The sequence below is a fragment of the Stegodyphus dumicola genome, chromosome 10 (assembly GCF_044657685.1).
Source record: "Stegodyphus dumicola isolate Sdum_Otavi_A_Nest chromosome 10, ASM4465768v1".
Lineage (NCBI taxonomy): Eukaryota > Metazoa > Arthropoda > Arachnida > Araneae > Eresidae > Stegodyphus > Stegodyphus dumicola.
Window position 1 is genome coordinate 72589281 of NC_140777.1, and position 288358 is coordinate 72877638.

At 32.3% G+C, this 288358-nt stretch overlaps 4 protein-coding genes across 4 annotated transcripts; 1 reads left to right on the forward strand and 3 right to left on the reverse strand.

Annotated features, from left to right (window-relative positions):
• Positions 1–25343: 25343 nt before the first annotated feature.
• On the reverse strand, positions 25344–47357 carry LOC118184375 (mitochondrial genome maintenance exonuclease 1-like). Its single transcript, XM_035354039.2, has 4 exons — positions 46572–47357; positions 38527–38743; positions 27915–28047; positions 25344–25508 (listed from the first exon to the last, which is right to left on the reverse strand). Exons 1-4 carry the CDS (start codon positions 47227–47229, stop codon positions 25359–25361), a joined length of 1158 nt encoding a protein of 385 aa, XP_035209930.1. The 5' UTR covers positions 47230–47357; the 3' UTR covers positions 25344–25358.
• Positions 47358–80232: 32875 nt separating this feature from the next.
• Positions 80233–154815, reverse strand: Prp3 (pre-mRNA processing factor 3). The gene is made up of 20 exons (XM_035368494.2): positions 154662–154815; positions 152474–152617; positions 142056–142168; positions 134129–134227; positions 126760–126810; positions 124787–124980; positions 119253–119279; positions 119075–119165; positions 114553–114650; positions 114306–114393; positions 114117–114218; positions 103353–103411; positions 100150–100229; positions 92227–92370; positions 91957–92056; positions 88481–88594; positions 85551–85669; positions 85387–85467; positions 84240–84286; positions 80233–80493 (listed from the first exon to the last, which is right to left on the reverse strand). The coding sequence occupies exons 2-20, from the start codon at positions 152610–152612 to the stop codon at positions 80341–80343; spliced, it is 1899 nt and encodes a 632-aa protein (XP_035224385.1). The 5' UTR covers positions 152613–152617; positions 154662–154815; the 3' UTR covers positions 80233–80340.
• Positions 154816–155165: 350 nt separating this feature from the next.
• LOC118197027 (protein KTI12 homolog) lies at positions 155166–174338 on the forward strand. The gene is made up of 8 exons (XM_035368495.2): positions 155166–155388; positions 161895–161946; positions 162066–162118; positions 165908–165963; positions 166158–166237; positions 166917–167076; positions 168824–168952; positions 174187–174338. Exons 1-8 carry the CDS (start codon positions 155235–155237, stop codon positions 174331–174333), a joined length of 831 nt encoding a protein of 276 aa, XP_035224386.1. The 5' UTR covers positions 155166–155234; the 3' UTR covers positions 174334–174338.
• A 2045-nt stretch (positions 174339–176383) lies between these two features.
• On the reverse strand, positions 176384–207365 carry Rrp46 (exosome complex component Rrp46). The gene is made up of 5 exons (XM_085825078.1): positions 207193–207365; positions 196449–196562; positions 193572–193693; positions 188022–188159; positions 176384–176717 (listed from the first exon to the last, which is right to left on the reverse strand). The coding sequence occupies exons 1-5, from the start codon at positions 207251–207253 to the stop codon at positions 176529–176531; spliced, it is 624 nt and encodes a 207-aa protein (XP_085681204.1). The 5' UTR covers positions 207254–207365; the 3' UTR covers positions 176384–176528.
• Positions 207366–288358: the final 80993 nt, after the last annotated feature.

Here is a 288358-nt window from a genome sequence, read left to right on the forward strand (position 1 = left end):
GTGTTTACAAAACGCCGAATAATCAGCTTACTTTACCTAATCTTACATAACTTACGAATAACCCATAGATTTTAACGCAAAGCATAAGGATTGTGCAATTCGACTAATTTTAATCGGGCTGCTATACAGTGTACAGTCATTGAGTTTTTTTTTTTTTTTTTTTTAAATAGGAGTCATGAAAAATGTGCATTGCTCTCAGTGGAATTAAAACACCGAATCTCCCAATTGCCAGCTGAATGGGCTTCCAATAACAACACGAAAGGCACGCAGTAAGCAGAGAGTTAATACCTTACAATATCTGTTTATTACTCATCTTCTCTTTATGTTGGAAGTGCGTGCTTACCTTCTTTTCCACAGTCTAACCGTATAAGGTTAGATGTACGTATCCAAATGATCAGAAGGTTGTTGATGCTTGTTCCTTGATCTATTGCACCAAGATATTTTACTGTACATTTATTTACAATTTATTTACAAGTCGTATGCCACCTGGCATATTTACAAGCGTTATGCCTCCTGGCATGTACATGATAGACATATTCTGCCACCTGGCATGTGAATTGATACATCATACTAGTTTTCTGCCACCTGACAGATACGATGCAATTACCTCAATTAGCGGTAATACGCCCGACATTTTGGCGTGTCCGCTTCCCTTACGTTCTGTAACGCAACTAACTTTTTGTGCGGTGCGCCCTCTGGGCACAAATCACCGCAATCACCGAGGAGGCCAAAACATCCTCCCCCCCCCGATGAATTACATTCATCTTAATACAATCTTCAATATATGCAAACAAGTAAATGAAAAATATATAAACTGAAAACATACAAAAACCTTAAGACATCCTTCTCCTTCCCTGATCTCTCTACCACAGGTTTTACTTGGAATCACTCTACTTTTCTTCGTCCATTCTTCATCTCCACAAATCAAGTCCGGTGTCACCAAAAAAAAAAAAAAAAAAATGTACGTATCCAAATGATCAGAAGGTTGTTGATGCTTGTTCCTTGATCTATTGCACCAAGATATTTTACTGTACATTTATTTACAATTTATTTACAAGTCGTATGCCACCTGGCATATTTACAAGCGTTATGCCTCCTGGCATGTACATGATAGACATATTCTGCCACCTGGCATGTGAATTGATACATCATACTAGTTTTCTGCCACCTGACAGATACGATGCAATTACCTCAATTAGCGGTAATACGCCCGACATTTTGGCGTGTCCGCTTCCCTTACGTTCTGTAACTCAACTAACTTTTTGTGCGGTGCGCCCTCTGGGCACAAATCACCGCAATCACCGAGGAGGCCAAAACATTAGACATTCTGAACATTTTCATATCTGCAATCAGATTTTCTGTGGCTCTGAAAGTTGAGGATTCTCTCACAACTGATTACGTCCTTGCTGTTTTGCTTGGAATTTTCAATCCGATAACTGCGCATAAAAGAAACTGGTGACAGGAGACTTTATTATAGCCTGTTAGACCCCTCACTTTAGTAATTTGAACTCTAATGATTACACTAGGTAATTAATAAGTAGACCAGCAAGCTACAGAATGTATTGAATATTACTATCAGAACTGTAAATAGTGACCAAGATACCGGTTCTTTGCCACAAAACATCAGAGGAAACATAATATTGATTGACTGAAACAGATAATAATAGACTCAGGAAAAGATACAACAGGCATTGGAATTTAAGTATAAAACCTCAAATGAGTTCCCTGAACCAAAGCATTAAATAAATAGAGACATTAGGATTGTTTTGGAAGCAAGAGATGTGAAAAATGAGCAACGCCTTCTCCGGGAATCGAACCACAGACCTCTGGAATACGCACCCAGCGTGCAGACCACCACGCTACGAAGGCATGCTAAGAAGGCGGGATAAATAGCTTATAGCTTCTTCAAAGCGAAAATGAAACTCCAAAGTAAACAAAATCTCAACGATATTATTTCTTCTGGTCCTTCGTTAGGAGATTAAAAAGCAACAAACATGTTAACATGCCCAATCCTATTAGGTCAGGTTGGTCTTCACGATATAAGAGTAGAAGCATTCGAGAATCTGGAACAACAATTCCTCCCAGATTCTGAGCCTTCTGATTCAGTTACAGAAGAAATAGTCGTGGAGGAGTATAGTTCTAGCTATCAGCCCGTATAGTTAATAACTGTTCCAGATTTGACACACCGGAAGAGATCAGAAACGTCATAATGAAACTGGGTAAAACAAACACCCTGGATATAGATACTGTCAATAACAACTCCCTTACCGAAATTTGCAGCATCTTTGACGCGTGAAGCATCAAATTATGTGTCCCATTATTTGCTTTTGAAAGTCAAAAACATCTTTCTCTTCCTCGAAGCAGACAGGAACCTTGCATTACCAGGTGGTTATAGAGCAATTATATTATTCTCTCGTTTTGAAAAGCTTTTAAAGGACGTCGTTCTGAATAAATTAAACACCCTGTAGAGTTCCTCACTTTGGAATTCTAAGTTAATGTTGGAAGTGAAGAATCTAAGAACTGATAAGCGAATAATCGCTTGAGTTCCGTGACAAGAAACAACAAGATAGAAGGGTAACTAACCCTTTATTATTCCAATAAGATTTAACAAAACTCCGCCTGGGAGTGTACAAGCAAAGCCCACACTTGGACTTGAACTTAAAAGACTAAGAATTAAACTAAAACTAAGATTAACTAAAGAAGTGTAGCCGAAGCTATCAAGGTTCAAATTGAGTTGGTCCCTTAACTTATTTGACTACGAAGCTTAGCAAGGGCCTGAGTACGGTCGAGCTTTATAACAGCTTTGAGAGAGAGAGTGGCCAAAAAGGCAGACGCGCGTAAATCAGAAACTCTGATTCTCTCTCACTCAGTAAGTAGCTTCGTGGTTTAAATACCGCTCCTCCTCATTAAATATTCAGCAAGATTCCAAAACTACGTTCTGGCCGGAAGTAGTAAGTTGAAGTTAAGAATTTGACAGGAAAGGAACTTTAACTTAAGATTTAACTGTTAATAAAATTAACATAATCCTTACAACCCATTTCAAACAAACTGTGGTCTTCCTCTATTGATTCAAGAAATTACTTTCCACCGAAACTCAATTGCACAGAATCATTAAATTATCATATTAATTTCATTAAATTATCATATTAATGAAAGTATTCACTCATTATGACTGACGTCACCAAAGCTTTTGATCGCGTCTGATATAAGGAAATCATTTACACAGTTATTAAGCTGAATATTGAGATAAAAAATATTGAGAAAAGAATTTCATCCGTTTCCGAAAAAGGATTGTTTCAAGTTAAGCATGCGGTCCGTCAGGGCATTAGAACTCATATTATATCCTCGGTGAACGAGCTTTATAGACTTTAGATAAGACAGACACTACCGACTGCTTGTTACACCGATGTTCCCGCCATCAAGACCAAGTCCAAGAACCCTAACTATGTTATAACAGGATTGAGGGAAAAATTACTCTTATGCAGGACTGTTATAGAAGATGAAAAATATACATCGATACATATAAATTATAGCTTTTTGTTATTCTTGCAGCCCAGCAATTATTCCTGAAGTAAGAGCAAGTCATTATTTATAACAAGTTACCCTTTTTGGAGGTCTAGTACCACTCGTAAACAAGTCAAATTATCTGGGATTAATCATCAAAGAAATTTTCTTAAACGAGCGTGTCAACAATGTGAAAAGCAAAGAGTTTGGAGTTATTATTAAGCCACTGACTGCTAGATGACAGTTCATAACTTGACATGTACACAGCTGTAATTCACCTGGTTATCACATATGCATCCTCAGCTTGTATTTCTATTTCCAGCATAAAGCTATGTCTTTTGCAAGCACTGGAAGATAAATTCATGAGAACAATTACAAGCGCTTTTTATTTATAAGAAGCTCTGCACTCCAGAGAGACTTAAGACTGGAATACCTCAATAATATCTTTTACAGAATCAACGAACAGTTTTGTCAAAAAGCAGAGAACTAAAATAAGCTTATTAACTCGCAGATTTTCGATTAGGAAGCTATACTTGAAGATTAACTTTCACTTCCATGTGCTAGACACCTTCTCAGAGGTCTCAAAATTGTGTGGTCTCCAACAATTGCGGTATAGTTCACTTTGTGATCACTCTGATCAACCAAGATAAGCTTTCAAGAATAATGAATGATGATCTCAACAAAACTAATGCGGCTTTGATAAGTCGGACTGCATTATTAGGAAGAAATTCAATCCTTGCAATCGGTCCCAAAATTCTGCTATACAAAACAGTCATAAGGCCTGTCTTCATATATACAGCAGCAGTTTGGGCAACCTCGCGAGATCCATTGCAAATGGTTTCAGATATTCAAAAGGAAATGCTATGTACGAGAATGATCACTAAAACGCTTTGATCTGCGGAAATTTCTGATCCTCATAGCGACTTTAAAAAAAATTCATATAACTTCACTATCTCTCTCAATATCTTTTCCAAAATGAAGAACTCTGATTTCAAAGAAATTCAAGGTATCCTTAATTATGACAAATTTAAGGATCAGCTTATTAAGAGCCGAAAGACTATCTTTCATAGTTCTCATCAGTAACTTATAATTGTTGCTTCCTCTTGTTTTAAGTGCTTGTTAATCAGCTCCATCCTTCTTATCATCAGTAAGGCACATATTTAAGTTTCCTGTGCTTTGGGTTTCACTGCTGAACTAACGTTACCATCTTAAGGCACTCACACAATGAAGAGTAATAACAGTATTACTGAATCCTTTGTTATATTTCGATCTCTGATGTCTGCTAAAGCTCTTTTGTAAATTGAATACCTTCAATAATTAAGTAATAAGAAGCTTTTATAATATAATTAATATTCACAAGTGACCGAGGAAACTTATTTCCAAATGCTACCATATGCTCCTTGTTGTGTTTTGACGTATCTCAGTTGTCTCACAGAAACATCAGAATAAGCCCACGAAATTCATTGTGGCAAGAAATACAGGACTGAACTTGTCGTTGGCAACAGCCTTGAGCACCATTGAGGGAGAGCCCCCCGCGGAAGAAGGGCTCCGAAGGTCTTCCACCCCTTCTTTCCCAACAACCAACATCTACAGAGGACTTAGAGTGTGACTAGTAACTAGGACGCATAATTAGAGTGGCCCAATGCCGCACGGACACTATACATTTATAAACTTCCATTCATTCTCCGAAATTCGAACCCAAACCCTTCGGTACGGCAGTCAGCGTCGCTAACTACAATTTCAGTTGGATGACGCCATTTGCTTAATGCAGATAATGAAAAGAATGTTTTCACTACAGAAGTACTTAATATGATGATAAAAAAAAACTGATGTGTACACCACATAACTTCCTTGCACGGAATATTAAATTATACGCATTTCTTCCTGCATTTCATTTAAACTTATTGATTTGAATTAAATCTACTTCTTCGATAGCGCATAAACCACAATAGAATAAAGTACTAGTCTTTAGAATTCACTCTATTTATTTACCATAGCGACACTCTGGCGCTAGGTTCACTTAGCAGCATTACATCTCATTTATTTTATAACTCAGAATGCGCAAAAATTATATCAACTGAAGAATTATCTAATCATTGCCACATGTTCTATTCAAGTACTATAATAAATCTAAAACGATATATAAAAGAAATTAGACAAATAAAAAAGCTGCAGTTTCTAATTCAGAAGTTAAACAACAAAAATCAGCGTTATATTTCAAATTCTCACAGGACTAGTTTCGACGGTTTTATCGAACCACCATCGTCAGTTGCAAAAGTGCAAATGAACGAGATAGGATATAATGATCAGATCAGAGAAGAAAGCCTGGACAGAAAATAAGCTAGTGGCGCCATCTGTTGGTGAAACCAGAACTAAAACATAATTTCTTTAAAGGCCGAAGGCAAAGATGGATTGGAATTAGGATCGTTAACTAGAACAGAAAGATTCTTTTGAATATTAAATGCCTCTAGAAAATCCAGTTCTCCAATGGAAGATGTTTTTTGAATAATTTTGGCACCAGAAAAATTGAAAGTATGATTTTCGGACCAAGAATGTTGGGCAACAGAAGACTTCTATGTTTTCTTTTTTCTAACATATGCCTCATGTTCCTTGACGCGAAATTTTAAGGCTCTCTTAGTTTGGCCAATGTAAATTAAACCACACTGGCATGGAATCCTATAAATACCCCAGGAAGATACAGTTGTTGTTGCGAAGCTTAGTTTCTTTAGATTGGCAACAAATCCAGTATTCTGCTAAGTTTCAAATGTAAACAAATATGGCTGCTATGGTAAGAAAATTAGGCTTAGCCGCACTTAAACAACTTTTAAATTGTTGATAATTCTACAAATATTTCATGCATATTAACTAAAGGCATAAAAAGCTTAATCAGAAGATAAGAACAACATAATTCAATCCTTTTTAAAGCAAAAAATACACAATTTACCATTAAATAAGAATAAAAACCTGACCTCACATACGACCTCGTATGCGACATACATACGCACGTACGTACGTACGTACGTACAGACGCTACGAAAAAATCTCTTCTGAATCCATTTTAAATCAGTTTTATAATTTTTTGAGGGGAAAAATATAAGTCCTTCATTCTGTCCATATGTACAGATGTCACGCAAAAATGTCAAATTGCATTCGATAGCTGTCAAAATGGATATTTTTTTTTTTTTTTTTTGAAATACGGTACCTGGAATTTTTCGTGATTACAATACTTCCTTTACTTCGTACATGGGAGTAAAAAGGGCAATTAAAGCCATAGCCAATTAACAACAATTAGAAACAATGTGAAGCTCGCTTAGAAATATAGGTTATAGGTTTATTAAGCGTCAGAACTCTTTTTAGAGCACTGGAATTCTTTTTTAGAATAATCCCTGAAAATTCAGTGAATGAGTTATAGCTGTAAATTAGTGGAAAATGGCATTTATTTTCTCAAAACTTTATCAACAATTTTAAGCGTTTCATTGCTGACCAAATAGTTAAGCTTCAGAAAGGACAGCAAGCAATAACACGATAACAAGAACAGAAGTTGATACACTGTTAGCGAAATACCTGAAATGCGTTAGTCTCTTAACCCAGTCAGTAGCAAAAACAAACGTAATTCTTATGTATGGATTCTGCAACAGGAACTTCTCATCATCAACTTATTCACGAAAAGATCTCTTATCCTACACTTAATCCTTCTCAAACCACTACACGAAATCCTCATCGAAGAGGACGAGTTCAGAGCACATAAATGAATAAGTGTATTAATTTAGAAGTCAAACAACAAAAATCAGCGTTCAATTTTCAAATTTCAGCTTTCTTATCTTATCTTTTCTAATCATTATATCTTATCTCGTTCATTTGCGCTTTTGCAGCTGAGGATGATGGTTCGGTAAACACCATCGAAACTAGTCCTATGAAAATTTGAAAATATAACGCTGATATTTGTTGTTTGACTTCTAAATTAATATTTGTTCGGCGTGTTATTGTATCTGAATAAGTGCATGTTTTTAAGTAAACGCTGAGAATATTCACAAACTTATTTTTCGGTCTAGGGGAATAAAAAGAGGGATTTGGGGAATTTTAAATATAACAAGTTTTAGTTAGAATTGTACGCGATTAGTAGACGAATCCATTTAATTTCCAGCTTAGTGCTGTAAAACCTTCTATTAAATTACACAAGAACATGTCAAAATTTCTCCAAATAACTCGATAAAAATTGCATAGAATAAGATTCGGAAGCACTAAATAACTCTAATTTGTTCCTAACAAACCAACTTTTGGCCATATGACGATAATATTATCAGGAAAATTGGTAAAAACGTTAATGACTATCTGCCATATATTAGACCAAAAAATTCTCCAGTTATTGCAACTCGAGCTAAAATCTTCATCATCTCTCAATCATCAAAAAGGCTATAGAATAGAAAAGCATCATCATCAAATGGAATAAGAAACAAGCCGCTTAAACATCTGCCACCTAATGCCACCATCAAAATGACTAAAAATATTTGATAGGATACCACATGATATCCTTGTACGTTCTATTAAATTATGCACATTTTTTGCTGCATTTCATTTAAGCTTATTTCACTGAATTTCATTAAAGACATATTTCTCATTCAATAAATTTAGTTCTCACTTCGCGGCAAGGAAAAAGTACATAAAATCTCAAAACATATTCATTAAAAATTGTCAAATACAGAAAAACCTAAAACACCAAATAGAATTAAAACCGTTAATTCTTTTTACAATTAAAATGAGAGTTTAAATTAATAAAAATTAAAGGCAGATCTTTTGGTGCACCAAACTTTAGGCGCCACTCGCTAAAAAGGCACTGATGTTGGTTCAGAAACTGACTTAATTCACTATACTATGTTTCAAATGTAAACATATGGCAGCGTCGTTAGGCTTAGTGAAACTTATATATTGTTGATAATTCTACAACTATTGCATGCTAATCTGCAGGCATAAAAATAATAAAGGCATGAAAAGCTTAACAGAAACATAAGAACAATATGATTCAATCCCTTTTAAAGCAAAAAATGCCCAATTTACAAACATATGAGAATAAAGAAACTGAGCTCACCGAATAACTCTAATTCACCGAGCCGGGTAACAGAGTGGGTATATATACAGATATATTTATATACTTTTGATGCGGCTGACTGCAACCAAAACGGGAGGTGCAAATCTACATGTGGTAGAAGTCCGATATATAAAATTCCAACGTTCTGAGGCTACTCGTTTTTGAGTTATGAGAGACACATACATACATACGTACGTACAGAAATCTCTTCTGAATCCATTTTAAACCCATTTCACAATCCGTTTTGGGTAAAAGAGTTCTTTCTTCTCTGTCCGTATATACAGATGTAACGCTGGAATCGACAGCGGTCAAAATGGATATTTTAACTGAAATACGATACTCGAAATTTTTCGCGATTACAATACTTCCTTTATTTCGTATAAGGAAGTAGTTAGTACTTCATGCTTACAACATAGCTATTTCCCTGAAAAGTAAAAGACTTCCATAAATATCCCCTTTCCAATATCAAATAAAAATACCCGGTTCCCCAGAACTACAGACCTATCAAGTCGGTTGTCGTCTTGTCTAAAGTCACAAAAAGATCCCTCGGCAACATATTGCTTTACAGCTGCAAAGTCGTTAATTATTTCCAAACAGAACCACTCGGGTTAACTAACCAATAATCCATGCATCAGCTCTTTCGTATAATTCATGCAGCTATCTAAGGTTATATATAACTCTAAAATGCTTACAGGCGCAGTGTTTTTAGATATAACAAAGACGTTTGACCAGGTGTGACATAGTGACCTCATCTACAAGCTCGTAGAACTCAAGATCCTGTAATCCAAATTCCATCATTCGCTTCGTTCTCTTTTTCCAAAATAATGCTAAATTCTGCCTTTGTGTAATGTCTGAAGGCTCTACCTAAGCAAGGCAAATCCACAGGTTTCCAAGACAGCGTATTGTGTCAAGTACTTTTCAATCTACAGCTCCAAAAACTTAATTAGCTCTATTAGTCGAAGATACTGTCGTTCTAACATAAGCAGCTAACGTAATATAGCAACGTAAATACAGTTAGATACCAGCTTCAAAACTAGCTAAAGCAACTAGTAAAAGGGTACACAGAACGCGTATCTCAATGAATATCCAAAATTAATGCATGTATCTTTCGAAGAGGAACATTTAACAGATAATTCGTCGAATTTCTCTTTGAACATTTAATTTCATGGGAAAACTGAATTTCGTGGGAAAACAAAACTTTATGTAAAGCATAATTTTATGGAGAGGCCGTATACCTCGGAACCATCCATGACAGCAAGTTGACATTCCACGAAATTCTGCTTGGATACAATACATGGATAAATATTGTGAAAAACGGTATAGTAACACGAAATGTTTCCTAAAAGCTTATATAGTAATAAACAGTAGTCGTGATAAATTTAAGAAAGTTCGTAGCACATTATATTTTTGCTACCTATCTACGAATTCATAAAACAGCGAAAAAATAATTTATCATGTTCGCTTGGTTATGGTATATTCCATTACCGTTCAAAACCTTTTTGCTCTTGAGTTGTAATACCTCTGAGCTTGAATCTTCAAAAAAAAACGAAATCACTATGATTTGTGAAATTCCGCCTAAGTATAGAATACAGTCAGCAAAGCGTAAAATTTTAAAATAAATAATGTGTTATAGATAAAAATAACATTAAAAGAACTTCATTATTTTTCATGCACAGTGCATGAACTTGGTTAAGGTTCTTATCTCTGACTTATCTCATTCAGAATATAAACAAAAAAACAATTTTTTTTTGTTCATGTTTTGCATACTCAGATGCTTAAATTTTGCTGTAAATGTGACATTTTCTTATTCCATTTTATATTTCACTATTACTGTTTGGCTTGAAGAAAAAGTCTTTTTCAATGGATATCGCATACTTATATACGTCTAGGACTGTTCTAACAATGTACATTAGAAGCTAGTGGGGATAAAATCTTTAGTTACATAGAAATTTTCTTAAATGTTTGCTTAATCATAAATGATACATGCAGAATAGCATGTGCAGAATAGAGAAAGTTCGCCAATGCCGTCCACTAATGCTTTTCTCGAAGTCCCTTGCATGCTTTGCTGTATTTATCAATTAAATTCATTCTTTTCCTATCTTTCCTGTAATTTGGGAAGTATTCCTGTTTGAATTTTTTTAGCTGACTTACGTAAGTGCATACGTATTTTGATCAATGCACGGGAAAATGAGGAACACTATCACTGAGTGGTTCTTAACTTTCATAATCATCTTTCATAATGCATTTTCTAATCTTCTTCTTAAGAACGCAGCCAGTTAAAAGATAAAAATATGTTTCACACTTCATAAAATGTATTTTATTTACTTATCATGTGTGATGGTCGTGATAAATGATAGGTCACAGTGTATGTTCGTATAACTATTTGGCTCAAGTGTTTAATTAATGCTTCCTCGAAAATGTGGCCTTTTTGGATTAAATAATACTAAAATGTGTTAAAAGTTCATTTTAGTATTATTTAATCCAAAAAGGCCACATTTTCGAGGAAGCATTAATTAAACACTTGAGCCAAATAGTTATACGAACATACACTGTGACTAATCATTTATCAAGTTCGTTTAGCTACCTATTATATGGATCATTATATGGAGTTCATGTCAATATAACCTGTTATGTATGATATTTATGCACGGTTTTATTTTGCTGTGGATGATATCCATGATAAATGTCAGATGTCCTCAAACAGCTGCAAGAGTTCTGTGTTAAATTTAAGTAATGTCTTTGCGTATCATAAGTTAGAATGAATATATTAAAATTGTTAATTAATGCTATACTGTATTATTATTTGAAATTCATGTCAATGTTACCTGTTTTGTATAATGCTGATGTATGATTTTATTTGCTAAGTATGATAAATTAAATGTCAAATATTCTCAAAAGTCAGTGTTAAATAAAATAACGTCTATTTGAAATGCGTTAGTTTAAATTAGAATGGATATGTTAAAAAGCTTTGGTATTTATACCCCCCCCCCCCAAAGGGATGATTATACCGATTGAAAAACGTATTCCAAGTTGGGGAAAGAAGACAAGCTTTCATTTTTGTAGCTAGATATTAATTCTACTTGTATTTTAGACTTTATTTTTAGTTTTCAATTATCTGTCACGGATCTGGCTATAATTCGAATTTAAATAATACATTATAGTGCGGATATTCTTCTCCATAATTACAATTTGACTTCCATGTACCTTGTTAAGAAAGCCAAGGCCGTGTTAAGCTCAAATATGGCAATTGTTATAAGGTTCCGAGTTTTAGATGGTGGAATGCTGTTATAAATCCACTTGAAGCTTTCACATGACGAAAATAAAGTTTTAGCTTATGTTTAGTGGCTTAAAGTATTGGAAACTTGAATTAATTCTCGCTGTTGACGGAAAGAAGGCAATAGTACTGCAGCACAGCAGACAGCGAAACGAGACACATTTAACAGTAGAAATATTAAGCTTTCAGATCTGTGTGTGATTCTCGAGTAGAGTAAAAACAACATACAGAAAGACCCCGCTTAACGCTGTTTCGGTTTAGCGCTCTTTTATTTCAACCCGGGGATTCCACGAAATCGCTCGCAGCATACGGGGATTCCCCGAAATATTATGCAGCGATAGGTTTCAAATACATATCCGAAAGAGTGTACTTGTATTTCTTGTTTGGTGCGGTATTGTACATACATATTTTGAAGGGGTAAATGTGGAAGATGTCGAAGAAATAATTCAAGAAGCAGCGGCTAGTCTTTCTAATGATGAGCTCAAGGAATTAACTGAACAAGAAGAAAACAAAAATGTTGACAGCAGTGATTCAGAAGAAGAGCAAAAAGAACTTTCGATGGCGTTTGTAAAAAGGAGTTTGTCTACCATAACTGAAATAATGGATCAATTCATTGAAAATGATCCGAATTTTGACAGGAGCTCAAAAGTAAGGCGTGGTGTTAGAGATGCTCTATCCGTTTATGAAGAACTTTTAAGAGAACAACGCAAAAGAAAAAGGCAAACAACATTAGATGCTTTTGTCACAAAAAGGCAGAACACTGAAAACGCGGAAGGCTAACTAAATATGACTGACTGAGAATTTTATTTGTTTTTTTTTTTTAAGAATATTCGTTTTGTTATTTATATTTTGTTTTTAGTTTTGCAAGAAATAATAATGTGGTATTAATTTCGGCTTTAAGAAATAAATGTTTGGTTTTATTTTTATTAAAAAATCATACTTTTTAAATTTAATACCTAGCCAATTTCCTAGCCATCTTCCCCTAACCCCAATATTTACATGTAAAGATAGCCTCGTTTAGCGCTGTTTCGCATTACGCTCTACTTTGATGGAACGTATCCCCCGCGTTAAGCGGGGTCTTACTGTACCTATTTAGTGCCTTGAACATGTCGATTTTTGAGCCTATAAAACAGCATTTGCGGAAAGTGTTACTCTTCTGCTTTCATCTTAAAAATTTTGCTGTGGAAAATCATCGTTTCTTACCAGAAGCGTAAGGAGAACATGGCTCTATCGGAAACATCATGCAGAGATTTGTTTCGAAGATTCAAAAATTTAAAATAAATAATGTGTTATAGATAAAAATAAGATTAAAAGAACTTCCAGGATTTTGAGGTGAGTACAAAATGTATCCTGGTCAGAAGAAATCGTTCGACAATGGACAGTTAGAAGCATTAATGGCAGAAGATTCAAGCGTTTAAAAGCCATGGGTATGACTCAGAAACTGATAAATTCGATAACACATTAATTGACAGAAAGAGACGTTGCGAAACCATTTGTGAGATAAAAACGGAAGTAACTTTCGCATGAAACCATGGCAGCATCACAGCAAGCTATCAATATCAACCTCAAAACAGGATATTCATCGCATGAAAATTATGCTCTGCAATCAGTGGAAAGATAAAGTCGGTGTAGTGTGCCATGAGCTGCTGCAACCGGGTCAAACGGCGAATGCTGAAGGCTACGAGGCGTAGTTACTCAAGCTCGCAATATGCTCTGAGACATAACAAAGTAATTCTGCTTCATGACAATGACAAACAACATGTTGCAAACCGAGTGAAGAAAATCTTGAAGGTCTTTGATGGGATCCCATCCACCATATCCATCAGACATCTTTCCATCTGACTGCCATTTGTTTCTGTCTATGCAGCATGGCCTTTCTGAACTACTTTAACATACGTCACATACTTTAACGATCTCTAAAACTGGCTCCATGAGAGGATCACCTTAAAAGAACCTTGTTTTTTTTTTTTTATCTCGGAATCCATTTCTTACCCGAAAAGTGGGAAAATGTTGTAGCTGCAGAAGGACACTACTTTTAGCAAATTATCTTATACCGTTCTTTTAAAATCAATATGTGTTTTCTGTATAACAGATATAAGCATTAAGATGCTGTTACGAAATGCGGTGAGATAGCTTCCCCGCAAAGCAGTTTTAGGGTTGCCATAAAATAGCAAGGGAAGGCAGGGTTGCCACATTTGGCGACAAGTCGCCCATTTGCGACAAAATTGGACAAAATGCCATGGACGGATGGAGAACCTTCTGGAACGAATTCTAACCGGTTTAGCCCAGAATGTTCTCGAACACAAGCCGAAAGCTATATAAACCCTGCGGGCCGCAGTCAGTCAGTGTGTGCTTCATCGAGAGGGCGAGTCAGAGTGCCTCATCTGGAAAGCGAGAGAGTTAGTATCGAGTTGGTGTCTCGTCTAGCGAGTCAATCCCTGCGGAGTCGATCGAGTTGACAGCCGGGCAGCGAGTGAACCGAAAGAGTCTCGTAGTGTATCGCGGTTAGTGCATCGTCGAGAGAGCGTGTTAAGCTCCGGGAACGACTGAACCGAAGAGTCGGGAGCTGTGCTCTGTGTGTCTTCGAGTGCATCGCGAGTTGCAGCGTGGAGAGTCTCGAGAGTACATAGAGTTAAGAGAACGACCAAGCAGAGTCGGGAGCTGTACTCTAGTGCTTTGCCGTGAAGCTGTCTCCACCGAGATTGCCTGATAAACCTGGAGGCTGTGTTGCTGATCGTGTCAGCGTGTTTACAGTAGTTCATCGACGACTTTAAAAACGTGTTTTTGAGCTGTCCTGACAATATTGGCGAAATAAAGTGTGTTTCGATACTTCATTATCAAGTGTCGTCATTATTCACTCCAAATCCTCACAAACCCCGTACGATTGTGAAAGAAGAAAATAACCTAACAACTGGTGTCAGGAGAAAAACGCAACAACTAGTTGTCACGTTTTCTCTTCCTTCACGTTCATACGAGGTTCGTAGATTTGGAGTGAATAACGACTACACTTGATGAAGTATCGAAACACACTTTATTCAGCCAATATGAATCAGGATAGCTCCAATAACACTTTTTGCAGTCGTCGAAGATCTACTATAAACACGCTGGAACAATCAGCGACACAGCCTTTCCACTGCCAAGCAATAACGGTAGAGACAGCTTCACTCAAAGCACCAGAGTACAGCTCCCGACTCTGCTCGGTCGTTCTCGGAACTCCACGTACTCTCAAGACTCTCCACGCTACAACTCGCGATGCACTCGATGACACACAGAGCACGGCTCTCGACTCTTCGGTTCAGTCGTTTCCAGAGCTCAACCCGCTTTCTCGACGATGCACTAAGAGACTCTTTCGGTGCACTCGGCACTCGCTGCCCGGCTGTCAACTCGATCGATTCCGCAGGGATTGACTCGCTAGACGAGACACCAACTCGATACTATCTCGCAGCCTATGCGAGGCACGCACTCTTGCACTCTCGAAGACACTCCATGACTGCGGACCAGCAGGGTTAGCTTTCGGCTTGTGTTCAAGAACATTCTGGGCTAAACCGGTAAGAATTCGTTCCAGAAGGTTCACCATCCGTCCATGCTATATCGCCAATTTTGGCACCAAATGTCGCTAAATGGGCGATTTCTCGCCAAATGTGGCAACCCTGCCTTCCCTTGCCATTTTATGGCATCCCTAAAAGTGCTTTGCGGGGAAGCCATCTAACCGCGCCTGTACATTTCGTAATTCTGCCCCCTCCTAAGGACTGCACGCCCCGGGCTGTACAACCCTTGGTCAAAAGCATAATTCGATACAAACAAAACGTAATAAAACAAACAAATAACATAACTAAAAAAAACAAATATTTACACTAAGTACAAGTTATATACACAAATTAAACACATAACAATTTTAAATTATACAAATTAAAGTTCATAATGAATTTCAGTCTCAGTCTTTTCATTAAGAATCAGTCTTTTCATAAGACCCGGGTCAAACACTTTTCCACTGCAATTCTCAGGTGTATTCCTGTTTTGCATATCACAATCTGAAGATATAGTACTTTCAGACTTGTCATCTACAGGAAGATGTGAAACAGTTTGTTCACCACTCTGTAGTTCTTTCGCAGCATGCATACAGTTCACCTCGGTATTTTTACCAATTGGTACATGCTTATTTACCTCTATTTCCTAAAAACCAGTTCCGATGTTTGCATTAGAGTCGCGAACGGAACCCGATTCTTCACAAGCAGAAATATCGGAGTTTAGAATCAAGTCCTTGTCTGCACAACCTACACTATGAGACGCACATATAGTTTGCGAAGTGGGTGAATTTTCTTGCAATAATGGAGAACACTGCGTAAGCTGTACATCAGCTTTTTCCACCTCAGCGTCACATGAATTTTCAGATGGTTCAACACTTGTTAACTGCTACTTTGTACGATCACATTATCACTTTTTACGATCTTGATAATCGCATTTTCACTTTCATTTATCTCTACTTCAGGCACATGAGAATCAAAAACTTCTTTTCCGTCTTTTATTTCTTCACCTTTTCGATCTTTGTTTTTAATCTCGTTACATATTTCATCCTTCATTTCTGGATCTCTATCAGACAGTTTATTAGCTACTTCCTCCATTTCTTCATCCCTTGATCTTCAGATGCCACTTGTCTCATTTCCCATCAACTTTTGTCTCCAGTTGCTTCTGTAAGCTCCATTTTCACCTGTTGGAGTTGCTCTCGCACCTTTTCTTGGCCGCTATTTATTTCTTCTCGTCGGGCTTTCTTCTCTTCCAGCCCGGCTTTGATCTCAGCTGTCATCTATTTATTTTATCTCAACATATCCGGCTTTTATCTCAGCCAGTCCGGCTTTTATTTCAGCCAGTCCGGCTTTTATTTCAGCCCTCAATGTAACATATCCGGCTTTTATCTCGGCTAAAATGTCCATCAAAGTCTTCATTTCTTCTGCTATGGCTTTCCTCTGCAGGCGGGTCACTGGCATTTACTCGCAAGTCCCACTTCTGAATAAATAACAGCAAAAACTAATTCCCAAATAGCAAATTTATGCTTCCTACTTCACTAGCACTTCAACGTAGAATGAATTTCGCCATCATAGACTTCCCAGGTATTTAAAGCCAGATTACGGGGCTAAACGTCCAGGAATGTTCCTTCCAGGAGAGTCTTGATGTCACAAGGACTGGCGTGCCTATTTCATTGTGCGCGAGTGCGTGCACAGGATAAGGGGATTTTTCGCATCTGGAGAGAACTGTTCGCCTCGTAGAAACGATATCCTGATGAGATGACAGTAAGTTAATTGTTTCTTTTAAGATTTTGATTGTTAATAGTATTTTGTTTTGTTGGCATTTTAGTCTAGAATACGTTTTATGTCTTTACCTTCGCACACCTCACTTTCATGATAGTCTGTGTTATTGCAGTATACTTCAGTGGGAATATTTCATTCATTTATAAGATATTTCTCCCGCCTTCTTGGCATGCCTTCGTAGTGTAGTGGTCAGCACGTGGGGCGCGTACTCCAGAGGTCCGTGGTTCGATTCTCGGCGAGGGCGTTGCTCATTTTTCATCTTCATTGCTTCGAAAAAAAACCTAGTGTTTCTACAGTGGCTCCCGAACTAAAAGGGTGGTGTATGATGATTCGCTCCACCAGGATCTGGTGATTGGGTGCCCTAATCCCCACTCGGCCTTTAAAAGGGGGGATTATATAAGATATTTCTCCCGCCTTCTTGGCATGCCTTCATGGCGTGGTGCAGTGGTCAGCACGCTGGGCGCTTTTCCAGAGGTACGTGGCTCGGTTCCCGGCGACAGCGTTGCTCATTTTTCATTTCTCACACTTCCTAATGTCTCTATTATATATTATTCCTAATGTCTCTATTATCTAAAAAAACCTAATGTCTCTATTATATACAATCTAATTAGTATATGTAACCTAATGTCTATAATGTTTATTATTATTATTCCGTCTGCTTCACCAAGGGCACTACCGGTCAGTCATATCATCCTGATCGTTGCACCAGCAACCTTTTTTGGTTGTTTATCTTTTCAAGCTTATTATTTATAAACAGATTTAAGATTAGTGTATTACTTTTGTTGGGTGCTCTAACTTGAAATGTTTTCGGTATATCAGTACAAAATTAGCAAAAAGGGTTAGTTTAGAGATATTTACATATAAACATGAATGAAGACTTGCTGCCTTTACATTTGGTCAGATGCCTAGACCTGGTTATCTGCTATGATTATGTTTCTCTTGGAGTAGACGTACTCTGCGATGGTTCTGACGCCCCACTGTCCGTAGTAATCCTAAAGAAGGTCTTTGAGGCTATGTGATCCTTGAAGCTGAGGAAGAGAGGCTCTGATGTGAGAAAAGAATGTACAGTCGTGGATATAATATGAGACGTCTGCCGAAGAAGCTGAGGCACAGCAGACGCATTTGACGTTTTGATGGTAGAACCTGTTGAGGTAGGTGGGAAACCTTCCGTGATTTGTGAAAACTTGTTATAGATAGAAGTCTGTTTTGAGCCTGTTGATGGAGACCATGGGAAAGATGGAGTAGGTGACTCGATCGGTGTCTGAGTCATTCTAGCGAGTTTGCCAGATGGACATGAAGGCGCAGATCTTGTGTTTGGCAGCGCTATGGAGAATGGAATCTCACAGTCGATGAAAGGGCAACTTGTGGCTTGTAGATGAGTCAGTTCTTTCGTTACCTTGGGTGCCTTGATGACTACATACCCAGCATAGAGACACTTGTCTGGAAGAAGACAGGGTAATAATCACTTCTTTTAATGAGGTGTGGAAGGCTTGCGTGATTTTCTTGTTTGGGGCCTGTAAGACGCTCATGCTGTCCGTGTAGAATCTGATGGATGAAAAATTCGTGTTGCCTGCCCAAAGAGCTGCCTTCTTTAATGTAAAGGACTCAGCCTGGAAAAGCGTGGCGTGGTCGCTAAGTCTGAACCGTGCTGAGTGAATTTCTGTATTGTTGTGGAACGCGACATAAGCTGTGCCTACTTGCTGTGAAACTTTGAAGCCATCAGAAAAGATTTTTAAGGTCCTTTTGGTAGATGTTTAAGACATTTTAGATCTTTTGTGAGAGCTGGGTGGACGGATGTATAGTGACATCATTGTTCTAAGAAGCGCTGGTCTATGAACGAGGGGTCCTCGAGCTGTAAGGAGTCCTTAAAATGAACTAACCTGTAAGTGCCGCATTCAGTTTCTGCTTTGAGATCCAAGGGAAGAACCCCTGCTAGGATTTGAAGAGCTGCTATGGATGAGGTAGTGAAACACTTAGTGATCTTGAGAAGGGAGAAGGCTTCTGACGAACCCATACCGTGGCAATCATGCAGATGGGAGAACTGTAAAGGATCATCCTTTCAATGCCAGGCAGATAAGAGTTCTTTCAAAAATTTCCCTTTTAGATTCCATTTATTTGTGACGATGCGATTTAAGCTATTGATAAGTCTGCAGGTTTTATTTCATATCATCGTTAAGTGTGGTACCCAGATGAGTTTTCTATCAAGTAAGAATCCTAGGTACATATTTTAAAGTATCTTCATTTTATAGTGCTCGGTCCTGCCATTTTATACGGGTAGGATTATTTATTTTATTACCCTTTGGAAAGGTGATCATTTTTGTCTTATTGATGCTGAATTTAAGCTTGAGTTTGAGGCTCCAGTTAGTGATAAGATGTAATGCCTTTTTCACTTCGTTTTCGATTTCGGTGCGATTACGTCCTTGAATGATTAGGATAAAGTCGTCAGCATAAGCCTGGCTTTGTGCGTTTCCTTCAAAATCTAGATCTAGTGCAGTATTCGCAATGAGATTCCACAATATTGGACCCTTGGTGGTAAGCCTCTGTGGTAGTCGTGGGTGACATTGACCCCGTCTAGCTGGTAAGTGACTTTACAATTGTGAAGATAACTGCGTATGATCCGAAAGAGATACTTAGGTCACTGAAGATGTTTCAGTTGGTCCCTGAGGGTTGGACTCCAGAATTGGTTGAAGGCTGAGGTCACGTCTAAGAAGATAACACACGTGTGGAGATCTCGCTGCTTGTTATGGTGTATTTGCTGTCGCTTTATATCAATGGGATAATAATAATATTGCGGGGATATGTCAGTGGGATGGGCAATATACTTCAAATATTACCCATTGCTGAATGTAACAAAAAAATATGATATAGATTGAAGTAACTAGAAGATTTTCAACGCAATGCTCGCTATACAATACACTGGGTCTTTTCGCAATACTTGCACATATTGTTTATAAGTAATAAACAAATAAACAGACACTGAATTCAGAAAGCTTTCAGCTATCGAACTGTTACATGTTCAAATTGCTATGTGAAAAAAAGATGGCACTACTGTTAACACACAATAATTTACATATGTTTAACAAAAACACAGTTTAACCAATAACATATATGAGAATAACTTATGATTCTGTGTTGCAATGGTTTGTAACCACTGACTTAAATTTATGGAAATATCAAATAACAGTCAAATTCTAACATGACAAGCAACATTTAGTTTTTTTTTTTTTTTTTTTTTTTTTCAGTTTAAACTAGGAAATGCTAATAAAATCTATTAAAAAATAACTGACTATGTTTGACGAACTTTATATATATTTATTACATCCTGATTTTTTTGTTTGCAAATTTTAATATAAAATTTTTTCTTGTGCTTGAATTGTATTGGAAGTTTTCACCGTTTGCATTAATGAATATTTTACATAACGTGCTGAATTAATGGTAGATCAAAAAAGCATGAAATTTTTATATTATTATGAATTTGATTTTATTTCAAATATATAAATAAAAACATAAATATTTATCAATTTATATACAAATCATTACATAAATAGTTTACAATTATTTACAAAAGATAACCATAATTAAAACAATTTATCGATAAATTTGAAAGAAAAAGAATAATATTCCCAAATGAATATATTTCCCAAATGATACCTGGAAGTGAATTGTTTCAAAATTCCACTGGAATGAGAAAAAATAAAGACATAACAATGTAAATTTCTTACAGCATAGTTATATTTCCCACTGACACCACCTATTCAAAATTCTATAAGCAGGTGCTTTTCTTTCACAACCATATATATAAATAGTTAGCATAGGATGGCATCTTTTGGCATGGAGCAGAAATTTCGTCATAAAATGCAATGTTTCATCAATATCAGCATTTTCTTGGGGTAATGCCATAATTTGTTCTCTTTTTTGTGTGTGTGTGTATTCTGTGCAATAAAATTTCAGTATCACTTGTGCAATGGCTTATAAGTTACATTTTCAACATTAATAGCTTCGTATGTTTCGGAACTTTGTTCACTTGACAATTAAAAATTTGTACATCTTGCTCTTCATGAGGAGTGAAGGTCAGTTCTTACGATTTCCAGTTTTCAAATTTCTGTAGTGAGAGGATTGATAGCACTTTGGAGAGGTGGACGAAAAAGCAAAGACATCAACAAACGTGCCTGAACATACAAACTCTTTGTCCCATCTGAGATTCGAGAACATAAAGCAGTGCAAATGCAGCATATGGAATATCTTTGCAATGTGATTTATGAAATATAAAAGCTAAACCCAATTGCACAAACTGCCAGTGCAGAGTTTGCAATGTTGGATTCTGCCTGAATGATAAGAAGAACTGTTTTCAACAGTATCATCCAAAAAAATCAAGACATATAGTCCTAGTGGTATTATACTATAACCACCATATTCCTTATAAAAAAATTCAACAATATTAATTATTGCCAATACGATAACCAGGTGACAAGCAAATAAACTTTTTAGTGATTACTTTTTAGGCAGAACCAAAGGGTTAAAGTTGGCTCACCAGCACCTCAGCAGTAGTTTTTAAACACAGATAATTCGATCCGCAGTTCAAATCCCAGCGAATGGGCTCGCTTCATGGGAGTTTTCATGGTTTTTCCCAAGGGTAATGTGGATAAGGGCCAGTTTGCCTTCAAAAGGCAGTCCTTTCTTTGGCGGATACCACTCTGTGAAATGCTGTAATGAATTTTTAAAAAAAGGTTGATTAGAGTAAAAGCTATAAGTGAATGTTTATATATTCAACTAAGAAATGATGCTTGAAAATTTGTAGTCACTGGATCAATGTAAATTATACGTTTTAAAAGATATCTTCTCATGCGAACGACAGTTTGAAAATAGATGCATGAGATCTTTGGATGGCCATTGCAAAGATGTCTTAATAAACTTTTGATAATTAGTTGAAAAGTTTAACACTCCTCATAATTTATTCCCAAGACTACAACAAATATAATGTCAATTTAATGTAATAGTGATGTCCTAATTTGTTTGCAGAAGATGACTACAGATTTGCTTCCTTAATTGCTGATTCTGGGCATATACTTCTAATTACACTTTTCACTTGATAAGAAAATTTTATGAGAACAGTTTCAGTGCTGGAAAAAGAAGAATTTTGAAAACATAAAATTTAACTTTTCATGCGGACATTGAATAGCAAAAAGGCCATCTATAAAAATGTTTTGTAACCATGTTGTATACAATCTAATGCTTTTCAGTTGAATACATATTTTTTAGATAGTGGAAGTAAAATTGATCATTGTTTTAAAAAATCTCTCTTTCAGGCCATGTTATCGCATGTTCAGATTTCAGAATAGAGTTTCAGTAGTGCCATCTATGAAATCAATAACTAACTAAAAGCATTAGATTGCACATTACATGATTAACAAATATTTGCTATTATTTTAAAAGCTCCATAGCTTTAAGTGCAAAATTTGTGAACACATTAAAATATAAGCTTACAGTAATATATTAAAATAAATTAAGTGAATTAAGTTTGCTGTAATATATTAAAATATAAGTTTACTTTGACCAAGATATATAATTTCTTCAAATTTCATTTACATTTTAGGAAGCAGTTACAAAATAAAAATTGTCCATTTAGTAAATAATAATTCCACACTGGATAAAATAGCACTATTTATGAACTTTGCAGCTGTCACCGAGATGAAATATGAATATTTCATGAAATTTTGCCTGTACAACACTTCTTGCATATAATTATTTAAAGTATAATAATTTTCTAACTGGCTTTATATCTTCTAAAAGAACCATGCCTGATACTCTGCAATGTCAAAACCATTTTACTTTAAGTGCTGAAAATTGAGCTCATAAAATTTACTGCCACACTAGAAAAAGTCTGCAATAGGAAGTATATGCACTGGGTATGTATGTAAAAAAGTAAGGATAAAGTGCAGAAATTAACATAACAATGAAAAAAAAAAAAAAAACAGAACCGGCTGAAATATTATCAAGAGAAAACTAAAATCAAATAGAGCATGGCTTGTGCATATGCACAGCTTGCCAAAGTGTGGGTGTATAGGAAAGGTATACAGCATAAGGTACGGTATTTTTTCAGCATTTCAGTGGAAGCTATTGCACACTTTGAATAACAGTGGGCTAATGCTACAGTGTGATACATACAACAGCATCTGGTCAGCTCAACTTACAACTGAATGACTGGTAAGGTGGGGAAAAAGTCAAAGGATTACTAGTGCAGCTGATGAGTTTTGAATTGTATACACCATCATATTATAAGCTCAGGCGACATTTTGAATGACATGAAAAACTGAACATGTGCCATTGATGCCTATTCATCAGAGATAGTGTTTTCTGTGATATTAGAAATGTAAGAATTAGGTAGCTGCACTAAGAGATCAAGCACTCACTGATTCTGGATTTTGAACATTTATAGAGAGCAAAAATACACAGTCATTCCTCCAACATTACCAAAAGACACCAGTTTCAGATGGTAAGTTCTTGTGCTAGGAAACACGCTGATCAGTAGCTCTATAGAGATCCACACTTTTTAAGGAAGTTTAATAATTAGTAACTGCTATAGTACTGAATTCTCTTGAGTTCTTCTCCATGTCTCATTGTATAAGTCACTGAAGTATAGGAGTAAAAAAATATTCATTGCACAGTCATCAAATCTAAATACAATCAAGCATGCATGAGATATATTTAGGAAGTGCCAGGCAACACATTGCCAGCTACCAGCAACAATGTTTTAAATGCAGCTGATGCTGCAAAAGAAATGAACATTCAAGATTTCATTGACAACCTCACATGAACAGACACTGCCCATCCACATTACAAACCCTACCAATAAATACACTTTCCTTGCTTATCATGTGTCAAGCAAACATTTTTGTCCTTTGTCCTGCTACACACGGAACTCACTTTTAGAATTAAAGTTCCTAGCATCCTTTGGATTACTTTCTTGGTCAGTGTGTTCTATCTTTTCCATAGCCATATAGCTTGATGATATTATGGAAAGTTTATAGTAATTTGAAACACTGCAGAGTGACGTTCCATAGGAAAACTTGTTCCATCCTTAATTTACGCATACCTGTGCATGTGCCTTATATTAATGAAAAAGCTTTCACCATCTTACATAAATATCCTGCATAAATCACAAACCATCACAATGCAATATCATATAAAACACCATTCTTTATGATATGTGCATAACCCTCTCAATTTTAAACATTATATTGCTTCATTTAAACAATGTGTGCTCCAAGGAAATTTAATTAAATTAGGAAAATTCAAAGCAGTATAATAGTTTCATCAAATGAACAAAGCACCTGAATAAAATTTGACACAGTAAAAATAATACTACAAATTAAATTTTGATATCAGCTTTTATAAAAGGATTGACTAAAATAAATGCAATAAGAAGAAATTATCCAACTAAGGATAAAAGATTGATATTCTATGAATTCCCATTTTAAGCATCAAAACTGTGATAAAAAATTAAAACTGCAGTTTTAATTTAAGGCAAAAATTGAAGACAGTGAAGTTATAACATTATGTATAACTATGTATATCATCCCTCCAACTAACATTATGTAAGTTATTATTAAGGAAATTATTATTATTAAGGAAAAAATATAAGAATATTTACATGCTACTGACTAATGGCATTCATACTTGGTAGTTATCATTTAATAATTAAAAATAACCTTCATTGTTTCTGAAAGCAAGATAGAGTTTTGAAAACTGAATGTCTGGATAAAGATAAAAAAACACACTGAAGCACTGCATTTAAATATCTTTGCTTAAAGCTGTTTTAATATTCATATATCAGTTTCATTCATATTAATGGCAACAAACCAGAAATGAACTACAAGGTTCTTAATACTTATTTATTATAAGGCTTGAAAGGAATAAATACTGATTAACCCTAAAATTTTATAAAAGAAGCAGACTGTTGTTGTTGAAAATTTATCTTCATATGATCAAAAGTATTACAGCGAGCATGTACATAGGAATATTATCTCATATTTTAAAAAAAAAAAAAAAAAAAAACCTTTTCTTTTCTTTTTTTCCAGACGTATCTGCTTTAAGTACAGGATTTAACTTAAATTTTCTTATTTACAAAGAATTACTAAAATTGTAATAATTATTATAAATCTTGAAAACATAATGTGACAGGTTTGTTTTATTCAGGATCAATAGTGATACTTTCCCAATACAGTTTAACACGTTTAAGCCATTCTTTCCAGTATTGTTGCATTGCATTTTCATCAATAAAAAAACGTCCTGCTTTCATTCCATTTTCATATGCAATAACAATTAAACCTTTATTTGCCTGAAAAGACCATAAAAATTATTTATGTATTGTATTGTAAATAACATTTTATATCACAATAACAGGAATTTAATTCATTAAAAAAATACAACAGAATTTTGATAAATCGAAATTTTCAAAAAGTTGAACTTTGTCAGTAATGAAAAGTGTTAAAATGAATGTTATTTTTAAAAAGCGATTTATGATATTTAGTTTGCCAACAGATGACATCTGAAAGATTCTGCTATTGAAAGAGATAAAAATTAAGTGAAAACAAAATATAAACTTAAAATTACACAAAAGCGTGACCTTATTATTAATTATGTCTAATATGCTCCATGCCCGATGATTCAGTATCCCTAGTTTCAGTTAGTTACCCATAGTTCCACAAATGTGGAGCAAAGAAATAGAGATTAAATGAATTAAAAAAAATACATAGTCTGTAAGTTAAAAAAATGCGAGCTAAGTAACAACACATCATAATATAACTGAAACACTGCCTTCTCATGCACCTGCATAATCATTTAAAACTGAGTATAGGGAATGGAAAAAATCATTGTGTACTTCAAATTCAAAGAAGATTGTTCAAGCTTTGGAAATATATCTCAGCTTGTAATCATAAATATGTTGGCTGACAAATTGCAGTTATTAGTGGTAAGAGAGTATTTGATTTACCTTTATTTCCATATTCAAATTTCTGAGTTTCAAATCAATTTTCAAACAAATTTCTGAGTTTCAAATCAATTTTTCGATTTGCTCTAATCTTGCATCTTGCACTTTTTCATTTTCATAAGTGTTGTGTCATCAAAGCTCTCCTGCTTCAAAAGTTCTTATTTGTAGTAATAAAGCTCCCAACCCAAAATGAAAAATAATGATATTACTAGTATTTAGAAACTATTATGCTATTAGTGCAAGGGAAAAAATTATTCTTATGCATAAATAAATAATGCATATGTTCTTGCACTGCATTTGGGAAAGTATGTTCTTAATGAAACAAACATTTTAAACTTATTTCATTGCATTGAATTTTCTTTTTAGGCACAACCAAGTCATTTCTTCAGATTTTCCTACCACAAATTATTTTAATTATTAACTGATATTAATAGCAATGAAAGAAAAAGCTGCATCTATGATAAAGCAAAAAGGTTTTTGATTTGCTAAAAAATAACACAAGTTTTTGGTAAAATTAATAATTGATTTCAATTCAGTCTTAATTCTAAAACAAGCAAGATGAGAGAGAATGTTCTGTGAAAAATGTGCAATTCAATGCATGAAAATTATTTAAAATACGCTGCCAATTTAGTCAGGTTTTTGCAACAAAAGTAATGGTTTAATTTTCTTTTACATTCAATGTAATAACCAATATACGAATATAAGAGCTAAAACAAAATCATTAAATTAATTCATTAAACATAAATAAATCTTTAGGCACACTTTATATTTCTTTTAATGAAAGTTACAACTAAGCATATTCATAGGGCCATTCAATATAATTAAGTGCACATCAATAACACATCGTGTTAGACATGTATTTCATTTTAACCAGTCCCAATAACTTTTTATATGTTTTAACAACAGTATAACCACAGTAATAAATTGCTAAAACAGATAAGATTTCAAAATTGTCTAAAATTAATATAATTTTAAAAATGAAAATAGTAACTAGTAAAAACTTTATCACAGCATAATTTCTATTTCATGCTGAAATTATATTTAAAAAAAAAAACTACTGCTCACATTGATGCAAGTTGCATTTAAGGAGCAAAGAATTATAGTTTGTTATGCTGATCAATTAGGTTAAAATATCAGAATTCCTTACTTTTACAGGTACAAGAGAAAGTATACTCCACTGAACACAATATTTTGCATTAATTTTAGGCAGTAGTGTACAAACTGCTTTATAGTTATCTTATTTAATGCTGTTGTCTCAGTTTGGAAAAATTATCACTGTAACTATGTACATTAGATGAATATTCCATTCTACATAAGTTTCACTATCATCAACTAGTAAATCATGGATCATGTTATTCCTTGTTACCGCAGCACTACTGTGTACATTTTTATAGCATTTACAAGGAATTGATCTAGCAACAACAAATGCAAAATGTCTTAACATAAATATTTATGCAGTTATAATGAAGATAACTATTTCCAAAATACAGATTTGAAAATGCTTCAAAATGATAGCTTGTTACGAGTAAAAATAAATAAATAGGACAGTACTTTCCTCTGATTTACTAGTATATATCCATGAAAACTGGACTATGATTAACAAAATCTTAAAAGCATGTGAACTTATTTTAAAATTAAATAACTTTTAATAAATCACTAGGTTGCTCTAAATTAATTTCATAAAAAGTTCTATATATATGCAACAAATCTAAATAGCCATGTACACAAATTAAACTACATTATTCAGAAGCTTACCAGATACTGGAATTTAGGATCAAAATTCAAGGCACCAACATATGCAGCTATTTGAAGAGGGTTATCATATGTATTATTAATTGTTGATTTGACCTTTTTTGAAGTTTTCCAATCAATAACTACTAAATGATCCCTGAAATGAAAGAATTTTATCATAATTTCTATAAAAACAGTGGAAAGCACAAAATTAATGAAGCCTGATTATTTATTCAGATGTTTTCAATACGCTATCTATATGCTTTACACCAAGCCTGGGCAAACTACAGACTGCTGCATATTTTTATCTGGCCTGCGAACAATAACCATTTTCTTAAAATAACTTATTTTTTCTCATTTGATGTCCTTTAAGCTTAAGTTAGTACAAATTTATAGTAACACATTTTTCAACCTTTAAACTGTTTTATAGCTTCGATTGTTGTTCAAATCAAGACAGAATTTTTTAAATCAAAATAGAATTTTAATCATCTTTCATTAAGTAGTATTATGCCTCAAAAGGACTTTTGTTTGCATATCATCGAGTAGTCCCTTGAAGCATTCATGATTAAAATAATACAATTCCTGCCTAGTATTTTGGATCAAATGTTTAGTTTTAAATCACCTTGCAACAACAACTTAAAGCTTAATAGCAGGCCTGTTCTCGTCACGAGGATACAGAGTGTAGAGAGAGTCTTAAATGGGGGTTATTTTATGAAAAGAGAAGAAGAAACGAGCCCTAATCAAGGAAAAAAAATGTGGTTATCATTGTAATATGGTGTGATTTGGGATTATGCAGAATTTGAAAATGAAACGTATGTGTAAGCCAGTAAGTGTAAAAATAAGTAAGTCATATGAGTCATAAATATAAATTACTCCCATTGTATGATGGTGCATACAATACATCACAATAGAATGGGTATGGTACAGAAGGGGAATGAGTATGGCTCTAAGCTCATATTATTGGTGTTAGCCTTCAGTTTGTTTCTTCACTCTGGTGATTTCAGTGATCATTTTAAATTTAGTAAAAATAAATATGTATAATTTTTATGTCTTTTAAAAATGAATAAAAAATGAAAAATCAAGCAGGTGAATCATGTATGAAATGTAATGTGGAGCACAAAGTATTATTTTGCTAACATGAATAATGTGGCAATTGCAAAAAGAATGCATCAATGTTTAAAGTATGCAATGCTTCACTGCTAAATATTCTGAATATGGTATTAATTTAGTCATGAAAGCAAAGGGAAAAAACAGTTTATGGATCAACTCAAAATCTATGCCAAATACAAGGTTGTTTCTTTATTAATTTTAGGTTTTGCGTTGACGTGTTTCTCTTCTAATTTGAAAACAAGCGTTATTTTACAAAATCTACCATGTTTCCCAAATGACTAGAAATCTAATTGGTGTATTTAATTATGGCAAAGCACACTAGGGCTATCTGCCTAAGGGGAGGGATGCCTTTGTGGAGTACTTTCTAAGGGAAACTGGCTCATATACACGTTACACATGGGGAAAACCATGAAAACGCCCATGTAGCCAGCCCGTTCGTGGGATTCGAACCTCGGACCGAATTACCAGTGTTCAGCGACTTTACTGCTCGGCCGCTGGTGGGCCCAACTAGAAATCTTAAATAATGAATTAAAAATCAGATTTATGGACTATTTCAAACTGCTAGGACCTCTGTTCTTTTGTTACAAATTTCCCTTTAATATGATGTATGATCCTTTCTGACAGAAATGCAGACTTCATGTAGTACTTCACTATATCTACCAAACTGTTGACCATGTCTTGTGGAACGGCATAACACTCTTCTGATAGCACACTTTTCACATGTAGGGGGCACCTGGAGAAGCATCCGATGACCTACAATTTGCCACCTTAAAATGAGCATTGTCATCCATTAACAAAAAAAGTCTAAGCCAACAGCCCTCCTAGACAGCCTCAAAATGCAATACCAAGACCTTCTTCATATATCTGTGACTGGTTACAAAACTCCCATCACACATATGTAGCTCAGTACAGCCATTTTTGATTATTTCACCCCATACCATGAAACATCTTCTGTGGAAACAGGACCTTTCTTGAACAAGGCAAACAAAGGCAAGTCATGCATTTCTTTCTACCACTAGATTAAGATTTGTCCAGAATCATGGTATAGGCTATATTTAGACTCATCATTAAACAGTACGTGGTTCCATCGTTAGCTTCCACTTAATATGAAAACAACAGCACTCTCAATGCATGGTAATGCTTAGAAGCATTTCATGATCTCTTTTTATTACTCTGTGTGAATGTAATGAGGCTATCCCCAAAGGAAGATTTTGAATGTGAAACCTTAAAAGCTGGGACACAGAAGTTGTATTTTCACCTAAATAGAAGCTAGCATTCAAAAAGGAACCATCACTCATTTACAGTAGCTCTTGAGGTGGTTTTTTTTATATATTTATTTATTTTATTTATTTTTTTTACATTAAGATAAGAAAACTTTGCCCTTCTAAAATCCAGTGAGAACAAAGAACTCTGAAAACAGTGTCACACTGGTGCAAAAGCCCAGGAGGGTAGAAAATTTTCTGTCAAACTTGTTATATTGAAGTATGAACTTCAATATAACAAGTACTACTTACTGTATACCTGAATGATAAAGGCACGATGCACAATACGTTCGATGAATGCACTATGAAAGGCTTTGATAGGTACAAGTAAAATATTCTGGTTCTGAAGAATCAATCTTCAACCACACGGAATTTAATAAGCAGAGGAGATAAGTTTAATAAACAGAAGTTTCTCTATTGATCAATATGTATTTGTTTTGTTTCTCAGAATTTTGAATATAATAAACAACTCAGTTTATTTACCAAAGAGTTCAATAATATGCTGCTTTTTACTGTTAGGCAATATATGAATATTTTACTGTTAGGCAATATAGAATTAAAAAAAAAATATGAATGCCCAACACATTTTTTCAGAATTTAGATCTGAAGAAATATGTAAATTGCACAGCATCATGACACTTACTCTGTGTTCTATCAGTTCAACAATATATCATGATTCTGGAGCATTTGACCAGTTCTGTAGAAACCCATCTATTAAATGAAGTAATTTTTTTAACTGCAAATATCAATCAGTAATATATTGTAATATTAAAATTTATTAAAAATCAAAACACAAGTATACTTGTTTCTGTGTGCAATTTTTACTCATTATTTGCTTTAACCCTTTGCAACACGCATATTTAAAATATATTTTAATCTTTAAAAAAATGCCTTAGAATAAGTCAGATGGACTTACTTAAGTGCCTTTAAGGCTTGGAAAAAATTCTGCGCTTTTATTTTTTACGGTGGAAGGTGGGATACCGTTTGTCCCACCATGCAACTAGCACATGTCTTGTAGCATATTGGTGTATAGCAGGAAAAAAAAATTATATGTGGAATGAATAAACAAAATAAAGCGTGCATTCTAAAATATTCATAATAAACACACTAAAATGCATTTTGTACTTATTGCATATATGCATGACTTGTAAAATTTTGCATATGCACATTTTGCATGTAGTATATATTTAATATTTTTAAATTTTAGGAACAAAAGAAAATATTTTCTTGAATATTAATTTAAGATTAAAATTTGATACTCGTACATATGATACTAAATAAAATATTAAAATTGGCACTTGATTCAAAAACATTTATACATGACTAAAATTGAAAAAAAGTCACTTTCATGAAACTGAACGTGTTTGAAAAACATGTTTGAACATGAAACATGTTTGAAAAACATGTTGTTTCATTCTTTTGTAAGCATAGAGGCACTTCACATGTTTCACACATGCCAAATGTTCGTCGTTCTTCTTCGATATGCTGCAATATGCACATCTTCTCCTGCTCGTTCTCTTTGGCGTTTTACTTACATTTTTTAGTGTCTTTTCTGGTTGTACGAACGGGTTTTTAGTTTTATTTGAACTAGGGATTTCAGTTTTCTTTTCAGCTCTTTCTTGCCTGCAAGTGCCATTAGACCTTCTGTAACTGAGAGAAGAAAATCTTTCATTGTTTTTACATCATGATCGGGTTCGCGAACAAACTTGAATAAATGTGTTTACTATACTCGCATCTAAAAAGTAAAAAAAAAAAAAAAACATGTGCCACCATTTCTTGCTTTTGCGGTCTATTTCATATAGTCCTTTCAGTTGATCAATCAGTCGACATATCCCATATTCTTATTGTATGAAATAATGCTGTTTGGGCACAGTACTTTTTTTTTTTTGTCTTTCCATCTCGTTCCTTTCTATTAATTTCTTTCATTTCAGTTGCCTTTTCCAAGCAAGACAGGATAGAAACGGATCTTTTATCCTTCCATTTTATGCAATAAATTGAATCATCGCTAACTGAAAAGTCTATATTCTCTTGACATAAATTTGTCTTTTAAATTTTTGGGTAGATACTTCCGATCCATATTTACAGTGCCACATGCATAGATGGGTCTGTGTCTTTAAAAAGCGAAACAAATTATGACTACTTCCCTTTCTTCTTCAGAAATAACTTCAACCTCAGTTATTCTCTCCTGGATTTCAATTTCATCTGAAGCATTTGAGTCGCAATCGGATGGCAATTCAGCAAAAAGATCCAAAGCTTCCTGAGTTGTTAATTTTTTCCTACACATTTTAGCACATCAGAGATACAACGGATGTAAAAGCGCGCGCAATCACAAAAAAAGTAGATGCAAAAAAGAAAAGGAAAAATAATCGTGAGTGCTGCACTCTATTGAGCGGAAATTCAAGTGTGTGGTGGGACAAATTTTAACCCACTTATTTCAACTGTAAAATTAATGTTATAAAATATTGAATACAATTAAGATTTTTGAAAATAAAGTACTTTTGAATATTAAAAAGTATCATAAATTGTATACCAAAATTTTTAAAATATTGAAAAATGCGAGATACAGGGATATCACTCTTGTGATCCTATTTTGAATATTTTTTGCTTATAAACTTAAGCCCTGGTATAGTAGTAATATCTACTGAGAAAAATAATAACTAAAATAGATTATTTTTAAAAGATTAGAAAATTTCTAACGGAAATTGCTAACTGAGAAAATAAATATTAATTAGGTGGGACATATATTGAGCCACCATGCCGCAAAGGGTTAAGTAACTGAAGGCATACACATGGGTTATAAGTACAAAAAAAAAAAAAAAAAAAAAAAAAGATATTAAATTGTTTCTAAGAACATTGTGTCATTAAAAGAATTCTGTTATTCAGGCAGGCATAAGGTATCCAGTTTAAAATTGCAACATTTCTGTCATATATGCAAGAGAAATTAGAGAAATATATGAAAGAGAGGTTTAACATTATTCTGAATACAGAATTTTTTAGTTTATAGCAGCAAGTTTTATCTGCTAAAAAGGGCACCCAATTTTGGTCACTAGATACAGAATATGAACAGTATTTATCATCTAGTTGCTTAATATGAACTTATAGTGAAGTAAGCTTTTACAGTTCCTAGAAATACTGAATTCAAGTTAACAAAAATTGTGGAAATGGAATATTTTATAGCATAACTTTCATTAAGGTGTATAACATTTCATTAAATTGCATTCATATTGCATAACTTTCATTAAAACATTTCTGATAAATTAAAGAGAAATATTTTAGATTGGTAGTTTGTTAGAAGTGAATCCAATTAACCTGAGAAGTGATATATAGTTAGAAAGAAAGTAAGGAATTTAATTCATTGTATATTAAATATTTCTCATTGAATAATAATTATCTTTTGAAAATATGCATGGTACTTTTCTGTTATTGGAACTGGATTCAGAAATGCACATATGTAAGAGTGTATGTGTGTACACACACATGACCTTTTGCCTGGAAACACCTGCAACAGGTTGTACCAAACGTCTCACTCAGCGGCCATGCAAAGTCAAGGAGCTGCTGCTCCATGATATACCAAAACGTTCTATCAGGTTAAGATCTGATGAGTTAGCTGGCCAGGACTTTAACTGGAATAAATCCTTATGCTTCTTGAACCATTCCAACAGAATTGTAACATGGGGTGTTGTCTTTCTGGAAGATTCCATTTCCAGTTGGGAAGGCAGACAATGGGTGCAATTGATTTGCAGTTATGCTCAGATAGTCCACAGCTTTCATAGTCTGTTCTACCACAACTAAAGGTCCCAGAACTACCTATGAGAACACTTCCCTCAAAGAATAACACCGCAACCATCAGCCAGTGTATGACATGCTATATGGGGGGTAGCAATTGTATGCCTAGAAGATGGCATACCCCAACAAGACCATCGACATAATCAATGAAATATCATGATTCATCTGACCAGGCAACTGTCTTCCACTTATACATGATCTAGTCTCAATGCTCCTGTGCCCACTGTAGGTGTAGTTCACAATGACACTTAGTCAAAGGCACATGAGTCGGCACACACAGTTCAGCAGATACTGTTGGATATGGGCTCCGCAGCCAATTTCCAACAGTATCTGCTGAACTGTGTGTTTCAAAAATCTTGCACTTTGACCTGCACTGTATTAGATTGTCAGATGAACCAATGTATGGTGTCGATTTTGTTGTGCCAATTGGGAGACTCTCCAACGTCCTTTTTCTTTGAAGATGCATGGGCGTCCAACACCTTGGCATCTACTGCTGGTTTCAATGTCATTTCAGACTGTCAACCACCTACCAGTTGTACAGTTTCAGAGATACTTGTTCTGAGTCTTTAGGTCATTACAATCTGCCCTCTATTTAATTCGCTCAGATCAGCAGCCTTTCCCATCACTCACAAAAGTAATGGCAAGAATAATTCCTTACCTTCTCCAGCAGCAGTTAAATACCATTTCCACTTAATCACGTGCCCTCCATGTCATTCAGATGAGTTCATTGAAAAATGCAGGGATCATCATAATGTTTTGGCTCGTCAGTGTATATGCATTGCATAATTGTTTTGGCAGGAGGATAACCCTTTCCTCATAGAAGTTTTTGAACATTTGTTAATCTAGAGTTAATTTTTAGTGCATTTTGCATCATATATTTACTAGATTTTCTGAGAAATGAAGCAAAGATGGTTGTTATATCCTCATGTGAGATATTTGACAACAAATAATGAGATTCTGAATGTTATGCAATGAAACTATACCACAAAAGATACATGATGAAAATTAATATGTTAAAAACAGCCAGCAAATTATTAGAGTGAGAAATAGAAATTGGGGCTAATCTTTGGAATATGGTAACAGGCAGTTTGGCGACATTTTGGTAGGCGATAAAGGTTACTACCTAGGACTTTGGCAATAATGTGAGAAGTATCCAGTTCCAATTACGGATTATTTTGTCTCAGAGAAATGAGAGATCATGAGATATGTCATGTGACATATATGGAAGAATCACAGTTCTTTAATCGGAAAAGGGGGGAAATCTGGAAAAATATCTGCAGTATTTTATAGCATTTTGTATTTAGCTTCATTCTGTGTTGTGTGAAACAGTGTTGATTAATTTTTGGATCCCATGGCCCTATGAAAAGTGAATTTGAAATGGGTATTTAGTGGGATTGAAAGGGGTAGTAATAAGTGTTTTTTTAAGGTTCTGCGAGATAGAAGTAAAGATTGCTTTTTAAGTTTTATTAAGCAGTATATTCTACCAGTACAATAATAATATCTGATTGCTGGAAGTCATATGTCTGTTTGGAGGATGAAGGTTTTCAACTGCTGTTAACCATAAGTAGCATTTTAAAGATCTTGAAACAGGTGCACATAAGAATACGATTGAGATTCTGAAGAAGATCAGGTAAGTTAGTATTTTTATCATTTGAGGATAGTATTTTTACGCATTGTTCTAAATATAAGGAATAAATAAATTAATATGCTATTATTGGAAAATTGTTATTAGCAATGAATTAGTTTAAAATAATTAAGATTTTAAGCTAATTTTTATTAATTTAATGTATGTGTTTATTTATATTTTAAGAAGTGTTTTTTAATTTAATTATATTTTAATTAAATGATAGTGATTTTGTAAATTATATGTTTGTAGTATTTTGGAATACGTTTCGGTAGAAGTAAACATGCATGGCAACAATTTAAATATTTGACACTAAGTATTTGCAACCATTTTTAATGTTTGCGTTATAAATTCGCAGGTGACGTTTATAATAGATAATTTAGAGGGAAAAGTATTTGGATATTTTATTTATTTTATACGTGCAAATGTTCATGCTTGGAAACGGTATATACTTTTTCGCGATAAGATAATTTCATATATGTCCTTTTTACCGACTTTAAAGATTCACAAAATTTTCCTGCATTTTCGTGCAAATTTTTCTAATTTATGATAAAACAAGCAGTGTACATGGTCAAGAGTGTGCACAATGCCATTTTTGTGCAATTCTAGGATGTTTTTTTAAGTAAAAATAGGTCGACGTGCACATGGTTACTGTGTATGTGCCATTCTGAAAATGCGGCAAGGAGTTTACAATTCTGCACTTTCTCCCAATTTTGCAGTTAATATTCGTCATGATTAAGCACTTTTGTTCCATAAAATTTCTAGCATAAGCGTAATTTGGCTAGCAGATTGTTGGAAAAAATGTTGAGTAAATAAAAAAGAAAGAAACCTGTCTTTACTTCGTGAAGACAAAATGGTGGCGAAAAAAAAAGTAGAAGGTTGCTGTAGCAGGGTTGCTTGCCAAATTTTTGCCAAAAATCGCCAAGTTACCATAATCCAAAGATTAACCGAAACTGGTTTGATAAAAAGTCACCATCTTATTTAGCAGAGTTTACATGCAGGCAGATACATATATTTTCTTGCCAAAGGGCACTAATAAATTTTTCGTAGCATACTTACAGGTATTGTCTCCCATTTTTCTGACATTATTAAAGTCTGTTAACGTATGGCAACATACTTGATGCAAAACATTTTAACTGTTTCACATCAGGCAACAGAATGAGAGCTCTCTTGGTTGGTAAAAAGTTTTTAATAGATGTATTATTCTTTTAAATCTTAGGAAATCTTTCATTAAATATATAATAACGCATAACTATAAAATGTTAAAGTGATGTTAAATTGGACATTCAATAGCTTTTATGTTATTAAATTTAATAAATAAATAATCTGTAATATGATACACTTTAATTGCTACAAAAGGTATAATGAGTTTTCTTGTACTTCCATAAATCACCACTGATTAGAGTATAAGCTGCAAGATTTAAAATTAAGTCACATCACAAATGTATTAATTTATTGTTATTAATAGTCACATACAGGGGTTGGACAAAAATATGGAAACACCTTTAAAAAAACATGTTTCTTTGCTTAATATGGTGTAGGAAACCCGTTGGCATCCAAAACAGCTTGCAGTCTTCTCGGAATGGATAAATACAGTTCCTGTATGTTTGCCAAGGGAATATTATATCATTCTTCCTGCAAAACGGTGGCAAGTTCAGATAAAGATGTTGGTGGTGGATAACGAGAACGCACTTTCCGTTCCAATGTAGACCACGAAGGTTCGATAATATTCAGGTCTGGTGACTGTGGTGGCCAGGGGAGATGGGAAAACTCATCCTCGTGCTCAGAAAACCAGTCCTGGACAATGTGAGCTGTGTGAACAGGGGCTTTGTCATCTTGAAAGACACCATCACCATCGGGGAACAAAGTTTGTGCCATGGGATGAACTTGATCGGCCAAAATGTTCACATAAGTCTTGGCAGTCATGCGCCCTGAAACATTTATCATGGGGCTAGCAGAGAACCACGATATGGCTGCCCAAACCATAACAGAACCCCCGCCATATTTCACTCTTGGCAACAAGCAGTCTGTATTATAGGCTTGAGATGGCGTTCTCCAGACGTAAACTCGGCCAGAAGTGGGAAACAATGTGAAAGAAGACTCGTCAGACCATATTACTCGCTTCCACTGCTCTATAGTCATGCTTTATGACTTAAACACCACCTTTTCCTGTTACGGGCATTAGCATCACTGACGAGTGGCTTCTCAATTGCAGCACGGCCAGCAATTCCCTGTTTATGAAGTTCCCTTCTAATTGTTTTGGTACTCACAGGGTTCGGTAATACAACATTCATTTCAGCAGTAACTTTTGCAGCTGTGGTCTTCTTATTTTTCGTCACAATTGCCCTTAATGATCGTCTGTCACGATCACTCAGGACACACTTTCGTCCGCGCTGTGATTTAGCAGATGATGTTTTTCCGCTTTTCAAATATGCGGATTAAATCTTCGATACAGTACCTCTTGAAACACTAAACACCTCGGCTACCTTGCTTACGGAAGCACCTACCATACGTACTCCAACAATTTGCCCACGTTCGATGTCTGTTAACTCTGTTATAGTGCAATGACAACCTCACATAACAGTACTCCGACAACAACTGAACTGTTTAGCACATTTACGAAGTTGTATAGGTGGCGTCAGTAGTCAAAAACGCCAGCGCCACCTACATATTTCATTAAAATCAATCTTTCTTTTCAAACATGCATTTCACAAGGTGTTTCCATATTTTTGTCCATCCACTGTACCTCAAAAATGTATTTTTCAAAATTTAGCATATACTTAAAATTACCATACACGTTATCATTACTTTCTCAAAATAAATATTATTTATAAAAATATTAAAAAAGACTCACTTATATCTTGCAAAACAATCAACAACACCCTTATATTGCAAAAATGGGTGAAAAACTTGCTCTTCTAAAAGCTTAACTTCTCTGATCTCTGGCAAGATTGCTTTCATACTTTTCCAGTGACCAAGATTCGCTTCCTCAATTTGAAGTTCTGCTTCTGGAGTTGAAGTCAAATAACTGTTTATACATTTATGTAAAGAAGAGCCACTTGACAAAATTCCTTAAAGAAGGAAAAGAATAAAATATTTTATTATTAATGGGCATTTTTCTGGTGTTCCAGCACAAATCTACTCAGATTACTGATGGATAATTATTAGGTTTAAAGCTAAAATTTATTTCATGGTAACAAAATAAAATAACTCAAATCACATATCAAACAAGATTTCAAACAAACAAAAATGAAGCAATGATTACAAATATCTTAAAAGTATGCAAAATAATCAAAATTTATACTACTTATAATGTTGAAAATATGTAAAACTAAAATACCTGCAAAAACTATAAAACTATTAAAAATAATAGGGAAGAAATTGCATTATAAGAATCATATTAATTAAAATAAATGTTAAAGGTGTGTTATAGCCATAGCAGACTTTGCATTGCTGTCCTTTGGATATGCTCATGAGATACTCTTGAGTGAGCTATCCATAAATGTGTTAAAAGAATTTTCTGCTCATAATTTTTACTCATTCTCCAGTTATAAAATCTTAGTCTCACTCGCATAACTTACTGATAACTTGTATATATCCTAAACTGCAGCTATCCGATTCCTGCTTGAGAACATTTAAACATTCATGAAGAGCATACCTTGCTAAGACCTTGCTTTAATCTATCCATGAAGAATACAATTTTGCATTTTCAAATTTAATGTCCCAACACACACAAAATTTCAGTCTTTTCCCCCCATCTCTAACTTTAGGAAGACTATTCTTGGTATGAAAATATTTCATAACAAGAATTCCAAAAAAATTATGAGTTCTTACCTGGCTTACCAGTGAAATCAATGTACACTTTTCTCCATGCATATACAAAAATCTGCTTCTTCTACAATCTATCATATGCAGAAGAGTTACTAATGATTTAACATACAGGTGCTTCTTTGCATAATCCACATCATCAGGAACAAAACAGCCTTGTCTTCAAAGTTCGAGTTTGGCATGGCAGAATTTGTTGAAAGTTTCTCTTTGAGCAGCTTATGAAGTAACAATTGATAATTTATTGCTACTACCCTTAATAATAGCAAATCCTTGTTTATAATATTTACTATTTATTTTCTTCTACTGACCTATTTCTCATCTTTATTCCAATATAAAAACCCAGATATTATAAATATTTTTAACATTCCAAAATTTTCCACTTTGTATAACTGAGAGATGATCTCTATTAATCTCTTCACTTTTGCTATAAGTCAAAAGACTGATGAAAATGTTCCATTATTTTCTTCCATTGCATTCATTTCCTTAAATTCACAGTTTCTTCTCATTTAAGGGTGTTTTTTAAAAGTTTTATAAATAATATAGAAAGTTTAACTGCCTGTATAGTGATCTCAAGGACAACTTTGACTGCACCATCAAAATACATACTCTCTTTTTTATTATCTTTTCACTAATCAAGCCTCGTCGGTGGCCGAGTGGTTAAGACTATCGAATACTGGTAGTTCAACCTGGCTTGGGCTCAATCCCAGGCGAAGGGGCTGGCTGCATGGCTGGTTTTCATGCTTTTTCCCATGTATAACGTGAATAAAATCCAGTTCCTCTTAGAAAGTTCTCTATGAAGGCATCCCTCCTCTTAAGAAGATAGCTCTTAAGGTTTTGCCATATTCATATAATCTAAACACTTCATTAATTACATCTAATGATGAAAACACTCACTAGTCCGAACAACCAAAAATGATATAAGGGGCCCAGACAAAGGAGAAATAACCTAGACAGGAAAGAAAAATTAAGAAACTGTTACTATTTAAAAATGTATTCTTAACTGAACCAGTATGATAGAAGAAACAAAAAGCCAGATGTATTGTCAGTGCTAGATTAAAATTCTAGCAAGTCCTAACAAATTTAAATTGGAACTTCATTTATATAAATTACTTCTAATGAAATCTTAAATAATGTCATTTGTTACAAACACTAACATAGTGATAACTGCACAGTAAGAAGAGTTCTAGTCCAATGAAAAATAAATATATAATTATAGGCATTATAAGCCTCTAAAAATTTCTTATTTTTTATTTTAGAAAACTGAATAATATTACTTTTGTAATCTAGCTGCTTCAGAGCATCTTTTCTAAAGCACACATTGTTAAAGACCCTAGCTTTACCTATCACACTGAATTTTTTAAATAACTTATAATACATTTTAAAACAGATGAAAATTTATCAGCATAACTTAAAGGTTTAGTAAATTCTTAACAATACTTTGACAACAAGAAAAGACACAATGTTGTTATTTTTTTATGAACTGGTATTTATCATTCGGGATTTGTATTTGTTTTCTCAACACTAAAATAAACGGGTAGAGTAGACTTTGAGGTACCCCTTGTATTATGGCGAAGTTTTCTTTGATTTATCGCGAAGTTGTTGTTTCATTTATGGTAGCCTGAGTAGTTGAATGTTATGGAAAACCTATAGTGAAGTAATCGGGTGCATGATTCTGGGAAATTTCGAATCATGGGATGTTTTGTAAGCGTTTTTGTGGTGTGCGTTGGTTTGATTCTTTAGACGGTAGAATGGCCGAATGTAGTAAGATTAATTTGAATTTTCTGTACGATTTGGAGCGAAAGGGAAAAAGAGCTTTAATTGACTCGTGTGTAAATGAAGGTTTACTTAGTAACCATTATAAGTGTCTTGTATGTAGGAAGGATATGTGTCTAGTCGAACATAAAAACCGTTTAGATGGATTTGAATGAGGTAGGAAGAAAGGTTTAGATGGTCACTATGTGAAGCATTACCTGGTTTGAAAAAAAGTCATTTGAGTATGACTGATATTTTTATTTTTACGTGGCTTTGGGTGTACGAAGCGAATTCGAAAATCATGGTAAGTGAATATTTGCTTTCGGTAGTGCTTAAATGTAAAACATGTTTTTCTTTTTTATGTTATTTTATTGTTTGGTTTAAAATTTATTTTATTGAGATTATGTATTTTTTGTTTGCCTATATTTTAGAATTTGGTGCTCCTTTGATTTTTTAAGTGAAAATACATCTATGTGTCTGTTGAGAAAGTAAAGGGAGTGCGCAATGCAAGTTTGTGCAATTTTGTGATTTTTTTTTAAGTGAAAATAGGTCGACGTGTACATGGATAAAGTCAAAGGAGTGCGCAATTCGGAGATTTTTTTTAAGTGAAACTAGGTCGACGTGTACATGGATAAAGTCAAAGGAGTGCGCAATTCAGGGAATTTTTTTAAGTGAAAATAAGTCGATCTGTACATGGATACCGAGTTTGTGCAATTGTTTGTCTTGTTTTGCCTTTGTGTAACGGCGATGTTTGGCGCAAAAATCGCCGCTTCGCAAGCCAAAATAACGAGTCAAAGAATTGCACAAAATCAGTATCCATGTACCGCCAAAAATCGCCAAGTTTTGTCAAGGCTTACCCTAAACTATACTTTTACCGAATAAACTATTAGTTCTTATATATAAATATTGCCAAAGTAAATCTTTTTACTTCATTCCTATAATCCAATACACTCTTTAAATCCTGAAATTCTGAAAAATACACTTGGCATGCTTTGTTAATTTATTAATATGTTTGTATTTCATATTAATTTTGCTACAAATTTTATCACAGATAACACAGAATATTTTAAAATCTGCTTGACCAATTAAATTAATACAGTACAAAGTCCGAAATCCGGACTCGTCGGGACTTCAGTGATTCCGGATTTTTCCGGATATTAGATCATCAGTTTAAATCCAGTAAGACAGCATGTAGAGATTATAAAATTAAAAATATGAAATCATAATTTATGAAATAATGAAGTATTTATAATCTACCGGGTATCAAAATTTACAAAAAAAAAAAGCTTAATATTGATTTGTTTACCATATTAAACATTTCTTTCAATGTAAGTTGCTTAAATTGCTTCATTTTTTGTGCTAATACTTTCTCTTTAATTCTGTAGACAGACATAATCTCTTGTTCAGCTATATTGTTGAAGTCCTGTAACTGTCGTTTCAAGAATTCTGACTAACTTGTCAATCTAAATTTTTCTCATTTTCAGTAACTTCTCTGTCACTTTCTTCACTATCAGTAGGGGTATTTTCTGGATCTAGAACCATACTACAGATTTTGCCATTCATTAATTGATTGATGATTGAGAAGCATTGTCATCACAATGAAAAATTCCTTTTATATTATCTTCATTTATTACCACTACTCCATTTTTCATTTCACTATCCTATTTTCATTTCACTTTGAGGCATAATTTTGTACATGAGATGCTAAAAATTAATTTACTTCAGCTAGAAAGTAGAAGAATACAATGCAGTTTCCATTAGATCCAGCTAATAATCTAAAATAATTATTATCAGTATGAAATGCAAAGGAATGTTTCCTTGTAAGTTTTTGGCTCGATTGTGTGTTGTATTGCAACTCTTTTGATGTTAAAAACTCTTCGATGGTTTGAGTCGTGCATGTTTTGAAATGGCCTATGTTGCAACGAGAGACGTGGTTGCAAGAGGGTCTGGAAGATTATTTTTAGTGGCTGTGCATGATAGAAATAAAGAAATGCTGATGCAGTGCTTTAAAGAGTGGATTGAGCCTTGTACAACTATTTTTTTGAATGGCTAGAAATCTTACAAGGATTTAGGAAAAGAAGGTTTTGAACATTTATTTGTGAACCATAGTATGAATTTTGTGGATAGCGAGTCTGGCTGTCATATAAATACCATAGAGAGTACATGGCGGCATGTTAAAGCTATGTTCTGCTGTCCGAAGAAACATCTACAGTACAAAGGCCGTAATCTGGACTCGTCGGGACTTCGACGATTCCGGATTAAAAATCATCAATTTAAATCTGGAAAGATGGCATGCAGAAATTATACAATTAAAAATATGAAACTGTAATTTATGAAATAAAGAGCTATCATGATCTAAAAGGTATCAAAATTTGCACAAAAAAAAAAAAAAAAAAAAAAAAAAGCTTAATATTTATTTTACTTTATTAAACATTTCTTTCAATGTAAGTTGTTTAAGTTGCTTTGCTTTTTGTGCTAAACGCGCATGCGTAAACATTAAATGTGCAAGCATAAACGCATTACGCGCATGCGTAAAAAAAAAAAAAAAGTTTGTGGCTTTGAGATCCAGATTATAGATCATTCCGGATAATGGACATCCAGATTACAGACTTTGTATTGTATTACATATGGTAATTTGTACTGTATTATATATGGTATATATGGTAAGTGCATTTTATTTTATTGTTTTCATGTCGTAGAATGCTATGTTCATTGATTTTTTACTATGAATTTCTGTTGGTATTGCTGTTTTTTGAATTATTTGTAATTTATTTCAGTTATTTTAGTTTATTTTGTTGATTTGTGCGCAATGCCTAGATTGTGCAATTTGTAGATTTTTTTAAGTTTAAAGAGAATGCTGTGTACATGCTATTTTTTGAAATTTATTGTTGTTATGTTAGTTTATTAAAGCGAGGTGTGCGTAGTTTGTAGATTCCTTCGCTGCCAATATTGTGCAATTCGTAGATGTTTATTTAAGTTAAAACATATCGCTGTGTACAAGGATTCTTGTCAAATATTTTTGGTTAGAAACTTTACGGTTTTGCTATCTAAATTTTTTGTCTTTGTTTTGGATTTTAAGCTTAAATTAAGTGTGTGGTTTTTGCATGTGCGAAAACCGCGATTTTGGAGACATTTTAGGCTTAAAGTTTGAAATGTAGACAAAAAATTTAGATAGTAATATGGCACTGTGGAGTTTCTTGCCAAAAATGTTTGGCGAGAAATTTGGCGGAGCATATAAGAGTAATTCCGAAAGGGCTAAATTAGCATCCACCTGAAGTCGTGAAAAATAAAATTAAATACTATTGAGGAAGTTATATGGAGAAGCTATGGGAAAAATTGACAAAAAGAAAAGACCTTCACATTTAAAACTTTACTGATCCAAAAGCTAACGCTCATAATAATGAAACCAAACTAGAAACTGCAAAGTGGAAAACTAGAAAATAATGTAGTATGGCTTGCCAACATCTTGAGCTCTATCTAGGGTTACCAAATGCAAAAAGAGGACATTTATTTTGAAACAGAATAAAATTAACTTTACATCAATATTTAATGTAAGAAAAATATAATTTCAACATTAAAATAATTTTTAGAACATAGTGCTCGTGCTATAGAGCTGTTACCTGTTTTAATCTCCTCATTTCTTAATAAATAATTATAAAAACAGGAGCATTGCCACATATGAACTTAATTAGTTGTAATTAGGGTTACCATATAGTATCCAAAAGGAGGAATTTCAAAAAGAACCTTAATAAGTTCTTCTTTTTTTATTAAATGACTGTGCAATATACAAGTATTGTTTCACTATATGAACATTTATTTCTACAGTCATACTATTTTTACAGAGTTTTACAACTTATAATCATATTGTTTGAGCATTATCACCTTCATTAATTTCCCATTTAATATGTTTCATTCTTCAGTCTATTGAGAGCTTATCACTGAAAAACCACTTCTGGGGTTTGCATTATAAGCAGAAATGCATAAAACAATTTATAAATTTTCAGTAATTTCAAAAAGTAATCAATATTCATTCAGATTATAAATTTTGATAGACTTAATCCCTTTGTGTAAGATTTCAGGAATGATGTCATGTTGTAAAATTGGCTGTGTAGTTTTCCACAAATCTGAACAACTCATGACAACTCGAACATAAAAATAATACGACTGTAAAAATAAATGTTCATATAGTGAAACAATACTTGTATATTGCACATTCATTTAATAAAAATGGAGAACATATTAAGGTTCTTTTGGAATTCCTCCTTTTGGATACTGTATGGTAATTACAACTAATTAAGTTCATATGTGGCAATATAAAGGTTGTGATAATATGGTGATGCCAAATTTGCTGTTATTCATAATTTATGGCATTTAAAAATAAATTATAACATTTTTAGCAAGGACTTATAATTTGAAAACAAATTGAAGTTCTTCCTTCAGAGTTTTTCCTTGGTAGTTTGGTATCCAGCGAAATCTAGGAGTACCAATGACAAATCTCATTTCTGCTACTTTACAAGAAAACTTATTTTGAGTATTTTTAAAATCCTTTCAAATAAAAATGTTTACTACTTCTACATCCTTATTACATTTTATATTTCCAACCTTAAATACTTGTTCAAATGCACATCAGAGATTATATTATTACAAGTTAAAATCTAATACCAAATTCAATGATATTCACTTTAATACAAATTACAAATATCACAACTCAGTACACTGAATAATAATTTGGTAAAATCCTAGTATACGGTGCAGCCTTGGCGCGACTTTGAAAATTATCGCCAACACCAAAAATGATCCAAAGAACGTCTATATATATATATATATACTATATACACATAGTATATGTATATACACACATAATATATATACTATTATGTTTAACTGTATATATTTTCTTTGAATGACCCGTTAACTACTCATCGTATATGTCCCGTTTTTACTGCTCATCATAAAGTCGCCAAAAGTAGCCAAATCCCGTGTGCACCGGATAATAGGATTAAACCCATAATTTTACTTCTACTAATCTTAACAACATTATAAGGGGTAAAGTGCAGAATCATCCACTTATTTGTTTGGCACTTTTTAACCAGAGTAAGAAGAATTGGATTTTGTCAATTTTCTTTAACTTTTTTAGTGAAAATAGGTCGATGTGTACATGGATAAAGTCAAGGGAGTGTGCAATGCCATTTTTGTGCAATTCTGGGATGTTTTTTTAAGTGAAAATAGGTCGATGTGTACATGGATACGGAGTATATGCAATTCTTAAAAACGCGCCAAGCAGTGGGTGATTTTGCACTTTCCCCCATTATAACATACTTGCATAATACTTTTCAAATCCTTCTTGTCCTAACTGTGCGATCATGCTACGTCTCCAACGCTGCAAAATTTCTACCCTATTTTTAGGCATAGTTTTTTCTAAAATAAGAGTAACAGTAGGAGCAGAAGATTTATTACTCATGGATTCCAAATATTTTCTCAAATAATTCATTTCCAAAATCGTACTCTTCACTTCAGGATCACTTTTATTCATTAATGGAAATTTCAACAAAATATTCATATCAGGTGCAGACGGCCTATTATGTAATGATTCTCTACTTAGCCCAATGTCGGCATTAGGCTCAATAACAGGTATCTGTGTTTTATGTTGAATTATTTCATTAGATGCCTGGATCTTATTATCATTATAAGAATTCCTTTCACCAGACTGCACCGGTCCAAATAGATATTTATTTTCCCAATTTAACCGCTTAATTACAGATGAAGCACGCTTCCATTCTAAGACAACAGGAGAATTTTCACCAGAAGCAGGAAATCGTCTCTTAATAACAGTGGCCTTCTGTTTGAAAATTTTAGTACATTTCACTTCTTTTTCTAAGATACAAGAACTACACATGAACAATCTTTGAAATGCTAACAAAAGCTTTTGATTTCTTAAACCGAAACTACACAAAACTGAATATTTAATAGCAAACATTTAATAGAAGTCGAGTAATCTACAAATAAAAAGAAAAATTCCACTAATCCTATAAGTGTTCAGTAGATAGCGTATTTCAAGAAAACACTGTAATGATAGTCACACACCGAAACTATTGACGCAAAAGCACTTACATAAACATTGCGGGGTTTAAATTTCTGACTACAGCAACAGTAGAAGTACCTTATCGGTTGAAATTATTAAAAAAAAAAAAAAAAAAAAAAAAAAAAAGCTTTCATTACATGGAAGCTAAATTTAGACATTTTAAAAAAGGATTTCTGTCAAAAATTTTCGTGAAGCATTTATAAAATGGTATTCTTTCATATAATCTGTGCGACACAATACGATGGATCATATACATTTTCGTATACTTGGATTTAAATGTACTCGCTCCCCAAAAGGCTTGTAGTTTTAATGCCATTTCAGTTCTTCAGGCAGTTTGGATAGTACTCATTTGTTTTTGAAAACGTTTTCGCTTGTCTTTGATGCTACGGGTGTCTTTTCATGAAGACAGTGTTCATCGTTCCGTATCATCAAAATCAAATGAATGCATTTTTTATTAATCTGTCCGCAGGGTATCATTTTCATAGCTATCCCTCAGTCACTGTCTTTCAATGAGAGCATGCTACATTCAGTTCGCATATACCCATCAAAGATATTGAATTCTGCTTACCTTGTGAACAGCAAAAAGCATAAAATTTAACAATTATCACTTTTATAATTGGGTTTTCGGTTGTTAAGTTCCATCCCTATTTGGATTTCTCATTTGTTTAACTCTAAAATTTCCATTTGTTATTCATCTCAATTTTGATGAAAAACCTCCAGGAAGAACAGACTCTAGTGTCTCTTACCCCTCTTCCCTCACCATTAAAACCGTGAGAGGACTTTCTTCTCATCGGTATTTCAAGTGCCCTTCATTGCAAAGATAACCAGAAACATCCATGCGTTCTCCGAGATTCGAATCCTGTCCCAAAGCAATGGCAGCCGATTTTAATACAATCATGACAACAAAGCAGCAACCATGAATACGGATCTTAAATGCCAAAGTCAAATCAAGCTGAACGTTGAAATAACAACATCTAATCAAAATAGTAATGGTAAACAAAGTTGATTATTGTTTACATGGTATTTTATCGATAAATCACATTTGAATAAACTTTCACTATTAATGTTAGGGGGCTTTCAAGTGCATTTTTGCCAGAAATAATTATTCCAAATGAAGACCTGGAGAGAAAACTATTTATCTCTATTTTCATGGAAGCTGAAATAATAATGACATCTACTCGGCAGCAGGAACAACTACTACATTGTGCATCTAAAAGCATTCATGTCTGTGTTTGTAACCCAGAAAAGATTTTGAGTACTAGAAAAAATAATTTTTGTCTACGCGCCAAGAGGGAAGAAACATTTATCTCTAACTTCGTTTAATAGGGTTTCCATATTCCTTTTTGTATCTGATAACAAAGATTTGTTGGTTTCGTCCATCAGTTTTTCCGTAGTGCGTGTGAACATGGCAAGTAAGATTTCAATCCAGGTTCCGATTCAGTGGCAGAGTTTTCTGCAAAGAAGAGAAAGAAAACAGGGAAAATCAGTGTTGTTAGCACGGAGTATAATGACTTTATATTTGAATTTTATATTTGAAACCAATTTTGAAAACAAAATTGACAAGAATTTTTTCTTGTCAATTTTGTTTTCAAAATTGATTCAAGACCTGAAAAATAAAATGACGGAAAAGAACGTTATTTAAGTAATAACCAATTATGACAGCAGAGATTTGTGTCCCTAAAATTAACAGAAAATTATGTAAGAGAATTTAAATATCTAAATAAAAACCAAAATTCAATTCTTTCTTAATTTGTGTATGTGCCTGTATATATAAAAATACGCGCACAAAATACATGCATATATACAGGGTGTCTTAGTACCACGTTTCAGAACTTCTAGGAGAAGTAGGGTGCACCTAACGACTCGGAAATGTATAGCAATGTAGGATCTGAAATGCTTTTCTGACACGGTAGATGGCGTTGGGCGGAAGTTCCGAGAGTTCTTGCAGGAAATTGTCACTTCGCACACGAACCCAGAGTTAGTTTGATAATTATACGAAGAAAGATATAAGATGAATAATTATACGAACGCGGAGTTAGCTGATATGAATTTGGCATATGGGTCTGCAGATTGTAGTGGGCCAGCCGCATACTGCTTGTACGCGGAACGATATCGTATGAGGCGTACACTTAGCCATAATTTCTTTGCAAGGCTGCACCCGAGGTTAACTGAAACAGATTCCTTTCAAACAGCTGCCATAAATCGGACACAATTAGCATAGACTCGGGACTTCGAAGAGAATGTGCTACATCTGGTACTTCAAGTTTGAGTCCACAGTTGTGGTTTCCTATTCCAGCAGCGTATCCAGGCATTTGTAACAGGGCGATTAAGCTCGTCGTATTGCTTTTGCACAATGGCATCTTGAAAAGTGTGCTACATATTGTCGTTCCCTGCTAATGTGTTGTTCACCGATGAGGAATCTTTCACAAGGGAAGGAATATTCAAAGTCCTTAACGCCCATCTCTGTGCTGCAACACGACGTCGTGCAGCACAGAGTCGGTTTTTGATTGTTTGGGCCGGCTTTGTGTATGTCACCTTATTGTATCTTACCTGGTGCCTTTTCGTCCTACTAATTGTAAGTACTTGATCCTTCTGCAGAAATAGCAGAAATGTAATTACTTGATCCTTTTGCAGTCATGAAACAACATTTAAATGACGAACAGATTTCTGCATCGACGTGACAGACAATGTGGTTCCAACACGATGGGTCCCTTGCCCGTTTTAGCCAAAACGCACACTTCCTTCCACCCTACTCTTTCTCCTCCCGCCTGATTCTTATCAGAAGTCGAGTAAAAAGATGTTTCTACACCTTGACACTCAGGAATAAAATACGATCTGTGTGTGTGTTCGTATCCACCTAGACGCCAGATTTGGCTAACAATGGATCGGACATGTAGTCCGGTGCATTGGCCTTTCGATCACCAAACCTATCATTTCTTAATTTCTTTTTATGGGAGCATATGGAAGACACTAGTTTATGACGCCGAGGAGCTGGTTGCCCGAATTGCAGTAGCTTCTGTGGAAATTCGAGATATGCCTGGAATACTCAGAATTCTATGTGAGGCGTGCACTGAAGTCGGTGGATGAAACTTCGAACACTATCTTTCACTTTTACTCATGCAAATTTATTGTTAAAACGATATTTTTACCTAGTGTCTTTTAATTTCTGATGTATTTGTGTAAACCAGCACGTGAGCAAAGCATTTCCGACCTGCATTGCTATATGATTCCTAATCACCCTACCTCTGCTAGAAGTTCTGAAACGTGGTACTGAGACACAATGTATATATAAAGGCCATGAAAAGGACAACGTAAAACAAAATAAGCAATGCAAAAAACTTATATACAAAGGAATTAGACATTTAACTAATATGAAAAGTTAAAGCTTTTCTTGGTCTTAATTTTTTCCCATTTTATGCACTATTATTATAAATATGTCCCATTATAGCGTCAGGTAAATGAGTCATCCTTAAATGCATATTTAAACTTTAAATTATCTTACTTTTTTGTTTTTCGATATACCAAAAATAATTTATTAGTTTGAACAGTAGAGTCTTGAAAACTTGGTACTCGATAACCCGGCAGTCTGGATAACTCGGCCACACCCTGGTAATCCGAAAATACCCCACGCGCAGACTCATTCAAAGTCATTGCCCGGCTGCTTATGTTCCCTTCTTCCTGCGTTCCACCACATGACTGGGCCGGCGCGCGTTCAGCTGTTTAGTCCAAGAGAAATATTTCCTAGCCGTTAAAAGTGAATAACGCTATATTTGGAGTTCTTGAAAGTGTTGATCTGATCAGCGGAATAAATGCCCATTGGATATTATATTTTATATTTTTCGAAAGCCCTTTAAGAGAGGATTCCAAAGATATCGCATTCGAGAGGGTACGGCCAGCAACCTGCGAACTGTCATCAAAAGAAAATACAAAATTTGTAAGTCCTAAAGCAATGGAAATTTAACAATGCCTATATATATGACTAACATCAAGGTATATGGTTTTGAGTTAAAGATTGAAGCAGAATTGATTTAACTTATATGACAAAATTATAGTGGATTTATGAAGGAAAAAATTATTCTACAATATGATATAGAATTTGTCCTATAAGTTTCAGTGGTATTCAAATTATAAGTTACATTAGAACTATTTAATATTGTAATTTCAATGTAGAACCTTCAAAATAACATTGTTTATATAGTTACATTTATCATTAATTGCTATAGTTTGTACCTTTCTTTTAGATTTAAAGGAGTATCTTATCCAAATTACTTACTTTATAAGACTATTAATTTTTAATAGTCTTATAAAGAAATTTTTTTATCTTTAATTTGATATAAGTTTCATTTGAAAATATATTACATTAGTTGAATTATAGCCAAATCTCTAATATTTTCATATTTAATTTAAATTTGAAATCTATAGAAACTTCATTTTTACAAAGCTCATGCAATAACTTCAGATCACACATTTTAAAAATTATTGAAAAATAAACTAAATAAATTTTTAAAATAAGATTCATATTTTGCAACTGATACTACTATACTCAACATCTGGCAATTACCACAATATCAATTTTAAGATTACGTCTCAAAATATTTACGTAAATCTACATTACAACAATGACTTATAATTTAATAAAGATTTCAAAGGACAACAATTAAAATTAAGGTCTCCAAATTTTAAAATATTAGCTAAATAGTGTTGCAACAATATAAAAGGACATCAAATTTCTTTTTTTTATAATAATCTGAATAGAACTTTCAGCATATTATTCTGCATATAATAACGATTCCATAGAGTGGTCATACTATCTGTATATATTTATTAGAGACTAGTATTAGATAAAGTTCTTTATTGATTATGATTATTATGATTTTAAAGTTATTATATTATTAATATAATATTTAGTATTTGTATATTATTTGTGATAATATAAATATTATCATAAATTGGATAATAATATTATTATATCAAATACTAAGAGGATATACTGTCGTATTATGAATGGGATAGTGAACGAAATCTTTTTAAGTGCTACAAACATCACAGAACTGCTATCCTCAAATTTACTCACCTGTGAAGAGAAATTAAACACAATCATCAAGGAGTGTGTATCTATTGCCAAGAAGAGGAAATCAAATAGATTCCTTCTGCCAACAGGCGAAAGAGAACAGTTACTTGCGGCATTTGCTGCCATCGAAACATTGACTCTATGAGGTCTCTATCAAACAGTATCAACAACAACCCAATGAGCAGAGACTAACACTCTATTGCGTAAATTCAATAGAGAATATTAATCAACGCGTAATGCATTCCAACAGTAGGTAAGAAAAATAGCACTTACCTGAATCACCGGGTTCGTCATGCAGGTATATCCAAAAAATACGCACAGGTTCAGCTTTTTAAAATTTTAATCTGTACACAAGTTATAAAAGAGAGGTTATTACAAGAGATCAAAAACTACGCATCCATTTCCTAAGGCATTCATTAAACCCTTAGCCTGTCGAGTGATTTTCTGCGAATCCCTTTAAAACTGTCGCTAGTTTTGGACCGAACTTCCCGTAAAATGTCGCGAAAATAACCCTAAACATCTGAAAATTGTCAAGCAGTTCTTTTGTTATTTCCCATCCCTCCCAGAATTTTACTTCAATGATTCCGCTAAGTGAGATTGATTACACTAGATATTGTTCGGTAGATGTGAGAGAGAATTGCAATCTCAAGAGAATTGCAAAAGGCTAGACTCTCCGTGATGACCGTCTTAAGGGTCAGGGTACAGCTGCGAAAAGTTTCCTTCCCTTAAACAATCTTATCTCTACATATCTTCTCTACATATAATAAAAGAAAGAGTCTGTCTGTGTGTGTGCCTTTCGTTCGCGCTGCGCGTAAGATAATAGACCCACGGCTACGAAATTTGGTACATAGGTACATCTACACAAGAGCCAGTGCACTTCGAAGCGATTTTTTCGAAATTCGAATTCGAATTTTTTTTATTTCATGTTTTGTGACGAAATCGTGTCATTTTGAAACATAATGGGCTATAGGAAAGCGAGATTTTACTCTACACACTCCATTTTTACATCGTCATGAAACGTAGGCACTTAGCTATTTTACGAACTTAAAATAAATTTCGTGTTTCAATAAATCGATTAAATACGAATTTATTTAACAAAGGGAGCTTAACACGTTTTCAATGGGATTTTTTCTAAAAAGGTTTATTTTTAAAACTGTACAGTTTATTTTTCTTTGATTTTTGGACACGTTAAACTTTCATCCTTGCGAATGCTTTTACAAAAAGAATTTTGGAAAAATGATAATATTTTGTATTTTTAAAAGATTTTTTAAATGAAGCTTCCGAGTACACTTCTCACATCTCACATCTTTAAAAATGTGATTTTGGCAGCAATTTTCCTGTCTTATTGTTGTTGATAGATTTTTGATGAAATCGCATCATTTTGAATAGTTTCATTCTTTTAGAAATATGGGTTTGGCAACAATTTTTCATCGTATTTCTTATGTCACTGTTTTTAAGAGATTGGTATATTTCATTTTCATTTTTATATAAATATAATATATTTTTATTGTTTTCTTTTTTTTGATAAAGTTGCTCTGCAGAGTAAAATTCTGCGCGGAATTTTAGGTTTTTTGAGTTGCTTTCATGTTATTTTTTGCTTATTTCCCTGTTTATAAGATATTGAAAAGTTATGCATGATTTTTGTTTTACGAAAAGTTGGTTAATTTTTTAATTAGGATAATTAATATTTGTATTAAGAGATATAGCTTATTTCATTGTAATTTTTTCCCTTGAAAACATAAGATAAAATATCATTAATTATACTTTTCTTTTCAGAATTTTTTGTTTTTTGCATTCCTTTATTTTATTTATTGCTCATTTCACTGTTTTTAAGATATTGAAAAGTTTTGACTGATTTTTTTAGGAAACAACGTTCTTAACCTCCTTTATACCATTTGAGTTCTTAAGATTTTGCAAAGGGAATTTGGTTAATTTATTTATTAGGATAATTAATATTTGTATTAAGGGATATTGCTTATTTCATTGTAATTTTGTTATACGTAATAACTTTTTTTTATGAAGTTGTTCTGCAGAGTAAAATCCTACGCAGTTTTTAAATTTAACGTTTGGAGTTCCCTTCAGCCATTTTTCCGGTACATTTAAAAGCCAGACGAAGGCTCGCAGCGAAGCTGCTAGTTTTCAAATAAATTGGTTTTAAAATTTACCCGGTTATATTTTAAATTATTACGCATTTTTAACCTAAGTAACTTAAATCTGTATGTCACTGATTATCACCGGAATTTCAATGCAGACTGATTAAACTGCTATCACTAAAATTATGTTCTGACAAATATCTGGTGCAACTTTCATTCCTTTTGAGATATTGCTGAAACATTTCGTATTATTTCCGATTTTCTGTATTTTTAAAAATCTTTAAAACCTTCAGCATTTTCCTATATTCTTCAACTGCATGCAACTAATAATTATTTTAAATAATTTCTTTTTTCCTTAATTATTACGTAGTTTTAAGAGAGTAATAAGCGAAACATTTAGGTGTTTTTTAAGGGTGATAATATTAATATTAAATTTGCATTTTACTTTTTCATATACATTCAAGATATTCAGAAAGGGAATTATAACTTGAAACCGTTTTCAGTGTATCATAAATTTATTGATTCAAATTAAAAATTCTTGCTTTCCTGTCCAAGAAAATTTGATCTGAAATAGGAAAGATGAGACATAATATACAAACAAAGCAATTAATTTGGAAGTCAAAGAACAAAAATCAGCGTTATATTTTCAAATTTTCACAGGACTAGTTTCGATGGTTTTACCGAACCATAATCTTCAGCTGCAAAAGCGCAAATGAAGGAGATAAGATATAATGCAAATTAGATTGTGAAAATTTGAAAATATAACGCTGATTTTGTTGTTTGACTTCCAATTTAATGTTTGTTCGGCTTGTTATTGTATCTTAATTAAACAAAGCAATGTTGTTACTTATTAGCTTGCAATATAATTTATTCAATATGATATTTTTGTAAAGAAAGAGTGTTGCTGTACATTTGGTAAAGTAAAAATAAGCATTTCATTTAATAATTATAAAAGTTATTAATTATTTAATAATTAATCATAAGAATATGAATAATTAAATATTTTTTCGGAGATATATTTTCCGGCGATATTTTTTTTCTAGGGATCCCAGCATACATTTTTGAAGCATTATGCTCTAAATAAATGTCTTGTTTGAACATAGCATTTATTGTTGACAAATCTCCAACCAAAGGAAATACCTTACTAGGGAGGATATTCAAACAAAAATTTTTATTAGAATAAATATTTTCCTTATTTTAATACTACTAATAATATACAAACATTAGTTTAAGTTCACTATAGTTGAGTGAATAAGATTGCTGGATGTTGGTAGTTTGTTGTTGGCAACCGAACAGTTTAGCTGCTTGTGGTCTTTATGATTTTCCCGATGCGTAACGTGAATTCAAGCTAATTTTATTTAGAAAATTGTACACGAAGGTGTTCTCTTAAAGCAGATAACCCATGACTTCTTAAAAACTGTAAAATATAATCTGTGGATATTTTCCGTTATACGATAACACGAAGAAAAAGATTTCCTATACGAAATATATGATCAGCGCTGTTATTGCGCGCCGTTTAATTAAATGCATCTATCTTATTCCTTACAATTAATTTTTCTTTTTCAAAGAAAGTTTGATTTCAGTAAAATGTACTATTTACAATGTATTTTGCTCGTTTTTTATCCAAATATTCAAATTCAGATAGATACTGCGTAAGTTCAGAAAGCCAACTAGTCTCCAAGCGGTAAGATAGCTGAGCACCGGTAAATTCTAGCGGCTGCATGGGAGGCTTAGGGGTTTTTCATAAGTACAATTGATTGTGAATTAACAGTTTGTTTCCCACAAAAAAATCTACCCTGAAGACTTCCTTTCCCTTAGACAAATAGGTCCTGTGTGCTTTACCATAATCCAAAATCTTAAGCGTATAAATCTTTTATCATATCCGATGATGACGATAAAATATTTTCTATCTGATGTGTCAAGTTAGCATAATTGTATATTTCTAACGAAAATTGTTTGGCTCATGTTACCCTATAATGAAAAAAAGATTCAAATCGGTTTTTAGCTTAAACAGTAATTTCATTATTAATTATATCACGAATTTTATCAATAGTATTCTTAGTATTAATTGCAAGCATGTATTCAAGAATATAATATACACAAAGCTGTGTCTAATGATTACGGCGAATTTTTATATAAAATTTTATAGTATAAAAATTTAAGTTCATAGGTCAGCCATATTTGAAAAAGTACTTGTGTATTTTAAGAAAAGAGAGAGAGAGAAATTTAAGAATCAAAAAATTTACCACGAAGTAATATAAAAATGCAATTAGAATACAAAAGAGTACAATACTATTTCATGTTTTGTGGATATACTTGAAGACAGAAATATGTTTCAGCTGTATTCGTTCATCGGAGAAAAACTTTTCATATGAAGCTATTTTTTTCAAATCTTTCACTATACAAGTAATACAAAAGCAGTATAGGAATTTCTTTTCTTAATACCCAACCGAAGAGCTGAGGGGACGTACAATGATTAACATACAATGGGTGCCTTGAATTATTTTGCTTTACATGCAGTTTCCTTATATATGTAAAACAAAATAAACTTTCACCCATTCCAAGATTTCAAGAACTCACAGAGAGAGACAGAGAAATATCTATAACAAATTTTATTGCTGTCTGATTGATTGCTTCGGGAACGTCTTCCAACTCAAGCTTTCAAGCTTCAAGCTATTCAAATTCGAACGCTTCTCAGAAAAGCCATTTGGACCGCATTTGCTTTGTTAAAGAAAACCTTTTGGGGGTAAAATCATCCACTTCATCGGGTTTTTCAAACAAAGCAGTCAGTGGTCCTGTTACTACCTACTGACCTAGAGAAATTTCTCAGTGTGTGTGTGATTATGACAAAACCTCGAGGGCTATCTGCCTAAGAGGAGGGATGCCTTCGTGGAGGACTTTCTAAGGGAAACTGGCTCGTATACACGTTACACATGGGGAAAACCACGAAAACACCCATGCAGCCAGCCCGTTCGCGGGATTCGAACCTCGGACCGAACTACCAGTGTTCAGCGACTTTACCGCTCGGCCGCTGGTGGGCAGAAATTTCTCAGAAACTTTTGTTCGTAAAAAACGAGTTTTATATTTTTAAGAATTTCCATTCTGACAGCAAGATTTTGTTATTTTTCATATATAGATGAAAAGAATATAATTTGTTTTTAATAAAGAAGAAAAAAATTAATAAGCTTATTTAAATTTTTTACACAGCACTGTGTAAGGAGACGAAATTTAATTTTCTTTATAAATATTTTTCTCAGACAATACTTTAGTGTTTTTCAAATTACGAGAATAGTGCGTTAGTGCATGCATTTTCAAATCAGATTTATTTAATTAATATATATGGATATGCCGAACAAGCACACTTTCGCACACATACACTGTATATTAGTACATACATAAAAATGAAATAAAATTTGAAAACAAGCAATTTAAAAACTACTGTATTGAAAAATTATTGAAAATTTGTTTTTATCTCATTTTTTTTTTTCGTTATATACACGAATATTACATTTATTCGTTATATATATAAACTATTTAGTATTCAACGATTTTACCGCTACTTCGTTGGCGGCCTTTTGTAGTATCTATAAGAAAAGTAATCACAAAGACACAATCATTGCGTACCGACGGATGAATTAAGTTACTTCAGTTTTTTACATTTACTTCAGTTTTTTTATATGCATTTACTTAATTTTATTTTCTTATATGCATCTACTTAATTTTATTTTGTTATATGCATCTGTTAGTCTTTTTGAAAAATTTTTAGATTTTTTGAGTATGGCAAAGGAAACGAGACCTATCAGCCGAAGGCAATGAATGTCTCCATGGACGACTTTCTAAGTAAAACGTACTCATGTTCATGTTACACATAGGGGAAATCACAAAATTCAACCAGTTCGTTTGTTTGGGTTCGAATATGAGTCGAAATAGCGATAATCAGATATCTTAGCCAGGAGGCCATTGATTGGGTTTGACAAATTTGGAAACCTAATAAATAGTATTTAATAAATATATTATTAAACGAATCGGATTTATATAAACCAAATAAAATTCTTATATCGAACACAACTAAAACTCGATATAACTTACACTGATAAACTGATGTGTAATAACACTGATAAATTAAAATACTAAACGGAATATACATTAATTCTACATAGATAATTTTTTGTAATGTATTTCGCTGGGAATGTCTGGCCGCAAAATCTTGATTATATATACCCTTATTTTAAGGTTGTCACATATCTGATGGTTTGACTTTTACCTCAAAACGCAAAGAATCCACAAAATTCAATAATATTAATAACTTTATTTCCCTGTTGAAAATTCTCTGAATCTTTTCAAATATAAAAGCACACGCGCCAAGCAGTTTGCTTTAAATAAATATATGTAGCAACGAGAAGATGCGCTTTTGACAGCAACTCGTTTCGAAAATCGAAAATTTTTCTAAATGTAAGAGATTTGTCGCTTAAATTAATTTTTCATTAAACAAAAAAACAAAATAGAATCGCATATTATTAAAAGAATTTTATTGATAATTCAGATTCTGAAAACAAGAACATTGTTGTTATAAAAAACAAAGAAAAAATAAACAACATACTTCATTCAACGGGGGCCAACTTCGGCGCATAAACTTTTCAACATAAAAATATTTGAAGCATATTATGGATAAAGGTTTATTTGATTATGGCAAAGTACTCGATGGTTATTTGCCTAAGGTGAAGGATGCCTTCGTTCGAGGCATCCTTCACCTTAGGCAAATAATTGAACGGAAATTGGCTTGCATACATGTTACACATATGGAAAACTAAGAATATCATCCTGGCAACCAGCCCATTTGCCGGGATTCGAACCCCGGACAGAACCATCAGTTGTTTCGTTAGACTCCGCTCAGTCGCTGGTGGGCTGTCCGATAACGGAAAAGTTCAAAATTTCATATTAGAGGAAAAGTGGTAGCAAAGTATAATTCGAAGTTATTGCCATTTCAGTAATGTGAAGAGATTTCAAGAATGTTTAATTATTTTATTTAGCTTATGACAAACTAAATAAAATAATTAAACATTCTTGAAATCGCTTCTCTTAACATACTGGTAGTTTGACCTGCATTCAAACCCCCGTGAACAAGCTGATTGCATGGGCGTTTTTATGGTTTTAACTTTTTGTAGTGCGAGATTGTTTCCCTTAGAAAATCTGTCACGAAAGCATACCTTCCCTTAGACAGATCGCCTTCACGTGCTTCATAATCTAACAAGCCAAACCAAACACAACCCGAGCGAGGACTCGTAGTCAAGGCACGTCATCATGAAAAGCTAACTAAAATTGGCTCATATTCACATTAAACATGGGCAGCAAAAATTTGCTAAAACTGGTATGCAGGCAATCCATTCGTCAGGATTTGAACCCGCTTCAAACTATTTAGTATTCAACGATTTTACCGCTACTTCGTTGGCGGCCTTTTGTAGTATCTATACGAAAAGTAATCGCAAAGACACAATCATTGCGTACCGACGGATGAATTAAGTTCGAAATTTAAAGAATAACTTGCATTCGTGCTATCGCTGTTAGCATTGACATTTGGACAGATGTTAATTTATTTTAAATTCTTTTAATGTAATTAATTCATATCTTTAAATAATTGATTTTCTGACTGTAATTTTTTGTGCGGAGTATATCTAACCCTTCCGTACACTAACTGTTTTAATTCATTTCACTCCATTAATTTTAAGAGATTTTATATCGATAGATTTCTTTCCAAAAATGTTTCAAGGATTACATATTTTTTCTTTAGATTTCAAACATTTTGGATTTAAAATCTTAATAATACAATTTTTAAAACAAATATTTCTAGAAATTCCTTCGGCGTATTCATTTATTCCATTTAGTTGAAGTTTCGAGTAGAATATCTTCCTTTCAACATTCATATAATTTTTATAGGTCAGTTCGCCATTTCTACGGAGCATAGAGCCACACATACGAGTACAAAACTCAGGCATGCTGAAAGCACAGTTTTAACATTTAAGAATGTAAAAAGAAGAATATACAATTATAATAACGCGCATTTGAAATACGAAGGCAAACAAGAAAGCTGGTTGCAACATTTTATATTTTTCCTGACGAATCAGAAATTGTAATCATTTTTCAATACAAAAATAAAATATTTGATTCTATAACATATAGGCATAAAGGCGTCCTCCGTTACAATTCTTATTTTTTCTTGTTTCCACTAAAATTCGGCAATGTACTATAAGAACGTCGGATCCTGTTTGACTTTCATTTGTATAAAGTACCACAAGGCAAACAGTTGTAAAACGATTTATCTTCTTTCGCAAACTTTTAGTCGGCACACAGATAATACATACCTGCTGTCTGACAAAGATACTTCACTCTAAGGACTTTTTCCTAAAGTGCTCTTTTCAAAGAGACTTCACACCCTATTAAGACCTTTGTGTCAACTGACAGCCGCCTGCAGAAAGGTAGGGGAAGGAAGACCAGATCGCGTCGTCTAAACACGTCTTAAGCAATCTTCGCGAAATTCGGGCTTCGTGTATACACGTCTTAAGCATTTTTCGTGCGATTTGAAATTCGTGTAAAGACGTCTTAAGCATTTTTAAAGAATTCCAAAAACGTTTAAACACGTCTTAAGTAGTTAAAGGGTTAACAAACTAAACTAAAAATAGAACACTGATTACATCATAAATCGTTGAGCGCGCGGTTAAAACTTACGTAATCAGTTCAAACCTTTATGCGCGCGCACAAGGCGGAAGTATCACATATCCAACACAATAAAAGAGTACAAAAGAAGTGGAGACAAATACACAGCATACGAAAATAACAGACGTGACAATAAATACACAGCAAACGACTACTTTGTAGAGTCACTAGGTTAATTGGAAGCAGAAAAGGTGAAAAATATGAAACCGCCTTCGCCGGGAATCGAACCACGGACTTCTGGAATACCGGCCCAGCGTGCTACCGTTACACCACGAAGGCACGCTAGGAAAGTGGGAGAAATACCTTATAACTTCAGATGTTGCAATAAATACCGCTTTAGAAGTGAAACAACAAACAGAACGTCCTCTAGTTAGCCACTTGCCAAAAACATTTGCTGACGTAGTTCGAGTTCCAGAGAAGCCAAGTATTATTATACAACAAACGGTAATATTACAACTGTTCCTTTGCGATAGGAACTTCAAGTCAAGGTTCCAATTACAAAACTACAGGTTGGTGTTGAAAAAATTATCAACAATCGTAGAGGAGGACTCGAGGTCTTTTGCAAAACTGTGGAAGATGTTCAAAAACTAAAAGAGCACATTCAGAAAGCCGTAGTTCAAGGAGAAATCAGAAGACTAATAAGACGAAAGCCAAGATGCTCAATCCACAACGCTCCTGAGTCCACTGACTCAAACGAAATCCTGGAGGAACTCTGCGCAGTTCCAAACTCGGCCAAAAGTAGCTTCACTGCACTCTTCAGACTTAAAGAGTGAAGGTCAAAACATGTCCAATGGATTGTTGAATGCGAGCCAACCAGCTTCGAAACAGCAATCAGAGCTCGAAGACTATTCCTTGGATGGCAAGTGCATTCCATCATAGAATATATTGCCATCAAGAGATGCTATGGATGTTAACAATTTGGACACACGCAGGATAAAAGTCAAAGCACAAAGCCTTATTGCTCAAGGTCTCACAGTATCCGAGAATGTCAAAACGATCAAGCAAAATGTATTAACTGCGGTGACAGAAACCACCGATACGGAGCACAGTACGATTTCAAGCATCCTGCCTACTACTACAACGAATGTCCATCATACCAGCGGACAGTGCGCTATGTCCGCAGTATCACTTAATATTAGTCACCATTTCCAAACGTCAGATCTCTCGTTCCAGCGAGATCAAGTCGGTAAAAATACTAATATCAATATTACTCAACTACATCGTTCTCAGGCAATTAACTGCCTACAAATAAATTTAAAGAAAGCGAAAGGTGCAATTGCGCATGCAATAGATATAAGATGCATCACAGAACAAGAGATAGTTTCATATTTACTCAAGAACCATATACACGGAATGGTAAAGCCGTAGTCTTCTTACTTAAATGGAATGTCTTTCAAAAGGAGAACAAAGATTTCCCTCCTCGAGCCATCTTAATTTGCATCTACTCAGAATGATCACCTAATATCATCTCATTGGAACGAAACCATATTGCTGTCCTATTAGAAAGACATAATCTGACGATTATTCTCTTCAATATAGACCCCACTCACATCAGAAATAAATGCAGCTACAATATTCACGGACAGTTTACTAAAGTATTACAAATAGATAACATCTTCTTACAGGTGACTTCAACGATCGTAATATAAATTGGGGATATGCCAACACAGACTCCAAGGGTCATAACCTTGAAGAGTTTCTCGCTGCAAATAACTTAATTATAATTAATACAGCAGATGATCTAACTTTTAATAATAATAACTTTTAATAACTTTAATAATGAGCAAGGTTGATCATACATTACCTTTGCGATATCACCCTGACCACACTTATACAAGATTGGGCGGTGGTCGAAGAAACTAGCTTATCGGACCATATTTACATCACCTACAAATTCGATAGAACTTTCACTATGACTTTTATCAAAAGATATTACTTTCCAGGAAGAAAGATTAGATCATTTACAAGAATATTAAAACTACGACTTCCCACATTCCACAGACACCTAACTAATATAAAATCTACAGCAGACATACAGCATTATATGGATGATATCATGACTTCTCTATATGAAGGATGTGAGGAACACCTTTCCGTAACAACTACTGAACAAGCTGCATTGGTAGAAAAGTGAGCTGCGCAATATAACAGAAAAACTGCCGTGCGCTGAGAAGATGTTGAAACAAGAAAGAACGAATAGTATTGAGTCTAACACTCTCATCATTTTTCAGAATTAAACGGCTTTATACAAACGGATGAGTATCGAAGCAAAAATAAATTCATGGAAAAACTTTTGTCTAGATCGCACCGTTACATATGGTTTTTACCACAAGATTGTAATGGATAAGCTGTAGAAACCTTTGCATTATTTTTAATCGGCGACTTTTGTGAGGGGGTCATGTGGCTCCTCATCCTTCCGCATAACATCTTGGGGTACTCTAGAAAAGGGGGACGCGATGCTATACCAATTAACCGCTATGGTAGAGGGGTGGTGCTCGCGTTCTCCGTCACGTCCAAAGCAAGTTCTTTCCTACACCTTTAAGTCGTAAGACGTGCTTTTATGGCTCTCTTAAATGATTACTTTGAACTGCGTAAAAAGTGACATTAAGTGGATAATTTTATATTAATTGAAAGTTCTCGAGGAGACAAGTCGTTTAGTTATAAGTTCGAAAACTGTGGGACAAGGCACTCAAATATTATTTACATTTGAATTCTGGTATTTGTACGTTTAGATTTTCTAACAATACTTTACCGTATAATAACATATAACTGTCAGTACTCTAACTTATATATTATTATATATTGTTTTAATTTATATTGTAATATAATAATTTTTATATAAATCAAAAGCCCTAAGCTTTCTCCTTCCAAACATATAAGTTTTACATAAAAATAATTTGAATTCTGTTAGTTACAAATTAAAATATTGAATTTTGTTGAATATTTATTTAAAAAAATATTTAAAAGCCATTGTTGTTCAAATGATAACATGAATTAGTAAAATGCGCATGCAAAAACCATTTTATAATAAATTGACTAAATAATACCTTACTTTATATATTTAACAAGTATTACTAAATAATATTAAAATAGAGAAGGAAGAAAACAACTAAATTTAAATCCTTATCATAATTTTTATGATACTTCAATTCGTTACCATTTTTACATTCACACTTATATTACGATGATATGTCGAGATCGTCCAGTCTCTCATCATTATATAACTATAGTACGAATGTCTCTTATCAAATTAATCCGACTGCTCAATTAAATCCATTACCATCACCTGCATCTTCGATATCTACAGAACAACGTAATATTCTCATAATAGCAGATAAAATTGACGAAAGATAAATGAGTATCCAAGATGCTTACGACAAATGCATAACACTGTTAAAGAGTGACGATAAGCACAAGAGATATCTATTAAAAGAACGGTGCTACTTTGGTAGACGGTTGAACGGATTTTTGGCGATTTAATTTGGCGCAATTGTTGGCGCGGTTTTTACAATCGTCAGCCATCTTGAAAAACGCTGTTTTTACGTTATTTTACGCACAGTAAAGTATTCGAAACTTTAAAAAAATAAATATCGTTAAAAATAATGGATTCAGTTTTGTTGAAAACGTTGTTTTTTAAGATGGCAGGCAAATGTAAATAAATACATTTACTACGAGTATAAAACACTAAAGTAAGGTTAAATTATTGCTTTCATATAGCACAGAAATAGAATAAAAAAAACTGCTATAAAACATTGCGCCAAAACGTTTAAATGGGCTAAAGTGCAGAATCGCCCACTTATTTGGCGCGTTGTGTTTGGCGCTTTTTACGAAATTGATAAGTGTGCCAAATGTGCTACCAAAGTCGATTTTGCCGTTCTGGAAGGCGAATTTCAGAGCGTAGTACAGTCAAAAGTCTTTAATCCGGACGTCCATAATCCGGAATGATCTATAATCTGGACCTCAAAGCTACAAACTTTCTGCGCATGCGTTATGCGTTTACGCATGCGCATATTACGTTTACGCATGCGCGTTTAACGTATAACGGATGGTGTAAGCTAAGCTAAAATTATCTAATTATCTATTTTAGTTAATGTAGCAGATCGCGTTGTTCCTTAATCTTCTAGTTAGATCCTGCTTATTATTTTTTGCAGACTTTCTTTACTTCTGAGAGTGGGGGAGGGAGAATGGGAGGGAGAGGGAATTTTTTTCCTCGCGTCAGCGTTAACACGGAGAAAAGTTTTGCGATTGTGAATGAACTTGGTCGCGTTAAAGAGATGTTGGTTGATACCGGTGTTTATTTGTAATGTCAGAAATGTAAGTGCTTATGTGTGTGTATTCAGAGAACTAACTCGTAGCAAAAAAACACCTCCCTAAGACGACCGCCTCTGAAAGAGACCATTATTTCTGAAAATATAAGTATATTTTTGTATTGAACATTCCCTCTGTAAGGTGACCATTCACAAAGAAAATTGTGCAAGTGTGGCTAATCGCCTTGGAGATTCACTTCGTAGATGCAATCTCCCTAAGACGACCACCTCTAAAAGATAACGTATTTCTGAGAACGTGAGTATATATTGGTATTGAGCATCACCTCTCTAAGGCGACCACTTGCAAAGATACATTTTTACTTGCGGCTGGTCGCCTTAGAGAGGTATCGTTGTGTGTGATGTATATGATTACTGTTATAGTTTCCGAAAAAAATTTAATCAAATAAATAAGCATATTTAGTAAAAACCTTTTCTAAAACGACCACCTGCGTTTCCAGGTTACTCTGATGGTCTTAAAGAGATCATATTTTCATTCTGTTAATTTTATTGTTTACAAGAAGTCTTAGCATAAACCCATATAAACCAACAACCAACAGAAGATTTATTATTATATTGATACTAGTAAGAAAACCAGTAAAAGTGAATATAAACCAATACAAACCAGTAAAAAGTTCGGACATTGAATGTTGGTTGTGTGGGTGTCAACTGATATCAGTAAGAAAAACCCACCGAGATCAATAGAAACCAGTAAAAGTCAGTAGAGACCATCAAAAATTCTATAGGTATCAGTAGAACGTTTTACTGGTTTCTATGAGTCATTTTAAAACCAGAAAGAAAAACCCACAGAGACCAACAGAAACCAGTAAAAGTCAATAAAAACCCATAAAATCTTATGGGTACAACGTTTTACTGGTTTCTATGAGGCATTTTTAGCAGGGAACGCTTCGTACACTAGAGCTAAAATGACAGCAATTAGTTTATTGCCGGTAAAAAAGGAGGCATGTCTAATACTTTTTTTTACCGTTACAGCGGTTATTTCTTCCACCGTAACCACAATACCATAATATACGGCCGTCCTCAGAATCGGCTCTTCTAACGATCTTCATCTGTGATCCACATTTCTCGCACTTCACTGAAGAAGCAATTAGCGAGGTTTCTCCAAAAAATTAAAATAAATTTCCTCTGACCCTTGTAGCAACTTATAAATAAATCTTTGATTAGGAAAGCCAGGTTGGTCAAAATAAGGTCACAAAGGACAATTTTTTTTTATTCCGATAACAATAATTCTTGGTACTTACCAATAATAACATTAATCTTTGAAAGGGACATATCCGTTTCCTATGAAATCTAAGGAATTCGGAGAGATGAATAATAAAATTTTAAAATGGCGCGGTAATGCAAAAATATTCAGTAACCAATCAGGGAGCTGATCACAGCTCGTTAATGCACAAATATTCTGTAACCAATCAGGGAGCTGATTACATCACGCCTACAATTAAAATTATTTAAATAATCAATCATAATATAATCATTTAAAAATGCAAAATTAAATTGTATTTTAATATTTAACAGCCATAAATAATGTTTAAAACATTAGATTAAATTTATAGATATTAAAACCAATTACTCTTAAAGCAAGGTGACGTCATTGATTACATCATCCACAACATAAAATTATATAAAATATAATAAACAATATAATTTTATTTCAAATAAAAATGTAAAATTAAATTGATTTTTAATATTTAGAAGCCATAAATAATATTTAAAACACGGAATTTATGCATAATAAAACGCATTATTTTTTAAATAAAATGACAACAATGTATCGGTTACCATAAATAACTTGTCCAGCAATGGGTTTACCATATGTTGCATCGCTCGCCAAAAAAAAATCGCCAAAATCCGTGCAACCGTCTGCCAAAGTAGCACCAAAAGAACTTTACAACAAAATTAAATCAATCGTTGAATTCCTAAAAGACTGTGGTTTAGACGTTTGCTCAAACAAACCAACAGTATGAGCACCCAATCTTCAAGATACTGCAATCGAACCAGCAGCTAACTGAAGGATGCTTCAGCATCACCTATAAATCTTTAACCTCTGCAGTTAAATCATCAGCACCCTGATATCATCTATTTCAAAGACCATACACGAATAATTGCTCAATCAGACCCTCAAGACTACAACCAATCATACTGATACTGCAAATGAACAGATTTCACCCATATTTAATGAAGCTTCAACATCACCTATCAATTCATCAATCAAACGGTCAAATTGCCATCCCCCTGATGCTTACAAAAACAACAAGAATCAGCACCATCTACCAACAAGGCTTCATATGCACAAGTCTTACAGCAAAAGAAAAAGTAACCGGTCCTCTTAATTTTTGCAAACGATGACAGAAATGTCTCAAAACTTCAAGAAAAGTTACAAGACATCTTGCCTATTGAAAATGTTCAGATCCAAAGAAAGAAAATTGTATTGATTAAACAAGGTCGGCTTAGCAGTATACTGCAACTCAAAGAATGATATAAATGAATTGAACAGCAAGCTTAACAATACAGAGCTGGCCAGCAACCTAATTCACACAAGAATACCAAAACTAAGGACCCCTAAATGCACAATTCATGAACTTCCACAAAACACAACAGCAGAAATGGTATCTGCTACATTAGCCAAAGCAACGAACAGCGACATCACCAATTTTCGACCTCTATTTTCAAATTTAAAGATAAATTTAACACGATTAAATGGATCATAGAATGTCAATCTGAACTCTTTCATAAATGCATGAATCTACGTACCTTTCACATAGGAAGGCATACTAGTTCCATCTCAGAATTCATTAGTGCACATAGATGTTACAACTGCCAAGATTTTAACCATCGTTCCAAAGACTGTACCTTTTACTCACACTGTGCACATTGTGGGGGCACACATCGACAGAATGAATGTCCATTTAACAGTCCTCATTGCATAAATGTGAACTCAGCAACAAACAAAATGGAATACACTATCCATGTGATCATCCTGCTTATGTAAACTATTGTCCAACGTACACAGATGAAGTCAAGAGAATAAAAAATCGAACGCAATACAGTGAGTAGTAGTCCAGACAATGAAACACTCTACCACTCTAATTGTAATAGCATTATCCAATTATTGCATAACAATTTCAAGCGCTCAAAAACTGCAACAGGTAATTTAATTAACATATCTCAAAATACTATCATGATATTGTATTTGTACAGTAATCAAAGTTGCCCTCGTAATCTGCCGCTTTCATGGAATGTCATCTCCTGAAAAGACCCCCAACCATCAACAATGTCCCAGAGCAGCTATTGTTATATTCAAGAAATCATGGAGGACAATAGTTATAAAATCTCACTGCGACGTTGTTACCATCTCAGTCACCACTACAAATGCTCAACTATACCCAACTAGCGCCTATGCCTCACCTTCTGAAGACCTTAGTGACACTCTTCCAAGTAATTCAATAAATCCTCCACAACTCTAATACCCCCACATAATAAATGGAGATTTCAATGCACAAAGCAGCACTTGGGGCTATCCATATACGACTCCAAGAGGCGCGGAGATGGATGACTTCATCTTTTCAAATAACCTCATTCTCCCCAATGACCCAGAAGACCCCCACTTATTGCACGGCTGGCAGACCTCACCCTAAGTACGCATCATCTCAACCAAAATATCATCGGACCTGAAAATAAATCATATATAAAATAAATGTCAGAAACCGAAAAATCACTGCAGATGAATCAATATCAGATCATCAACACACCACCTTTGAAACTAATATGCAGATGAAAACCACACATATCAAACGTTTTCGGATCAACAGCAATGGAGAGAAAAAATTCAAAAAATCTCTTGAATCTAAAACTCGTTCCCTCTTAGACACCATTACCCAGATAAACACCAAAAAAGATGTCAATAAATGTGCAGTATTTTTTTATCACTCAAACTATTCAAAACTGCTGTCATACCTCACTAAAACTAAAAACTCTTACCAATGCCACAAATATCAACTGGTGAACCAAGGATCTAAGGACCAAAAGACCAGGGCTTTACGAAGAAGACTAAAGACGCGCACAAAGGATGACAACAGAATAATTGCTTGGACTGAATATAATAGACAAAGGGCACTATACAAAAAGCAAACCCTAGAGGCCAAACTAAAATCATGGAATGCATATTGCACCCGCAATACTGACGCATACGGCACACCTTTATAAATTGGCAACTTCTAAGATCTTTCACGCCCCAGTCAATGCTCAGTCGTCTTACGATAATAACATCACCATTAATACCATCATGGGCCATGTCTTTCTTCCGGACCACACCGATCATCACACAACAGGAAATAAGAATGTCAACTGAAAATCTTAACTCAAACGAAGATGTACCTTTCACAAAGAATGAACTGCTACATATAGTCAAAGCACTGGACAATAAAAAGGCAACAGGCCCAGATGGTATTCTCAACAAAATACTAAAACTCATATGCCAAGTTAATCCTTCTCTATCCTTCTGAACCCTTGTAATAAATGTCTTAACCTCCACTGTTTCCCGAATTTTCATAAACAAGGACAGATTAACCTCTTTTCAAAAAAGAACAAAAATCCAGAGGACCCTCGTTCGTACCGACCCATAAACCTATTACCAGTCATGGAAAAACTCTTGGAAAGATTGCTGATCAATAGAATCAAACATCACGTGTACAAAGACAACAAAATGAATATGCATCAATATGGCTTTAAGCCTAAGAGCTCTACTATCCACGCACTCGATGCTGCACAGCGATGCACGCGATGGTGCACAGTATTCACGCACTCTCCCAAATTCACAGCGACGAAAGCAACCAAATTCATTCAGCCTTCTTCTGCCTGGATTTAAAGAATGTATTGACTCTCTCTGGTGGCCAGCTGTACGGCAAGCCCTCAGGGAAATGCAATGCCCAATAAATCTATACCTCTTGAAAACCGACTACCTACAAAATAAATTCAGCTAATTGTTCATAACAACACTGTAATTTCCAGAAAGCAAGCAAGATGATGTTGTCAGAAGTCGTGTATGAACGCAGACCTCTGGAACCCCATTACCTTCAATAGTATCATTGATCACAACTGGCCAAGCCACACCAGAAATGTCGCCTTTGCTGACGATGTAGCGTTCATTGTACAAGGGAGCACATGGGACCAGCTCCAAGATAACTGCAACATCACACTCCGCTTATTTAATGACCTCTGCAATAGTTTAAAGCTAAAAATTTCTCACATCAAATCCCAAGCACTAATTTTTCACAAACCTGGATAAACATTACCAAGGAAACCTATCCTGCGAAATGGCCAAAATAGATTAAATGCGTCAAAACTATCAAGTATCTTGGTTTAATTATCCCCTGGTGAAAAAAAATGAAGAGAAGTTGCATATTTGATCTACGATTTCCAGAACTAGTACTGGACAGATTTTAATAAAATTTGGTGTGAACTTCGGTTCATATAATACAAACAAAACAAACATTCAACAGTTATAATAGATACACATCTTCGTGTGTAATGCTCATGGGAGTCTGAAGGTCTGAAATAGCGGTTGCAGAAGATACAAAAGAAATGGGTTAATAGGGGGTATGGTCCCCCTCTTACAGCCATACAGGTCTCGCGGCGTGATGTCATACTGGAAATAAGGCAGTTATGAGTGCCTGCGGCAATTGATCCCACTTATTCAGCAACGCAGTTTTCAGTTCCTGGATGGTTCTCGGAGGGAGTATGCGAGTTGCAATTGCCCTCCCCAGAGCGTCCGACACATGCTCTATAGGGTTGAGGTTTGAAGACCTGGCTGGCCAATCCATACGGCGAATATCCTCACTTTAGAGAAATTCGTCGAGCAGAAGAGAACTATGTGCCCTCGTTACACGGGTTTCTGTGGCTGCATACAGGTCTCGAGAGAGCTGAGAAGCTGTAGCCCCTCTGTTACGCCTCGCTAAAATGGACAAATAGTGATCTTCTCTGGCCGTCGTGGCTCTTGGACGACCTGGCCCAGGCTTTCTCTCGATGGATCCAGTATCTTGGAATTGTTTCCACACGACGCTGGGGTTAAATTGAACTCTCTGCATATTTGGACTTGCGACTGGCCTGGCTCTAGCCTCCCCACAATTCGCCACCTCATTAAATCATCTAAACGTTGGTGGTTACTCATGTTTCTTGTTCCGATGTGAAATTAACTTAATGCTGCAGGATAACACCAAGAAATTCGCCGAGGTGTGCTAGCGAACGCAATTCGTCTTACCCTGCACGCGCTCATAAAGTATGTTTTTCTGCTGGCTCCACCTACACACAAGTGTACACTTACGCATTTGTGGTACAAAATTCGCATTTTATATAGAAGCAATGGTTTTTCCTTCAGTTCAGTTCTTTTCATGCAATTCGATAAAATATGCAAATTCTCTTAATTTATTTCACCAGTGTAGATCAAAAATTTATCTGGATACCTCCTCTCCACGATAAAAAATTAACAACCCTCAAAATAGCACAAGCACTAAGGCCAATGAGAGGTTATTCCTGGGGCCTCAACTCCCACATTATGAAAATGCTGTTGACAATCGTAAATAAGATCACGTATGGGGCTGCCATCCGGGCCCTGCCAATGACGGTGAGAAAACTTCGCACTCTCAATGCCATCCAGTGTCCATTCTTAACATCCATCACCCGCGAATTTAAAATGACCTCCACCAACGCCCTAAAGTTCTGGCAGGTGTGACTCATTTGCCACTTCAGGCTGAAATTGAAGCACTGTCCTCCAAAACTCTTCAGCTGAAGAAATCTGCAAACTACGATGATATCATCTTCAATTCTTAAGACTACGAGGATACACCACGGACGTACATTAGGTATCCGAGTAACTTTCTTCATAACTTGCACTGCAACTTCAACAACCCTCCACCATCTACTAAATTCATAGCATATACTGATAGATCGAAGATAGAGGACAAAGTAGGCTGCGGAGTCGTTATAAACTTCACTGAATGGCAAGGTGTCCTCAGACACGAAAACAGCGTATTCCAAGCTGAGCATCATGGACTAGAGGTCACAGCGCTTGTGCAGGAAATGAACGCGCTGACCTCTTGGCAAAAGACTCAGCTATCCACCAAATAGGCACTCCAATCTCTATCCCGTAGCCAATGTCAGCATTGAAATGCAAGCTGAAAAAAACTTGCAACCGCACAATAGCAACATCAATGGGACCACGGACAACAAGGAAGACGAAGGTATGAGTTCCTCCCTAAAAGTAGATGAAAACGTCACTTTTTCATCCTACTTCCTTTTCCAGTACATCTCGGGCCACGGCCCATTTCCACTCTTCTTATACAATAGACACAAAGCCTCCTCTGACAGATGTATTTTCGGAAGCAACGGGGACCCAGAGCACTACATCTTCAACTGTCCAATGACGTCTGTTCACCATATCCGTCATCCAAGCAACCCAGGTCTAGAATTCAGGCGATTTCTAATCACGCACTGAAAAACATTCAGTCAGATAAAGAACATTGTCGACTACCTCCACAGACAAGGACTCAATATGTAACACCTTTAATTTTCATTCTGCAATAATTTCAGTTTGCCAGTGCTATCTCCATCAAACACACACTTCTAATGTGCCTTCAGTCTTCATTCATATCCGTGTCTTACCTCAATACCAGGTAACAGACCTGACTCCAATCGAGTGCGATGCACTGAACTGACATGAACTATCTGGACTTATGGTTCAATTATCAAGTGTATCATATTGACATCAATAACATCTATATGACTTAATTCTCAATAAATACGGAAAGGTAGTACACCGGGGGCAATACTATTTTTGCTCATAGCGATGATATGGTGCCCATTGTACTTGTTCTTGTCCTGTTTAGTCCAAAGAATATATATTGTTACATAGACGTTCTTTGGTTCAGTCTATCTGCAGCCTTTGCCAGGGTTAGTCGATTTCTTAGCTGTATTGCGTAATTTGATGCGAGTGACTGTACTGTATTATTCAGAGCTGTTTCAAAGTTTATTGGTGTTGGACTGTACTCTGCAATGGCATCTTTCATTAAAAGAAAACAAATGAACTTGTCTATGGAGCAAAAGTTAGGGGCATTAAAGAGACTGGATAAGGAAGAAAGTGTCAGTGTAGTGGCTAAGGACGTGGGAGTTGGCAAAAGTACGATTGGAGACTGGAAGAAATGGACGGAAACTGAATTGTGGTGTGTTAAGAGAATGTGTGCAGAAACATTGAAAGAAAAGAAAAGTATGAAAGAAAGTTGAGTTTAATGAGGTAAATGAAGCGCTTTAAATTTGGCTTCGCCAAACAAGAGAGAAGGGCACGCCAATTAGTGGATCAATCTTGCAAGAGAAAGGCGTAAAATTTTATGAAGAATTAAAAAAAAGACAACGATCCTAAATTTGTCGCAAGCACCGGATGGCTTGATCGCTGAAAGAAACGATATGGAGTGCAACAGCTTAGTATTTGTGGGGGGGGGAGGGAAAACTATCTGGGGACACGAAGGGTTTTGGTTTAAGGAACTTTCAGAAATTTATCGAATTTGAAGGTTTGACCCAGGTGCAATCGTACAATTGTGCTGAAACAGGGTTAAATTATAACTGTTACTAAAGAAAAGTCTTGCTTTTAAGGAAGAACAGTCAATCCCTGGTTTTAAAAGGAGCAAGGAGAGGGTAACAATCTTAGTATGCAATAATGTGACTCGTGAAAACAAATTAAAATTTGGTGTCATAGGAAAATCAAAGAACCACGTGTGTTTAAAGCACATTAAAATGGATAAACTTCCCGTTTGGTATCTAAACCAGTCAATTGCCTGGATGAGCTGAGCAACTTTTAAAAAATGGTTCCATGAAGTATTTGTTCTATCAGTTGAGTGGTTTTTAAAATCTAAAAACTTGCCAAGGAAGGCTATTCTGATTTTGAATAACTTGGAACTCTTGGTACCCAGACATTGAAGAATTAAAAAACGGGCTCATATAAGCAATGTTTTTACCACCCAATATCACAGCATTATGCCAGCCAATGGACCAAGGAGTTTCAGTTAGTCTCAAGAGAAGATATAGGTGCAAGCTGTTATCCTCTCCTCTTTCTGCAAACAATGATGGTCAAAATCTTGTAGAGAACTAAAAAAAAAAAAAAAAAAAAAAAAAAAAAAAAAAAAAAAAACCTACCTATTATTTGGTTGGGTGATGGATGCCTGGAATGAGTTAGTCATTCACACTAGTTCGTTCCTAGTGAAAACTCCTTGATTACGAGGGAAATGAGTGCTGAACATGATGATGCAGAAAATGTAAACTTACTTGACCTCCTGCAAAGAGTTCCTGGATGTGTAGAAGCTGATGAAAATGACGCCGAACTGTGGTTCCAGAATGGAACCAAGCAAGACATTATGCCCGATGCAGAAATTATTCCTGCTATCACAGTTACTGAAGAAATACTGGAAAATGATAAAGACATTGACTTTGAAGACTCCACCGTACAGGCCCTTAAAATATCACATAGTGTGGGACTAAAGGCTGTCAAAACCTTTTTGAACAAGGTAAGTCGGTAATAAGCTTACTGTTCCTTTGTAATTAAGCAGCAAAACGCAAAGTTCAATGTGGAAGACAACCCAATATTAAACATTCCTTTTTAAAAAAGTACTGTTTTTTGCAAAGTCGGCTACTTAGTTTTCATAATAGACAGCTTTATGCCTTCATAAAGTATTTTTCTGAGATCTGTCTTATCAGATAAATTACTTATAGTATGTATTCATTAATTTTCATTAGTAAAGGCTGTATACCTTCATAAAGTATGTACTTTTCCTTTGTTTAAGAGTATTTTTATTCAAGTTACAATATTGAATTCTTTTTAAACTGTTGTATTCTTGAGCAACCAATGCATACAAGTACTGTACTTTCCGAGTTACTCGTACTTATACAACTTAAAACATTTCCCGATAACACGGCATTTTCATAACCTAAGCAGCTCTTCGGTCCATATTAGGCCACTTTTGGGACTTTACTGTATTCACGGATTGATTGTGATGAAACCCGTTATCCCCCAAATTATTGTGCCTCTGCTAAAGAGAAACTATTTCCCGCTGAAAAATTCAATTCTCCCCTTTGGCAAATAAATAATAATTATATTTTTTCCTTCTGTTTCTATAATTTTTTTTAAAAATCTGCTTCATTTGTATAATCTTATAATGTATCATTCATATGTTCATACAAACTTTAATGGCATTTTTTAATAGTTACTATTCATCAATCCAATTTAACTTTTATATGTCACATTCTAAATTAGTTGAGTTGTATATTAATTTAATTTAAGTTACAATAATACTGAATTTCTGTTCTTAGGAGTTAATAATTAAATTCTAATAGTAAATATAAATATATAATCTTAGCAGCAATAGAACAGGATTCTTAATTTAAAGTCCTTATTTCATTGTTTTTTAATATGTATGTATGCATGGATGGATATACGTACGTAAATAAATAAATGCAAAGTAAAATCAGTTCAAAACCTAATTCAATTACACGGTGATAGCAGCAACTAGTGGTGGTAATTATGCAAAATAAAATTTAAATGCAAGGAATAAGGGAACAAAACAAAAACAAAATGAAATTTGCATCTTTCGCTGCATCATCTTCACGGAGTTGGTGCAATGGAAGAAGTAAATGAATAAAATAGCCTGTTCCTGAACGCGGAAAGACACAAGGTTAAAAATTTCGAATTAAAAATTTATCTTTGAAAAATAATCAGAGTAATATGTGTCTTTATCAGTCCAATCCCTACAGGCCAATATGTCGAAAATTCAAAATAATTATAGCATCAAAAATATAGACAATTTAAAAAAAAATGCAAATTTATAGACAAATTTAAAAAATATTTTATGGAGATCAACATCGAATAAACAAAACTTGCAAAAATAATCTCTTACTTGAAAAAGAAAACTAATGCAAATTTTTTAATCCAAAACTAGAAATAACCAACCATATGAAAATTTGTTATACAGGTCGGATAAAAAAATAATATATTAAATCATAAAAATAATATTATAAACATAGATCATAAACAAGCAAAAAAAAAAAAAAAAAAAAAAAAAAAAAAAAAAAAAAAAATAAACCATCAAAATTACAAAATTTTTTCATCATCAATGGATCAAGTCGAAAACATGTAAAACATAAACCAGCATATGCAAAAATAAAAGAAATAAAGGAAAATTTGATCTAAAATATAGAAAATATAGAGTAGTATGTTCTTAAAATCTGTAGCACAAGAGCAACAAAAGTTTCAAAATGAAAAAATATATATATATATATATATATGCCTGTATATATGCTGATCCTATGAACTGAGTAATGAATTTAGGTAAACTATGAATTTTAAGCTAATTAAACTCAATAAAAATAATTAGAGAAACTTTTATTGTAACATAAAAAAATAAAAATAAAAGATGGAAGTAAAAATGTATAATTTAAAAAAAGGAAAAAAAGAAACATCGAAATACCTGGATTATGAATTCTAAAAAAGTGCCAATTTGAGATCAAGTGAAGATTTAATTTACTTCTTTTCAATGAATGGAAAAACTTATAGTGCTTAGTTCAACAAAAGAAATATGATGTAGCGTAAACTATGAATTTTAAACACATTAATAAAAATAATTAGAAAAAACTTCTGTTGTAACATGAAATATGTAGCAATAAAAATGAATAATTTGAAAAGGAAAAAGCATCGAAAAATGTCGCCCAGCGGGATAATGGTTAGTGACCCTTTACTGAAGGGTGCGGGTTCGAATCCTGGAGAAGGCATGGATATTTGTAAATGTATAGTGCCTTTGAGGAAGGGAAGCACTCTAAATATATGGTTAGCTGGAAGTCCACTCATGTGATTTGGTAGTAGGGGAAGAGGGGTGATACATCCTCAGACCCTTCTACCGAGTGCTGTGTCTTAAAGTGTGTGTATGTGTGTGTGTGTGGGGGGGGACTGGGCAAAATTGTACTGTCACCTATATTGTGCAGAAGTATGTTGCCAATGAGAGGCATAGTCCGAGGTCCATCCACTTTGTACATACATTTGTCATCTCCAAATCACAATTGCCTGCAATGTTCCTTGCCTCTTCCTGCATGTTGTTGAACGTTATGCGTCTGTTCGCCATGGTCAAATCCGACACAGCTGACAAATTTGTTGCTGTATGCGATGTTGCTGGTCATCCCGCGCTAACACCTTTGGCTGCGATCTCCACTCAACTGCAGAACTTGGCCAACCAACAGGATACGGTACCCTTGAGGGTGCTTTGTTCCTGTACACTGACATTATACGATGATGGATCTCGCTACCCTGTATCCCTCCCTTCCATAAAAACAACTGTGTCCAATGCTGACCGCGATAACCACCTTCCATTATTGCTGTCCACGCTCTCATTGAGACGACGGAACGAAGGGGGCTGACTTGAAACCGTTCACTTGCGGCCAGCTCCATCTATGCATTCTGAGTAGCTCATGCTCTTTTGTGTCTATTTTGCTTGATTTTCCTGAGCATAGTGCAATAGTTTCATTGTGTCAATCATTTCTGTATGATCCAAGAACTCCTTGCACAATAAATTTCGTGGGCTTGTTCTGATGAAGTCGGACAAGTGAGATTAATTACAACATTGAAAAGTCAAACAACAAAAATCAGAATATTATTTGCAAATTTTCACAGGACTAGTTTCAACGGTTTTACCGAACCATCATCCTCATCTGCCAAAGTGCAAAAAAAATGCTATTTTACCTTAACAAAAAATTTTTTATTTTACTTTAACATTAAATAATTCAATACATCAAGCCATACATACTGATCAAGCAACTAATCATAGTTCTCTACATTTGCATTTGCTCTCAGCATGGTTCCCCCCCTCATTTATTTCATCAGCTTTTACATTATGAAAACATATTCAAAATTTAGAGCACTTTGTTTCCGTTTCTTACTGTTCAGTCCATCAACTAAAACCAGCTTTGTAAAGTGATTCAGAAAAGTTTAGGGTAATTATTGATTTTTAGTTCTGTGAATGATATGATGAACATACGAAATATTTTTGGAGGTAGTTTTTCAAGTCTAAGTATGTGACAACTTGGAATTTACCCAGAATCAGTCAGAATAAATGTCAATTATTGTTCACAAAGTCCCTATAGTACAACTTGCTTTAAGGATCCTCAATTTACTGCACACTTTCCTTTTGTGGAGAAAGGCATAGTCATGAGAAATTTAGGCTCCTCTGAAACATGGGCTGAAATTTGGACATAATAGGCTAATCAGTAATCAGACCCTGTTTGATTTTTTTTAGCAAACAATTTTAAAACACATGCATATTTCTTGTGAATAATTATTCAAAACTCAAGTCATAACATAGTCCTGAACTTAATAATTTTGGAACAGATTTAAATAATTTATGTGGTTGAAACCATTATAATGAGGTTAATATACATGGGAAAAAATAATAGAGTACAAAGGTGTTTACTGAATTTAATCCACACTCATAGCCCTTTTTGAAATTAATAGTAAGTAAGAAATGAAACTAAATGTAACAAAATAACTTTCCCCCTCTTTTCTTCCTCCATTTTGTGTATTATAGAAACTGTGTAATTTTGTAAAGTAAAAATGTCTAATTGCCAATCTCTTTAAATTACCACACTTTATGCAAGAGAAAAGTGTGAAAACAACCTTCATAATATTTTAAAGCAATACATCTGATATAATTAACAGTAATTTAAATTTTTGAGCAATTTAGATGCCCATCGTTTAAAATTATATTCTGCTAAAATCGATGGATGAAATCTTTTGCTTCAGGAATCCATCACTGTTAAGAAGAATGTGATAATAAAAAAAATAAATGATTTTTTATAAATCGCCAACATAATTACTTTAGAATATCAGTCTCCAAAATGACACTTGCAAACTGACACCTGGAGATATGCAAAAGAAGTACACTCATGATCACTTGTGAGTGTATGATCCTATTACGGGTTTTTTAAAAAGGGATCATTAAAAATATTTCCATCATTGTGTGATTTTACTCCTGAAAATGAAGTAAATGTGAAATAAAACCAATTTACAGATCTTCCTAGTATTAAAACACTTTTAACGGGCTTAACACTTTAGACTCTGATAAAGTCTGTAGCCTTGGAGAGAAATTACTGGAAATTATCTGCATCTTGGATTGTAGATACCGACAGATCAATCGGGGTCTCTTCTTCAACTTTGAAAAAATAGTTGTTCACTTATAAATGTATTTCCAAATAAAACTATTATTTTTAGTGCAAAATCTATATCTTGAAATCTTTGAATAAGATTTATATCACATTATAAATTTTCTGGAACATTGTCCACATTCATTTTTAATGAAAATGGAAATAATAAAAACTCAAACTTCAAATAACTAAAATCTTGAAATCTTTGTAACAACATGACTACAGGCCATCAGTTTGACACACTTATTTTATACCATTTTGAATTTTAAAAGGTTTTACAGAAATATTAGACTTTCAAAATGCAGAGGTAAGCCTGTGTTTGTAATGCAATAAAAAAAATTAATATTGAAGCCAAAATATTTTCCATATTTTTAACAATATTAAATTAATGAAGAGAAAAAGGTCTGTCTCCTTTACTTAGCTCAAATAGAAATATACAAGAAACAAAATGAAGGTATGACACATAAATGCTTAATAAAAGTTGGCAATTTCAGATATATTTATTGTTACAAGATCTGTACAAGAGTTTTACATTTTTTTTTTTCATTATTCACAAATTAAACTAAGATGTCCTATATGCATTTTAGGAATCCTCAGTAGCTTCAAGTATTGATGTTCCATACACTAAGTCCCAATAATGTTCAACACCACGTTTCTTGAAAAATTCCCGTGCAAAAGACTCTGTAGGGCACAATTTGAACATTATATCTCCAAAGGAACGCTGTGTTACAGTTCCCTTTAAAGAGAGGGTAAATATATTAAATAAATAATTTTTGTTTTTGTTTGTTTGTTTACAAACGAATAGTTACAATAAATCAATCCATAATATGACAGCCAATTTGAATTAATATCTTAAGAGTGGAAACAAAAACTGGAAATGAAGGAAAATTTTTAATATAATGTTAAGTTTTCCAATTCGACCATTTCTGTAATTATGCATGAAAATATTTCATATTCCTATGATGCTCCTGCCAAATAAGAGCTTCATGCTTTTAATATATTTGTTCAAGTTGAAAACCAAACTGCAGCTAAAATTCATCATTGACAAATTTACAAGACAAATGCTTAATTAATAGAATTGTGCATGAGTGATAATGAAAAATGCTCAGTTAACAAAGCTATATATGAATGGTATCAAAAGCTTGGTGAATTTTAGATGCAAGTAGATACAGGCAGAATAAATTTAGCAGCATATTTGAATCTTGCAATTCAGCAAGACATCTCTGCATGCATATTGCATGAACAAGAATGGATGGATTGAACAAGTGTTACAAAAAATAACACATTACGTATCAATTTTTTTTTTTTCTTTTCCATTTTATTTCCAAAGTCTACAAAATCACCCCCCCCCCCAAAAGTACGTTTTAGAAATGAAACATTAAATTAATTATTTAAAAATATATATTAAGAACCTAAAAATTAAATATGAAACAATAATTTCTAAAATTAGTTTTATAAAATAATAATAATGAGGGGGAAAAACACAAATTAAAATAATTCTGCAATTTAAAGGAACTGTCTTTCAGAAAGAGGAATAATTGTGATTAATAATTATCACTACGAAAATTAACAGAATAAGATACAATGTATTTAATGGAAACTAAACTAAGGCAATGGCACTTTCAAAAGTATTAAAGGTTGTAAAAGTTTTAATATTATTTTTGAAAATATAAAATTTCTTTTTAAATGCAATTAACAAAACTCTTAATTTAAATTAATTATAAAAATTTTACTTAACCCTCTGACCGGTGCATGGTTTCACTAAGAAAGCCACAATTTTCAATAACTGCCATGATAAAGAGGCATTTTCTTGATTTTAATGCCAAAATGCCTCTGATACTTAGATTTATGAATTTTTAACATATTGTCTTAATTTCTTTGACATATTTCAGGATGCAAGCTATATATATGTATATGTACAAAACTCATAAAAAATATTCTAGGCTGCATACATACAGCCTTGCCGATCAGAGGGTTAATACTGATGAAGTTCAGAAAATTCAACATTATGCATACTCTTACCACAGCACAAGACATCAATATATCCTTGTAAAATGACAATAGAAAATTTACCTGTAAGATATTCTTTACATAAATTTCCTTTGTCATAAAAAAAGTAAAACTTAACCTTTTATTTCTTAATAAAATGCCTGCTGACATTTCTCTTAAATAGAGAATAGTCAATTAATTACCATCTCTCTATATAAAAAAGAAAGTCTGTGTGTGTGTGTTTGTTCGCTAATAACTCAGTTATTACTACAGCTATTGCCACCAAACATTTAATGATTCTTTTCTGGGTCCTGAAAAAGGTTGATGTCCACTTAAAAAAAAAAAAAAAAAAAAAAAAGATATATATATATATATATATAGACAAAAACGCTTAAAATGCTAATTTTCGACCTCATTTTTTCCGAGTGGCAACAGTGCTGATATAATTAGAGAAAAATAGTTTATTTTTTTTTCTACCAAAATTTTTATGTGGGCTTCATATCACTCAATTCATTTTGCTCAAAATAATGATGTATTTTTTTTTTTTTTTTTTTCTCCTGACCCAAATGGCAATCACATATGTCATATGGGTATTATTACAGAGTGAATTGTGGTACATGTATTGAATACTAGCAGCTTCACTGCCAGCCTTCATCTGGCTTTTAAATGTACCAGAAAAATGGCTGAAGGGAACAACAAATGTTAAATTTAAAAACTATGTAGAATTTTACTCTGCAGAACTTCATAAAAAAGTTATTAAGTATAACAAAATTACAATGAAATAAGCAATATCCCTTAATACAAATATTAATTATCCTAATAAATAAATTAACCAACTTCCCTTTGCAAAATCTTAAGAACTCAAATGGTATAAAGGAGGTTAAGAACTTTGTTTCCTAAAAAAATCACACAAAACTTTTCAGTATTTTAAAAACAGTGAAATGAGCAATAAATAACATAAAAGAATACAAAAAACAAAAAATTCTGAAAAGCAAAGTATAATTAATGATATTTTATCTTATATTTTCAAGACAAAAAAATTACAATGAAATAAGCTATATCCCTTAATACAAATATTAATTATCCTAATAAAAAAATTATCCAACAGTGAAATAAGCAAAAAATAACAGGAAAAAAACTCAAAAAACAAAAAATTCCGCGCACAATTTTCCTAAAAAAATCACACAAAACTTTTCAGTATTTTAAAAACAGTGAAATGAGCAATAAATAACATAAAAGAATACAAAAAACAAAAAATTCTGAAAAGCAAAGTATAATTAATGATATTTTATCTTATATTTTCAAGACAAAAAAATTACAATGAAATAAGCTATATCCCTTAATACAAATATTAATTATCCTAATAAAAAAATTATCCAACAGTGAAATAAGCAAAAAATAACAGGAAAAAAACTCAAAAAACAAAAAATTCCGCGCACAATTTTACTCTGCAGAACAACTTTATCAAAAAAAAAAAAAAAAAAAAAGAGTATTATATATATAAACAAATGACAATGAAATATGCCAATCTCTTAAAAAGTGACATAAGAAATATGATGAAAAATTGTTGCCAAACCCATATTTCTAAAAGAATGAAAATATTCATAAATGATGCGATTTTGTCAAAAATCTATCAACAAGACAGGAAAATTGTTGCCAAAATCACATTTTTAAAGATGTAAGATGTGAGAAGTGTACTTGGAAGCTTCATTTAAAAATACAAAATATTATCATTTTTCCAAAATTCTTTTTGTAAAAGCAGCTGCAAGGATGAAAGTTTAATGTGTCCAAAAATCAAAGAAAAATAAACTGTACATTTTTTAAAAATAAAATTTTTTAGAAAAAATCCTGTTGAAAAAGTGTTAAGCTCCCTTTGTTAAATAAATTCGTATTTAAACGATTTATTGAAACACGAAATTTATTTTAAGTTCATAAAATAGCTAAGTGCCTACTTTTCATGACGATGTGAAAATGGAGTGTGTAGAGTAAAATCTCGCTTTCCTAGAGCCCATTATGTCTCAAAATGATGTGATTTCATCACAAAACATAAAATAAAAAAAATTCAAATTCGAATTTTGAAAAAAATCGCTTTGATGTGCACTGGCTCTTGTCGAGATGCACCTATGTACGAAATTTCATAGCCGTGGGTCTATTAGCTTACGCGCAGCGTGAACGAAAGACACACACACGTAGACAGACTCTTTCTTTTATTATATGTAGAGATTACTTTGTTTCTTTGGCATTTTTATTCGTTACAATGACGCATCATATTCTTTACGACATGTAATATGCTATTATTCGAATGTCACGAGTCATACAAGTGATGTCAAGAGTAAAACAATACATCACTCTCAATCTAACTTCAACTGGCATCGGGTACTTCTGCTAGTATTATATATTTTTATTACACAAATACGAAAGACTTACAGACAATATGCTTTAAAATTTTTATAACATTATAAGCAATAATAATAGTTCTTTCTAAATACTTACTTCCCAAACAAGAATGCAACGATTTTCTATTTTTTCGCCCTGTTCAGCTGAAATTTCAGGTAAGAATTGAGTACAAAAAATGAAACTTTACATTTACTTATTTACTACATGCTACATTTTATTACATTCTGGAAAAGATTACATATCAGATGAAACAAAATTTTAGAAATCATAAATATCATAATAGATAATCTTATTTTTTTTAACTTGGAAGGATATATTTAATACAGAGGATTTATTAAGAGGAAACTAGCTTACATATTTACGTTAAATATCAGGCATATCACAAATATTCCCCATTTTTAAAAGCATATGAGTCAGTGTTTATTCTACTAATAGTTGGAGAAAAATATTTATTTGATTGCACCTAAGCTTGAAAAACAGCAAGTAGCTTTAAGCAGTTTCGATTACTTAACAGAACTCCACAGCAGAAAAAAAGGCAGGGAATTAGTGGATATACCAAAAGTAAGATTACATACACAATGAAATCAAAATGCCATTTTCAATACACGTTACAGAAAATATTTATAGCTTTCAATTTTAAGGAATAAAATGCAATATAATGGGGAGAAATATCATAGATTGCACACAGCTAGCTCTAGACGATGTTATATTAAATTTTACTACTTTTAGTCTCATGAAATTTTAAGAATGAATTTTATAAGCCAGCTATGAAGCTATACACAAGTTGTAATCCCAGACTGTCTAATATGGGGTAGGAGGAATTTATTCAAATTACGTATCATTCAAATGAGATTTTCAAAACATTTTGATTGAATAAAAACAAATATTTTTTAATAACAGAAGAATGTTTTTTTTACACATTAATTTTTTCAGAATACTTGAAACATAAAGAAATTAAAAATTAAAATTAATTTAGCAGAACAAGTTAATATTCAATTAAAAATATCAAAAACATCAATTTTATATATTTAAAATAACTAGAGTTTTAATTTTATAAGCTTCCAGTTGTGTTAAATTAATAAATTAGATATGAATACAGTGTTTTTAACTATATTTCACAAATATTAAAACACATTTTTTTCTATATCACTATTAAGAATGCAAACATTTACAAAGTAGCATACTTAATCAAGTAATGAAAACAAATAATAATTAGCGCCAATATTTGGAATCAGAGTCTTACTTCCATCTTTAGTAGCTTGCTCCTCATTCCACTTGATCCTATGTAACATCAGACGTTTGAATTTCTTTTGTTGGTTAGGTCCTATACACAAAAAAATTTCCCAAATTACTTCAATGACTTAAAAACCCACACTGTAATTCATAGAAAGTAGCTAAATTGTTTACCTCCTTCTACTACAACAATGTTGATATTTCGATACAATATAACACAACCCGTCATGAAAAGCTGCTTAGCATTCATTTCAACTTTAAATTTTTTGGCGGGATTGCTGAGATTAAGAACCCTGAAAATAAATTATTTTTATTTATTAGTTTTGAATAAAATTAATATTTTTAATACACTTCAACAAAAAAATACAAATATGCTGAAATATATATGTTCAGTTCTATAGTAAGAGTAAAACTCATTTCATTGTTAGAAATAACTTTCACCCAATTATGTTTGTCAAAGAGCTATTTTCATTTCTTTTTAAGAAACTGGCAAATAATGAGAGAATAAAGACATTTTCCTCTTGCATTTTCAGTCTTTTGATTTGATGTTCAAACAAACGGAAATTTCTTAGAAATAATAAATCTCTGAAAATATGAAATAGCTGATATCTTTCTTGAGATCATCCACTCTTCAATTCTATTTTTTTGACTGTTAGTGCAACATCATGAAAAAATTATTCGTAATATACATAGAGTACTGTTCTGTTATCAGGAACAGATCCAGATATGTATGTGTTCATAATGCATGTAAGAATGAATATATGTGTGTGTATAGATACACACATATGTGTACATACATACACATGCACATACATTTCTGAATCCAATCAAGATAACAGAACAGTACCATACATTACACTACAAAATATTAAAAAAAATTAAAGGAAGAAAAATTATACTAAGTATCAAACTCTATAAATAATAACATGTCACATATGAAATTGACTACATTTATTTCAGTAGGTTTCCTATTTAAATACAAATCTATTATTTTTAACTATTACTATGCAAATAACAAGATTAATGAAAACTAAGTAATAAAAGAAATTATTAAAAAAATGGGACGAAAGGAATCAAATATTAAGTTTTTATGCTTTCACTGAGCTTACTAATTACCGAGCTTACTAATTACCAATCTGCTCTTGGAATCATGCCTACTAACACAATTTAAAAAAAAAACAACTTTATTATTAAAAATTGCTTTCTTCATTTACACCACATAAAATTCAACAATAAAATCACAAAATTTTTAACAGCATCATTTTTTAAGAATTCCCAACAGAGTGTTAAGTGCTGCCATTAATTTTATTCCTTTTTCTTTCTTTCTTTCTTTTTTTTCTTTTTCCCAATTCATCATATCGATATTTAGTTTTGTTTACAAGATGATCTACATAACTTTTGTCTTTTAACTCTAATAGCCAACTGCATGGCCAACTGTCTAAAATAGTTATCATAAAAAAGAAAATACATAATGAGCTAGTGGATTTCACAAAAAATATTTCAATTTCTAATTAGCTATCTCATGATTTAAATACATTTTTATTTAAATCAATCAGATTAAAAATATTAAGAACTGCATTTATTGCTTTTAAATCTTTTAGTTTATTAAGTAACATACATATTAAACTTATGTTAAATGTCTTATGCTTTACTGAATATGTTGCTCATTTTTTATCAGGCAGTGGTAACATGCTTCTTTTAAATAGCCGAGTTTGTTGGTTAAAACTGAAAGGTAAATATTTTACATTTTGCCAAATGGCAGCAGTCTTGTATGCTGGAGATAAATATGTTTTTTTTTTCGAACAGCTGCTCACTTTCACCGAGTTTGTTAATAAAAAAATAAATCAAAAACAAGTTTAAAATTCAAAATTCTATGAAAAGCTTTGAGGTGCACATGCTCAGGCGAAGGGCAATGTCTGTTTAAAAACAATCGCTCTGGCGGCAGTAGATTTTCCATATTGCAACAAATACACATACATACAAATATACAGATTCATTATTTAATAGTACAGATTATTAAAGATTAATTTCTTCACACTTAACATCATAAAATTCAAAAACAAAATTACAAAAATTTTTAAAAACAGCATATGTTTAGAATTCTAAATAGAGAGTGAAGTGTGGCTATTAATTTTTGTCAGTCTTTTCTCCGTTCATATCAATGTTCCATTTTCTTAGTAAGATGACTACATAACTTTTTTTTTATCTTTTTAACTTTAAATAAAGTTTTTGTATAACGTAAGTGATGTTTAATAGTCTTTGCACTCATGCCATATAACATTCAATAACAAAATCACAAAATATTTAAAAACAGTATATCTTTAGAATTCTGGACAGAGTGTTAAGTTTTTGCATACATTTTTTTTACATTTGCTATTTTATTATTTCTTTAAAAATAATACATAGCAATAACATTTGGTGGCAACTTCCTTTTATTTGTGCTTCCACTTTTTTAAATATTCCTTATATTATTTTTTACAATACGATACAATGAAATAACATTTGGTGGCAACATACTTTTATTTGAAAAGTGAATGATGCAAAAGGGAATAAACAAAAATGTGAGGACTGAGACTAATAGCACCTCTGGTACTTTAAAATATTTAAATTAATACACAAGAAAGATAAACCTTAGTAGTATATGCCCAGCTTAATATTTTTCTTACTGCTCATCTACAATTTAGATTCACTAATAATAGATTACTGAAAATTAGTATGTTAAGGATGCTTTCAAGAGTATTATTTCCTTATGTATGTAATTTATAATTACATTTATCTAGGTAATAAAAAGGGCACTTTATATTAGGGTTTGAAGTTAAGGTGAAGCTACCAATATTAAATATTTCAGTACTTCCTTATTAAAATGGTCATCATATAAGCTTTTAGCAAAATTTGAAACCTGCATTTACAGATTGGGTAATTAAACTTGCCAATTCAGGAATTATTTATAGGCGGCATTTTAATGAGGAAGTATCATTTTTTTAAATGTTTAGCACATTTACAGGTCAATTATATGATGGAATATACAAAATAAATGATAGAAATATATCTGAGGAGTATTTATTTCACCAAATTAGTGTATTTTATGCATATCATGATTTTACCTATATAAAGCAACTTGTACACCTGTACTTGTATCCTCTTTCAATTTTCTCATCTTTTTCTCTCTTTTCTGCTCAACAGTTAATTTACGAGCTGCATTTGCCTCTTCGTGAGCTCTAAAAAATGTTTCAATATGTATACATGAATGTATGTGCACACATATGTGCATTAATACATAAATACACACATGCATAAAATTTATAATTTACTGAAATCATAAATCTCTGAATTTATAAATACTTATTGCAATATCATTTTAAGAGCACTATCTGAAAGTGAAAGAATGATTCAAGACTATCAAATTTAAAGCCAATTAATTTACAGATGATTAACCCACTGAGTGGCATGGGTTTTTGGATCTACTTATGAGGTATTGTATTTAAATAACATTTGTTTGTTAAATTTGCATAACTAATTATTTTTGTCACTGTTATCTTAAAACTTTCATTCATTATTATGATACTGAAGTTATTAATGGAAAAAAGCTTTAATAAATAATAATATACATCAAATAACAACAAAAAAAAAAAAAAAAAAAAAAAAAAACTCAAGACCTGACTGATAAAGGCTGTTATGCCACTTAGGGGTACATTATGCCATTCATTGTTAGTACATAATTGTTATGATAATGTGTTTCAATGTTAGTTGATGCTAATTATCAGGCTATACAGCACAAAGTCCTCAAGAAATTCCTTCTGCAGCATTTTATACTACTATGTGGTGATATAGGCCTGGTTGGCACACTTTGTGATTTCTTCCTTTGGAAACAAACAGAAGTAGAAGTCCTCAAAAAGTTATAATAAATTAATGGACACAACCATGGAAGAAAAAATCTCCAGGGAGGGGAAGGAAAAAAAAATGAAGAGGGCTCTGTGATTCTTCAGTACTAAGCTTCAAAAAATTACGTAGCTGAAAGCAAGAATCTGGATGCTATTTCCAGATTCTTGCTAGTCTGATTGAAGTTAAGTAAATACAGTCCTCATATTATAAGAGAAGATCTTGCACTGATATGTTTTTGGTCAAATATAATAGTAATAAACCATTCTACACAGACAGTATCATATAACACACAAGCTCCTTCTGTACAGATACAGTGTAAAAATGTACACTGTATCTTTGTTGCCTTCACTGTTTCCACTTTGTAGTAGATAGTTTTATCCGTCAGACACTAAATCTGTTAGCAGAACCAACCCCTATCAATTCACTACCATCTCTGGAACAATTTGATTCTTCTTCTTTGGCATGATAACTGCCATTAGATAGACAAGCATCTCTGAGTCTGGTTCTTTTGCTTAACAATTCTAAGGCATTTTCTAACAACATAACGTTAATGTTTACTTGAAAAGTCACTATTTTTCACAACCTTTGCAGATTCTATTTTACTAATTATTATGTCATACAGTGCATTTTAATTATTTTTTACATTTTTGCTTAGTGGTGAGCCCTTATTCAGAATGAGGAATATAATACATTTATCAGAACAAACAAAAAAAAAAAAAAAAAAAAAAAAGGTGGGGGGCAGAAATTTGAATCAAATTTTAAATTTACCATCAATAGAACTTCTTTAAAAATTGCCTCACAACTTAGGAACTTTACAACATTTTAGAAAAATGCTGTTAAAATTATATTTATACACAGAAATTTAATGAGATGGCTTATAAAATTGATATTAATTGCATTAAAAGAAAAAAAAAAGGAACGTATACAATGCACTGATTAAAAATTTCTTTAAAGTCTTTTAGAAATGCAAATGATTCTAATAATGATTTATTAATAACTACCAATACTGAAATTGGAAAAAATGGGAAATTCACTCAGCACGGTGACGCAATTTCACAAGAACTCCAAAGTGACCTCAATTCACTTAATAGTGCATGATTTTGGCTATAGAATTACAATGTGATTTTAAAGTAAAATACATTAAAATTTAATTAGACAGTTTAAATTTTAGGCTTTTTTTTTGTTTAATTTCATTTCCTTCATAATTTTCTTAATCTTTTGAACAAAACCCTGAGTAGAGTTTTATTTATAAGAATACTTTTGAACATGATGAAAATAAAACAATAATAATAATAATAATAAAAAGATCTGAAACCTTTCAGATTGATTTTACATTATGCCCAAAGGAACTTTTTTTAAACCTTTTGCATGTTACCTTTATTTATTAAACATCATGTTCTTTGCACTTAAACGGTAACATTCAATTAAACAGCAAAATCACAAAATTTTAAAATCAGCATATCTTTAGAATTTCTGATACACAGCCTCGCACGTTGGATATAAATTTTTTTTTTTTCCCCCATAAAGTTTTTTTGCCATTGCCCACTTTGAAATCATTGGGTTTAATAATCAAAAATTCGTTGAACTGCTACAAAACATGAAATTGATAATAAAACAAATTCCAAATTAGGGCTTTTAGGTGCCCATATTTAGTGGAAGATTACGTTAATCAAAATTTGATGGTTTTAGATACTGTTGTTTTATTACAATGCGTGAAACGAGATTCTTCATTACTTAATTTCTTTAAATATAACACAGGGCTCTAATATTTGGCAGCAACAATTTGAATAGTGACTTGACATTTAAAGTTTTCAACACAAAATGCCAAAATGAAATTACCAACATTTAAAGTTTTCAATGCAAAATGCCAAAATGAAATTAATAGCCCTTTGAACTTAAAAAAAAGTGTATATACAACTGTGTTGATAAATTTAGTAATAAAATAAATAATGTACCATTTATCAGCATAAAACAAAATTAAATACAAATACTAACTGTTAAACATTGGCTGAATCTTCATAGAACTTCTATAAATGTCTACAGCAGATTGAAACAATTGAGATCTATCAAAAATTAATTAGAATAATTATGCTGAAAATCACTACAACAGGAGTATGTAATTTGCATAAGTTTCATTAAGAGATGACAATATTGCTGCCACAGATTTTTTTTAAGAATATCATAATTTTCTTCATAACATTTATCCTCTGACACTTCATTACTACCAATTTCTTAACAGCTGCATTTGAAAAAAGATAATCCAAATTAAGTGCTTATTTTCCTCCCCTGACTTCCATTCACATTTTAATCATTATTGTAAGAAATACTTAAACTGATAATGCGATATAAGAAAAGCCCTCAACATATCCTTTTACTCCTGACATTTAAAATCAAAACTCACTGCCTATCAGTGCATTTCTCTTGTACAATTTCATTAGGGAGATCTTCAGTTTGCAAGTCACAAAATTCTGTTTACAGTTTATCAGTGGCACTATCTATAATTTGCTTTTCAGCTTTATATAATGTCTGTAGTTTATTTCATGGGTGCTGGCAATACAAAAATAAGAGGCTAAAATTAAAAAAGCATGATATATTGTGATCTACCAGCAAATGTGATGAAAAAACATAAGAATTGGTTGCTACGCAGTAATTAAGAATTCAAAATATTTTAGAATTTAATGAAAAGATATATAGTTACTTTTGGCGTTTAGCCATCTGTTCTCTAACATGTGCTTCAACTTTAGTTGGATCTTGAACAGCTTGGTTTCCCAGTACTCTCATCAGATTTGACATACGAACTAAAATAATTATTTCATGCGTTAGATTTTATACACCAAAATATAACTGCAAGTTCTGATAACTGGAATTTCTTTAAATTTATTCAAAAAATTCTTATAATAATAATAAAAAAAAATACACAAGGTGGGAGAGAAAAGAGTTAAGAATAATACCTGTTACATATTCCTACCTTTTGGTTCAGGGGGAGGTTCTAAACCTAATCGAATTTTTTCTTGCTTTTCTTTCCAAGCTTCTCTTCTATTTTGTCTTCTCAATTTTTTTCTCTCTTTTTTGGTCAAATATAAAGGTATAAATACAGGGTGAGAAGAATCACCTATCAAAGAACATACTTTTAAAACATGCATAACATAAATTATTATTTAATATTTTGCAAAATCTCAGGAAAGTACAAAATACAACTTTCTTGAGATATAAACTGTGATACAAAACACAAATAAAGAGGATAGCACAACATGGCTATTATGAAGAGCAATAACATAGACTTAAATGTGTTTAGTATCAAATGGTAATCGCTTCAGTAGATTTTAAACAGTTATTAGTAGTTCACTACATGGAACTGCTTCTCACAATCTAAGTTTAATGATGACAAATCCAATTATGAACGCTACAGATATTAAGCAATCTTTTAATAATACATTAATACAGGCACACTGCACTAACTCAAAGATACAATCTCTTAACAGTATTACTCAGCAAAATCAGACCAGAATGGGCATATTAGCAAAAGCAAATAAATTACATACCATCTCAGTTTTTCATAGATTTGAAATAAAATGTTTTACATTTACAGAAAGACAACAGTTATGAAAGCAAAACAGATTATTATTATACATTTTTTGTTTTACTATAATGAAACCTGAAAATGAATCTGCAATATTTATATGCTTGGTTATAAGGCACATTTATGTATAGAAGTTACAAAATTTATTTTTTAATCAGCTTATTATTTTTAGTTATTTCATATAAATGTAGAATGTTTCATTTTCTTCTCCTTCAATGGCCAGACAGCCCAGGATGGGTCCTTGCCTTCCTCAGAATCGAATTCCAAGCTCTTCTATCCCTGGCCATGGACATCCAATTGGTTATTTTTAAAATTCTTAAGTCTGTTTCCAAATAGTCGAGCCACCTACGTTTAGGTCTCCCTCTTTTTCGGGTGCCAAATGGTCTGGCCGAGAAGATCTTTTTAGTTACTCGATTTTCGTCTATTCTGCACAGGTGGCCTGCCCATTTAATACTCTGAATCCTTATATATTTTACTATATCTATTTTTTTTAAAGGATTTATAGAGTTCAGAGTTAGTTCTTCTTCTCCAGATATTGCTACATTTTATGCCACCAAAAATACTTCCCAAAATTTTTCTTTCAAAGACAGAAATGATACTTTTAGCTTTTTCTGTCATTGCCCAGGTCTCAGCAGAATATGTAAGAATGGGTCTGATTAAGCTTTTGTAAATTAAAATCTCCGTTTTTCTGCTAGTGAAGTTAAACTTCAAATATTTTTTGAGACACACACAAAAAAAAAAAAAAAGTTAGCATCTCTGACTCTACTATAGATCTCGGGCATTAAATCATTGAGAGTATTAACTTCTGATCCTAAATATTGTTAACAGTTTCAAATTTGTAATTCCCAATTTCAAAATAGGGGCTGCAGTTATCACCACATGGCATGTATTTAGTTTTATTTTGGTTGATTGCTAGATGCATTTTGGTGGCTGCAGCCTCTAGAGATGTAAAAGCCTCTTTAAGTGACTTGAGAGTGTGTGCGACTATGTCAATATCGTCAGCAAATGCAAAAATCTGATCAGACTTGTTAAAGATAGTTCCACGAGTATTAATGTTGGAGTCTTTTATGATGTTTTGGAGGGCAAGGTTAAAAAGCAAGCAGGTCAGTGCATCACACTGTCTGAGCCCATTTGAAACAACAATAGGCTCAGAAAGGTTAACCTAAGTATTTTAACCTTAAGTTTTGTCTCAGTAAGAGTAATGGTGACGAAAGTTTTTCAGATATTGCAAATTCTCTCATAGCTTCAATTAAATATTTTCTGTTTACTGAATCGTAAGCAGTCTTAAAATCAAATGTTTCATATTTAATATATGTTTAAAAACCCTGTTAATAAAAATGATTTCAATTCACTGCAAAATTTATTGGCTATAACAAAGCCTTTATTCACTAAAAAAAAAAAAAAAAAAAAAAAAAAAAACTACATGATTCAAAGGTGGCCCCATTAAAAATTGCAATCCCTATAAATAATCAAACTAGCACTGTTTGACAGAAAAATAAAAAAAGAATACCCGATATGGACACCACATGACTTCCTTGTATAGCCTATTAAATTATACACACTTTTTGCTGCATTTCGTTTAAACTTATTTCCTCAAATTTCATTACAGATATATTTCTCATTCAATTAACTCAGTTCTCACTTCATAGCAAGGCAAAAATACATAATTCAAAACATCTCCATTAAAAATTGTAAAATACCAAATACAGTTAATTTTTACAATTCAAACTAAGAGTTTTTAAGCAAAAACTAGCAATTTATCCAGTTGGAACACCAAATTTTCGGTGCACAAAACTGAAAGTTCAATTTTGGTCCCGATTGGCAAAATGACATTGCACTTGGTGCGTAAACTGCAGTTAATCCACTATTCTACTACGAGTTTCAAATGTAAACAAATGGCAGCCTCATTAGGCTTAAAAACACTTTTAAATTGTTGGTAATTCTACAAATATTGTATGCAGATTAAGTAAAGGCATAAAAAAAATTAACCAGAACATAAGAACAACATATTTATCCCATTCTACAGCGCAATATGTGATAAAACGTTTTAAAGAAGAAAATGGGATCAAAAATGAAGTAAGACGAATTTGTCCGGCAAAGTTAATTCAACGCGATCAGAGATTTATAGTTAGAAAATTTGTGAAAAATTCACACTTGAAGTCTGTAAAGATTTCTACAGAATTTACTGAAAAATTTTCTACTTCAATTTCCCCTGAAACTGTTCACAAGTACTCAGATCAGCTGGATTATATAGGCGCTATGCTCAAAGAAAATTTTCTGCGAGCGGGAAAAATAGAAAGCGTATTCTTTCCTTTGCAAAATCAATCACAAATAAGCCGAAGCATACTGGAACCACATCTTATTTGCAGATGAAAGTAAACACATTTTTGGTTCTGATGGGCATATAATTTTATGGAGATATAAAAATGAGGAACTTAATCCGATGACATTGGTTGGTACAGTTAAAGCATGGCAGTGTCCTTGTGCAGGGATGCATGTCAGCATCCCAATTATTAAATTTAGTATTTATTGATGACATAAAGAACCTTTATTTAAATATTTTAAAATTATCCTCCCAAAATTTGGGTATTGGAAACAATAAAAAAAATCAGGATAATGGTCCAAAGCACATGGCCCTCAACGTTTGCCTTTGGTGTTTGTATCCACAAGTTCTAAACACGCCACTTCAATCATTAGATTAAAATTCAATAAAAAGCATTAGGAGAGAATTACAGGTTAGAGCAGCATTTCCCAAAGTGTGTGTCAAAGAAAAATTCAGCTGGAGTGTGGCACAAATTATAAAAACGCAAAAAATCTATAACATTTTGCTCTTAATTTAATATATTTTTCGAAACTTTTTCAAATACTGCAGGTGGCAACCCTTTACCACCGTTTCCTACCGGACCATTTAAATTCGGATGCTCCGATGGGTTGATTTCGATTCGTCATTCAGTGCCTTCTCCGGTACATGCACTGTAAACTCACGTGTATCAAAACAAAGTTATGTTTGAATTTTTGTTACCTATTTTATTTGACAATAGTTAATATTACCTATTATTAATAACAACTTCATATTGGTAAAAAATAAAATACTTTTTCTTATAAATCATTAATAAACAAATTATTTTCATTAAAGTAAATTATTATTATCCCTTTTTAAAATGGATTAAATGGTTAATCAAGAAAACCACAGATTTAAATGATGATGATCAACCAAGCACGAGCAAAGCCGAACATCATGATCGTGAAGAAACTGTGCCTGAAGTACCTAAATATACAGTGCCAAATAACAAGCGTAAAGGCCCTACACGTAGTGATTTTCTCAGCTGACAATACCTGAGATAGCTTGCCTGTCCACATGGAACGATTTTCTCGTTAGTACAGGAATTCACTCAGCCAATCACCGTGAAAGGTAGTGTTCCCATCCTCTACAGCGGCACATTGTCTATGATTTGTAAACAAAGCTTACGGTGTTGTCAAATAGTCAAAATAATGGATGACTATTTTAAATTGCTACAATAGATACAGCTATGATTTTTAACTTCGCTACTGCTACAAAAGAAAAAAAAAAAAAAAAAAAAAAAAAAGAAAATGCATTTGGACCAGAAATTGGCTCAAACGACGAGAAATTCAAAGTGGCTTCATAATACCCTGCTCCGGGAGTTGCGTATTGAAGACACGGTACAACTTGGAAAGTATTTACAGATGACGCTGCGTGATTTTGATTTTTTGCTAAATTTAGTTTGCAGCAAAATTAAAAAAAATATATGCTTTTCCTTTGTGTACTGAGTGCACAGATTACTCCTTTTTTATTTTATTTATTTATTTTTAAATTTCATTTTATGGCAGTCCTATTTGTGCACTTAAATCTTGAAATAATAAAATAACCATGTTTCAGAAAAAATAAATAACTAACTACTGAGCTTTAACTCGAAACCTTTATTAATGAATAAATAGACAATAATGTCATGAATATCAAACCAGTATGAGTAAAAATTAATAATAAAGAATAAAGATTACTACAGTACAAAGCAACAGTGTAGTTTCAGTGCAAAAATTAAAAATAAGAAATATCATAAAGGTGCAAAGTCTTAAGTAGTATATTTATTGAACATTAAAAAACTAATATCAGCATAATTAAATAACCAATACAGTCTGAAAACTATGATCATATGACTCTATCAGTTAATTAGCTAATAAAATTTAGCAATATTGTATTAAATTGGGCTGTAATTTGTTTTTGCAAAACTCAATTAACACAAAACTGAGTTTGTGACTTCCTTTTGAACAGCAGATCTAAAACACGTGCCAACGGCCATTCAAAAAATAAAAAGAAAGGTGTTAAAATTCAATAAACACCACACCCATAGGCAGAAAAATAAAAAGTGACTTTTAAGTCATGCAGTTCGAATTTAGCGATAGAGAAACAAAATTAAAAAGTTCTTGCAGGCGCAGAAAGTCCAAAATTAAGGTGGGGGATCAAACCCATGATCTCGATGTACAGGGAAACCTGCTCCGCTCTTTACCACTGGGCTATGATCGCTCAAGTAAAAGGTGTCAGAAAAGCTATGTACTTCGTCACCTGATTAACTCCCATATTTGGCGAAGTCAATAAGTCTCTGCACTGCTTTAAATCGGCCCATAATTTCTTGACTGAAGATTTTGCTTTCTGAATTTTTTCAATAAGTGTGATCACAGTTAAGTAGTTTCTGAATATTTTCATCTAGTACCCATGACATGGCATCCTTAATAATTTTTGGAACTTTTCTTGGAGGAGTTAGAATAATTTTTACCCCAAATAGAAAATATTTGAATATATAAAGTAATGGGGAAGACAAAGCTTACCAAAATAAGAGAATCCCTTAATTTTTTATTTTTAAAATGTACATTACTCGTGTCCCACAACACAACATTTTCTCTATAGAAGCCTATTAGTTGAAAAATTTGAGTTTCGCTTTAACGAAATGCAGCCATGTTTATTATTCCAAATGAGGAGAAAAGCACATGATAACTTAAAGCAATATTATTGGCTAGAGACTCCCGATTTTATCGTACGCTAGTGAGCAGTGAACAACAGTTCTGAAATTGCGCCAGATTTTTGGCGTATGTGCAGATCCTTAAAATTGTTGCTCGACAAGAAAGTTGGCCGAGAAAATCGCTTCGTGTAGATGGGCCTTAAAACTACTTGGACTCGCAACTATTGTGACAAATGTTTACGCTTTGGGTTCATTGCCGGCAGTAGTCAAAACAATTTGCCGCTATGTGTTATTTGCAATGAGCAACTTTCAAATGAAAGTATGAAACCGTCTAAGTTGAAACGGCATTTAAACACACTCCATTCTGAGTACTCTTATAAGCCAATTAACTTTTTTATTGATAAGAAAAATAGAAAAATGAATTGATTGCTGCTAAAAAAAATTACACTCTTACCTCACCAGTCAAATAAATACCTCACTTTGACATCTTTTGAAATTTCCAAATTAATAGCTGAAACTAGGTATCCTCATAGTGCTGGAGAAAAATTAATACTTTCCGCTTTGAAAATTGTCACAAATAATTTATGCAGAATAAAGGAAAAATGTTTATTTTCGGTGATATCATTATCAAATAATACAGTTAAATGGAGAACTGATGAATGCGCTACACATTTAGAACTAGTTGCTTAAGTAAAAAAGAGCAAGTTTTTTTCCTTGCAAATAGATGAAAGTACAGATATCGAGGATATAATTATTTTGCAATTTTTGTGTATGAAATAAACAAATAACTTGAATTTTTATTTTTATTAAAAAATAAAATTTGTTTTGTAAATAAATTTTTTTTATAAGATGGGTCGCGAAAAAATTAAAAATCTTGTACCTGGCCGCGGTCAAAAAAGTTTGGGAACCGCTGGGTTAGAGTAAGAAAGCACAACATAAAAATGTAAACCAAACTAAAAACAGGAATGATGGAAGAATGGGTGAATGGCAGGTATTGTAAAAAAAAAAAAAAAAAAAAAAAAATGGTGAACTGTGTTTGAAACTGCTCAGATGTTTGAAAGCTGTCGTAAGTGCTGCAGAATATTCTACAATATACTAACAAACAGAAATAAAATCCAAATAAATTTAATGAACTCCGCACGAAGATTTTCCATATTGAGCAAAGCACCCATATAGTCATTTAACACATAAGAATCCTCGTTTTGTAAGTTCTGCCAGTTGTCTTCCAAGCAAGATCGGGTACCCATAAGAACAAATGTCCTCATGGACGAGCCACGTGGGGAAGAGCAACCGTGAATTAACTGGTAATGGAGAAGAATCGTTTCCTTCCATGACCTTCAAAGCACAATTGCACAATAGAATTTTTTATACAAAGACTAAAAGCCTACCAGCAGCCTGCTACACTAAGCTGCTTTGCATTTTCTTTAAGCAACCTTAACTTCTCCTTTTGGCAAGTTTTCATTTTAGAAAAAATAACGAACTCCTGGAAAGGGAAACAGTATAGCTTCAGGATTTGCTTACGACAAATTCCTCAATGCATATACACTTCTAGCAATCACTATCAAATTTTCACCCAGAATTGGCAGACAAAGCAATAAATGAAGCATTTAATGGTCATAAGTAATAAAAAGCAAAGTGATAGGAGGGGAAGCACCAAAAGCTGAAGAAAATGGCATTAAGGATGCTATGTTTGTATCCAGGAAACCCCCCCCAAAAAAACTGAAATATTTCAGCTTTTAAATTATGTCCAAAGGGGCGTTTTTTTAACATTTTGTGTGTTATATTTATTTATTAAATATCTCGTTCTTCACACTTAAACCATATAATTCAGTTCAGGAGCAATATCGCAAAATAATTTCAAATCTAGCATATCTTTAGAATTTCCAATACAGATACTCACCCTGCAGCTATAAATGTTTTTTCTTGCTTTGAAATTGCTTAGATTTTTAAATCAAAAATTCGTTAAAATTTTACAAAATAGGAAATTGATAATAAAACAAATTCCAAATTTCAAATTTGGTCTTCCATATGCCCATATTCATAGGAGGATTACGTCATTCAAAATTCGATGGCTCTATGTACTGTAGTTTTATCACAACGAGAGAAATATACATACATTTATGCAGATTTTTCATTATTTAATTTCTTTAAATAACACACAAATAACACCGGGCGATAATACTTTGTGGCAACTGTTTGAAAAGTGATTCGCCGTTTGTAGTGAATCGACGCAAAATCGCAAAACGAAAATAATAGTCCTTCAGGGACAAAGCCCCTTTGGACTAAAAATCATGTTACGTGTTTCAACAGAAAAATAACTTCACAGCATACTTACAGGGAGATTTCATTTGTATAGGATGTTCTACTAGAGCTGTCACACCTTCAAGCTTGGATTCTTCTGTATACTTATCATAGCTTAAAAAAAAAAAAAAAAAAAAAAAAAAAAAAAAGTGAAAGCAATAGCAAAAATATTATTAACGAAACCTTAAAGATCTAGAAATATAAACAGCTATTCCGATATAGTTATTTCTCCACATGTTTAAACAAAGCCGACAAAATGGCATAAACACAAGATTGAGAAAAGAAGAAAACTTAAGCAGAGTGAATTAAGATTTCTTAAATGAAATGCAACATAGTAAATTAATATTCTACCACAACATTTAGACCCATCCAGCACAGGCATTGCATAAAAATGCACATCAAAGAAAATACAAAAACTGATTAATTTAATGAGGTTGTAAGGTTTCATTATTTTTCTAAGAGTTAAAATCTTTTGGTTTATTCCTGTTTGTGTTCATGGTTGTGATACGATAGCACCATCAAGACTGAAAAACAGATTAATTATCTAATCAATATTATTTCAATTTACTTCCAAAGAAAAGAATGCGCACATAACACTAAATACGTATGCCATACTAATGTAACAGTGAATCACATATTTATTACTGCACAGCATAATCTAACAGCAAAAGCTAATTTCAAATCTAATCACTTTCTACTGCCACTGATTCCATTTTTCTTTCTCATGTTATAGTCTCAAAAAACTTATGTTTTACCTTTTATTGATTTATATAGGATTAGTTTAGGTTATTTGAATATGCCAGAGCCCACAAGAGCTATCTGCCAAAGGGGAGAGACATCTTTAAGCAAGACATATAAAGGAAAACTGCCTCATATTTAGGCCCCACATGATAAGAAGCATGAAAATTGCCATCAGCCAACTTTTTTTGCATGGGTTCGAACAACCAATATTCAGCGGTTTTAACAACTCAGCTACTGATAGGGGTTGATTCCAACAGGAAGCTGAATTTTTTACTCAAACAAGGATAATATAAACATTTCCTTGTAAAGGCATAAAATACATTGTATGAGCAATTTATGAATTTACCTCAATCCTAAAAAATATGCCCTGGAATAAATTAAAAAAAAAACAAACAAAAAAAACTGTCTAGGAAGGCTTATTTTTTGTAACACGTGTAATATTCTTTCAGCATAACATCCAAGCACATGCGTGGTACCCCAGCCATGATATCATACTCCATTCATTACATTATTATTGTCAAAAAATGAAAAGGCAGTAATATCATATGTAAACAACATCAAGAGCATAACTGTTCCAAAATAAATGGCAGCAAGCTTGTCCAAAGAATATATTAAGTGTATATATAATTCTTGTGTTTTCACTTAAGTTCGTCATCTTGTGCTTCATTTATGATTTCTATAATAATGGATAAAATATTCAGTCTAAAAGTCATCCTAACAAAGTGTTTGACAAAGTAACACAAATAATTTAATCACCTATCTGTAATGCCCTTTTTGAATGACGCAGCATCTTTAATGGTTATTGGTACTTTCTGATTACCTACACTGCCAATACGTATTAATGACTTTGTGAATTGACAAATTTTTTAAAATTTTACTATAGTGTTCCACTGTTCAATTCATAAGTAACAATAAATAACAATAAAAAACAAACATTCTACAAGGGAAAAAATTACCAAGAAAGAAGAATATATATATTTTTGAAATTTACATTTTTACAGGTGCTGGATGCTGTTTAGTGAAATATGGCTAAATAGAAAGCTTGTAAATCCACATGTATGTTAGAGCATGCATGAATCAGCTGTTGTCAGTATACTCAAATATACGCTAAAAGCATGGCACTTTTGCCAAATGTTGGAACCGAAGATGCAGCTAATCAGAAAGTACCTAATTATCATATCTCAAATATATTACTATAAATGGAAGTTCAATAAATACACAACTGTAAACGGCTCAACAGCAGCAGAGTGGTGACCTTCCTAACACTGAAAGTTTGACCCTGATTCAAATCCTGGCAAATAGACTGGCTGCATGGGAAGTTTTGTGGTTTTCCCCACGTCTAATGTGGATATGCCAGTTTTCCTTAAAAAAACTCCATGATGGCATTTTCTCTCATACACAGATAGCCTGCAAGCTGTTTTGCCTTAATCTATTAATTAAATTCAACTGCAGATTATTTCTAAAAAGTTATACTTTTTGTGAGATGCTTCTTTTATAGAATGATATAATGAGTTGATTTTGTAATGCATTTCAAATTTCCTATTCATTTAGTATTGAATTATTATGACAAAATAACCTAGGTTTATTAACAGATTCAGATCTTGAAGCTATAAGGCAAAATATAATGGCAGCTTACAGTGAATGAACAGAGATGAATGATCATGACTTGAATCACTGGATGGTGCTTGAATCAGAAATGTTAATTTAAGGGTCAAGACTAAGTAGGAATCTATATTTTATTTAAATCAGTAGCTGTAATACTCTACAATCAGTTTCAGAATATGGCATGTGAATGCAAAGATGAAAACTGAAATGTGCGTAAATAAAAAAAAACATAGTGACATATTATCTGACTATAAATTATATAATTTTGGTGTCAGCACTTCACCAGAATACTTCAACCTATTCAGCACAGATATTAACTATTAAAGTACGTATCTGAAAGTGTGAAATCTGGTAACACATTAGAAATTAGAGTAAACTTTCTACAGCTTCTATTTCTGTTCATCAAGTTATACAAAAAAATACAGGTTATCCTCTAATGTTCAATTTCCTGAACATTCTTAGAGAAAACATAAAAGTCACTTTGAACAGATCATTTCTATTTAACAAGTCATATAAACATTTTTGTACTTATGGTCAGACAGTAATAACTCTTTGAGATAACACAGGAAAGCAGTGTTTTAAAATAGGAGCTGCATCCCATCCTCGGTTATCCATGTAGCAGTCGGTGACAAGTGGGCAGATTTACACTTATGGCACCAAGAACCCAGAGAAATCCTTTCCAACAAGGCTTTCATGTGTTACAAATTTAATGTTTATATGATTAAAACTAAGTTTTGAAACTAAGCAAGGAATATGTTTTTAGGTGCGTGCATGTATTAAATTTAAATGAATATGTAAAATTCCTCCATGAAACAATATTTGAAAAATGAGCAATTTTATATAGGAATAAGTTTATAAAAAATTCATGCTATTTTATTAAAAAGTACTCACCTATCACTCTGTAATATATAGGAATCCCACCATTCAACATCAGGGACTTCGCCTTCTTTCTGAAAGCAAATAAGAACATTTCAAATAAAATAGTTTTATAAGAAAATCTCTAAAAATATCAATCCAAATGCTGACATATTCAAAATTTAATTAATTATACTACAACATATTCTTCAAAAGTAATACAGCAGAAAGAATATATAAATAATAAATGTATACACGTGTATGAAATGGCCTGCTCTAAATTTTTGTGAGATATAAGACAGCATAAATGGAAATGCTTCCAAAACAATTTGCCTTAAAATAAAAAAAGTCAGTTTTCATGAAATTAATCAGATTTTATATGACATCAAAATTTTAACTTATAAATTAATAGCAATCAGCAATATAAATTACGATGAATATCCTTTCAAGATTATTATTATTTTTTTTTTGTAATAAATGTACATTATACAATTTCAGAATGGGAATTACTAATCAGATGAGTTCTCCAAGGCTTGAAATTAAAGCTGAATAGCTAATAATTTCAAAAATTTAGGATTCATGCCCTTACCATCTGATTCACCACTGCAATTTTAAAATTACTGACATAATATGAAAAATCGAAAAATAATTAATATTTGCTTTTTTTAATCGTTTTAAAACTCTCATACCTAATATTATAATAAGCTTGTGATACCTTTATGTATCTTTTTTTTCAGCGACTGATGATCAGTGAACCACTCTGCAAAAAGGTAAAAGTATTAAACAGCATATGCAACGAAGGATTTATAACAGCATTTAAGCAACTTAAAGTTGAGCTGATGCTGATGTTATTTACTTCCTCTACCTAGAGTAGAGGAAAGTAAAGTAATCAAAAGTATTTAAAATTTTGAAAGAAACATAATATTTTGACCACCTAATATTTCACTATTTTTTAATGTCCACACACAAATATATATATGCTTAAATGAACATATGTGAGGTAATATACAGAAAACATTACATATTTCCCAGTTTCAGTTAAATTTTAAACACCACAAATGGATTTTAAAATAAAATATCCTAATTTTCTGCCATAAAATAAATGTGGCAATCAATAAAGCATTTAAATGAAAATCTAGAATTAAATTTACTGTTACAGGATATCTTCAGTAACAGAATCACGTTGGACACTTGATTTAATATGTTATTTTATATTGGGAACTTTAAACTCCAGTTTCTAATCAGATCATTATATTTATATCCACCTTGTGAATTAAAGTTGTTATTTATTATCCTTATTTTTGGGGAGAAACTAACCTTATTTTGTGGCCTTTTTTATTTTTTAGCTTATACTTTGTATTTTACAAATGTTATATGAAAATATTAGATACTAACATTTTCTTATTTCTCTATAGCAAGATAAATAAACGAAATATAATGTATTTGGCTACATTAGATTGCTACTTTTTATACACTGATGGGTTGAAACATTATGACCACCTGCCTAATATACTGACAATAGGTATTAAACAATAACCTTTGTCTTAGAAGCACTTGTGATTTCATCTAATTGTCGGACTAGTTTCTTATCTGGAGAAAGTGAGGCCTAAGAAATCATTAATACACAAATACACATTTTATGGAGTATTTATAGCAGAGTGCATCGACTTCCTGAAACACATCATCTGCATTGCAGACTACCTTAAGGGATGTATCAATTCAAAATAATTAAATATATGGTATGCATTACATTAAATTCACATAAATACCCAGACTTACTTTCGACCTGAACAAATTCGCGGAATTAGGAGTCAAAGTGATAAGTTTCCAGACATATGTATGTTATTGACTTAAAAAGGGATAAAATATATTTACTGTCATATATTGTAACAGGGTTCGTACACATTTCTGCACACGGAAATTGAGTACTTTTAAAGACTTTTAAGGACCATTAATGAAAAAAATTAAGGACCTATGAGCAAATGGGAACTGAATAAATTCAATTAAAAATATTATTCTATGCCTGAATTTTACTTTTGTAATACCATCCTAAAAATAAAATAGATCCCTAAGTAGTATACATTATTACTAAACATGAATTAATTAACATAATATTAATAAGTTTGAGAATAAAATAAACTTCATGCAGTTTATCAAGTAGCATTAAATATTTTACACTTATAATTGGTTGGACATATTTGAAAGAAGATAAGTGACATTTACATTTCACTAATAATTAACTTTATGTTGATTTTTTTTAATGTCTCATTTTGTCACATACTTGGTTAGTCTAGAGCAGAGGTTCTCAACTGGTGGTATGCAAGAAAAAAATAGGTGCTACACAAAGACTACTTTTACTATTTAGACAAAGTAATTTTAACTATTTATTTTAAAAATTAAAACCCCAACATCCTGATTGAGTTTTTTCTCTCACTTGTAAATATATGCGATCTGAGCTTTGTTCAAGAGTGGTGCTGGTAATAGTACTTTGAAGTGGTGGTACTAAAGGTTTTCATAATCAAAAGGTTGAGAACTACTGCTCTAGAGGTTTAGTAAATAGCAGGTAGATTTTATGTCAAACAGCATAGGTTAAAATGAGATGTAAGCTAATTATCAGCATGATTCATAACAAAAGACTGAATGCTATCACCGCTGCTGCTTGTCCAGAGAGACATGCTGATTCGAACAAACCTGAAAGGCCAGATGTAGGCACGGTTAAGCAAGTGTTGAAAGTTAGTCAAGCTCTGTTTGATGCAGTTAGTGTCATAGCTTTGTGTAGAGTTCTAGAGGTTGTAACCCAGTTAACATACTTTCAGGTTCCAATAAGCCATTAAAGTACCAGAGGTGATAAGTTGTTTTGTATTATAAGTCTCTCTAGATGCAAAGAATAAGTTTTACTTGAATTTCTACATCTTTGTGTTTTATCTTGTGACCACAGTGAGTATTAATGAAAGGCAATAACTCACTTTAATACGCAGAGATAATTTTTAAGGGTAAGCAGTGAGTTATAAATAATTAAATTAAATAAATAGATAACCTTAGTCATTATGGATTTACATGGCCACTATTAAATTTTATTTTTTAGAGAAATTTGTTAAAAAAGCACTATTAAAATCAAAATCTAATAAAATTTCACAGTTTAAAATACATGTAATTTATGACACTGATTCTTAAATGATATTAGAATAATTACACATTAAAAGCTACAAAACATTTATGTTTTGTAACAACAACACTCGACAAAACATTTATTCGTCATTTTAATTTGAAGCCTTCCCAAACATTTTGGCTAGTTTACATCGATTTCCTTCTCTTTAAGCATCTTTTCTAACAATAATTAGAGATTTGTTTCAATATGCAAAACTGTGCTCTCGCTAGTTTCTGCGTGCTTTATCTCCTAACTTGTTAAGCTCTCCAAAATGTAGCTATGAGGGTTTACTTGATCTGGTAAAAGTTAAATAGTCCAAAACCCCCAATAGATGTGAAGCAAATTATCACTATGTCTGAAACTAACTACAATATCAGACAAAAGTTTAAATAATCCTCTTATTTAAAAAGAACTTAGAACAAACATAAAGGCATGTTCTGATGCTAACAAAGTCAATTACATCTTACGGTGACGTTATTAAACAAGAACAGTCAAATTCAAACTAAAAATGTGGACTAGGGGTCAAAGATTATACAATTTAATTTAAATTTAATCTGGCTCAGTAACTCTATCATATGAGGAAATAGAAATGGAAAATTATAGTAAAGGCTGAATTCATTAATTTAAATAATAATAACTGCACATATCTTTGAAGAATAATTTTCTTTAAGTATTCAATTTCTTTCTTCAGCATGTTCCTTTTCATTTTAGAATTTTTGAATTTAATTAAGGATTTCTGTTTTTCTAAAATACACTAAATGCATTTAGAATGTATAGAAAAAGTGACTAATTTAATTTCTTTAATAATATGAAATTCAGAAGAAATATGAAATATATAAAGGCCGGTTACAGAGCTGGTGTGGCAGAATTTTTAGAATTTAGTGACACACCAAACAACAAAATCTAGAAATGGTAAAACTTTTAGAATTTAGAGCAGGCATTGGAAGCAGAATTTAGAAAGGATTCTCCACTGTGTAATTCTAAGTTACAGTGAAAAGTGAATAAACTTGGATAGGGTTAAAAAACCCTTTATTATTCAAATAAGATTTAACAGAACTCCATCTTGGAGTTGTACAATAAAGCCGACACTTGGATTTGAACTTAAGAGACTAAAAATTAAACTAAACTAATCTTAACTAAAGAGATATAGCCAAAACTATCAAAATTTTAAGAGTTGGCCCCTTAATGCTAATTGGCTGCGAAGCTATCAAGGGCCTAAGGTACAGCCGAGCGTAATAATAGCTTATGAGAGAGTAGCCTAAAAAGGCGGACACGTGCTAGCCAGAATATCTGGTATCTCACTCACTAAGACAGTAGAACTTTGCAGTTAAATACCGCTCTTCCTCATTAGCATTCAGACGTGATTCTAAAACTACGTTCTGGCTGGAAGTGGTAAGTTGAAATTAAGAAGCGATAGGAAGGGGAGTTTAACTCAAAATGTAACTGTTAATAAAATTAACATAATCCTTATAAGGCACTATGCAGTCGAATTTAGAATCCACAGAGGTTTTTCATCAGATGGGAAAATGCCTAGTGCCAGCTCTGTGTATGACGCATTAAGACATATTAGATGGATCTTTTAAATTTCAGTTTTCAATTTCTTTATTAATAAAAAAATCCCTTTCCATAATGCCTGCCCAAGTGATAAGATTTGAAACATTTTTGATATTTTCCATGCTTGTGTCTAGTGAAAAGTAGAGAAAATAAAGGGAAGATGAACATGTTAAGAAAAGGATTGTAGTATCAGGAATAAAAACATTCAAATATTATGTCTTCATTGTTCTTCCAGACATTCTCCAAAAAGTAGGAAATTCAACGCAAACTTCCTATAAAATACATTCATTATGCATTGATACCATGGAGACATTTTTCATTTTGTCACTTATTTCTCGAATCTTCTAGAATCGTAGGTCTATAAATCTTGCTTTCAAATCCTTCTAAACTTTCCAAGCTGAAATGTCAAAAATACTAAAGAAAAATTATCCCAACCAATTCTGTAACAGCAAAAAGCCAGAAATATTTTGGAAAAAAGAAAGGAGGAAAAAAGTGTAAAATTAATTTTAAAGAGAAAACTGATGCATATTCTGTGAATTTTTAATATTTTGAGACAAGTACATGGGAAAAACGCTTACTATGAAAAAATTAAAAAGAAGACATTTTTAATTAATTACATAGCTATTGCTTTTGCTAAGAGCTGTTTTATAAATTATGCTCTATAGCGTTATACCTTGTTTATCTTTCAGATTCAAAATATCATATAATAAAAGTTGCCAAAATGAAACTTTATATTACAGCGAAAAATAAAAATGTTTTATTTTAATGTTATTTTTTAAATATAATTCCAATACATTACCATTCTTTTAATGAAATTTATCAATGTTATGATATTTAAAAAAAAAATCATCGAAAAATTCTCAGATTTCGGAATTAAAAATCTTCTATAGAAACTGACCTCGAAATCGGCAAAATGTTGACAAGTCGCCAAATTTAAGTTTAATAAAAGAATTCACATCCCCAAAAGCAAAAATTGTTTAAGAGCTCTTTATTACAAAAAATGAATTTTGAAATGCCTATGTTTCACTTCTTGCTTAGAAACTCAAGTATCCCATCATTTATATTAGAAATAGAAACAAATTATAACCCATGAACCCATTCAAAAGATAACCACATAGTCAGTGAATCGCCAAAAATATTCCTCAAAATGTTAATTCACACTCAAAATGACTGTTGTGAAAACAGACAGAAATTTCAGATGATTAAAATTAAGGACCTTCTGCTTATTTGGGCTAAAATTAAGGACTTTTAAGGACCAAAAATCAATTCCAAAAAACTTAAGGACTCTTAAGGACCGTATGAACCCTGTGTAAATACTGATGAAACTCCATTAATGTTTGATATGATAGGAAATAAAACAATTGATGTGAAAAGAAACAGCAAGTACTGTTCACATATTTACTGTTTTAATGTTCTGTTTTACAGAACAGTAAAAAAAGTTCTCTTTTACAGTACCCAGGTACTGTTTTACTGGGTAAAATATATTTACTGTTTTACTGTTCACATAAAAACAGCAAGTCATGAAAATTCTCACCTCATCGTACTGCTTCGTAGACAGTACAAAATTATGGTTATTTTTAAAAGAAAGACTATGCCCAAAACGTAATTTTCCAAATGATGTTTTCAATCAGGTTAATGAGAAAGGATGGATGGATGGATGAAAACTATAAAATTGTTGATGACAGTACAAAATTATGGTTATTTTTAAAAGAAAGACTATGCCCAAAACGTAATTTTCCAAATGATGTTTTCAATCAGGTTAATGAGAAAGGATGGATGGATGGATGAAAACTATAAAATTGTTGATAAAGAAATGTTTGGCAAAAGTGTCCTGTCAAAGAACCCTGAAAGTCTTTTGGTTTGGGATATGTTCACACCTCATCTAAACAAATAATATGAAGAAACTATTGAAAGAGTATAACACAAACATGGAAGTTATTGCAGGCGGATAAACACCATTAGTTCAGTTTTTAGATGTGTGTATCAATAAACCGTTCAAGAAAATCTGAAACAACAGTAGAATGAATGGATGTTACAAGGTTAAAAATATTTACAGAAGGAAAGGCCAAATGCATTATGCCAGTCTACAAATATTGTGTGAATGGATAGTGAAAGCATGGAATTAAATTAAACCTGACAAATTCAAAAGTCATTTAAAAATGTAGTACATTTAAAAATCAACTTCACGCTGCTCTGCGGGGAGGGGGGAGGACGATGTGCGCAATGAACTGGAAGTTGATCTGTCAGCACTATCCTCATCTTCAGGGCAGATGTTTTTATTTTATTCAGCTTATAATTCCTTACTAAATGTAGTGTTTCATCTTGATGTACTTCAATATGATTTAAATCAATTTCATCGTCATTATAAATATCACGAATACACATCAAATAGTTTTCTGGTTGCAATTTTCTAATTTTGACTATGCGTAATGTATGCTTTACGCGTGTGCGCGTTGAAAGAAATGTTTAATAAAGTAAACAAATAAATATTAAGTTTTTTTTTTTTTTTTTGGTAAATTTTGATACAATATTTGTAGACTGGCATAACGCATTTGGCCTTTCCTTCTGTAAATATTTTTAACCTTGTAACATCCATTCATTCTACTGTTGTTTCAGATTTTCTTGAACGGTTTACTGATACACACATCTAAAGACTGAACTAATGGTGTTTATCTGCCTGCAATAACTTCCATGTTTGTGTTATACTCTTTCAATAGTTTCTTCACATTATCATAATTGCTCTTTATTTCATAAATTACGATTTCATATTTTTAATTTTATAATTTCTGCATGCCATCTTACCAGATTTAAACTGATGATCTATAATCCGGAATCGAAGTCCCGACGAGTCCAGATTAAAGACTTTTGACTGTATTATATACTGGAATATACGGTAAATCAAAATTCTGACTTTAATTTGCAACTAAATGGAACTTTAACTGTCCATTTTAATCTGGGTATTTTCCCTTTTCATTCTATTGCCTAGAATAAAGCTCTCTAAACCCCATCAATTCCAAATTACTCCATCATAGAATTCTTACATATTTTTAACAATGCAGATAATTCAGCAAATTGAAACAAAATAACCAGTCAATATGGAATAAAAATCAGTCTTTAACAAACTTTTCAGTGAAACATGTCATGGTCTTGCCTGCATAATTGATTGCCAACATGGGTAAAAAAGGGATACTCTCTGATTATCCATACCTCCATAAAAACGTTATGAAAAAGAATTCATGAGGCAAAGCAGTTATGTTTCCAAAACAATTATGTGGCAATCCATGACGTTGCCCAAAAGTATTTATGTAGCAATGCAATTATGCATATAACACATCTGTTTTGGTTGATGTACAATGCCAAGTTTATGCAATTTTATGATATTTTTTAAAGGGGGAAAAAAAGATATCTGCATACATGGGAAGAACAGCAGTGCAAAAAAGAAACTTAGGTATGTGTGCAGCATGTCTGTTTTAGCTGTGAAATTCTTTTGTTTTTTAAAGTGAAATCCAATCACTGTGTGCATGGGAATAACCAATATCGTAAAAAGAAAAATTTCTCTAAAAAAGGTAAGTGTTTTTATTACTGATGTCTTTTAATTCTTTAATTTTATTGATTGACTGCTCTTATATTAAATTCTTAGTTCATCACCATTCTGAACATAGTTGATGACTTTTGCTAATCAGCCTGGTGAAAAATTAGTTGTTAATGAGTACATGACCTTTCGGTGTGTGTTGGGGGAATATCACAAGGTACCCCCTAAAAAAAAACTACAATTACACAGAAAATATACTGAATATATTCTGTATGCAGGATTATGTTATATAAAAGTAAATGGGCAATGAAGGAAAATTAATGTTTAACAATAAGAGAAACCTAAAATAATCCTGGTATTTTGTTATGGCTTCTTTTAACTAATTTTTACTGATAGATTCAGGAATATATCAGTTGTTCTACAGGTAATAGAACTTAGTACACTATTTATTTGGCATGACATTATCTTACAAGTAGTCTGGCATTATTCTCAACATCATTCAGAGTTTGTGCCACAATCGTTTCACATTGATCTGTTCTAGACAAAATAGCCTTTATTTACATCTTGTATAACTGAGTCTTGGTCGCTAATATCACGGCAATAGATAATTGCAATAGACTGAAACTCTTCTTTTCAGACAAGCAGCAGTTAAGTATTCACGGTTGACAGTGAGTAATATTTTTGGTTAGGAAATGCTTTGATGCAGTCATCTGGCTATAATAATGGTTTTAAGCTCTAGTGAAATCTTTAAAATTCAATACAATGATTATGAGTACTTAGTGCTAGCTCATTATGCAATTAATACATAGATAACCATGATAGCATTGATATGATATAGTAGTCAGCTTCATTAAATGTGCACGAAGTGGTCATAATGTTTTGGCTCAATAGCGTATAATTAAACACAGACATTAATGAATTTACAAAACAAAACTGATCACAGCTTAAAAAAATAACAACACTTTTTAAAATAATATTTATTCATTTATAATTTGCAGTTAAATTTATTGTTTTCTAAAGGAATTGTGAACACAGTAAATTGTGTAATAATTAAAAAAAAAAAAAAAAAAAAAAACACTGGAATTTATGATGGTAACAAAATAAGTTTTCTAAATGTAATCAATCAATTTCTTTATCTTTTTGTTTCAAATCAGCATCAAAGCACAGTAAGATGTTCAAAATATATACTTCGAAATTTGAGAAATGAATCATTAGTCTATTGCATTCTTTCAAAATGCAATAATTAGCCAATTTCTTTAACAATACAATCTTTAACAAACTTAAGTGACTCATTTACTTATATATTTTTACAAGTGAAGTTTAAAGAAATAAGTAAGATTAATATAAATTTAAAGTATAAAGTCTGATCAAAAAGCGCCCATCTTATTTTCTGTTTCAAGACATTGAAATGTCAATGGAAACAATTTTACTACAGTTAAATGGTTGCTTGGTAGGCATTCTAAGGCCATGAATTAGCACGCGAGTAAGAGAATTTAATGGAGGAAAACTGGTATTTAACAAACTGAAAATTACATGGCCATGGTTATTAGGGTTTGAAAGGAAGCAATTACTCACAATTAATCTTGAATGCATGAAAATGAAACTGAAACAAAAAGTTAGTCGTTGTAATAGAAATCATCTTACCACCAAAGCTAAGAAAAGCAAGATTCTGAGCAAAATGAAAATAAAACTGAAGCTATTTAGTTTTAAGCACCTAGGCTGCAATTACATTGCAGAAAACCAAAACAGCACTATTTTGTAGTTTTACCATAATTTCAGAAGGTAATGCATTGCAATGACTTACATAGTGGAAAGCAGAAGACTGGAAACTAGCTCACAATGCACTGCAGATTTTTTGACCAAATATAATACATACCAAGACAGCAAATCCCTCAGAATTTTATTACTTACAGATGTTGCCAAAACTCTTAATGCAGCAAAAGACTTCCAGATTTGAGAATATATTTGAGGAAATGGCAATATAAGAAAGTATCTCTGAACAATTCTAAACATTCAGAAATGCTTCTAATCAATAATGAAAAATTAATGAGCAAAGTGCACTGAAGCTTAAAATTCCCAAAACATTGAAGTATGTAAGTAAACTAGGATCTTTCCATTTCCAACTAAAGGCAAGATATGTTTTGATCAAACTTCATATATTACAGTAATATCTTATTTTTATGTTAATTTTGTTTAACTATATGATTTTCCTCTTGTTGTCCCAGCTACAAATTTAAGATACATAATTATTTACATATCTGAAATTATTTTTTGAATTCTTTTATTCACCAGATTATTTTTACCATTTTAATGTTATACTATGCACTTTTATCCCAATTTTAATCATTTCTTGGAATAATATTTTTGAAGATTTTTTGGGTTAGTGAGACTTGACGAAAAATTTAAATTCTTAATATTTTTATGGAGTTTAAACTTTTAAAATAAAATAATTTTAACATCATGATGTTTAAATGCATTTTCTAAGATAAAAAACATGGATATATAAAATAAGAAATCCATCATAAAACATACATTTAAGCAAAAATCTCTGATAAAGTGTACTTACATATTCTTTTCTAGGAACAATTAAAGCAAGTTTTGTTGCAGAAGATATTCCAGTTTTTTTAGCAGCTTGAGCAATTTCTTCTTGCAGTTTTTCCAGCTGAGCCTATAAGTATAAAAAATTATATATATATAAAAGTATGATTTAAACAATATTTAACTTAAAAACAAATTTTAATCCAATATCACTTACTTTAGTCCTTAGCCTTTGTGCCAATTGTTCAAATTTACCTCTTTCATGAAATTTAAATCCCTTTTTTGGCCTCTGAAATGTTTTTGCACTAGAAAATAAATTAACAATAATTACTACATATAAATATTAATAATGAAATGTGAATTTTTAACAAGAGCTAGATTAAAATAACAGTAAGCCTTTAATTATTCAAATAACATATATCTGAAAATTCTTAACACTAAAGTAAGTATAAATGTTAACTTACCTAACACGAGGATCAAAGAATTTTTGTTCATAAAGCTCTTCCATCACTTTTTCTTGACTCATTTTAAATTGTGCTCTCTTCTGAGCTCTAATATTTGCCTGGCAGATCAAAAACAAATATGTTATTTTCAATTTCATTAAAAATTCTAAACTTTAAAATTATTGTCAGCATTATTCAAGAGTGAAGCCTGAATTTTCATTGATGGCATGCTGCCAAACACCAAATTAAAAAAAACAAAATAAATTAATAAATAAATGAAATAAAAATAGAAGTACTTTTCTGTTATGGACCCAACGATAGTACCATCTGGGGACTGTGTGTGTCAGAGAGTTAGAATAATTAAACATACATATACATATTACAACAGTACCGCCAAAATGCATGGCAGGTGCGTGACAGAAAATTACCAAAAATTATGATAATGAGTGGACGTTAGAATTACATGTATTCAAAAGTTAGCTATAGCATTTGTGTAATAACAAACTGTTAAATATTGCTTACTATGTAGAATATAGTAAAAATTTAAAATTCTTATATTTAAGGTCTGAGTTTTTCATTTGGTATCTAGTACTATCATCACTTTTACTAAAAAAAATAAAATGTGGCATTAATAGCTTTTGTTAACATCGCAATTCAATTAATTTGTCTTATGAAGCTCTAGTTCACTTGGACTAGAACTATCATTTCACTCAAAATATTGAGAAGTACTGGAACCAGAATCAAACCTTAATCAAAGCTAAATTTTTTGTTTTAATTAGATACTAATAACACACTGAAATTGTAATATTCATAACTTACAATTGGACATGGAGGAAGAAAAACCTTTCTCAAACATCATACACTGTTAACTAGCTAGTTTTCTTGCATTATGTAGTTTAACTATGTCTTATGTTTTTACCTTTATATTTATTGCATATACATGGCACATCTTATTATTTTGAAATAACTTTTATTTTTCAGATGATAATCAAAATCTAACTATCAATTGAATTAAGCCCTTTCGAAGCTACAATTTCATTTTCACTCATGCTTCAAATTTCTAAGAAGCTTCACTTAATATATAATCTTATGGGACTTTGAAAGAAAATCATAAATAAGAATAGCCAGCTTTAACTAAATGTGCAGTACTATTAAGCTTACAAACACTTACTTCTTCCAGCTGGATGTGATAAGAATACAACATGCAGATATAGACAAATTTGAACACTTTCTTACACTGTGGAAGGAAAGATGGAAAGAGGTTTTCCCCTCTGTCTGTGCAAAATACATTATTTTGTTAATGATGCTGTTATTTGAACAGCATGAAGAGACAAAATTAGAGAAGACACGATAACACACGATTTGTTTTGTTTTAAATTTGCGATTCTAAATAAAATACATGATTCAATGCAAAGATATAAATTTAAACTAATTAATGAGGATTTTATTATATGAATGAATTAAAAAACAGTAATTCCTTTTTTGCAATTTTAAATTTATAGACATGTGCCGCATGCCTTAAGATAATGCCTCTGGTATTATTTAACTTTGAAGTGCTAAATGGAAATTGTTTTATTTAAAATGCATCCGTTTATGGCAAAATCAAAATTTTCACTAAAAGCAAATCTGTTATTTTTAATTAAAACAAAAATTAAAATTTAAAAGTGGAATCTGTATAATACTGGTTAACTTTTAAATGCATCAAGAAAATATTGAGTTAAAATTAGTAACTAATTTATCTCTTTTCTCTCAATATAAAATTATTTTAAAACCAAATGATTATATGAAATTTATCATCAATTTGAAATGCATTTCTGCAATACAGCACACTTTAGTTACAACATTACACTTTTAAACGGCATTTTGTTTCTTCAGAGCAACTTTTCGTTTTTTGTTACGCTTGAAAGTATGCCAATATTATTTTGTCAAGTGATCAGTATGTAAATTATGTATCTGATAAAAGTATCTTAAGTGAGCAAAAATTATTATTTTTATTGATAATTGGAAAAAAAATACTAGTATCCTAGCAAATACATATGAATTGAATACAACTATTTTACAAAATTAACTTAATTTTTATATTCAAGGATATTTTTTCTCAAGGGAAATAAGATTATTTTATGAGTTTGATCATTTCGAATTTTCATAAACTCCCTAAAAATGAAGGAAGGAATTACTTTTTTTATTAATAAGATGAACTCAGTAAGGAAAAATGGTACTTCATAAAATATAGTTTTAGGTTTATAAATATTTTTGTCAGTTAAAATAATCTATGGAAATATAATATGGAAATTATTATAGTCTAATAAATATATTCAGGATGGTTAGAAGACAGTGTCTACTTGAACAAAAATTAAACTGCCAATGAACGTAGATGAAAATTATGCATTTCTGATACATTACTGAATGCCAATTTTTTTTTTTTTATTTTCCCAATAACTATGGTTATCTTGGTCTTTGAAACTTTCACATATAAAAATATTTACTGTAGTTATCTCATAGGATCAAATCTATAAATCAACAATTATAAGAGTTCTAAATTAATATCACCATTTAGAAACTATCTATTACAGTCTCCAAAAATATAGTGCTACATTCTAGAACTATTGTATTTGACGGCATATAAGACGCACTTTTTTCCTTAAATTTGGTCTCAAAAAAGTTACCTGTGTCTCATATGTGAAGGACACAGGTTAACTTTCAATACTGAATGCTATTTTTAGCCCGGATAAAGATCTCGACACACATAACTTTTACTACAGCTGCCATAATTATTTTGCATATGCGTGAAATATCAGTTGCCAAAAAGTGCCAAAGCTCGAAGCTGATGTTGAAGTTCGAACAGGTTCGACGATCATATTACGTCTATGGAGCCTTTCCTTCTTTACATAGACTTTCTTTGACTCAGCCGACACACGTGTACTCTGTATAAACGTGTCGGTATCGGTGCTTAAAACTATTTGTTTAAAAAAAATACCCTGAAAAATACAAGTACAGGAAACAAGAGATTAAGCTATTCAATTCAGTATAAACTAGGAGTGTTAAACTACGCCAAAGTGCATAGAAACAGAGCAGCAGCAAGGCATTTCGGTCCACCACCTACCAAAGAAAGGATACGTACTTGGCGACTGCAAAAAGATCAATTAAAAAACAAAAACATAACCTTCGATGCCCAGCTCCATCTTGGCCTGAACTTGAAAATGCCGTAAAAATGTGAGTCATAGATAAGAGGAAATCTGGGATAAGTGTTTCAACCAAAATGATAATCAATGAGGCGAAAGGATTTGCAGAAAAACATGGGAATCAGAACTTTTCAGGGTCTGAGGGCTGGTGCTACAAGTTCGTGAAAAGGCAAAACTTATCAATGCGCACAAAAACAACTATTTCACAGCAAATGCCAGCAGAAAAAAAAAAAAATACTAGCATTTCATAGGTTTGTTATAAATGCATGCAAGAAAACTTCTTTTGAGCTCGGTCAAATAGGAAATATAGATGAAATTCCATTCACATTTGATGTACTATCCAACAAGACTGTGAGTATTAAAGGGTCTAAATCAATAACCATAAAAACCACAGGTCATGAAAAAACCCGATATACGGTAGCTCTATTATGTTGTGCTGATGGCACAAAACTACCGCCGTTTCTAATATTCAAAAGAAAAACTTCCAACGGGTGTAATTGTTCATGTTTATCCGAAAGGCTGGATGGACGAAGCTGGAATGAAACTGTGATTACAGAACGTATGGGCGAGGCGATCTGGTGGACTTTTAAGAAAACCCTCTCTTTTGGTTTTGGATCAGTTTAGCGCCCATAGAACTGAAACTATAAAGAATAAAGCGAGAGAATTAAAAACCCAGATGGCTGTCATTCCTGGTGGACTGACTAGCCAATTGCAGCCGTTAGATGTATCAGTGAATAAACCATTTAAGGAAAAAGTGCAAGAACGAATGGAACAAGTGGATAGGAGAGCCACATCACACCCTCACACCCTATTGTTAAGTCCTTTAAGAAGTGCAGAATCAGTAATGCTCTTGACGGAAACAGTAGGGATGACGACATTCTCGTTTTCGATGATGATGATAGTGAAAAGGATTTTTATGGTTTTGAAAGTGATTAAAGTCTAATTTCATGATAGGCAATGTTTTCCTTGAATCTGTGTTTTTTGTTGTTTCTGCTTTATTTTTTATTATGTTTGATTGCTTGCCGTTCATTCATTTATTCATTATTGAAATTTACATATCATATTCAAAATAGCTTGCCGTTTGTTAATTTTCTTAAATAAAAATATGATTGGTAATTGCACTGAATGATTGTTTATTTGGCTTTTATGAAACATGAGAACTGAAAGAAACCACATTTTAAGTTATTGTGGTACCGCGCTATCGTGCGGACTATTGAAACTTTTTTCCTTACGTGTGGCCTTCTAAATAAGGGTGCGCCTTATATGCCAGTGTGTCTTATATGCCGTCAAATACAGTATTTGCTATACTGTCCATCTAATTTAAAAAAAAAAAAAAAAAAAAAATGTAGAAAGGAGTTTACTTTAAGTGTTGGCATATGATGCGTCAGATGAACTTCTTTACCAGTCATATCCAGAGTTCGACCTTCTGAGTCTAATATAAGAGGTGCTGGCCTGTAAAATAAATTTATGACTATAAGGTTCATATTTAAATTACTTATGAACTTTTAAATAAAAGTTCTGCAAAAAACTGAGACTTACTTATGTTGCTTGGAATCATCTGGTTTCCTAACATAGAAGAGAACAAAAAGAAATTAAGAAAAGCAGCTTTAATAACAAATGAAATATAGATATAAAACTTCGACACATTTATTTCTTAAAAATTATTTAATATATTTTTTAAAAAAAGTTTAGACGCAGAGTTTTAAAAAAAAAAGGCAGCTATTGTAGGCTGTCAATAACACAAATATATTCGATGAATTACTTCACATAAGTAATAAAAATAATTACCATATTTGCTGGCACATAAGACCCATTTTCTTCTTTGAAAATAGGTCTAAAAAGCGGGGTGTGTCTTATACGTCGCTACTCAGTTTATTATATTCATTTCTGAAAATTTCCTCTATTCGTAGTTATGCTGATTTTTTTTTCTAGTTTCCTTGCAGAGTGTGGGAATATTACAGTTAGGTAGAGCTCAGTGAATGCACATGCACTGTCATCGACAACCATAGCTGGGTTCGTTAAACTTTCCATTTTTGTGAACGACTTTTAAGTGTGTGAAATTTCTACTGTTCAGCCTTTTTCTTAAATTTGTTGACAAGTTATGGCTCAAAAACAATGTCAGTATTGCTATAACATAGCATACAAGCTACGTGTGATTGTGTATGCTATAGGACACAGAAATAGGGCTACAGAGAGGCATTTCGGCACCCCCGACTGAGAAAATGATAAGAACTTGGCAGAATTATAATGATCAGTAATAAAGTTTTATCCTTCAAAAATGTGTGTTAAAAAGGGGGGTGTCTTATAGGCCGGCAAATCTGGTAATTACTTTGATTTCATGGCAAGCTAGATTAATATTTAATGAAATTATAGCAGCACATTTACATAAGTTTCATACATTAATAGATTATGTCATATATTTTTGTAAAGTTGAGTGATATTAGTGACGGGTTAAACAGGCAGTCTTAGACTCAAATTGCATGCGAGCCAAATGCACGATCTGAAAGCAGCTGATGTGCTACAAATTTTTTTAAACAAAATAAGAGTAGAGCAAACATATGTACAATTCATTTGCGGCCATTTAAATTACTTCAGAAGCCACCAGTTTGAGAGCACTGGGATAAACTGTATTATTATTAAAAAATGCATTTCCAACTAGAACAGCGAAGTATCTATGTTCCACATTTCATTCAACAGCCATTAAAATCTGAAACTTTACAAAGGTTAAGCTTTTAAAATAAAAATAAGGAGACTCTTTCTCTCTTTTTACAGCTCTAAAATATCACAACTCCAGATATAAATACAATTTTGATACACATTTTCCTAAATTTGCTGAATAATCTTGTTATTATTTTGATTAAATTAATCTGAGTACTGAACTTTGGACTGAATGATTGACATTTGAAATGATATGGACATTACAATATTTACAACAGTTCGTAGATGTTTTTCTGTATCTATCTTTTCATTTATATACTTTAAATCTACAATAATTAGATAATTAATCAGCTGCTAAGTCTTGATGCTAATCTTTTTGAGCATTTTATCTCCAAGATACTACTATTTAAAATGACTTCTAAACTAATTAAAGATAGCTAAAATTCTGGGCACTCAAGAATATGTCTATTAATACAATTATCTAAACATAATGGTTTAAATTTAAAAGGATTATTTTTTCTTACTCTATCCCCTTTAAAAAAAAAAAAAAAAAAAAAAAAAAAAAGTTTTCATAGCTTATAGTAACACCAGTATTAAGTTTTGAATATACCGTAATTTCGCGCGTATAGTCCGCGGACTATCTGTGTTTAAAATGCGAATTTTTGAAGCTGCGGACTATCCACCAGTGCGGATAATACGCTGGTTGTTCACGGTTAAAATTGTTGAGATTTAAAAAACATGTTGTCGTGAACTGCCGATGATCAAATATAAAAAAAGCGTGAGATTCCAAGTATCCTTCGCACTGCTTTAGCACAACTGCTGGGAGGGGGGAAAAGTAGTTGATGCATCAACTCAGTTTTTAGGAGCCATAGTAGCAAGTACCTGGAGTACGAAAAAAAGCGTGATTCGTTTACTTATAGCGTGGTTTGGCAACACCGAGTGAGTGGGGTCTAAGGTCACATTTCATTACCACTTATCACGAGGATAGCACGTTGCACAGTATTTTGTTTTCGTATTTTGTCTTTCATCTTCGCTAACGTTGATGAAACATCCCCGGAGATTTACTGCTGAGTGGTAGTTGAGAAAACTGAAAAAGATGGAAATAGAGAAGTGGGCCGTTATTGGTTTAATCCTAGTATCCAGTGCATACGGGATTTGACTACTTTTGGTGACTTTATGATGAGCAGTAAAAACGGGACATATACGATGAGTAGTTAACGGGTCATTCAAAGAAAATATATAGTTAAACATAGTATATACTATGTATATAGTATATATACTATGCGTGTATAGTATATATATAGACGTTCTTTGGATCATTTTTGGTGTTGGCGATAATTTTCAAAGTCGCGCCAAGGCTGCACCGTATACTAGGATTTTACTCCGTTATTTTGAAGTGGTCAAGAAAGCGGTGAGAAATTTGCGCAAACAAAAGGATGTGTTAAAAAAGCATGGGAATATTGCCGTATTAAAAAAACGTAATTTCGGACGTATAGTCCGCGGACTATCCGGTGGTGCGGACTATCTGACAATTTTTAAATTTTTTTTTATATAAAATCGTGTCTGCGGACTATACGATGGTGCAGACTATACGTGCGAAATTACGGTACTTATTTTATAAACACAGCATTTTCTTTTTAAATATATCTCATACCATTATTAACTGCACATATTCACAGATTTTATTTACTTGTCACTATTTTTCACTTTTATTCATACACAAACTAAATTGCTTATCTCTTCTAAAGAAAGACAAGTAAAGTTTTAAACTGCTTTTAAATCTATCATACTAATTTAAAATCTATTGTACTTATTCAAAATATAAATATTTTTATACATAATATAATGCTTATTGTTAATATGCAACGTTCTGACTCTATATGCTTCTGAAATAAACTTGGAACTCCTATACAGCATATTTTTGCTCTTTGCTCCAAATAAAAAAGTTTTTGTTAATGTTGTGTTAAGTTTTTTTTAACCCTCTCGCTGCGTATCTCGTGATTTCCATGGGCAACATAGAAGTAGCAAAATTTGCGCAACCCGTGACTTCCGCGGGGATGCATATTTTCTGTTTATTTAACTGTGTAACCCGCTCCTTTCCCGTTCATGGTTGCATTTCGGCTTTTCTGTGATGCTTAATTATTTATTCAGATCTGGGTTAACAGATGGCATTAGTTGTCCATATTTTTGCAAAATATACAAACATGTTTTACACCATTTTGCACGCTCTTTTGAAAGCTCAAAGATGTCTATAGTTCAACTCTCAATCACATGAGACTAACTGATCAACATTTTGATAGATATATATCCCCCAATTACATCAAGAAAGAAACTTGTAAACATTAAGCTGTTTGTTTCTAAAAAAAGACTGAAACTGGCAAAAAAATTCTCAAAAAAACGCGTATTCGGTGCAAAGACGGCGAGATAGGATGCCTCGAGCGTTGTTTCGAAGTTTATCAAATTAGACTTCATTTCTAATAAATGTTTTATAAATATTTTGCATATTTTCATTAATATATACGTTTTACCATTATATTTTGTAAAATAAATCATAATTTAACGAAGATTAATTTTCAAATTTTTCTTTTATACGATTATTCTTCAGTTTAAACTTTCCAACAACCTTTTTTTTATGAGCTAATTCTATACTGAAGGTAAAAAAAAAAAAAAAAAACTCTTTTACAAAAACTTTTTGTATAATTTAACTCTAAAATATATGTAGATTTAAATTTACGTAATTAAAAAATTATGCAACTTTCGAACCTATTTTGATAAAAAAATTATGCAGCGAGAGGGTTAATGTTCCTATATGCATATGGCAAGCTGAGTTTTCAATTTGATACTAACCATAATTAGTCATTCGCAGAAATTATTTTTTTTTGTCAGCATATTAATTCTATTATTACTATATACTCATATTAATTCTATTATTAACGAAACCGTATAGTTTGAAAATTAAAAAAGGTCTTGCTAAAATGTATTATGAATTTCAGTTCTTAATAGGAATATGAGACGTCAACAAAAATTATTATTCAGAAAATTCAATTTCAGCTAATTTGTTTCAGTAATGTGTTAAACAGCTAAAAAAAAAAAAAAAAAAAAAAAAAAAAAAAAAAAAAAAACAACTTGCAACATAAGGATGGGAAAAAATAAGTTTGCATTGTGAAAAACAAATAAAAAAACTGTTGTTGCATATTACAATAGAATATTATTATTGGTTTTATGAGTAAAATATAAATTAACACACCTAACTGACACATTTTATGAAAATATTCATGTCAAAAACATTAAGCACAATTTTCTTTAAAACTTAAAATCCGTATAATTTTTTGCTAAAAGTAAAATGACCTGTCACCATCATTCAATATTGTGCAAATTTTTTTTGGAATAATTTTACGTAAATAAAATAAAATACTCATATTAAGTACTAGGAAACATTTAATATACAGTAGAATTCCAGAAATCCGCAAAGCTTGGGACCAGAGGCTATGCGGATTTGAGGACAGAAAAGATAAAGCATAATATTCGGACTAAAAGTGCAAAATGAATAATTCGTATTAGATACATTTAATTAAATTATTATATACATTATTGCAATAATTTATTATATGCATTAAATTATTATTACATATATAAATTGATTATATTATTCATTGTATTATATGTACACAGCATCGAGGTTTGCCGATTTCGCCTCATGCAAAGATTTCCGGTTTCGGATTCCGGTGTTAGAATCACTGTTGCTGTAAAATTTCAACAGCTTTTCTTTATTTTTTTGTATATCATACACAATCGTGTCGCAATTCCATACCATTCTGCTATAAATCGAGGAGTAGCACCTGCTTCCATCTTTTGCAGAATTTGCACTTTTTGCGTTACCTTCAATGCAACGTATTTACGTTTTGCAACGTTGCAAGCAGTAAAATCACGAGTGAGTTTCTTATCTGTCATTGTATTAAAAAGGGCTGAAATTAAAAATATTCTTAATTTATCCACAAAATATCTGGATTAAAAAAAAAAGGCAGCACCAAACAATCTCATGAAATGAAATAACAAAGCTCAGAAAATACAACAACATGAATCGTGAACTTGAACAAAGAGTTGAGTGAATCATCTGCTTTTTTACCTCGATGTAAATTAGAGGGGAAGAAATTTATCTTATTTTTTTAACGTTTTCATGTCAATAATCGTTTTGACTCATTATTATTCGGTAATTATGACGTCATTATTCGGTAAGTATTTTTTTCTTCGATATTTCGTACTCAATGTTGCCTATAAACTGAATGTTTATATCCCGAGAGGCGAAGCGGATTTCAGGAGTTGGCGGATTTTCGGTATTTGACTGTATCAGTACATGATCAAAGTTCATACAAGCAAGAATTCTGCAATATAATAAAGTAAAATAAAAATATTACCAATTTGTTAATAGTGTTGGCTTAGAACTAAGTCGTGCTTGAATCATAGCAGTTAATTGTGCAATCCTGGCTTTATTCTCAGACAAAGTTGGAGAAGCATCTGTTAAGGCAGATCCAGCAGGTACAGCACCTCCTGAAGCATATGCATTCACTGATACTTGGGACTGACTTAAAGCTCCAGTTAATTGCATTTGCTAAAAGTACATGAAGTCTTATAAAGAAAGCTTTTCAAACATAATAATTTAAAAATGTATAAAATAATAATTCAAATGCATATTTCTCTTCATATATATCACCATGTATAGCAAAAAGATATAAAATAGCATTATGGACTATTTTTAGTAGTTAAAAAGAAAAACAGTCAAAAGTCGTTAATTCGGACACCCATAATCCGGAATGATCTATAATCCGAACTTCAAACCTACAAACTTTCTGCGCATGCACCGCGTTTACGTATGCCCGTAAGACCTTCACAGCTGCGCATATGCATGCGCATAATACATTTACGCATGCGCGTTTAATGTATAACGGACGGTATAAGCTAAAATTATCTAATTATCTATTTCAGTTAATGTTGCAGATTGCGTTGTTCCTTAATCTTCGAATTGGATCCGGCTTATTATTTTTTGCAGACTGTTAGAGCAATTTTATAAAAGTAAGCTTGAACTTTCGATTATGTCAAATAGAATTTCCGATGCTGGAGCTCCCAAAGGATCTACAAAGTGAAAGTATGTTTCGATGTCCATCAAACAAAAAATGGAATTTCTGCAAAAAATGGATAAAGGGATATCCTTGGGTTCTCTAACCATTCCATTCCAAAATCTGTTTATCAATTTCATATCTGCTCTGCGGTGGCCGGGGACACAATGAATTGGAAGTTGATCTGTCAGCACTATCCTTACCTTCAGGGCAGATCTTTTTATTCTATTTGGCTTATAATTCCTTACTAAATGTAGTATTTCATCTTGATGTACTCCGTCTTTAATATGATTTAAATCAAATTCCTCATCATTATAATTCGCTTCCGATCGTGAAGAAAGTGACACAGAGGTTATTGAAAACTAAAAAATTTTGACTGACAAATTAATCGGTATTCTCGACATAGCAATTATAGGACTTGAACAGCGGAACTTTGTAACCGAACAAGAAATTATGTCTGTTTATAGAATTAAGTATTATCACATAAAATGAAGCAACTTAAAACAATTTACTTTGAAAGAAATGTTTAATAAAGTAAACAAATAAATATTAAGCTTTTTTTTTTTTTTTTTTTTTTTTTTTGTAAATTTTAATACCCTTTAGATCATTATTGTTCTTTATTTCATAAATTACGGTTTCATATTTTTAATTTTATAATTTCTGCATGCCATCTTACCAGATTTAAACTGATGATCTATAATCTGAAAAAATCGATAATCCGGAATCGCCAAAGTCCCGAAAAGTTAGGATTAACGACTTTTGACCGTATTGCCAACCACAGTTTGTAACATTCACTATGCTCAGTATTAAAAAAATAAATGAAATTTTGAGCAGAAAATGCAGCATTTCTCTTTAAAATTTAATTTTCTCTTTTATTATAACCTGAATTTAAAAAAAAAATATTGAATTATTATCATGCTACTTTTCATTGCAAAGAAAGATCATTTCATAAATTTTTTAAGTACACAGATCAAAGGCACTCATTTTAAAATGTAAAAATTTGAAATGAGGTAATTTTTAATGTACTTAGCCAAATTAGACTATATTCAAAATTATTATTTTTTTATTTATAATCATTTATTTTGCACAATAAAATTTTTTTTTTACTTAAATTTATATACAGAAGATTTATGCTGCAATAAAATTTATAATTATTAGCTTCCCCATAAAATTTGCTTATAATTAAAACATTCCTCAGTGTTAAATCCTAAAATTGTACTTAATGATGCATATAAAGAAGAAATTAAAAAATAAAGAAAAGGTTACTAAAATACCCGTTTTCTTTCTTCAATCATTTTTTGAGCATTTGCCATCATTTCCTGAATCTGTAAATGCAGAAATTCTATTTAGTAAATATACATAACACTGATAAAACACACTGTTCATAAATTTCTTAATCACAATTAAACATTCTTATCTGAGTTTTTACCTCATTTTCAGTCTTTCATTTTGAAATGAACCTACAAGAATAAACATCCAAACTATAAAAATTATGAAAATATAAAACTATACTTTGCGACAAGCTAACCTGATAACACATACAAGGCTAGAAAAACCTTTTCACAGGTTTTCACCCTGTTCTTCAAGTTACGCAGCAAACTGCCCGCGAATATACACAGGGTTCGTACACATTTCCTTACATGAAAATTAAGGACTTTTAAGGACCATCAAAGAAAAAATTAAGGACCTATCAGCAAACAAAAAAAAATGAATAGAATAAAGCAATTATCCATACAACCGACTTCATGCTTGTAATTTCACTTTAAGAAACTAACAGAAGTGTGTATTATGCACTATCATTAAATTCAATTTAATACTTACCACAAAACAATTTTGAAAATTAAACTAGCTCTCTACAAGTTATGAAGTAGATAATATTAAATTAGGAACGTAATTTCTTGAAAAAATGTATAAGTGTATTTTACACTAACAACAAACAGTCACTATTTTAGAGATTTACATGATTATTATTTAACTTATTTGATATTTATTTAAACACAGTCAACTACTATTATAATCACAATGTAAGAATATTTTGCACATTAAAATAACTGATTTGTAAACATACAATTTATTTCCTTGGTGTTTTGAAAGATACTAGAATAATAAACTGTACAATAAAAGATACAAAACATTTGTGCTTTTTTTAAATCTGAAATCTTTTCAGCTATTTTAACATCTAATTTATTTATGTCTATTTCCTTTTCTTTAACTATTCTTCTAAGTTCATTTGCTTTGATAAACAAATCAATGTTCCTACTGGTCTCAGCTTCATCTGCTAAAGCATCTACTTCTTCATTAATATCTTTAATGTCCCTTTGAAGAAATTTTTTCTTCTGCTTCATATAATCAATTTCTTCCTGAATAATATTTCTTTTCCTCTTTGAATTTTCAGATTTAGTTAAAGAATTTTGTTCTTCTAAATACAGAACTTCTAAATAACGAACTTCACTTCTTGCAGAAGCTGCTGCTGATCTCATTTCTTTATTAATTTCGATATTAAGAACACCTCTAGAAAATTTTATGTAATCAAATACTGTGCATTGAAAAATGTATGATGAGTCACTTAAATTTTCAATTTCAATTGCTTTATTTACAGAGAAGCCCCTTTCCACAGAGGCCTGTTCATGTGACAGGATAAGAATACTTGTCACAGTGAATACTTGAATAGTGAAATTATACATTTTTTACTATATATATATATATATATATATATATAATTTATTTCCTAAACAATATTGATTAATTGATTTTATTATCTCCTAAGTTTAATTAAAGTAGAATTATTTTAAAAGAGTGAATCCATACTGGTAAGTTACATTTTGAAAGATATATATATATATATATATATATAGTACAAAGTTCGAGATCCGGACATCCAATATCTGGAATGATCTAAAATCCGGACCTCAAAGCCACCACCAACCAATTTTTTAGGGCTTTTTTGAAGGGAAGGGGTATGCTTTATGCACGTGCATTAGATTTTTTTCCTCATCATAAAAAAACATGTCGGAAATCCCGATTCTTAATTTCAGTTTGGCGCTAAATAAAATATATCATTATTGAAGAAATAATTATTTTAGCATAAATTTGTGTGATTAGTAACTTGACTCCATAGCTGCATATCTGCTTGGCATAATCTCAAACTGAAACATTTGTTAATTTTACACCAACTAATATTTTATATCCTTGATGCCGAAACTACGAATCATTATTTATTGTATTTTACTTTCATCACCGCATGTTTATCAATGGATCACAACTTGAGTGATGAATCACGCAGCGACGCCAAATAACAGAGTATTATCCGATTACAGATTTAAGTTTAATGCGCTAAAATGTTAACAAGGGGAGTTTTGCAGAAATTTCTTTCCTTATGTTAAAAATAGATTTTGTTAATGATACTCATAGGATAAATGATTATATTTAGTGCTATTTGAATTAAGAATAATTGATTTGTTATTCACATAAAGCCAGAACCAACGCCAGAGCTTGCATGGCCGCACCAGGCGGCAGAATTTAGCGAAGTTAAACAGAAGTTTTTCATTGCGATGACAATGCCCCATCATCAATCAATTAACGGAGGGTGAAATCTGTAGTATGGTTCTAAATCCAGAAATTACAGCTACAGATAGTGAAGAAAGTAACAGAGAGGTTACTTACTTACTACAGTTAAAAAATTTTGATTAACAAGTTATTCGGAATTCTCGACACAGCAATTACAGGACTTGAACAATGGAACTTAATAATAACTGAACAAGAAATTATATGTCTATAGTATTAGTCTAAAGTATTAGCAGAGAAAACAAATCAAACAACTCACATTGAAAGAAATGTTTAATAAAGTAAACATATAAATATTAAGCTCTTTTCTTTTGTAAATTTTGATACCCTTTAAATCATAAATGCTTCATTATTTCATAAATCACGATTTAATATTTTCAATTTTATAATTTCTACGTGCCATCTTAGTAGATTTAAAATGATTTAATATACGGAAAAATCTCAAATCTGGGATCGCCGAAGTCCCAACGAGTCCAGACCTCGGACTTTGTACTGTATAAATATATGTATAGATATATATAATACAGAATGTATATTTTCAGTTAAACTTCTACCCAATAACTTTAGTAATTCATGAAAGTTAATTTTGCGTCTAGTTAATTCAGGAAAATTAGTTTCAATTAGTTGTTTTCAGCTTTAAAAATATTAAAAAATTTTTAATTAGTTAGTTATTTTCAACTAATAATTGTATCACCATTAGCAAAAATTATGCATTTCTATCAACAACATAGGTTTAAACCAAATACTTAATTGTCTATTGAAGCTTCAAAACGTATTTCTGAACTTTACTTTTTCTCGGCTAGTGGTACCAAATTTGCCCTTGGCGACCTAAAATCGAAATGGAGCCAAGAGATTTCCCGCGAAATCGATAACAGACTCTCTGCAGAAATAAACTCATAATCCCGATATCCCATACATATAGTATGTGCAAAAGATAATAAACTCCGTAGAAGGTGATAAAAAATTAATTTATGGCTTAATTGAAACAAACACAGAAATTAAGCTAAGCAAAACCATGTAAAAACAAATTGAAATGATAAAACGAAACTTAATTTTCATGTGAATTTTCAGCGCTGACTCTCCCATTCTAGAAATTTCAATTTGTTTCAGACAAAGACTACACTTAAGGATTGCCATCCATCAATATCCAGTCTTTGTAGTCAGCTTGATGAAGCCACAGTTTATTGAAAATGCACTTTCCAGGCATCTTGTTCCTATTGGCGTCAGAAGAGTTGTGGCCTTCCAGGTTGGGATTGCTCTAATTATGGCAAATATTTTCATATCCCCCCTTTTTTTTCCTCGAGCACCTTCATCATCACTTTCGCCTCTTAAAGAACTTCCGGCTTCACGCTTTCGTCACAATCTGCCTAAATTTATGGATAACACCTGTTTCGAAAGATTGGGTGAATAGCCAATCAGACACCGATACTTTCGTTCGGGTAGCTAATTGTTTTTTTTTTTTTTTATCGTTTGCAACGCAAATCCGCCAACAGATTGGTTAAGAGCTGTGTAATTTTAATTCCATATACATGAGAAATCATAATTCACACTTAGAATGGCAATCATTAGAAATGATAAGAAATGTCAAATGAGCAAAATTAAGAACCGTTTATTCATTTTGGCAAAAATTAAGGACTTTTAAGGACCAAAAATCATTTTTGAAAAAAATTAAGGACTTTTAAGGACCGTACGAACCCTGTCAGAAGCACTTTTGATATTTTCCATGCTTCTGTCTAGTGAAAAGTAGAGAAAATAAAGAGAAGATAAACATGTTAAGATTCTAGTATCAGAAGTAATACATTCAAATATTATGTTTTCATTGTTCTTCCATACATTCTCCAAAAATTAAGAAATTCATTGCAAACTTCCTGTAAAATACATCCATTACATGTTGACACTATGGAGACATTTTCGTTTTGTCCCATATTTCTCGAATCTTCTAGAATCGTAGGTCTATAAATCTTGCCTTCAAATCCTTCTAAACTTTCCAAGCTGTAATGTCCAAAATCCCAAAGAAAAATTATCCCTACGAATTCTGTAACAACAAAAAGCCAGAAATATTTTGGAAACAAAAAAGGAGGGAAAAAGTGTAAAATTAATTTTATAGAGAAAACTCATGCATATTTTGAATACTTTTTGACTGAGACAATTACATGGGAAAAACTCTTAATTTGAAACATATTAAAAAGAAGACTTTTTAATTAATTACATAGCTAATTTTGCTTTTGCTAAGAGCTGTTTCGTAAATTGTGCTTTATAGCATTATACCTCGTTTATTTTTCAGATTTAAAATATTGTATAAGTTGCCAAAATGAAGCTTTATAATATGACAGTGAAAAATAAAAATGCTTTATTTTAATGCTATTTTCTAAATATAACTTCAATATATTACCATTATTTTAATGAAATTTATCAATGTTACAATGTTTAAAAAAAAAAAAAATCGTCGAAAAATTCTCAGATTTTGGAATTGGAAAGTTTTTATGGAAACTAATCTTAAAATTGGCAAAACGTTGAAAAGTCGCCAAATTTAGAACCGCTTATTAAAAGAATTCACATCCCCAAAAGCGAAAAGTTGTTTAAAAGCTCTTTACTAGAAAAAATGAATTTCGAAATGCTTATGTTTCATTTCTTGCTTAGAAACTCGAATATCCCTTCATTTATATTAGAAATAGAAACAAATTAGAACTCATGAACCCATTCAAAAGACATGGCAGTGAACCGCCAAAAATATTTCTCAAAATGCTAATACACACTCAAAATGACTGTCGTAAAAACAGACAGAAATTTCAGATGATTAAAATAAAAGACCTTCTGCTGATTTTGGCCAAAATTAAAGACTTTTAAGGACCAAAAATCGATTCCAAAAAATCTAAGGACTTTTAAGGACCGTACGAAGCCCGTCAAACTTATTGCATCACTTGACGCACAGTATCAAATTGTTAAGACCTGATGTCTGTGAACTATTATTACTACAATATTATCATATTTCTAAATTCAACCTCAAATGATCTTGAAATGCCTAAGAAGAGACCCAAAAGTGGGGGAGTGTTTGCAGTAACTATGCCTAGTAAAATGTCATTCTCATTTTATCAAATGATATTAAACATACACTGAACTCGGGGATATTATCCAGATTGTATGATGATGTCACAGAAACTTTGTGAAACAAATTGTAACATTCAAGTTTTTTAACATAGATACCCACATGTATTGTAAAAATGTATTTAAATCAAAGTGTTTAAAATAAACTGGTGTGCAAAACTTAAGCAACAATGTAAAAATTTAGCAGATAGCCATGAAATTGCAGAAAAGGAGGTCTGGAGATCAGTACAATGAACACGTAAGTCAGTAGAAACGTCATGCGCATGCAAATATCAGAAATGAAATGTCAGAGGCGGCATGAGCGTACACAAAGCGCGTGATGTCGGCGCGTGCAGCTCAACAGTAGAATAAAATGAAAGACGGAGACGCAATTCAACATATTCGCTGCAAGTGCCAGTGAGTGAGTTCGTGAAATATGGCTAGAAGAAATCACATGGACGACTTCACACGTGGAAGAATGATCGGAAAGCTGGAGGAGGGGCATACTGTTATCAGTGTAGCTGCAGAGCTCGGAATCAACAAAAGTGTCGTTTCGCGCTCTTGGAAAGTGGCTGCCTGAGAATGACAACTGCAGGGGATGACCGATATATCGTCCTGCAGGCGAAAGGGGATGACCGATATATCGTCCTGCAGGCGAAAGTGGATGACAGCAGTCAGCAATCACCATTGCTCAGCAACTATGTACAGCAACGGGGGCGACACGTGTCGTGGTTTACTGTGGCAACTATGTACAGCAACGGGGCGACATGTGTCGTGATTTACTGTGGCCAGACGCCTTCACAATGGGGCCTATTCATCTGCCATCCTGAACGCTGCCTCCCGTTGAAAGTTGGCCACCGTTTACAGTGGTGCAGAGAGCACAAAAACTGGACAACTGATCAATGGAGTTGTGTCCTTTTTACGGATGAGAGTCGGTTCAGTACCAGAAGCGATTCTCAACGTGTTTTGATTTGGAGAGAGGTCGGGACCCGGTTTTACCCCAATAACATCAAGGACAGACACCGTAACGGTGGTCGTGGAGTTCTTGTCTGGGAAGGCATTATGCTGAACGGGCGAACTGAGCTCCACGTTTTCAACAGAGGGTGTGTACCGGGGGATCGCTATTGTGAGGAGGTACTCCTTCCCCATGTGCGTCTGTTCCGAGGTGCCATTGGCCCAGACTTAATTTTTATGGATGACAATGCACAGCCACATCGGACTCTTGCTGTTGAGGAGCTACTGGAAAGTGAAGATATCACTCGAATGGATTGACCCCAGATTTAAATCCCATCGAACATGTGTGGGATGCTTTAGGGAGACGCATTGCAGCACGCTTACATCCTCCAGAGAACACCCAACAACTCAAACAGATGATGATTGAGGAATGGGCACTACCGCAAGAAATGTTGCACCAGCTGGTTCTCAGTATGCAGAGACGGTGTGAAGCAACTATTACAGTGAGGGGAGGGGATATCCCATATTGGGGAACATCTGCTTGTTGTTCTTCCTCTTGGAGAGACAATCATGAGTCACGATACTATGCGTTTAATAAAGCTTGCTTTTGTTCGATTCCATACCGTATGCATTGTATTCCTTTTTCAGCTCCGATACTTTCGTCATCCTTTACGCATATAATAATATATACTCCTTCATTTCTGCATTTCATGTCTCTCAATTGATTTCTCGTGGAGTTATGGCAAAAAACCCTGCTGTTGCTTAAGTTTTGCATACCAGTGTAGACACCTACATTATTTCATTGCACTAAAAACATTTAAATTTTACCATACGTAAACCCAATTTTTATCTAAAATCAATTTCTCCATTTACAATGAAATTTTAATTTCACTTAATAAAGAATTACATTTAGAACAATACTTTTTTTTAAACATTTATATTTTACAGAAATGCAAAAGAAGTTTACAAAATTCATATGTTAAAATAACATCAATGAATTTAAAAAAGCAATCGTAACACATTTTTAAAACACACACACACCTGTATTGTTGTTAACTGGCCTGGGCTTGGCTGGCCAGCTAAAGGCAAGTTTGGATGTTCTTCAACTTTCATTTTTTTGCTTTCACTTATATCATCATCCTACAGAAATGAAAAGATATCAGTACAGATTATTAAATATTGGATAATCTCATTTCATATTAATTTTTTCTTAAAATATAACATACAGTCAAATTCTGCTACAGTGAGCTTCAAGGGGTCAAAAGTTTAGTTCGTTATATATGAGCTCATAAGAAAAATCAATTATGTCATAAAAATGTGCAAAAATTGAATGAAGAACAAAGAAACTGAAACATCGGCTGATCTTTGGAATATGGTAACAGGTAGTTTGGCGACATTTTGGAGGCGATGAAGGTTACTACCTAGGACTTTGGTAATAATGTGAGAAGTACTCAGTTCCAATTACGCATTATTTTGTGCAAGGGAAATGAGAGATCATGAGATATGTCATGTGACATTAATGGACGAATTACAGTTCTTTAATCGGAAAAGGGGGTAAATTTGGAAAAAATATGTGTAGTACTATATTATTTTGTATTAAGCTTCATTGTGTGTTGTCTGAAATAGTGTTGATTAATTTTCGGATTGCATGGCGCTATGTAAAGTGAATTCTAAATTTTTAATGCGTTTATCTGATAATAATAATAAGTCGAGATTGTGTGAAAGGAAGGATATTACAGATAAGTTTGAATGGCGGTGCAAGAAATCTGGTGAAAATGGACATTTTATGAAACGGAGTGTAAGGAAGGGTACGTGGTTTGCTGAAAGTAGTTTGAGTATGGGTGAAATTTTATTAATTTCTTATTACTGGGTAAATAGACTGCCAGTTGAATACTGGATTTCGGATTTAGAAATTAGCAGTAGCACTGCAGCCGATTGGAACTCTTTCTGTAGGGAAGTGTGCGTGCCACGTAACGAAGATTCTGAAGAAGATTAGGTAAGTTAGTATTTTTAATCATTTGAGGATATTATTTTTATGCATTGTTCTAAATGTAAGGAGTAAATAAATTAATATGGTATTATTGGAAAATTGTTATTAGCAATGATTTAGTTTAAAGTAATTAGGATTGTAATCTAATTTTTATTAATTTAATGTATGTGCTTATTTATATTTTAAGTAGTGTTTTTGAATTTAATTATATTTTAATTTAATGATCGTGATTTCATGAGTTATATGTTTGTAGTATTTTGGAATAGGTTTGAGTAGTATACGTTGAGTATTTTCATGCATTTTCGTGAAATTTTTCTAATTTATGAGAAAAAAGCAGTGTACATGGATATAGTGAAGAGTGTGCGCAATGCCATTTTTGTGCACTTCTGGGATGTTTTTTTAAGTAAAAATAAGTCGACATGTACATGGTTTAGTTATATTTTAATTAAATGATAGTTATTTTGTGAATTTTATGTTTGTAGCAATTTGGTATACGTTTCAGTTGAAGTAAACGTGCATGGAAATAATTTAAATATTTGACACTAAGTATTTGTAATCATTTTTAATGTTTGCGGTAGAAATTCGTTGGTGACGTTTATAATATAATAGATAATTTAGAGGTAAAAGTTTTTGGATATTTTATTTATTTTATACGTGGAAATGTTCATCCTTGGAAAGGGTATATACTTTTTCGCTATCAGGTAATTTCATATACAGTCAAAAGTCGTTAATTCGGACACCCATAATCCGGACCTCAAAGCTAAAATCTTTCTGTGCATGCGCCGCATTGAAGCACGCGCAGAATACGTTTTCATGTGCGCGTTTAATGTATAACGGACGGTATAAGCTAAAATTATCTAATTATCTATTTCAGTTAATGTTGATGATTGCGTTGTTCCTTAATCTTCGAATTGGATCCGGCTTATTATTTTTTGCAGACTGTAAGAGCAATTTTATAAAAGTAAGCTTGAACTTTCGATTATGTCAAATAGAATTTCCGATGCTGGAGCTCTCAAAGGATCTACAAAACGAAAGTATGTTTCGATGTCCATCAAACAAAAAGTGGAATTGCTACAAAAAATGGATAAAGACATATCCTTTGTTTATCTAACCGTTCCGAAATCTGTTTATCAATTTCACGCTGCTCTGCGTGGGGGGGAAGGGGGGGGCGTCGTGGCACGCAATGAACTGCAAGTTGATCTGTCAACACTATCGTTATCTTCAGGGCAGATGTTTTTATTTTATTCGGCTTCTAATTCCTTACTAAATGTAGTATTTTATCTCGATATACTACGTCTTTGATATTATTTAAATCAAATTCCTTGTCATTATAAATATCACGAATACAAATCAAATAGTTTTCTGGTTGCAATTTTCTAATTTCGGCTATGCGTAATGTATGCTTTACGCATGCGCGCGTTGAAAGAAATGTTTAATAAAGTAAACAAATAAATATTAAGCTTCTTTTTTTGTTAATTTTGATACCTTTTAGATCATAATTACTCATTATTTTATAAATTACGGTTTCATATTTTGAATTTTATAATTTCTGCATGCCATCTTACCAGATTTAAACTGATGATCTATAATCCGGAATCGCCGAAGTCCCGACAAGTCTGGATTAAAGACTTTTGACTGTATGTTCTTTTTACCGGGTTTAAAGATTCACAAAATTTTCATGCATTTTTGTGAAATTTTTCTAATTTATGACAAAAAAGCAGTGTACATGGATATAGTGAAGGGTGTGCACAATGCCATTTTTGTGCAATTCTGGGATTTTTTTTAAGTAAAAATAAGTCGACTGTACATGGTTTAGTGATATTTTAATTAAATGATAGTTATTTTGTGAATTTTATGTTTGTAGCAATTTGGTATATGTTTCAGTTGAAGTAAACATGCATGGAAATAATTTAAATATTTGACACTAAGTATTTGTAACCATTTTTAAGGTTTGCGGTAGAAATTCGTTGGTGACGTTTACAATATAATAGATAATTCAGAGGTAAAAGTTTTTGGATATTTTATTTATTTTATACGTGGAAATGTTCATATTTGGGAAGGGAATATACTTTTTCCCGATCAGGTAATTTCACATATGTGCTTTTTACCGAGTTTAAAGATTCAAAAAATTTTCCTGCATTTTCGTGCAAATTTTTGTAATTTATGAGAAAATAGCAGCGTAGATGGATAAAGTTAAGAGTGTGCGCAATGCCATTTTTGTGCAATTCTGGGATGTTTTTTTAAGTAAAAATAAGTCGACGTGTAAATGGTTTATGTGTATGTGCTATTCTGAAAAACGCGCTAGGAGTTTGCGATTGTGCACTTTTTCCCAATTTTGCAGTTAATATTTGTCATGATTACGCAGTTTTGTTACATAAAATTTCTAGCATAAGTGTAATTCGGCTAGTAGTTTGTTGGAAAAAATGTTGAGTAAATAATAAGAAAAGAAACATGTCTTTACTTCGTGAAGACAAAATGGCGGCAAAAAAAAAAAAAAAAAAAGAGGGTTGCTCTAGCAGAGTTGGTCGCCCAATTTTCGCCAAAAAATCGCCAAGTTACCATAACCCAAAGATCAACCGAAACATCTAGCAAAAGAAGTAAATAATATATCCAATTTAAAAAAATTATAACATTTAATTACAATTATTATTAAGCACAGTTATTAAATATACTTGTGCATACAAGCCAGTTTCCCTTAAAAAAATCTTTCAAGAAGACGTCTCTTTCTTAGGCAGATAGCCTTCGAGTGCTTTGCCATAATCAAACAAAACAAACCAACCAATTAAATTTATTGTCAGTTCTTTTCCAATCTCTCTGAAGTGTCTGGCAAATTTACTGGCCGTGGTCTAGGTAATAGCACATTACGACTTTTTCAAATGGCGAATCATCTCGGCAACGCAAAATCCCTATGCTTCATACTTCTCAATATTTTCCTTTTATCTAAATTTTTCCATCTGCAGAAATTATACAATTTTAATTTTTCTTTAAAATATGGTACAAACTGTTGATTGGGATAAATTGTATTTCTGGCAGATATAGACTTGGCTGCATCCATTTTCTACTTTTCCAAGTAATGTTCCAATCATCTTCAGTGCAGAAGCTTAATGTTTACAGCTTCCCATGCGAATGAATTTTCAGACACAGAAACAGATGGTAGAGCATTTAGTCAAAGAATATGCAAAAGTCTTGCTTTTTTGACGAGATGAAAAAGAAAGCTAATTTCATCAACTACATGTTTTCTCCAATGCTCAGTGAGAACACAATCATATGGTTCCAACATAAAGATCTAATAAGTTTCACAAAGATTACCACCTGGTACTTTACCATCATTTACATGCCATACATTTCAACAGTACTACTGTAATAACAGGTGTATGTTTAATGATTCTTGTTTATACAAATAGTTTAAGATGGTGCTTTTGTTGGGTCTCCACATACATTGGCTTCTTTCACAAATGAAAAAAATCTGATGTGTACACAACATGACTTCCTTGTACGGAATATTTAATTATAAGCATTTTTTCTTGCATTTCATTTAAATATATTGGATTGAATTAAATCTACTTTGCCAACAGCACATAAACCACAATTGAATAAATGCATTCTTTAAAATTCACTCTAGTATTTGTTTACCACAGCGACACTCTGGCATTAGATTCACTTAACAGTATTAATAATTATATAACAGTTAACCTATATAATAATTATATAATGGAAACTAAGTTTGTTATATAATCCAATAATTATATAACAGTTAACTTATAAATTTCATTCATATTGTAACTCATAATGAAAAAAATTTATATCATTTAAAGAATAGAATTATCTAATCGTTGCCACAAGTTCTATTCAAATACTATAATAAAGCTAGAGTGATGTATAAAAGAAATTAAGCAAACAAAACAAAAAAGAAACAGTTTTTCACAGACGATTGAGTATTTATCATTTAATTAATTCAGTTCTCACTTCGCGAGAAGGCAAAAATACATAAAAACTCAAAATATCTACATTAAAAATGACGAAGTAAATCTTAAACACTTATTTCCTTGAAAAAATTTCAGAAAGAATTAAGCACGATTTAATTGGCAATAATAAATGAATGCGTTATCTTTGTTGTTGCGAAGCTAAGTTTCTCTAGATTGGCAACAAATTCACTAGTCTCCTGTTTCAAATGTAAACATCAATGGCCACCATAAAAAAATGGCTTAGGGGCACTTACTCAACTTTAAAATTGTTGATAATTCTAAAAATACTGCATACAGATTTACTAAAGACATAAAAACCTTAACCGGAAGATAAAAACAACATAATACAATCATTTTTAAAGCAAAAAATGTACAATTTACAAACATATAAGAGTAAAGAAACTGAGATCACTGAGCAGGGTAACAGAGTGGTGCGAGAGTATATGTTTGGTGCGGCCGATTGCAATGAAAATACGAGGTGCACATCTACATGTTATAGCAGTCCTATATACAAAATTTCAACGTTCTGAGCCTACTCGTTTTTGAGTTATGCGAGATACGTATGTACGTACGTTCGTACAGATGCCACGAAAAATTTTCTTCAGAATTAATTTTAAAGCAGTTTTATAATTTTTTTGAAGCAAAAGAGTATTTTATTCTGCCCTTACGTACAGATATCATGCAAAAACATCGTTAAATTGCATTCGATAGCGGCCAAAATGGATATTTTCGTTGAAATATGCTGCCTGAAACTTTTCGCGATTACAATACTTCCTTTTTACTTCGTACAAGGAAGTAAAAAAATCATGGCAAGACCACAGCAGAAAAGTACCTATGTCTTTCAAAATCCTACGGAATTAAATACACAAAAGAATACAAAACCTCTATTCGCAAATTAGAACTTAGACAGTATTTATACTTAAAAAAAAAAAAAAAAAAAAGAAAATCCATTAAAGAAGAATCAACTGTAAAGCAAACTGATAACACTGATTACTTCTTTTGGTTAGAGTAGATTTAAGGGCAACCCTTGGATTATCGCTACATTGTTGTTTCATTTATGGTAACCTGAGTAGGTGAATGCTATAGAAATCCTACTATGACGTAACTGTTTGAGTGATTGCGGTGAAATTGAATGATGGAAAAAGATTTGGAAGATTTTACTTGTGTCGGATTTTCGATAAGAAGTACATTGTTATTTTGCAGTTTACACAGTAAAATGGCTGAATGTGGTAAGATTAATTTGAAGCTTCTGTATGATTTGAAGCGAAAGGGAAAATGCATTAATTAACTGGTGTGTAAGGAAAGGTTTACCCAGTAGCCATTTTAAGTGTCCAGTTTGTAGGAAGGAAATGAGTATGGTCAAACGTCGGAGGATACCAGTACTACGGAGGATATTTTTAACTCTTATTTTTATGAATTTATGTGATGATGTTAGTATACAGATTCTAGTTCAGATAATTTTAGCATGTTTTTGCATGCTGTTAAGGAATTTTGTTTCTCTGAAGACACAGAAATTTGCAAATAAGGTACGTAGATATTTCCTCTGTGTAGTGCTAAGATAAATTTCTTTTTTTATGTTATTTCATTGTTCGATTTAAAATGTAGTTTACTGTGATTATATATTTTTTATTGGCTGCTCCTTTGACTTTTTAAGTGAAAATGGATCGATGTGTACATGGACATAGTCAAGGGAGTGCGCAATGCCAAGTTTGTACAATTTTCCGATTTTTTTTTAAAGTGGAAATAGGTCGATGTGTACATGGATACTGAGTTTGCACCATTCTTTGACTTGTTTTTTAGGATATCAGTAGCGTCGATTTTTGGTGCAAAAATCGCTGCTACGCAGAGGCAAAATAACAAGAATTACACAAACTTGGTGACCCCTCCAAAATTCGCCAAGGGGCACCTGTAAAAATATTTTTACCCTTCTTTTTTCCTGAATAGCAAAATTTTCAGAATTACCATCACAGCATCAGCTCTGAATAAAGTTCTGTCTGGTAATGTAATGATTAATGAAATAATTTGAATGGAATCGGAGAACCCATTCACATTTTTTGAATTAATGGCCATGGATACCATATGTTGTCCTAAGATAGGCTTATTGTATCCTTGCTTTCCTAGATTTCAGTGTCACATCTGTATTGTATAGCCTTTGTTCAGAACAAAGATAAAAGAGGGGCTGAAGATAAAAGAAAAATAACACACTGACCCCTGTGGGTGAAATGTGGATCCTAATATCCTATATGTGGATGATTTTAATAGTTGGTAATTTTTTTTTTTTTTTTGTTAAAAATTGAAAAAATTCTTGAGAGAATATGAAAAATCAGAAAGATTAAATTGAAGATATCTATGCAGTTTGTTATATCCAATTTTCATACTCTTGGAGGCCTGTTAAAACAGTATAAAATTCATTAAGTATAAAGGAAACTTGTAGGGACCAAAAGGTTTCTTCATTACATTCAGTTTGTTTAGGCAGGATTTGACTGTATATGTTATAATATTTGAATTTTAATTTGCAATAGCCTCTGAAGTCTTTTTTATTCAATAATTTTCCCTTTTTATCTTAAAAATCAAATATTTAAAATACTGCTTACAATTAAGTTTTCCTTGAAAAAAATTAAAACTTCTTTATCTAGCATTATTTGCACGTAAGTTTTTAATACCTAATAATATATTACAACAATATTATGTCCTTTTGCAGAAAAATAAAATAACTTATGCATTTTAAATGTATCCCTCTATTATACTTTACTTCAAAAATGCAGATTTTATGTTCCAGATGATTAAAAGATGGGTGCTTGTTTACCGATTTATTTTTCTTGCCACTCATTTTGCAGCCCTCTCACCAACTACTCTTATTTTGAGTGTAAATCTATTCCCTGGAATTTAGGAGTTAATACATAAAACAAAAAGATACCCCCCCCAAAAAATACTAAACATTCGATGCAATTATAAAATCTTATTTTACATTTAGTTTTTCTAATAAATATATAATGATCTATATTATATTTACCCTATATCTTTTCTTTGACTTTCTTCTGGCCTCAGCATCATTACCAAAAGTTTTAAAAAGTTGTTCTGCTAATTTTTCAGCTTTTGAATCATCTAAGTATGATGACAGTTTATCTTGGGGGAAAAAAAAAAACAGTTGCTTCAATAAACAGTTAAAGAAATCAAAATTCAAGAAGAACCTTCAAAGCAATAAAAATAATAAATATAACACGAAAGATCACCATAAGAACTAAATTCAAAGCAAAACAAATTAAACTGTACTTTACCATTATCAACAAGCTATTAATGCAAATGTACATTGCACAAAAAAAAAAAAAAAAAAAAGAGACCATTCTACTAGGCCAATTGACGAAATTTAAATTGCATTTTTCATGTCTCAAAAGCATGACTTATATGAATTAATCAATACAAAATCAGATGTTTTCTGAAATGACATGCCAATTTTTGCCCATATTTTGATTCTACGATTCAAATTATGCTTAATATTAATTTTTTAAAAATATTTTGCAAAATTTTTGGAGGAATTCAAAAATTTATCTTTATTTATTAGTTTTCGCCAAGAATAACTTACTTGGCAAACTTCTTAATTTACAGCAACATATTTTCCTTTTCTTTTTTTCATTGTAGATGAGCAGGGGAAAAAGTTATTGTTTATATTTTTAAATAATTTTAACAAAGTAAGCTACATTTAGCGTTATTATCGCTTTAAAAAAAAAGGGGGGGGCAAATTTCAAAACGTTCCAATATGTTAATTTGGATTAAGCCTAAATTTCCAATTTTGGAAGAAGGAATCAAGTAAGTTTAATAATAATAAAAAAAAAGATATTAATAAATTTATATCAAATTCAATTAACACTGAGGAACTAAAATTTTGAGAGCTAATTTTTAAAAAACTATTTGTGCGATTTTTTACAAAACTTGGCAGTTTGGCATAATTTGAGTCGTAGAATTAAAATATAGAAAAAAAAAAAAAAAAAAAAAAAAAAAAAAAAAAAAGAGCATGTTATTTCAGAAAAAGTCAAATTTTTGCATCAAAATACAATTAGAACAACCCTATATATAAATCTAATACATATCCTAAGTTGCGCTTTTGAGACATAAAAAATGCAAGTTGAATTTCGTCAATCAGCCCAGTAGAATGGAAGATATAGAACTGTCCCTTTTTTTTGTGCAGTGTACACACAACAGAAAATGAAGGTTTTAATGTTCTAGCATTTGGTCAACATACTGAACTGCCTCAATGCTAGAAGTAATCACATTTTCATAATTAAAAAAACATTACTTATAAACAGCTAAAACTGTAGTATCCTAAGTAAAGAAAAATAATTTTATACTAAGAGCTTTTATCATTATTTAACACTCAAGATGGTCACAGATTTGAGCTCCAAAAGGCCATGATAAATGGTATTTTTTTTATTGTAATTCCATGACCATGCTGTTTTATACTTTGACTTTTTTCTTCCACTCTATCTGAACTAGCTTAATCGTATGGACTTATTTCAAGTGTCTGTGTACAGTAAGACCCCGCTTAACGCGGGGGATACGTTCCATCAAAGTAGAGCGTAATGCTAAACAGCGCTAAACGAGGCTATCTTTACATGTAAATATTGGGGTTAGAAGATGATGGCTAGGAAATTGGTTAGGTATTAAATTTAAAAAGTATGTTTTTTTAATAAAAATGAAACCAAACATTTATTTCTTAAAGCCCAAATTAATACCACATTATTATTTCTTGCAAAAATAATAATTAAAAAAATATAAATAACAAAACGAATATTCTTAAAAAAAAAACAAATAAAATTCTCAGTCATATTTAGTTAGCCTTCCGCGTTTTCAGTGTTCTGCCTTTTTGTGACAAAAGCATCTAATGTTGTTTGCCTTTTTCTTTTGCGTTGTTCTCTTAAAAGTTCTTCATAAACGGATAGAGCATCTCTAACACCACACCTTACTTTTGAGCTCCTGTCAAAATTCGGATCATTTTCAATGAATTGATCCATTATTTCAGTTATGGTAGACAAACTCCTTTTTACAAACGCCATCGAAAGTTCTTTTTGTTCTTCTTCTGAATCACTGCTGTCAACATTTTTGTTTTCTTCTTGTTCAGTTAATTCCTTGAGCTCATCATTAGAAAGACTTCTTGAATTATTACATCTTCCACATTTACCCCTTCAAAATATGTCTGTACAATACCGCGCCAAACAAGAAATACAAGTACACTCTTTCGGATATGTACTTGAAACCTATCGCTGCATAATATTTCGGGGAATCCCCGTATGCTGCGAGCGATTTTGTGGAATCCCCGGGTTGAAATAAAAGAGCGCTAAACCGAAACAGCGTTAAGCGGGGTCTTACTGTTCTTTGGTTGTTATGTATTATTCCATTGATTATGAAAGTTGGCAAAGCTCCTAGCAAAATTGCTCCAGTCATTCCCGAAAAATTCTGAATGAACTGATGTTGCTTTATCTAATAAACAATCAGTATTTGACTCACTACGTAAAAATATTTTCATTTATTTCTATTATTTTGTTAGGCCCTCTGATTTTACCAGATGCTCTGCTCATAACTCTTTGAGGATAAATTTCCTGCAGGTGACTGTTCCAATCTATAATTGTTTTGTCAGCCATATTCCAATGAACATATCATATGGATTAACACATCTATTTTGACCTTTTGGTAACTTTGAAAATAATCTACTACTTGCTGTTCGGTAGAAAGCAGGTCCAAAATTTAAATAATTTTTTTTTCTTTTCCAAATGGAAGAAAAAATACAGCAATAACAATTTATATTCTTGTTCATAAAATGATTAAGAATCAGTTCGGGTTACATAAAATGAAAGAGAAAACGTCAGTGTGTTACGATGTCCTGTTTATTCACAATTGGCACTAAATCCTACTGCCTGGTAACAATTTCACAGTCAACAGAATAATATGTAACTACCAAAGTATCATAATATATTTTAATGTATATTGGAGAAAAAGTCACGGATATTGTTTTGAATGTATACTAAAGGCTTGGAGGGAAAATTGTGAAAAAATGTTCCAGAAGAAAAATAAAATTATATGGCAATCCACAATACTGCCAAAACTTATTTATGTGGCAACCCAACACATGTATACGTGTAGGTCATGTCCGTTTTGACCAGAGCACAACACAGAAGTGTATGGAACCAAGTTTAATTCTCTGATGTTTTTTGAAGTGAAAACAGATTGCTATATACATAAATAGAACAGCAAAAAGAAAATCAACAACGAATGATTGTTGCTTTTTCAACTGATCCCTCTTCATGAAATATTTAGTATGACATTGTTTTGAAAATGGTTGTTGCCTTTTGTGCATTAGCTTAATTATAAATTAGTGACCAACGAGTTCACAACACTTTTTTTTTTTTTTTTTTTGCAGGGATAATTACAATATACCTTTAATTTCTAATATATAAAATACTTATTTTGTTATTACATTTTATTCTCCACTAAAAAATGCCTTTTCACAAAGACTTAAGCACTTACTACAATTTTTTACTAGTGTAATTATGGCATCCTCTATGTTTCCTCTTCATCTTATCTTTTAACGTCTGTACATTTTAATTTTCGTAAAATGGCATTACAAGAAAGATAAACATTCACTGGGATTTTGTTTTAAAAAAGTCTGATAATTGTTCCAATCCTGTTTTCTAATTAATAAAATTGTTTAAAGAAGATCATTCTTTATAGTGTATTAATAATGCTTTAGATTTTATGCAACGCAATTCACTGTTGACTATTGGACACATTACTCAAGAATCGAAAATGAAAAATGAAGGCAAGAGTTACGTAAGTTAAAGAAGTGTTAAACATTTTGAACTTGTAACTGAAATAGAGATATGAAAAATTAAGCAAATTTATGAAAATTTTCAAAGTTATACTAATTATTTCAAAGTTAGATAATAAGCTTCTTCTGATGTTGTTTAAAGAATGATATCTAACTGACTATATCACACAATTTTAATCGTAGACATATGTTTGCAATATGTGTGACACATTTTTAATCACATCTAATGACCGATGCAAAAATCTCTTTATTCTGATTAATTCCCTGCAATTTTTGTAAGTTTGTACTGGCTCTTAAGCGACACTTTGACATTGATTGCTAGAGTTAGCAATAAAGTCCCAGCATTTTGAAAACCAGACCCAAAGAAATGGTTTCTCCAACAGGAAGTTCAATTTTGAAATGCTGCAATTACGACAGATCAAACGAAATACAAATATGTCGCAAGTTCCATTGCCGCTGAAATACTATCACAAGTGTCGGACATTTTGATCAATCCCCCAAGGGACGACAAGTACGTGGCTATTAAAGACAGACCAATTTCCATCTTTACCAAAACCAAAATGCAAAAGACCCAAAAATTATTAACTGAGGTGGAATTGGGTGATAGAAAACCTTCACAGCTGTTCTGCAAAATGAAGAATTTAGCTTCAGATAGGAAAGCTTTCATTAAAACTCTTTGGCTTCAAAGATTACAAACGTCAATCTCGAGCATTTTATCCACCAGTGGCGAAGATTTAGCCAAACTGCCGACAATGAACGATAAAAAGTGGGAAACAAAATCTGCATCACATCAGAATATCGCTGTAGCTTGCACTAGAGATGACAATGTTTTAGTTAAATTACATGAGCCGATTTCAGAGTTACCCCTACAAGTTAGGGAACTGAATAAGACATTATTCTAGAGATTTCAACAATCCAGATCTTGCTATAGAAGTAATTTTATTAATAGGCGTAGTAGCAGAAATGAAAGTTTATGTTATTATTGCTCAAGGTTTGGAGATAAGGCTTTCAAATGCAATAATCCTTGCAATTGCCCTAACAAAACCAATGTTCATCCGCAGGACAACTAAATCCCCGACTCCCGAAGACAACAGAGGTCCAAGGGGTAGAGATGTGTCATCTTTTTATTCATGACAAGGAGAGCGCCACCCAATTTTTAAACGATACTGGCGCCGAAATTTCCACAATTCCACCATTATTGAAATGGAACCAAAATTAAGACTTATGGGCAAAAATTGCTAAAATTGAATTTTGCACAGAAGAGCATTTGATTGGTCTTTTGTCATAGCTGATGTTAATAAACAAATTATAGGTATTGATTTTTTATCTCACTTTCACCTTTTGGTTGACAGCAAAAATCATAAATTAATTGATGGCATCACTTCATTGTCTTCTATTAGAGACCCCTCCTATGATGCTGTTTCACCAATGGTTCATGCAGTACACAATCAGTACGAAGTAATGCTATCGTACAATATACAAATATTTATCTCAAATGTAACAGGACTGCAGATGATCTCCAAAACATCTCAACAAGAAGCATGTATCATACTAATAGAGCAGAAATTTTAGCCTTTTTAGGAATTTTATCTTATTAGGGTGCAAAAAAATGTCAAAACTCAATTCGGAGGAAGCATGGGCAAAAGACGGTACTGGTATTGAAATTTTGCAAGGAGTCATGGGTCTCAAGCGATTCAGAAACCTGTGTGCTGTTATTAGATTCAACGATAAAGGCACAAGGTATGTGCAAAAAAAAACTGACAAGCTTGCTGCACTAAGAGAATTATTTGAATCTTTCAATCAGAACTGTCAAAGCTTTTATACACCAGGTGACGAACTCACAATCGGCGAGAAGTTGGAACCCTTTCGTGGGAGATGCTCTTTTATTCAATTCATCCCCAACAAGCCCGCAAAGTACGGTCTGAAAATTTTTGCAGTTGTTGACTCACGAACGTTTTATACATTGAAGCTTGAAATTTACTGTGGCAATCAATGCCCAGGACCTTACGAGGCTTCTAATTCAAGTATTGACATTGTCAAAAGGCTAATTGGTGCGTACGAAGGTTCCAACCGTAACCTGACGACCGATAATTGGTATACGAGCTACCCGCTAGCTCAATATCTTCTTACCAAAGTATAACACTTGTGGGCACACTTAACAAAAATAAAAAGGAAATTCCAAATGAATTCCAGCCATCAAAAACAAGAGAAATCAGCAGTTGACTGTTTGGTTTTCAAAAGGATACGACAATTGTTTCATATGCAACGAAAAAAATTAAGTGAGTAATACTGCTCAGTACTTTACACGATGATGACAAAATTGACCAGGAAACGAATAAACCTCAAATAAACCTGGATCATAACAAACGTAAAGGCGGAGTTGATACCGTAGACCAACTTTGTAGTAATTTCACTGTCGCCCAAAAAACCAAGAGGTGGACAATGGCAATATTTTTTGCACTGCTAAAATCTAGCTACATCTTTGATGAAATCACATCTTCAGAATTGTCTGAAAATGCCATTTCTCCTGTCACATTCCAAAGCTATTATTAAAAGGTTGGTAACCACAAAGGCGGACAAGACGGCCGAAAGGGACGAGGAACCACCTGCAAAAAAGATCAAAGGACGCTGCGCTGAGTGCGGTAGAATAAAGAATAATTACACTATCATAAAACGTTCTGAATGTTCTAAGTTTACCTGCAAAAATCATCTGGGTAAGACAGTACAAATTTGCAAACCCTGCTGCAGTGAACAGAGACAATCCGAAGAGGATTAAAGTAGCAAAATGTTTTCAATTTTTTCATTTGTGAAATTTATTACTTACCGAACTTGTCTGTACGGAATATTTATAATTTGTAAATTTCATTTATGATCTTGTAATTTTCATACAGAAAATAATGCAAAATACTATTTAACTTTAAATTACATTTCCAGTTCATTCCATTTTTTGAATTAATTAAAAATTCGTAGTTTCCCTCTTTACTGCTTTTTTTAGTACTATTCGGTTTCGAGGGCCGTAAAAATATTGCAGCGAAAATGTATGCGCAAGCGCCAAATCTAGCAAACGCGCCCATTCAACAGCGCGCCAAATCTAGCGTACGCGTTGATTTCAGATTGCAAGTTTATATAGTTCTATATTTCTTAAGACGCCATTGAATACTAGCCTAATTTTTAAATCCTTTTTTTATTTTAAATCCTTTTTTGATATCCTATGGATTTAACAATTTGGGAATTGCCCATGACGAAAAGTCGGCAATAGAATTTTGGGTAAAGTGCAGAATCACCCACTGCTTGACGCGTTTTTAAGAATTGCACATACTCGGTATCCATGTGCACATCGACCTGTTTTCACTTAAAAAAAAAAATCCTAGAATTGCACAAAAATGGCACTGCGCACACCTTTGACTTTATCTATGTACACATCAACCTATTTTCACTTAAAAAGTACAAGAAAATTGACAAAAATCCAATTGTTTTTACCCTTGTAAAAAGCGGCAAACAAATAAGTGAGCGATTCTGCACTTTAACAAGAATATTTTCAAGGAAAAGGCATCATTCATTATAGAAAATTACGTTTGAACAACCAACTAGATGAAATTATGCTTTAGCGATAAGTCAGCGAAATAGCGATGCAGGCATCCATTCAGTTATGTTTAGCAATTTTTATATAAATTATAATAATGATCTGAAATAGTTATTTACTCTTATGCTTCCATTCAGTATGTTTAGCCTTCATATAAATTATAATAATAAAAAAGTATTATATGAAATGAACCTTTCATCTAAATTAAAACATCAATCTTAGATAGTTATTTACTATTATACTTCCTTTCTTGCAGCAATTATTAGGGTTGCCGCAATTACTTTTGGCAGCATTGGCATCAACAATAGTTTTGCGATTTTTTACAGCCCTCGAAACTGAATAGTACCCTTTTTTTCTGTTATTCTTTTTCTTATATCATTTTTACTATGACAAATCACCTTATTAATGCCATGTATAAGATTAAATAGTTTCAAACATGAAGCAGAGGCTCGAAAAATGACTGGTGTACTTCATACGCCGCCTCTCTAAAATTGTACCATACGCCAGCCCAGAAGGATTATGCCTTTTAATTACTTTCACTAGGAAAGGAGTAAGTAGCGCCCTCTATGTTTCCTCTTCATCTTATCTTTAACCAAGGCCAACTTATACTCAAGGCCTAACAGACTGAACGAAATTCCGGTTCCCAGTTTTCAGTGGCTTTCGCGAAATTCATCACTAGGTGGCGCTTGCATTCTGCTACAATTTTGTTTTACGCTCACTATTTGTAACGTGGCTCGTTATTAACAAAAAGGGTATTTTATGTCTAGCTGCTGTGTTTTTAAGGGCTGTACTTAACAAGCTTGGTTTTTTTGCGTAACTTTATATGCATATAGGTTTAAAATTGTGTATATACCTCATTGAACTGAGTTCTGAAATTCCTCATTCTGCTTATTTAATTCTGAAATCTTTGTGCATCTAATGCTGTTATTTTCAAAACTTTGTTTGTAACTTTCTTCTGATTAATCTGGAATGGAATGGGAATGGTACTCATGGATTTATGTCAGGTAGTTACATGTAGGTAATGTATCAAGATGGCACTCATGTATATGTGTGCTTAATAGTGATAATATTGTTTTGTGAAATTCAGTAATTTTATTTCGTGTATACATTATTCTTGATAATGAACTATATCAATATCTCACGCTGCCAGCCATAAAATTTTGTACACATGTCATTCTGATAAATGTTGTATGTGTGTAAAAATGTCTACCTGCTGTATATTTAAGTGATGCATTTAATAAGCTTGTTTTTTGCCTAACTTTAAATGCATATGTATCTAAAATTGTGTATATACCTCATTCTACTCAGCATTGTGGGCATGTGTGACGGATATATAATTTATATTCAGGCATTGCAAGTTTTCAAATTTTATCCTTGATATACAGAACTGAACGTTTTCTTAAATATATATTGTGATTATGAGAGTTATTATTTTTTTGTGTGCTGTTAAAATATATTTTATGATGTCTGTGTCTCTTTTATTTATAACAAACAGATTGATTTGATCAATAGCTTTATCAAAAATTTCATTATTTTCATTTGAAAAATTGAAGTTTCTAATGTAATTGCTGCAATGCACTTAATTCAATTACTAGTTTCTTAATGTTAACATCAATGAAATTTAGAATACAAATGAAAGTGAAGAGAAACACACCTGTGTAATATTAAAATTAGTCAAAAAAAGCAACTTTGGGTTTGAGTTTCATTCAAAATCTATGCCACAGTAAAACTTTTTTTTTTCTTTTTTGCCTAATTATTTTAGAATGTCTTTGAATATCTGCAATGCAAATACTGCACAGAGATCAAAATCTGCATTATTTAAAGTTTTATTGTTTAAGATTTCCTAAAAACAGTTATTTAATAATTAAAAAAAATTCTTCAGTATGTAAAATTTAATCTCTTTAAGTAATATTTTTACTCCAATGCCGTGGAAACAAATATACAAATTTTAGATCACGGTGTATTAATATGTTAATTACATCTTTGATAGGGAATACTAAATTATTTTTTGGCCCAGTACAGCCGACAGAAATATTTTGAAAATTTTTCACTGAAATAGTGCATGATCTGCTTACTATATAAATAATTAAAAAATAAGGTGTATACTCTGAATTACCTTTAAATTAGAAAAAATAGTTGTAATGCGTACAATTCAGAATAGCGCATGTCTAGATGAAAGCAGGAATTAAAATCGAGATGAAATAGCTGGTGTTTATGTGTGAAAAAAAAAAAAAAAAAGGTGAGATAGCTTAAAATTCCATGCTTTCCTTCTAATTACTAATAAGAAATCAACAATTTCTGACTACTATGGATTAATCGTTTTTAAACTTATATAACAAAACAGAATTCGTTTTTGGTACTTTCCGATTTCTGTAAACATCGCAAAGTGTAGCAGAATTGTAGCGCCATCTCGCGGTCAGTAGGAATATCACGCAGGCAACCGAAAACACAAAAGAATATTTTCACACTGGCAGGCCTTGAGTATAAGTTGGCCTTGCTTTAACGTCTGTACGTTTTAATTTTTGTAAAATGGCATCACAAAAAGACCATTCAAAAAATAAACATTCACTGAAATTTCGTTTTAAAAAGATCACTTAGTATTTGTTCCAATCCTGTTTTCTTGTTAATAAAATTGTTTAAAGAAGTTAGTTTCTTATAGTGTATTAATAATACTTTAGATTTCATGCAACACAACCTCATAATTTATGGTTTTTAATTTTTTTTTAAACTACTCATCAGATACAGAAAATCTTAACTCGCATTTGGACAAATATTTATGAAGTATAAGATTTGTTTTCCTCCATTTCACAATCATTGTAAAGGCGGAGAAATACGATTAAATATATTTATTTTTTCCTGATTATTTCTAATTTGCATTTTTAAATACATTCTAGCATTGTGTAACAGTAATATAATTTTACATTCACAATATAAGTGAATCTCATATTATTAAAAATTTTAAAACGTGTAATTTCTTTTGCATATTAATTGTTTGCAGAAAGAGAAAAACAAATAAATAACAATTTACCTTTTGTTTTTCTTTGATCATAACCTTTAACTAAGCATCGCACAGCAACCGAAACCAAAGAGGGTTCATTAAATCCCAAAAACTTCTGAACTGTTTTATCAACTTGAGGTTTTAATTCTTCTTTAGTCAAAGACATCATACAACCTATAATTAGTGAAGAATATTACATAAATATATATAACAATAAGTAAGATATAATTAAAACAAATGAAGAATAGACTTAAAAAACTTATTCCTGATTTGTTTATCAATGATAAAAAAATAAGGGGGCAATTATTAACCATTTATTCACTCAACTGTGAAGTTTTAATGCTTTATCATTTATACAGTTTAGATGCATATATTTAAAAAAAAAAGCATTTCCATACCAAGACAAAGAAGCCATAATTTTTCTAGTAAGTATTTAGATTTAAAATAGAGATAACTGATTTTAAGAAAGTCATTTATCAATACAATTTTTAAAGAAATTACTTTCCTATTGGTTGATTTACTTTCCTATTGGTTGATTTTATTCAATTAGGGATGTTCTTAGATTTTGCTTTCACTAAATATTTGGCTATAATAACGGCAGAAAGAAAAACATCAACATATGAGAAAGGATCACAAGAAAAATGAAAGCTAAAAATAATTCTCCCATTCATATATTTTCATCCATATTAAAAAAAACTGTTTAACTGTTTCAGTCAGCAAATAAATATTAATAGCTCACATATTATGCATTTGCAGATTATCTGATGATAAGAAATTATGTGGAGGTAATAATTAATCATTTAGTTACTCAACTATAAAGATTTAAAGCAATACTTATTTATAAAATTTATTAGTGTTGCATTATTATTTATACAATTTAGAAGCTAAATTACTTGAGAAAACAAGTGCAATTTTTAAATTCCTAGTAATAATAATACATAATTTCCTTTCCTGGAAGTGATACCGTTTTTAATATATTCCTTATTTTCTTATAGAGCAACACAGTTCAACTCAGTGTTGGGTTAAACATAGCAAAGCACACAAAGGCTATCTCTGCCTTTAGTGAAGGACTTTCTAAGGGATTAATTATATTTTTATAATTCATAACATCAATATACAAGCTAGTTTTTAGTCTATGATACGAATTGCAAATTTTGTAGATAACTTGAGGTTTTGTTTTTCTTGACAATACAGCCAAATATTATAATAAAATGATAGTAATGCTCAAGTGTAGATCAATAAGCAGTACTGATGGAGAATTAGTATCAGAGTTGGATTAACCATTAACCAAAATAAGCACATGTTTAGAGTATTAAGGTAGAGGGGCACCAGAAAAAGTTACTAAGGAACTGAAGGAAAGAATCATTTTTCCATTACTGATTTTACTATGGAATGTATGGTGTAGCTACACTAAAACTAAGACAGAAGGAATGAGGGAAGAAAAGGTGTAAATGTATGTGGAGACACCAAAATCAAGTGCTTAAGGCTTTTAAGTCTTAATCCAAAAAGAGGACAAAGTTTATTTTGAATGTAACATTTTTCAATATCTAAATTAATGATTCCCTTTTAACGTCATTGAAATACTGAATATTAAAAAATATGATTTTACATAAAAATTTTTGATGTTTTTTAACTTTGTTGACCTCTTTAGCATTTCATGACTACTGATTGAAAATTATGCTAATAAACGTGAATATTGCATGAATTTCAATTAGTAACTCAAATGCATTTTTAAATGAGAATAATTATATGTAAAATATCAACAAGTAACAATTGATTGCATCTACAAAAAGTTTACAATAATGAAAACTAACTGACTTCACTGAAGAAAAACATTGTTTAATATCCATATATCACACAAAACACATTCCATAAACGAGCGCTTTTACAGAAATACAGAACGGAAGAAATATTGGATTTGATATACTCAGAAGAGCATTGGTTTTCATGTAACACGAAAATTTCCACTTGTTTTTGAAACGGAATGTTTTTTTTTTTGGTAATTTGAATAATTTTTCAGTGGAAATGTAAAAGTTAAAATGTTAACATATTCACTGAATTCATGCCGAAATATTAAGAATACAATTACGAGACAAAAATTTAATTTCTCTTGCTTTTAACTGAATTATGAGCATTTGTTCCATGCATGAATTTAAAAACATTAATTTCTGAGGCAGCAATTATAAGCACATTTTAAGGCTTCTTTTAACGTACTTACTTTAATTTCTAAAACTTGAGAGAAAAAGTACAAAAATCTGTAAACGAACAAAAGACAGACAGACAGACAAAATAGACAGATGTCTTGTTTTTCACGCGCTAAGTCTTTCTGCTCCGATGGGCGAAAAATCAAGCTTAGGTACGAAAGAAAGGTATATAGAAAGGGCGGCGATTTCGGTTTCCAGAGGAGAGTTAAAGGAACTTTGTATTGTTTTATACGAGTTCAAAAGGCCTGGAACAAAATAAAAATACATAAAAAACACAGTTAAAGTTAAAAATAATCTAGAAGTCTTTTAGATGATAAGTTTATTTTTTGAATAAGCTCAAGTGGGAAAGAAAAAAATACAGGAATATTTCTTTTATAAACTTTATAAAGAAACTGAATTCAATGACTTGTCTCATCTCTTAATTAAACCGGAATTTTGGTTCAATTCCCTGATAATTAAAAAGATAAAAATAAATCAAGCCATTTCAAAATTCAAACTTAATTGAATGGCAACTTACCGTCTCTTCAATTGTATACAGAGAATACACATCATGCCAGAGAATATGTATACATAGACATTCTTTGATCATGCCTTTAGTTATTATATGCGGTATTCCATGTAGTGGGAAATCTGAGACTGCAAAAAAACTTAATGAATTTTTACAGTTATCGAATCGGAAGTCAATTATTATTAGAGATGACGATATTGCAACTGGATTTCAAAGAAATGAAGTTTATGCAGGTTCGAGTGGATGATATGTTTAATATCATGAATTTTTTCCATGTATTTTATTATTTAACCGTCAATATTTTTATTTTTGATTACAATTAAAAAAGTATCTTAGCAGAAGTGCAATGAATTTATGCTTTTGTCAAACTGGACGTATCATTTTATAAGTGCTGTGTGAGTACTAATATTATATTGAATTACTACTACTCAGAATTCAGTTCTTTTCTTGAACAACTGATACATAAACAGAGATTGAAAATGTAAGCTTCAGTTCTTATGTATATTTTATTTATGTCATTTGATATTTATGTGATTCAGTAGTAAGTGAGCTAGACAGAGTTTATCAGAGGATTTTACTTTACTTAATCATATAATAAATGATATTGAAAAATTCACCGGTCCTCAAAATGTAAATATTACTTTATTTCGATATTTCATGATGAGGGTTTATTTAAATTTGCTAAGTAGTCAGTTGGAAATGAAATCACAGTTAATCACAACAAAACCATGCTTCAGCTTTTCACAGTGTGTACGGAAAGCCAGCCAAGTCTTTAGTATAAAAGTCGACTTTTTGTCGAATACGGAAAATTTCACTTGAGGATCATTTCAGACAATAAACTTAATTAGGAAAATGAAGTTAAAAAACAAGAGTTTATGCTTTAAAAAGAATGAAGTTGCTGAAGAGATTTGTTGGGAGTTTCACAGAAAATTTTGATCATTGCTTAACAAGAGTTGTAACTCTTCCTTTATGTTGGTTATGAATTTAAACTTTTGTTTACAGCTTTTCACATTAAATTGGAAAATACTAAAATATGTTTTTGATTAAATTTCCAAACTTAAAAAGATACTTTCTGTAGAATATCAGTCTAGATTTTACATATTCATAGCTTCAGTTTCTTAATGGCATTCATTGCTCTACTAAAAAACTGTTATATAATTTACATTTAAATGTTGGATTCTGTTTTAATCATACCGGTATTTATGCAGTTATTTATTTGGTTATACAGTATTTATGCAGTAATTGATTTAATCATACCATTATTTATGCAATTATTTATTTACCATATATTCTGACATATAATATGCACTTCTAATACAAAAAATAAGATTGAAATTTGCTGGTGCGCATTATATGCCTGATGTAAAAATGATAGATTATAAATAAGGAAAAAATTAGATTTTTACATAAACGTGCTATTTATTTTAAAAAAGATATACATTATGAACTAACAAAATTCCATTATCGGATAACATGAAAAGTTCGTCTTCTATTATATCTTCAGGCACATCATCAAATTCTGTTTTATTTTCACCATCATTGTTACCCTGAGATCCACAAATAAATCATCCATTCCAGCATCCTTGCTACAACACGATTTCCATTTTGTCCAGGATTTAGTTGTTTCATTTGGCAGGTGCCAAATTAACTACTAAAAGGAAAACTAGATCAACTCCATTTTAACTAAAGCAAATGCAATTTACTAAAGCCTTCAATGTTTACAGAAAAGAAAACATCCGACTCTTAATTCCATGAATTTATTCAGATCTGTGCATTCTTACCCCAGATTTTTGTCTTTTTCCTCGAAACCCTGGAATAACATTTTTCTGTGTATCTGAATACAACCCACTCTCTTTGCAGAATTATTTTTTCTATCAAGCATTTCTTTTCAGAGACGTATTGTTTCCCTTATAACATGTCAATTCAATACCATTGTTTGAACACATGACTTAAAGAGATAGAGCATGGTACACTGTGCAAAAAAAAAAAAGGGGGGGGCAGTTCTATATTTCCCGTTCTACTGGGCCAATTGACGAAATTCAAATTGCGTTCTTCATGTCTTGAAAGCGTGGCGTAGGATATATGGAACTACTTTTATATGTGCCCTCAGGTTGCTAAATTTCTCGCCAAACATTTTTGGTGAGAAACTCCATGCCGCCATATTACTACCTAATTTTTTCTCTACATTTCAAATTTTAAGCCTAAAATGTCTTCAAAAATGCGATTTTCTCACATACAAAAACCACGTTTTGAAGACACAATTCAAGCTAAAAATCCGAAACAAAAAAAAATTTAGATAGCAAAAACGTAAAAGTATTTGACAAGAATCCATGTACACAGCGATACGTTTTAACTTAAAAAAACATCTAGGAATTGCACATTCTAGGCAGTGAAGGAATCTATGAACTATGCACACCTCGCTTCAATAAATGAACACAACAGTAAATTTCAAAGAATATCACGTACACAGCATTCTGTTTAAACTTTAAAAAAACATGTACAAATTGCACAATCTAGGCATTGCGCACAAATCAACTAAACTAAATTACGAACAATTCAAAAAACAACAATAACAACAGAAATTTATATTGAAAAATCAATGAACATAACATTCCACAAAATAAAAACAGTAAAATAAAATGCACTTACCATAATACATTCCTGAATAAAATTTTGCCAGTCACACAACGTCTCTGAACAAAAGTGCCACAATTTTGCTATATCACATGTTTTTCTGAGATTCAAAATTTCAAAAGTTACAATAAAATCTTCCTCCAAAGTTAACATACTACACGAAAACCACAATTCAAATCTTAAACTTTGCTGACAGCCACATACTTTACCAGCAACCATTTGACTGCAAATCAACACAAAAACTATCAGAAACGACCTTCTTCGTCCGAGTTCTCACAGCAGCTCTGCATTTCGGACTCCGTTTTAAAACTCCAACAGAAATTCCAAAAATACATTTCTATCCTCATAAACACACCCGTGAACAAAACACTCATTAACAACTCCAACATTGTACATTTTAATACTAAACTTACTTTCCATATAATCTAAAATACGCGACTGAAATCTTGCCACCACGTCTATCATTGCAACATAGGCCATTTCAAAACACACATGACATGAACCAACAAGCAATTAAACCAGCCCAGCAAAAGATTTTTCAACTTCAACAGAGTTGCCATACAACACGCAGTCGTGCCAAAACCAATGTAGAACACATATCGTCACATTTGGTGATATTAGGGCCCATATAAGAGCCGGATATATATATATATATATTAGATTTATATATAGCATTGTACTAACATAGGTATTTTGTCACAAAATTGGACTTCTTCTGAAATAACATACCAATTTTTTTTTTCATATTTCAATTCTACGACTCAAATTATGCGTAGATATTAAATTTAATAAAATTTGGTGCGAAATTTATGGAGAAATTAAAAAATTTATCTTGGCACAATTTTTTCAATTTGCGCCAAGAATAATTAACTCGGTGAACTTATTAATATATGGCAACCAATTTTTCTTTTGCCTCCATTATGCCAGAGCGGAAAAAAAGTCGCATAGTTCCTACTGTCAGATAATTTTAGCAGTGTCTAAACCACACGTGATGTTTTATCGCTTTCAACAAATATGCCGAATTTCAAAATGCGCCAATATATAAATTCACATATATTTTCAGAAATTTTGAATAAAAAACTGTCATTTTTTTGAAGATATGCTTAGAAATATGTCTACTTTAAGATGAAAGATGATAGTAAAATTTTTAAAGATTATAATTCAAATTTTTTTTTGAAAAATTGATAAAAATTATTTAAAAATACAAATTTTAAAAATAAATCTCATAAAAAATGAGTGAATTTTATTTGAAATGAACCTGAATTTCAAATTGTGAAATGAATAATCAAATAAGTTTAATAAAAAAAAAAGAGTGATTAATCAATATATACCAAACTCAATTAACATTGAGGAGCTAAAATTTTGGAGAGCTATTTTTTAAAAACTACTCATGCAATTTTTACATAATTTAGCACTATGGCATAATTTGAGCCATAGAATTGAAATATGGAAAAAATTGGCATTTCATTTCAGAAAAAGTCCAATTTTGTGTCAAAATACCTATAATACAACAATGCTATATATAAATTTAATACATATCCTAAGTCGCATTTTCGAGACATGAAAAATGCAAGTTGAATTTTGTTAATCAGCCCAGTAGAACAGGAGATACAGAACTGTCCCCCCACCCTTTTTTTTTTTTTTTTTTGCGTAGTGTACATGTATCTTTCAGATTCCTTCATAAAGAAAAAGGTGTCTATTAAATAGTGAATATACCTAAAAATTAATAAATGTAATAATTAATAAATATAATTGAAATTATGGTTTATATTTACTCTATGGTTCCACTTGGCAAATCATTGATTTATTAACGCCAAGGTTGGCGTTACGAAGGTGCCGATCCTTCCACCCTTTACATAAAATCAAAATAAGAAATCAAACACTTCCACAAACTCAGTGTCCATGTACACGTCGGCCTATTTTAACTTGGGAAAAAAAAAATCAGAGAATTGCACAAACTAGGCATTGCTCACTAGTTGAACTTTATCCATGTATACATCGACCTATTTTACCTTATCACAACTCATTTGGCAATTTTCACAATTTTCCCCAAGAGTAGTTTCACCAAAATGAGGGTTACCAAAAAACCTATTTCATGCAGCAGGCTTCCAGATTTCACAAACAATCAATACCACTTGCTGATTTTTTTCAGACAGAAACCAAGCAGAACCATACAGTAAATTTCAACCGAAATTAAAGGTGCACATTATATGCCAGAATATATGATTTTTTTTTGGAGGGGTCCAGTCATTTTTATTTAGGAACTTGTATTCATTTGATACAATGGCATTTTCCCATTTGCATCTATCAGCTAAAAATCATACGTTTAATAGTAACTCCATTTAGTTTGCCTCGTTCTTTTAAAAAAACATATATTTTATAATGAATAAATATTACTGATTTTTCTAATAGAAATGCTAAATGTATAAACTTTGTCCCAGACATGAAGTAATGTGATCTAGATTACACATAATTGTATTTGATAAATTATCTAATTGTTCTGAAAAGGTCACTGCATAAATCTAAGTGGTCACAATGTTTAATTATATGCTTATTGTTTTGTACTTTTAACAAACTTGAATTCTCATAATAATGTAATGCTTTTCTGTTTCCTGCAGTGCATAATAAAAATCTGTTCTCGAATTTTAGTAGCCTATGAACTTAAGTTTAAATAACTATCTCTTATATAGCTGAAAATGAGCGTCTAAAATAACTATCTCTTATATAGCTGAAAATGAGCGTCTAAAATAACTATCTCTTATATAGCTGAAAATGAGCGTCTAAAATAATTAAGTCTAACAGTTTCATTAGTTAAGATGTTCATTTTCAGCTATATAAAAGAGTCTTTTATTTTATTTGCATTTAGTATTCCTATTTAGTACAAATGTTAAATTGTTAATTACAAGTACCGTATTTGACGGCATATAAGATGCACTTTTTTTCCTAAATTTGGTCTAAAAAAAGTTACCTGCATCTTATACAGGAAAAACACAGGTTAACTTTCAATACTGAATGCTATTTTTAGCTCAGATAAAGGTCTAGACACACATAACTTTTTCTACATCTACATGTGTGTGTGGCTTCCTAAATAAGGGTGTGTCTTATATGCCGTCTAGGACAACAATGCTCGTTTCAGCACTCTTTTAGAAGCTCTATTCAATCAATGTGCCCACTTTGGGCACATCCACAGAATTAAAAGATAAGTGCTATCTTCACAAAATTTTACTTGTGTATTCCTCTAGGCCTAGGTAATTGATGATAATATTAGTATTAAAATATCATCAAAACAAACGGATAGGTATATCCTCCTTTTCCATAGAGAGTGTATGCCATTTCACTTTCATTAGTATATACTATTAGAATAGGTTTTTCACTAATTGAAAGAAATCAGGCTAAGTATTCCCCCTCCCCCCCAAAAAAATAAATGTTTGTAGTTTGTTGTTGTTGAAGAAATTACTAATTTACAGAGGTGTTCAAAATTTTAATAATGTTTTTTCTCGAGTATGGATATTTTAGGATAAAATCAGTGAATTTTTTTAGCACTACATCTCCATAACAGACATACTGAAGAATGAATGCAATTTATTTTCAGTATTCTGAATATTTTTGTTGATCAAGTTCTGTACTTTTATTTCTTCTTATCAAATTTTTATCTGCCATATAATTTAGAAAACCTTAGTAATACTGTAGTTAATTTTTCAAAATCAGCCTTGGGTTAGTTTTCATAAAGTATCATAATCCTACTTCTATCACTCCGGTCTCTAGTAAGATAACCTAATAGATCATTATCACAAGTATATGTGACATTTTATTTTTCTGTTAAGAATTTTGTTCCTTTTTAGGTATAAGAGGAAATTTGCATTTAAACATGTTAGTAATATATTGGTAAATTAAGGATATTAATTCTTTAATCAATACCCTGAATTTATCAATATATTACTATCAGTTTTTTGTATTATAAACATTTTTTAAATTTCTTTTTTACACATGAAAATGACTTAAGCTTTGTAAAATAAACATCATTCACAAGTTACTCTTTTATTAAATAAAATAAGTCATATTTTCTTGAAACAGTTGGAGTATAAATTCTGATATTTTGTTTCAGATGCGCGTAAGGAAAAAGAATTCCGTGCCTCTCTTAAATCAGAAGTGGAAAGGTGAATAAAAAGTTTTTTTTTGCACCTTTATGTTTAGTTTGTATTTGGAAATTAAATTTTTAAAAATATTGTCTCAAATATATTTTCACATAATTATTATGATCATTATTTTTAACTAGGCATTTGTCAAAGGATACAGTTGTGATCCTAGATTCAAGTAACTACATAAAAGGTAAGATAAGAAAAACTTTTCCCTTCTTTTATATAATTATATACATATATGTGATAAATTTCTAAATGACTTGAGAATTTAGAGATAGCGTAGGTACATCAGATGATACAGTAGATGAGAAAAAGCTTTCAAGACATTGTAGATAACAAGACACAGTTCTATTTCTTGATGACTAATTCCAAGCACACATATTTTTGTTTATACATCGTTATTGATTTTCAGACAATGGCTTATATAGAGAACAGAGCAATACAGCAGCACATCTGAACAAGAGGAAAGCAGGCAAAAAGTTACAGGGGCAGCGTTAAGAGCTAGAAATGGTTTTCTGATACCTTGCATGTAATATTTCTTCTATTTCTTTTTTAATTTCAGTATTATTTTTAATCGATACCCTATATGGTGTACAGTATAAAGTCTTTAATCCGGACCTCAAAGCTACAAACTTTCTGCGCATAATACCTTTACGCATGCACATTTAAATGTTTAACGGACTGTATAAGGTAGGCTAAAATTATCTATTTCAGTTAATGTTGCGTTGTTCCTTAATCTTCTAATTGGATCCGGCTTATTATTTTTTGCAGACTGTTAGAGCAATTTTATAAAAAGTTAGCTTGAACTTTCGATTATGTCAAAAAGAGTTTCCGATTTTGGAGCTGCCAAAGGATCTACAAAGCGAAAGTCCTCCCTTTCTAACTATATTTTACTTCTCAGGTTAATTAGATTCATTTCTAAAAAACTGTCAGTCAAAAAAATATCTGTCTAATTTATCAGAAATGTTTTAATGAAAATTATGCAATATGCATAAAATATTCCATTTCCACATTTTTCATTACCTTAAATTCAGTATTTCAAGAAAAGGTAAAAAATTACTTCACTATAAGTTCACATTAACACCTATAAATACACATTGGTCAATCAAAATCGCAATAACAACCCTGTATTTAGCGTACATATATTAAAACACTCAATCGATTTCGAGGGCAGCTAAAGGTGTCTCCTCATCAGGAGAACGATATTACTAGAAAGCGGAAAAAAGAAGAAAAATAAAGCATCGGCAAAGGAGTCTCAGAAACACATGGTTTTTATCAGCATTGCACGTGGTTGTAACCAGATTTTGAATCAGAGTTACACTGGCCACCTACTTTTACTGAGCCAGGCTATCTAATCAAACATATAACACATAGACTAAAATGGGGAAAAAAAATCAGCGAAGTCTAAAAATAGGGAGCGAGAGGCAACTGCACCTTCACGCACCAAGCCTGAACTTTGAACTTTTATTTGAAGTTCAGACTTGGTGCGTAAAGGTGCAGTTGCCTCTCGCTCCCTATTTTTAGACTTCGCTGATTTTTCCCCCCATTTTAGTCTATGTGTTATATGTTTGATCAGATAGCCTGGCTCAGTAAAAGTAGGTGGCCAGTGTAACTCTGATTCAATACGGTTACAACCACGTGCAGTGCTCATAATGACCACGCGTTTCTGAGACTCCTTTGCGGATGCTTTTTCTTCTTTTTTCCCCTTTCTAGTAATTTCGTTCTCCTGATGAGGAGGGACCTTTAGCTACCCTCGAAATCGATTGAGTGTTTTAATATATGTATGCTAAATACAAAGTTGTTATTGTGATTTTGATTCTCACATTGGCATGTTTTTATTCTACACATCGGTCAATTTGACCAATGGGCATTTTTACATTCTCATATTGGCAACACTGGTTGATTGTAACTGAGAGAGTTCTTGAACTTTGCATTTACACCAGTATATAATATCCGGTTGTAACAAAAGTTTCTGCCAAAAAGCGTTCTTAATAAAGTTAGAAAAAAATTTCCTGTCCTTATACAGTACCAAAGTCATTAATCCGGACTCGCCGGGACTTCGGCGATTTCGGATTATAAATCATCAATTTAAATCTGGTAAGATGGCATGCAGAAATTATAAAATAAAAAATATGAAACTGTAATTTATGAAATAAAGAGCAATTATGATCTAAAGGGTATCAAAATTTACAAAAAAAAAAAAAAAAAAAAAAAAAAAAAAAAAAAAAAAAGCAGCTTAATATTTGTTTACTTTATTAAACATTTCTTTCAATGTAAGTTGCTTTGTTTTATGTGCTAATACTTTCTCTTTAAGTCTATAAACAGACATAATTTCTTGTTCAGTTACAAAGTTCCGCTGTTTAAGTCCTGCAATTGCTGTACTGAGAATGCCGACTAATTTGTCAATCAAAATTATTTCGTTTTCACTAACCTCTCTGTCACTTTCTTCATGCCTTTATCCATTTTTTGCAGCAATTTTATTTTTTATTTGATGGACATCAAAACATGCTTTCGCTTTGCAGATCCTTTGGCAGCTCCAGAATCAGAAACTCTTTTTATTGTCTCTGAATTTATTGTTTGTTAAATATTTCTCTTTAAATAATAATTATCTTTTGAAGATATGCATGGTAATTTTCTATTATTGGAACTGGATTCAGAAACATACATATTTAAGTGTGTACGCATGTGTATATATACAAACACACATATATACATACCTACCTACCTACATTTCTGAATACTATCCTGTTGTTTTCCTCAATACAAATACAAAACCGTTTCCTTTAGAAAGTCATCTTTCCTTCATATGGGCAGAAGTCTTAATCAGTTAACCAAATGACTAATCATTTATGAACATTAGAAGCTGCACTTACTTATATGGTTTAATTATAAATTGGGTATTGATGTAGCACGCGATCTACTGCCTTTGTGACCATTAACTCTAAACCAACAAAAGAACTTTGATTGTCTTGCAGATGGTACTAGTACTCAAACAACTGAATCGAATTGGTGGATTTTGAAACTAAAGATTCTACACAACACGCCAAGTACCATATTAAAAATATTTCCATCTTATAGAAGCATATTAATAAAAGTGATGATGACTTTTTGCCATGCTGCACAAGTATGTGGCTGTGTTTCATAATAATGACACTTTCTAGAGCCACTCATGCTTTTGTTTTGTGAAACTGCAAGCAGTTTAAATTTAATGGAATTCCAAAATTTCATAAATATTTTCATTCATGTATTAATTATTAGCCCAAAGAGGCATTAGACCCAAAGGGTTATTAGTCTCAAAATGACATTTTACATCTTTTCACTTTTCAGACTGTTGCAACAAAATATTATCACCATGTCTTATATTTAAAGAAACTAAATTATGAAGAATCTGCCTAAATGCATGAACGTTTTTTGCATTGTGAAAAAACAATGATACCTAGAGTCATCAAATTTTGAAAAACATAATCTTCCGACCGAACATGGGCATTTGGAAGCTCGAATTTTAAATTGTGAATTTGTTTTATTATCTATTTAAAATTTTGTAAAATTTAACCAATTTTTGATTAACAAAATGATTTCAAAGCAAGCAATGGCAATACTGTACAAGAAGAAACATTTTTATCTCCAGTGCTGTGTATCGACTGTGTATCGGAAATTCTAAAGATATTCAGTCTGTTGAATTTAATTTTATGCGGTTTAAGTGCGAAGAACATATTTAATAAATAAAAGTAACACACAAAACGTTAAAAAGATGCTCTTTTAGGCATAATATAAAATTTGAAAGCCTTCAGATTTTCTTTTTTTTTAATAATTTTATTTCTATTTATTTTCATATTTAAAAATAGCCTTTTAGAGGCACTATCTAAGAAATAAATAGTTAAATAAAAGCAGTAGATTGCTTACTACATCAGTACCATAAATTGTTTTTGAGAAATTATTTATTTCAGAGTTTAACCTTTTGTTGTTTGTTTATTTCTAGGTTGTCGTTATGAATTATACTGCTTAAGTAAAGCATGTCAAACAACTCAATGTGTTGTAAGTTTCTAGAACTTCATAGTCTATTTTTAATAATTTGATAAGAATTATTTATTTTGAAGAAAACTCTAAAATACCAAACTGTGTTAAAGAAAAGAAATGCACAATAATTACAGAATTATTCATTCATTCACATTAGAATCCAAATAAAAATTATTGCAAAATTTATTCATTTTAGTTTTGATTCTATTTAGATACTTTGTGACTTGCTTCCATCTGACTGCTGGTCATATAATGAAGAACGTGAACCTCACACACAGTATGAAAAAGCTATGTATGTATTTGCTGTTTTAATGCATTTATATGATATAGTAATTGACATTAATTAGTAATTTTGAATTTTTTTAAAGAAAAGAAGTTGCTACTTCATATGGATAATGGTATCTTGCAGAAATATGCTTTTTATATTTACTGCATGTAAATATGGAACATATTAGAAAATATAGTATTATGAAAATTATTTTCCCTGTATGCATTAAGGAAAAAGGTTTATTATAAATAAGCATATCGTGAAAATTACTTGCTTTTTCAATGTTTTTATTGATCGTTTTTGTATGGAATTCTTAGTCTGCTGCTATTTTAAAAACAGCTGTAACCTTTTGTGCATTAGCTTCACAAAAACAATTGTTAGCAGCAAATTTGCAAATGTTCTCCAAAAAGTCTCCACAGAGTTTCCGACTTTTCGGTGCACGTGTGGATAATCGTAAAGTATTAAAAAAAAAAAAAAAAAAAAAAAAGTTCAGCACTTTGTATGTAACTTCGAGACTTAATCTTGCATTGAGCTTGACACAGTGATTTCAAAATTTCATGCAAGTTTCTTTTAAATTAATTATGTGTGTATTTTTGGCCAGATTAATTTATAATTAATTATTTAATATTTGTATAAATGCACTACATTCCACATACAGGAAGAAGTAATAATTTTATGTAAACATTACTTTGTCTTGGTTTAGATTTGATGCTCTTGTCCAGAGGTTTGAAACTCCTGATTCTAGGAATAGATGGGATTCCCCTCTTTTTATAGTCCATAAAAATGAAGAACTGCCTTTAAGTGATATAGAAAATGCATTATTTGCACGAAAAGGATTGTCACGAAATTTATCAACACAGTGTGTAAGTTTTACTTAATATTTTAATGCTAGTAGATGATGATGCTAATTTTATTTGGGAGAGGACAGAGAATAAAAGTAAATAAATGAATAAAAGGTTTGGGAGCTTCTTCTCTCCTCCCCAAAAGTTAATTTGCATGCCATAAGTTTTTTATATTTATATCTCAAATTGCCTTGTGTACAATGAAAGTAGCCTCAATGCAACTAATGGTATTACAAGATATGTGGATGCAAAATGCAGTGTGAAATTTTTCTGAGAAATGCATTTCTCCCAGAATTAGTTTGAATGGAAAGTTTCTTCCCACATCTTCGGAGAGAATATTGTGTTTAGTGACCTCTTTCATATGCATATCTGTAATATTTTATAACAGCAGGGTAAATAATTGGAAGATCTGTTTTGCATAAACCAACCAGACAGAGGAAGGTTCTGCATCTGAACAGTATACACTTCTAGGAGGAATACATTACTTGAAGAGGTTTCTTATATTATTTTGTGTCTATATGTCTGATAAGGGTGTAATCATGAGTAGCAAGGATATGCAAGGAAAAACATCATGCAACTGTTAAAAATATTAAACATAATTAAAACATTTTTAATGCAAGGTTATTCACTGATTGTAGCAATTAGATTCATTTTCATAATGGATGCTGGCTATTTTAATAAAAAATATGTAATAAAAAACATATTTTTTATTAAAATAGCCAGCATCCATTATGAAAATGGACTGATTATGACTACTAACTGGTAGTTAAAAAAAAAAAAAAAAAAAGAGAAAGGACAATTTTTAAATTACACCGAAATAAAAATTAGTAAGTGAAAAAAGGAAACTATTGATTAAGGAGCACAAACTTCATATATTGGTATAGTCATTATTTTTTTAAGATATAATTCAAATTAGCATTTCTAGCAAGCATAGATTTAAATGAGAATATCAAGTTTCATGTACCAAGTAATGTTTGGTATGGAAAGAAATTTCTTCTATAATTAACTAACTAATAAATTTAATATAAAGTTGTATCAGCCTGAGATATTTAATGTCAAATTGCATCATTAGTCCAAAAATTCTTAAACTATTTAAATCTGTAATTTTAAAATTTATCAACTTTTGTTGCTAAACATTTTTGATTCTGAATTTAATAATCTTAAAAAGCTGCTGTAAATTTTGGAAGTCTGCAGATAGTCTTAATTATAATTTTTTGGAATAAATTGATCTTTTACCATCTAATCAATATTTAAGCTCTAGACTTTTAATGCTTATACTATGCTACTGCCAACGCGCAAACGTAATTTTGTCATCTAATTTTCAATTTACTTAAAAAATATTTATAATATATTTAAAATGTGATCTTTAAAAAAAAAAAATATATATATATATATATATATATATATATTCTTTTCTTTTCTAATTTTATGCGAAGAAAAACATTCTGCGCTTTACATTCCTCATGTTTTCAATACATCAGTAATTTTTAAATGCAATTTCTTGTTGTAATGAATCATTGAAACTATTTTTCAAGAGTGAAAAATCTAAATGCAACATTTATTTTAATTAAATAATAATTAAAAAAAATAATTCTCCCCTTCTTTTTAAGCACAGATGACAGAGATCATATGCTATATAATATTAGAAAAAAGCTTTTCTTTTCCGAATCTTGCACTGCTTTTAAAATAATTTTCTGATACATTTATATTTGTACGTTAATAAAGATGAAGTAATTTTTATTTAAAAAATTTTATTCTCCATTTGTAGCAACCTTTAGAATCAACAAATTTTTTATATGATCTGGATAAAAATACAACTAGTATAGTAAAAGCAATTCTTGAAGCTCAAAAGATGCATGGAGCAGGAGATATTATTGTACCAGGAACAAAACAAAAGGTATCTTTTAAAAGTACTTACAGCTTCATTTTATAAATTATAATGTGGATAATATATAATTTGTTATGAGATAACTAATTGTTCTTTGCATATACTTAATTACTATTTTTTTTTAAAGAAATAATTTGTTTTTAGGTTTTAATTTCTTAATCATTAGATATTATGAACTCTGTACACCATGACTTAATGCACATTAATTTGATGTCTGTTATATCTTGTTTTTCTAATTTTATAAAATTTTTAGATAGTATTATTTTATAAATGTTTGATTCTTTCTCTCTCAGCTGTATGTTTTGGAGTAAGACATCAGGAATGGTGAAAATTTCATTTACCTTTTGATTTTCATTAATTCATGACCATAATTACTACATTTACCAACACTGTAGCATTAATAAATTTACAATATAACTATTTATATTTCTTTCTGTATATCTCTTTTTATTTGAAGTTCCTTTTCTTAAACTATTTCATCATCACCAGTTCCTTGTTTATACCATAGCACACTTCCATTTGTATAATACATTTTTAATATATGCACTTCTTTACTTTAGTCAAAATATTCCCCTTCAAATTCTGAAACTTTAATGCTCTTGGACGTTATTTCAATTTTTACACATACCTTACTCTTTAACTGTCTGTGCCATATCAGAAATATTCAACTAAACATTACAAAAATTTGCTGTTCCTCAAATTTCTACTACAGTATAAAGTCTTTAATTCGGACTCGTCTGGACTTCGGTGATTCCGGATTACAGATCATCAATTTAAATCTGGTAAGATGGCATGCAGAAATTATACAATTAAAAATATGAAACCGTAATTTATGAAATAAAGAGAAATTATGATCTAAAGGGCATCAAAATTTACAAAAAAAAAGCTTAATATTTATTTGTTTACTGTACTAAACATTTCTTTCAATGCGCGCATGCATAAAGCATACATTATGCATAGTCGAAATTAGAAAATTGCAACCAGAAAACTATTTGATGTGTATTTATGATATATATAATGACGAGGAAATTGATTTAAATCACATCGGAGTACATCAAGATGAAACACTACATTTAGTAAGGAATTATAAGCTGAATAAAATAAAAACATCTGCCCTGAAGATGAAGATAGTGCTGACAGATCAACTTCCAGTTTATTGCGCGTCGCATCGTCCCAAACCTCCCTTCCCCGCAGAGCAGCGTGAAATTGATAAACAGATTTCGGAATGGTTAGAGAAACAAATCACCTCTCTGTCACTTTCTTCATGCCTTTATCCATTTTTTGCAGCAATTCCACTTTTTGTTTAATGGACATCGAAGCATGCTTTTGCTATGTAGATCCTTTGGCAGCTCCAGAATTGGAAACTCTTTTTGACATAATCAAAAGTTCAAGCTTACTTTTATAATGCGTTTACGCATGGGCAGCAAGTTTGTAGCTTTGAGGTCCGGATTATAGATCATTCCGGATTAAAGACTTTATACTGTATAAAGTCCTGTGTTTTTATGTTTAGTTGAATTTAAGAAAGATTACGCTTTCCTGTCTGAAATTTAATCAAAGGTCTTATCTCTCCTGGCGTGGTGCCAATAAGTAAAGAAGGGAGATTTTTCACCGTATTAGCTATTTGTCATTGATCGCTTCTCAACTTTTTTTTCTCCGCTGTGTAAAATTTTTGTTTCATTTATTGATGCACATGTAAATTTTTAGTTTCATTTATTGAAATATTTTTTATTTATGTACACAAGAGAATTTCACTATGAAATTTCTCGATATAAATAGTGATATTATACAATTAGAAGAAGATGTCCGGAATGCATTTAGGTGGAATTGGATTGAACGGAGAGATGGTAATGGGGATACCATTGGCACATGGTGCAAGAAAATAAATGTTGCTGGACAAGCATATTGTGTTTTTTGTAACTCACTACTGAAGTATGGTGGGGAAGGATTCAAGGCTTTCACAAATCATTCTAAAACTGTGACGCACATAAAATATTCAAAGTGCATTAGACATTCAATGACTTTAAGTAATTATACTAATTCAAAAAATACTGATGACTTACTGGAGACCGATGCTTGGTCATTGGATATAGTGACAAGAAAAGCATGCCAAGAGGTATTAATAACTTCGTTTATCACTGAGAATTCTCTTTCTTTCAATGTAGCTCTCAATTTAATTGAACTCTGCAAACAGTTGAGCCGCGATCAGACAGCACTAAACTCGTTGGAAATGTCCAGGACTACTGCATGTTATAAGATGAAATATGGGCTCGCAAAAACTATTAAGGAAAATATCATTAAAACTTAAAAGGAGACTCCATTTTCTCTAAATTTGGATGAAAGTACTAGCAATGCTCAAGAAAGTATACTGGCAATATTGGTGCAGTTTTATGACAACAATCAAAATGAAGTTGTAGTTCATCATTTTGCATCTCTAAAGATGGAATCTTGCAATTCAGAAGCTGTTTTTAAAGCAGTTGTTAATACTATTGAAGATAATAATATTCCATGGGCAAACTTAATTAGTGTATTAATGGAGTCATGTAACACCATGAGTGGAAAAAAAAAAAAGGGTGTTGAAACCAGACTACGATCAAACAAACACCCCACTTATTAGATATTGATGGTGACACATGTCACACAGCTAATAACTGTGCAAAAAAATTTGCTTCATGTTTAGATAGATACTTAGAAGATTTGTTTGATGACATCTATTTTGATATGAAAAGCTGCAGTAAAAGAGAAAATCTTTTCAAAATCTGTGAATCCCTTGCCATTAAAAAACGTAAGCCCTTGAAGAGACCAGACCATAGGTGGGTGTACATTTTATGTGTTTTAGAAAGAATCAAAGATCTGTGGGATGCTCTTATTGCATTTTATTTTCACTACTTGGATAAAACTGATAAAGGGGATTATTTTTTTGTTGAAACTGTATACAATAAAAGAAATATTTCTGCAGCTCAGAAAAAAATTGTTGAAGGGGTGTATTCTTGCTTGCATTCCCAACAACTCACAAAGGATGCTTTAGCTTGAAAAAAAAGAATACTAAATGGGTTATTTGTTATGCAAAACAAAACTTTAATGCATATGGCATTATATTCAGCAGTATTACCAGAGTTCAACACATATATTAAATTATTTGAAACAAAAAAACCAATGCTTCATTCAATACATTCCAGTATTTATAAATTGATGGCAAAATTTTTCTCTTTTTTTTATGAAGCCAGAAAATATAGAGTGCACATCTTATAATGATTTATTAAAGGTTGATGTCACAAATCCAGAATTCCATCTACCTAGCAAAGTAATATTTACTGGTGCAGAAGCTTCCACTCTCCTGAAGAAATTATCAAAAAATCATCCAATAGCAAAAGAATTCCAAATTTCTCTGATGAAAGCTTATACTAATACAGCACAGCATATGAAACAGAAATTACCCCTTAAAAATTCATATCTAATTAGTTTTACAGCATTAAATCCAGAGCTAAGAGGTAAAACCAGTACAATATTAGCTTTTGAAAAATTATCATCTTTTATGTCCCATATTTTTAGTGATAATGAAAAGTCAAAAGTAGAAGGCTGAAATAAGGTTATACCAGAGTGATATTGATATCACCAAAGAAATGCTCTACACATCTGATGAAAGTGGAAATCAAGTCGAGTGTACAATTGATAAATATTGGTCTAAAGTTTTTAATTTAAAAGATGATTTCACAAATGATTATAAGTATCCTACATTGGCTAAATTGGTCAAAGCCTGCCTTAGCTGCTTCCATGGCCCATTAGTGGAAAGTGCATTCAACTTAATGGATACACTTGTCACTGAGTATAGAACCTCTTTTAAGATTGATTCCCTAGATGCAGTGCAGACTATTAAATATGATTTAATGGCTTCTAAAGAAACCTCATGTGAAAAATATGGCTAAAAAAATCCAATGACTGATCCAATTCACAAAGATCTCTTACTGAATATGAACAGAAGTTGGAAGACATATCAAGAGGACTTAAAAAACATGTATTTCAGATGAGTCACCTATAAAAGTCTCTGAAAAACCTTCTACATTAGCAGAAAAGCAAACTGCTTCTACCTCTGCATGTGCAGTTCTCGAGGAAATTTCTTCAACTGTAAATGAGGAAAATAAAAGTCAACCTTCCTGCAATTATGAAGTTCACCACAAAAGAAAGACAAGCCCACAAACATCAGAAAATAAAAAAAAAGCAGCAGAAATTAGATAATTTTTTTTAAAGAATTAATTCAGGTAATTTAAAATATTTACATAAAATGTAGTAGTTTATATGTTTGAAAATTTATGGTTATTAATTTTGAAAAAAAAAAAAAAAAAAAAAAAAAAAAAGTAATTCATTGAACTTTTATAATTAGGTTATTCAATACTTCAGAATTGTAATTTTTCATTTCTCTCTTTTTATTTTATTAATGAATTGTGTTTTTGTTTGGATAGTTATTCCAGACGGGTTACAGTTTAAATGTAGCAAAATGCATGCAGTATATACAAAGACGTGTATTCATGCTATGGGTGAGCATGATTTTGATTTAATGTGGTAACTTGCACGTTTTTACCAGTGCAATTATATAGACATAAAGTTCTTCATCTTTATATAAAGTTATTTAAGAGTGCAATTGGTTACAATTTCCTTCAAATGGACAATAATACTTGTCCCTATTGCAATGCATCAAAGACCAATTATCTTAAGGGCAAAGGGCAGTCTGATAGAATATGAGTGCTAGGATGCTTACATTACTGCAACTCCCACCAGCACTCTCTAGAAGCTTCAATGAACTATTCATTATGAATCACTTTGTTACTGCATGAAATCCTAGACAATCTGATACACAACATGGAAAACTGTTATAAAGCTTTCATTCATTCAGGGATGACATCACAGAGTATTAATTATTAATATTATCGCTAACATATTTTATACCAACTTTTCTGTACCTCAAGTTGTAAAAATTTTGTGCAAGTTCCATGTTGGCATCTGTGAAATCATTGAAATTACATTATTTGTTCTTTTATTATTTCCTCTTGACATATTGTCCATTATCTCAAATTTGAATTATCATGCTTTTTTGCCCATGTATAGTTTACCTTAAGAAATAATGTGAAAATTGTACAAGTTCATGTTTTTTTTTCTTTAATTCATATTTTGACTAAATAGTACCATTGATTCTTTTATTTTATAAGTATATTATTAAAAGTATATATGAAATATCTTATTTTATGCAGGTCTCAGTTGTAAATCCAATGACAACTGGTGAATTGACAAGAATTCGCCGCCAGTTTGTATCTTACACTAAAAGTCATCCAGTAAAAGACAGCAGCAAAATTCCAGATATGTTTGTACAATATATCAATAAAAGTATTCAAACTTAAAATTATTCTTTTGTTGCAGTATATATTTAAAATTTCTATTTTAGTCTAGTTATTTCTTGCAAAAGCATTTTGAATAGATATTGAAACTTGATCGTTGATGTAGTTTATAAATAACTTGATTTTTACCAACATTGTACAGATATCTTTGAATATGTTAAAGTACTTTATTAGAATTATTAATAGAATTCCTGTGAATAAAAATTATTCTTAATATGCAAGTCATCAGCAATTATAAAACTTGCAGTCTACATGCGAAGCCTTTTTATACTAGTAAATTTGCACAAAATCTGAAAAAGGATTTCATAACACTATCCTAATGATTAATACAAGTAATATGATGCATCATAATAATTCATATAAATATTAACCATCTAGGTGGTTAAGCCTGACTGTGATATCGAAAGGCCCGGGTTCAAATTCTGGTGAAGGCATGTATGTAAAAAATTGACTGTCCCTTCATAAGAGGTAACAGTGGCCGCCTATTAGGTGCCTTCACAAAAAAATGGCCACCACATCTTAAGGGTGGTCAATGCCATTATAGGCAAGTGCTCAACCATTGGAAAAACAAAATATCAAAACATTACGACCAGCTATCCAATTACATGTTGCACAACCTTTGGCCAGCAAAACAGCTGCAACTCGCCTTGGCATGGACGTCACAAGTTCTTGGTAGATGACTGGAGATTTGTATCAGTGTCAAAGCAGCAGTCGCGCAAATTCAAGATATTCCGACGTGATAGTGTTTGAGCTCTGAGCTGCCACTCCATGACATTCCAAATTTAATAGGGCACATTTGTGTGCCCAAATGTGCTCTATCACGTTAAGATCTGGCAAGTTAGGTGGCCAGGACATTAATTGAAATTCATGCTTATGTTCCTTGAACCACTCGCACACAATTCGAGCCTTGTGACATGGACAGTTGTTCTGCTGGAAGATTTTATTTCTAGTAGGGAAGACAGATGACATGTATAGGTGCAAGTGATCTGCAATTATGTTCTGACAGTCTGCAGATTTTGTGGTCTGTTTTACTACAACGAAGGGCCCGAAAGCCACCCATGAGAACATCCCCAAAACATAACGTCACCACCAGTCTGTGTATGACTTGCTGTAGGAGGGGGAGGGTCCAACTGTCCACCGGGAAGACAGCATGCCCTGACACAACCACTGCTGCGATGAATGACAAACTGTGATTCATCCGACCAGGCAACTGTCTTCCATTTATCCATGGTCCAGACTTAATGTTCATAGCCCATTGCAGGCATAGATCACAATGACACTTGGTCAACAGAGGCACACGAGTGGGACATCTACTGTGCAATCCCATATTGAGCAGTGTCTACTGAACTGTGTGTTCTAAAATGCTTGCACTTGGACCTGCACTGTATTGGGCTGTCAGTTTTGCTGTACCAAGTGGGACAATCTCTGATGTCTTTTTTCTTTGATGGCATGTGGATGTCCAACACCTTGGCATCTACTGCTGGTTTAGTCATTTATCCACTTTGCATAAATATTAACAATAGCAGAAGGTGAACATTTTGCCAGTTGTGTAGTTTCAGAAATACTTGTTCAGAGTCCTCAGGCCACTACATTCTGCCCTTTATCAAATCAGCAGCCTTTCCCATTATTTGTAAAAGTGCAAGAATGATTCCTTACCTTCTCCAGGAGCAATTAAATAAAATTCCCATTTAATCAGTTGCCCACCATGTCATCCAGACAAGTTCATTGAAAAATGTGCGGATGGTCATAACGTTTTGACTTAATGCTAATAGTTAATTAACAGAATCTTTTTGGTATTTCTAGTTTGGAGTACAGTATAAAATAAACCAACATGTATCCATAGTAACAGTATAAAATGCTAAACCTTACATGTCTGCCTAATTCAATACAGTGATATTTTCTAAATAAAATTATTTGAAGTCATTCTGCTTGATTAATTATGAATGATAAACTCAATATTCCAGTTGCAGTTTACTCCTTTCCAAAATGATTTGTATCTTTTGGTTCAAAATTATCTTGTATTTGTATCATTGGAAATAACTAGAAAAGCAGAAATTTTTATAAAGATATATTTCTTAATTTTTTTCAAAAATAAAATATGTTGTGCAGTATATGTTTTTGGTGGCTATACAGAATTAAAAATTTATTTCCAATATCATAAGAAAAAAAAAAGCTAAAAATAACATTTATACAATGTTTTAAGTTTTTATTCTGTGTTGATACCTTTTTTTTGCTGAAGTTCTATAAAACTGAAATATATCATCTGCACTTTTTCTTGCAATTTCTAGACTTTTCTGTAGTTCATCTGTTGACATAAAAGCAGTACTTTGTATTGCAACACTTTTGCTGATGCTGTTGCAACATATCGTTGTAAATGCTTTAGCTACCTATTAAACAAATTAAAAAAAATCTTAGTGCAAATGAAATAAAACATTATCTGAAACTACATCCTAAACTTCAAAAAATTATATCTCAAATTTTAATCATTTTATCATTTTCTGTGATTTAAATTAAATTGCATCCATGACATTTTAAATTTGCTTATATTTAGAACAAGGATAGTTAATGGACGTATTAAAAGTAATAATCTTAGACAAAGAGATAAAATGCTTGCAAGATATTATTGTAGTTTTTTATGAATTATTATAACAAAAAGTATCATTTAAGAAATTAAAAATACATATTTTCTATTTTGAGTCTTTGATTCAAATTTCAATTTTTATTTTAACACAGAAATGTTTCTTCATCATATAGATAATCCGTGCAGCCATTGAGCATACATATTTTTTTGCATATATGAACAGCAAAATTTCAGTACTTTGCCTGTTTGGGACTTGACTGATGCCAATTCATCAGTTCCTTATTTTATTTTATACATTTACTAGCGACCCGCTCCGGCTTCGCACGGGTATAAAATATATAGCCTATGTCACTCACTGAAAAACGTATAAGGTACGTATTCTATTAAGTTCTACGTATAAAGTCACAACAAAAGATACGTATTCTATTAAGTTCTTTTTCTGAACTAGTGTAGCGTATTCGGAAACTAAGTACCGTTTCATTCTAGCGCTGTGGTAGGCGTCCCGCGCATGCGCACTAGTCTTTCTTGTTCACTGACTTTCAGTTGTCGCCATTTTGGTTGCTATATGCTGTGTTTTCAGTTTGCTGTGCACATTCAAAATGTTTAAGACAATTAGTTTTCCTGCTGATTGTGAGATCCGTGCCGTGATTAAATTTTTGAAAGCGAGGAATTTTAAAGCGGCCGAAATTTATCGTCAAGTGACAGAAGTTTATGGTGAATACGCGATAAGTGATGGAATGGTGAGAAAGTGGGAAAGAATGTTTAATGCAGGTCGAACAAATGTCCACGCCGAGGCTCGGAGTGGTCGGCCTTCTGTTGTCACCAATGATTTGGTAAGGAAAGTTGATGAAGCAATTCATGAGAACAGACACTTCACAATGACAACTCTTTCAGAGGCATTTCCACAAATTTCACGTACTGTTTTGTTCGAAATTGCGTCTGACCGCTTGAATTATCGCAAACTGTGTTCCCGATGGGTTCCAAAAATGCTCACTGATGTTCACAAAACAAAGCAACTTGGTAGTGCCCTGACATTTCTCACGCGGTACAGTGATGAGGGAGAAAACTTTTTAAACCAAATTGTGACAGGTCATGAAACTTCGGTGTGTCATTTCACACCAGAATCGAAACAACAATCGATGGAGTGGAGACACACTCATTCTCCGAAAAAACAAAAGTTCAAAGTAACTATGTCATCACAAAAAATCATGTGCACTGTCTTCTGGGATAGGAAAGGCGTTTTGCTTACTGAATTTCTTCCCAGAGGTGAAATCATTAATGCGGCATGATATTGTGAGACTTTAACAAAACTAAGGCGTGCCATTCAAAAAAAACAAAGAGGAATGCTCAGTAAAGGAATTGTGTTGCTCCATGATAATGCTTGGCCCCATACTGCTGGTGTCACTCAATCGTTAATTCGACAGTTTCATTGGGAGCAGTTCGATCACCCGCCGTACATCCCGGACTTGGCACCGTCCGACTATCACTTGTTCCTGCACATGAAGCACGAGCTTGGTGGCAAGCGCTTTGGATCTGATGATGACACGAAAAATGCTGTGGAGTCGTGGTTATCGAAACTGGCGGGAAGTTTCTTTGACGACAGTATACAAAACCTGGTCACCCGCTATGACAAGTGTTTGATCATTGGCGGAAACTATGTTGAAAAATAGTTTAAGACATGTATTTTCATGTAAAAATAAAATTGGATTCGAAAAAATTGTTTTACTATTTTTTTTTTCAAAACGGTACTTAGTTTCCGAATACGCCTCGTACATACCTCACCTTAAATTACGATTTTTGAAAATAATTTCCCTAATATTAAATTGATTTAACTCTAAATTTTAACCAAGATCTTAATAGAAAATTTCAATCCATAAATTATGGTTTTATTTAATCTAATCTTATCTAACCTTATGTACTTATAATTACTATAAGTGCGATTTAAAAATTAACCTTAGAATAGAATATCATTTATATTTTAAAACTACTATCATACAATTATTTATCGTAACTTACTTATAATAACTGATACGTTGTCGCGCTGAAAAGCACGACGACGTATTAAGTATATTGTTATTTTCCTCGCTAGAGAGCTCCGATAATAAACGCGTCCGATCGCTGCTAAATTCAAAGTGCTATAGGGAAAACCGCGGCCTCCGACGCGCTATTTATAGGCACGCACCTTCCGCCCCGGTCAGCCGCAAAAGCTATGTCCCGCAATTTTTAAATCTGTAGACCTTTTCAATGTGTACAATACTTAGTACATTGTTTTGATAAATCTCGTAGGGTTCAGCCTGCGTTTGCAATGTGAGCAGAAAAAATGTAATTATTTACGACATCACATTAGAAACCTCAAAAGTAACAGTATTTCTCCACTATTTAATGGATGTTATTATACATATAAACCTTCCTCTTCAATCACTCTATTAAAAAAAAAACGCATCAAAATCCGTTGCGTAGTTTTAAAGATTTAAGCATACATAGGGATATAGGGACAGAGAAAGCGACTTTGTTTTATACTATGTAGTGATGCTTATAATAATATGCATTAAAATGATCATACACAAAACAAGATCTACCTATATATTACAGCTAGCTTTAAAGAAATAATATACACCAAAAATAAATATTGTAAAACTTCACATCCCTCTTCAAAAATTGCAGTTAAGTTATAATTGACTTCACAGACAATGAAATTGTTCTCTTTATATAAATAGTGCACTTTTTTATTCTTTAGGGGAAAAAAAGAGTAAAGAGTGGCCTTTTTAAAAAATTTTCTCCTTTATAATTATGAACTGAATTGTCAAAAGAAGGCACTGACATTAAAATAACTCCATTTTTATGTAGCACATACATTTTAATATGGTTTTGTATTGAGATGAATGAAAAATATAATTTTTATGGCTTGAGTGATGCTTATAATAATATGCATTAAAATGATCATACACAAAACAAGATCTACCTATATATTACAGCTAGCTTTAAAGAAATGATATACACCAAAGGATATGATAAATATTGTAAAACTTCACATCCCTCTTCAAAAATCCCTATGTATGCTATATAAATAGTGCACTTTTTTATTCTTTAGGGGAAAAAAAAGAGTAAAGGGTGGCCCTTTTTAAAAATTTTTCTCCTTTATAATTATGAACTGAATTGTCAAAAGAAGGCTCTGACATTAAAATAACTCCATTTTTATGTAGCACACATATTTTAATACGGTTTTGTATTCAGATGAATGAAAAATATAATTTTTATGGCTTCTCTTCCATATAAGTATTTTTCAGCCCTTTCCCATTTTTACTTCCTTGTACGAAATAAAAAGGAAGTATTGTAATCAGGAAAAGTTTCAGGCAGCATATTTCAAAGAAAATATCCATTTTGACCACTTACGAATGCAATTTAACGATGTTTTTGTGCAATATCTGTATGTAAGGACAGAATAAAAAGACTCTTTTCCTCCAAAAAAATTAAAGAACTGCTTTAAAATGAACTCTGAAGAGAATTTTTCGTGGCATCTGTACGAACGCATGCATCTCACATAACTCAAAAACGAGTAGCCTCAGAATGTTGAAATTTTGTATAAAGGACTGCTATAACATGTAGATGTGCACCTCGTATTTTGGTTGCAATCGGCTGTGCCAAACGTATATAAATATATTTATATATATAACTCTGTTACCCGGCTCAGTGATCTCAGTTTCTTTACTCTTATATGTTTGTAAATTGTACATTTTTTTCCTGTTTTTATCTTCCGGTTAAGTTTTTTATGCCTTTAGTAAATCTCTATGCAATATTTTTAGAATTATCAGCAATTTTAAAGTTGTTTAAGTGCCGCTAAGCCTAATAATTTTTTTGGATGGACGCCATTGCTTGTTTACATTTGAAACAGCAGAGTAGTGGATTTGTTGCCAATCTAGAGAAACTTAGCTTCGCAACAACAAAGATAATGCCTTAATTTATTATTGTGAATTAAATCATGTTTAATCTTTTCTGGAATTTTTTCGAGGAAATAAGTGTTTAAGATTTACTTCATAATTTTTAATACAGATATTTTGAGTTTTTATGTATTTTTTCCTTGTCGCGAAGTGAGAACTGAATTAATTGAATGAGAAATACTCAATCGTCTGTGAAAAACTGTTTCTTTTTTGTTTTGTTTGCTTAATTTCTTTTATACATCGTTCTAGCTTTATTACAGTATTTGAATAGAACATGTGGCTACGATTAGATAATTCTTTAAATGTATAAATTTTGTGCATTCTGAATTATAATATGAACAAAATATAATACTGTTAAGTGAACCTAGCACGAGAATGTTGCTATGGTAAACAAATAGAGTGAATTTTAAAGAATACATTTATTCTATTGTGGTTTATGCGCTGTCGGCGAAGTAGATTTAATTCAATCCAAAGAAAAAATGCGTATAATTTAATATTCCATACAAGGAAGTCATGAGGTGTACACATCAGATTTTTAACTAAAACAGAATTAAATTTCCCCCTCCCAACTTACACATTTTTCATCAGTCCCACCTTTTGCATAACTTCAGGGTATTGCACTGTGCAAGAATATTGAATTCAGGTTGTATAAAGTGACAATTCCCCCAGTGTTAAAAAAATTGAGAAATGAAAAAGAATTGCATAAAGTTGGGATGGAGAATTGCATGTTGGGGGAATACATCTTCTAAAGTAGGCATCCTGTTTAATTGTGTTCTTAGTAAACAACTTAAATTTAAAAGATTATTTACTAATTTATTTTGTTTATGAAAATTCTTTTGGCTTAACTGGACTAATGTCTTTACTTTGTTTGGGTATTCAGGACTTATGATTTGGCTCTTGCAGAAATATATAATTTGATGCTTACTTAGAAGATGAAACACTCTCACTTAATTTAGTTATTGTTAACCCTCTGGCTGCTCGTCTCGCAATTTCCACGGGAAACTCAAATGTAGCAAAATCTGCTAATCCCGCGATTTCTGCGGGCATGTGTTTTTTTCCCTTTATTGAGGAGCGCATTACATTCCCCCCCTCCCCATTTAAGCACTGAAATAAATTGTATACAGTATTAGATGTTTAGTTTACGCTTTGACCGACAGATATCGTTAATTGTTCACTAAATTGCAGCGTTTGAAGGCACGTGGTATTTCCACTCATACTCCACTTTTTGCCGCTTTTTTTCTTACAGAAATGGCTGCTAGACAACATTCAGTGATTATCTTGATTATTTGATTAAATTATTGATTTATTAATTAGATTTACTGATTAGATCCATAATTAATTAGATTTATTGAATCTGGTTCAGAGACTGTGAAGTTGGACTTTGCTTTGAACCCAGTTTTGAACTCTATCATACTAAACGGCATTTCTTAGATGATTTTCCCTCAGTGCTTTATATTTTCTTAAATTTTCTATATTTTCCTTTTTACTTCCTTGTACGAAGTAAAAAGGAAGTATTCTAATTGTGAAAAGTTTCAGGCAGCACATTTCAACGAAAATTTCCCATTTTGACCTCTTTCAAATGCAATTTAACGATGTATTTCCGTGATATCTGTATGTAAGGACAGAATAAAACACTCTTTTCCTCCAAAAAAATTATAAAACTAATTTAAAATAAATTCTGAAGAGAATTTTTCGTGGCATCTGTACGAACGTATCTCGCATAACTCAAAAACGAATAGCCTCAGAACGTTGAAATTTTGTATATAGGACTGCTATAACATGCAGATGTGCATCTCGTATTTTGGTTGCAATCAGCCGCACCAATAAAGGTCTAGTTAATGCTAATTTAAATACTGAATAAAAATTTAATAATTCTCATTTTAATTGAAATTCTGTTCCTTGGAGATGGTATATAAAAGTTTTCTAATTATAACTTATTATATGCATATAATTTATGAATAAAAAACAATTTTAAAATTATTATTTAGTTGTGATTATGGTTTACGTTTGTTACATTGTTTGGTGAAAACGACACCAAACTTGACAATTAATTTCTTGTTGCCAGTAAAACTGATAAGTTATGATAGGAATATCAGAAAAAAGAATGCCAGATTATCATGTGTTCTGAACACCAGATGATGGTAAAGTTACTTGAAAATGTCAAAGTACACAAGGGCTTATACGTCTAAGAGATGAGATGCTTTTGTGGAGGATTTTTCTAAAGAAAATTGGATCATGTTAATGCGGGAATCAAGACAAAAATCAACTATGAAGCCAGCTTATTTCCTTTATTTTATTATAAAGGTTGAAAGTACCAGCATTTGAGTCTTAGATACTCAGCCACTAATGGGACTCACTGGATGTGTAACATGGATTATCAGACTTTAGTATGGATATAACATGTCTTTTATATTAATTAACTGTATCATTGTTTATAAAAATTAAATAATAACATGTACATGATGAAGGAGGATTACTAGAATGATTTTTGAAAAGCATGTGCAAGGATATACGACATCAAAATTCAGATGATAACAGATCTTAATTCATGGCAAAATATTTTAGATATGACATACTTCGTATTCTATTTAAAAAGAATTTTTTTTTTTTTTTACTCCATAAATATAATTTGCAATAAAGACACAATTATTTCTTTCTATTAATTAAATATTGAATTTAAATTAGATTACTTAGAATTGTCACTGTACTTCTTTATAATTTTTGCAACTGTTAACTAATCATTGATAATTTAATATGCTAACACTTTTTAATTTAATAAAGGGGCATTAGCCCAGAAGAGCTATTATGCTGGAAACGTCATTTTGCGTCAAATCAATAAAACAGCTGTACACTTTTCAAATTATTGCTACTAAATATTATCACCCTGTATTATATTTAAAGACATTAAATAATGAAAAAAAAAAAAATCTGAAATGTTTCAGATTTTAAATTATGTCCAAAGGGGCGTTTTTTAACATTTTGTGTGTTACCTTTCTTTATTAAATATCATGTTCCTCGCACTTAAACCATAAGATCCAGTGCAACAGCAATATCGCAAAATAGTTTTAAAACGAGCATATCTTTAGAATTTCCGATACAGAGACTCACGCGCTGGAGATAAAAATGTTTTTTCTGCACAACGTTGCCATTGCTCGCTTTGAAATCCTTGAGTTTGTTAATCAAAAATTCGTCAAAGTTTTAAAAAATAGGAAATCGATCATAAAACAAATTTCAAATTTGGTCTTCCACATGCTCATATTCGTTGGAGGATTACGTTATTCAAAATTCGATGACTCTATGTACCATTGTTTTATCACAATACGAGAAATATACATACATTTACGCAGATTTTCATTATTTAATTTCTTCAAATATAATGCAGGACTCTAACATTTTATGGCAACAGTTTGAAAAGTGAACCGACATTTATCCGTCCGACGCAAAATGCCAAAACGAAACTAATAGTCCTTCGGGATTCAAATCCCTTTGGACTAAAAATCTGTATGTATGTATGTAGGTTTCTTGCACTGGAAAAAACAACGGTACAATCTGATTTTTTTAAGAAATCAAGAGAATTTCCTGAACAACAAAAAGATAGTTGGAAGAAAATATATTGTTAATAATAAAATAACTTTAAATAGTAACTTAATTAATATCTGAAAGTTCAGTTATTATTTCTTAAATGGAAAAATACTTACATATATATATATATAAAGAGTTTTATTACTTGTACCTTCCAATAACAGAAAAATACTCTAATCAGCTTTCCTAATCATTAAATAATATTTTAACCAGATCACTGATTGCAAAACATGTATTTACTGTATTTCTGTGCTGTAAAACTGTGTTAAAAACATAGAATGATGACAAAATGGAGCATACAAAAAAGCAAAAAGCTTTGTTAAGGTGTAAAGACAAAAACATAAATCTTCGTTCTTCACAAGATAAACTTAACAATAATCAGAAAATATGCCCCTTGTCAAACAATTATTATTATTATTTTTTTATTTTGGGAGAACTTTGTTTTGGGATAGCTTTATGCTTATATTTTGTAGTATTATTTTAGAATTGCCAATTAAAATGTCTGCAGATTAACTTTTCTCACACCTATTTTTAACAGTGGAAGAAATAATTGCATCTCTGTTTACTTAAGGTATTTTATTATTTTCAACAAAGCCTTTTATCTTAACTCTAGAAGCATTTACTTCTTCCTTAAAAAAATGTGAGAAGTGGGTTCCACTGGTCAAGGATTCTAGATAAACATTTCTGTAAAGTTAAGCAGCATGTACATACATATTTCAGTATCATGAAGCTATTGTAATTGTTTAAATTTTACCTTCCTTGGCAATCTTTCCAAGATAATAATAAATGTCAATAATGTGTTCATCTACACTTACTGGCAAAGAAGCTGACCAAAGAAGCTTTGTCACTGCTAAATTTAAGAGGTGACAGGTGCATCTCATATTTTGCAATTATTAGTCCAAAGAGGCTTTGTCCCTGAAGGACTATTGTTTTCGTTTTGCGTTGAATCACTATAAATGTTCGTTTCACTTTTCAAACTGTTGCCACCAAATGTTAGAGTCCTGCGTTATATTTGAAGACATTAAATAATGAAAAATTTGCATAAATGTATGTATATTTCTCGCATTGTGGTAAAACAATGGTACATTGAATTCTGAATGACATAATCCTACTGCGAATATGTGGAAGTCCAAATTTGAAATTTGTATTATTGTTGATTTCATATTTTGTAAAACTTTAATGAATTTTCGAGTAACAAACTCAACAATTTGAAAGCGAGCAATGGCAATCAATAATCTACCAGAGGGGGGGACATTTTTATCTCCAGTGCGCGGAACTGTGTATCAGAAATTCTAAAGATAAACTCATTTTAAAATTATCTTGCGACATTGCTATTGGACTGAAATTTATGGTTTAAGTGCGAAGAACATGATATTTAATAAATAAAGGTGTTACCTTTATTTACTAAATATCATGCCCCTTTGGACGCTATTTAAAATCTGAAACCTTTCAGATTTTTTTTTCAGATGCTTGCAACATCGATCTTCAAGCCTGCAATTCCTGGTGCATTGTGAGCACTAATTGCTATGGAATTATCCTGAAAAATTGCACTTTCTAGTAAAGTTTCAATAATTAGCTGTTGAATCTCCTTCTAAAGTGAGGACAGAAAATAAATTACACTTAATTTCTGAAGATTCTATATTAAAAAATAAGACAACATTGGATACAGTTTTGCATTGGTATTATTGCTTCCATCCATGCAGCGGCAGAATAGAACTATTTTAATGCAATCAGTAAGTGAAAATATATTTTTCCATACCAATTTCTACATTTGCAGCCATTTTTGTCCCTGCACTTGAGTATTTCTTAGCAGTTTTACTGCCAGGAAACGCTTTTATAAAAAAGCTACAGCATGATCTGATGCATTCAGTGGCAGGTTGTGCTCCAGTAAAAAGGCAGAGAACAGGAATTCTGCATTAATATCTTTTTGGTCCTTTGTATCCACAGAAAAATTAAATTCCCCCCCCCCCCCCCCAGTATAACTCACAATGTCCTTGTGCACATGTTTAAGAACACTGGCCCTTCCATCATTTGAAATCAGAAAATCACACTGACAAACATACTCCTTGATGAAATAATAGAAGGAAAGCCACCCGTGTACGATGTTTGAAAAGTACATGAATATATTACATTTTTTGTACACATAACTAAGACAAAAAATCAGTTTCTTTAAATGTTTCTAGGAAGCACTTGAAACTTAACGCTGCTCACTGGCAAGATGAACGAAATATAAAAACCTCAATTTTGCTTTGTACTCAATGGCTCACTACATGCCAGAAGACTCACAATGGTGCCTGGTTCTCATTGGAGAACTGGAACATGACATTTTCAGAAATGTGTTTCAGACTCTCACATACAAAGCAGAAATGTGTCATATCTCAGTATGAAATGACTTCAGCATTTTTATGTGCATCTAGAGAAAAACGAGTGCTTTCAGATGCCCAAAATCTCTTTTTTGTGTGCAAATAACGAAGTATTAAGCCAGGGAGAGTTGGCAGCTCTCCTAGAGCCATCAAATTCTGAATAACGTAGTCCTCCACCTGAATATGAACACTGGAAGCCCGAATTCGGAATTTCAAATTTGTTTTATTGTTTAATTCATACTGTAAAACTTTAGTGAATTTTTTATTAACAAACAGGACAATTTCAAAGTGAGCAATGCCAACACTCTATGAAAAAAAATAATTTTTATCTCCAACATGCGAGACTGTCTGTTGGAAATTCTAAAAATATGCTGTTTTTAAATATTTTTAGCCCAAATAATCTCGAAATGTGTATGTAAATGGCAGGGGGGGAACCTTTGGGCATAATATAAAATGTGAAGGCTTTCAGATTTAAAAAAAAATTTCTGTTGCTCATATTATTCTTGCATCTCAATAAGTGTGAATAACATGTTGTATTTATTGTTAATGTTAAAATTCATCAGTGTTTCCAGAAGCAGTGGTCTTTGGATATTCTTTGAGGTTTTAGGAATGTATGGATGCCAATACAGTCAAATACCGACAGAATGGTATGGAATTGCGACACGATTGTGTATGATATACGGAAAAATAAAGAAAAGCTGTTGAAATTTTACAGCAACAGTGATTCTAACACCGGAATCAGAAACCGGAAATCTGCATGAGGTGAAATTGGCAAACCTTGATACTGTGTACACATAATACAATGAATAATATAATCAATTTATATATGTAATAATAATTTAATGCATATAATAAATTAGTGCAATAATGTACATAATAGTTTAATTAAATGTATCTAATATGCATTATTCATTTTGCACTTTTAGTCCGAATATTATGCTTTATCTTTTCTGTCCTGAAATCCGCACAACCTGTGGTCCGAAGCTTTGCGGATTTCTGGAATTCTACTGTAGTATTTTTTTTCCAGAGTAAAATATTCACATCAAATTTATATTTGTGTCGAAAAATACGGAACTCTTTGTCTAATAGTTGAGTTTTTTGGGCTATATATATTTTGAAATGATATACACGAAGAAATCATATTTATAAAGATTTCTTAATAATCTTTGTTATAAAGATAATTTTTATATACACAAAGATTTTTTATTCATAAATATTTGAGCTTACTTTTATTTCTTTCGCAGATGGAAATGGGATTAACTTGTCTTCCATGCTTGCAATACAAACTGCAGCAACAACTCCTTTCAGTGCAATTCCAGCATCTAATAATGCCATGCATGCAGCATTTATACTACATGCTAACATCTGAAAAAAAAAAAAATTACTATCATATATATAATATATGCAACAATGGTAAAAAATGAATATTTAAAAAATTAAATATACCCCACCAAAGCAAACTGTAATGGTATAACATAGAGGGGGGGGAATACAAATAATTATGAATATTCAAAATTGAGAGAAAACCCAATACAAATATAGTAGCTCCATCAACATATTTGAATGCCAATCGTCCAAATCTGGTTATGGAGACCTAAATTTTGCTTTACTTCTTTCTACCTTCAGTATTTTACTTCTTATCTGCTCATATATTATATGCACTTTAGATTTTTATTGGTATAATTATGATTAGGGAAAAAAAAAAAAAACTTGGAATCAAGGGTTCATTAATGCTCAGAGCTTAATATCTGGTTGTAACGGAATTTTTTTTTTTTGCAAAAACGTTCTTCATAAAGTAGTTGGAGGTGGGGAACATGAAAATAGTACCTTTAGTGTGGGTAGTAATAACCACACCAATCTATGCTTTCCTTCTAATGTTTTGGTAATTTTTGAAAGCCATCGGCCCAGAAATTGGTGGCCACAAGTCCAAAAACAGATGAACCTCATTTCAGATGTCCTGTGTAGAATGTAAGACAGCAACAGCAAGATGTAGCTGCAGGTGTGAAAAACGGCAGAAGGGTGAAAGTCATTTAGTAACAGAGCGGACAATCATGGAAGCAGTGAAATATGTAAATATCTGGTTGTCTAGGAATTCTTTGCACGAGGCAAAATTGGCAAACCTCGATGCTGTGTACATATAATACAATGAATAATATAATCAATTTATATATGTAATAATAATTTAATGCATATAATAAATTATTGCAATAATGTATATAATAATTTAATTAAATGCATCTAATACGCTTTATTTATTTTGCACTTTTAGTCTGAATATTATGATTTATCTTTTCTGTCCTCGAATCCTGAAATCCACACAACCTCTGGTCCCAAGCTTTGCGGATTTCTGAACTTCTACTGTAATCACCACCCAAATCTAGGAATTTCTGCCAACATTTTGGTAGTTTTTCAAAGCTTTCGGCCCAGAAATGTTGTGGCCACAAGTCCAAAAACAGACCAACCTCATTTCGGACATCCTGTCCAGAATGGAAAATAGCACCAACAAGATGTAGCTAGAGGTGTGAAAAAGGGTAGAAGTCCGGATACTCTTTGTGGATAATACCATGGCAATGCTACTAGATACAAAGCATGATCTTTTTGTTAGTCAAATTGCGCGTTGCGAACAGGCTCAACGGGTGCAGACCAACCCTTTTTTGGCCTGTGTTGTTGAAGTAAATCCACTTGTCATGACAAGTGATAATCTGGTCCATAATTTTCTCCTTGTGTTGATATTTGAGCAGATTAGTGCAGGCCCGAACACTTTTATTCTTATAAGCTTGAGCCGGATCATGCAACACTCAGCGATTGAACTTGTATATCAGGTTTATGCGATGCATAGTGCGACTAATGGACATGGCACTAACATCTAACTCCTTAGCAAGCTCTCGAATGGTGCTATACTGATCTTCTACTGTTTCTCGCAGGTGGGCCTCATCAACATCGGTAGGCAGACAGAGTGATCTGCTTTTTGAATGTCATAGTGCTTGCTTTTGGATTTTTGGTACCAAACTCTCACAGTGTCATATGATACAACATTAGTACCTAATGCTCTACACATGTTTTGGTGACATTCTGTAGCTGACTTTTTTTAACGAAACTGGAAGTAGATGGTTCTAACCTCATAGCGTGATAATTCCATTTCAGACAGCTTGTACTTAATGATAACTGTATTTTTCACAACACAGTATTTTAAAGTGAATCTCTCTCTTTCAAACGCCAAAGCTCGTTTGATAAAATATGATTAAACATGTTAATATGAACTGTCTGCACAGATAATATTTGCATTGGCAGGAAACTTTTGTTAAAGCCCAATATTTCTAGATAAATAGTCTCTACAAAATGAAATGATTTCAGAACTCTAGAATTGTTGCAAGAGGTCTGAACAAGGTCACAAAGAATAATAACTGCTTCTTAAGAGTGATAGCCCACCAGCGGCCGAGTGGTAAAGATGCTGAACACTGGTAGTAACGTGTATATGAGCCAGTTTCTCTTAGAAAGTCCTTCACTGAGGCATCCCTCCCTTCAGGCAGATAGCCTTCGTGTGCTTTGCCATAATGGAATAATCCAATCTAATCCAATCCAATCTTAAGAGTGATATCTAGGCTAACTACCTATCATAACAGAAAATCTATTGTGCAGTTAAGTTGAGAGCTTGCAGCTGTCACTGGAGGTGTTGTATTATGGCAAACTGTATACAGAAGGGCTTACTAAAAAAGGCCTTTATGCCTGAAAGTCAAATGTATGTGTTTCATTGTCTTCAGAGAAGAGAGATTGCTTTCATTGATGAAGAACACTAAAACTGTAGTGAACACCAGTGGTCCCATGATCTCTTTTCTGGTAAGTCATGGTTTAGTTTATCTGATTCAAAATGCGTTTACATCTGAAGGAAGTCAAGAATGCAAAATCTTCTTTCAAGCATTATAGAATGTGATGATTTTGGTAATGCAGGTATGATGGTATGGGATAATAATGATCGATGGATGTATGCCCCAATACATTTTTAACAGTGGATTTCTGTGACCAACCAGAGGTATCGGGATGACATCACAGAACCTTATGTAAGACTTTTCACGGGTGCATATGGATCTGACCTTTTTATTTATGGACAATAACACTTGTTCACATTGGGCAAACTTTGATGAAATCCTTTAAAGTGAAGACAGTGAGCAAATACAGTAAGTAGCCTGCAAAATCTTCTCATCTTAATTCGATACAGAACTTAAAGACTCCCTTGGAAAAGTGGTTGTACAGAAGCATCTTCCTCCTAGAAATGTAATTACCTTGAAGATCATATTGCTAGAGGTGTGGCACTTCTCAAATTGCGGTTAACAACATCACTGGTAGCATAGGAACACACTGTAATATACGTGTACAAGTCAGGGCAGCTCATATTTCGTGTTAAATTCATAGACCTTCATATTTTCCTGAGTGATTCTTTTTTCTTCCTGAATTCTCCTTGTAATATATTATTTCCATTTTTATTATCTCATGCTACAGTTTTATATCATATGCAGTGTTCTTAATTTTTTCCCCTTTGTACTAATGTGTTATATATCATTCTGTTAATTCATGCATGTTATGATTATTTTGGTTATGATTACATATTACATTATATTATATTAAGTTTATGTTTCAGCTATTTAACTAAATGAGAGCTATCTGTATGTGTAATGAGATGTCTTCATACAGCATTTTCTAAGGAAAATTAACTTACACGGAAATAAGCAAGGAAAGTTTTTCTCAGTTGGTGACTAGTATCAAGTCAAATTGCCTGCATTCCATATTTTACCATGCCTACATATTGGCACCCCTTAATCATTGATTCTTTTAATTACATTGTAAAAGCATTAGCAGTATGATTTTTATATTCATTATATCATGGTATCATTACAAACAAACAATATATTTATATATTATAACTTATAATAACTATTCATTCTTCAGATCTAAAATACTTGCAAATAAATTAAATTAATGTAAGTAATTATGTTTAATTTTTTTAAGAAAAAGAAATAAACAATGAAACTTGAAAATAATAAAAATTAATTTCTCTTAGTTCTAAAACATTTTAAAAGAAATTGGTTTGCCTTTAATTACAATTCATTAAAAAAAAAAATGCATAAATAAAAGTAGTATAATAAAAAAAATCTGAAAGGCTTCAGATTTTAAATTACATCCAAAGGGGCATTTTTTTTTAATGTTTCGTGTGTTACCTTTATTTATTAAATATGTTCTTTGCACTTAAACCATAAAATTCAGTTCAACAGCAATATTGAAAAATAATTTTTAAATGAGTACATCTTTAGAATTTCCGATACACAGTTCCGCACGCTAGAGATAAAAATGTTAGTAGCAGTTTACGGTGACACAGCACCTTCTTAATCCATCAGAAAGTGGGCTGCTATGTTTGGAAGGAAAGAGTGTTACTCAAATTCCAGACCAGATTGCATGTGACCACTGAAAAAATACATACTGAAATCGAGAAATATATATAAGCGATAGTTTTTCAAAATGCCACAGAAATGGGTATCAATCCTGAATCAACGAGAAGAAAATATTGCATGAAAAGCTCGAGCCGTCAAAGGTCTGTACTAGATAGGTACCCAGAATTTTGATGCCAGAAATGAAGAAACAGTGAATGTTCTACAGAACCATTTTCCATGATAAATGCTGATAAAAATTTTTATAGATAGTTAATATCAAAAGACGAAAACATGACTTTTTCATCACTGTCACCCAATTTCTAAATAATGACATAGAAACACAATGGATCTGCAAAAGCCCACTAGTTGAGAAGACAGAAATCTCAAATGAAAAATTTAGGTGCAATTTTTTGGGATGAAGAGGACCACTTCTTACTGATTATATGCCACATACTATGATGATAACAGTGTTTATTCTGCTAATCTGATGATAAAAGTTCAACTAGCCATGAAGGTAAAATACCTAGAAAACTCGAAAGAAAAGTGTTGCTTTTGAATGATAACGCTTCAGCACACAAAGTGAAAATTTCTGAGACTGCTATTCAGCAGTACGAATTTCAGATTTTCTTCCATTCACCATATTTGGCTTCAAGTGATTTGTTTAAGAAATAAGCAGCATTTGTGTTATTCTCATTACAGCACTAATAATGATTTGAAAGCTGGCATTCAGAAATGTTTTGAAGATGTAAAAAAAATTCTTTTTTTCTTCTCCTACAGGAATTTTACTCTACATGGATCATTGTGTTATGTGAATTGAAATCAAGAAGAACTATGAAGGAAACTAGAAAAATAATTCTAGAAATTTATCTTATATAAGTGTATTAGGTTTAATACTATCTGAATGCTATTTTAACCTAATTTTAAGGTAAAGCTCACTAATTAAGCAAAATTTAATCTAAATCGATGTTAATAGGAAAATACTTTATGAATTAATATATATATATATTTTCCTATTTTTTATTATTTCCCATAGATACAGAGATTCTCCTTATTACACACACTATAAAATGCTTCTGCTAATTTCATTTTGGACCTGATGTCTTGAATACATCCAGGCATCATACTGTTTTCTGATACAATTCTTTATTGTGTTACAATATTTAAATTTATATTAGAACTTTATTTCGCTAATGTCTACCAGTTTTAAAATATATACAAATTTGGAGAATTTTATTACACTTAATTATAAAAGAGGTTACTTTTATTTTTATTTTTTAAGATTACTGAATTTAAATTTGATACCTAAATCAAAACTACAAAAAGACACAACAAAAATATTACTAAAAATAATTACATTTCCAGCATCTTGTATTTCTTGAATGATGATATTTATAGATGTACGAGGATGTAAAGCAGTCAATATAACAGGCTCCACAGCATTTCTAATAAATGCTTCCATCACTCTTTCTTCACTATCTAAAATTTAAATATGTCAAATCATATTACATGAAAAAGCACATTCCAGATTTAAATTGAAAACATTGCTTTTTTTCTCTTAATAGCAATTATATGTCGAGTTTAATCTCAATTTAACTTAAATAAAAGAAAACCATTTCCAAATCAATATTTGCAACATGCAATCAATGCAAATTAGAGACTATACAGTCAAAAGTCATTAATCCAGACCTCAAAGCTACAAACTTTCTGCGCATGCGTCAACGCATTAATATGTTGAGGCATGAGTGTTAATGCCTTTACGCATGTGCATATGCGTATACGCATTTAATGTATAACGGATGGTATAAGCTAAGCTAAAATTATCTAATATCTATTTCATTTAATGTTGCAGATTGTGTTGTTCCTTAATCTTTGAATTGGATCCGTCTTATTATTTTTTGCAGACTGTTAGAGCAATTTTATAAAAGTAAGTTGGAACTTTCCATTATGTCAAATAGAATTTCTGATGCTGGAGCTGCCAAAGGATCTACAAAGGGAAAGCATGTTTCAATGTCCATCAAACAAAAATTGGAATTGCTGTAAAAAATGGATAAAGGCTCCTTTGTTTCTTTAACCATTCCGAAATCTGTTTATCAATTTCACGCTGCTCTGAAAGCAAAATGCAAGAAGCAAAATGTGCAAACAGCTCTCCAGACTAGGTGGTGGAGAGTTACAAATGTTCTTGTTTAATATCCAATAGAGCAGGGGTTCTCAACCAGTGGTATGCAAAGAAGCAAAGTGTTTAACTATTAAATTCAAAAATTAAAACTCCAACATTCTGATTGAGTTTTTTCTCTAACACTCACACATAAATTTATGCGATCTAAGCTTTGTTCAAGAGTGGTGGTGGTACTAAAGGTTTTCAATTTTTGTTTAGATGGTAAGCACTATTCAAAAGTTGAGAACCGCTGCACTAAAGGATGCATGGATAAGATTATGTAGCACAGATCATATGAGCCCTGTTTCAAATTCTGTAAAATTCTTGCCTGTATATGGTTTTCCCCATCTGTGACTGAATTTGAACTAGTTTGTCTTAGGATTACTTTGATGAAGGCATTCCTCTATTTAAGCAGATAGCCCTTTTGCACTTTGCTTTTAACTGAATTTCACATTGTGACTATCATAGTAGTTTTGAAATCACATATCTATTTTGAGCAACCCAAACAAGAGAAATTTACAGCACAGAATGAAGACAAGGTGATTTCCTAACATTTAAATGCTATGCGTATTATTAAATATGGTTGAAAATAACAGGAAAAAGCGTACAGAATTATAGTCAATTGAACAATAACCATATATAGAAAATACAAACTAAACATCCTCAGAACATGTGAAATTTCACACACTTCTTTTAAAAATGATTCTATACGACAGATTGCGCTTGCATTGCATTTTTGGAACATTTTATAACTTACAAAATTACATTTGGATTTTTATGTAACATGATGAAATGTGTTACTTGGTTGCAGAATAAGGTACAAATTAAGTTTCATGCTGATTTTTCAATATTTTTCCTTCTGGCAGGGAATGGGTTCAGCTAAAGTATCTGGCATTATAAAAAAGGAAAATAGCTTGACTTAAGGGGGGGGGAATAATATGGTACTCTTCTGTTATTGGAAATGTATGTATGTATTATCAGGTTCAATGTTCCGTCTTACTTTCTTTGGGAACATGCACAGACCTGACTCGGAACAGGGAGCTTACTAAAGCTATGTTCAATAACTGTGGGAAGTAGACAAGATACACAGGAAGGGTATACAAAACCCTTTATTTTTCACTCTTTACAATAATTTCCGTACTTCAGAATACAGAGACCAACTACTTGTGGTCTGAACGTAAGAATATAAAAATATAACTAAACTCTAACTTAAATTTGGAATAATCAACAAGGGCCTGCGTGTAAGATTGGCCGGATATTAACAGGAAGCCGTATGTAGTACAGAGAACTGTTAACACTACAATACGTTTAAAATTATCACGAGGATTAAACCTCTGGCCTGGAAGGCAAACAGCAACCGAGTAAAACTTCTAAGGCAAGCGGCCTGCTTCGACTAACTCCTTCCTCTCTCTCGCTTGGCAAAAAGCCACAACTTAAGTACTTGGCGTTCGCCAGACAAATTTTGCATAAATAAGTTAACGCTTTTAATTCTGGCCGGAAGTAGAAAATAAGAAGTGATAGTAAAGATTTAAAATAAAATAAACGTTAGTAAAACTTAGGATCCTTACAGTATGAATGGATATATGTTTTCACGTATGCATATCTATATGTATTTGTATACACACATACATTTCTAAATCTGATTCCGATAACAGAAGAGTACCAAAAATATTAAGCATTATCTTAATACAGGGTTTCTCACCCAGGGGGGGGGCAGTCAATCTTTTAATTAGCTGTTAAGTATTAATTTTGTTTACGAATATAAACTACTTTTTATTTAAGTTTTGGTAGTTCACAACATTTTCTATACTTTTCGATATTTAATTTATAACACGTTAAAAAATAATCTAAATAAATGTATTTTACAAATTTTGGAAAAGGGGGAGGAATTGATCTCCCCCTTTTCAAAAAAAAAAAAAAAAAAGCAATGGTAAGAGGTGTACATATGAATGAAACCATTTTATTGTGAATAAATAATTTTAAAAGAAAGAAAACATTCCACTATACTTCACAAAACTGAACTGATAAAATTTTAAGTTGACAATTTTTCTCATACAAGGAGTAAAAAACATTTACCTGACTGACCAACTTTAGGTTTGAAATTAACCTCTATTACTGCTTTATCACATAACTCTTTACTGACTTTAATTTCTGTTGGACCATAAACAGCAGCCTGTACAACAGTATCACCTAGAAAATATATTAAACTTTTTATTTTAAATAGAATGAAAAATGGGACAAAAGTTGCAATAAATAATGAAAATTTTAGTTTTGCATAAAATTATGTAATTATTTCATAATGATGATATAGACTTAATGCTTTTTCATAATTCAACTATCATAAAATAATGTTGTGTAGTTAATGTATATTAAATAGTTAATTGAGCAAACTGGCTCTTTAAAACTAACCCTCAATTACATAAATAGTTACTACTGAGAGAGTGTGGCTTAAGTTTTGAATATGATTATTTAATTTAATCCCCAATAGTAACTGTTTATTTAAACCATTAAATTAACTACAAAACAATATTATTAATCAAAGACCTTAGAGAACACAAAGATTTCCTTAACAGTATGTCCTGTATTAGAGGATATACAGTTAAAAAATCTGTAATGACCTCTAATACAGTATTAAGAGGATATAAGGATTTCTTAAGACTAGAGGGGGAAAAAAAAAACAAAAACCCTCATTGTACAAAAATCTTTCACAACCTTTTTTTTCCGGGGGGGGGTAAATTTCAAAGATTTAAAATAAATTTTATGACTTAACTTGGACTGCTATTTTGTGTCTACATGTGCTCAGAGTCTTTCTCAGCATGCTGTTGACACTTTAAGATATTCAACTAAATATTTTCATCTAATGAAACTGACACTATCAGGCATTCAACCAATATTGCTGAAATAGTGCTACAGGTACTTTTTATCTATTAAGTACTTTTAATTTACTATTACAATTATTTTTTTCATGAAAATGTAACTGGAAAATTAAAGTTGAGCATTCCCCACCAGTCGCAATACACTACTCAGTCACAGCAAAGAGGTTAAAAACCAGTGAGTCTAAAATAAATATCAAAAGCTAGCACAATGTATGAAGCCCAAATATTGATAAAATATAAAATTCATGGAAATCCAACTATTCAACTTGAATGTGAAACCTAAATTAAAATAAAAAAGCAATATTGAAAAGTTTAGGAATAACCTATCATACAGGTAATGACCAAAAAGTGAAACACTTTTAATAACTACTGTACATACAGTGGCAGGCCCACAGCCACCAAGGCTCAGGGTGAAAATCTCAGTGCTGCCCTCCCATACTGGAACAATCACCACAGAAAATGTCAATAGAAATACATAATTCACATTTATTTACCTAAATAATTAAAATTATTTGGAAAACAAAAACATCCAGGACTAAATGATAAACTTACATCTAGCAGACACATATACTTTAAAAAGCTTATTAATCTGCCATTTTTGATATTTTAAAAAGTATTTTTAAATTTTCTGCCAACAAAGGGGTCTAGCTATGAAATGAAATAGCATCCCATACCATAATTCCTGGCTGTCAGGCTGTGTGGCGTACAAGGAAGTGTTACAGTCACCTTACAGTCAGGTGAATATCCCACCACTATTCTGCTTCACTGATCATAAAGGATAAATTCGAAACAGAACTTATTACTAAAAACAATTCTACTTCAGTCTCTGAGATCCCAGGTTGAATGTGTTTGGCATCACTGCAAACGTGCTTGGTGATGAGCAATGGCCTCTGTGACCTTAGCTCCTATTCGCAGAGTCACCTTTCAATGGTCATTGATAAGGATGCATCAGGGGCTGTAAGGAAAAACTGGACGATCCTTGTGTTCTGGGCCGATCGCTACCTTCTTGACACTCTTTATGATCATGTGTCACCCATTCCTGTCAGTATCGTCAAATGGAATTGAGAGGACTACTTGTTTGGATATTTTTATATCTGTTTCAATGATATATCTAGTATTACCTACTTTTTATATTCTTTTTTTTCCATGTACAAGAAGCAAACCGTTCTCTCTCTCTTATTTTTCTCTGTGCTGTCCTCTGGCCCCAATATACACAGCAATTTGTTTTAGTTTAGGAAAACAACTCAGCACTATGTCCAATATCAACATCATGCTCACCCTCAGCAACCAAAATACTAAAATGAGAAGGAAAAAAAAAGAGGTGCTTGATGATTTTAAGCAAGCTACATTAAGCTCTATGCATGCCAAAAGCTACGTCGAAGATTTTACCCAAGACGATGAGAAGTTGTCCACTGCTATGTTAAAATGCTGAAATTCCTACAGAAGGGATTATAATTTGCATTTATGCTAGCGAAAATGTCCTGAGAAGTGGAAAGTCATGTGGGGAAATGCTATGTACAATGTATACACCTGAGTTGCCACATAAATACCTTTTGGCAACATTGTGGGTTGACACATAAACAATTTTGGATACTTTTTCTGTTATTGGGTCCAGATTCAGAAATGTATGTATGCATATATGGTTAATCTTTGGATTATGGTAACTTGGTGATTTTTTGGCGAAAATTTGGCGACCAATCCTGCTACAGCAATCTGCTAGTTTTTTTTTTTTTTTTTTTTGGACGCCATTTTGTTTTTATGAAGTAAAGGCTTTTTTTTTTTTTTTTTTTAACTCAAACATTTTTTTCCAACAATCTGCTAGCCGAATTACGCTTCTGCTAGAACTTTTATGGAACAAAAGTGCTTAATCATGATGAAGATTAGGTGCGAAATTGGGAGAAAGTGCAGAATCGCCTACAGTTTGCCGCGTTTTTACGAATTGCACATGCATGGTATCATCCATGTACACGTCGACCTATTTTCACTTTAAAAAAATCATCCCAGAATTGCACAAAAATAGCACTGCACACTCTTGACTTTATCCATGTACAATGCTAAAGTCCTAGCTAGTAACCTTTATCGCCTTACCAAAATGTCGCCAAACTACCTGTTACCATATTCCAAAGATTAGCTGCATATATATGTACAATGCAAAAAAAAAAAAAAAAAAAAAAAAAAAAGGGACAGTTCTTTTTCTTCCATTCTACTAGGCTGATTGACGAAATTCCACTTGCATTCCATGTCTCGAAAGCACAACTTACGATATGTATCAGATATATATATAGCATTGTTCTAATATAGGTATTTTGACACAAAATTGGACTTTTTCTGAAATGATATGCTATTTTTATTCCATATTTTAATTCTACGACTCAAAGTATCCCAAACTGCCAAGTTCTGTAAAAATTGCACAAGTAGTTTTTTAAAAATTAGCTCTCAAAATTTTAGCTCCTCCATATTAATTGAATCTTGCATATATTTATTAATCTCTCTTTTTTATTAAATTTATTTGATTTTTCGTTTCACATTTCGAAATTTACGTTCATTCTAAATAAAATTCAACCATTTTTTTATGATTTGTATTTTTAAATAATTTTTATAAATTATTTGAAAAAAATTTTTGAATTATAACCTATAAAATTTTTACCATCATCTTAATGCAGAAGTATTTCTAAGCATACTGGCAAGAAATTAGAGTTTTTTTTGTGCTACTTTGGTAGACAGTTGCATGGATTTTTGGCGATTCACTTTGGCGTAATTGTCGGCGTGGATTTTACAATCATCAGCCATCTTGCAAAACGCTGTTTTTACGTATTTTACGCATAGTAAAAAATTCAAAACTTTAAAAAAATAAATATTGCTAAAAATAATGGATGAATTTTTGTTGAAAACATTGTTTAAGATGGCAGGCAAATGTAAATAAATACATTTACTACGAGTATAAAATACTAAAGTAAGGTTAAATTATTACTTTCATACGAAATAGAATAAAAACATTGCACCAACTTTTAACTGGATTAAAATATTACTTAAATTGAATATCAAATTAAAAAACATCATACCAATGTTTAAAAGAATTAAAATATTACTTTAAAATAAGTAAATAAGTACACTTCGTACACTAGAGCTAAAATGACAGCAATTAAAAGTTTACTGCCGGTAAAAAAGGAGAAATGTCTAATACTTTTGTTTACCGTTACAGCGGCTTTTGACCACAATAACATATACGGCCGTCCTCGGAATGTTGTGGATCTTCATCTGTGATCCACAAAGCCAGGTTGGCCAAAATAAGGTCTCAAATGCCAATTTTTTTATTCCGATACCAATAAGTCTTGGTACTTACCAATAACAACATTAATCTTCGAAAAGGACATATCCATTCGCTATGAAATCTAATGAATTCGAAGAAATGAATAATAAAATTTTAAAATGGCGCGGTAATGCACAAATATTCAGTAATCAATCAGGGAACTGATTACAGTTCGTTAATGCACAAATATTCTGCAACAAATCAGGGAGATGATTACATCATGCAAAGAATTAAAATTATTTAAATAATCATACATAATAAAATCAGTTTAAAAAAATGCAAAATTAAATTGTATTTTAATATTTAACAGCCATAAATAATGTTTAAAACATTAGATTAAATTTATAGATATTAAAACCAATTATTTTTAAAGCAAGGTGACGCCATTGATTACATCATCCACAACATAAAATTATATAAAATATCATAAACAATAAAATTTTATTTCAAATACAAATACAAAATTAAATTGATTTGTAATATTTAGAAGCCATAAATAATATTTAAAACACAGAATTTATGCATAATAAAACACCTTATTTTTTTAAATAAAATGACAACAAAGTATAGATTACCATAAATAACTTGTCCAGCAATGGGTTTACCATAAATCGGATCGCTCGGCGGCAAAAAAAAAAAAAAAAACCAAAAAATCCATACAACCGTGTACCAAAGTAGCACCATTTTTTTATTCAAAATTTCTTAACATATACTTGAATTTACATATTGGCATGTTTTGAAATTTGGCATATTTGTTATGAGTGATAATAACACCAAAAGTTGTTTATGCATTTTGTTAAAAAATTATTTGAAAGTATGAACGATGGGTTTTTTTCCGCTTGTCTACTATGAAAAACAGGAAAGGAAAATAGGTTGCTTTAAATTACGAAATTCGCCAAGTGAATTATTCTTGGCACAAACTGAAAGGCATAACTTGGCTGATAACTTTTAAATTTCCCTATAAATTTCACAAAACTTAATATTTAGGCATAATTTGAGTAGTAGAATCAAAATATAGGAAACAATTGTTGATCTTTACATTATGGTAACTTGGTGGTTTTTTGGCGAAAATTTGGCAACCAACTCTCCTACAGCAACCCTCTATTTTTTTTCCCCGCCGCCATTTTGTCTTCACGAAGTAAAGACATGTTTCTTTTCTTTTTATCTACTGAACACTTCTTCCAACAATCTACTAGCCGAATTACACTTATGCTAGAAATTTTATCAAACAAAACTGCTTAATCATGACAAATATTCACTGCAAAATTGGGAAAAAGTGCACAATACCATACTCCTTACGTGTTTTTCAAAATAACACATACACATAAACCATGTACACGCCGACTTATTTTTACTTAAAAAAACATCCCAGAATTGCACAAAAATGGCATTGCGCACACTCTTCACTATATCCATGTACACTGCTTTTTTCTCATAAATTAGAAAAATTTCACGAAAATACGTGACAATTTTCTGAATCTTTAAACCCGGTAAAAAGAACATATATGAAATTACCTGATCGCGAAAAAGTATTTACCCTTTACAAATATGAACATTTCCACATATAAAATAAATAAAATATCCAAGAACTTTTACCTCCAAATCATCTATTATATTATAAACGTCACCAACGAATTCATACCGCAACCATTACAAATACTTAGTGTCAGATATTTAAATTATTTCCATGCACGTTTACTTCAACTAAAACGTATACCAAATTCCTACAAACATAAAATTCACAAAATAACTATCATTTCATTAAAATATAATTAAATTCAAAAACACTACTTAAAATATAAATGAGCACATACATTAAATTAATAAAAATTACCTTACAATCCTAATTACTTTAAACTAAATCATTGCTAATAACAATTTTCCCAATAATACCAAATTCCTTTCCACCTTACATTTAGAACAATGCATAAAAATAATATCCTTAAATAATTAAAAATACTAACTTACCTAATCTTCTTCAGAATCTTTATTACGTGGCGGATACACTTTTCTAATTCATTCAATAAAATTATTGAAAGATTTTTTCTGCGAATTTTTCTTCCATACTTCCTCCGCTAAATAAAAAGCAAACTTCTCTTTATCACAATGCATAAATACCCATTTCGAATTCACTTTAGTCAGGGCCATGGGATCCAAAAATTAAACAACACTGTTTCACACAACACAGAATAAAGCTAAATACAAAATTTCCAAATTTTTTTCCCGATTTCCCCCCTTTTCCGATTAAAGAACCGTAATTCGTCCATTAATATCACATGACATATCCCATGATCTCTCATTTCCCTCACGCAAAATAATGCGTAATCGGAACTGAGTACTGCTCACATTATTACCAAAGTCCCAGGTAGTAACCTTTATCGCCTCCAAAATGTCGCCAAACTACCAGTTACCATATTGTAAAGATCAACCAAAACAATTTGCATGTCTTTTCAGAAAGAATCCGATTTTGTGTCAAAGTACCTATGTTAGAACAATGCTATATATAAATTGGTAAATTTCTGTTTCGCCGGTACAAATCTCACCAAGCACACTTTATTGGCGACAACATACAGTATGCACATAAAAATTTTTAACAAATGTTAGTTCTAAGAATTTTTTTATTTTGAAGGCATAAAGATTTTAATATCATTTAAAATTTTGTAAAAGCCAATAAATTTGTAAAAAGACTTAATTTAAGAATTTACTATGCTTTCATGGTTCAGCATCCTGACTCGCCGGTTCATATCACGTGACCCCAAGTGATCTCATCTCAAGTAAACTACGCTAAAAAAAATATAATTCACTTGATAATTATCTACATTAACCCTCTCGGCGTTATGACCGCTTTATCCGGTCATCAGAAGTTTTGCTACTTGGTATATATTAGCTTATAATTTAAGATATTTTGCTTTCTTACTTTTTTTAATATTGTAAATATCTTCTTAATGAATGTAAGTTTATGAAAATGCAGACTAAAATAAGTAATTATACAAACTAAATTAATAAATGCTGTTTAAATACTGGTCTTCATGATGGATCTAAAATCTTGTGCCACTGAGAGGGTTAATTTCAAATTAAATCTTAATTTGAAATACAAGTTTAAACGCAAGAATTCGTTTAATTTGTATGAATAGCTTACTGAGAAATTATGTAAATTTTTCAGTGAATTTCTTCGCTAGTGCATTCTCATTAGAATTAATGAATTTAACCCTTGACTTTACCTTTTCTATATTTTCGGCTTCCGGTAAGCAGTGTGATTGCATTCTAATTGACTTAATTACCACGAATGGCCTTAGGGCATAAAATTGAACTATCTGGTAAACATTTTATGTAGTTTTATGCCAGTATTGAAAGAAACAATCAATCTGAAGAGAAATGGCTGTGACTTGTTTTGAAAATGAGGCATAAAAGGTTACCATTGTGAATATTCCGTTTGGCATCAGTTGCACCATTATCAGCGACTTTATTGCCTGCGCCAGCAAAACGGAAAAGTACCTATAAATCTAATACATATCCTAAGCTTTCAAGACATGGAAAACGCAATTTGAATTTCATCAATCATGGCAGTACAACAGGAGATATAGAACTGTCCCCCCTTTTTGGTGCAGTGTATATATGTATATGTCTATGCACACACATGCATTTATAAATCCAATCCTGATAAAAGAAAAGTACCTCATTTTGTCTCATCAATATAATTCTAACCTTTTATAGAGATAATCAGAAAGTACCACAAAATTACAGATGGAATTTCTGAAGAAGGTGTTTTAATTTTTAGTGAAATGAATGAAAAAACAAATAGACAGCGGTAGATGAATTATTGTAATTAATACAAAGATACCCAAACATTTCTCTCCAGATCTGGAAATGAGTTCTCGACTTTATAGTGCGAGATCAGATAATCAGAAAATACTTTAGATGCTACGAAGAACCCTAATTATAGCATAAAAATAAATAAAAAAACAGAATAAAATTTATTAAAAAAAAAAGAAAAAAGTTAAAAAACTTCTTTATAAGTTTATTTGGTACAACTCTAATATACACCCTAATTTCACCAAATGTGGCGATATGTGTTCTGTGCTGGTTTTTGGCACGATTGCATGTTCTATGGCAACCCTGTTGACGTTGAAAAATCTTTCGCTGGAGCTCGTTGGTTTGCCTCTGTGTTTGAGAAGATGAGAGGGAAAGATAAAATGGTAGTTGTTGAATTGAAGTTCGGCAAAAGGAAATATGATTGTGGCTATCCTGTTGAGGGGTAGTGGGTATTTGGAAGTGTGGAAAGAGGGTCTGGGAGATTATTTTTAATGGCAGTGCATAATAGAAGTAGGGATTTGTGATTTTATTTATTTGTGAACCAACCATAGTATAAATTTTCTGGATAGTGTGTCTGACTGTCATGTAAATACGATAGTGATTTTGTGGTGGCATGTTAAAGGCGGTATGAAATTTATATTTCTGCTATTCGAAAACGCATTAATTCATGGTAAGTGCATTTTATTTTATCCTTGTTCTTATTTTGTAGAATGTTATGTTCATTGGTTCTTTAGTATGAATTTCTGTCGTTATTGTTGTTTTTTTCAATTGTTTGAAATTTATTTTAGTTTATTTTGTTGTTTAGTGTCTAGACTGTACAATTCGTAGATGTTTTTTAAAGTTGAAACAGAACGCTGTGTACATGGTATTATTTGAAATTTATTGTTGTTATGTTATTTTATTAAAGCGAGGAGTGCATAGATCGTACATTCCTTCCTTGCCTAAATTGTGCAATTCGTAGAATTTTTTTTAAAGTTTAAACAGGATGCTGTGTACATGGTATTCTTTAAAATTTACTGTTGTTATGTTAATTTATTAAAGCGAGGTGTGCATAGTTTGTAGATTCGTTCGTTGCCTACATTGTGCAATTCGTAGATGTTTTTTTAAGTTAAAACATGTCGCTGTGTACATGGATTCTTGTCAAATATTTTTAGTTAGAAACTTTACGTTTTTGCTATCTAAATTTTTTGTTTCAAATTTTTAGCTAAATTGTGTGTTCAAAGCGTAGTTTTGCATGTGCGAAAATCGCGTTTTTGGAGACATTTTAGGCTTAAAGTTCAAAATGTAGACAAAAAATCTAGACAGTGAAGTGAAGTTTCTCGCCAAAATATTTGGCAAGAAATTTGGCAACTTGAGGGCGCATATCAGAGTAGTTCCGTTTATTTATATAAAGTTTGAATACTGTTAATGATGGGTATGCAACTGAGGCTATTTTACATCCCTCACAAAAAATTTCTCAAAAGTTAATAGGTTTTTTCGTTTTAATAATGAATTAAACCTGTTGTAATTGATTCAATAGTAAAAGTCATGAAGGGAAAAAAATCACAGTGAAAATTAATTTCCAACGATTTTAAACATTCCCTGTGCAGTGTTGGCCAAATATACTTTTTCACCAGCGGCAGAAGGTATCTTAATACCTCCTAGAAGTCCATGTAACTACCCATTCAATCTGAACCTTAAAACTGCCCTACTTCTACACTTTCACATTAGCATTTCATTCCAGCACAATTAATAGAATGAAAGAAATGTGCGATGGTTATGAAGACGATCTCTGGAAATTTTTGCTTATATAATTTTAAACAGATGATTAATTGTATTGAAATAATTAGCAGAATCACTGACAGAATTCACAAAATTTTTAAAAGGAGCTAAACTTTGACTACTAAGGATCAAGGAAACTCTAGCTATTATGCAGACAATTCTCATTCTTCATTTTATCAAACAGTGCTGCCATTTTTATATGCATTCCTTTTTTGTATTCAAGTTCCAAAGGCTTCTAAAGACAAATCAACGTATATTTTGTCTTAAAAATCAATTTTAAAATAAGCAATTATGAGATTTATTTGTGATATAAAAAAATTGCAGATACACTTCTGTTATCAGGATAGGATTCAGAAATGTATGCACGTATGATTTGTGTAAGTATGATGTGTGTAAGCAATTCATATATACATGCATATATGAATCCATCCATCTATACTTACATTTCTGAATCCAGTCCTGATAACTGAAGTGTACTGTACCCTTCTGTTATCAAGACAAGATTCAGGAATGTATGGACTTGTGTCTGAATGAATGTGACTACATGTGCATATACATTTCTGAATACAGTCCCAATAACAGAGTACCAAAATTTTTAGAGGAATACAGTATTTTTCCACAAAACTGCTGATGCGAACAAGAGCTTAGAATCTATTTTAAAAGTGATTACCATGAAACTTTCACCTGAAGAAAAGAAACAGAAACTCACTTGTAAACAGGTTTTTGATTGTATTTCCAGGTAAATACTTAAGAATAAAATATGTATCTATGTATGTAAAAAAGATTTTAACTTCGGGTATTTCTATGATTCTCTTAAAACCTGATGAGCGATAGGAAAAAATGAATGTCATGTTTGGATTTAATGATGTGAAGACTATTGAATCCAAACAAGAACACAAGATTTCTATAGGGAAAAAAAAAAAATAAATAAATAAAAATTCACATCATTACCAGCAGCAATTACATATGTTGCATTACAGCATACTTGTAAGTAACATTTATTAGCATACTGATACAAACATGAAAATTCAATTTTAAGAAAATACGCAAAAATTATTACCAACGGCTAGAAGAGCAGATCCGTCACTACGGGACAAATTACTGAATTGAACAGATAGCATATTGATATGCACTATTCGATAACAATGAATACAATTAGTATTTTCAATACACTCCGAATTTTCTCAGCGTAAGCAACAATACCTGTTTTAAAAATGCGAACTACAAATATAGGATATTTTGCACCTTGTCTAAATCTTTTTGCCTCCAGACGAAAATCAAAATATTAGGAAGGAAATAGGCAAACTAGCAAAGTTATCCAACATTTCTTCCAGTCTAAATAGATGGTGAACTTCCAATAAATTATTGTTATATATTCGTTTCAAAAGAAATGCTCTCAGTTTCAAAATAACAAGTGGAACAGTGTTTTTTGACAAAATTACGATTTTGGTTGAGCAGATAATAGGGCGTTATATAGAGATCATTCACAAATCGATACTAAGGGGGATACCGAAGGAAATAGATGTCGGAAAACTAGTCGGAATTCTCTTTTCAGTCGACAGCAAGCGAGAAGGCGAGTCTGACTTAAGGTTCCTAGCTCCTATACACCAGAGGAGCCTTAGTCTGACCCTTTCAAATTCCGTCGGTGGAAAATGATGTGGAAATTCCGCTCGGAAGTGACGTTTATTGCATAGCAACCAGTCTGTCTCAACAAAGAATCTATAGGGAATCTACCTATAGATTCTTCGGTCTCACCTCCACATTGCTCGAGGCTCAGGGAAAGTTGATAGTTTGTTGTCAAAAGTGCTGTTTCGCACCTGCTTATCACTAAGGACGGAGGTAACCAAAAAAAAAAAAAAGTTACCATTTCGAGTAAATGGTGAAATTTTTCGAAAACATCCGCAGCTGTTAAGAGGTAAACTTGATAGCACATTTAGTAAAGAGCACAGAAAAAAGAAATGGGAAGATTTCATGGATATTTTAAACGCAGAAAGAAATGGCCTTCCCAAAACTGCAGATATGTGAAGAAACGTTAGCATAATTTCACGTATGATCTTTTACAAAATGAAAATTTTCTAAAAGGTTACATGTTTGTAAACTATGTGTTAGCAGGAATTTTATTATTAAAATATTTTTTTGTCTTAAAAATTTATACAAGGTCATAACAACAACATTTAGGCATTCTCTGCTCAGTGAAACTGATCACACTACAGGTCCCCTCACTCATGGAACCAGGACGCCTATTCTATGATCATTGGATCTGTCTACAACTTGAGCGAACAATATCGACTAAAAAAAACCGGTATAGACGGCCATCACAACTTATCGGTGAAAGCCATTCTGTAGTCCTCAGTTGGTGGGCAGGTGAGTCCATTTAACTTTACTGAAAGGGGACAAGGTTTCAAGGAGCTTTAGACCAATCGCAGTACAGACGAGTGACGAAATTTATAGCGCGCGCTGGCTGAAGTTCTAGGAATATTCTCCTATTATTTCACACGCTGCATTTGTAGTTCGAAAAAAATTGTACAAAACAGTATTATGACCAACACGCAGCAGAATATGCTGCTGTGTTATGTGAAGGAAAATCCCGTTTTTTAAGGGGAAAATTAACGCAGGAATATTTAGAGCAAAGAAATAAAGAGTGATATGGGATACCACGAAAGCAATGGTAAATAGATAAGAGTAAATGAATTAAGCTTACTTCAGATCCTTTTAGAAATAAACAATTTTAATCATTTAAATTTATAATATGATTAATTTGCAATACAATGTAATAGCAAACTAAGTTTTTTTTTTTTTTTTTTTCCATGCTTACCTTTAAATAAGAAATTAGAAAGAAAATATTTCTTTCTTATTATTTCTTCCCTTTTTTTACTTTCTTTTTCTATGAAAATTATTTCTTTCAGGAAAAGAAATAAAATTCATTCGCTATTACAGTATGGCTGATTGCTGCTGCATTCATCTATCACACACGCATCAAAATGCTTTATTTTAAACAATTTATTCTATAATTAACATGAAAGAAAATATTTTTTCAATATAAAATATATAACCAAAACTTAACTAATCTATCCTGTATGTGTGATTAATTCGTTTTGCAATTTTTGTCACACAATTACTAATACCTTTATTTTTAATATTACATTGCTATTATTTGAATTTTTTATATATATAAGAACTGCTCAGTTTAAATACTCTTCCTTCTCAAAAGATTTTATTCTGTGAAAACAATTAAAAGATAGTAATATTTTCACAACGCAAGTACTAAAGTAAAAATAATCAGTGTAGGTCTCCTGCAGTTGAAGTCCTTGTCAAACCAGCGTTTCGACACATTTTAAATAGAAAACTAATAATAATCAATATCTCTTTTACAATATAAAAATGAGAATGCTATGAACAGTATTTTTTTTTTTAAATTTGCAAAGAAACAATGATTTTTTAATACTATATTAAGTTACAAAAGTTCCATGAACAAACCCTCAGTCTTATAGCGTTGTTACTTTATAGCATAATACAATAATAATGCAGTATAATTCTGCTAACAAGCTCACCAGCCGCCGAGCGGTAGAGTCGCTGAACGCAGGTAGTTTGGTCCGAGGTTCGAATCCCGCGAACGAGGTGGCCGGCGTTTTCGTGGCTTTCCCCGTGTGTAACTTGTATACGAGCCAGTTTCGCTTAGAAAGTCCTCACTTAGAAACCAGTTTTAAAACGTAATAAAATTACACACACACACACACAAATCTGAAAGCCTTCAGAATTTATATTACTCCCAAAGCGCCATTTTTTTAACGTTTTGCTTGTTACCTTTATTTATTAAATATCATGTTTTTCGCACTTAAACCATAAAATTCAATTCAACAGCAATATCATATAATTTAAAAAAAGCATATCTTTAGAATTTCCGATACACAGTCTCGCGCGCTAGAGATGAAAAAAATTTTTTTTTTCTTTCAATGTTGCCATTGCTCGCTTTGAAATCGTTGGGTTTCTTAATCAAAAACTCATAAATGCTTTACAAAATATGAAATAGATAATAAGACAAATTCCCAGTTCCAAATTTGGGCCTCCAGATGCCTATATTAGGATAGAGGATTACGTTATTCAGAATTTCATGGTTCAAGGTACCATTGTTTTATCACAGTGCGAGAAACATTCATACATTCTGAATATTCCTCATTATTTAATTTCTTTAAATATAATAGAGTGCGATAATACTTGGTGGCAACGATTTGAAAAGTGAAACGCCACAAAATGGCAAAACGAAATTAATAGCCCCTCTGAGCTAACACTTATTTTTAAAAATATCACACTAGTAGTAGTACAGCTACTGAAAAAAATATTATAAAGTTAGTTTAAAGTTTTATATATATATATATATATATTCTTTTTTTTTTTTTTTATTTTACGGTAGTGTGAATTTCGTGTAATAATGAACGACATTCCTTTTTGTGTACACAGTATTATTCGTAAGGTATTCAATTGTTAGATTTTAAAGTAAACGTAATTCTTGCTGTACATAAATCGAGTAGAAGCTTATCGGATGTCTACATTTGTATTAAATCAAGAAGGTTAATGTGCTTGATAAACTTATTATCGTCTGCATTTTTAAAGCATACAATTACAATTTATATTTATAATTTCAGGAATAGTATAACCTTTCTTTCAGTAGAAATTGCGTTCTTGTTTTCTGAATGTGGCTCCAAATACTCTCTCAGTTCATCGCAGATTAAAATAACTATAAATTTTGGCAATCTGAAATACGCAATGAAAACATCTTTTGGCAGAGCAAAAGCATCAACATATTTCCTATAAATTCGTCATCGATTCAGAGATCTACGACAGTATTCTTCGCTTAAATATGAAAAAATCAGCGGCGAAAACGCATACAAAGTCATTGTCTACTTAGTACGTCAACTGCACAACCCTGATTGACGACGCGGCAACACTTTTTCACGCGCTTTCGACAACTTCCGTACTCCGAGAATATAGGATGTCGAGCAGACCTGTTTTTTACTAGCAGCGACATCTGGCGGCGCACAACTTGCTGTCGACTCTCGTAGCGTAGAATAACCGTCCAGACACGGAGGTTCAACCTCCGCTCTGGCTCCAGAGAGAGAATACAAGGTCATAAATCAAATCATTGAATCGCTTACGCGTGTTTTGAATTTGAATAAAAAATTTTTAATTTTTAGCAAATGATGATTATATCAATAATTTTATTTATTCATGAATTATACCTGTCATAAAACTACAGATACACTATGTATCGTAGACATCAATAAGCATTAAACTTTGATGCATTAAAAACGATTTACTAGTGTGTAAAAATATAATAAATTTGTAACAAAACTAATAGAAAAGAAAATAAAAAAAATTATATAACTATAAGTTAAATCACAAAACGTATCATCTTGTATATAAATGTACACACACGCACAAACATATATATATATATATATATATATATATATATGTATTATACAAAATAGAATGAAAAATTACATAACAACTGCATAATAATAGAATGGTAGGATTTTCTTTTTATATAAATGAACTTTGGAATTCTTCCGTGTCATTAGATGCAAATGTAGATACGCGGGTTCAATCTACAGCGCCGATGACACCAGGAAATCCAAACTTAACTTTAGATCAAATTCTAATTTGAATATTTTTTTTTTGAAAACCATTTACTGTAAAATTTTATCCATTTGAGGAAAATACTAGAACAAATAACATCTGTAACTTCTCAAATACACCAACTGACATATTTCTGGCTCAGCACTATATATCTGTTATTATCAACATATCTCTGATAACTTCCCAGAAGTATAAAGTTTTAAGGCACACAAAATCGGTTTTAAATAAATAAATAACTATATATATAACTGTAGTATAAATCTATTAACATATGCAGTGAAAGAAATTGCAGAACATATTCGTATTTATACCCCTTTTTAAATCGATCCTACCAGCGGCCGAGAGGTAAAATCGCTGAACGCTGGTAGTTCAGTCCGAGGTTCGAATCCCGTGAACGGGCTGGCTGTATACTCTGGTAGTTCGGTCCGAGGTTCGAAGGGCTGGCTGCATGGGCGTTTCCGTGGTTTACCACATGTGCAACGTGTATACGAGCTAGTTTCTCTTAGAAAGTCGTCCACGAAAGCAACCCTCACCTTAGGCAGATAGCCCTTGAGGCTTTGCCATAATCACACTTAAAAAAAACCAAACACTTTTTAAATGTGAATAAAAATGCACAAAACTGATGTAATATCTAAAAGCAGACCACATAAAAATTCTTATCATATTTAAATATAATATCTTATCATAAATAATGCATTAAAATATTTACAAGAATTTAATTGAATTGAAAATTATACAGGAATTTAAATTGAAATATACAGGAGATTCTAAAAACTACTGGAAATTGACATTCATATCGGTACCATTAAAACTACTTAAATAATTTTTTTAACTCAAAGCAATTTAGTATGAATGTTGAATTTAGGATGTGCATAATTTGAATATCTATTGCATATTCTTTAATGCCTTTTTAATGTATTACATTTATATACACTACAAGTTAAAATAAAAGTGGAGGGGAATACATTATAATTTAAAACATAAAATTTTAAAATTTATAAATTACTCATCTAAACATGAAATTAAGTACATTAATATAGACTTTAGTTTAAAACTTACAATTTTAAATTAAAAATATGCACTCCTTTATATGTGAATAAGGAAAAATCCATATATATATTGTTTTCACTAAAATTGAATTAAGGAATAGCTTATCTGATAGATTAATAGCCAGAAGCTTATCTGATAGATTAATAGCTTTAAAACATCATACAGATATGAAATCAAGCGATTTATTCCTTACCTTTAATTCAGGAGCTATTGCTGTCTTTTATGTGGATGCTCAGGTAAAGTATGGCCTTAATTTATTGATAAGGGTCCATGCTATAGGTTTAGTAAGTAGAAATACTCCAATAAAAGTAGAATCGTCAGCATCAAATGCGTTATTTCTAACACGAAACACTCGAGTTTTTGCGTAAATTTTTAAGAAATTAAAATATTCATTACGTACACTTCCAAAAACTATCCGTGACCTCCGCCGTCTTCAGTTTAGCTCTAAAACGGCAGTCAGAAACTTAAACAGCAGCTACCCAGCTGACGGAAAAATTTCCGACACGTCGATCTGTGTAATGATCGATATGTTAGACATTAGGCGCCCCCGTCCTCCGTCACCTGTGTAATGATCGAGACGATGACACCTGTCTCTGTCGAGTAGATCGAAAAAAACGACCCTTTTTTCCACCTCGACGGTGTTCAGACTAGGGCCCTAAATTTTACCTCTTTGCAGAACCCTTTTTTTACGATCATTATTTAATGGTAATGATGTGGGGATAAAGGCATTAAGCCTATGAGCCTCGTAATTGAACACTTCCTTGATCACTGAGGTTATTCAAAAGTCAAGACGCACTTTTATTTTATTAAAAACCAGTTTCCCAAACCATATAATTTCATAAGATTTTATTTTTGAAAAGGTTTTTTAGCATAACGGTTAATAGTTCCAGTTGTTCTTAGAAGCCCATTGTAGCAGCAGCTTTTTTCAGCTCAAACCTTATTCCATTCCTGAATTAATTTTGCATCCACGTGGCAAACAGACCTTAAAACATCGTTACTTTTAGTTACAACAGTTCTCGAACCGTAATAAAACTGAAAAAAAAAAAAAAAAAAAAAAAAAAAAAGGTCTAGCTCAGTAACTTCTAAGTTACTTATTACAGCTCAAAGCTCCTAACACATCCAGCAACATGTTGATACAGTGCGTAAATGTCACTTCTAGAGGAAAATTTCGAATATTTATCTTTTGATTAACTTAACTTGAAAAATATTTAGGGAAGTAAAAGTAGAATTCTTTTTCTCTCTAAACTAGTCTTTTTCTATGTAGATAAATTTATATTTTTTCGTAATTATTCCAGTGAAACTTATGTTAGCCACAAATAGTGATTTTTCTTATTCCATGCCTAACGTGGTTATAGTAAAACAAAAAGGCAATTTAATTCATGTTATGCTCTGTTTCAAAAACATTTAATGTCCTAAGTAAATTAAAATACATATAAATTTAAGCGGCTGACCCTCATTTACAATGTTTCCTTGAATGAAATTATTACCTTAATTCCTCAAAATTTCCATTTCCCAATCCAGTCATATATCTCAATAAAATATAAAATTAAATACCTGGGAACCAATTTTATTCAATAATGTACTGCCTATTTTACGGCGCCTGTTTGTTGAGTTTAAGCGTTATTGCAAATACAAATATTATTCAAATTTTACGAACACTACTAGAACTGAATTTTCCTAAGAGAAAGTAGAAACACCTGGTTGAAAAGTATAGTCTCAATCATTAGTTCACAATTGTTAAAATGCAGTTCTCTTTCATTTTTAATGCTTCCTTTTGCATATCACATTTTGTATCAGCAGGCTCAGTGTTAGGCTTTTTCTAATTTCTTTAACCAATGCATTCTCAGCGGCTACTAAATTCTAATATTTTGCTTCCAGCTGTAACTGGTTGCACCGATTTCAGGAGCAATTCAAATTCACCTTCGACAAGCTGTCTTTTCTTAACGTTCTTGTTCGGAAAGTTCAGAGTTGTGTATTTATTTATTTAATATTTTTGACAACTTTGATGAGCATTATAGCTCTTCATTAGTTGTAGAAGAAAATACTCTTTTGTTTATGACTTCCTTCTTTAAAGAATTCAAATTAATTCTTTACGGATATAACCTGAAATCCCATTGTCAAGATGGGATGTTTTACCTTTTCTTTTCTTCATTTATATTAGCTTTTACTGCTCATCATTTGTGATTTTAATACGATTTTTCCGTATGCGTGTAGTTCAGTGACCTCAGTTCGTTGAATTCAGTATTCTCTTCAAGAGAGGAAAAGGGAGAATTTTTGCTCCTTGAAATTAGGAATACGTACGAAGTGGAACGATACTTATTTATTTATTTCTTGTATAAAAGTTTCAGTATTTAGATTTAAAAAGTTTATCTCCTTTGCAGGGAATATTGTTTGCCCCGTAGAAAATTTGTACCGTTGAAGTTTTTAAGTGTGCCGTGGAAGTGTTTAAGATGATTTGTCTTGATCATATCATGACAATTTTATTTTTTATTGTTACTTCTAGGTAGCAATCGTTGTGTGTTTAAAGGTTCCGCTTTTTAGGATTATGTAAATGTTTCATAACGTTTCGTGATTTACTCCAAACATTTAATACTTTTATTTGAAGCTTCACTTTGTGCTCTAGGTTACTGCTATTTACTTTAAACGCATCTGTGTATGGATATGCTTTGTTTTTTCTTTGATTAGAAATAAATGCTCAGGAGTGCTCAATTCCTGGAATGAAGAATTCCCCATGTCTTTTTTTTTTTATTTTATTAAATTTAGACAAGGCTAGTATTTTCAACACCTCACTTATACTTACAACAGCACATTAACCTTCATGATTAGGTGATAGGTCACATGGACTTCTCGAATATTTGACACCTTGTTCATTGCATTTTAGGACACATTCATGATTAAGTTTCACCACGCTTCTCTTTCAGTTCTCTATTTTACTTGGGCCCATAATTATTTTTATCGCTATTTTTATGTAATCTGGGTCTTTTTTAACCCACTTTTTAACCTGGCTTTAAAAATTTCGTATCAAACGTTACGAAATTCTTTTTTTCTCAAACAAAATTGCCTTCTTTCTAATTGTCTTTCCTTTACAACTAAGTTTGATTTTTGGACCTTCGGACAGAAGGAATTAGCGAGTGCGCAAAACGAGACATCTGTCTTTTTTGTCTGTGTCTCATCTTCGACACTGAACTGAGATTTGTGTGTGCTGTGTTAACTTTTCCGAAAGAGTTCTACCATAATGGGAAAACGACTACAAATTTCAACAAACTGAGAAAATACTTTTTGTCACTGTATTTCATATATATTTCACGTATTAAATTTTTCTATACAGATATCGAGTGTAATATTTAACACAGCAAAGCATCATTTGACAGTACTAAAATTTTATCTGATATTTTTTAATGATATATATCACATCCCTGAATATGATTTAATTCGGAATATGCGAATAATTCCTTCTCAGCCTCAGAAAGCACTCTGACTGTTACTCTCAAGAGAATGACTACGAAACTTTTTTTATATATCTCTTTGGAAACTCGCATAAATTTATTGACTAGATGAGTTAATAATACAATATTACTTTAAAACTGATATTAATATCTCCCGTACTTTCAATAAACTGAATTTCCAGACACTGAATTATACAGCGTGTTTATAGTAGTTCTTCGATGACTGTAAACGTGATTTTGGATACTGACCAAATATTGCCGTGAATAATACTGGCCAATAAAGTGTGTTTTGATACTTCACCCAGTGTCGTCGTTATTTACTCCAAATTTGCACGAACCCCGTACGTAACGTAAACGAAGAGAAGAAAAAAAGGTAACAATATTAATGTAAAGTTAAGTTACATATATTCGAAATTTGGTTTTAGTATTTGCATACTAATATATTGTTAAACATCGCATAATATGTAAAATAATAAAATGCAAAAATTTCACCAAATTTAAATTTCTGATTCTAATTAAAACTGATGTTTCAACGAAAAGCTGTATATTTAAAGTGATCAATAAGGATTTTACTGTATGACTGAGTAATTCTTTTTTACACAGTTTCAAATTTATAGGCGTGCTTTACATTTCATGTCCTAAGACCACGCCCCTGATAGCAAATAGAATCAATAAGAGTGAAATACTTAGAACACACGCATATTCCTGATGAAACTATTTGTGTAATCCGTAGTACTTTAATCCCTTCGTCTCTTCGACTAACAAGAACGTTAGATCCAAAGGAAAAAATTCTTAACCTACAATTTAAATTCGAAAATTTATGGAAACTTAGTTCGAGATTTTTGGAATCGTTTGAAGCAGACTGAGGTACAAAACAATTAGTGTTATCATTTCCTTTATTCTGAAAAATTCCCTTTTACGCTAAACGAAAGCAGGTTATGAGCACTTGCATCTACATTTTTCAAATTGTTTTATCAATAGTAAGCCCACTGCGCTGCTAATACCAGCTGTGTTTTTTTTTTTCTATTCACTTTGCTGCTAGACAGTGAATCGTTAGAATTGCCGACCTTGTATGTATAGACTTAAAGTGACGGATAATTCGAAAAACATAATTTTTTTCTCTTTTCTTATACTCTTTTCCATCCTAGTGTATTTATTATTTTTAATAGTACTTCCAGTTTTATTTGTATCCAGTTCTTCTATAAGTTGATATCTTTCTTAATTATAACAACTTTCGTATTTACTTTTTATACGTATGTTATTTCTAATCTTCAAATAACGATTCTTTTTTCCCACTTTTAATACGAAAATAACTAGAATACACAATTAATGTTTTCTTCTATTCTCTTTTAGTGATTACCACTAGTAAAGAATTCTTAGCATTATTCATGGTTTTTTTTTATATTCCAGTGCTTTAAATGCTTAAAATCATGCTTTGTTTTGTGAAATGTCATTTAATATTCTATCAGGCATCTCTGCGCCAATTAAATACTTTCCTAGAAACGCTGTTTTATTGAAGCACTTGGAAGCTTGGATTAATTTGCATAATATTTAATTTAAAGATATAAAATATGACTCAAAACGATGCGTTAACGTGTTATTGTTCTATTTCTAGCCAAATTTGAAAATTTCTTGAGTAATCTAAAATAAGGGATTGTTAAATTTCCATAAAATATTCTATAAAAAGATTTTAAATTCATTTCAGTGTTTTCTTTTATAAATAAAATTATAATTTGGGAGAATCACTAGAAGATGAAATACAGATGAATTTTATTAAGTAATATGTACATTATTTCGAGATTGCTTCATTTGATGTGCTGATAAACTTGAAAGGTAAATTAAAGCCCTTACTGTGCGTGGAATGTCAATAGCTTTCAGCGTTACAGTTTCCCAAGCCACATGGATGGCTACTAACTTGGTATGAATATAAAAATAAAAGAAATCATCATTGTAAATATCTAAGGATTTATAGCACATTTATTATATTTGATACCTGGTGTTATATTTAATTACTTAATTTTGAATTTCCGCTACTTTCGCTTCGCTACTTCTCTTCGCTTTCCGCTACTTCGCTGCATATAATCATTATTTAAGTCTTGCACATAATAATCATATTTATTTATATATGGTTATTATGTGTCTTTTGCTTTTCTATTGACTAATTACACCCGATAAATAATTCAAGATATTATCTGTAATACATAATGTGATGCATAGCAAACTGATGACATCGAACATAGAAGTTTCATTGGGGAGTTTTAAACATAAAAATCTAAAGCGGAAATTACGGCATTGGATATCTTATTGAAAATTAAATTTTTACTTCCTTGTACGAAGCATAGAAAGTATTGTAATCGCGAAAATTTTTGAGTTTTATATTTTAACGTGAATTTCTATTTTGACCGCTGTCGAATCCATTTGAACGATTATTTTGCATGACAGCTGTACCTACGGATATAATAAGGACCTTTTTTCCAAAATGAATTTAAAATGGATTCAGAACAGACTTTTTTGATGACGTCTGTAAGTACGTGCATATACATCAAGCATAACTCAAAACTGAGTAGCGGCAGAACGCTGAAATTTTGTATATAGCAATGCTATAACATATAGTGTGTGCATCTTCTCTTTTCATTGCAATCCGCCGCACCATACCCACTTTATTACCCGTCTCGGTGAGCCCAGTTTCTTTATTCTTATATGTTGGCAAGTTGTGCATTTTCTGCTTTAAAAGTGACTGAATTATGTTGTTCTTATATTCCGGTTAAGGATTTTATGCCTTTTTGCCATGCAATAGTTGCAGAATTATCAATAATTTAATAAGTGCCGCTAAGCTTAACGAGACCTCCATTTATTTATATTAGAAACTCTTAATAGAAGAATGAATTACTTAGTAGAAGAATGAATTCAGTTGGTGCACCAAATGCAGTGTCTTTTTGCCCAGTGTGACCGAAAGTTAATTTTCAACTTTTTGCACCCCAAATTTTGTTTGTCTGCATGCTGGCCGAATTGCTTGTTTTTTCTTAGAAACTCTGATTTTAATTTCAAAAATTGTTCTTTTAAAACTGTTTTTAGCTGTATTTAGTGTTTTAGGTCTTTCTGTATTTTACAATTTTCATTGAATTTTTATGTATTTTTGTCTTGCTGCGAAGTGAGAACTGAATTAATTGAATTAGAAATATATCTCTAATTATATTTGAGGAAATAAGTTTTAGTGAAGTGCAGCAAAAAAGGTATACAATTTAATAGGTCGTACAATCAAGTCATGTGCTGGCCATATCAAATATTTTATTTCATTATGCTACTTTCAGTATTTCATTTCTTCTCTTTATTTATTTTTATTTTGCAACAATAGCAAGATTATCACCTGTTTATTTAAATAACCACTCTGAATAAAATCAGATTGATGATATAATGCTATCAATAATGCTATCATGGTATGCTATCAATAATACATTGAAAAAGAGACTAAAATTTCGAAATATATGGAGTTTAATTAACAAGAGCAGAAGAAACCCCGAAGTCTTTACAATATGTTGATGTTAACATTATTGATTAAGTCTAGAATCGTAAAATCGTACCTAGCGAAAAAGAATTTGGTTTTATTGAAGATAATATGAGTGCGTAGAGAAACTTCAGTATGAAGTATCAGAATTACACGTTTTGGTAGTGGGCACCATAAAGATGCAAAAGATGGCTGATCATAATGTGCAGATTTATTTAACTCTACACCATTGAACTATTCTTAAAGTATGTTTACCTAATGTTACTCCTTCACTGTAAGCAGATTACCTCCGCGACGGCAATTAATGTGTTCACAACATTAAGGCTTCATTTTTTGAGTAGCAGAACTTTATTTTGAGAATCATGCGACCTCCCCCTAGTACTCTCTCTTTCCAAACAAACTAGGGGTAATTCTCTTCACACAGCATGCGTTGCAGTTAATTTAACTAGTTTTTAAATTCTCTTTTGCTCTTGCAAAATTTCTGTTATTTTTATTTTAAGAAACAGCATAACTTCTAAGCTAATTTTAAAGGTATTTTTCTGTTGATTAAAATATTACATTCGCAAAGACTAGGAATAATAACGCTTCTTGATATTTTGCAATTTTGATTGATTTTTTACTTTCTTGTACGAAGTAGAGGAAGTATTGTATTGGCGAAAATTTCGGGTATCATATTTGAATGAAAATATCCATTTTGACCGCTATCAAAGGCAATTTAACCATGTTTTTGCGTGACATCTGTAGGTAAGGACAGAATAACGGACTCTTTTTCGTGAAACGGGTTGCAAAAGGGATACAGAAGAGATTTTTTTCTTGACGTTTGCACATACGTACGTGTGTATGTATGTATCTCGCATAATTCAAAAACGAGTAGTCTCAGAACGTTGAAATTTTGTATATAGGACTGCTGTAACATGCAGTTGTGCACCTCCCTTTTTAGTTGCAATTTGTAGCAGGAAACTTGTATATATATGTGAGTAACAGGAGTGTGACAACGCAACACGTCTAACGGTATCGCAGTGAGACGAATGATGGACGATGTAAGTGAAAGAGAATAGTCATGTTTTCGACTAAGACGTATTAATAGACGACGAAGCTGTTAACTTCTCAATTATAAGTCTTTTTCCATTTGTAAATGGTCATCAATGTATCTCCATCAATAACTAAAAAAATACTTAGTCACCTAAATGTGTGTCGTCAGCCTAGAAATCCCATAGATACTGAATTCCCACATATGAATGAAAACACATAAATGACATAATAATGAAGTCCACATAAATGAAGTGCAAGTATGTAAAAATATGATAAAATATTTAATAATTGAAAAATTAGTCCTTATAATTTTTTAAAAAGAATTTTTTAAGACTAAATTGATTGCACAAAGTGAATAATTTCTGAACACGCAGGAGACAGATCTTTTCAAGGGGAAGTTGCCTCCAAACCTAACTCTCAAATTATTCAATTCGTGTTTCGTCATTTATATAGGCATGTGTAAATTATTCAAAACCAAAAGTAGTGAATTGCTTAAATAAGAAATTTAACTAAAAAAGAATTTTGAGAAATTTAGTAAGCAAATCGACAAGGAAACAAATTTTTTTAATTAAAAGTACATTTCTAATGTAATTAAGAGTATAAATCCAAAGTAATTTAGAAACCGTTTGCCTATTCTGGAACTTCCTCGACACGAATTATGCATGTAAACCAAAATAAACTAAATACCACCTGTAAGAATACAAAAATAATTAAAAAATAATACTAAAAAGGCAAGTAAATAGTAGGTTTTAATTTATCTTACCTTGTAACTACATATTTTGTACGCCGGAGAGTGGAGCAAAGAGTATTTTGTACGCCGGAGAGTGGAGCATTTGATAAACAAAGTGAGGTTGAGCAGTTGTTTCTGCTAACTGTGAAAATAGAGCGAGCTAATACTATGTAAAGTTGAGTGTTAAGCTGATATTTGTTTAATTTATATATGCTTTCTGAATTTAAATGATATTGAAAATTAGCAATAATTAATCTTTTACTTCCATACAATTGAATTTACATAGTTTAAAATTTAAATTAGCTTTATATAATAGAGAATATTTCTTAAATTCAACATATACATATACCCACTCTATTATTCAGCTTGGTAAGCTTAGTTTTTTTTTTTTTTTTTTTTTTAATTCTTATACGTTCGTAAACACTGCATTTTTTGCTTTAAAAATGATTGAATTAAGTTGTTCTTATCTTTCGGTTAAGGTTTAATTAATCTGCATGCAGTAGTTGTAGAATGATTAATAATGTAAATGTTGTTAAGTGCGTCTAAGCTTAACTTAGCAGACTAGTGAGTTAAGTCAGTTTCTGCACTTTCAGTGTCTTTTTGCCGAGTGGAACCAAAGTAAAATTTTTGTTTTATTCTCCAAAAAATCTGCATTCTTGCCCTCTGGCTAAATTGCTTGTTTTTGCGTAGGAACTCTAATTTTAATTGTCAAATTTTTTTAATTGTTTCAACTGTATTTGGTGTTTTATATTTTTCTATATTTTTCAATTTTTTATAAAGATATTTTGAGGTTTTTACGTATTTTTGCCTTACTTCGAAGTGAGAATTGACATTATTGAATGAGAAATATTTCTGTAATGAAATTCGAGGAACTAAGTTTAAATGAAATGCAGCAAAATATACGTATAATTTAATATTCCGTACAAGTCATGTGGTGTGCACATCAGATTTTTTTTAGTTGTAATGATAAGAAACCAACTGCAATCAGAAGCTGGCCAGTTTTAATATATACTCTGTAGCCTGTAAGAATTTCATAGTTTTGAAATTCACGTGCAACGTACTGTACCTAAATACGAGTATATTTAATACTGTATAAGTCGTATTAATACTTTATAAAAAATTTCCTTGAGAAAACGTGAAGTTGATAAAAACCTATTCTTTTCACACGCATTCTGATCGCCTTTCCTTTCTGCTTAATTTTTTATTTATTATTAAGTGAGATTACATAAACTTTTTTTGAATTCAAATTAAATTAAAAATGAATCTTCATTTTCCTTTTTTTGAAGCTGTTTAACTAAAGCACAGTATTACTTTTGCTTGAAAAACTGCTTTTATAAATGTGTGTAAGAAAAAAATTAATTAAGAGATTTAATATTTCAATCGTTATTAAGATTTTATAAATTTCCAGAGATATTTATTTACTTAGTGCAGTGAATTCCTGTTAATGCGAATTCGAATAATTTCCAAACTTCAATTAAATAAACTTGTGTTTCGAAAATCTCAATAAAGAAGAAACGATTTTTTGAGTATTTTCAACAATTCAGCTTCTAATAATTCAAGAATTTTATTCATCCATAAGACTTAACAGAGTCCACTGTATTTTAAGAAAATATTAAAAGAAATTAAAACACGTCTTCGATACATATTATAATATTCAAAAAGTAAAAAGAGACACTACAGAATAATAAAATTTAGAAGTTAACTTTTTGTGCAAGTGTTCTATAGTTCATCTTATAACTATATTAGAATTGAATTTTTAGTCCAAATGGGCGTTAGCCTAGAAGGGCTGTTAGTTTCGAAACGACATTTTGAGTCGAATCACTTTAAATGTTCCGAATTACTTTTTGTTACCACCAAATATTATCGCTCTGTATTAAAGAAACTAAATAATGAAGAATTTACATGAATGTATGCATGTCTCTCGCACTGTAAAGAGAACTACGGTACCTAGAGTAATCAAATTTTGAATAATATAGTCCTCCATCCAAACACGGTAGAAGCCCTTATTTGGAATTTATTTATTGTCTATTTCATATTTTGTAAAACGTTTTTTTGATTAAAAAACTGAACCATTTCTGAGCGAGCAGTGGCAACACTGTAAGGAATAAAACACTTATTTCCAGCGCACGAGACTGTCTATCGGAAATTTTAGAGATATGCTGTTTTTAAATCTTTTTAGGTCAATGTGGTGTTAGCACAAATGCTCTTCAAAGAAAGCTGTAAAATGTATCAAAACTGATAATATATTTTCCGATTCGTAGAAATTTACAAGTAATTTTCAGCCTAAATTACTAAAATAGATTTCTCTGATACCTATTAAACATTTTCTTCTGTTTATAAGCAAGTCATTGGGCTATTTTGACGACATTTAGCTTGATTTTGGAAGCGTAGGGGTTAACAGGTAGAATCTTCAATACAGTAGTTGTTCCAAATGGTCGGACACTTTTAAGGTCGGACTTTTAAGCATTCTTAGTGAATAACCAATGCATACTGACCATTTAGCTGTCTCATCATCGAGAACGTTCCTCAAGATACACCACAGGGTAAATCCTCAACGTAGATAACATATTCATCACCTAAGTCGCTCCTTAATTGAATTTTATAATGGCAGAAGAAGAACAAACAGATACATGGAGAAAGTAGTTTCTAGCAAGGGTAAAGTTTAATTTTTCGTATAAAAAAATCAGGAATGAAGGATCTATTTCATTTCCTGTCCCATAATTTTTCTTCTCAGGAAAAAAACCAGAACAAACCGATATCTCGAAAGACAATGCATTTATTAAAAACCGGAACTATCCCCAAACCAGGCCGCCTGAAAACTCTCTACGGGGCCCAAACAATTTATTGCAGGCATTTTCTCTTTTCCCTCTCCATTTACACGATTTCAATGAGTTATCGTTTCACATGCGGACATGCGAAATATTTATTTGAACCCCATATGAAAATGCAGCTTTATGTTGAACTCACATATTAAAAGATGCAGTTTAACTTGTTATAAGTATCTTTTAGGTTTGCAAACTAAAATGAACAAAAAGGACTCAACCCTAAGTTAAAATAAGTAGATATTTCAGAGCAAATCACGTTAGTAACGATGCTCAATGTAGTAATAATACCTGCAAGTGTTAGTAAGAGCAAACGTGATAAAATTTGAAAATAAATAAAGAAAAGAGAAAAAAAACGGAAAGAAAGATTTTAAAAACTTTTTATATATACCAGTAAAATAAAAAAATGGAGAGCAGAAATAAAATGTTTTTAATAACTATTAAATGATTTGATAGCAAAATAATAATGTTCTAATGATGCAATGTTAAGAGAAAACATGTTAACCTTTTTATTTTTAATCATACCCATAATTAAAAAAATCAGTAAGTTAAAAATACTGCATTGTAAAAAAAGGGTTACATCAGAAGTAGCAAATTTTTACAACTTTTTCTATCAAATTCGTTATCTTGCGTACGACAATGAAGTGGCGCCATCTCTTACCAAGGTTTAGAAGGAAATATTCAAACTGAAGTAATAATAAAATACAATTTTGAATAGAACAAACATATTACATTGCTGCAACATTTCGAGTAATTTGCAGTAATTTATTGTTGATCTTGAAATTCAGCTTAATTACATCTAATGCATTTTCTTCCTTTTTTTTTTTAAGCTAATAAAAGAGAACTAAACACAATAAATATATGTCGTGAAAAAGATGATATGAGACTTTGGGATAGCGAAATCTAACGTCGCAAAAGAAGGTAAAAATCCAGACTTTCATTTAAATACCATTCAATATTTTGTTACAAAACAATCACTATTTATTTTATTTTATTTACTACGTGCTGTGCAATTAGGCACTACATGGAAAGGGAGAGATGCCACCTGAGGACTTTTTAGGGGAAACTGAGTCGTGTCCAAGTTAGAAATGGGGAAAACTACGAAAGCGACCATGTAGCTAGAGTGTTCGCCAGGACTCGAAACTCGGACTTCAGACCGAACTACCAGTATTCAGTGGCTTTTATCGCTCGGCCGCTCGTGGGTATAGAATAATAACAATGCTTCAAAAAAATTTCAGGGTTGCTCTCTGTGTTTCCAGAATCACTGCGATACATGGAGATTGTTATCCTCATTGCTCAACCAGGAAGGAAAAGCAAATGATTAATCGATAAACCGTGTTTATGAAACATATAATCATCGTCTAGCGTTTTAATGAGAGACAGAGGGAACGTTCATGCGAATGATTCTCACTAACAATTCAGATGACACTTGCAGACATCGTTATATTACATTACCTGTGTTAAATTGATGCAATGTTTTGTCTATGCTGAATAACCAGTGTCTGTGACAGCTAATTAAAAATTATTAAAGCCAATTAAAGTCATACCCCAGACTCTGAGTCTTCTTCTCCACGGGCAATGATTTACCAACTGAGATATTTGGGCAAGCAGCTTTTGATGATTTGCACTTAACCATAAAAGTAGCATCATTTAGCATGTATTAATTAATTCGACCGTCATATGAGAAGGCGCACTCACAGTTAGGTTGAAAAGCAGTAATTTAGAAAGCTAATTGCAGTTGACGCTGATTAAGGTGAAAATTTTTCAATTTTGTTAAAAATCTTTCATGATTAGGATAAGCGAGTTCTAGGATGACTGCTGTGTTGCAACTGATGCAAGTTTTAAGTTGTAATAAATTAATTTTTTAATACCATAGCTTGAAAGCATTTTCATGAATCTATATATTACAGATTATAAATTACGTCACTTATAAAAGATATGCAAACATTTATTTTTGCTTAAGCATTGTCGTCTGATGCAGTATTTTTCAAATGAATACTTTAATTGTTAACAGAGAATCAATCAAATGAAGAACGGGGAAAAAAAAAATCTGAAATTTTTCAGATTTTAAATTACGTCCAAAGGGGCGTTTTTTTAACGTTTTGAGTGTTACCTTTATTTATTAAATATCATGTTCTTTGCACTTAAACCATAAAATTCAGTTCAAGAGCAATATCGCAAAATAATGTTAAATTAAGCATATCTTTAGAATTTCCGATATACACAGTCTCGCGAGCTGGAGATAAAAGTATTTTTTTTCTATATAACGTTGCCATTTCTCGCTTTTAAAGCATTGAGTTTGTAAATCAAAAATTCGTTAAAGTTTTACAAAATATAAAATCTATAATAAAACAAATTCCAAATTTGGGATTTCAGATACCCTTATTCGCAGTAGGATTTCGTCATTCAAAATTCGATGGCTCTATGTACCATTGTTTTATCACAATGCGAGAAATAGACAATCATTTATGCAGATTTTTCATTATTTAATTTCTTCAAATATAATGCAGGACTCTAACATTTTGTGGCAACAGTTTGAAAAGTGAACCGACGTTTATAGGAGTCCGACGCAAAATCGCAAAACGAAAACAATAGTCCTTCAGGGACAAAGCCCCTTTGGACTCTAAAAAAAAAAAAAAAAAAAAAAAAAAAAAAAAAAAAAAAGTTCGATAATTTATTTTAGTTTTATCAATATTGTTTTAATTAAAAATGTTATTGATTACATGAAAGTGAAATAGATAAATACATAGAAAAAACTTATAATTAGTTCAAATTTTTTTTAAAGTGAGCTGTAAAATTTCAATTCTTCTGAAGAGTTGCCTCTTGGTCGAATGGTGTAATGTTTACCATTTACGTACAGTGTCTCACAAAAGTGTTCGCACACTTTCAGAATTTGCAGAAAAAGCGCTGTAAACCGGAACTGAATTCGAATATAAAGGCCAATATTTTTCATATTATCTCTATGTGACTATGCATAAAACCATAGTTCTTAATTTTTAATACTGGCTTTTTTTATTTTTCTAAAATTGATAACGTAAGGAGGGCATAGATAAAACATGTCACAAAAGTGATCGTACAGCGAAACATTTTCGTAAAATTTCATAAATAAAATTATTGTTTACCACTTTTTTTTTTTTATTTTTGCATTTTGATGACGTTTAAAAAGTTGTTTGGCTTTATTCTTTGCTTGCTTACTTCGTTACATTTTATTTAATATTTAAACATGGCTTGTATTCCTAAGGAAACAATGAGCAGCATTAAAAAATTATCATAAGGCTGGAAATTCGATTCGCGATATCGTTAAATTAGTAAATTTATCCCATTTTATGATGCAGTATGTGATAGTATGCTTTAAAGAAGAAAATCGAATCCAAAATAAAGTAAGAATAGCTTGTTCGGCAAAGAAGACTCAACGTCATCAGAGATTTATAGTTAGAAAATCTGTGAAAAATCCACGTTTGAGTCTTGTAAAGATTTGTATAGGATTTACTGAAAAATTTTCTACTTCAGTTTCACTTAAAACTGTTTGACGAATACTCAGATCAGCTGGATTACATAGAGCTCTGCTCAAAGAAAATTTCTTGGAAGTGTGAAAAATAGAAAGCTTAGGCTTTTCTTCTCAAAATCAGAAGTAAATAAGCCCGAAGTGTATTTATTTGAAAATGAAATCGAATTTAACACATTTTTGATTCCGATGAGTTTATAATTACACTCAGAAAAAATAAATTGAGGAGCTTAACCCAAGACCTTGCTTGGTACAATAAAGCATGGCAGTGGATGTGTTCCTGCGTTAGGGTGCATGTTAGTATCAGAATTAAATAATTATTGATCGCGCAATGAACCATACTCTTTATTTAAATATTTTAAAAGACAATTTAAAATTATCCGGCCAAAATTTGGATAAAACAACTTTATTTTTTTATCAGGATAACGATTCTAAGCACACGACGCTCAACGTTCACCTTTTGGGTGCCTATAATTAACCACAAGTTCAGAAAACATCACCTCAGGCACCAGGTTTAAACCCAGCAGAACATATTTGGAAAGCAATAGAGGTTAGAATACAAAGACACAATATTAAAAAAAAAAAACCGAACTAAAAGCAGTAATGATGGAAGAATGGAGGAACATTGGCGCAGATATTGCAAGAAAATCAGAAGTCGTCTATGCCTAAGCGTTGAAAGCTGTCATAAATATTGCAGGATATACTACAAAATACTAACTGACAAAAATACTACAATATTTACTAATATATGCAGATATCTTTAAAGCGTACGAAGATTTTTGTGTAGTAACTTTTCTGTTATATTTTTATTGTTGATTTTCCAAAAAGAAAGTTTCAGTAGTCTAATAAAATAATTAATGCAGTTTTGCTAAGAGAAATTTATAGATATTATTAAAAAGTTTCATTCTAAAATATTAATTTTCATTGATGAATAAAGTAATATTTCACTGAAACTCGTAAGCAGGGGCGTAGCTGGAGGGGGGGAGCAAGGTGGGACATATGTCCTCGGGTGCAGCATCCAAAAAGCGCCAAATTGATTTTAAGGAATTTTAGAAGAAAATGTGTTCCATTCTTGGTAAATAGGAGGGGGTAAAATTTTCCGTAGTTCCCGGGCGCTGAAAACTATGGCTTTGCTCGTTAAGTGTACCAAAACTTTTGTGAGCCACTTAACGTATGATATAAAATAAAGAATGTTTAATCTGCTATTCAGCTCGAATTTAATTCATCCGTAGAGATATGGTATTGTTACGAAATGTAAAGGCGCGGTGAGATGGGTTCCCCGCAAAGCAGTTTTAGGGTTGCCATAAAATGGCAAGGGAAGACAGGGTTATCACATTTGGCGACAAAATTGGCGATATACTATGGATGGTTGGAGAACCTTCTGGAACGAATTCTTACCGGTTTAGTCCAGAATGTTCCCGAACACAAGCCGAAAGCTATATAAACCGTGCTGGTTAGTATCGAAAGTGTGCTTCATCGAAAAGAGAGTGTGTCTCTCATCGAGAGTCTGGTGCTTCGTCTAGCGAGTCAATCCCTGCGGAGTCGATCGAATTGACAGCCGGGCAGCGAGTGCCGAGTGAGTCGTCGAGTCCACTGAAGGAGTCTGTTTGTGTATCGCGGTTAGTGCATCGTCGAGAGAGCGTGTTGAGCTCCGGGAAAGACTGAACCGAAGAGTCGGGAGCTGTGCTCTGTGTGTCGTCGAGTGCATCGCGAGTTGTAGCGTGGAGAGTCTCGAGAGTACGTGGAGTTCCGAGAACGACCAAGCAGAGTCGGGAGGCGTAATGGCAGACCGCACATTGAGTTGAACAGTGTTAAACGAATGTCGCATACTGCGCATGCCCAGAAACAAATTTGGCGTAATTATTATGTTGGCGCGATTTGAAAAGAAGATAAACACGGTATGTGGTAGATGTACCGCCATCTGATTGTGAACACATCCGGCATTTAAGTCTTCGTAGAGTATACGTGCAATGTAAAGTAATTACTGTGTAAAATTAGATTTTTTTCCTGTATTGCTCGTACAACTGGAAAGTTGAAATTATTGCGAAGTAATGTGAAGCAATGTTTACATTCAAAATGTAAAATATAATACTTATGAAATTCTGCACATTCCTTTGGAACTGTACAAAGTTTCGTTCAGAAAAAGACTGAAATTTAGGATATATTACTTGAAAATTTATTCATTATACTTTTAAGCAATAAAAACAATTCAGGATTTACCATACGTTACATTCGTACATACATAAAGAAACAACGAGGAATATAACAAGTGCTTGCAAATAACACTAAAGAAATTTTACAATTCTTTAATGCTAGTTATTAAATTCTTTGAAATGAGAAAATAAAAGCGCGAATATACGCTAACAAACTAAGCGAGATACTCCAGTTTACAATTACTGAATTATAACATGTAAACAAATTACATTTAAATAACGAATTATTACGAACATATGTTAACAAATATTAAATGCACTGTTATTGACAAATTAAAATGAAACATATATTAGAAAAATAAGCAAGTGCAATCGGCATGGACGTTAAAATAACTAATAAGCAAAGTTCCGCAACATTGCAATTTTAAACATCACTCGAACACACTCGACAGCCATGGAGATCACGAATAAGCTAACATAGGGTTGCTTAGTCGCCAATATTTCTCTCCGCGCCAAAGGTACACCATCAAGCATGCGCAGTAAGCGAAATTCGCTTAACACTGTTCAACTCAATGTGCGGTCTGCCATTACGCAGTCGGGAGCTGTACTCCGGAAAGCAGAGTCGGCTGCTTTGCAGGAAGCTGTCTCCACCGTGATAGCCTGTTAACCTGAAGCGCTGTGTCGCTGATCGTGTCAGCGTGTTTATAGGAGTTCATCGACGAGTGTAAAACGTGTTTTGGAGCTGTCCTGACAATACTGGCAAATAAAGTGTGTTTCCATACTTCATAAAGTGTCGTCGTTATTCACTCCAAATCTACACGAACCCCGTACGAACGTGAAGGAAGAAAATAACGTAACAACTGGTGTCAGAAAAGAAAAACGTAACAGTATATATAAATCTAAAGATACGTTTGAATATAAAGTTACATTTCCTATTTAGGGTTATTTTATAGTGTATAGTTCTAGTAATTTTAAGCCTTGTTTTTATTTGGCATCTCATAATCTCTATAAAATAATGAATTTGAGTCTTTTGTTTCAATTAAAAATTAAGTTACCCTTATCCTAAATAGCTGTATTACTCTAATTCCTAAAATGTTAGCATTATGATAGTGTTAAATGGCGATCGAGTCCAAATTTAATCTTTCTGATAAGTTGGAGAGCTCATTCTTTATTTCCTTTGTCCGTCGCGAGCTCTTTTCATACTTCTTACAGATGGAAGGAATGGCACATTCCGTTTGGAAGATAAATATATTTTTTCACATTCGAAACTCTCTTCGTTTTACCTGGATTATAAACGATCTTCTTTAAGAGACATTCAGTCTGCAACACCGTTTTCAGATTAATGATCAACTGAAAAACCTAGGTGGCTTTTTTAGTTTATTTTATCACATGTATACGCAAACTCATTATTCTTACATTCCCTTTTCTTAGATTTCTTAAGAAATCATTACTATAACAGAGAATTTATTTTTAATTGGTTTATATTACTGAAAAATTGAATATTCAACTATATTGTGTTACAATTTTGATTCATTACAGTATTAAGAGTGAAGAAGGAAATGCCTGTTTTCACGAGTTCACAGAATTAACTGATTTTTGTTTCATAAAAATATGCTGGAATTAAGTATGTCGGCGATTATCTCTGTTTATTAGTCAGCCTGGGTCAAGTACTGACATCAGTTTTTGACCCATCTCTACGAATCGATTTCATGATATTTTGCATACTTATGTACTCGAGTTGATAATGCTGTATTTCAGAGCGAGTTTTTTAAAATTCGGTATAGCTTTAATTCTATTTGATACTGAAGCATATTTTTATGGATCTCTTTTGCACGTGCTTTTTTTTAACAATCAGACTAATCATTGGGGAATTTAGAATTTTGCACCACTGGACACAATTGAAATGAATCTTTTAACCAATGTTCTCCATCTCTAACGTAATTCATCGATTTTTGGAGACTTTCTATATATCGAACGAAGGGTTGTTCCTAATCAACGTCCGTCAACATTGGTGTAGTTGCTAACAAAGACAGATTTCTGAATCTAAATTATCAAAATAGAATTTAAATTAACTGAGTGTAATTTTAAATCAATGGATAAATCTAGAAACTTTGAAACAAAAGTAAACTTCCTACATCGGCATGCTGATCAAAGTGAATAGTTTCTTTATGTTAGAAAGCAAATATATATCGGAAACTAAGTACCCTTTTGAAAAAAAAAATAGTAAAACAATTTTTTCGAATCCAATTTTATTTTTACATGAAAATACATGTCTTAAACTACTTTTCAACATAGTTTCCGCCAATGATCAAACACTTGTCATAGCGAGTGACCAGTTTTTGTATATCATCGTCAAAGAAACTTCCCGCCAATTTCGATAACCACGACTCCACAGCATTTTTCGTGTAATCGTCAGATCCAAAGCGCTTGCCACCAAGCTCGTGCTTCATGTGCAGGAACAAGTGATAGTAGGACGGCGCCAAGTCCGGGCTGTACGGCGGGTGATCGAACTGCTCCCAATGAAATTGTCGAATTAACGATTGAGTGACACCAGCAGTATGGGGCCGAGCATTGTCATGGAGCAACACAATTCCTTTACTGAGCATTCCTCTTCGTTCGTTTTGAATGGCACGCCTTAGTTTTGTTAAAGTCTCACAATATCGTGCCGCATTAATGGTTTCACCTCTGGGAAGAAATTCAGTAAGCGAAACGCCTTTCCTATCCCAGAAGACAGTGCACATGATTTTTTGTGATGACATAGTTACTTTGAACTTTTGTTTTTTCAGAGAATGAGTGTGTCTCCACTCCATCGATTGTTGTTTCGATTCTGGTGTGAAATGACACACCGAAGTTTCATCACCTTTCACAATTTGGTTTATGAAAAGTTTTCTCCCTCATCACTGTACCGCGTGAGAAATGTCAGGGCACTACCAAGTCGCTTTGTTTTGTGAACATCAGTGAGCATTTTTGGAACCCATCGGGAACACAGTTTGCGATAATTCAAGCGGTCAGACACAATTTCGAACAAAACAGTACGTGAAATTTGTGGAAATGCCTCTGAAAGAGTTGTCATTGTGAAGCGTCTGTTCTGATGAATTGCTTCATCAACTTTCCTTACCAAATCATTGGTGACAACAGAAGGCCGACCACTCCGAGCCTCGGCGTGGACATTTGTTCGACCTGCATTAAACATTCTTACCCACTTTCTCACCATTCCATCACTTATCGCGTATTCACCGTAAACTTCTGTCACTTGACGATAAATTTCGGCCGGTTTAACATTCCTCGCGTTCAAAAATTTAATCATGGCACGAATCTCACAGTCAGCGGGAGAACTAATTGTCTTAAACATTTTGAATGTGCACAGCAAACTGAAAACACAACATAGAGCAACCAAAATGGCGACAATTGAAAGTCAGTGAACAAGAAAGACTAGTGCGCATGCGCGGGACTCCTACCACAGCGCTGCGACGGCGCTAGAATGAAACGGTACTTAGTTTCCGAATACGCTACGTATATATATATATGATGGTAAGTGTGTGTAATGTAATATAAAAACACAGATATTTTTTTAAAAGGAAAATTTATTATCTTTCCAAGAATTTTCGCGCATTATGCATGAAAAATTGATCAGTAAATATATAAAGAAAAAATTTAGAATCAATTGTTTTCACAAAGACCAAAAATTGAAATTCAAATGAATTTCGTAAAATCCAATAAATGTAGAATAGGAATATTTTAAAATGTAAAAATTAAAATAAGCCTTCGCAAGAAGAACCAAAAAAGAACAAGAAAGAAGAGGAATCCAATCAGCTTCGACATAACGTCGTCAAGAGGAGGTATGCCGAATTTAATTACAATTTCTCCTCCAAAACAAAATCTTTGCTTTTCTGTATCCAGACTTAGCTAATGAACCATTTTAATATATTTTTTAGTCTTAATAGTTCACCCAAAAATTCTGCTCCTCCTCAAAGCGAAGAAAAATGGTAACAATACAAAGCAAAATCGTTGAAAAAGAATCTTCTAATTTAAAGATTTTTCTAATTTAAAAAGAATCTTTGATAAAAATGAAAACTTACCCTTAAAAATGTAGAAAAATTAAAATCCTGCAGTGAAAAATATCCTTGAAATTTCAAAATAATCTTAACACAAAACTTTGCGAGACCCTCTTAATAAACATCATGTGAAACAATGAAAAACCGTTAGAAATTCTATTAGAATCTGAGACGCCAAGGGTTGGCAGTTTGGCTTCTTTGGCGAAACTTGTATATTTATTTAAATTACTCAGTTTTAAAGTGTCGGTTTGAATTTTTAAAGGTTTTTGAGAGCGATACGCAGTAGTGTAAACCTTTGTTCCTTACCGAAGGAGTTAAGTACACTTGCTGTAAGTTGAAAGCATAAGATTTAATGGATGCTTTCCTTGAGTTTAACGAAACAGATGAACACATCATGTCAGACTATGTCACGTCAGTAAAACCATATGACGGATAGCAGATGAATGTACTTGTCTGGTACAACATGGATTGAGTCTAGTTGATAATTCATTTGGTTAGGCACATACTTTTCGGCGAGGTAAATTATTTGAGATACTCTACTAGATTCCTGTTACAACCTAGTCTTCTCTAGCTATATCCCAATGAAGGTTTCCATGCCTTGAAATCGCCACACCATTCTGGATTGATTCACGACTGTTGGCCGTGTCGATGAGGCACACCGGGAGGACATACAGTCTTCACCTACATCAGAATTTTACCGCGGTATTATATAATTTATGTTTTTTTGCTCAGCACAGTCACAAAGGAGAAATGCAAATTTTCAACATACAGAAGTAAACTAAAATTTAAAGTATTAGTTTTTTAATGATCACAGTATTCTTGGCTGTAATTGAAAACAAAAGCAGTGGGTGCTCAAAAATTTAAATACCTTGAAACACTCGGAATTTTAAGGTGAGAAAAAGTGTTAGCATATAAATGGCATAAGGGATTGTAACTGCATTCAATACATTACAATTTATTTTTGAAAGTTTCGATTTCATATCAATCATAGCTAGCAATCTCACAAAAGTAATAAGATTTTTGGAGTAGGAAATGTAAAAAATCAGCTGTGCTTTGGTTGATATTTAAACTCCGGATTTTCCGATTAACACTAAATATGCTACCAGTTGCGCCATTATAGGCATGCAGTGTGAAATGCAAATAGTCTTTAAATCTTCTATTACTTAACAAGCTACTGGGAGAGGGGAACGAGAACTAGTCATAAAACATTTTCAGGTGTTGATGATTTATACCATCAGATTTATGTCAACGAAACTGCGTTCTCTCTATCGACAACAACAAAATACTAATTTATAAGACCCTTTCAGTCCCATTCTGACCTACGCCTGTCCTGTTTGAGGTTATTCATGTAAAACTAACATGAAAAAATTGCAAGTTGTCCAAAATAGTGTGCTCAAATAGGCGATGAATTGTCGTTGGTTCGTTAAAAACTCCGCAATTCACCGCGAGATTAAAATTCCCGAAATTTATGTTTACATGGTTATGCTAGCCGAAAAGTTCTTCCTTAAAATTCCAGATGTGCAAAACTGCAATATATATATTTTAAATTATGATTATAAAGTCATGACAATAGGAGAAGGCCGCTTGTGATCCTCCGTCACCTAAATATGTAAATACGTGATTTCTTGTTAAAATATGTTATGTAAATGACATGTATCTCATATTTTGTAGTTATGTCACTGCTTTCACTTCGTGCTTCGCACACACTCCTCCAGAAACTGTTTTTGCGATTCCTGGAGTTTCATTTTATTATCCTCACGTATAATTACTATTTAAATTGCACACTACTCATCAACTTCAAGGCTATCAGTACAGGTGCTAGTCTTGATCAGACTCTATATGTGCTTTCGACGTTTTTCTACCATCATGTCACCCGTGTTGTTCATTCTGATAAACTCTGACTTATCTGTTCTTTTGGCAATACGAACGTACCTCTCAGGTATTCGAAAATCGACACTTTGTTACTTCGTATTAGCGTTTAAACGCGGGCACCCATTTACAGCAAGCCTTCATGTTTGCCTGAGCCGACGAAACTCCAGAGCTAACGGCATTTTCTGATCGGGGGCATGAAATATCAGCTATGCCTTTGCCAGGACTCGAATCATGATTTTCCGGTTGCTAGGCAGTTGTATCCTGTTTAACCACGAGAACATTTAGTGGGGAAGGCAAAAATTTCATATAGTTCTATGAATAAAGTAAAATCATCTTTAGCTGACCAAACATTAAATAAGCCTTAGAATTAAAGTCGACTAAAAATTACAATCGCATATTGTAAAAAATATCGTCTTAGCGGGGGTGGGGGGGGCAAACTGCTTGTTAACGCATTTATCTCAAGAGGTATAGCCATGTAATTTCAAAATAGTGTTATAAATTTTATAAAAGAGATAAATCTATTGCGTTTTGAGAAGTAGCATTTAATGCTTAGGATATTTCTTTAATTTAAAAAAGGAATTCTGATTATTAGTTATTTAATTAAAAAACCTAATGTTAGTTCCGTAGAGGTGGGTTAATAATTAATCTGTACGATCTATTATCAGGAATATTTTATTATTATTAAATTTCTCATTATTCTCGAAGTTGTAAGTTGTATTGAATATCGTATGAATTTAATTTCAGATTTAAATAATTATTGTAACGTTATAGGAAAATGATGATCTAATACTAAACCCAACAATTAATACCTGAGGTATATTAACAAAATAAAAGTGAAACATGACGTAATATTTCTTCAAATGTATTTAAGAAATTTAATCGGTACAAAAGATTTCATGCACAGATTTAATTTCGAATTCTTGATTATTTAGCAATCAAACTGACAACTTTAGTGTTCATATGTTTTGCTCCTGAAGAAGTACTAAGTAACAGAGATACAGATATAAATAAATGATATTGTTACGAATTTGGTATTTAAAAAGCTAATGTTAGTTCAATTATAAATTAAATGGTTTTATTTCTCGCGCAGTGCAGCGCGTGACGAATATTAAAAGAAAGCTAAGCAGGAAAATTGAAAGTACAAGAGCGCGTGCATTAAATAAATAAATATCTCTTTTTGATTTCGAGAAAGTACTCGAAAATTCTAGCGCGTGATTTTAAAATCTTATAAAAGGAGGAAAACATCTCAGTTTGTAGTAGTTGCTTAGTTTGTTGTTTAGAAAACTGCTCTTGTCGATTATAGCGAATTCGCGGATTAGCGTTCTTTAGCTGTTTTGAATTAAGTTCTATTGGACATTTGAGTAGTTAAAAGATAACTACTGTGAGAGATTGTAATACTGCATGATAATGTGAGAAAATTTAAGCATTTTGGTTGTGATAATAATAAATTTTTGTTCCTTTTTCATCGGACTTGTGCATTCATTTCATAACGAACCCGTACGCACGCAACAATATATTTCGTTCTTATCCATAATAGAAGTTATCAATAAGATATACATATCATTCTTAACTTTTATTTTACTTATTTATGATTATTTATAATTAAGCTTAATGTAACACATATTATTTCTTTAACAAAAGATTGGGGTACACCTTATATGATCACAATTCATTTTTCATAAAACTTTTCTTATGAGTACCCGGACATAAAAGATAAGCATCAAAAGCAGAATAAAATATATAAGTAGGTATTTCAGGAAATTCTTCGAATTTTAGGGTGTAGGATGTAAAGTTATAACTGGTAATACGCCAACTACTGAAAATTCACTTTTTTTATTTCGCTTGCGACGAAAGATATGAGTTAAGGATGCACATATTTTCGTTAACTGCGAGAATTTTTTTTTATTGTCCTAAGTTAAGGAAGTATTGTAATCGCGAAAAATTTCGGATGTCATATTTCAACGCAAATATCTGTTACCGTGAAAGACCGAAATTGGAGAATGTCGACTTTCACCGGAGAATGTCAACATTCACCAAATACGTCGGTGAAAGATCGAATATTGCATTACATTCTTGTACATTCGGACCCTCACCGGTGTATGTCGACAATCACAGATATGCTCTGGTGTAGGTCGAAAAGAGAGAAGTATATTTACACGCTGTCATTGCAAAAGAAACTGTTCCACAAATAAATACAGTTGTAAAAGCAAGGGCCTCTTGTGCAATTCAAAGTGTCATAATAGTTTGAGTTGTTGCAATAATAAATAAGATTTGAATCACATAATTTAGTAAGTTTTTAACTTCTATTATTTTCCTTTCTCATTTTGAATGTACTGTGTGTTTTAAGTTCTTATATTATTAAGTTCTTATTTTAAGACTCAAGTGCGTTTTTTCGCGACTGAATTACGGAGAAGAAAATATAATATTCTTATATGTTCAACATTCACCATTTGTACATGGTGAATGTCGACATTTACCGGTGTAAGTCAGAAATAAGAGTGTTTGGAAAATATTTCGGACATACACCAAGCGACTATGAGAATGTTGACATTCACCGGTGAAAGTCGACATTCTCCAGATTTCGGTGTTCCACCGTAACATATCCATTTCGACCGCTCTCGAAACCATCTGAACAATGTTTTACTTGACCTCTGTTCGTACGGACAGAATAAAAGCTTGTTTTTGCTAAAACGTATTATAAAATGGATTTGGGAGAGACTTCTTTCCCTTGACGTCTGTACATACGTACGTACATATGAATGCATCTCGCAAAACTCAAGAACAGGTACCCATAGAGCGTCAAAATTTTGAAATGTGGGACTGCTGTAACATGTAGTTGTGCACCTTCCTTTTTCTTGCAATCGGCTGCCCATTATTATAATTACAATTCTGTTACCTGGCTCGGAGAGCTTAGTTTTGTTTATTTTTATATGCTGGCAAATTGTGCTTTAAAAGGGAATGAATGCTTTTAATTAATCTGCATGCAATAGTTGTAGAATTATCAACAAGTTAAAAGTATAAGAGGCGAGTTAAGCCTAACGAGCCGCCATTTGTTTACATTTGAAACCAGAAAAGGTAAAAAGCTAAAATAGCTAAATAGGTAAAAGCTAAAATAAATAAAAATCGTAAAAACAACCTTGTATTTAGTGTAAGTATATTGAAACACTCAATAGATTTCGAGGGCAGCTAAAGGTCCCTCCTCATCAGGAGAAAGAAAAAAAATAAAGGGGAAGGAATCTCAGAAACACGTGGTCCTTATCAGCACTGCACGTGGTTATAACCGGATTTTAATCAGAGTTACACTGGCCGCCTACTTTTACTGGGCCAGGCTATCTGATAAAACATGTAACACAAAGGACAAGAAAAATTAGCGAAGTTAAAAATAGGGGCAACTGCACCTTCACGCTCAAAATCTGAACTACGAATAATGGAAAGCTTGGATCTTGGATCATATCTTTACTGCTGGCTTTAGCTACTAGGAGCTCTTACCAGTATATTATCATTTTACCATAGGCCATAAAGTTAAAAATTTAAGAGGTGTATTTAAAATACACCGCGCCCGAATGCGAGATCAATAAATGAGAGAACTCATAAAATGAGTTTTGCTAAATTGCATATCATGGGTGATTATATATGTAAATGGTGGCGAGAAGCGAAATGAAAGTCTAAGCTTCTGCGTGAGTCAAGAAGAGCAGAAACACGTGATCAGCGTCCGGCATTTAGATTGGTCGAGCAGTCAGAGTTCGAAAAATGAAGTTTTTGGCAATAAATAAAGTTCGAACATAGTAAAACCAACATCTATTTGTGAATTTAAGAGTCCTATGTCTTTTGAAACACTTGAAAATCTTCTAAACTTGCGATATAATCATTAAATGAATAGGAAACTGTAAAAGGCGAAAATGAGGTCATGTAGCTTACTAGGGCTAATGAGTGAGAGTAAGCACTTGGTGTTACCACGAACTTTGATTTTAAAACACACGATACGAAATAGTAAAAATAAAAAGTAAAAGTAAAAATCTTTGTTTGTGTGTTGCAAAGTTCATCTTTCTTGAATAGTAACTGCAAAAGAATAGTAATTTTTTTTTTTACACATTATATACACTACCACCACTTAGAAAAATGGAAAGCCAATGCCAATGATTTGAAAATTACGGAGTTCCTATGGTTCAAAACCATTTACCTCCTCATCAGAATTACTAAAAGCGAGCAGAAATGAGAAAAAATTTTGCATAAGTGAATTACCTGATGCACACTAGAGGGAGCCACTGGCTCAAGAAAGTTTAGGGATAGAGATGAGATAATAAAAACTTAAGAATCATAATATTTTTTAAAAGTTTTTAGGTTTTATAATTTTTTTGTATTTTATATTTTATACTTTTTTTGGTTTTTATAAATTTTTTATACACAATACAACACTAAAGCAGAAAGCGGAGAGGAAAGATTTTAAGATTAATAGGCTCATTGGCATGTGGCTTGTGTAGGATAGTGCAAATAATAAATATGAACGCGTTGAAAATATTCATGGGCAGATTTTAAAAATCTGCGGGAGATGTGATTCTATGCGAACAGATTGATAACTTTACTTGAAGATCTTGGTTGCAGGTAGAGATGGTAATAAGCAATTATATGGCAGCTCGCTGAAGAGACTTCCTTCCTTCATGGCGCGGGAGCTGGAACTGATGTTGAGAGGGCGTGTCTTGCCCTTTTAGATGGAGGGTAGATGCCGAACTCTCGGCCAATCACGGCTCTTGGTCTCTTCTGTGAGCTGCGAATAGTAGGATCGTAGGCTGGCATCTGCTGAAGTGCTCGGTTATCAATCTGTTCAATTTTGAGGAATAAATTTTGACTATGTTTTTTGATAAGGTAATCAACTGGTTTAATATTAAGGTCCGAATGAATCACATCTGTACGGACGTACCAAGCTGCGTTTAGGGCCATACGTAAGGTTTTACTTTGAAAAGATTGAAGTTTTTTCACATGAGTTTTTGCAGCAGTACCCCAGATTGTACATGCATACATAAAGACAGGTCTTATTATGGAAGTATAGAGAAGGATTTTGTTTTTAATTGACAGATTGCTCTTTCGAGCTAAAAATGGGTAAAGTTGGGCTCTGGCACCTTTTGCTTTGTTGTTAATTTTGTTTTGCTTTGTTAATTTTGAATCAAGTACAACTCCTAGGTACTTGTAAGAGTTTGACCAGGGAACATAGTCGTCAAAGAATTTAATATTAATGGAAGGGTACGGGAGGGGGCTACGTTTGAATATCATAGCAGCACATTTAGCAACATTAATTTTTATTTTCCAAGTGATGAGCCAGTGCTCAAGGCTAGAGAGATAACTCTGAATGTTTCGGACTAAGTTTTCCAGGCGTTTGTGTTGAGCTAGGATGGCCGTATCATCTGCATAAAGTGCAAGAGTGATACTTGGTGATTTTGGTATGTCATTTATGAAAATGTTGAACAAAATTGGGCCTAAAAGTGACCCTTGGGGGACGCCGCTTAGTATAGGACGGGGTGTCGAAATGATAGAATTAACTCGTACAGAAAAAGATCTATTAGTGAGGTACGAATTAATTATATGAATTAAATGGGCCGAAACGTCAAGTCGTATGAGCTTGATAATAATTCCTATATGCCAAGTCCTATCAAATGCTTTGGCTATGTCAAGAAATAAAGCGCCAGTAAGCATTTTGTTACGAAACCCTTCGTGAATGAACTCCACTGTCCTCAGCAGCTGGTGCGTGGTGCAGTGTTTTGCTCGAAATCCAAATTGTTCATCAATCAGAACGTTGTGATTTCGGAGAAAATCATTCAGGCGTTTAAGTAACACAAACTCGTATATCTTAGATAACGAGGATAGGAGGCTGATAGGTCTATAATTTTGAGGGTTAGAAAGGCTTTGGCCTGGTTTTGGAATAGGCAAATTAAGTGCTTGTTTCCAGCTTTGAGGAAAATAGCAATGCTGTATCATAAAATTTATAAGCATTACTAAGAAAAATAGATAATGGGTGGGTAAATTTTTAATCATACGATTAGAAATAGAGTCCATACCAGGGGCTTTTTTGGGTTTGAGCTTGGTAATGTATTCACTTACCTCGCTCATGGATGTATATTGTATTTCTCTCGCAAAAGGCGAGGAGAGGAAACGTTCAACATCCTGTGGGAAAGAACTTGCGCTGTTCGCAAAAATTCCTTCATTATGTGGTGTAAATTGAGTTTGAAGAGAATCCGCAATTAATTCGGATTTCTCAGCGTCTGTGTGAGCCACCACTGCGTCCGTAGCTAAGGACGGAATGTTAGATTTGTGTTTGCGTAGGCGGGCTGATGCGCGCCAAAGACTTATCATTGGTCGTTAGGGACTGAATGTAATTCGTGTATTGTGATTGGAAGAAATGGTCACATGATGCCTTGATCTCATTTTGGAGAGCACGGAGTTGAATTTTTAAACCAGGATTTCTATTTCTTTGCCAAAGTCTCCGTACTTTATTCTTTTCTTTAATTTTGAGTTTAATTTCTTGAGGTAATTTACGAAAATTGGGTCTGAGGGTGGGTTTTGATACTTCCTTATAAGTATCTGTTAAAATGGTCGTTAAGTGATCAACTGCCGAGTCTATATCATGGCTGGATTTAATTTCAAGGGAGGGCAAACTTTTACTTTTAAGTTTGAAACTAAAATTGTCCCAGTTTGTAGAGACGAGTGCCGGAGAATTTTGATTAAAGATAGTACAATTAAGGTCTATGATTACGGGGTTGTGATCTGAGGATAAACAGTTTTCCACAGTCACGTGATATCCAAAAGGGATGTTTCGAAAGAGTGCCAAATCGATGAATGAAGGGGCACCCCGTGAACCATATCTAGTAGGGGAATCCGGCGCAATAACTTTAATTTGGGCGCACTGAGCCCATTTTAGAAGGCCACGACCAGCAGGGTTTGATCTATGGCAACGCCAATGCTGGTGGTGACAATTTAAATCACCAGCTATGATTAGATTGTTGGAAAAGGTGAGCAATTTGTTAAAATCAACCACAGGTAAATTTCCACCTGGTGGAAGATAGGCAGAGATCATTACAAGGGAGGGCGAATTTTGAATGAAAATTTCGATGATTGTTGCCTCGAGTTTACTCATACTCGGAGTGTCAATTCTTTTGTGTGGTATTGAATTTTTAATATAGACACATGTGCCACCATGATAAACATCACGAGTATTAGAAGCTTGTCTGTCATTTTTATATAATGCATAATTTGCAAGCTTGGGAGCTCTCCCTGGCTGGAGTTTGGTCTCTTGGACAAAAATAATGTCAAAATCTTTCTCTTCCACATAGTCTCGAAACTCATGGAATTTGGATAGAATGCCATTTGCATTCCAGGTGCATAGTTTTAAGTTTTTCAATCCTTTCAAAGTATTGAATTTTACTGACTGGGGATATCAGAGAATTGGAGAGTAATATAACTCTCAAAGATATAGTAAGCCGCGTCAGCACCAGATGGAGCCACTCTGAGCTGCGGTAAGGCGTTTTTGAATGCCAAAAGAAGTCTGCTCTGGTCAATACCAGGTTGGTTTGAGATTTGAATAATTGCCAATAGGATTTCGGTGCAATTTAGCGTCAAATTAGCTCCTAAGGGGACCGATAAATTTGGAAGAATTTGGGGTGCAGCTTGTTGCATACCCGTAAGGGCAGCAGAGTATGATACTCCAGGGCGAGTATTATTTGCACTGGGAGTGTGTGCAGCCGGCAGAACTGGAAATGTATCATGTTGTAGGTTAAATTTGTTTGTGTTGTCAACGGTCTGACTGGGTTTGGTGCTTGGCCTTGGAGGTTGTCTGTTTTTGGAGCCTGGGAACTTCGGGCAGGAACGCCAGTTAGCAGCATGGTTTCCCGAACAATTTGCACATTTGTTCGGTTCTTCAAATGGTTTAGTACATTCTTTGGCTTGATGCGGCCCAGCGCATCTGACGCATCGTCTTGGTAATGTGCAGACTTCAGATGAATGAAAGAATCCCTGACAACGCCAGCATTGGGAGGGACCTTTCTGACCTTTGAAGTGTTCCATGGATACCTCAGTTCCAAGGAGCTCGGTTATGGAATAGATTTCTTCAGCTTTGAGGCTGTTGAAGATTTGTAGATAAAAGAGAGGCATTGGCATTTTTGTCTTCCATTTCTTAAGTTGAGAGATCTTGTGGATTTTGAAGCCAAGCACTTCAACCGCAGTCTGCACAACGTTGAGCGGTGTATTTGAGGGTAATCCCCTAATTACCACTTTAAGTGGTCTATCTGATTTGAGTGTGTGAGATTTGAATTCAATATTATTGTCTGTGAGGAATCTAACAACTGTTCTATAGTCTGTTTCGTTAGTAGTTGTGAGTTTTAGAAAATCAACGTTTTGTTTGGAAAGAACAGTTGGTGCGTGTCGGCGAAGCTGATTGAGGAGAAAGAACCAATCAGCTCGCGGTTTTATGAAAATTGGAGGTGGTGCTTGAATTTTTGGTGTTTGAGTGACAGCCGGCTGCTGCGTCGAGTGTTCAGTGTTATCAGAGTTTATGTTTGTGAAAGAATTGGATGTTGTGATGGTTTCATTACTATTAGTGTTGGGAAGTGTTTTTTTGGCAATTAAATGTTTTGGAGGAACTACAAATCCTTCGTTATCAGTTGGTCTGGTTCGTTTTTTAGAGTCAGTTTTAGGATTTTCTTTTGGAGGATTTTGATTGGCTGGGGATGAGGGTGGATTTGTATTTTGAATTTTAGGGTTAGAATTTTGAGTGTTGGAGTCCGAATCAGGGGTTTTAGAGGTCTTTTTACATTCTTTGAAGAATTCCTCTTCAGTGGCAGGGAGGGTGAATAAATTTATGCCGAGTTTAGAACATAGGGTATGTAGGGAAAATAAGACTTTCTCACCCTCATCCTGTAACTGTTTGATCATCTGGTCCTTATTCGGAGTGTCCGTTCGCTGTAATCGCTGGATGTCGAAAATGAGGTCTGTGTGCCGATTCTTTAGAGAGTAAATCTGGATCGCGCTCTTGGATAGCTCTAGCGCTGAAGGAGAGGCAGGTGGAGTAGTTGCAGATATTTCCATTTCAGTTTGAATCATCAAAGGTGGTGGAGAAGAAGGTTGATTGCCCGCTGGCGGCGCCGTATTCAGGATACTATTCGCTTTGACATTACGGAGCTCAGAGCTCGTACGTCCGTCGCTGTTAGCAGCCATCATCAATCAATCAAATAATGATGTCTGTCAAATGACTGTGAATGACTCAAAAATGGAAAGCAACCACTGAACGGATTTTTATACCCTTTGGTAGTACCAAACGCGAGGAGGTAACGCCATCTATCGGCAAAAATAACTGAATTAAGATAGGAATTAAGATTATTAGGAAGGACTGAATTGGACTTCAAATCATTAACTAAACCTGCTAAATCTTTGTGAATATGAAAAGCCTCAAGAAAATCAAATTCACCTATGGAAGAAGCCTTTTGGATAATTTTTGCAGACCCAAAGTCAAAATTATGGTTAAATGTTCAACTATGATACGCTATTGAAAACTTGTTAATTTCGCCTTTTCTGACATAAGATTCATGTTCCTTGATACGAAACTTCAACGTTCTTTTTGTTTGGCCAATATATCTTAAACCACACTGACACCATACAGTATAAATTCCCCAAGAATTCAAGACAGAAACGCAATCTTTTAGAATCGAAGGGTGAATTTTATTAATAGGGGAGAAACCGACTTGAAAATTGAATTTCTGGAGAATCCGTGCAATTTTATAGCTAACAGAAGGATAAAATGGAAGCACGGCAAGGTCATTAATATTATTTCTAACAGTGAAGTGTCTTCTTTGATGGGAATCTGAAAATGTTTTAACGGCTTTATCAATAATCATGGGAGAAAATCCACGGTCAATCGCAACTGCTCTCAAATAATTAAGTTCATTGGTAAGCAAAGATTCAGAGGAACAAACTTTAAGCGCGCGGAATACATAATAGTAAAAAGAAGCCATTTTTTGCTTAACAGGGTGGCATGACTTGGCATGGGGTGGTAAACAAACTGCAAAGGGTAAACGGTACACAGTAGTGCTAAAATCAGTTTCATTGCGGATTATAAGAATATCAAGGAAGGGGAGGGAATTGTTGGATTCAATTTCAAGAATGAATTGGATGGCTGGATCAATTGAATTAATAATAGATAGAATCTCGGATGAATCCTCTTTATAACCGTCAAAAAGTGCGAAAGTGTCGTCAACATACCGAATCCAAAGACGAAAAGATAGTTTATCAAATAATTTCATCTCAAAATAGTGCATATAAATGTCAGTAAGTACCGGACTGAGAGGATTACCCATAGCCAATCCTTCAACTTGACGAAAATATGCATTTTGGAAAACAAAGTGGGTTTGACTCAGAGAGACTTTAGTAAGCGAAACCAACTCATTAATTTCAGTATGTGTGAAGTGAAATTCCCGAAGCCTAGTTTCAAGACAATTTAGTGCTCCTTCGACCGGAACATTAGTAAACAGTGATTTGACATCAAATGAAACCATAATGGAACGAAGTGGAGAAATATTTTTAAGTTTATCAATGACTTCAACAGAATTTTTTACAGTGTGAATATTGATAGCAAGTAGAGGAGAAAATCTAGAAACTAAATATTCGGCCGATTCAAGATGAAAATACTCATGCAAACTTTCCGAAATTAAATGTTCAGTATTTCAGGAAATATTCATTTAACTTGTTTGCAGTTTTGTTAAATAATATGTAATGAGCATTCGGATGCGGGAAAAATAACAAACATTTAATTATCTGGCAATGAATCATATTTTATTGGAAATGCAATGGCATGAAAATTAGACAAATATATCTGTATGGAAAATCTTGATGATAATTTTCTGAGTGTGTTTGTTTTTTAATAGAAATAGTTAAAGGCTCCTAGATCGGTAATGAACTACTAAATTCGGGCAATTTTCATCGAAAACGCAGTAAGAAGTTCTCCGCAATGATAAAATATCACTTAAATTCTCTAGCTTTGTGACTCAGACATTGGCAAAACCAACGGTTGTCTGGGTAGTACAAGATAACTATGTGTTTAATAGTTACTTCAAAGCTATGAAAGATATAACGTTTGAGAAAAAAAAATATGGAAATTTTCAAGAAAAATATTTTCTTATGTTCTTTCGGTATTATAATTGTAAACAATATGCAAAAATTAAGTATATACGTAGATAAATCTCATGAATAAAAGGTAAATTAACATGAAATGTTTCCTTAACGTCTATGTAAATGGAAAACAGTGATCGTAATATATTTGAAAAAACAGTTCATATACAGTGCATTAAAACTTTGCTACCGATCTATGGAATTCATGGAAATCAGCGAAAAAAAGTCATTTATCACGTTTGCTTGCTTACAGTACATTCTTTTGTCGTTTTAATCTTTTTGCTTTTGAGTTGTAGTATTTCTGAATCTGAAGCTTTGAAACACAAAATCACTCTGATTTATCAACTTGTGCCTAAATGTACAGTCAACCAAATGAAAGATTTTAGCATAAGTAAATGTACTACAGACAAAATAAAATTAAAAATTCATCATTATTTTTCATGCTCTGTTCATGAAACTAGCCCTGAATTATCCCATTCGGAACATTTTCAGAAAAAATATTTGTTTCTTGTTCATGTTTTTGCATACTCAGATACTACTTTTGTTGGAAATATGGGATTTTCCTATTCCATTTTATATTTCACTGCTAAAGTCTGGCTTGGGAAAATTGTTTTCCTTGGAAATGGCACACTTGTCCTATATATCTGCGACTGTTCTAATAAATTACATTACTGACAAGTGTGAATAAAATCCCTAGTTATACAGGAATTATCTTGAATGTTTCCTTAATCTGAAATGCAAAACGTAACCCATGTGCAAAAATAGAGCAAGTTTATCTTATAAAGTCCTCCACGAATACATCTTCTTCTCGGTCCTTACATGCTTTTCTGTATTTATCACTCAAGTTCATTGTGTACCTCTCTTTTATCTAATTTGTGAAGTATTCCTGTTTGAATACTAATATTTGAATTTTTTTAACTGATTATAAAGTACATGTATATTTTTGATCAATGCGTGGGGAAAGGAGGAACTGTGGCACTGAGTGTTCTAAGCATTCCATACTGCATTTTTCTTAAGAATACAGTCAGTTAAAAGAGAAATGTGTTTCGTACTTTGTGAAAATTTTATTTACTTATTATGTGTCATGCTCATGATAAATAAAAATGTTATACATGTGCGCAGGACTGCGTGGTTCCAATGTTTAATTAAAATAATGCTTTTAAAAAAAGTGTGGTCTTTCTTATGACATATCAAAAAAGCGTTAAAATTTTTAAAGTTGGTGACTATAGTAGATCATTATATGGACTTTCTGTCATTATTACCTGTTTTGTATAATTATTTGTGTGTAAGTTTATTTACTATCTATGAGAAGTTAAATGTCAAAAAAGCTGTAAAAGTTCAATATTAAGGAATGTCAGTTTGAAATTTCTATCTTAAAATTATTTGTGTTAGGTCTTTTATGTTAATTATTATGTTAGATCATTATTTGGAACTCTACTCAATATTTCGTGTAATGTATCATAACTATGTAGGAGTCATTTGTCAGGTACGATAAATTAAATGTCGTTCTCAAAAGGCTGTAAGAGTTCAGTGCTAAATAAATTATTGACAATGTAAAATATGGGTATTTTTCAGTTAAGTTACAATGAATACGTTAAAAATATTTCAAGTTAACAAATTTTTATATTCCAAATTGGGAAAAAGGCGATAAAGTTTCATTTCCATGGCTGAATATTAATTCCATGTGTATTATAGACTTTTAAGTTCTCCTTCATAAAATGGGACTATAATTCAAATTTAAGATAATACGTTACAATGTGGATATTCTTCTCCGTAGTTAAAATATAATTCAATCTTCTGTACCTTGTTAAGAGAGTAAGGCTGTGATAAGTTCAAATATAGTAAGTAGTGTTTATAAAGTTTTGTGGTAAATGGTGAATCAAATTAAGAATCCGAGTGACGTTTTCACATGAAGGAAAAATCAAGGTTCAGTGTATGTTTGGTGATTTAAGTAGGATGTGTGGAAGAAAAATAGAAGATATTTTTGTAAAATATTTCAAAGAGTTAGGAAAATTTGTGTCAGTAGTATAAATGAATTTTACTGAATAAAAGGGAGTGTTCTGAATATATATGTATAAATGTCTGTAGAGTAAAATAAGAAGAAATGAAGTACTATTGGTACATATCTAAACTTAAATGAGTAGAAATGCTCCATGCATTGGTCTGAGTGGACTTCATACCATGAAAATTTATTGCTCCTTTTAAGATTTGTTTAAAGTCAGTAGGTCTTACAATAAAGAAATTTATATAAGTCTATATTTAATTTTTTTGGGTAAAAGGAATCAGAAATACAGTATGAATATGTTTTAGAAGTTAAATATAAGGGTAAATGTGTAAATGGAAAGTGTAAAAATTACATTTGTCAGACATAGTTTGGTGAATCCTTTGAATAAAAGTAAGACGTGTAAAAGGGAATCAACAAAGTTTTGTATAGTTGGCCAAAAAGTTAATACAGTCATTAATAGTTAGTACAATACATTAGAAGGAAAAGTTCTGAGTATCTCCAACTTAGTAGTAAAAAAGTAAGAAATGTAGTATTCCAGTTAAACTATATAGAATGAGCATTGTGTATATTGGTTTAAAGTTACAGAAAATATTATCTAGTGAAGTTATATGCATGTAAATTCCAGCTTAAAATTTCAAAGACGGAGAAATGTAGGTAAGTTTACTTTTGGAGAAATGGAAGTGTAACATGATGTTGTATTTAAAACAAGGGGAAAAAGTTAAGGGTAAAATACAAATGTAACAAAAAAATTTAAAGGAAAGGGAAAAAAATAAAATTTGCTTTTGGAAGTAAAATGCATAAGGGAAAAAACAAAAAACTGCATTTGTGTAAACAAAAAACTCAAAAAAAAAAAATAAAATAAACTTATGAAACTAAATATTACTTTTGTAAAAAAATAAAGTTAAAAATGTAGTAACACCTTTTTTTAAAATAAAAAGGGGAAAGGAAAAATTAAATTTGTAAAAATAAATATTACTTTTGTAAAACCAAAAAAAGAAAGTTAAATATAAAAAAATAAAGTAAAAATACGAAAAGGAATAAATTTGAAAAAAAAAAAAAAAAAAAAAAAAAAAAAAAAAAAAACTTTTGCAAAATAAAAAGTAAAAAGAAAATGTAAAGTCACTTTTGTGGAAGTAAACGTCAATTTGCGAAAGTTTAAAATAAAATTTATATTTGTGAAAGGAAAAAAAAAATGGAATGAAAAATTGATAAATTTAATTAGAATGAGAAGAAAAAAGAAAACAATAAAAAATATCTTAATAATAAAAAAATTAAACTGTGGGAAAATCTTACATTTAAAACAACAATGAATAAAGTAATGATTGAAAGCCAAAAGAAATCCTAGCCGTCTTGTAAAAACAAATGTGTGACGCGATTTTCATGTCAAAGCGCATGCGCAAACTTTCAGCCTCATGACATTAATGATGCAAATAAGGGACAAGTTTGATAAGACGACGGAGTAGCCGTGTGGTAACGTTCAGGTCTTTCACCTCAGAGAGGGCGGGTTCGAATACTAGCCGTAGAGTTATTTTTAAAATTCAGGGAAAATAATATTAAATTCCATAAAAATTAATTAAAGGTAATAATTAAAATAATGACGTACTAAATAATTAAAATGCTTATTAAAAAGAGTAAATAATTAAAAATTAATGACGTATTAAATAATTAATCACGTGTTAAATAATTAAAAATAATAAATTAAAAATGATATTATGCCAAACACGTGGCTCCAGAGCTCGTCGCCACAAAAAATAAAAACTTTGAAAACATAAAATCGTCGCCACAGAATAAAAACGAAAATTTGATGATGTTATTCCATCACGTGATACAAGATGGCGCTGGTGTCGCCACTTCCGGTTCCAGGCCCATCTGGATACTGGCCACGCCCCTTTTCCATGACTTCACTTCCGCCGCCGCAGTGGGGCCAATACTACTTTCCTACATTCAAATGCAAAGTGGTCTGGATCTTACTGAGTTTAAAGCGATGCAAGTACGATGGAAAAGGCCCATGTCCAGTGAGGAACTGTGTGAGATAAGAGGAGTTACTCCATACTGTTAACAGAATGCAAAGACATTAGGTATTTGTTTGGAAGCAGCAGACTTCAAAAATGAGCAACGTTTTCGCCAGGAATCGAACAACTGACCTCTCGAATACGCGCCCAGCGCGCAGACCAATACACCACGAAGGCATGCTAAGAAGGGGCAGAATTACCTTATAAGAATGCTAGCAGAAAAGGAACATTTAGAGTTCCTTATTCTTAGTTCAATGAAAGGGTTTACGGTTTTAAATCAACACCTGACATAAGACATTGCCTATTTTGAACGCTTATATTAAAATGCTTTCGTTCTTAGCGTTTCATATTTTGAAATTTTACTAACGGAGTTTTTTTTTTTTTGTTTGAGCATCTGTTATCATTATTATCATTATAGCTATTATCATTGAGCAACTGCAGCTGTTTTTCAAACTCTTAAACGACTGTAATCGTTTTTAATTTTCAGTGAAATTCATAGTTAAACTACTATTAGTCTGTTCATTTAGGATATTATGTACTACATAACAATGCTGTATAGACTCTAGAGTGACGCTTTAAATAACATAATACATCTCAGACTCAAAACAATGTTTTAAAATGATAGAATAGAAATAAAGTAAAAATAGTATCTATGTGAATCCCATTACTTTCGAAAGACTTTTGCCGAAGAACTAACTCAGAAGCTGAGATATTCAATACTTCGTATTGAAGAAAATCTGGGAACATCTTTCTCTAAGCATCAAAGAACAATTTTGAACATCGGAAAAATATTAGAACTCTGAGTTTTAGTTTTATCGAAGCCTAAAGATTATTGGTTTTAATAACTTGAGAGAGAATAGTTATACTTCGAGTTTTTCGAGACAGAGTTATGTTGCGAGATTATTAAATTTTTTGTTCATGTTAGTTTAGTTAAAGTTTAAAGGCTAAACAAAATGTTACGGCTGCACAAAATTAATGTATTTCATTTTTATTCGTTTACGGTAGAATAGTTTTTTATTAAATTAAAAATTCTCTGACACCTTGAGTTATTGTTATTGAGTTTGCGAAGAAAGACTTATAACCAGACGGTGTTATGAAAATTTGTTTCGCGTTCTGTAATAAATCCAGAGGTGGAAAAATGAAAGATTTGTTGAAATTTTACCGTTTCAAACAGGTCACAAGATAATACTAATTGAAAGGTAAAAGAGAAAAAGAACTTAACTTTGCCTTTTAGTAGAATAAGCTCTTTACATTTCATTACCTTAAATATTTGTAAATATTTAAAGTAAAAGAATGTGAAAAATAACTGTTATGCTAAGTTTTTATTACATAGATTTTGTATTTAATATGTTACCTACGGATTTTTCATAACGTTTTGCTTTTATATGGACACGTAATTTAAGAATATAGGAAAGGTAATAATGCTATAAATTTTATTTCACTGAATAGCAATAATTTACTTTATTATTATGTTTTTTTTAAACCATAATAGCACGAAAACAAAATTTTAGGCAGTACATTTCTTACAAGTATTGAAATAAATGTGTGAAGTCAATAGTATTTTTGGGGGAGGAGAGAAGCAAGAGTACATGAAAAACGAGACATGCCCTCCTAGGGATTCGAACCTGGACCTCTAGAATACGCTCCGAGTGTGCTAACCATTACATCACGAAGACATGCAGGAAGGAGGGAGAAAATACCTTATATACTCCCCCTTTTAAAGGGCGGCTGTGGATTACGACCCAATCGGCAAATCCTGGTGGTGAACAATCATCATACACCATCTTTTATTTCGGGCGTCACCGTATGGTGATTAGGATTTTTGATGTCAGGAAGCTGAAAATTGTGCAATGTGCCAGCCGGGACTCGAACCTGGAGCCCTCGAATACTCGCCGAATGTGATAACCGTTACACCACGAAGGTATGCAGAAAGGCGGGAGAAAATACCTTATAAATGTTAACAACCGAATGCTGTTTATTATGCTTTAGTAATTATATGTATAATGAAAAATTTGAAAACATAATCTATTATTAAATATAGCTAGACACATAATTTGCTAGATACACGATATGGAACTACCATGAATTTATAGTTGTTTCTTCAAATATTACTAGTACTTGAGGAACTCAAAGTACTTGTAAAAGATACTTAGCTGCAAGAGAATTAACCGGGAAGGTCTTAATTTTTCTCTCTATTTCTGCTTAACAAAGTTTAAATTTTTATTTGAACTTGCTAATTAAAACCCTTTATGATTTTAATTTTCAGGTTACTTAACCGTACATTCATCAGTATTAGTAAGATTACAAAATGCAGACTCGATATATGGAAAATTTGTATTCAGAATTTTTTTTTTTATCTTTAAATTTTTATCTTTTAAAAAATAAAATAAAAAACGTTTTGTCCTCCTACGATAAAAATTCAGTGCGATACTTAATTTCAAAATTTGTGATTTTTGACATCGTTTTCAATTAGCATCGGGGTGTCGGTTAATATATAAATTAGAATAACCCGAAGTTGATTTTTCATCTTAAATGCCCTTCAGTGATACCTTTTTTTTGTAATTTGCTAGTACTTTTACCTGTAATTTTGTCACATTTGCTATGCAGAAAGAATTTAGAAACAATTTATAGGTTTCAAGACGCTAAAAATACGTTACTAATATTCTCATGAAGTTTCATTACTCTGTCATAATCTGAAAATCAAACAAAAAATTCATTGAACTACAAATATTTTAAATTTTTAAGTAGTCCAAATAATACTGCAAAGCGGTCACACGGCAATAACAAAGGCCTGCAAATTTTTTCTATAACAGGAATTCTGTACAGTTTTGTAAACTCCATTTTGGAAAACAATTATTAGCCCAAAGGTGCAATTTGCCCAGAAAAGCTATTAATTTCGTTTTGGCATTTTACGTCGTCCATTATAAACCGTCGTTACACTTTTCAAATAGTTCCCGCCAAATATGAGAAGCCTGCATTATACTTCAAGAAATTTAATAATGAAAAATCTACATGAAGGTTTGTAAAAAGTCGACGGTACCTAGAGACATCAAATTCTAAATAACGTAGTTTTCCACTCGAATAGGGGCATCTGGAAGCCCAAATTTGGATTTTGGAATTTGTTTTATTATCTATTTCATATTTTGTAAAACATCAACGAATTTTTGATTAAAAAATTCAACGATTTCCAAGCGAGCAATGGTAACACTGTACAGAAAAAAAAAAAAAAAAAAAATATCTCCAGCGCGCCAGACTGTGTATCAGGAAATTCTAAAGATATGCTCTTTTTAAATAATTTGTGATATTGCTGTTGAATTGAATTTTATGGTATAAGTGCGAAGAACATGATATTTAATAAGTAACTCACAAACGTTAAAAGACGCTCCTTTGGACGTAATGTAAAATCTAAAAGTTTTCAGATTAAAAAAAAATTATTGATCAATATTTTAACATTAAAAACCTTATTCTTAACATTAAAACCTTATTCTGAACAATAATTTATTTTTTTTTCAGTTACATACACATGCAAACATTTCGTTCTTCAATTTGTGTATAATCCCTGAATCATGATCTTCAATTTTAATATCAAATATCTTGATCAATTATTGTAAGAAAGTCACATTTTTTTTGTGTTTTATTTTTCATAAAGAGTACAACATGTTTCTAAACATAATATGGGAAGCTGATATAAAACATTAGATATCGTAATTTATACGAAATTAATGTTTTATACTTAAAAATACCAGATATGAATATTTGCATCATTCAAAACATTTTTCATAACTGGAAGTATATATTAGAAAACAGCGGTAGAGAAAATAAAGGCCGAGTAAGGTGTGTGTGTGTGTATTGAGAATACGGCAAAGCACACAAGGGCTATCTACTTAAGGGAAGGGATGCCTTCGTGGAGGGCTTTCTAAGGGAAACTGGTTCGTATACACGTTACACATGGGGAAAACCATCCGAGTAAGGACTTTTGTGAAAGCGATGTATGAAGCAACTTAACATAATGGGATAAATCAGCGTCTTGGTTTTACAAAACAAGGTGCATTGAAGGGGGTCTTCGATAATAATCAAGGAATTGTTGGCATTTACCAGGTACATTTGTCCTTAAGAAATGTAGAGTGTCCTTTGTAATATTCGCTGTATCCGAAAAATTACATTTCTAAGACTACGACGAGAAACTTGGAGTTTCAAATATCCCCTCAAAAATCAAATATCCTCTCAAACATCCCCTACTGCAGCTCCTGAGCAACTCCGTTCGGTGATATGTAATGGCTCTCATTGAGTTTCCTGGTTTTCCTGTAGCAGACTTTCATAAGAATGTCTGAAAGCTCAAGTTTTTATTCCCGCCCTCTCTGACACCAACTGTTCCTCAGAAAGTTGCGAATCTTACGCCAGACATTCTGCATCAAATCATGACAAGTGCACATGTGTTGAGTTGAGTTGAGTTGAGAGCAGAATCTGGACACCCGTGCGGCTTACTAAGACTATTCGGGTCTAGTCCAGGTTCCGCAACTATCCGGGGCAACACCTCATGGGGACTATAAGGGCATACGTTGGTCCTGTATACATGCTTACATAGTTCATAATATATGCTTACATAGTTACATAGTTCATAGTACATGCTTATATACAAGTAGTTCAGAATACATAGATCTTGCTTACATAGTTCATACATATACATGCTTACATACGTAGTTCATACATGCTTACATAGTACATAATATATTAAGCCTGCTACATAATACATACATAGTAGTTCATAATAATTTTCATTGGTCATAGTACATACATGTTTCATAATATATACAATAAAAATAAAAATAATAATAATAATAAATAAATAAATAAAAAAAAAGATAGAAGAGAGAGAGAAGAGAGATTGACAGGGAACTACTCCACACTGCACAAATCTGTTCCCAATTCCTCCAGTTTCTGCATTATCTTCCATATTTTGATGCGAAATGCTGGCTGTTTGATCAGATAACGCTTATGAGAAGTTGCCTGTTCCGAAAGCTGCACATGCCACTGTGCGGTTAGAGGGCATTGGGTCAAGTAATGGTCTGATATACCAATGCCTCCACAGACACAACTTTCGGTATTTGCAATTCCTATCTCATAGTAATACGAGGGGAAAGGCCCGTGGCCCGTCACAAATCTCGTTATTTGTGGGGATGACTCAAGACGATCAAGCGAAACTTTATGGAAATATTCACAGGTCTTCCTGCTTTGTTCGGTAGAGTCCCATTCCCATTGCCACTGGTGCTGAGCTGCTGTCCTTGTCACTTTTTTAAGGTGAGACCACGGGAGTTTGGTAATTACGCATTGTGCATCTATATTGTGAGCTGCTTCTTTTGCTAGCCTGTCGGCTTCCTCATTACCTTGAATGCCGGCATGTGCCTTTATCCAAGATATGAGGATATTCATTGTTGACGAACGCTCCTTCAGCGTGTCCTGAATCTCCGCTATGATAGGAGAAGGATGTCTGGGATTTCGTAAGGCATATATGACCGAGAGGCTGTCTGTAAGAATATTAACAGTGGATCCTATTGGGGGGCTTGTTAACTCGATAGCTTTACGAATCGCAATTGCTTCAGCCTGGAAAACTGAATTATTCTGTCCCATATGACCTTTCCATGTTATCAGCGTTTCCTTGTTCTTAGTTACTATAAGGCCACAGCCTACACGTCAACTTTTGAACCATCCGTATAAACGTAATAATGATCCTTTATGTCAGTCATCTTTCCATGATGTGTGGGCCGAGACTCCTTTTCCGTAGTTAGACGAATGGATGACATTTACTGGCCTTATTTTTTCATGGAGGCTGTGCTGAGAGGTGGTGTGTGCTACAACCCCTTTAAGTGCACATGTGAGATGACAATAATACTTTGATTGACATTGGGACGCATTTTCAGTACGTTGTAATGAAGAATTGAATTCTTCTTTGTAAATTAATGGCTCTGAATTACCTACTTGTGTTTAACTGTATTTATTGCAGTGTTCATTAAATGTGTTAAAATATTTTAAATGGGTAATGTTGAATGACGCATCGACGAATGTTTAAGTTGCAAATAATAAAAAAGTACATAGTACTTTTGCTCACTGCATTCACACTGTGAGTTTGTAATTTTTATAACTCGTATTCTGACTGATCTTGCACAAGCTTAGTTGCAGGTTTAGTCTACTAAATGAATAGCCTGTAGAGCAGTAGTCACCAAGCTTACGGAGCTTCTGAGCTATTGTACCGTTTTTAAATTCTACTGTGAGCTACCAATCAAAAGAAACACCAACTTAACAAAAATGTTACATTTGTTTATTGCCTATAAACTTACATTTCTAGTAAATATGAAATCAGTTTTAATTAAATTTTATATAACAAAAACAAACTGAAATTGAGTTGCACATAAGAAAGAAATTGAAATGTAGTTAATAATAAATAACAAATGTAAATATATATTTTTATCAGACTTATTAACTTTAATGAGAAGGATGGAATTCTTTTTTGCCATCAACAAGTTTTTTAATGTTGAGAGGGTAGGTAGTGGCTGCCATTGGAATACAGTTGTTTAAGTGTTCATCAAAGAATCTGTTTCTGTAATTTTTAATAATTTTTATGCTAGAAAAAGGAACTTCATAGAGGTGTGTAGAGCTAAACCTTGCCTTCACTTTGGAGAAACCCGGAACAAAATTGGGTATTTGCCTTTAGGAATAAGAGGTCAAATATTTTCAGAGCTTGAAGAAAGCGACTTTACAGACAAATGATTTTGAAAAACAGTCAGTTCCAACTCCATTGTAGCATTATTTTCTTGAAAAACCAAATGCTCCATGACGCAAACAGAGAACGTTTCAACATCAATATCTATAAAAAGAAAATGGACAAACTGTGTAATAATTGAAATCCTTTTGATATCTTGTAAACGTTTGTAAACGTCTCAAATCTGAAGGAATTTCAGCGTATTATTTCGTATTTTAAGAAGGCATTGAGGACCCTTTCTTTTTAAGGGTTTGCTTCAAACAGGCAATGTGTTTGCATTCACTTTGGATGATATTTTTATCCCACAGTTCCAGCTTTTTGGAGAATGAAGCAACATCTGGAATTGTTCCGCCAATATCTTTATCCCTACCTTAAAGCTGCAAGTTGAGTATTAGCTTTTCAGTGATGTCTGCGAGAAAAGCAAAATTCTATAGCAAGCCGGATTTTCTAGTTCACGAAAGAATTCGCATCGTTCTTTTAAAAATTGTACTAATGCAGGGAACAACTCGTGAAAACGTTGTAAAACTCTGTCTCTACTCAACCAACGAACTTCCGCATGAAGCACTAGATCACCATACTGGCAGTCTAACTCATCAGTCAGTGCTCTGAACAAACGTGTCTGAATTTCATGTACTCTAATTTTGTTTAATATTTTTATGACTGTTTTCATTACATCATACATAAAAACTTTCCAAACAGTAGCTCCTGGGCTATTACTCAATGGTAAGACAGAAATTTCGGAAAGCTGTTGCATTTACGACACAAGCTTATAAATCTACTCTCATTGCTCGTTACTTGAGTCAATTCTCGTATTTAGAGACTAATGTTCGCTCATACTTCCCTCGCATCTCGAATTTTCCGTAATAGAGATGCTCGTATTTCGAGGTTACACTGTATAAAATGACTTGTAAAATTAAAAAAAAATCCATTTAAATATTGTAGGATCACAAATATAGAGAAGAGTTGATGATGAATAAGCCCACAGAGGTGGCTTTGAATCCCACTTTTGACAGCAAAATTATATAGAGACGAGTTGATGATGAGTAAGTATCACTATAATCAGCAGTACAACTCATCAAGTTATTGCTAAACTAGGATTTATTTATTTACACTAGAATGTAAAGAAAAGCAAAAAGAATAACCGTCAAAATATTTTCATAGTCTATATCACTAGCGTACATATCTCGTCTGACCGCGCTATTATCTAGCTGGCGCTTTAATATAATCTTACTCAGTTAAAGTTACAGTTCCTACACAAATATATACATGTGAAAAATTTCAATAAAGTTCGGTCTGTATCAGAAACTAAAAATAATTCCAGCATTTAACTCAAATAATTCAGTAAACAAGCAAACAAACAAAACAAGAAAGCAAAAATTGGAGAAACTGTATTACAGTACAAAGTCCGTAATTCGGACTCGTTGGGACTTCGGCGATTCCGGATTAGGGGCTTTTCCGGATTATAGATCATCAATTTAAATCTGGTAAGCTGGCATGCAGAAATTATACAATTAAAAATATGAAACCGTAATTTATGAAATAAAGAGCAATTATGATCTAAAGGGTATCAAATTTTACAAAAAAAAGCTTAATATTTATTTGTTTACTTTATTAAACATTTATTTCAATGCGCGCATGCGTAAAGCATGCATTACGCGCATGCGTAAAGTTTGTGGCTTTGAGGTCCGGATTATAGATCATTCCGGATAAATCACGTCCGGATTACAGACTTTGTACTGTAGATAAAACAAAATGTAATGCTAAATAAGAGCTTAATGCGTTGTTTTAAAGCCATTTTGCGAGAATTTACCGATTAAGCTATGATCGCGTTCATTAGTGATTTTGCTTTTAAACGTTTTTGTAATATTTTTGTTTTGAGTAGACTGAAAGCTTTCTCTTTCCTTGTCTAAAACTTAGAATTTTTCTGTTATTCCTATACTCTCTGGAGAATTCTGTGAGAATTTCGTGCATGGAGGGATTTTATTATTTTTAGTTTGTAACAAAAGGGAAATAATTCTCTGGATATTAAGGTGATGAATACCTTTTTAAGCTTTCATTGTTTAATTAAATTATCTAATTAAGCTTTCAGCTCTATTCAGAAAGATAATTTGTCGTTGATCCTCATCCTTAATTGAGGATCTATTCTTTGACAAAGGATCCATTCTTTGTAATACAATTAAGGATACATGCATAGTAAATGCTACATATACAAGAATTGGATAATTTCATTTATATATTTCCTTTCTCGAATTTTCTACTCAGTCATCTTTGAGCTATAAAAAAAGAACCAAAAACGGTAGAAAAATATTTATTTTTCTGAGAAATGTTTCTGATTCAATATCATTATATTGCGGAAGCATTTTAACGGCTGTATTCAAAACAGTAATATTTTGAATTATTTATTCAGAAATAACAAAGCGAATTATTTCGAGCCATGGTTTCAGCTGAAGGTATAAAAAATATTTCGCGGGTTGTGAATTTGATTCCAAAGCGAATTTCCCACTTACTGTGGTAAGGCTGTGTTTAGCATTCATGCCACTGCAGTAACTTTTGATTTCGTGGCTTTTTTTTAAACATTTTATTTAGATTCATGATCTTCAGTGCTGAAACTGTCATCCATTTATGCCATATGGGGAAACTTCGTGCACTGTATGACAATGCAAGGGTGTTTTAGAAAGTGGTTTAAGAGAATTTTGTTTATTTAAATGTTATATAAAATAAGAATGGCTTCATTTTCACGTAAAAACATTTTAAATCCTTGGATTACTACTATTGGATAAATCTTGAAATTCTGAATATGCTTAGGTTTTAAATTTTATTTCCAAGGTATGAAACAAATAGGCAAACTAAATAATACTAAAATACTATAGAATTAGTATAAACTAAAGCATTTTAAACATAATTCTGCAAAGAAGAACGTAAAGTTAATTAGGAAATATTTAACGAACTATATAAGGACGAAACATTTGTCTTAAGTCAATTTTAAAGTGAACACAAGATAGCGTTTAAGGAAAATTTGAGTTACGAAATTTCATTATCAAAGGCATATTGTTATCAAAGGTTAAAGCTTTCGTTATCCTTTGATAACGAAATCGATATGGCAATTTTTGTTTCTTAGGTCATCTGTTACAGTAATTTTGATGACAGATTGTTTTAAAATATTAAATGAGCGCAGTTATTAAAGAGTTTGATAGGAATAAATGATAAGATATGGGAACGTGGTATGTAGCAAAATAGAAGAATCATGAAGGTACTGTTACATTTTTGCAGCCAAAATTTAAACACTATTTTAATATCCTTAAAAAACAGCATAAACGGTGTTAGGTAACGTCTTAGAATGTTTGGTTAAAGTATTCATGTTGTTAACTGGAACATATGCAAAGGTTGAATGATTATAAAGTCTTTCTAAACAATATGAAAGATGGGTTATAAGTTTCGATTTATCAGTTGAAATATATTGTAAGTGATTTAAACTTTTAAACAGAGGCTATTAATGATTGAATTCGTTTTAGAACACACTTGAAAATTTGAAAAAGCAAAACAAAGAAAAAGACAATTTTCACCTAAAAGTGAAAGCGTTAATTTTTGTATTTTCTCTGCAAAACATATGCGACAAAGAATATCTGAAAAGGAACTTAAATCTCGAAAAAGGCCATCTGTGATCTATAGAAGACTTTGAAAGATGATTTAGTAAAACGTTATATTTTATGTAGACTTGAATCATACTACTGTAGTTTGTTAGCAAACGGGTGTCTTTAAAGCAGATATTTAGTGTTAAAAGGGTAAATTTCTTGGCCAGAGTATTTACATGTTTTTATGGTGGCATTATTACATTTTACAAAATATTAACTCTTATCCCTTTAATATCGTGTCACCTCTTTGCAGAGATTAATATACCGTGATTTTTAAAGTCTGTATATTGTCTGTTCGTGCAATGGGTATTATTTTCAATTGAAAGCCTATGATAAAAATTATAAGTAGAAAAATTAAGCATGTAAAAATATCTTATATCAATTTAAAAAATAAATAATAAGTAAAAAATAATAATGGGAACACAATTTAAATTTCATTCATTTAAACTGAAAGAAATAAAAATAAAATTCAGAGCAGCTTCAGACGACCTATCTAGACAAGTATCTAAGCTCTATAATAGAAAATATTATCTAAAGATAAATAAGACGCAACAAAGAATTTTTGATCATCCACATTTTCGAAGATTCAGCTTTAGGATTAAAGACATAGGAAAAAAACCATTTCGACTTAAAAGAGAGTAAGTCTAAAAATAATTAATAAGTGATATATTCCTTTTCTTTGTTGAGCAATAAGATTAAATTTAATGTTCCATTATGCTTACAAAATGTATTAATTCGCGGTGAAACAGTCTGCTATTATATTGTCAGAAAGAACAAATATTTTCACAATCAAGTTTAGGAAGATATAATTTTTGCTTCAGGTAGCGTAAGAAATAACATTTGTCAGCAATGTATTTAGGAAATGCTTCACTTCAGCAACACAGTTTTGCATAATTAATTTATTGATAGCAAACAATTAAAATATTAGATAAGATTTCTGAAGCTATTTGTACAGGTTGACTTGCTTTGTGAACTAAAACTAGTTCCAAACTCCAAACATACTTAGAAGTGCATTACCCCTGTGTCTGAGGTAACTAGAGAGACTTCAAAAAGGCTTGAACGACCACTTTATTAAAACAAAAATTTGAACATAAACACACTTCTTGTGCTAACTGAATCAATCATCACTTATAACGATGTAACTAAAGTAACAGCCAAATTCAAATTTAAAACATAGAACAGTAGCCAAAGACTTCACAATTAAATTTAAATCTAAGCTGGCTTAAAAACTCTAACAAGCGTATGCAATTTAACTGTCTGTAGCAATAAGCAAAGCCAGAGAATTACAAACCTATCAGAGCTAGCAGAATTACGTCACTTGACCACTAGGGGTAGAAACACACTCTGTCATGCAATCCCAAACCTCAGCTTAAATACTCTCTAAATCATTAACATTTTTGGAGAAGGAACAGAAAGGAGAAGTTAGAATAAAGGCTAAAATTATAAATGAATGATTAACTTAAATAATAAATATTGTAGTGAAAATAAGTTCACCTTATCAACCGAGGACAATCGCAGTCACCAGTACGCCGTTCCATCCGTTCCCCACTCCGAACCAATGAGGAAAACTAGCTCAAGCGATCTGTAGAGGAGGTGAGGCCGTAGTTGAAGAAAATACTCGACGTACACCACAGCCAAGTTGAAAAAGAATAACTCTTTTACCACCGTGAACGGACAGTGTGTGAAAGCCCTTGTTGATTCGTGTGCCGATTATTCTGTCATATCCTAAGAGTTACGTCGACAGCTAAATGCTCCTATGTTTGTTGAGAATGGACCTGTATTGAAAACTACCTGTGGTAAACCTGTAGCCGCTGTGTATTAAAAGTTGATTTGAATGGGACTAAGAAGCCGTTTGAATTCCTTGCGTTTTCTGAGTGTAGTCATCAAATGATACTTGGATGGAACTTTTTCGATGCCACCGATGCCGTTACCAATTGTGGAAATCAAGAACTTACATTTGCAGAAATCCATCCAGACAATGAATATTTAAATAGGTCAGAACCCTTCTTGTTTGCCGCAACCGATTATGTAATTGAAGTAAACACGGCAAGGCGAATATGTGCTCTGAATTCAGAACTACGGGAAGCAGATGCGCTATGATTGTTGGAACTAGATTTCTGATGTGCGAAAGAGAACTATCGATACCAGCTTCAATTGTCACTATAGAGGATGGTTGTGGTAAATTATGGGTAACTAATTGTTCTTGACGAGCTCAACTGATACTGAAAGGGATGAATGTGGGCTGTTTAACGACCATAAAAAACGACGCTGTTTGCTGCCTAAGTAGTCAGGCTCCAGAAGATTCCAAGAGACATAGGTCCAGGAAAAGGTTATCTCAAGAAACCTTAAAAGAAATTTTCGATACTGACTTGACCAATGCTGAGAAAGACGAGCTATTGAGACTACTAGATGAATTTAGTGACGTTTTAGAATTTAAGAGTATTTCGAAAAAATCCCTTTGCAATGCGGTGAAGCACAAGATTGATACAGGTGACAGTGCACCAATGAAACAAAGGCCATACCGTGTGTCAGCCACTGAGAGGCGTGTGATTGCCGACCAAGTGCAACGAATGCTAAAAGAAGATGTGACACAACCATCAGACAGTCCATGGTCATCTCCAGTCGCGCTTGTGAAGAAGAAAAACGGTGAAGGGCGTTTTTGTGTTGATTACAGAAAATTGAACAATGTAACTATAAAGGACGTCTATCCGTTACCTCGCATCGATGATGCTTTGGACTACCTGGCTGGTGCAAAAATTTTCTCTATGATGGATCTGAAGTCAGGTTACTGGCAAATAGAGGTTTATGATAAAGACAGCTTTTATGACTACAGATGGTCTCTATGAATTTAAAGTCATGCCGTTCGGATTATGCAGTGCTTCAGCCACATTTGAGCGGATGATGGACACGGTACTAAGAGGTTCTCAAATGGAATATTTGTCTTTGCTACCTCGATGACATAATCGTGTACGCACCTAATTTCGAAGAACTTCAAAAGCGGTTCAGGGAAATACTGAAATGTATCCAAAGAGCAGGACTGATGCTAAATTCCAAGAAACGTTCATTTGGCAAAAAGAAACTGACTACACTGGAACACTTAGTCGATCAACATGGGATATATCCCGATCCACAAAAGGTAGAAGCTGTAGCAAAGTTCCCTGTTCCGAAAAATATCGCCGATGTCCGGAGTTTTCTGGGCTTGTGCTCCTACTACTGACGATTTATCAAAAATTTAGCAAATATTGCAAAGCCCCTGCATGACTTGTTGAAGAAAGATGCAAAATTTTCTTGGAACGCGTTACTGATTGAATCTTTCACAACGCTCAAAAGGCTTCTGACCAGTGGCACTGTTTTGGGACATTTTATATCAGATGCAGAAACCAGGATACATTCTGACGCTAGCGGCTGTGGCATCGGTGCAGTACTGGTTCAGATCCAGGATGGCAAAGAAAGACCAATAGCCTATGCATCTAGGTCCCTTACTGCAGCTGAAAGGAACTATTCCACCACCGAAAAAGAATGCCTTGTCGTCATCTGGACAATTAGTAAATTCAGGCCATACCTCTACAGAAAACCCTTCACAGTAGTCACAGATCACCACTCTTTATGTTGGCTGGCCAATGTTAAGGATCCACATGGAAGACTTGCACGGTGGGCTCTCAGGTTGCAGGAATACGACATAAATATCATCTACAAGAGGGGTCGCAGTCACTCCGATGCAGATTCACTATCAAGGAAGCCTATTATAGAACCAATAATTGAGAACAATGGAGACTTTTTATATCTAGAACTTGACCTACAAATGAACAGACTTGAGTACTTGCCTGTTCATTTGTAGGAACCCTTCATCTACGCGACAATATTATACATTTTTATTATTACTTTTGGAATGTACAATTACTATTGTGGTAATTCAAAATCTAATGTAATGGTATTATTTGGGTATATTCCGGAAATCTAATACAGATTGCACCATAGTGTGCTGGGAATCCTAAAGAGTCAAAAGAGTCTCAGTCATGAGTCATATCTTTCTGACCACCAGAGTTGTGTCGGTAGCATGCCAGCTACCTCTAATTCTGTTGCTCATCAGTACCTCATAAATGTGTTTAAAATACAATGCACCTAAACATGTAATCAGGTTCAATAGCATTGATTACCACTATGCTATTGAAAGGCAATGATTTAGATGAGCATTTATATCAGAACAGAAGAAAAAGAAAAAGTTAACGTCTTGATTATCAACAAGTCGCTCCAACAGCGACTTCGTATTTCGCAGCCAAACGTTTGGAATATTTTGTAACGGAGATCGCAACTGAAGTTATGCGGTGTGTAGAAGCATTTACATTAAGATGATTTTATCAAGCGATACGAAGTTTGTAAAAGTATGATAGAAGCATGGCAATACGACATTTGTCTAATATTCAACAACGTAGCGACGATTATTTGAATAGAATGGTAAAGTAACACAGTGTTAGGATATGGGGCATGAAAAGTTGTCATGCTCTTGGTTGAACAGAAATGCAGTTTATCAAAAATAAATATATTGTGTACTGTCTCGTAGGCAAAGTGTATGGACACTTTTCTTCTGTAAGAGAATTTTGTGAGGGGTATGTCATTCTTTGATATTGTGCGACTGTGGTTGATTCCTCAAACGAAGGATGATTTGCAAAATTTCATATTTCAGCAAAATGAAGTTCCACCTCATTGACACGAAGAGGTGGATCTCCATCACTTGCTGAATGATGAGCTGCTGTATTGACGCAGAGAAGATGGCTTATTTAAATGACAACTAAGATTTTCTAACTGTTATGCTCAGGTAAATGTTTCTTTGGAAATATGTGGATCATAATGTTAATATGCCTCCTCCACTGTCAGCAATATTAAATAAACACCAGGACCAGGTGCGTTTTGATCATTCCATAAGCTTTTGCGAAGGTTAGTGAGAAAATGTTAAAATGCAAGAAAGCAGAAAAGAAGAAATACATCGAAAATTTGTAATGTTATGACAAGATTTTGAAAGAGTTTTACTTCTTTTCATGCAAGAGTACTTTTTCCATTTGTAACATTTTATTATAGAAGCTAGGCATATAAAATTCCATTATTTTGTCCTAATGTTCAAGATTTAATACACATAACTCTAGCATAACTTTTATCACCAAAATAAATTAACAATTTGAAAAAATACGAGTAATTTTAATGCCAGTAACGGAATTAAAAATAATCTACAAAAGGTTTGGACATTAAAACAAATTACTGAAAGGGCCGAATTTCTTTAATTTCCAGAATGTTTCTTACACACTGGGACCTGCTTTTATCAGACCACTCTTTTGTTTTGACACACGTGAAGGAACTTTATAAAGCACAATTTAATATATAACTATAAAATTTGTAATGATATTTAGAAAATTTAGGAGCAATGTAATAGGTGTTTTCTTTTATTATATTTTAGATATATATATAACCAAAAAATACTGTTTTCTACTAGTTTTCACATTTTATCATTTTGTTATGATTATATAAAGATAAAGTGAAATTTAAATTTTTGTTATGATTATATAAAGTTTAAAAAATCTGCATATAATCTATGTATGTCTTTATCTAGATAAAATGCAATACACGAAGAGAATAATTATATAAAATGTATGTATGCATATACTGAAAAACATTTTTTTATTGAACTTCAAGATCATGGTCACAAAATTTTAATTTAAATAAGCTCGAATATTTTTACGTGCAAGATTGAGACGAGTATCAAGAAGACTATGACAGAATATTCATAATGAATTCTAAAGAATTCTTATGTAAATATTCAAAAATAAACACTAAAGTTAATGCACAGTTATGAATATGCAAATTGATTTGGAAGTTTGGAGTAATAATTTTTGACATTCCAAAGCAAAAAAATCCGCATCCAAACAAAAGATTATACCATAAAAATTTCAGACACACACTTCCTATACGATTCTTTTCATTAGATGACAGTAATGCAATAAAGGAATACATTCAAATAGAATAATAGCGAATGAAATGAAATAATGTACCGGAAATGTGAATGTTTAGCAAAAATTCATTTATCTTGTACTGAATAGATGAACTATAGTTTCGTGATCGTTATTATATAAGCATTGTTATCACAATACTTGTTTTAAAGTAGCAGATGACAGACATTTCATAATAAAAAATAATTTTTGAGCAGTACTAGTCAGTTATTGTTAATATTGCTAGATAGGCTTGTAGTATTAATTACTCAACATATTATCATCTTGTAGGGTTTATATTTATTTTAACTAACATTTATTTTAAGTTTAAACTATCTTTCCTGTCAAGCCTTACTTTCCCCTGGAATTGCCAATGCCAGAGTATGTAAATTTTAGTAGAACGCGCAAGAATTCAAATTGTCAGCGGAAGTAATCTGAGTTAAATAGAAGGGAAACGAGTTCGAAAGTGTGCTTTCTTGCTTCCCGAGCGTGGAGGTGGCTAGTTAGAAATTGAAGAACCACGCGTTTCGGCCTGTGTGCTTGCCTCGGCAGATTGTTAATCTTTCAACGTAATATTCAGAAGTTTGCTGAATTATCAGCGGTATTTTAGAACGCGGTGAGGTTAGTTACGTTTAGAGAGCCTCGTAGTTAGTCACTTGTTACTATTCTTTTCTTAGTTTTTTATTTTTATTTTACCGCCGGGTCGGCGTAGTTTGTGAGCGTCAAGAGCACGCATTTGTAATTTCTAAAGTTGAATAAAACGGGATTTAAACCATTCTCAAGACTTTGTCTACTTTCCAGTTCTTAGCAATCACCACTATTGTTGCGTGCAGGTTGGAAGCGCGCAACATTACAATCTTATTTAACAATAACTGTACAACATTGTCGTATATCGAATTAAATTGCACATAATCACAAAGCATGCAGAATATTTAGGTTTCGTTTGCTTAAATCCTGTAAATTAACATCAAAGACTTCATCTTACTGAGTTAAGAATCCACGTTGTGAGTATAGATAACCAACAGGAATGAATTTAGATATAGATTTGTTTTAGAACAGATTTGTTGTTTCCAAACAACGTTTTTAAAGAAAACAAAAAGGAAGACGATTTACGAGTAAACACAACGCCAAGATTAGTAAAACGGCGGTTTGTTAACATTTGAAATCAAGGTAAATGCAGATTGAACTGCTTAAACTCTATAAAAATTTGATTACCTCTGAAGACTGGAGAAAGAAATTTGGCTTTAATTTAAAACGACTTCATTGATTGATTGATTGTAATTGGAATGAAGTTTAGAGGAAACAAAACGGGAAAGTTCAAGAACTTGATTCGTAATTTGAGATATCCTAAAGTATACTAATTCATTAGGATACGAAATGACCCGCCTACTGAGCTGTTTTTGGTAAGTTATCCTTTAGGTAGTAGTGTAAGGATCCTAAGATTTACTAACGTTTATTTTATTTTAAATCTTTACGATCACTTCTTATTTTCTACTTCCGGCCAGAATTAAAAGCTTTTACTTATTTATGCAAATTTGTCTTGGTAACGCCAAGTACTTAAGTTGTGGCTTTTTGCGCAGCTCTCTGTACTACATACGGATTTTTGTTAAATAACGGCCAATCTTAAAGTAGGCACTTGTATATTAATCCAAAGTTAGTTTAGTTAGAGTTTTAGTTAATATTTTTATATTCAGACCACAAGTGGTTGGTCTTTGTATTCCGAAGTCCGGAAATCTCTGTAAAGATAGAAAAATAAAGTGTTTCGTATACCCTTCCTGTGTATATTGTCTACTTCACAAATTATTGAACATAGCTTGAGTAAGCTCCCTGTTCCGAGTCAGGGCAGTTCATGTTTCCAAAGCAAGTAAAGAGGAACACAAGTCCTGATAGTAGTTAACTAATATTAATAAGGCAAGTAACATTTAACTGACACAGTTATCTAAAGTTTACGATTATTTTATATAGGTGTAAGGAACTAAATTACAATTCAAAAATGCGCGTCTCTAAGAAACTAAACGCAAATTACGTGCTTAGCTAAAGTGCTCGGCATCACGTGATCAAAAGCTGAACTCATGAAATGAAAATCGCCCATCTCAATTTGTTACCCCAACTTAGTAAATTAAAACAATTTATCAGAATAGGTGAGAGATAATTTTCATTCAGAAGTGCATTTTAAACATACTAAAAATTAAACTCGGAAACGGAAGCGATTATGGTAATTTAACATACAGAAGAAGAATGATCCTATCATCTAGCTGGTCTACCTAATATATATATATATATATGAACATCTTCTGTGTTACAGTATGTTATCAGTGTTTGATTCATGCTAATACGTGTTATGCGAAAATAAATCCTAAATATATGCTTTGCAAAGAAATGGATCAAAGAAATAATGGGATTATATGAATAAAAATCGAAACTTTTTTAATCTCGCTCTTGCAGCAGAAAAATATTACTGCAATAAATCACGAATTAATTTCTACAAATCTCGCATTTTAAACGTATTTGTTTATTTTATGCTTCGTTACATTTCGTATTTTTCTTAAGTCTGCTATTTTTTTCTTTTATTGATCACTGGAGGGAGAAAAATGACGAGGATAATTTGCATTAGTCATGACGATGGAAGACTGAATATAGGGATGGATTCTTGGAAAAGCGTAGAGAAATGATTGGATAAATTACATTCTGTGATGATTTATGGGAGAAAAGCAAACAAATGGATTTTAGGAATAGGTGGCACGACATTACACTCTTGATGAAAGCAAATGATTCCTTTATACATTATTACTCTCTTGTGCAAAAGTAAGATAATTTGCACGCTATATAAAATTTCCAAAATCCCTATGGACAGATTTTAATGAAATTTTGTGTGGTTATACATTTCTAACATAGAAAAATGTTTACTATTCAAAAGTCATTTTATGTATGTATGATTACCAGTAAAGATCATAAAGCAGGAATGTCCAAAATACATATTGTAGTATCAAACTGAAAATAGGTCTAATGTGGAATATGGTCTCCTCTCACAGCCAGACAGGTAGCGCAGCGTGTTGACATACAGGGCAGGAGGCAGTTGAGGAGTCCCTGTGGCAATCGATCCCACTTTTGCAACAAGGCTGTTTTAAGTTCTGGGATGGTTCCCGAAGAGGGATGACGAGATGAAATTGCCCTTTCAATTTGTCCCAGATACACTCGATAGGGTTAAGGTGAGAAGATGTGGCTAGTCAAACCATGTGGGGAATATCCTCACTTTCCAGTTAATCGTCGACCAATTGAGTCATATGTGGACAAGCTTTGTCATTAATTAACAGGAGCCCAAGAGTAACTGCGCCCCTGAAAATTCGAAGATCTCCTCTCTATACCACATAGCAATTAGGAAGACTTTGTCAAATACATGCAGGGGTGTGCTGCCGTCCAATATAATTCCTGGCCAAACCATTACACTCTCCCCACCGTAATGATTCTGTTCCCTGATGAAGGAGGAATGGCATCGTATTCCAGGCTCTCTTCCTCTCTTCGGATACATGTACGGCAAGAATTAGGACCCAGGCTGAAACTCGACTCATATGTAAACAGAGCTTCACTGAAATTTGCTTCAGGGCGCATGTTGTCCGCACCATGCTAACTGCGTTCTTTTGTATACTAAAGTGAGCCGAGCGCAAACATCTGGTCTTCTGGCATACAGCACTATCTCATAAAGATTTTGGGCAACTGTAGACCGTGAAATTCGGGTTCCAGTGGCACTATACATCTCACATGAGAGCTGCGAAGCTGTAACATTCCTATGTCGCTGCGCTGAAAGAGCCAATTAACGACGCTTATTGGTCGTTGTGGATATTGGTCGACTTTGTCCAGGTCTTCTCCATATGGATTCAGTGTCCCAAAATTGTTTTCACAAACTTCAGGCCCACCAGCGGCTGAGCGGTAAACTCGCTGATAATTCGGTCCGAAGTTCGAATCCCTCGAACGGGCTGGCTGCATAAGCGTTTTCGTGTTTTTCCCTATGTGTAACGTGTATATGAGCCACTTCCTTAGAAAGTCCTCCACGAAGGCCTCCCTATCCTTAGGCAGATAGCCCTCGAAGCTTTGCCGTAATAACACAAAAACAAAGCACAAAGTGCAGACTACAGTGGGCGTTATATTGAGCCATTTGCGTTTTTTGTTTTGTTTCTTCTGTAGCCACTTGCGTTTGTGATTGACCTGCCTTCAATCTGCCGACAATTCGCCGTCCCATTCCGTCATCCATACTTTCATGGCAGCGTATTTTTCCAGAGTTTTCCAGAAAATTTATCCAACTCTTGCGAGAAACACAGCGATTATTATCGCGAAGGAGTAAAAGCCCACAAATTGCCGAATACGCCTCGTGTTCTTCTCTCCCCTCCACAATCACAGCTCCGCAGACACGCACGTAAAAGCTTACGTATCCGATTCTGAATATTTTCATAATTCTTCTGCGGTATAATTAGCATCTTTGTTTCAATATTTTCTCCCAAAATAGACCTAATTTACAAACTCTTAATTTTGCACATGAGTATATTCGATTTGATGCAAATCGTGTTGTCATTGGTCAACGCATTAGGAATTGATAAGTTTGAGAAAAGCTTGTTAGATGGAATCAGATTTTCATCCATAAAGTTTCAAGTAAAACGATAAATGAAGACTGACCAATGGTAAAATATTTAGTTGCAAATAAATCGATATAATTGGTAATTATAAATACATTGGTAATCATAAATATATTTTACAATTAACTAAGTTAAGCAACATGTTCTTTCACGCTAGTAATTTATTTATAAGTATTTACATTTGCTCCTTTATGAATAGATTATCTTGAATGTGCGTAGCATGAACTAAATAGAGAGAAATAAATAGAGAGAATGAATTGATGCCATTCATATCATTTCTTGATGTCTGGTCTTCTTCATTTGTCAGATGAATGACAGAAATTATTGACTTACGAAGCGAACAAATGTCTTTGTTTGCGGCAGACAACCAGACTTGCATTATAAAGGTTCCACATCAACCTTTACATCTGAAGAAAGCTTCTGAGCATGTATCATTAATTAACCTATTTCTTCATTTCTATGGAATATATGGAACAGAAGTTTGGATTAAAGGATAAAATATGAAAGGTTGCAAAAACCTGGAAACTTAGAGTTGGATTCATTAATAATATTTTAAACTTATACATAATTATTAAGTTTGTGCTTCACAGACTTCATTTTGTTTGGTCATTTGTTCGATAAATAGAGGAGAAATGCGATATTTTTGAAACAGGTGGAATTTTTTTTTGTTTAACTCAAATAACATGCCGAAGAACAAAGGACGGAGATACTGAAGCAATATTTGGATTTATGGTGAGGATAATGGTTGAATGATGAGAATTTTAAACAAAAAATAAAATTTTAATCTACTCTTTCTTTCCGTTTCGGTTATGTACGTAGAGACAAATATAAGAAAAGATATTAAAGGTTATGTAAAGATATAAAATTATTAAAGATAAAAATATAAAAATTATTAAAGATATAAAATGAATTAATTGCGTATAATAATTCACTCATTTAATTATTTTAATTCTTTTTGGTCAAAGATGAATTTATAAATGAATACACGTAAAGATAGGTGTATTGATAAACGTGCTTAAAACTAAGAAAAAACGCAAACTCCTATTAACTTATATTTTGAATGAAATTCTATCGATTTCGAGGTCCACCAGCAGCCGAGCGGTATAGTCGCTGAACATTGGTAGTTCGGTCCGAAGTTCGAATCCAGCGAACGGGCTGGCTGCTCGATTTCCCCATGTGTAACATGCACACGAGCCAGTTTCCCCTCAGAAAGTCTTCTACGAAGGTATCCTTTCACTCAAGCCAGATAGCCCTCGAGGCTTTGTCGTGATCACCTAAACCGAAATTTATCGATTTGGAAGGCAATCAGACACATGTCCCTTTCATTCAGAAGCTTTTACACAGCAACAGAAATAATATTGAAAAGTACATGGAATGATACCAGAAAATTATGCTTTCTCATGCAAGAGAAAGATTATGTTAAGTGGAAAGTTTCGCGAGGTAGATATGTGTGAGGCGAATCAGGTTCATGTATTTTTTTTTTAAGAAAATACAATGGAAAAAATGGAGCTTTCGGACATCAATTGCTTTTGCCAAAATGTATTTGGCATGAAATTCAATCTTGTCGTCAATTAACTTACAAAATTCATCGTAATATTAATATTATAAATTACGAAAAATTAAAAAAAGTTGGCTGAAGAGTAACATTATTCGCGCTTTAATGTTAACCTTCATACTTTATTACCGTGAAAGAAGTTCCACAAACGCATCAGACAAAATAACTGAATTCGACCAGTTTTTGAATGGAATTCACTCATTTTCCCTAATTTTACCTTATGATAAAATGAATATTGTATGAACAAAGCAAGATTAAATAATATTATTCACTAAGTCTTTCAGATTTTCTAAAAGGTATGAGGCTTAAATTTTACCAGACAAATGGAGAATCGATAAAATTTCTAAACTAACAGTTGGCGGGAAGAAAACGTTGATTCTTTCTCATGTATTTTATGTTGGAAAATTCTTAATGTAAGTGAGCATTTATAAATATAATCTGATAAGGACACCACATGACTTCCTTGCACGGCCTATAAAACTGTAGACATTTTTTTTTTGTTGCACTTCATTTTAACTTATTTCCTCGAATTTCGTTAGAGATATATTTCTCATTCGATCAATTTAGTTTTCACTTCGTGGCAAGGCAAAAATACATAAAAACTGAAAACACCTTCATTATAAATTGTAAAATACAGAATATCCTAAAACACCAAATGCAATCAAAAACAGTTAAAAAAGCAATTTTTGCAATTATGTCGAATTGCCGCTAGCCGAATTGCTTGTTTAACAAGTGAATAACAAGCAATTCGGCTAGCGGGCAGAAAGACCAATTTTTCGATGCACAAAATTGAAAGTTAACTTTTAATCACACTGGACAAAAAGATACTGAATTTGGTGCACTAGCTGACTTCATTCACTATTCCGCTAAGAGTGTCGAACGTAAACAAATGCCAGCCTCGTTAAGCATAGCGCCACTTTTAAATTATTGATAATTATTTATACACTCTTGGAGCGGCCGATTTCAACCAAATAGGAGAGGTACAATTATATGTTATAGCAGTTCAAGGTGCACAATTTTAACGTTCTAAGGCTACTCCTTTTTGAGTTATGCGAGATACACACATACGTACGTCACGGAAAAAATTGTTCTGAATCCGTTTTACAATCCCTTATGGAAAAAAGAGTCCTTTCTTCTGTAAGTACGCACAGATGTCACGCTAAAGCATTGTTCAAACTGATCCGGGAGCGGTCAAAATGGATATTTTCATTGAAATATGATACCCGAAATCTTTCGTGATTACAATATTTCCTTTATTTCGAACGAGGAAGAAAAAATCATGCATATCTCAAAATATGTTCACGTTTATATTGCTTATTGAAAGTTAACATTAACATATTGTTGCTCGAAATTACACAAATTTCACACACAAGTATGAGATCAAAATAAAATCATTTACTTCTTGAAAAATTAATTTAAGAATTAAGACTGCACAAATTTCTTAATCTAAATTTCGGAATTACTGTTTAGCACGAGAAACTTCTTTTGCGTTCGCCGTTTTGATTGGAGCCACTGTTAGTGTTTCAGATAGTGATGCTTGCCGGCAGATCGCGCCAGAAGCGAAGGTTGATGTTCATGGCTGCTGTGCTACAGCGTACGATTAAAATTTCTGTGGAGCCTAGCCTCGAACGCTTATAGCATACTTTCTATTAAGTATTGGAATATTGACGCCATTTTACTGTAGAGGCATTAGGCTATTTCGAAGCCGGAGACATGGAAAATGAGCAACGCCCTTGCCAGGACTTGAACCACGGACCTCTCGAATACGCTCCGAGTGTGCTAGCCATTACATCAGGAAGGCGGCAGCAACAGTTTACATACTCCCCTTTTAAAGAATGACTGAGGATTAGGGGACCCACTCGCCAAATCCTGGTGGTGGAGAAACATCATGCACCACCCTTTTTAGTTCGGACGCCACTGTAGAGACATCAGATTATTTCGAAGCAGGAGACCTGAAAAATGAGCCCTCACCGGTACTCGAACCTCAGACCTCTTGAATACGCACCGAGTGTGCTGACAGCGAACACCTGCTAAGAAGGCAGGAAGAGCAAAAATACTGTTAACGAATAAGACAGTCATTCATTTGACGCTATTAATTTGCATATAAATGAAACAGAAGAACACATAGAACTTCTGTACTATTTTTTTTTTTAAATACTAGAAAATCTTACATTTTAAAATGAAGCTAGATTTTACGTCACTAAGTATTTGTATAATTAGGGGCAAGGAGATATTTGCATAATTTTAAAGTAATAAACATTCCACTTACAATAGTCTTTTGACTTAAACAGAAGTAAGCAGAAAAAGAAAGACGACGTAGTAGTCTTTAGAAATGTAAAAAAGGCTTTCGTTTAAATAAAGAACAATGCAAAAATTATGAGGAGCGGGGAGATGGATTTGCAGTTTTATTTTACGTATCTTTAATACACATGCATTTCTTTAGAAATAATAAAACGAGTCAGACGAGAAAAAACGCGCCGTGGGAGAACTGCAATTTGCAATAAGAAAATTATTCTAAAAAAGCTGTTAATGAAACAAAATGTATTGTTTTGGCAGCGGAAGGTATACATATTTTAATTTGTAACCATGCCTCAAGCTAATGCTGAACCTTTTACCTACCTTGAACTATACGGGAGAAGAAAGGCTTTAATTAACAATTTTTGGAGACCGTTATCAACACACTCATGGCACTTTAGTACTAGTTCTAGTACTGCTATTGGTTTCAAGGGTGACAGGAAGGACCAAACGGCTCTGGCTCGGTTGACTTCAGGACATTTAAGGAACCTCAGATATTCCCGTGGTACTCAAATGTTTTTAACTTGCTCCAGATGTAAAAACTACCACATCCACTTAACTGCGTTGCCATGGTGCGTGAAGATTTGCTGAAGAGACATAATTTCGCGTTAGAAGTTATGAAGGACAGTGAACTTATGGATATAATCTGATTCATACCAGAGGGATTAGTAAGAAGAAGAAGATAATTAACATTAGTTATAATGAAGAGTATGTACTATCATACAGAGTGCATTAAAATATCGATAGATGTTTGATCACATCCTGTGATGGCAGTATTTTGTTGTTGTTTGTTCATATTATATGGAAGAATGGTGCCAGAGCCTACTCCGAAGAGAGATTGGACTTCTATTTTCCACCCCCAATTTTGAGAGAGAGCACACGGAAGGATCCGAGGGTCTTCCGCTCCTCTCCGCACCCATCAATCCACACGAAAGGACTTTCGGCTCGTTGCATATTTAGAGCGCCGACATGCCGCACCGACACTATACATTTGCAAACATCCATGTTTTACCCGGTATTACATATTTCCCACGTCATTCTGGCTAGAGGGCGCTGTGTTCGTCCCAATAGTCAGTGGCAGGCAGGATACCTAAAGGAGCGGACATGGAATTCTGAAACGCCTAACAATATATCTCCAAATGTTTGAAAATTCTATATATTTGCTTGTAAATAAATGTTGTTATTTACAAAACCTCTTGTTACCTCTTGGATGCACCTTTAGACTCACAGAAGCATTAGATGCAAAACGCGGGATTCGAAGCCGGGCCCTTGGGTACCGTAGCAGGCTTCCCTAACCACTATACCATTTGGGCAACTTGGCAGCATTTTGACCACAGGAAGTGAGATAATGTCACTGGTAAATCAATCATATCTAGCCAATGTCATGGATTCACGACTATTCTACTATGAAATAGCACATGCTGCATCAGTAATAACTGGCTTCATGATTAAGGGCATTTTAGCTAATGAAGTATGTTCAGGCACACGTTTTTTATTTGAAATAAAAAAAGGTTAATTCTGATATAACATTTACCTTCTACAATAAATAATAATGCTGCAATAATAATTCAGAGTTAGAATCTTTAAGCATTATCATTATACGCTTAATGTAAATTTTAAAAAAAGTTATTGTTTATTGAAAATGCGTACGACAGCACTATTTCTACTTAAGGGTTGAAATGATATTTCAGAAGTAAAACTTGTTGTTACGATCAAAACCACTGAAAAGAGACTAAAAGAAAAGATTCCGTCACGTCCGGTTTATAGATTTCTTCATTTATTAAACGATGAACTACTGACTGATGAATTTTCATGCTCTTAAGGAAACCATAAGTGAATGAAAAGCGTTTCAATCAATTAACCAATCCTTTTAATTTCCTCTTCGTTTAACGGAGTTAAATTGGAATACGATTAATCTGCAATTAGCATTAAAACCAAGAGATTTCGTCTTTTTACGGTGCATAACTCTGTCAAGGGACCAAAATTATTGAAACGATAATATGCGTAAGTTTTAAAGTAAATATTGAATTAGTTTTCAATACTTGGCATTAATTTTTAATCACTCAATCTGTTGCTTTCAAACGGATAATTAGATTAATTAACGCTAGAGAATGATGTAATTTCTTTTTACTTTATATAGAAGATGAGATGAGAGCTTTTGAAAGAGGATTATAAAGGGTTATAATTCCATTTATCTCCCATCAACATTCATTTAACTTTATGCTTCTGTTCATGAAGGTTACTGTAGTGGAAAAGTGTGCATGAAAAAAAATCAATTAAGGAAGCAACGATTGAATCTATTGACATACAGAGTAGCAAATACCATATACGGACGTCGTTCTGTTATTTTCCTTTGACTGATTAATTTTGTAGGGTTTCACTCCTTAATTCCCTGAACCCTACTAAGATGGTCGGGCAGTTAATCTTCCTCTCTGTGAAAATATCTACAGATTCAAAAGAAGGTTTAAACAACCTTTTTATTTAAACTTTAAGCTTAACAATACTCAGCGGCTTATGCTTACAAATTAATCGCTGAAGCTTTTGAGATATCAGATAACATACAAAGTAATTTAAAATTAAAACGAAATGAAATTCTGGAGATTCACAGAGCAAAATACTAACAAGCGTTGGCTCAGTCTTAATAAAATGAGGTTAGCAGGAAAGCAACGCACTATAGCGTTAAGTTTCTGAGCTGGTCGAGGGAATAGTACTAAGTTTAGCGTCACTTACCAAGTTTTTTTTGTCTAATTTTCAAGAAATGTTTCCTTATAAACACGTATCTCATTTACGTCCTGTTGAAAGCTAAAAGTAGAAGTGATAGTATAGGTCGACTAAAAAAATAAAAGATAATGCGATAATTAACATAAACAGTCTATAATTTTTATCATAACTATTTTGTCTGATAATTGCAATTAAAATGAAAACAAAAAGAGTTTAAAATGAATGCAACTATAGATGAAAAAAGTCTGATGTGAACAGCACATGACTTACGACACGACTTATTAAATTATACACGAGTTTTGCTGCATTTCATTTAAAATTATTTCCTCGAATTATTTTAACTCGAATAAGAGATTCTTAAGGCAAGTTTAAAATGACATAAAAAATTACAGATTTTGAAATTCAATATCCTAGTCAATTTTTACAAACTTCTTACAATTTTATTTTTACTATGAATATAAAGCTTTCGCAAATATAAGTATAGGAACGGGAGATCAAACTTCTGTAACTATGCATATGACTACGACCAACGGTTGCCAAAATGAAGGCTGGGTAAGAACTTTTAAGACAGGTGAGGGAGAGGGGATTTGTGTATATACATATATACACATAATACCCTCTTCCTCATCCGGCTTAAAAATATCTGCAACTCTCTCTCTCTCTCTATATATATATATGTATATATATGTATGTGATGTACTAGCTTTTGTCCGGAATAAATAGAATGCTGAAGAATCATAAATGTAGTCGTAGCTTAAATAATCAGACGATAAGTTTAAAAAACAGGATCCATTATTTATTATTCTGGAGAAAATAGTAGTTACAAAAATCAGATATCCGGAGTAAATAAAAGAATTATTAATAACTTTTTGTATGAAGTTTACTGCATCGTGACATTTAAGAAAAAGCCCCGATCTTTTGCGAGTCATTTTATAGCCTCTGGAAAGGCGGAGCTTCCAAGAAATGACGTCAGCCTCGTCAGCCAATCCAGTTCGCTTTAAATATTTCGAGAAAATTCTATAACTGTACGTGTAGAAAAAGCGGGAAAAACAACTTGACTACGGGGCTGTGGATTTAATTCCACGTACTTTCAAATAAAAGAACGTCGCCATTAAAAATGAAAAGAATATACAATTAGAATTTTAAGTGTATTCTTGACTATGGAATTTTATTATTACATGTATATATATGTATATATATCTATATATATATATATATTGCAGATATTTTTATATAACAGAAATTTTCCAAATCATTTTTGCGAAAAATGATTTTACTGGTTTTTTTATATTTCACCGTTTCCACGTCTTCTTTGTTTGGGTTCCGAATTTAATATTTTTTTACTATAATTAATACCGGTATATGTAGGATATAGTTGTATTTACGAACTATAGGAACAGTCCTATTGATGACAACGGTAGTGACATTTTGTAATTTAATGACATAAAAACGCGAATTTAATTAACACGAAGATAACACATAAAAAGAAAATAATAAGAAAGGTCTGTCCATGGCATCATAAGAACAGAATGACAACACATTAAGCGAAATCACATCATAAGAAGGATTCAGATTTCTTTTGGTTTTCAAACTTCATCACCAATCCCGTCTAGCGTCTTGTCTGCCGAAAATGGTCACATGATCTTGCTGGTGAACGCAAATAGAATGACATCACATTAAGCGGAATCGCATCATAAAATGATTTCAGAGTTCTTTTGGTTTATCAAACTTCATCACCAATCCCGTCTAGTGTCTTGTCTGCCGAAAATGGTCACATGATCTTGCTGGTGAACGCAAATAGAATGACATCATATTAAGCGGAATCGCATCATAAAATGATTTCAGAGTTCTTTTGGTTTATCAAACTTCATCACCAATCCCGTCTAGCGTCCTGTCTGCCGAAAATGGTCACATGATCTTGCTGGTGAGCGCAAATAGAATGATATCATATTAAGCGGAATCGCATCATAAAATGATTTCAGAGTTCTTTTGGTTTATCAAACTTCATCATCAATCCCGTCTATCGTATCGCCTGACGGAAATGGTCATGCGATCTTGCTGGTGAGCTCGTTGCTATTATTACTTATAAAAAGAAGCATATCCCCACATATATGTATGCTTGATACTACCAATTGGAATTGAAAAAGAGGTGCACAACTAGATGTTATAGCAGCGGCATATACAAAATTTCGACATTCTGTGGCTAATCGTTTTTTAATTACGCGAGATACATACATACATACGTACAGACGCCATTAAATCCATTTTAAATGATTTTACTATCCGTTTTGGAAAAAAGAGTTTTTATTCCGAACGTGCGTGCAGACGTCACGCCAAATAAAAAAAAAATGTACGGATTTGGGAATAGTCAGAATGAATATTTCCGTTGAAAATGTGTTGAAAAATGTTTGGTAATTATAATACTTTTTTTACTTCGTATACGAAAGTAAAAAGAGTTATTAAAAAAAAAAAAAAAAAAAAAAAGAAACTGATGAAATCAACAAAAGGTGAATGAAAGAGAAAATAATTAATATGTAATGAATCTAATAAATATTAGGACATGATTCTTCTCAAATCATTTGGATAATTTTAATTTTTAAACCATTACAGTACTACACGGCCATATAATTTTAGTTTTAAAAACTTTTTAATAGAATTACAGATTTGTGGCAGAAAGAGTATAACATTGATAACTGAGAGAAAAATCCAATAATTAAAAAATAGAAAGTGCCGTACATTGTTTTATATTTTAATAATTGGACTTTGTTAAGAAAGATGTGCGGATATTATTTATTTTCAAGGATCGACAGATCCTGTTTGTTGAAAGAAGTGTTTTGATGATTTGAACGCAACAGTAATGCCATTTAAGATTATTCTTTAATTATTCTTTTATTATTTGTTAACGGCTTGAAATAATGAATTTTGCCTTCAACCGTCTTCTGGGTCAAAAAAACTTTGATATTTCAGACTACTGATAGTCATTTAAATAGTATTTGTAAATAGTTCTTGTTTGTCAGTGTAAAGAAATTTCAAATGAGTTTTGAAATTCAAAATTCAATGGCTTATCTTCTAGAAAAGACATTTCCTTTAAATTCCAAACAAAGAGTTAAAATGCTCTTATTGAAGTTTCTCTTTTATTCGTTCCAGGCTTCATTGGCATTTCATTCTGTTTTAAAGTGTCATCGCCAGTTCATTAGTACTTCTGGCTCTGCATTATTAGGAGATTCACAATGCAGTTTTACTTCCTTTCTTTTCAAACACAATTAAATTATTTATTTTTCTTTCAATGTCGCACTAAACGCCTTATGTGTACTCTGAAATACCACTGAATTCATTTTTTTAAATCTCTTGTGTAACTGAAATTCTATTCGCATTGATTTCATAGTCGACTTGATTGTTTTTAAGGATTACTAAATTTTCAATTCCTGCGTTAAAACTTTGACACGACATGCAGCGTTTCCATTCAGAGTGTCATCAGATTTGCTTTCCACTTTTCTGCTTCAAAGCATCTTTGTTTTAGTTTTAATTCCATTTATATATTTGTGCAAACCTACCATGTCAATTTTCTAAATTATCTGCAACTGTAAATGTTTTTTGCTCTTTAACATTAAATATTTGGTAGTATTTAACATTACTTTAATATTAAATTTTTGATAACTATTTGCGTTATTATTTTAATGCTATATGAATTCTGGAAGGCATTGTCTCATCCTTGACTAAACCCCTTTTGCGTCTTGTATAATGCGACAGGAATGAAAAAAAACTAATGTCACTGAAAGAAATTAGTGCAATACCTGGGAAAATGTGTTCACATTAGCGAGAGAGGGGCTTAACTGAGTTAGGATCTCGAGATATATTGAGATGGTAAAAGTAACAAATTTATCCTCAGGGATTCACACAATTCTGTCTTGAGATTCATTTAGCTTTTGTATGAGTACACGTTATCTCGTTCTTTCGTTAGCTTACTAGTTACATGGCTCTTTATAGTAATATCACTTAGTACTAAAGCTGACATTTTCTTTTTTGAGAAGGTCCTACTGTCGGCTTTGTGTTGTATAACATTTCAAATTAAGAGTCGATCATATATAGATTTATAAATCTAAATAATTGAAATAAAGGTCAAATTAAGTTCTAAAACAAGATCTCAAGTTATGTGCTGTCAATTGCTTCAACTAAGTGACAATAATTTTTAAATTCAGAACATAATCTTAGCAAATTCAAATATCATATTCAATTCTGAAATAATGAATTGGCACAAAAAGTATTGCTTAAATAAAAAATAATAGTAAAATACAACTAGAATGCGAGAGCTTTAAGATTTCTCATATTAGGATAAGAAAAATTATCAAGACGGAATAGCAAAAAACATTACATATATTATTTTTAGAAGCTTTGTTCCATTTTATCCAGACGTAATTCTACTTTATCTAAATGTTTTTATCCATCTGTAGTTTTACGAAGACATCTTAGGAATATAAACAACTGCAATGCTGTTACTTTGCTTTAGTAATGAAACTGATACTTGGAAAACATTGTTCAAATATTATTTCTGTAAGCTTTGTTATATTTTATCCAGATGTAATTCTACTTTATCTAAATGTTTTTATCCATATGTGGTTTTACGAAGACATCTTAGGAATATAAACAACTGCAATGCTGTCACTTTGCTTTAGCAATGAAACTGATACTTGGAAGACATTGTTCAAATATTATTTCTATAATCTTTGTCTTATTTTATCCAGATATAATTCTACTTTATCTAAATGTTTTTATCCATCTGTAGTTTTACGGAGACATCTTAGGAATATAAACAACTGCAATGCTGTTACTTTGCTTTAGTAATGAAACTGATACTTGGAAGACATTGTTCAAATATTATTTCTATAAGCTTCGTCTTATTTTATCCAGATGTAATTCTACTTTATCTAAATGTTTTTATCTATCTGTGGTTTTAGGAAGACATCTTAGGAATATAAACAACTGCAATGCTGTTACTTCGCTTTAGTAATGAAACTGATACTTGGAAAACATTGTTCAAATATTATTTCTATAAGCTTTGTTCTATTTTATCCAGATGTAATTCTACTTTATCTAAATGTTTTTATCCATATGTGGTTTTACGAAGACATCTTAGGAATATAAAAAACTGCAATGCTGTTACTTTGCTTTAGTAATGAAACTGATACTTGGAAGACATTGTTCAAATTCTACTTTATCTAAATGTTTTTATCTATCTGTGGTTTTAGGAAGACATCTTAGGAATATAAACAACTGCAATGCTGTTACTTTGCTTTAGTAATGAATTGTTCGAATATTATTTCTATAAGCTTTGTCTTATTTTATCCAGATGTAATTCTACTTTATCTAAATTTTTTTTATCCATCTGTAGTTCTACGAAGGCATCTTAGGAATATAAACAACTGCAATGCTGTTACTTTGCTTTAGTAATGAAACTGATACTTGGAAGACATTGTTCAAATTCTACTTTATCTAAATGTTTTTATCTATCTGTGGTTTTAGGAAGACATCTTAGGAATATAAACAACTGCAATGCTGTTACTTTGCTTTAGTAATGAATTGTTCGAATATTATTTCTATAAGCTTTGTCTTATTTTATCCAGATGTAATTCTACTTTATCTAAATTTTTTTTATCCATCTGTAGTTCTACGAAGGCATCTTAGGAATATAAACAACTGCAATGCTGTTACTTTGCTTTAGTAATGAAACTGATACTTGGAAGACATTGTTCAAATTCTACTTTATCTAAATGTTTTTATCTATCTGTGGTTTTAGGAAGACATCTTAGGAATATAAACAACTGCAATGCTGTTACTTTGCTTTAGTAATGAATTGTTCGAATATTATTTCTATAAGCTTTGTCTTATTTTATCCAGATGTAATTCTACTTTATCTAAATTTTTTTTATCCATCTGTAGTTCTACGAAGGCATCTTAGGAATATAAACAACTGCAATGCTGTTACTTTGCTTTAGTAATGAAACTGATACTTGGAAGACATTGTTCAAATTCTACTTTATCTAAATGTTTTTATCTATCTGTGGTTTTAGGAAGACATCTTAGGAATATAAACAACTGCAATGCTGTTACTTTGCTTTAGTAATGAATTGTTCGAATATTATTTCTATAAGCTTTGTCTTATTTTATCCAGATGTAATTCTACTTTATCTAAATTTTTTTTATCCATCTGTAGTTCTACGAAGGCATCTTAGGAATATAAACAACTGCAATGCTGTTACTTTGCTTTAGTAATGAAACTGATACCTGCAAGACATTGTTCAAATAACAGACATTTCTTTCACTATTTTGTAGTCACTGAGAAGTACCAAAGAGGTATTAAGAAGCAGACAAGGTCATTCCTTCGTACTGTTAAATAATAAGCTAAAACGTTTCAAAGGGGCAATGATTTATCAGTTTTTAGCGACGTAATTTAAAATTTTTGTTTTTATGTTTTTTTTTAAGGAAACAAATTTTGGTTGCAGTTTTAAAGTTTTAAAGCTAAAACGTTTGAATGCACAAAAATATGCTTATTCATCTATTTATTAGTTTACATTCATTGCATTACATTACAGACCCGTTAACATGTTTGGACAAGTTTATTTATTTTCTCAGTCTAGGCATATATCTGAAGATGCATATGCTTGAAACTTTAATAAAAACCAAAAAAGCTTAATAATCGGGATTTCTGAGAAAATGTAAACTTGCTATGAGAAACATGTACTTTATCATAGAGAGCTATGTATTTCTTAAATTTAGTTTTCATTAGCCATTTCTCTTATGCTGATTTCTCTGATTTTCATGAATATAAAGCTTGTTCTAGGAAATCTTTAGTTCACTAGACCTACATATTGAACAATGATTTTCTAAGGTAGATTCATCAATTTAAAAATTCTCTCTGAAAGCACATGGTTCCTCTTTTGCACAACCTAAAGCTTTTCTTAAGGACTTCTTTAAAATATTGATTTTTCAACGTCTGCATCAAAATAAGTTACCTCAAGATCAGAGACTAAAGTATTTAAATAACTAATTATAAAATCTCACAGTCATAATGCATTTTGAAGCTATTTAGCGTAAAAGATTGAGAAACAGTAAAATGATATGACTGGAGTAAATTACTCAGACTACAATAATATTGATGGTGAAGTGTTTTATTTTACGAAACTGCTGAGAAGGTGAACTTAGAAAAATCCTTCGAAATGGAACTGGGCATCCTCAGATTACTTGAGTAACGACTATGATTCTTTTACCAATCCTCAGGTGTTTTGTTAGGGTAAAAATTTGAGACCTAAAATAATTTAAGAAACATTTTTCAAAGACATAATTTTCTTCGAAATGCTTATTTATGTAGTCTATATTCTCAAATTAAGATCAATAAGTGATAAAAATTCCATATCAAACATGTTTAGGAACATATATGGATTCACCTCAACATGTATAAGAATATCAGTACATAAGGGTTTGGTTGCCATTTATTATATCACGAGATTCTAGCTGCAGGTTAATATAATACTTGCAAAATTTACTTAATTAACAGGCATTTCAAAGATATGCTAGCGTTTTTTTGAAATAATTAAATAAATAAATAAACTTTAGTTAGTTTCAGATTAGTTCTAGGAATCATAATTATTTAATGAACAAGTTCCAAATCAAGTTCTATGACCATGATTTTTGATTTTAGAAACAATCAAAAGAACAATACTTTTTAATCGCAGAAAATGCTATTTGCAATTTTGCAAAAATGGAAATTAATTATCTAATTAATTCTGATCTGTTCCTAAGCCACTGAAAAGATGCAAGGGATTAAATTTCTTTCTCGGTTTCATAGTAACAGCAGCATGACGACTTGCCAGTTCTGAATTATTGATGGAATGATTCTTTATTGTGCTTTTGTTTCATAATGAAAGCTTCCGTGGTTGTTTGAATGTCAGTTATTCAATTTCGAAATGTCTTGTAATATCTATTTGTTAAGGTTTTGGTGTGACAGCTGAAGCACGTGCAGGAACTAGACAGGAGAAGCATTAAAAGAACCCTCTATTAGACTCTTTAAAATTCACAATGCGTCGACTTAACGCTAACAAACTACGCCTCGCTCGGGCATTTGAAACTTAGCAGAATAGTGGATTTGTTGCCAATCTAAAGAAACTAAGCTTGGCAACAACAACTGTTTCTTTTTTACTTATGTAATTTCTTTTATACATCGTTTTAGATTTATTATAGTTTTTGAATAGAACATGTGGCAACGATTAGATAATTCTTCAGATGATATAATGTTTGCACATTCTGAGTTATAAAATGAATGAGATGTAACGGTGTTAAATGAACCTAGCGCCAGAGTGTCGCTATTGTTAATAAATATAGTGAATTTTAAAGAGTGCATTTATTCTATTGTGGTTTATGCGCTATCGACGAAGTAGATTCAATTCAATTCAATAAATTTAACTGAAATGCAAGACAAAATGCGTATAATTTAATATTCCGTGCAAGGAAGTCGTGGTGTACACATCAGATTTTTGTTTTATAATTTCTGGAGTAAAAATGTCCACAGATTCAGCATAAAAAATATATAAAATTATATGCAAAATTTGATTTTTGTTTTGTTCATCCTCTATTTTCAATGATGCAGTGTCGTTTAAACATCCAGTTATACAAATTTAACATTCTGTTTCCAATGTTTAAATTATAAAATTTGATTTTAGTGGAGTTTTAACAATATGATCTACAATAAATTTATATTGAAAAATTTAAAATTTATACATTTTCTTTTCTCAGCTTAATTTTCTTCAGAATTTCTCGGATTGCTTAATAAAAGAAAAGATATCGCAGAAGATTTCAGATGATTTTAGAATTCTGTTTTCACTGTAGTAATAACCGTTCTCTCGAAATACATTCCTAATCTAATTTTTTGAAAATGCAACTACTATAAAATAAAAAACGTATTGTTGTTCGAATAGAGAAATTTTAACTCAATTCTTTCTCAAAAGATTTCCTTCCCAGCTTTTATGATTTATAAAATTATCTGCGTAATGATTTATTATCCTTTTTACCTAGAACAATGATGGAATAAAATATTTCTTTTGCCGTTTATTGCATCACATTTTTCTATTGTTTCGCTGAACAATAGAATGATTTACACTAAATTTTGCTCGTTAGTTTCTGTTTCGTATAATGGAATTTAATACTTAATCATCTCAAGCGTGAAATAACTTAGCTTTTTTTCCACGATAAATGATTGCCTTTTTTGCATCTGTTCAGTTATAGTTATTACCAGATGTTTCGAAGAACAATACGATGATGATTTTGAATTCCCATTTAAAGACAGATTTATCATGCAAATAAAATATGTTTTTAGCTTTAGTTCAGCAGTTTCATTATTTTCATGTTTTAAGGTGAAATTAATCCACTACATTTTCGTCTTAGTAATTTATTCAGGAGATAAATGCACATAAATGTTAAAGAATATTATTATATCAAACAAAATTTAACATACATCTTGTTACTACTGGTATTATCTTCATGAATACAGAGCAATGTGTAGACTAAATTATGTGTAAGGCACAGATTCAAATTATTAGTGTTTCCATATATGCTTTGTCTTTATTTCAAAACGTCATTTTGCGTCGAATCATTTTTTAAACTGTTGCCACCAAATATAATCGCCACATATTATATT

Coding starts and splice junctions, on each gene's coding strand:
- Rrp46 (XM_085825078.1), bottom strand. CDS start 207,253: ATGCTATCTGTTCAATTCAGTAATTTGTCCCGTAGTGACGGATCTGCT. Junction 196,563..207,192: donor ATCTGCTCTTCTAGCCGTTG/GTAATAATTTTT, acceptor TATATTTTCTAG/GTGATACTGTTGTACAGGCT. Junction 176,718..188,021: donor CATCTGCGAAAGAAATAAAA/GTAAGCTCAAAT, acceptor TTTGTTTAATAG/GTAGCTAAAGCATTTACAAC.
- LOC118184375 (XM_035354039.2), bottom strand. CDS start 47,229: ATGTTTGCTATTAAATATTCAGTTTTGTGTAGTTTCGGTTTAAGAAAT. Junction 38,744..46,571: donor ATTTGAAAAGTATTATGCAA/GTATGTTATAAT, acceptor TCCTTCTTTAAG/GAATTTTGTCAAGTGGCTCT. Junction 25,509..27,914: donor ATCCTAAATTCCAGTATCTG/GTAAGCTTCTGA, acceptor TGGTCTTTTCAG/GCAAATAAAGGTTTAATTGT.
- LOC118197027 (XM_035368495.2), top strand. CDS start 155,235: ATGCCTTTAGTTATTATATGCGGTATTCCATGTAGTGGGAAATCTGAG. Junction 155,389..161,894: donor AAGAAATGAAGTTTATGCAG/GTTCGAGTGGAT, acceptor ATTTTGTTTCAG/ATGCGCGTAAGGAAAAAGAA. Junction 168,953..174,186: donor TACCAGGAACAAAACAAAAG/GTATCTTTTAAA, acceptor TATTTTATGCAG/GTCTCAGTTGTAAATCCAAT.
- Prp3 (XM_035368494.2), bottom strand. CDS start 152,612: ATGATGTCTTTGACTAAAGAAGAATTAAAACCTCAAGTTGATAAAACA. Junction 134,228..142,055: donor AGTCAAAGAAAAGATATAGG/GTAAATATAATA, acceptor TCATTTCTGTAG/GATGATGATATAAGTGAAAG. Junction 103,412..114,116: donor TTGTTCCTAGAAAAGAATAT/GTAAGTACACTT, acceptor ATTTGCTTTCAG/AAAGAAGGCGAAGTCCCTGA.